Source organism: Myodes glareolus, chromosome 15 (genome assembly GCF_982192425.1).
Source record: "Myodes glareolus chromosome 15, mMyoGla1.1, whole genome shotgun sequence".
NCBI lineage: Eukaryota > Metazoa > Chordata > Mammalia > Rodentia > Cricetidae > Myodes > Myodes glareolus.
In genome coordinates this window covers 47,101,497-47,389,854 of record NC_142040.1, presented here as the reverse complement: position 1 = coordinate 47,389,854, position 288,358 = coordinate 47,101,497, and the positions used below count along the sequence as shown (strand labels likewise).

At 40.6% G+C, this 288,358-nt stretch overlaps 4 protein-coding genes, 1 long non-coding RNA gene, 1 other non-coding gene and 1 pseudogene across 6 annotated transcripts; 5 read left to right on the top strand and 2 right to left on the bottom strand.

The window, feature by feature from the left end:
- The first annotated feature begins 86,602 nt into the window (after nucleotides 1-86,602).
- LOC148119692 (large ribosomal subunit protein eL42-like) lies at nucleotides 86,603-86,995 on the top strand. Its single transcript, XM_087896905.1, has one exon. It carries the CDS (start codon nucleotides 86,614-86,616, stop codon nucleotides 86,932-86,934), a length of 321 nt encoding a protein of 106 aa, XP_087753031.1. The 5' UTR covers nucleotides 86,603-86,613; the 3' UTR covers nucleotides 86,935-86,995.
- Nucleotides 86,996-96,692: 9,697 nt separating this feature from the next.
- Nucleotides 96,693-218,142, bottom strand: Oxct1 (3-oxoacid CoA-transferase 1). Its single transcript, XM_048428499.3, has 17 exons — nucleotides 217,970-218,142; nucleotides 209,742-209,850; nucleotides 208,548-208,638; nucleotides 197,205-197,340; nucleotides 194,030-194,179; nucleotides 189,198-189,304; nucleotides 186,921-186,981; nucleotides 158,292-158,399; nucleotides 157,065-157,179; nucleotides 155,301-155,395; nucleotides 152,711-152,759; nucleotides 143,301-143,373; nucleotides 142,633-142,708; nucleotides 116,733-116,822; nucleotides 107,678-107,758; nucleotides 102,419-102,520; nucleotides 96,693-98,425 (listed from the first exon to the last, which is right to left on the bottom strand). The coding sequence occupies exons 1-17, from the start codon at nucleotides 218,045-218,047 to the stop codon at nucleotides 98,384-98,386; spliced, it is 1,563 nt and encodes a 520-aa protein (XP_048284456.1). The 5' UTR covers nucleotides 218,048-218,142; the 3' UTR covers nucleotides 96,693-98,383.
- LOC125397725 (small nucleolar RNA SNORA5) lies at nucleotides 131,774-131,902 on the top strand. Its single transcript, XR_007231142.2, has one exon. It is a non-coding gene; the product is annotated as a small nucleolar RNA SNORA5 (small nucleolar RNA).
- Nucleotides 211,833-236,876, top strand: LOC146891573 (uncharacterized). Its single transcript, XR_014997034.2, has 3 exons — nucleotides 211,833-211,919; nucleotides 212,773-212,845; nucleotides 236,687-236,876. It is a non-coding gene; the product is annotated as an uncharacterized LOC146891573 (long non-coding RNA).
- LOC148119691 (14-3-3 protein theta pseudogene) lies at nucleotides 223,070-224,283 on the bottom strand (annotated as a pseudogene).
- Nucleotides 236,877-251,920: 15,044 nt separating the features above from the next.
- Rimoc1 (RAB7A interacting MON1-CCZ1 complex subunit 1) lies at nucleotides 251,921-266,678 on the top strand. The gene is made up of 6 exons (XM_048428466.3): nucleotides 251,921-252,067; nucleotides 255,393-255,499; nucleotides 257,747-257,893; nucleotides 259,604-259,735; nucleotides 260,650-260,764; nucleotides 262,075-266,678. Exons 1-6 carry the CDS (start codon nucleotides 251,968-251,970, stop codon nucleotides 262,356-262,358), a joined length of 885 nt encoding a protein of 294 aa, XP_048284423.1. The 5' UTR covers nucleotides 251,921-251,967; the 3' UTR covers nucleotides 262,359-266,678.
- Nucleotides 266,679-269,158: 2,480 nt separating this feature from the next.
- On the top strand, nucleotides 269,159-280,521 carry Fbxo4 (F-box protein 4). The gene is made up of 7 exons (XM_048428474.3): nucleotides 269,159-269,384; nucleotides 270,309-270,544; nucleotides 271,968-272,188; nucleotides 274,845-274,920; nucleotides 275,021-275,193; nucleotides 277,732-277,907; nucleotides 279,960-280,521. Exons 1-7 carry the CDS (start codon nucleotides 269,202-269,204, stop codon nucleotides 280,047-280,049), a joined length of 1,155 nt encoding a protein of 384 aa, XP_048284431.3. The 5' UTR covers nucleotides 269,159-269,201; the 3' UTR covers nucleotides 280,050-280,521.
- Nucleotides 280,522-288,358: the final 7,837 nt, after the last annotated feature.

The following is a 288,358-nucleotide window of genomic DNA, read 5'->3' as shown; positions in this document are numbered from 1 at the left end:
AGACATCCCCTACTGCCCAGTGATAGCCCATATCTTCTCTGGAAAGCAGACGTACTTCATTGTAATGGGTTTTTCCTCTTGAACTATGAACCTGAGTAAATTCTTCCTCTGTTCAGTTGTTTCTTTAGCTATTTTGTCATAGTGACGGGAAACATGACGAAATGGGCAAATCAGAACTTCTTAAGCTTTTTATATTCACGATGTCCTATGGTCCAAGACATTTTTATGCTATCCTAGGTAAGGGGGGCATATAAACCGCATGTTTACTGAGAGTAGGTCATAAAGAAATTTATCTAGAACAATTGCTTCTTTTCTATTTTTACATAATTTCATTATTTATTCTTTGGAGATTTCACAACACGTACCCCACGTCTCCTCATTTTTTGGTCCATCCATATCTGCCCTTCATGCTTGTAGCCTCTATCCTCCCATGCCCCCCAAAAAACAAACAAAAAACCAAAACAACTGGAAAATTAAAACCAAACAATCAGAAACCCACTTTGCTCCTCTATCTTTCTTGCCTCTCCAATAGCTCTTCGTTCGTCTCAGTGGCGCTGGGAACTGCAGTGTGTTACACAGTGTTACCTTTTGTTCTATTAGTTTTACTTGTAAATGTAAATGTTTATGGCAATGAGCCATTGGTCTGGTTTCTAGTACAGCATCATCACTGTACCCTATGAAAAACTCCTCTGAAATATCTTGCAGCCACCCAGAGTCATGAAGATATTGTGGGTATCATTCCTCAGGATCAGTTCCTTCGCATATTCCAGTAGGACAAAGATGGGGTAAACATTAGGGTAAGCCAATACAAGACCCTGGATGTGGTCTTGTGTGGTAGCTGAACTGGTCAAACCTGGACACTGGGGCCGCCCCGTGCCCTTTAGGCATGGAGAAGAACCAAGAATAGTTACTTGTGTACATACAATTTTTCCATTTATTAAAGACAAAAGCAAATTCCCACAATGATGAGGTGGGTTGATTTGTTTACGTTTGCATAATAATTTAAATCTTCTCTGAATATTTGATGTCACAATGTGCAAAGAATTTTCAATGTTTTTCAGAAACTAATATTCTGAGAATGCCATTTTGTATAAATATTTGGTACAAAATGGCTCAAGTGTGTTTAAGGATATTTCAGAAGTTGTTTTGAGTACTGCCCTGGCCCTAAGCCAAATATTATTTAACATATTTATAAACTCAAATCAACAACACAAACAGTAACTTTTAAATTCACACTTTATAACCTAATATAACCCAAACACATGCTAAACTGTTGCATGCTGAAAAATGCTGATAGGAAAATATTAAAAGTCTTTCTTTTCTATAATTAACCATTATTAACCAAAACTAACTATTTCTATAAAAGCCAAAAGCTTTGCATGTACAGTAAAGATATTGCAGTTCAGTACTTACTATAGCATAAAGCAGTCTGAAGCATGTTGAGACACCCATCCAGACAAACTCAGACCAGTGTGTGGTACTATGACCACCAATAGGAAGCCAGAAATGATCAATTTTTGTATAAGTCCTTTATGGTAAAGTTTCCATTTTCACATCTCAACTATGTATTGTTGACTGAGGTTTTTGTCCTACCCAGTCCCTCAGCCATTCAGTCCCAAAGAAATACACAGAAATACATTAATCATAAACTGGTTGGCCTAGTAGCTCAGGCTTCTTATTAGTTAATTCTTAAATCTTACTGTAATCCATTATCCTTGTCTGTGTTAGCCACATGGCTTGGTACCTTTTTCAGCAAGGCAGTCACATCTTATGTCCTCTGCATCTGGGTGACAACTACAGACTGACATTTTCCTCCTCCCAGAATTCTCCTGTTCTAATTGTCCCACCTCTACTTCCATGCCTGGCCCCCACCTACACTTTCTGCCTGGCTACTGGCCAATCAGCATTTTATTAAACAAGTACAAGAAACAAATCTTTACAGGGTGAAACCATTGTCCCACAGCAATGTATGTGTATAAATTGTTATATGTACACACAAGCATAGTAAGAAGTTAGCTGTTTTTAAGGAAATGGGCCTGTTTAGAACAAGTCTATGGTACCTCTCATTCAATTTTGTTTGTTTTGTTTCATTTCATTTTAGGGTATATTTTAAACTCAGGTGTGAAACAGAGTTCATAACTTTGAATTCTATACATTTCTTAATAATATGTATTATATATTTGTTTAATATGAATATATGATATATACTTAGAAATTTATTGAATATATAGGAAAATTATATATCAATGAATGAAAACGGAAATACTCATTTTGCATAGAACATAAAATTCTTCTTTTAAAGTCGATTAACAGTTTAAAAATCAGGTCAATATTTCTGAAGGCTTCTGTCAAATACATTGTTTATAATCATTAACAAGAAATCATAATGTAAACATATAAAATCTAACTTATAACACATTACATAAACTATAGATTTTATTTTATAGCAACAACATGAAAAGGATGCAGAGTTTGCCAAATGGAGAAAACTCCGAAGAAGAAAAAGTGCCTTGCCGGGCTATAGCCCAGAAACTGCTTTCATCCCAAGAATGAGAGAACTGATAACATACAGAAACCCGAAAAAAGCAGCTAAATTGTATGCTGTTAAAATATAACTGCCCCTGTGGGATAGTGTTGAAAGTCTGGATTACCAGGAACTATGAACAATGAGCTCCCACTGCCTACCGTTTCTACCGAGGGATTTGATCCACGGATGGCTGCCTGCAGGAATGTGTAAAGCGAAGAGGAACATCCCATGGTTGATGGTTGATGAAGTCTGCCCAAGCCATTGTTGGGGAACTCATTATGCATTCCTCTCCCCAGGTTGGAATTCAACAAAATGTCAGAGGCTCAAAATTGCCCACTGTGGGAGCATTTATGCTGTGAAAACCAGCAAAAGCTTCATATCAGACATTCTTTTTTGTTTAATCTGTTGAGTACTACTGAGACATCCTGAGCTACAGTCCCTAACCAAGAATACTTCTTCAGGCTGGTCAGATAACCGAAAGAAGGATAGGACTTGTGCTTTTAGAGACCTGTGTATGAGTATTTTACCTGCACAGATGCATATGCATCCTGAGTGCCTAGTGTCCACAGTGGCTAGAAGAAGGATCCCTGAAACTGAAGCCATTGTATGGGTGAGTGAACCTGAGCCTGGGGCCTCCACAGGAGCAGCAAGTCCTATACACTGCTGAGCCACCTCTCCAGCCTCGGCAAAACTAGTCCTGAAGTACTTAAGACCTTCTAGAAAGAAGAATCTTAATGCTCCCTCAAGTCACTGAAATCAGTTATCACCCACCTAAAATTCAACAAAGCTGCAGCCGGCCTTAACTCAAATTAATTCATGATAAAACAAAAACAGCTCTTAGCACCTAACAGCGAAAGTTGTGTATGCTTTCTAAAATGAGATACTAATTATTTTAACTCTAACCTCTTTATACATGACACTTGAAATACTGTAGAAATTGTTATATTAACACTATGCTTCTATATACATTCTGATAAAAAGAGGAAATAATGTTCACTGAAGTGAATTCCCATAGGGTATGGAAATATAAAAATAAGCATTTAAATAAGTAAGATATGGAAATGTACAAAAAGTATTTAAATACAAAGACAATAAGAGAAAGAAGAAGAGTTAATTGGTGGGAGAGAGAGAGAGATTCCTAATTTGAGCTTTGATAGACAGCCATATAGTAATTGTCCAAATAACTCTAAGACGAATCTTGTATTAAAGTGAGGTGATTTTAAAAACTCATATTTTTTAAAAAATAAGAATTTTAAAATAAGAATTATTTTAAAAATAAGCATTGACTAGAAAATTGCTGTGACCTTTTGAAGACACCTTCTAACTACGGAATTGGCATTAATTCAATGTAGAAGTAAAGCTAAATATTGGGAAGCATATTAAATATATGTGTGTGTGTGTGTGTATTCTTAAAAATATCACTAAATATTTGAGTGAAACTGTTTAATTTTATAACAATTACAGAACTATAAAATGTGACAGTAGTAGCACCAAGAGCTTCAGAGGAGAGAATGGAGCTATGATGATTAAGGCTTCTCCTTTGTGAGGAGGTAATTTGCTGTAGACTGCTACAAACTAAGGATGTATAGTGTGGGGGATTTTTTAGGGAGAAACCAAAGGAATTAAATTAAAACACTAGGATAAGAATTGAAAATGGAACAGAGGTCCAAACCCTGAATGACAAAGCAGCAAATGTATGCTAATATCCTAAGAGACTAACTACTCACCCCTTGCTGTCTCCTAAACCTGTCTTCACTATTATTTATTGTCCTCATTCTTTTAGTCTATTAGAAATCTTTGCATTGTTTTCATGAACTTGGAAGCACTAAACAGAATTACAAAGGATGTTTTCAGGAAAATAAATAATGTGCTGATAATGTAAACAACTCTGATCTGTTCTCGGGCTCTAGTTTAATACGAACCCCCAAATCAGTGTTTCTTAACCTGTGGGTATCAACCCCTTTGAGGGGGTCGCATACCAGACACTCTGTGTCTCAGACATTTACATTACAATTATTAACAGTAGCAAAACAGAAGTTGTGAAGTAGCAATGAAATAATTGTACAGTTGGGGGTCACCACATCATAAGGAACTGTACCAAAGGGTTGCAACTTTAGAAAGATTGAGAACTACTACACCAAACCCTTTTCAATTTAAAGGGAGAAAGCTATCGGTCTGCACCAAACAGAAACTCAGCTCTCTGAAAAGATCCATAACAAAATTTCTAGCATTTTATATTGACATTTGTTATAAAGACTGAGCATTTATTTCATTCAGTATGTTTATTGACGTATGCATAAGAAGTTCTATTGGGTCATTTCTCACTGTACAAATTTTAAGATGGGTTGAAGTTATTCTCTGAACTACAGAAAGGTGTCACCTGTGTAATCTTAGACATGGGCAAGAAAAGGTGTGTGTGTGTGTGTGTGTGTGTGTGTGTGTGTGTCCATCATCTTTGTTTCCATAACAGCGGTTTCCAGTTTCACTTAAGAGCTCAGTAGCTTCTTTCTTGTGGGTGACTGTGATGGTAATTAGAAATACAAGTGTCCTCACTCTCCTCAAGGGACAACTTAGAGGGGGAAATGCCTCTAATTTAAACGTTTTGGTAAAGATAACCATGGTTTGGTTGTTGGTTGGTTGGGTTTTTGTTTTGTTTTGGTTTGGTTTGGTTTCAAGATAGGGTTTCTCCACACAGCTCAGGCTTTCCAGGAACTCAGTAGACCAGACTGGCCTTGAACTCAAAGAGATTCACCCACCTCTGCCTCCCAAGTGCTGGGATTACTGGCGTGTGCCACCACTGCTTAGCTGACAACCATGTTCCTGTTATCCTAAATAACTACAGAATTAATCTTTGTTGGTTTTTGTTGTTGTTGTTGTTGTTTTGTAAAGAAACATTTAGAAATGAACAACTACATTCATGTCCTAGGGTGCCTTTGGCCATGGGGCTGTTACAGAGTTGGAGTCATAGGTAATATGCGGCAGTATCAGTTGAATTCCCCCAACTATTTCTTGGCACTCTGTTAAAAACCTGTTTTGAATAATCAGGTTTTTCCACACACACACACACACACGCGCGTGCACACACACACACACACACACACATATGCAGCCTACCATTTTTCTCCTCCCATCTCACTGATTATAACATGGATGTCCTAAAGAAGAGGTTGTGCTCTACTTCTTCCATTCACATGGTTCTGCTTCAATTTCTACTGTGATTTCTGTGCTACCAATGAGCAGCCAACAGCAGCAGTACCCTAATCTCCTCCTCTCCTCCATAGGGCTAAATTCTTAGCATAAGCTGTCAAGTAATACAATGTTTTGATAGTTTGTTAAAATGAGTATAAAGTATCTGTTTTATTATTACCAACTCAAAATCTCCCACTTTTAAGATTGCAGAACAAAGTCTTTTGAGGTGAGAAGTTTGGGATAAGAGGACCTTTTCTTTCTTTCTTTTTTTTTTTTTTTTTTTTTTTGGTTTTCTGAGACAGTTTCTCTGTAGCATTGAAGTCTGTCCTGGAACTTGCACTCGCTCTGTAGCCCAGGCTGGCCTTGAACTCCTGAGTCCTGGAGTTGTGCGCCAAAGTTGTGTGTCACCAGAGTGCAGTTGAGAGGACAGTTTTGATACGAGATGCTGTGGTGTATTCAAATAACCTTTTCCACTGAGATCTTGCTGTTATCTATATATAACCATTTGATCTCTAGCCCTTTTATTAGGATTTCCTAAGGGGTCCTGGTATCCTTTACACAGATGAATACATGAAAAGCCTATTCTACTTTTGACCTCCAGATGAGACTGTGGTATAATACATGCATTAATCTCTCATGGGTTCATCCATGACCTAATGGCTTTATTTGGATATTGGTGAAAATGGGAGGTCAGGCCTATTTGATGTAGGCAGGTCACCTGGGCATGCCCTAGATGAATTTATCTTACCCTATCTCATTTCTACTTTTTGGCCACCGTCAGTGCCCCACCACAACCCTTTGCCATGATGCTGCATCTCACATCAGTTTCATAAACAATAGACTCACATGGCCATGTACCAAAACCTCTTAACCCATAAGCCAAAACATAACTATCCTTGTTTGAATTTTCCCAGCTACATTTCAGTGAGAGGAAAAGATTAACATACTAAGAACTAAAAGGGACTGAGATTCAAATATTATAGTAAGAACTGTTGTGTCCTTCGTGTTCAATTAGCTTCATTCTTTTCCCCGAGCTGGAGTTTAAATGAAAGAAATAACCTTGAGCTTACAGTTGGGAGCAAATCATCACTCCCAAAAGATAAAGCGGAACAGTTCTCATCATGCTGAGAGAAATGTGTAGAATCCCCTTCAGTTCTGCGTGACAAACTAAAAGGGTCCCCACAAACAGTGGATTATCTAACTATCATAATTGGGGTTCATTTAACAACAAATAATAGAATAAGGGTCAATCAGCAATTTTTAGTGCTGTATTTATTTAAACCCACAAATGGTAACAAAGAAGAGAAGAAAAAGAGCACAAAACTTAGCTTATGTTTTCTGGATGCGAGAGCCAACCCTCCTTGCTATTTCTTTCTCCGAAATTTGTGTCTAATGTTAAAATTAAAAGAAAGGTAGACATGTTGGCTCAGAGGGAGTTTCAGGTTACTATGGATAATTGTTTCATGGACAAAAATCCTGCCTACATGGCATCTATTCAGCATTCTAAAATGATTGTGACATTTGAGAAAAGTAGTTAAGCATGACCTCCACGATTTTTAAAAGAAATAAAAGGACATTAATTATATCAAAACCTTTTGGGCTATATTTTCAAGCTGTTCCCACTGACTACATTTCACTTTATGAGATAGTTGGATTTGGTGCTATGAAATATTAGAGTTGTGTGCACGTAGATGTTATTAGAGCTATTTCTTCTACAGACACTAGAATGGGAGCCGTTGACATTCCAAGGAAATGAAAAGCTACTTGCCTGATGAATTGCAAAACAATAGGTGACTAGAACATTTAACCCCACTTCCTGCCAGGTCAGCCTTCCTTACCCTTGGCACACACCATAGAAAACAATCTTAAACATCAAAACTGCCTCGTCCTCGGACCCTTCTAAACATTCAGAAAGACATTATCCTTGGGAGCTCACTATGGCAGCTGATACTCTAACAAATTTTGATATCTAGTAAAGCAAAGCCTGACCTCGTCACAATTACTCTAGGAAATGATCCCTCATCTACGTCTGTGTGGGGTTTGTAGCACTTTCATTTAGAAACATTGAAGGTTTTTAGAAATTGGACATCCATTAGGGAAAGGCATTAAGATGAGCCACCTAAGAGCACAACAGAAAAATCTGGTTTATGATGTTTTTTGAACCTGAGTTTGGAAATAATGGTGTAGTCACTTGCAATTCTTAGATTCCAGATAGCTAGTTTTGACTGAAGCCATTTGCTCCTTGATTCCTGGGACATTAACCAGTCATAGATAGAATGTGAGCCTCACCCCTCCTCTCCTTCCAAATGCCTTGAGAAATTGTCAGACATCATAATCTCATAGAGGACCAATCTCATCTCAGCTCTCTCTGATTCTATTTTCTCATGTCCTTGTAAAGGAAGCTGAACTCTGACAATGTAAATTTCCTGTCACTGCGGGTGAAAACCAAAGCTGCCTAAAGGATGAAGGGACATGAACTGGCAGGAAAGAAGGATTGGGGAGAGGCTGAGTCAGCCCCACTATAGATAAGACTGTTTGTCTCTACTCTCCAGTTGCAAGTGACAGAAAGCCCAATTCAATTACTTAAACAAATAGGGAATATGAGTCACATGATCTGCAGTCAAGGGTATCTGAATCCGTTTGAACAAGCATAGACGCAGGAAAGTGATCCACCTCTGTTGCCCATGTTCTCGTCTTTGCTGTTCCCTTCCAGGCTTGCTTGCAAAGCCCAGAGAGAAACAAGACTGACCCAGTTTCATGAACAAAATCCTTAAGATTGATTTGCAATGAAAAAAATAAAAATAAATATATAGTTTGATATAGATCCTATACTATCACTGAATTGATCTCCATAGGGAAAGAGATGTGATTTTTTTGTAATCACTCAATAACTTGGCATTCTAGGAGCCAAGTGTAATATCAGTTCTACTGAAATCACCAGTTGCTATACCCGGGATTGGTCATCATGACCACACACACACACACACACACACACATGTAAATAAACGTATTTAAAGGCTATGGGAAGGGTAAACACTGTAACTAACTATTAAACACTACTTCAAAAGTTCCTCAATCTAGTTATACATGATCTCAGAAACTTTACATAAACATCTAAATTTATATACAAAATCATGTGATTTTTTTTCCCTTTAAAATTCTGAAAGATCAGGTCAAGACTATAAACTGGAGGTTTGAGCTCTGCAAATGATTCTTTAGATGATTCACCCAGGTCTAGACCACCTAGTAGTGTCAATGAATTCATTTATTGAACAAGTGTGATAAAATAATTTAGCAGTTCTCAATCTTTTCCAACTGTGAACCACTTCACACCAAGAACCCTAGAGCCCACACACTGTGCCCACTCACACTTCACCTGCACCAGGCATGCTTCCTCCATTGATGTTGTTTCAGCAGGGGGCCACTCAGGAGAAGCTTCTCTTTAAAAAAAAAAAAAAAAAAAAAAAAAAAAAAAAAAAAAAAAACAACTCTAACTAGGACTCTGAGTTCTGCCCTACTTACAGCAATGTGTTTGCCAAGGTTACCAGTGTTCCTCAGAATTCATTTTTCAAGCCTATGATTAATGGAAAAATTCAGCCTCGCTATATATTAAAATACAATATGTCCAGTTCAGCAAATGCTTTCCTCTGCTTCGCGTTCCCTTTCTACTTCACCACTCTCCCTGAAGATCACCACAGACCTCAGCACTGTGATACGTCTCTGCCTTTAAGAGAATACATCGTGTGTACAAACCCATCGTGGTATACTCTCCTGTCCTTCCCAATACTTTCATGGACCACTCACCATCATGTGAAGTTGGCTGATTTTTCAATCCCATCAGCATCCATTCGTTCAACCTATCTTTGTCCTTTGCCCAAATTAGATTGCAGAGTCAACAAATTTAACTACCCTATGTTTAGTATTTACCTGAAATGTTTTGTTCCTCCAACTGTTCCCGCAGTTTGCATTCAAGTTTCACTTGAGCAAAATCCCAACATGTAAAACCTATCAGGTCAACCTGTACTCAAAACCCTTTAACAGCTTCTCCTGTGAAGATTCTTCTCTATGTCCAAAATTACTGTTCACCCCTTACTTCCAGTCTGGGCTCATCTCCCTTACATGTTGCTCTATTAACTCTGATCGCATTGCTTCTCCTTCAAAAAGTCAAGCCTCTTCCTGCTCTGGATTTTTGCACTTATGGCTTCCTTTAGCTGGAATGTTCATCTTCCAGACAGCAACTCTCCCCTTGTCACTTGGTTCATGAAGTCTTTGGCTTCATTCTGCTCAACTCTCTCCATCCTTAGCTCTCCTATATAACAGATACATATCGAGGGCTCAGTGATATATTTTCTAATAGCACTTATCATCACCTAAAATAATACAAGACGTATGTGTTAACACATAACCTGTGCCTGTTTTCCAGTAGAAGATCTAAGTTTCATGATGACACATGACTCTTTTCATCTGCTTCTATGTCTCAAACCCAGGTTAATGATAACATTCAAGAAATATTTATGGAATAAATAAACAAATGACACAAGTATATTTAGAATTATAATTTATAGGTCACTTAGTTCCCTGGGTCGTAAGAATACCTAGACACTACATTGACATACATGGAAACTTAAATGTCCTATTGTCTCTACTAACTACTGCAAATCTCAACTGTTCTCTTTAATTCTCTGAGCCTCTTATTAACACACACACATGACAACAGCAACCCATAATTACAGTAGACCACCTTGCTATTTTCAAAAAAGGGTATTTACAGAAAAAAATCTAGTATATCCTATTATGAAACCTTCATCCATACTTGTCTGATTTATCATGTTACAAAAAAATTGATTTATTTTTATTTCCTCTCCTTTTAGTCAGTTCTTCATTTTGCTAGGCTCTATTTCCTTCTTTTTTCCTAAGGACCCTTCTCCTTCACTATCTTCAAATACGTTCATGCCCATTTCACTTTAAACCAAAATGAAAATACTTTTTTTTTTCAACAGTATTGTCCTACAATCAAAAGATTTCAAATTGAATAAGTCTGGAATAGATCTGGAGGTTAAGGTTATTTTTCAGAGTTCCTTGGGTGGTTCTGATGTGTGACCAAGTTTGGGAACCACTGCAGATGGCGGTGCTTGCCACATATGTACTTTGTACTAGTTGCCTTCTATTACAGAGACTGCGCCAGTGTACACAAACCCAGGTGATGAGGCTTTCTAAAACAAAGTCGCTGGCCACTCACAACTCCGGTAGCATGTGTCAGAGCACCTGCTAATCACAGGCTCGTGGGGATGAATGCATCTAAGTAGGAAATCATTTGAGGAAATGACTCAAGGTGCAGCCTTTCTGCTACTGGCTTGAGAATGTGACTTCCTTCTGAAGACATTGCACAGATGCTCAGCAAAGGCACGGGGCTGAGTCTCTCCAATCAAGGGCTCAGCCAGCACTGTCACTGATGAATCAGGGCCACAGATGCTCTCATCCTGCAACAAGGTCAAGAATCCAGCTCTCAACCCAAAATAGCTGAGTTTTAATCTCGGCGCTGTCTCTTGCTTGGCTTGTGAACTGGATCAGTACCCTATGTTTCTGAAGACTCAGTCCCTAGTTTTAATTCTGGAGGAAAGATAAATGGATAATGAAGTTTTAAGTCACAACCATTTCAAAGCTGAAGTTAGAAGGTCATATGAAATTATGCAGATAGAGCATCGAACATTGCTTGGCCCAAGGTAAACATGAATATACGCCAGTTAGTATGAATTACTCAGGTAAAATTGGAAACTATGCCAAAAGATTGCAATGCTTCTATCTGCACTTTAAAACTAATTTGTAAGTTGGGGAAAATCAAAACTAAATTTAAAGAATATCTTGAATGTAATAATGTCACTAAGAACTGTGCCTCTGCCTTCTAGCTGATTCTAAATCCAGATAAGCTGAAATGAAGATTTATTATCACACAAGGTAACAGCAGCTAGCGAAAAGGCCAGGGCATGGTAGGATGCAAGGCTTCCACCAACGGATTAAGTGGAAAATCATATAATTAATTGGTAATCCAATATCAAGTTCTTAAAAAATAGAAGATAAATAGAATCTTAGAAGCTGTAAAGTGGGCGTATAAGAAGCAAAAGGCAAGGTCTTCAGACACGAAGAGAGTTAACTTTACATTAACAATTACCTTTTGATTATTTTAAGTTTTATTTCATCGGCATAGTTTGAACTGGTTGCTTGAGGTTTCCTTTCTCTAAGAGGGTCATCTATTTTACTTTTGTTCTTAATAATGCGTTAGTGATTTGGAGCCAGCGATTGTGGTTCTTGTTACCTTGGAGCCTCAAGCTGAAAGCCGACTTGGATGGCTTTAATTTCTGGTGCATTGTGAACTAGTTGTTAAAGCAACCAGTGAATTATTAATTGCAGTGTTTTCGCAGCAGGTTATAATTTAAATGAATAAGTTCATCTCTTAGTGTCTGTTACTGAGGAAATCTGCATGCCACCCTCTGTAAGCATAAGCACAAATCTCTAGAGAGGCTGGATGTACTAAAACCCACAGGGAGAAAGATAATTGAAAGCCATCTTTCTGTGATGGCAGAGCCACGGAAGGCTGAAGTTCAAATTGCAATAGGCTTAAAATACCAACAGTTAGTTAAACCACTGGGACTGGGGCCCGGAGAGAAACTTTGAGAACATATTTCTTAGTTGAGAGTTACTAGTATTAACATTTTTTATGTCAGGAAAACTTTCCATCCCCTTGAAGAGCAGGCCCTTGTTTAGTGGGATAAACTTGTCCCTCAATGGGTTTTATAACTAGCCTAGAAAAGAGTAGAATGTTTTCCAACTGCTCCTATGCAGATTCGTATTATAAACATCTAGTTTCACAACATAGTCCCCGCAATGGCTGTACTAATCACTAAGAACACTGAGTTCAGGGACCTGTGTGTTTTTCTCTATACTTTTTAGAAAATGACTGAGCATTGATATGTAGATGTTTTAAATTTTGAATCAATACATATGAACATATTTTATAAAATGCTGCTGAACTGTGGCTTGTGTTTCTGGGTTCACTTTTCTCATTTTTTTCTGTACTTTTAAAAGCTTTACTTACTTATAAGTGTTATTTTGTGACAAATTGGAGACCCTACATCCAAACATCTCCTTCCCCAGGGCTTCATACAATCTAAAATATGCACACACAAAAACACATCTATCCGGAACTCTGTGAATTGGCTGGTGAAGCATCTCTCCAGAAAAGAGGAGAGCCCTGGTGTGTGCAGTGTTTTTTCAAGGGTCCTGGTGCAGAAGAATTGTCCGTATTCTGTCAATCATGTTTTAAATAAACACTGATTGGCCAGGCAGGAGGTATAGGTGGGAAAACCAGATAGGAAGTGGAAATGATGCAAGGAGAGCAGGAGAATTCTGGGGAGGAGGAAGTTGATTCTTCCCACTCCTGCCCAGACCACCAAAGCAGCAGGATGTGAGCTGCCCCCTGAAAAAGGTACTGAGCCACATGGCTAACATAGATCAGAAAAATGGGTTAATCAAGATGTGAGAGTTAGCCAGTAAGAAGCCTGACCTAACGAGCCAATCAGCTTTATAACTTATAGAGATCTCAGTGTGATTTTTCTCTGGGACTAAACAGCTGGGGGGACGGACAGGACAGAAACACAAACAACCAGGCCCCCTCATGTTACAGTTCCAATGTGACTAACCTGCTGCCCCTGAGGCTGTATGCGGTGTAGAGCAGTTGTGAATACAGCTCACAACGAGTTTGGAAACAGGCTTAAATAACACAAGATGCATTTATATGTATGATTTGGCTTTTGCAACTCAGTTGTGAGGGTCTGAAATGCAAAGGCTTGAACCTGTGACAAGCCTTTGCACACAGGTTCAAAATGATAGACATGAAATACTATGGCTGGCTTTAACCTAACATTTATAATCAGCTCTCAGCAAGGTCACGCTCAGAAAGCCCGTTTCTGTGCCAAGGAGTTCAAATGTGTCCCCTACATTGTTATCTATCAGAATAAGCATCTCAAGTTGAAGTCCTTGACCCATTTGTAATTGAGTTTGTGTGGTGAGAGATAAGGAGCAAGCATGGTTCTTTTAGCAGCAGCTTTCCAGTTTTACCAGCACTGTTTGTTGAGGATGCTTTTTCTCAATGTGTGTTGTTGGTCTCTTTTTCAAACATCAGATGCCTCTACAGAAGTGTGGGTATGTTTGTGGGTCCTCAGTTCTGCTTCATTGACCTCAGATCTGTTTTGATGGCAGTACCATGCCATTTTTACTAATGTAAACTATATGCTAGAACTTGACATTTGAGAATGGTGTTGCCTCTAGCAATTTTTATTTTATTGTTCAGGATCATTTTGGCTAGCCTGGTTTGTTTATATTTCCAATGAAATTCAAAAGTTTTTTCTCCAATTTATGTAAATAAATTGCAATGAAATTTTGATCAACATTACATTAAAGCTGTAGATTATTTTTGGTAGAATGGTCCTTTTCATAACTTTAATCCCACCAATCCAAGCACATGGAAGGAAGGTCTGTCTATGTTATGGTATCTTCTGCAATTTCTTTTTCTGGGGTCTTAAAATTTTCATTATGTAAATCTTTCACTTCCTTGGTTAGATTTATTCCAAGTTTCTTCTGAAGCGCTTGTGAATGATATTGTTTCCTTGTTGTCTTTCTCAGTGTGTTCATTATTTGTATAAAGAAACTTACTGGGTTTTTTTAATGTGCTAATTTTGTATCCCACTGTTTGCTGGATGTGTTTATCTGTGGCAGGAGCTTTCAGGTGGAGCCCTTAGGGTCTTTTATGTAAAGAATCAAATCATCCACAAGTAAAGATACTTCAAATACTTACTTTACTGTTTTTTATCCTTTTTTATCTCTTTTACTTGTCTCATCAGGTCTGGTAAAGCATGCCATTATCCAGGCTGTTCTGGAAGCTCGTGGGGGCCCCTGCAAGATCTACTATTGGCAGGGAAACAAACCTCACAAGACAAGAAAGAAAACTCGGTTCAACACGATTTAGCTGATGCTGGGTCAAAACTTCTGGAGTCTGACCCCAGGCTGGTTTAATTTAGATATATTTAGAGCAATACAATTTAGGAGGAAAGTTTCCTAGCAGCAATCATTCCAATCCCATGTGCACAGTAGAGCTTAAGGCATGACTATACCAAAACATTTTTGCAAAGTATATGTGACCACGAAGATGGGTTCTATAGCTCAAGGGATCTTAACACAGTATGATCTGGTGTATTCTCTGACTAAGAAACCATGAAGGTGAGCAGGCTTTAAAGGACACATGAGATCTCCCCTAAGGAGGCATTCTATTGACCGAGAAATAAAGCTAGACATCTAGGGAGAGAGAATCTGGGCTTATCATTCTTCGGGATTTGGGTGAAGTCTGACTCTACAGAGAGCAAAGGTCAACAGATCATTAACAACATCCACTCCCAGCCTTCTGGGTGGAGAGCAGATATTCAATTTCCTCCACAGCCGTATCTAATTAACAGCCCTGCTTTCTCCAAAGCTCATCTGTAAGCATTCTGTGCCTTCTAGGCTAAGGCAGGAGGATCACTACAGAAAGGTTTGCTTAGGCTACAGAGTAAGTTCAAGACCATCTGGGTAATTTACTGAGACCCCTGCTCAAGATAAATAAAAACAAACCAAAAAGGTGTAAAAGAATTGAGCAGGGCTGGGGAGATGGCTCAGTAGGTAATGTGCTCGCTGCTCAAACAAAAGGCCTGACTATGAATTATGTCCCCAGTACCCACATAAAGAACTCAGCATGACAGGCAGCCCATGCCTGTAATCCCAGTGCTGGGAAGGAGAGACAAAATGATGCCAAGGTCTTGATAACTTGGCTGCCTGACCAAACATTATACAGGATCATTGGGAGAGCCTGTATCAAACATTAGAATAGACAGCAATAGAGGAAGACACTGTTGTCAACCTGTGGACTTCACATGTAAACACACACAGCAAAAACATCTTCAAAGGAGGCTGAGAATAAAGCTTACATGTGTAAGGCGCTGGCTTCAAGTCACCAGTACCCTACACACAACTGTAGTAATTTAAAAATAATAGACTAAAATGTAACAATACAATAAAACAGCTCTTACGAGCCAGTGCAATTGACTACGTCTTTTCCATATTCTGATTCCTCGTCCAACAACACTTAAGGGCCAGCACTATATAAACTGAAAACATGCACACACATGCAAGCATACACACACACACACACACACACACACACACACACACACACACTTAAATTCTAGGGCATCAATACATGTGGTAGCATCACCTGGCTGTCATATTGTTTGGTGTGATTCGCTCCTCATAGAAGACCTCCTTTCATGCATGGTATCTCTTCTGTCTTCTTAATCCAAAAGGCTGGCTTTTATTCTCCATCTCACGGCCTATATAACTATTCAGCATGTCTTTCACCTCTGAGTTCTGCAAAAGTTCAGACCTAGGAGCTTTTTGGACTCCCATGGAAATCAATGCATGTGAATAGATACTTGGAAATGAAACGGGTTAAAGGCATGGTCTTTCTCACATTAGATTGATGCAATCAATTCCCCACTGACTGAAGCCTGTCCATTCTACACAGAAATACATACAGATAGTTTGGGCATTCTTTTAAATTTTTCTTATTTGTTTGTTGGTTGATTTTTTAGTATGGCTATTTTGTTTGCATGCATGCATGTATGTATGTGCACCATGTGTGTGCCTGGTGCCTGTGGAGGTCAGAAGAAGGTATTGGATCTCATGGAACTGAAGTAATGGGATAGTTGTGAACCACTGTGTGTGTACTGGGAACTAAACCCAGGTTCTCTACAAGAACATTAAGTATTGTTAACCACTGAGTTATGGCTTTGGCCCCTTTTTGGTATTTTTACAGAAGCGTCTGCTGAGGTAGGATTTGCACACACACATACACACACACACACTCACACACACACACATTAAATAAGCTAAGTACACAAAAAAAGATAAATCTTATTCTTTTCAAAGAAAAGTTTCTAAATCTTTCTGTGGTGAAGCCGACGGGTAACTCCAACACTTGAGCACACTGCACATCCCCAGTGAGTGGATCCTGGTGGGAGGCTCACGGTTAGTAGTTCACGTCCACTCAAGACAAGAAATGTTTGTAACTAGAGCTTTCAGAACAGCAAAGGAGATATGCTTTCTTAACCTGAGCAATCAGGAATCAGAATCATAGCTTATAATACAAGGCTGTCTGGAGTAACTCTAAGGATCAATACATGTTCTGCAAACTCACTGCTTGGCATATTAGTTTCTACTCATTGCATGTATTTCTCGGGGAGTGGAACGTGGAGGAAGTGGATAATGGCCTTTTTCTTTAATATATCTCACAAGGCGATGAACATGGAGGGCATCTATGGAAAAACTGCAAAGGAAACTGAATGGGTAACTTATAAAGGACTCTGCCCTTAGTGTGACTCACACACATTTCCCCATCTGCTGTTTCATTCTCTTCCTCTCATTGGCTTGTCCATCAGCTTTATCCCACGCAGGATGAGCTTCCTGCATCAAGGAAGTACATACTGGATGATTCATACTTTATTGTTTTAAAACATATAGGGGAAATTAGTAATCAACTATGTGATGCTGGTAGAAAACCATATAGATCAATGATATTGAAAAAAGATATCAGAAGGAAAAGTCTCACATGGAGAGTGGATTGATCTTTAACAAAGTCAGCAATATCATTTAATTTGAAAAAACAATCTTTGCCACAAATAATGTTGGACAAACTAATTATGGAGGAGGAATCTTCTTTCTCTACCACAAATGATATTAGAAAAACTAGGCATACACATGAGGAAGAATGAAGCTAGATGTGTATACTGTACATCAAAGTCAACTGAAAACAAATTAAAAACCTAAAGGTAAGACTTAAAACTATGAAAATCCTAGAAGCAAATTGGAAATCTTGGTGACAATATTAGCAATGATTTCTTGATGTGAAGGTAGAAGCAAAAGAAATAAGAGCAAAAATCATGTAAGTGGCAACCCACCAAAATGTAATATCTTTGTATGTCAAATAATGCTATTAACATCTTTTATGATAAAAACCTTTAGAATGAGAGAAAACATGTACCAGACAGAAATTTGATCAGGGTTAATACTGAGAGTATATAATGCATTTAAGCTCAACAACAAATCAAATGTGAGTAGATAATTAAATACATTACTTTTTCAAAGGCAATCCAAAAATTGCCAAAAATATATTCTGACATCACAAATAATTATAGAAATACAAAGCAAAGCTGTAAGTTACTAACCAACTCTCTCTCATTAGAAACACTAAAATATGAGAATCTAGGGGTGTAGGCAACCTAGAACCCTGTGTACAAACATGAAATAAGATAAGGGCTGTGGAAACAAGAGTGAAGAATCTTCAAACCACTAAAACTAGTACTGCTATATGAGATTGAAAAAAACATTTCTGCACAGATGTTTTCAAAAACAAAAAGCAGAATCACAAAGAAATCTTTGCAAAGTGCATTGATAGCATTATGATTCACAATGGCCACCAAATAGAAGAAACACAACACCCACTAAGAGATACGTGAATTGAGAAAACACCGTGCTGTGTACAGATAGTGAAAAAATATTCTGACTTCCAGAAAGAGTACACATGCTACCCCTTCTGTCACATGATACACACAAATGACCCTTGATGGTAATGTACTAAGTGAAACAAGCAATCAGAAAAGGAAGGCAGCAGGATCCCACTTATTTATAGGAGATACATGAAGCTGTTCATTTGAGGGAAATAATGAGTAAAATGACAGTTATAAGTGTCTATTAAGAGAGAACTTTTGTTTAATGGGTATAGAACTTCAAATTTGCAAGGTAAAACTTTCTGGCAACCTCAATTTCACAGTGAATATACCTAACACCCAAAATGAACACTTAAAAGAATTGATGTGGTAAGTTTTGTTATGACTTTTAATCACAATTAATTAATCCACAAAATATGCATGTGTTAAGAAAAAGCACAGAGGTTTTTTTAAATAGCAATGGTCTCCAGACCTACCATGGGCAGCACAAGACCTTACAGAGGCACTATGAGCCTGAACGAGTTAAGAAGGTCTCGAGTGTCCCTAAATGATTTGCTGTTGTTGTGTGGGGAAGAAATTTCTCCAATTTTCTAGTTTCGCCTCTGGCGAGCCCCAAGCCTTGTTTGGCTGCTTTGGGGAGAATCCAATACTCTTTTGTGGGGCTTCACATATTTACAGTGCTCTCATCCATCTGGCAAGTGTTCCCTGTCGCTGTATTACAGCCACTATCTCAGCCCTGGAGACACATTGAGACAACAAGATCCAGACATTACAAAGAGTTATTAGGGATTAGAGAGTCCCTGAGAACTTCCTGAAATACAACTCTAGCTAAGACATAAGACTGGTCCCTTGTGGCGATGCATAGATTAATAGAAATGGTTTAACTTAAGAGATAGCCAGAAATATGCTTAAGCTATTGGCCAAACAGTACTGTAATTAAAAAGAAGAAGAGAGAAGAAGAAGAAGAAGAAGAAGAAGAAGAAGGAGAAGGAGAAGGAGAAGGAGAAGGAGAAGGAGAAGGAGAAGGAGAAGGAGAAGGAGAAGGAGAAGGAGAAGGAGAAGGACGAAGAGGAGGAGGAGGAGGAGGAGGAGGAGGAGGAGGAGGAGGAGGAGGAGGAGAAGAAGAAGAAGAAGAAGAAGAAGAAGAAGAAGAAGAAGAAGAAGAAGAAGAAGAAGAAGAAGAAGAAGAAGAAGAAGATTGGTAGCCTAAACAACTGAGAAACAAAGCAAACATATCACACCAATATTAAAGCAATGAACATCTTGAAATCCCAGCTGCCCTCCCATCCCTCCAAATTTACATCTGAATGAGTAAGAGTTGCTATGTCTATAAACTTCTCTGTATGCATCAGAAGAAATTCCCCACGGGAGCAGGACTTGTGCAAGCTGCTTCAGAGTTGCACTGCTTCACTGCAGAATACTGTGAAGTTTACAGCCGAGGCCACTGGGCGCGCTGAAGTCCTTGCTGTGGAAGTGAGTCCTGTCTCCCTCCTAGGGCTGCTTTTCATCTTCTCACGGCAGGGACACCAGCATTCACCTCACAAGCTGCTTTCTATCAAGCACTTTAATGCTTATCAGAGTAGCCAAAAATCTCTGACTATAGCTTCTGGGAAGCATGTTTATCAGAAAACACGGTTTGAAAAACATTATACAGTCAATTTTGCCCCTAAGTCATCAGCATATTGCTAATAAAAATTCTGCATCATACTTGCTTCTTGTAGAACTTTCATTCTTCTTTGTTTTTTGCCTTTTACTTTGGAGGATTTCACATGAATTCACATATAATGTATTTATATCACTCCAACCCCTTTCTCTCCCCCATCCAACTCCTTCCATGGTCTCTACTCTCTTTCAAGTTCATGATTTCTGTAATTATTGTTACACACACACATAACAAACATGCTGATCTCCTTTAGTGTAACTCTTATTTGCAGGTGTTTCCCCTGAGAAGATTGGTTCTAGGCTTAGGGAACATTGCAGAAGAAGAGACAAAACAATTTTAAGAGCCAGAAGAGAAGGATGCCTAATGCTTGATGGGGACTTCTACTCAAACCCATATGGCTTGTCTTATATCAGCGTGACACACAAGCAAGAGTTATCAGGAAGGAGGGAATCACAATGGAGAACATCATCTCTAAAAGATCCACCTGTAAGGCTCTCTCTTAATTAGTGGTTGATGAGGGAAGGCCCAGCATATTGTGGGTGGGGGATGCCTGGGGTTGTGGTTCTAAGTTCTATAAGAAAGCAGTCTGAGCAAGACAGGAGAAAGCAAGCCAGTAAGCTGCAACCCTTTACATCAGCTCCTGCATCCAGGCTCCTGTCCTGACTTCCTTCAATGATGAATGCTGCTATAGACGTAAAAGCCTAATAAACTCCTTCCTCTCCAACTTGCATTTTGATCATGGTGCTTCATCACACCAGTAGAAACCCTAAATAAGGGACTTACTAGTTCTTGTATGTGCATCTTAACATAATATAGCCTATTTTAAATAACATTAAATAACATTTTTGTCTCCAATAGAAGGTAAGACCCTAGAGATCAAAAATTAAATATTCTTCAATTTTGTAGCATTAAGATCTAGAACAATACCTATAATAATTTTGTTGAAAATGGACATCTGGATGTGTACATGGATGAATGGATGGGTGGATGATGGATGGGTGGGTGAATGGATGGATGATGAATGGATGGATGCATGATTGAATACATGGATTATGTAATGGTATTGTGGATTATTAGTTTAAGATATGCTACATTCATTTATGGTGCGGAATATTTGTTTAATGATGCAAAGATGTGCTACATTCTTTTATGTTGCATTTGTTTTACTTTGCAAAGTTGTGTTATTCACCTGTCTAAAACACCTGATTGGTCTAATAAAGAGCTGAACAGCCAATAGCTAGGCAAGAGAGAGAAATAGGTGGGGCTGCCAAGCAGAGAGAATAAATAGGAGGAGAAATCTAGGCTTGAGAGAAGAAGGAGGAGCTAGAAAAGAGAAAGAGAGGAGGTGGCCAGGAGCCAGCTGCCCAGCCACAGAAGAAGAAAGAAAAATATGTAGAATAAAGAAAGGGAAACAGCCAATAGGCAAGAGGTACTTAAAGAGAAACGGGATAATTTAAACTAGAAAAGCTGGCTAGAAACAAGCCAGGCTAAGGCTGGGCATTCATAACTAAGCATAAGTCTCCATTTATTTATTTGGGAGCTATGTGGTGAGCTCCCAAAAGAGTAGAAAGGAAGGAAGGAAGGAAGGAAGGAAGGAAGGAAGGAAGGAAGGAAGGAAGGAAGGAAGAAAGAAAGAAAGAAAGAAAGAAAGAAAGAAAGAAAGAAAGAAAGAAAATAACTACATAATGGTTCAAATTTAAAACTCTTTTCTTGTGTGTTGGGAAGAGTTCATTCTAGGCAAGAAGAAACTATCATTTTGAATGTTAGCAGTATCAGCCTGCTCTGGCTGTTCATGAGCTCAAATATTGTTTTCAACTTAAAAAAATTCAGTCCTGTTGAAAGTACTGATTCTGAGCAAACTGAGATTTGAGCTTGAATCACTAAGTGTTCCTCGGAAGAGCTGGGAAACATCACAGACTTCCAGTTCTCTCATATGAGCAAGGCAGATAACACTACCGGCCCTGTGCCTGCCTCTCAAGGACACCAAGTCTATTGACTAACAATGACAATGAATTGCTTCTGAGGTTCTGGGATAAGACTTCTGTATAGACTTAGGAAACATTAATAAAAAAGATCAAACACACTAGTGTTTAAAATATGTCTCACCAACTTTGCCAAGGTCAGGAAGAACAGAGAGATAATCTCCTGGAATAGGAACCAAACATGATTCACATCCTCAGTCTGCTTCTTCATGTGTACAGCTTTTAGGGGTTCTTTAAAAATAGAAATAGAAATGTAGCATTGAGAATCTTGGAGGAACAAAAGAGGAAAAATTAAAAACATAAAACTAAATTATCAGAATGGAATCTTCCTTTTCCTAGATTATATAATAGAGGAAAAAAATCAATTCAGATATTTGCAAAAATACTGAGGGACATCTTCAAAGATGACAACATACAATCTCAATCTATACTTAACTATGTTTGCTTCCTGGTCTAAAATCTAAAATAAATTTTTAAATTATGTCAGGAAGAGTAAATGGTATAGAGGAATCCTTCAATGGCAAAGGACTTGTTTTCTATTGCATTTGTTGATGTTTACTGTGCTGAAATACCCCTAAGCATCCTACCAGTGACCCCTCGAACATGGAAAATATGGGCATATTTAAATGATAGGAAGATAAGAAGGCAGATAGACAGATGATAGCTGGAGACATGTATGCACATAAATGTCAGAGTCTACTTAGACCTTTCAAAATTATAGTTCTAATTGATCTACCTAATAATCTTGAAAGTAGAGGTTTTTATTTCCATTGTATATTAGAAAGAGTGAATTTAAAGAAAAAATACGGTGGCTAGCTACCTCAAGGTCATGTAAGTGGCAAAGCTAGGAGCTCCCTTAGGATTTCAGACTAAGCCTCTAAGTCAACTGCGTTCCCTTTCTAGTTTCAGGGAGTGAGAATGAAGAAGATAGATTGCTCAAACCTCACAAACATATGTTCACCTGCAACAATACTTCCAGGTGTTAAATTGTGCTGCTGTAAGTCAAGATTGTTTGTAAAATTATTGAAGTTCCTTATTTTCACCTTTGAAAAATTTCAGAAGAAAATTTTAAATAATTGTATTTTGTTAACTGGGTAACTTTATGCAAAACCTTACAGAGGTTTACATGAAATCCTGATGTCTTAAAATTAGAAATTATTTTGATAACCAAAATGTCTAATTTTCTCATTTTGTAAATGCAGATGATGAAGTTAGACCCCCCAACCAGATGATTTGTTGTGGATTGAATATAAAATGTCTGCCATAGGCTCATGTGTTTGGACACTTGGTCCCCAGTTGGTGATAGTTTGGGAAGCCTGTGGAACCTTCAGAAGGTGGGCCTTGCTAGAAGTGGGGCACTGGATTTGGCCCTTGAGGAACTAACACTTCCTTTCACTTTTTGCTTTCTGATTGCAGATACACTGTGACCAGCTGACTTCTCACTCCTGTTCCTGCTGTGGCCCCTTCCTGGATGCCAAATGAAATGTGTCTACTTGAACATTAAGCAAGAATAAACCTTCCTTAAGTAGCTTTTGATCTATTTTGTTATAGCAACAAGAAAGACAAGAAATACCCAGTTTTTCTTAGTTTCAGTCATTTGCTCAGTTTCTTTTCTCCCTGTCTCTCTGTCTCTCTGTCTCTCTCTCTCTCTTTGTCTCTCTCTCTCTCTCTCTCTCTCTCTCTCTCTCTCTTGTGTGTGTGTGTTGACAGAAAAAAGAAATTTATAACTCTGGGAAATTGTAAAATAATACCATTAGAATCTGCTAAAACTAGTACTAGCAAATATCTAGAGTAGACTGTGCTCCTGTCTCCTGGAGTATAGTTATCAATATTTATATCTACCTATGTATGGAAAGAATGGCAGAGGACCATGAAAGAAATGTAACTATAAGAGGTCCCTGAACATCAGAGTCTATGTCATATTCACAAAATGTGGCCTCTTTGAAACAAAAAAAAAAGATTCCTCTTCTTCAATATCTACTGGAAATTTTTCAAATATAAACTTCAAATAGAAGTTTTTCAAAAAATATAAAGTATATGTACGCAACAGGAAAAATACACCCCAGAGTTTATATAGAGCACTGTGTATGCAACCACATTCAGAGGCCAGAGAAGTGCATTTGTTCTGTTTAAAAAGTGATCTATGATGCTTGAAGTCATCTTGGTCAGAAACCACTACTCCTAATAGTAACACTTAATGTTCTGGTCTGAAAATGTGCATCCTCATTGAAGTCCCTATAATGCAAATTAACCTCCAATGAATTAAGAAGTATGGCATCTGGGGTTAACTACGTTTATGAGACCTCCACATGATAGTGTAAATTACCATAAAGAACACTGAAAGGGCTGGTTAGGCCCTCTGCCTCCCTGCTTCAGAGGACACATTGAAACCACCATTTATCAGACTCTATAGACACAGAGGTGTGAAAAAAAATACTGATGTTTATAAATTATTCATCCAAATGCATCTTTTTATACAGTGGCCAAAATACACTAGAAACCAGTGGTGTGGGATTCCCCTTTGTATGCTGTGAATAACACTGGTTAATAAAGAACTGTTTTGGACCTATAGCAAGGCAGAACATAGCTAGGCATGGAAAACTAAACTGAATGCTGGGAGAAGGAAGGCAGAGAGAGAGGAGCCATGTAGCCCAGTGGCAGACAGATGCTGGAACTTTACCCAGTAAACCACTGTCACGCGGTGATACACAGATTAATAGAAATGGGTTAAATTAATATATAAGAGTGAGCCAAAAGAAGCTAGAGCTAATGGGCCAAGCAGTGATTTAATTAAAACAGTTTCTGTGTGATTATTTTCGGGCTGTGCAGTCAGGAACAAATAAGTGACTTCTTACTACAAACCAGGAAGAAATTATTGTGATTTTGAGCTAAACAACAATTACTTGAATAGTATGCTGTGGTGGCTTGAATAAAAATGGCCCCCACAGGCTCATATGGAGTGACACTAGTAGGAGGTGTGGTCTTGTTCAAGTTGATGTGGCCTTGTTGAAGTAAGTGAGTCACTGGGGGTGGGTTTTGAGGTTTCAGAAGCTCAAGCCAGGTCCAGTATCTCTCTCTCTTGCTACATGTAGATGTAGAACTCTTAGTTACCTCTCCAGGACATGCCACCATACTTCTTGCTAAACTCAGCAAGAAGAGTTTATACTTCAGACTAAACCTCTGAACTGTAAGCCAACCCCAATTAAATATTTTCCTTTATGGGATTTGCTGTGGTCATAGTGTCTCTTCACAGCAATAGAAACCCTATGCCAAGCCACAGTGCACAGGAGGGAAAAAAGATTGATAAGTTACATTTCAAGGAATCATGCCAGATACTATTGAGAATTTAAAATATGAGACACCCAACTTATAGAAACTAATTGGAAGTCATGCATAGACAAACTTCAAATACATGTTATATAAAATTTCTCAAAGTACAATAATAAAAAAAAGTTCTGATCTTAGAGAGGGTCTGAACAGGCATGTCACCAAAGAGAATTCTCAAAAGTTAAGTAGTACACGTAAAGATATGTATGTCTATTGGATGTTTGGAAAGATAGATTTAAAACATAGCACATTGCTATGCATCTCTAAAAATATCTCAAATACTAAAGGACTGATGATCTGATGATGACATGAAGTAATTAGGAACCCCATATGCTGCCGGTGGGAATATAACATGGCATTATTGCAAACACACTTGAAAGATTAAGGAAGTTGAGTCTAAAAATTCTGTGACCCAGATATTTTACCACTGCACTCGTACATTGGGTATGAAAAGAAATAATACACATGCAAAAACTTGTTTATAAAAGTTTGTAGAAGCATTAATTGTATTAGTCAAAAATTGAATGTATTCATCAATAGGTAAATGTGCAAGTGAATCATGTCGTATCCATGTGTTGAATGCTCTTCAGCAGCAAAGGGGAAAGGAATTGTTGTTCTAAGAGAATGGTTGGTGCAACATGGATGAATCTAAGTCATTATCCTAATGAAAGAAGCCAGATTTAAGGGAGTACAAACTATGCAATTCCCTTTATAGGAACTCTAGAATGTAAAAAACAAATTCATACTGGCAAATAATATCTCCATGGTTGATGCAGATGGGCTGGAGGCATTTATCTTAATTTTGATGATGGTTAACAAGTGTATATCAAAGCTTACCATGTCACACAATTTAAATATATGAGGCTTATTACATGTAAATTATACCTTTAAAGTCATTAAAACTAAATGCAGACGGTATGCAGTGTGCAGCTGTGCTATTGACAACTATGGAAGAGCTATGTTAAGACAGAGCAATAGATGGGCTCGATTCTCTCTAAGGTACTATGCTGGCTATTTCTATGTCAACATGACACACAAACTAGAGTTACTGGAAAAGAGGGAGCCTCAATTCAGGAAGTACGTCCATAAGATCCAGCTGTAGGGCATTTTCTTAATTAATGGTGGATGTGGGAGGACCCAGATCATCGTAGGTAGTACTAACTATCCCTGGACTGGCAGTCCTGGGTTCTATAAAAAATCAGGCTGAGCAAGCCACGGGGAGCAAGCCAGTAAGCAGTAATCCTCCACGGCCTCTGTACCAGCTCCAGTATCCAGTTTCTTGCCCTGTTTGAGTTCCTGTCCTAACTGCCGTTGGTGATGAGCAGTACTGTGGAAGTGTAAGCCAAACAAACCCTTTCTTTCCAACTTGCTTTTTGGTCATGGCATCTCGCTGCAGCAGAGAAATCCTACCTAAGACAGGTGCAGATCATCTCCCTTCCAAATGACCAAGTTCTCCAGGTAACCTCATGAAACAGAAGGGGTTAATTTTCAGAATTCACCAGATTTACTGCCGGATGCTATTGGAATTGACTTATACATTAGTCAATTTAGAGAATAAATGAAACTATTCTGTAGTAATATGAGAAGTTTTGGTCTTCTTGTTCCAGGTCATGTCACTTATCCCCTGAAATGTGTGGATCAGGACTTAGTAGTGAGAAGACAACAGGTGTCTGAATTATGTCTGGCATCAAATCTCAATCGGTTGCTTGCCATCTCCACTGCTTTAGCCAAACTCATTAAACTCCATTTTTTACACCATAAAGTAAGGATAATAACATTTGCATGGTCAGATTTCGATGATTGGTCAAGACAGAAAGCATTTCCTGTAAAATCTACCCCAATCACTGTACTCCAGAGGAGTTCGGTTTGCTTTGTGTTTTTCCCCTCATGACTATGATTACTTGCCTGCACTTTGTCTAATAGAACACAGCACAAATCACCAACTTTATACATCAGCTAAAACAGGGAATAATTGCTTGTTACCAAATTAGTGTTCACTTTACCAAGAAAACCAGCTCCCAGCTTTTTCATGATACCTAAAAGCCTCCATGTATTTGAAATGCACTTGAAAGCAAGTTTCATTTACATGTGAGATTACGGCGGCTGCTCATTATCTAGCTTCTAACAATCTCTCAATTCTCAACAAAAATAATTTTGAAAAATAAACTTGATCTCATATATTGAAAGAAACTAATAATTTTGCGTTCAAAGTGTCCTTGAAAATTAGCTCCTCGGGGAGACTCATTTGTCAAAGATAAAATTCTGCCCAATGGGAACAAATACAGCTTTCTCCATCACTGAATTACAATAATAGGAAAAAATATACAAAGGCACAGACTCAGATACAATAACAATAAAACAGTGGCATGATTCCCTGGCATTCTGCGTTTAGCTTGTTTTTGTTTTAATTCTAAAGTAGAAAACAATGAAGCTGAAAATACATCCAGACGTACAGTCATTGCTCACCCGTCACACTTAAGCAGCAAAGGATGGAATGTTGCTCCATGCTATGGATATATATATATATATATATGTTTCTGAATTTAGCCCGCATCTCTTGATGGCAAGTCCTGAGATCTGAGAATTTTTATCAAATATTCTATGTTGTTCTTCACACTGGAAATTAAGAAAACTGGTGGACTTGGAGGTGAGTAGATGATGGATAGTAAAGAAGAAGAAATATTTTAATCCATGTTTTTATTTCCAGGCAAAAGAATGCTGAAGATGTAAATATGTGAAGGACCCTATTATGACCTGGAAAAATGCCTACTGAGATCATTTAAACGAGGCTATAAAACTGTCCATATAGAAGTACTCCATTAGTACAATCTACTCAAGTCTGTATTTTGTTACTTGTATGTATGCTTTCATGGCTGACTGTTTGGTATTGAATAACCAATGGTTTATTCCTCTCTGAAGAAGACTATTTCTCCTGCTCTTACCTGATTGACAATTAATGAACAACAGAGATCTTGAATTTGAAAGAGAGCATGAAGGGATATATAGGAGGAGCTGAAGGGACAAAAGGGAAGGGAAAAATAATTTAATTATATTATAATCTCAAAGATTAAAGAAGAAATTTTACAAGTTGAAGCCATTTTTGTTTTTGTTTTCCTTTTATTGGAAGTAGATTTTTGTTCTCACATAATATGTCCTGATTATGGCATCCCCTCCTTCGACTCCTCTCAGATTCTCCCTACTTTTCCCATTCAGATCTACCCATTTTCTATCTATCAAGAGAAATAAATGGGCTTCTAAGAGATGATTATAATATAATATCAAAAACTAACACATCAGAATAGGAAAAAAACAAACAAACAAAAGGCTAAGATCCTAAGAACAGATACAGATGCAGAGAAACGCTAGTTTGCATACTCAGGAATCCCATAAAACACTAAACTGAAAAGTCATAAGATATATGCATAGGATCTACAGGGTTAAAAAGAGAGAATATAGATAAATAAAATAAGAATTTGAAAATTTTAAACCCCTGCTTCAACATTAAGAGACAAGGAACAAAGATACCATTAAATTTGTTTTCTGCTGCTTGTCTACTGCTGGGCATGCAACATAGACACTTAAGAGTAGTTAGTTTCTCTGGTGAGATTCTCTTCAAGAAAGAAAACTAACTTTTCATTTGAAAGTGACTATCAGTTTGAAAAAAACTTCTGGATTAGGGATGGGGGAGCGTATCCACTTTTCCTTTCAGCTCTAGGACTCCATCTGGTGCAGATTCGCGCAGGTCTCATGCACACCGCCCCAGTCTGTCAGTAAATATGTGTGACAATCTTGTTGATTTAAAGGGTCTTGTTTTCTTGGTGTCTTCCACCTCCTCTGGTTCTTAAGCTTTTTCTGCCTCCTCTTCCACCAGGTTTCCTGTTGCCTGAGGGTAGTGATTTGATGGAGGCATTACATTTAGGGCTGAATGTTCCAAGGTGTCTCACTCTCTGCATAATGTCTTGATGTGAGTTTTTGTACTGTTCTCTTCTACAGTATGAGGAAGCTGTTGTAGAATATTACTTTAAGATGTGTTGCATTTGTTTGTGCTTTGCAACATTTGTTCAATGATGCAAAGATGTGTTGTATTCTTTTAGGTTGCATTTGTTTAACTCTGTGAAGATGTGATACTTTGCCTGTCTAAAACACCTGATTAATCTAACAAAGAGTTGAACAGCCAGTATCAAGGAATGAGAAATGATAGGCAGGGCTGGCAGATTAAGAGAATACAAAGGAGGAAAAGAGAGGATAAAAGAGTGAGAAAAGAAGGGGCCAGCCACCCAACCACACAGCTGGTCATGGAGTAAGAGTGAAAGCAAGATTACAGAAGTAAAAGAAAAAGGCCCAGAGGCAAAAGGTAGATGAGATAATTTAAGAAAAGCTGGCTAGAAATAAGCCAAGCTAAAGCTGGGTATTTATAAGGAAGAATAAGACTCTGTGTGACTTATTTGGGAGCTAGGTGGCAGGCTGTTGACAGAGGTTTCTGTCCCTCCAGGACCCACAGCCACTCAGTCCCAAAGAAAGACACAGAAGTCTACATTAATTATAAGCTGGTTTGACTAATAGTTCAGGCTTTCCTATTCTTTCTTACATCTTAAATTAGCCCATAATTCTTGTCTTGCTAGCCTTGTGGCTTGGTATCTTTTATCAATGAGGCGTTCTCATCTTGCTTTCTGTGTCTGGCTTCTTCTGTGTCGACTGCAGACTGGCTTTTCCTCTTCCCAGAATTCTCCTGTTCTCATTGCCCCACCTATACTTCATGCCCGGCCACCCTGCCTATACTTCCTACCTGGCTACTGACCAATCAATGTTTTATTAAAATGCAAGCAACAAATCTTTACAGGGTACAAGATCATTGTCCCACAGTAGAAGCCCTTCCAAAGAGTAAAGAGTAAAAGCCAGTAACAGGAAGCCTCTCTGATCGTGGCTGAGCAAGGTGCTCATCAATGAGTACAGCAGAATGTCATCTGCAGTCATTTTATACCTGTGGTCTTTTAGAAGGATAATAGTATGGTGAGGGAGAATTATCTGTATTCTGTCAATCATATTTTAATAAAACGCTGATTGGCCAGGCAGGCAGTATAGGCAGGAAAACCAGACAGGAAGTAGGAGTGGAGCAAAGAGACTGGGAGTATTCTGGGACACAGGAAGCTCCCACTGTCACTCCTGCGCAGACCACCAAAGAGGCAGCATGTAACTTGCCCAGCTGAGAAAGGTAGGGAGCCATGTGGCTAATGTAGATAAGATAATGTGGCTAATGTAGATAAGATAATGTAGATAAGGTAACGTAAGTTATAAGAGTTAACAAGAAGCCTGACCTAATGGGCCAATCAGTTTATAACCTTATGGAGTCCTGTGTGTGATTTCTCTTTGGGATTTGCCAGTTGTGGGGTATCAGGTGGGACAGAAACCCCAACAAGCTGGCCCCTCATGCTACAATAGTATTTGGTTTTTCCTCAAGTTCCTGGCTATCTAGTCTCAGGCTCTAAGTCACCAGAGCAGTGTTGGGTATGGGTTCTATCTTGTGGAATGAGCCTCAAGTCTAATCAGACATTCATTGGTTACTCACACAACCTTTGTGCCACTATTACATTACCCTATCTTACAAGCAAGGCACCATTGTAAACCAAAGGGCTCATAGCTGGGTTGGCATTTATATTTCTCCTTTGGTAGCACATAGTATATTGCTATATCAAAGGCAGTAGCACATGGGGTGAAAGCACAATGTAGGCACAAACTCTATTTCTCTGTTCAATAAGTGTGTGAGTGTTGTCTTTAGCAATGGGGCCTTGTAGTCACTTTATGGAGAGCAGTCTATAGTCTTTCCAATGGCCTGACATTTTTGGGGGGAGAGAGGGGTACTATGGGACCCCTTTGGCCTACAATTCAATTAAATGCTATCCATTCCAGTACTTGAAGATTCAGTTTGTGACAAGAAATATCCAACCGGGCCTCTGTTTCCCCCATTATTTGGCAATTTCATTTAGATTATTTAGCAATTTGAATGCAGTTGGCCCTTATAATCTCACAGTGATTTATGGCTTTTAAGTGGGTATTACCTTGTTATAGAAATTGTGTCACTGTGGGGTGGGTTTTGAGGTTTCCTATGCTCAGGATGCCACCCAGTGTCTCAGTTGACTTCCTGTTGCTGCAAGATGTAGGACTCTCAGCCATTTCTCCAGCACCACTTCAGTCTGTATGCCACCATGTTCCATGCCATGATGAATTGAACCTCTGGATCTATAAGTGAGCCCCCTCAATTAAACATTTTCTTTAAAAGAATTGCTATGGTCATGGTGTCTTTTCATAGCAATAGAAACCCTAAAGAAGACAGAAGTTGATAGTAGAGACTGGGCTATTGCTATGATAGGCTTGACCATGTTTTTGTTTGGAGTAACATGAACTTTGGTAGTATGGGTTAGGGAAATACTGTTATGCTTTAAGCACTACTTAATGAGCCATACTAGTAGGAGCATGGAAAACGGTGGTGCTAAATATGATTTGATGAACTTTGGGGATCAAGAAGTTTCAGAAGAAAAAAAATGTTAGTATGTGGCCTAGAGACTAGTTGACTAGTTTTGTGATATTTTGGTGAAGAAAGTTGCTGCAGTGACCATTCCTCCTGACCACCGTTTGGGGGAGGGGTGAGAAGTCGTGGAATCAATGACATAGATTCTGGGAGTCAGTTAAGAAGCAAAAGCCTACTCACTTATTAAGAGTATGGGCAGGTTTCTTATAACCCATCTTGGGACCCAGGGGTCCTACCAATCTGGAATGCTGTATTGTCTCTTTTTCATTGGCCCAAGTCATCATGATGTCAGTAGCCTCCAGGCCTCACAGTAACCTTCAGGTTGGCTCAAGAGGAAGTTACAAGTGCACATGCCTTCCTGGCCCCAAAAGGGTGTTCTCTCAGGTGTTTTCAACTGGTTCTAGCCAGCAGAAATTAGGTGCTTTTTGCCCTTTTCCTAAGAGTCTTCCTGAGGCTAAAGTGAAGTTGTGGATTAAATCATTGGCAGTGGAAATCTCAAAACAGCCTAGTATAGATCTGTTGTGTGATTCTTAGTGTTAACTCTGATAAAGTTTTTTTTTAATAAAAAGGAGCAATCTGAGTAAGGAAAAATATGTGAGGAGAAAAAGAACATTAGAAAGTGGAATAGGCCAAAGTTCTTTGTTCAAGGGGATAACTAGATTAAGAAGGGGAATAACGGGAGTTGTGACCTCAGAGAAAGATTCCTACTAAATTTCCAACTTGTGTAAAGAAATTAAATGAAAGCTAAGGGTCAAGTGTGGTCATGCATGTATTTATCTCAGCACTTGGGAGACAGAGGCTGACAGATCTCTGAGTTTGAGGCCAGCCTTGTCTAGAGAGCAAGTTCAAGGACAGCCAAGCTTAGGTAGTAAAGACAATAATCAAAAACAGGAAGCTGGTGATGATGTAATTGAACAAGAGGGCCATGTTCCAGCCACAGCAAGCAGCAGAACTTGTCAGGTTTGGTCACATGTTTCTGGCTTTTGATTTAAGGATAGAAGAAACTGGTTATGGAATTTGCCTTCACACTGAGAGAAAGTCACTGAGGCCAGGCATATGTCAGGATGAATGGAGACCTGTAGAGACCAACCTTGTGACACAGTGAAGTTGAAGCCTGGATTGCCTTGGGGCAACCTGTTAGAGATGGATGCCAGATCTCTGAGAAAGCTGCTAACAGGGTGGAAAGAGCCCAGGAGAAAGAAGTGTGATGCAGTTAACAAAGCTGGACAGAGTTGGAGATCTGAAGAATGTGTTGATATCACACATGGAGTTGTAGAGTTTGGGATTTTCCCAGCTTGCTTTGGTCCAGTATTTCCTCACTATGTTCCCTTCCCTGAATTTTTAGAATGGTAATGTATATCCTGTGCCATCATTTGTTGGAAATATGTGGTTTGCTTTTTGAATTTGATTTTTACAGAGGGATTGCTGTTAAGAGATTGCATGAACCTCTGAAGAAACTTTGCACTTCACTTTAAAACACTGAGACTGTGATAGACTATGGAGACTTTGAAAGTTGGACTAAATGCATTTTGCATTATGATATTGTTATAAGTTTATGGGGGTCAGGGAGTGAAGTGTGGTAATTTGAATGTTATTGGTCCTCATAATGTCATCGGAAGTGACACTATTAGAAGATGTAACTTTGTTAGAGTAGGTATGGCTTTGTGTGTATGTATTTTAAGAAGCTTTATGGTATTTGGTTTCCATATTACCCTCAAATTATCCTTAATCTTAGCAGTCCCTCCGCATATTCTCTCCCCTTCTCCACTTGATCCTTCTGGGTTTTAAGATGCTCCAGAGTCTTCTGTACGGCTTTGAAGAATCTGTTGTTAGATAATGCCGCTACACAAGATTTAGTGTTTACTCTCCTTTTGCAGAAGTTAAGTCATTCATAGGAAGAGTGGAAATGTTGGATAAGTGGGCAGCTTTATAGAGTCATTCCAGAGGATCTTTGTGTCCAGACCTTCTGAATGGGATGACTAAATTGAGGACGGGAAAAGAAACTAACAGATAGACAAGCAATAGTCCTTCTGGATGCACGATTATCAGGAAAGACTATAGCGACAAGGTAGCCATGTTCCTATGCCCTAGAAACAGATTTTTCTTATTTATCATGATTGACCAATTGTTTACATCTGTGAATGCTGCTGTAAGAGACCTAAAGTGGGAGAAGGACACATAGACACTAGGACTGGAAGATCCTCCCTACTGTTGTCAGCTAAAAATTTGCTTACTCAAATCTCCAGAATTTAAATAACCTATCCTGCTGTTCTCTTTGTCCCCATCATGCTGTTTCTGTGTTGGGTGCCCCAGGAAGCTACAAGCTGGGGCAGCTCTTCATGAAGACCAGCCTTCCTCTTAGTTGATAAGCATGGAGCAATTTTGGAGAGACAGCCCCCCCACCCAACAGAGAGTGGTTCTAAGGGACCAAATGCAAATCTCCTTATAACTCATTCCTCTTCTTACTGTGTGAAAGAGTGAAGATATAGGGCGGGCACATTTTAACAGAAGACTGTTTCATAGTTGATGTTTCCTCTGTGTGGGCAGTAGTGGTGACTGGTAATTTATTCTAGGATTTCTACTGTTGTGATGGTGGGAGAGGACAAAGCAACCCAAAAATGCCTAATCATGCGAAATGATCAAGGTCTGAAAATGAAGGCCTTCTTTGGGAACTGGATCACAGATTGAAAGTGTCCTAGTGGTGTCTTAGTCACTCACTGTTCTATTGCTGTGAAGAGACACCATGACCAAGGCAACTCTCGTTTGTAAAAAGCACATAATCAGGGGCTGGCTTACAGAATCAGAGGTGAGCTCATTACTATCATGGCAGGGATCAAGGCAGCAGGCAAGCATGGTGCTGGAGAAGTAGCCAAGAGTTACATCCTGATTCACACAGTAGCAGATAGAGAGAAAGAAACTGGGCCTATCATAGACCTTTGAAACCTCAAAGCCCCACTGCTTTGCTTCCTCCAACAAGGCCACACCATCTAATCCTTCTAATCCTTTGAAAGAGTTCCATTCCCTGGTGACTAAGTATTCAAATACATGAGCCTATGGAGGATATTCTCACTCCAAACACCTCAGTGGAAAGGCTGAAACCCAAAGAGTTCTTTCTTCTTCATCCTGGTTCTTTCTGTCCCCTGACTCAACATCACTAACCTAGAAGGTGCCAGGAGCACAGCCATTGTAGAACCTTCATACTCTCTGGTGGAATGCAAATTTCAATCTTAGATATATCCCAAAGCAGGATGACTAGATCATTTAGTAGTTCTATTTTTAGCTTTTTGAGGCATCTCCTTACTGATTTTCACAGTAGCTACACTAATTTATATTCCTTCATGCCCAACAGAAAAAAAAGGTTCCTTTTCCTCACATTCTTGTCAGCATCGTGGCTGTTTATTCTGGATTGCTGTGCCATCTCTCTTTCTTTTGACTTCTTTCTCACTTTCAGTCTTATGAAGACAAAGCACAGTCTAGGAGAAAACAAGGAATGTTCCTGTGCCATACCCAACCTACCCAGTTAATTCTTAATGCATGGTTCCTAATCAGCTGTGTTAAACTGGCATTGTTCCTCAGTTTAGCATTGTAACTAGTCCCTAGGACTCTTGTAGGTGGCACTTCTAGGAACCGTCCTGTTAATGTCCCTTTGGTGAGAATATTGATCTTCGTAGGAACACTACTTGCATGCAATATTTATGGCTTGTGTTTTGATCTCTGTCTTTTGATTTCAAGGCAATCAACCACTATCACACAAACAGGGCTAATACTTTGCAGTCCATCCCAGAAAGCATTTTTCTTTTGTGCCTTTGTGAAGTTTTCTAGGTAATTGGTACTCATTTTCTATCCCTTAAACATGTACCTGGATATCAAAAACGATAGGAAGGAGCAAAGGAAGCCAACTGAGCACTTCTTTCACCTCCTCTGCATTGAGAAACTTTTAGATGTTTGAAAATTCCTAACTGAGCACACATGGAGATCTCTAGTGCACTGAGGAGAATTCCAGATAAGCATGAAGCTCCCTGGACAGTCATATTTGCAAAAGACCACATCCATTTTCATTTTAGTCAATGCAGGAACGGAAGACGACAGTAACATTTTTTTCAAAGCCAATTCTGACAGCTTAAACTCAAGAAGCATGTGAAAACCTAGACTTTATTACAAATGCATAATAAAATGGCACAATTGATTTATGTAAACATTACCTCTCTGGCAGTAACAAATATTCAGATATTAAAACTATTAACCTGAAGAGTCCAATAAATTACCTTCAGAGGACACGCTGTATTCTCTGTAGCATCAGTAAAACCATGCCATCCATGATCTAATTTAATAACGTGTGTGCAGTCTCTGCCCCACATACATTTAAACTCATTTTGGAGGCTAGGAGAAGCTTTCCTTCCAAACAATCAGTCGATAAGATTCCACTCTGAGAATCATCAGCATCCAGAAAGAGCTGCTCACTTTTTTTTCTTGATTCAAGTCCTAGATATTTATAGAGCAAAGCAAGAGCTCATTGCTTAACTAGAGAGCTGCTCTTAAATCTTGTTTTTCCTTTCTCTTTTAACTCTTTCAAGTGAAAATCAACCACCCATTCGGGATATGTTCACACATATGCACGATGTGTTTATTTTTATGCTCATTTATCAAACACAAAAATTAAAAGCCATGATTTTCTGATGTCATTGTATTAGCTAATGACCCAAGATAAAAAACGAGAATGCAGAAAGAATGCTGCAAAGAGAGTGGCTTGTGGGTGCCTATGAAGTACAAGTGTATTAAAAGGGAGGGACATGCCAAAGGGACCACTGTAAAGGACAATCTGGAACAAATCTCCGGGTGCGTGGTGTGGGATAGCAGAGACAGCAAGGGGTTTTAGAAGAAAATAAGAAAAGAAACTGGGAAACTCAAATAAACTAAGCACAGCAAGGACAGCAACCGTGTGGACGCAGTGGTCACAAAGCAGAGAAAAGTAAAATGTGAGCAAATGGTAAAGATGAGCGCTGAGATGCTCCTGACACAAGAATTCATTCAAAAAGTTGAAGAAATGAAATCTATTTTTTTTCAATTCAATTAAAATATGAAGCTTTCTCTAATGTCTTGTCAGAGATCAATGTGACTCTAAAAGATTCTATCCTTTGTTAAGAAGAGACTAGAGTAGCAAAATTGATCCAGCAAAATATTATCAGTACAACCCTGGGTTAATTACTTCCCTTAAATCTGAGAAAAGTGACTTAAGGATGGGTTAGTTTTGACTCACAAGTTGAGAGGACACGGTCTATCATGGTGATGAAGGCCCCAAGCGCTGGGAGTGTGAGGAAACAGGTCACATTCTGTCTGCATGCAGGAAGCAGAGCCATCAGCGCTGGTACTCAGCTAACTTCTTTTTTACCCCATCTTATTCAGTCTGGTACTCGCCTGTGAGTTGGTGCTGCACACAGAGTGGGCTCTACCCCTTGCTTAACCCTCTCTAGAAATGCACTTATGGATGTTAATTCTGATGCTCAGCTGAATTATCTTACTAGCCCCATCCTCTTTTATTTAATATAGGACTTTAATGCGTAATATAATATTACCCACATTTACAGAGGGTCTTTCTGTCTCACTCAAACCTCTCTGTCTCACTCATCCCTCACAGGCATGGCTAAAGGTGAGCCTCTTCCTAGTTGATTCCAAGTCCAGTCAAGCTGATGGTGAGAATTAACCCCAGTAAACCCAGCTGAACACTGTGCTGGTGGTGAAAGCAGACTAGAGCCTTGGGGTGAAAAACATGAGACAACGTGTCTGGAAGAAGAATTCATGCTCTGCTTATTGAATGCACTTGAAAAATAAATCTAAATAGGACTGAGATTTTCCAAATCAGTCCCTCCAACAGAAACATCTTACAGAGAAGGGAAACATTTTCTCAGCGAGAAAGATTTTTTTGTGGGCTAAAAATGTAAATCGTAGAAAGATGAGATGACGCTCTCAGATTGGCTAAAGCAATCAGGATTTGCTAGCAAGTAGCAGATGATGAAAAATTATTCCCAGTTCTTAGACTGAAAGCTTTAATGGTATGTAATTTTTGCGTAAGTGTTTTCATAAAGAGCTCTGTAGTAGGCACAGTACTTCTGATATAGGCACGGCTCTGATATGCAATGACATCTGGTGGCCACATACCTAAATTGAAGATTATATATTTGGGAGAACTGAATACATTGCTTCACAAGTTTAAATAATACTAAAAACTAAAATAAAAGTGTAAATAACAGTAAGTATATGAAAATTCTAAAGACAAATTTCCCATATGTGGTTTCTCAAAAAAAAAAAAAGTATCCTTAAAGTTCCATTTTGAGGGGCCTAGAACAGAAGTAATTTAAAATCTTTTTGGTGTTCAGTAGGATTCCGTATTAGTCAATTCAACCTTCAGAAAATGACGTCGACTGAAGCTGAAAGAACCAGAAAAGAAAATATGCACTTGGAATATGTCTTTACCATAATGAGTCACTGGCCTCTTCAGGGAGGAAGGTATGCTTTAGTCAATACGCTTTTATGCAGTTGGTCTTTCCATAAATGCTGTCGTGTTGAAGACAGCCTTGGTTGATTTTACTGTTGGGCAAATGGTAGTAGCTGTACCTAGACCTAACCTGTTGAGTCAATGCCCATGCCCTGATTCCAGTGGTAACATCATTACCTTCTACCATGATAAACTGAAGCCGAGTTTCTTAAAGGTTGTGTTTCGTATCTCCTGGTGGGATAATATTCTCTTATGTAAAATAGGAAGGTCTTCACTATTCATTCTCATGCCCTTGAATCCAGCCATGTCTCCCTGTCTGACTGACTCATCCTCGATCTTCCTGCCACTGTGTTCTGGGGCCCTGTTCACCTGGACAAGCCACTGGCACTTACCTTTTCCTATAAAATAAACATCTGAAGTTTTGCTCATTAGCAAAACTTTTTGACAAATCTTAAGATGTTTCCTACAGCCCACCCTTTTCAGTTCCTGTCCACATACCACATCACTCATCTGCGACCCAGGCCTTTCTTTATTAGCTTCTTTTTAGTGAATATGACTTGTGGTCATAGACGTGAACTAACAATAGTCATGGTAAAGTGGGCAGTGGGAGGCCCGTGAGGCTTCAGCCCTGCCCAAAGAATTGCTGCACCTAAGAAATGCTCGGAGTACAAGAAATAGTCTTCCCCAGGGAAGAGCATACCACTTGGTTATCCAATACCAATGGTCAGCATGAAAACACACCTACAAGTAACATTACACAGGCTGGTCAGAGGCTATCTATATATTTAGGAGTGTGTGTGTGTGTGTGTGTGTGTGTGTGTGTGTGTGTAAAACAACAATTAATTTAAAAAATGAAACCATGAATTTGAAAAAGAACAAGAAGGGGTATGTAGGAGAGTTTGTTGGGGTGGTATAAATAGGAAGGGGAAAATAATATAATTGTATTATAATCTCAAAAAATAAAAGAAATACTTTTTGAAAAAGAGATGGGAATTAATAGGGTTAGATCCCTTAGATTTTAGGGGTGTTACCAATTTCTACCCTTCCTCCTGAAAAATAATAGTTCTTTTTAAACTATTTTTCAGATGGTTAATGTGGAGGTCTACTTAGACTTTCTCAATATAATAGTTCTTACTGTAAGGCCAAAGAATTAACGGATAATTGTGCCACCTATCAGAACTATTTAAACAAAATATACATCAGTCAATCCTTCAACCCAGTCACCACATGTTTCGCCAGATCTTGGCTAAGTGCTAATTTATTAAATGTATTACCTGCCTTCCGTCTCCTCTAACAGGAGCACTATGCCACTCCAGTTACACACTTGGCAATGTCAGCTTTAACAATGTGAGCCTAAATCCAAAAATTCTCATAATGTTTAAGTGCTTCATTTTCCTTAGAATCTTCAAAAGTATTTATAAGTTCCTTTGGGTAAGAACTAAAAAGCTCATTCCTCTCTCTCTCTCTCTCTCTCTCTCTCTCTCTCTCTCTCTCTCTCTCTGTGTGTGTGTGTGTGTGTGTGTGTGTGTGTGTGTGTGTGTGTCCTAGTGGTAAAGGGTCTAGTCAATTCTCCTTCAGTTAGTGCATATTTCTTCTTGTGTCTTTGTTTCCTTGTTTTGTCTATTTGTACACGAACTAAGCTGTCCAGGCCCATCTTGAACTTTTGGGCTCAAATGATTCCACTACCTCATCTTCTCAAGCACTGTCTAGGACTACAGAGGCCCACCATAGTACCTAGCTAGTCAAGATGCTTTACATTTTTATTGACTATTGTCAGCTGTCTGAGGTCCCAAAAGCTGGACAAAAGGTCATAACATTTTATTTGGGTAGCTGCCTTCAGTTTTTTCACCTGTCCTTGGTTTATTGGAATTTAACGGAAAGAATAGGTAGCTAACTACCCTCCCTTAAGTGATGCCATGCTTCATAAACAAGTTCCAGAGCTCACTCTAGGTGCTCCTCCAACCTTGTCTTTCACCACAATCACTTTATCCTCCTTGAATAGGCTTATGTCTTGGAACCTTGACATTCTAACTTGTATCATCAAATCCAGCTTTGCATTACCATCTCTTACTATGAACATGGCAGAGAAGAGAAAATGAGAAATATGTTCTTCAGTGATGCCAGGATCCATTTCACCAATGTATTTCTCACTGTTGTAGTAAATGGAGAATTCAACAGGCCTAGCTTTAATTAACTTTGCTATTAGCTGTCAGTCTAGTCACTAATCTTCAGAGAAACAGAATCAGCAGAACACCACACACGAGGTGTGGGGTGGGGTAGGGAGGGGTGGAGAGGGGGAGAGAAAGAGAGAGAGAGAGACCCTGAGCCTTATTCAAGAAAACTAGCAAGCCCATACTTGCCAGGTAAGTCAGCAGGCTAACAGTTTACACTTCCATTTACAGTTCAGGTTCACAAACAGTTTACTGGTATGATTTTCCCTGCCTCAAGAGATACCAGGCATTTGCCTCTTAAGACCTTCAACGGACTGGATAGACACACTCTAACCCTAATGGTTATAAACCAACTCACGTGCTAATTTTACTGAAAACTGCAATTACAACAACATCTAGATTTGATACAGTTCGCCATTAAAGAGTCAGTCTACTGTAACAAGCCCATTTCTCTGAGTCCATGGATCTCATTGCCCATCATCCACCATAGCAATTGCAATAATCTACATGGCATTGATTATAATTCTCCATGAGTGTCTAAGTTTTATCATATTGTATCTTAGTACCATCTCCTAGGCCCTTACAAGTATTTTAAATCCTAAATCACTAAAGACTATTTCCATAGCAACGCACTCTTCAATCTCCAATGTGTCCTGACACTTTTTAAACATCACCACCGTGTGTTTCCTTCTGCTTTCATTGAGTACATTCTAGCCAGGTGCGAGAGTGCTTTCTGGGTTTATTTCTTTCCCTCCTCTAACAGAACTCTAGTATAACACTGGCAAGGTCATATTGTGTTCTTATCCTTGATGTTTGTTCTACAGTCACAAGTTTAGAAGGTATTTCTTCAAGTTCAAAATGTTCAGAAGAAATTGAAAATGTATGTTCAAAATTCATTGTTTGGGGGATTATCCACCCTGGTGTCCTAATCCCATGTTCCTTTACTCATCAATCAGAGTACTGATTTTGGCAGAGTAAATATCCACTATTGACAATGTGAATTATTTTTGAGCTAGCCTGCTCTTTTGTTTTAATACTTGGTCTGTGTTTCAATTTCTATTTTCAAGGTTCTATTTTATTTGTTTCTTTGTTATTTTTGTTTCATGCTTAGTAGAAGAAATGGATATTCTTTTATTTGCTACCAAGGAGACCTTCTGGTTTTCACACTTAAACTTTGACGCTAATTAATCATTCCCTCTTTTCTTGTCTTTTTTGCACAACATCAGCTCCCCCAACAATAGCCTCCAACTCCACAGTGTTTATAATTAGTTCTTCAAAAACTTGATTCACTGTATTCAGCAAAGTACTTTCTTTTTACCTGCTTACTCTCTTGGTTCAGCATTGATATAAGTTTCAATGCCTATTCTTCCATCTTACACCAAGAGTAACCAGTACTTACTAACAATAGGGAGTTCTCATTGCCAGGTGGTTGTAGTATTCAGTTCCAAATAAACCCACTAGACTGTGTACTTTCCTAGAAAATTAATACCACTGCTGAGGTTTGGACATCTTAGTGATAGAATCTGAACTAACATGGAGGGAAGAATCTTGAGATAAACACCTATAATAGAAAAGAATCAAAACTCGTAAAGAGAGAAATTGGACTGCAACACTGGTCAATAAAAGGCCCCAGACAATCTCTACACAGCTGTTGCGAGCTTTCAGAATGGTTCTAAGATTGAGAAAAATGGCTGGGGTGCTTTTCCTCTTAATTAGGTGAGAGCAGAAAGAAGATATGAACTTAAAAATGATGGTTTCAACCAAGTCAATGTGTTTTCAACTGAAAATATCTCCAACCAACAGGGGATTAACACTTACATGGGTGTCTTAGTTAGGGTTTTGTTGCCGTGAAGAGATACCATGGGCATGGCAACTCTTATAAGAAAAATATTTAGTTGGGACTGGTTTACAGTTTCAGAGGTTTAGTTCATTATTCTCATGTCAGGAAGCATGGCAGCACACAGGCACACATGGTTCTGGAGAAGGAGCAGAGAGTTCTACATCTTGATCTGCAGGCAACAGAAAGAAACTGTGTGCCACAATATGTCTAGCTTGAACATAAATGACCTCAAAGCTACCTCCGCAGTGACACACTTGCTCCAACAAGGCCACACCTACTATAGTGCAGTAGTGCGGCTTCTTGTGGGTCAAGCATTAAACACCGGAGTCTATGGGACCATTTCTAATCAAACCACCACAATAGGAATCAGGATAGCACATCACAAGATTAAACACAAATGACTATATTTACCAACAGCCTTTAAGATTTACATATCTTGACCATAATCCTTCCATTGTGGTGTTCTTTGAACTCAGCCCAGCCTTTTATATAAAAGGTACCGTGCTAGAAGCCAGTCTTGGGTTATGACCTGTTAGCTATAAGAATAGCATGAATCTGACAATTAAAGACTGCTAGAAAATTAAGTAAGCCCTCATAAAAAGATATCATTTGATTGAGTTAAAATTTTATAACTTGTGATATTAGGATAAAATATTTCATAAATGCAGTACCGAGAAAGTAGGAGAAAAACACTGAACATTAAGAGTTGTGACCCGGAGATACAAGCACATTGGGGAAAATGCTTGCCTAACACATATGAAGCCCTAGGCTTGATCTCCAGCACACATAAAACTCAGTGTGGTAGCACATACATGTAATTACTACACTTGGGAAATAGAGAGGGGAGGATCAGAAATTCAAGTTCCTCTCCTTAGCTGTTGCAACGCATTACAAGAATGGAGTTATGTGTGGAGATTTCTGAGTACTTGTGAGAAAATTCCAAAGAACAAAGATAAAAGTCTTGTGACCTCGGTTTCTTTAAAATCATTGAATTGCCCTTGGATTATGCCTTTGTACGACTCCTAGGGGTAGCAGATAGAAGGAATCTGAGTTTATTTCAGATTAGTCAATACAACTGGCTATCGTTATTTGTTGATATGTATCTATGTAAAGAGCATGTTTTGGCCATGTGCAGTTCTGAAGTGGGTGGCTTGCTCTTTGTGACTGTACACTTTAACTCATGTTAACCTTCAGAGCATAAACTGTCCGATGCTCTGAATAAAGCTGACTATTACATGAGACTTCAGTCTATCTCATTTATCATCTCCATTCTCCCAGGTACCACCACCTCCAGAGTGGTGACACTTGGTTGTAAGGTCAAGGTCACCCTGGGCAACATGCAACCCTATCTCAAACACACACACACACATTCAGAGAAATAAACAGGGAGAGAGAGAGAGGGAGAGACGGAGGGGGGATAGAAGAGAACAAATGATTAGTCCTAGATTTCTTAAGTTAACCTGTATAAAGTCCATTCTAAAGTTAAACTGGAAAGCATGTACTATAATATCTTAAGAGCTGAAGAGAATTCATTTATTTTATTCAAACAACTGGCTCAAATAAGCACTTAGTAAATACTAATAAATGAGAAGGATAAGGCTCAAGGTGATTAGATAAGATGGCCATAGTTTCATACTTAGTAAGTGTTTATCAGGATTTCAATCTGTGTCTATATGCCTCCAAAATGATTATGAGCTCCTTAGTGCCATGGCGAATGAAAAGAGATGGTTGTTCTTTGTTTGGAAGCCATGGATGACTCACCAACCACACACATCTCTTCCTGGAGCTGCAGGAAGCCCAGCTGCATGAGGTATGTCTTTGTGGAGCTGTAGTCCTTGGAATCCATAAAGATGCCCATGTCCTCCTTAACTCGCAAAAAAGACAAAGAAAGACAAATCTTAAAAAAGACGAATCCAGGCGAATTAGCCTGAATTCCCCGCCCCCCCAGTCTTTCAGTTTCTGGACAAGAAAAAATGTACTTATTTATAGTTTGGAGCAATGGTTCCCAACCTGTGGGTCATGACCTCTTTAGGAGTTAAATTACCTTTTCATGGGGGTTATCAAAGATCATCTGTATATCAGATTATTTATATTATGATTCATAACAGTAGCAAAATTTCAGTTATGGAATAGCAATGAAAATAATTTTATCGTCACCACAACATGAACTTTCGGAACATTAGGAAGGTTGAGAAACTCTGTTCTAGAGCTACAAATCAAATGACTGTATTGAGCTTTCTGATGTGACCTTCTATAATAACATGATATTGTTTCTCATTGAATATTAGTATTTCTGACAATATCACTTTCTTATTTGATTCTATGTGAGCCCATACCTGAGGTATGAATTCTAGAGTAAAATTTCTACATATAGGTTATGATCCTTGGGTCTAATGTTAAGAAAGCTTATTAATTATATTTAGTATACTTCTCCAACATTATAATCTATACTCAGCTTCTAATCTTCTACTAAATTTTCTTTCTGACTTTTTAATTTTTTTCTGCTTTGTCAGTACTCAGCACGCTTTGACTATTACATATCATATTGAAAAGGACACAAAAATTATCAGTTTTTTGAGACAAGATATCATTATATAGCCTTGATTTTCATGAAATTTTCTGTGTAGACAAGGCTGGTTTTAAAGGCTCAGAGAAATGCCTTCCTCTGTTTCCTAGGTGCTGATATTAAACACTTAGTCTAAAGACTATATTATTTTATTAACTAAAAAATATTTTATATGTGTGGGCTTTTTTCCTGAAGGTATGTATGTGTGCCTGTGTGTGTGTATGTGTGTGCGTGTGTGTGTGTGTGTGTATGGTGAGATCTTCTGGAACTGGAGGTACAGATAGTTATGAGCCAATACATGGATGCTGGGAATCCCAGGCCCTCCGGAAGAGCATCAAATTCTCTCAACTACTTAGCTATTCTCCAATATCAATACATGCTCATTTAAATAAAAAATTATTAATCTCTTCCTTCCTTATACCTTTTTGTTCAGAATAATAATTCTCAGTAATACATAGATTATCTATTTTTTGGTAATGAGAAAACAAACCTGTATTGACTCCACCCAGCACCACTGGGGTTCCAGTACCTAGAACCAGATGGAATCCTGCTAGATAAGGGAGAAGGGAAACAAAGCTAAATACCTGGAAGATAGGCTTTTGTCTGTTAGGTTGAGTGCAGAACCCACAGTTCTAAGGAAGGGTCATTATAAAAAAGTTGGTAAAGAATGATTGCAATCAAAGTTTGGATTTATGGTCATCTGTGTCCCCAGACCCAGGTCACAACATTGGAAAACCTGAAGACTATTAACAACAGAGGATTGGCGAAGGCTGAGCACTTCTCCACTGCTTCCTTATCTGTAGGAAAGACTTCCTGTTTTGGTGCGGGAGAATTATCTGTATTCTGTCAATCATGTATTTTAATAAAATGCTGATTGGCCAGGCAGGAAGTATAGGCAGGTCAACCAGACAGGAAGTAGAGACGGGGCGATGAGAACAGGAGTATTCCAGGAAGGAGGAAGTCCCTCTGCCACTCCTGTGCAGACCACTGAAGAGGCAGCATATAACTTGCCCAGCTGAGAAAGGTATGGAGCCGTGTGACTAATGTAGATAAGGATAATGGGGTAACATAAGTTATAAGAGCTAATAAGTAGCCTGACCTAATGGGCCAATCAGCTTTATAACTTATAGAGATCTCTGTGTGGTTGATTTTCTCTGGGACTTGCCGGCTGTAGGGTACTGAGTGGGACAGAAACTCCAACAAGCCGGCCCTCATGTTACAAATGGTGCCCAGACGTGGATAACTGAATCCACAGAAAGCCTGAGAAAGCTTGGGAAAGAATAGAGTAAAGCATGTTTTCTTGGTAGCAGCAATTTCTCAGGTCTGCTCTGCTTGCTAGAGGCAAGCAAGCACTCTCATCTAAGAGAGGCTTCCTGACTCAGCTTTAGCTGCAAAACCCTGCAGCTCTTTTAAGAGCTCCTGCCACGAAACACTTAAACTGTGTTGATGAAAAGCTGAATGCATGCTTTTCGGTTTTCAGTCGTAGCAGGAAAAAAAGCTGTGCTGTTTTAAAATGCCAGTTTTCTGGGCTGTTCTGCCAGGGCAAACTCTGACTCTTTTAGGCAGGCGGTCCAACTGAGTGTGGTCTGTGAGCAGAATACTACAGCTTGCTTGCTGGCAAGGACCTTGAAACGCCATAGAGTTGTGGCAGTGAAATGCAGCTCTGGCTGGTATCTCAGCCATGAGGCTGGAAAGCTAAGGAATGGGCTGGATCTAGCCGTCAAAGCCACGGCTCTCCATATTGCTTAGTAAATTAAAGGTTTATGTAGTCAGAAAAAGAGAGATATACAGTAAAGAGAGATTCAAAGAGGAAGAAAACCTCTAACTGGTTTACAGTATGTTAAAAATATATGCAGGCTAAAGGTTAAAGTCATTAAAAATAAAAAAAGAAGAAAAGGGAGACATAGGTTTGGTGGTACACAACTTTAATCCCAATGCCTGGGAGTCAAAGGTACATTGACCTCTGTGACTTCAAGGGGAAGAGGTAGATTGACCTCTGTGACTTCAGGGTGTGGTAGTGCACACCTTTAATCCCAATGCCTGGGAGGCAGAGACAGACAGATCTCTGTGAGTTCAAGGTGTGGTAGCATACACCTTTAATCCCAGCACTGGGGAGGCAGAGACAGGAGGATCTCTGTGAGTTCAAGGACAACCTGGTCTACAGAGTTATTCCAGGACAAAGATATAGAGAGAACCTGTATCAAAAAGTAAAAGTAAAAATCAAAGAAATAGAGGTTGAAATAAAGCCATATAAAGATGGAAAATACACAGAGAATCTTCATACTGTATGCTATTATGCTCTCTTTGAATTGTTTGAATGCTGAGGAAGGAACAACAGCTGCTAAAAGACTTTTGTTTATAAATGCTGCTGAACTAACCCAAGATAGGTATTTTGAAAATACTTTGGCTTTGAAACTGAAGTCAAAAGGTATGTTACTTTGGAGAAGAGATTTTACTTTTGTTTCCACAGAAAATGAGAAGCTGTGGATTCATTCTGAGTTAAGAAAAATCAGGTTCCATCAAGCAGGCCACCTGAGAAATCTCCAACAGGAACAGATGGCCCAGATGTCTGAGTTCTACATCCAGAACAGATTCAAGACTGCTGCCTGAGATGATCAAGACCCACAGGATACTTCAGTCAGGACTTGATTATAACTCTAAATTTTCTTTAGGTCCCCATAAGATAATCAGTGTCCCCAACCTGTAGGAAGTAGCCTGAAATACTATGCCCACATTCCCAACAAATGGACTATGGGTATTTTCCTTTGTTTAAAAAAAAAAAGAGAGAGAGGGAAATGGTGTGGGAGAATTATCTGTATTCTGTCAATCATGTATTTTAATAAAACGCTGATTGGCCAGGCAGGAAGTATAGGCAGGTCAACCAGACAGGAAGTAGAGGCGGGGCAATGAGAACAGGAGTACTCCAGGAAGGAGGAAGTCCCTCCGCCACTCCTGTGCAGACCACTGAAGAGGCAGCATATAACTTGCCCAGCTGAGAAAGGTACGGAGCCGTGTGACTAATGTAGATAAGGATAATGGGGTAACATAAGTTATAAGAGCTAATAAGTAGCCTGACCTAATGGGCCAATCAGCTTTATAACTTATAGAGATCTCTGTGTGGTTGATTTTCTCTGGGACTTGCCGGCTGTAGGGTACTGAGTGGGACAGAAACCCAAACAAGCCGGCCCTCATGTTACACTGTTTCTCTGCTGGAGAGCATTTCTTTCAGCCATTTCTCTACATGATCAGCTACAAACTCGCTCCATAACTCTTTGAGCTACTTATTGTGTCTGTGGCTCAAACAACTTTTCCCTTGTCTGGCATGGAGGACGATGAAAGTGGCTAGATACATGTAAATTCTACGGCAAGAGGTTCTTCGTTGTTTCAGTTCTAACTAAACCGAAACATGGCGGGAGTTGGCTTCTGCTTCCAAGAAAGAAACTAGAACGATTTTAACTAAGCATCATGTATGAACATACAAGTAAATGCTTAGTGGGAATCCATAGAAGTTTGCTGGTTCTTAACAGGTCTCCACAATGCCAGGGAACACATGTCTTCTCCTTATCATCTGCAGGCAAAATTTCCTGAATTCCATGAGCATTGAAGCATCACCAGTCTACGCTGCTGCTGCTGAAGGCATCTGAAATGACACGAGGGACACAGATGCCAGGCACAAAATCTAACACTGATTCTAAAAACTCAGTAGTTTTTTTAAAAAAATCACTGTGTTATGGGAAATCTTTGAAGGAATGATGCCCCAAGTTTGTGAAGAAAAAAAACAAAATAAATTTAAATAAATAACCAATCTAATCCTACCAGAGATTGACCTCACCCACCCTCGGCCCCAGCTGTGATGCTAATAGAGACGGGAAGAACTCCTCTTGTCAATTTCACTCTTGTCCTAGCTCTGTAAGGGTGAGTGTTTGCAGACACAGACAGAAAAGACCACAGCCATCAACAAGAAAGCTTAGGAAGGCTATGGACTGTCCCAGGGCTTCTACAGCCCCACGGGATTTTTACTAATGGTTCTGCAGAAGAAAAATTTGCCTTCTCTCATCATGATCCCATTTCCGGAGCCATGTTGATACCCACTAGTCTTTGGGGTGTGTAAGCATAGCCTATGGGGTATTTCTGCACTGATATACCTTCATTGGAAATGAAACAACTCTGCTTCAGCTCTTCTAAGGTTTATATATTCTACAGTGTTGGGCCTGAATAACAGTGGGCCCCTTGGGACCCAGTCTTTGTCTAGGTCCTATCATGGGTTGTCTCGATCTTCTGCAGTTCGAAAGAGCTGAAAATATATTTGAGTCAGTAGGAAACAGTGAGGTGATTTTCTCTCGTTGCATTTGAAAAACAGCAAAGGTCATGGTTTTTCTCCTTTCACAAAAAAAAAAAAAAATAAGTCAATGACTTCTCGATAATAGATATCCTGCTTTCCCTTAGGTGTGGTTAGAGTCACCCGGGCTGAATTAGTGTTCTTTCTAAAGCTCTCATTAGTGCAAATGGCACAAGAGGTAAAAATGGAACTCCACATGCAGGCCTGTTTTAAACACATAACCATCTGTGCTCATGAGTCATGCATTATGCTTTTAGGTAATCCTGTCAGCAACAATGCCAGATTTAGGAAGGTGTCTGACCTCAGGCATTAACTAGAAATATACCTTCTCCTTTCAATTCTGTTCCAACAGAATATTGCCTTTCAAAAATGATAAAAGAAAGAAAAGAAACACACAAAGCATCAGGTACTGTCACGGAAGCACATTTTTCCAGAGCACATGAGGAAGTGGCCCTTGTGATCTTCCATTGTCACTATAAATTACATAACTTGAGCATCACTGCTACCAGGGATTTAGACAAAGCTCCAAATCCTCAAATCCAAAGAGATTTCTCAAGTTGCCATTCTTTGGCATCTAAATGTTTTATCATAAACTGAATCTGAAACGAATCATCATTTGCTGTTTTCTCTAGCATCATTCTATTGAAGATTTTCTTCTAAGTCAATCACCGTCATATTTATAGGGATTTCTATTTTATTTATAGAAAAGTAGTTCCGATGCTATTGACTCCTAACCTTTTACGTGAGTGATCCGTTTATCCATTTCTCTCACATTTTAGTCTTTCTGGTTCTGAATAACTGGACCAATTAGAAATAAGGAGTTACATATAATTTAGCCCCCTTTTTTCTCCAGTGACCTGGACCATTACCATTCCTAGTGTCCTGCCTGAAAAGAAGGCTAGTTCTGCATACAGGATACATGTCATGTACTGGTTTGTTAGGAAAACAAACTGAGATTGTTTCTGAAAGGGTGATTGCATACCTATCTGAAACTGAAACACTCAACATATGGGGAAGTATTTGCTCAAACGTCAGATTTCTAGCATCCTCTCAGACTGATGAATCAAGCTTCTGAGAGAAAGGTATACAAGACAAAGACAAGTTTGAAAATGTACCATGATATAACCTAATATAGCTTGGAATTCATTTTATATCACTACACAATGAGCTTCACAGTACCTTTTGTTTTAAAAATCATCATTCTATTGTTCCTTGGCCTTTTGGCCAAAGAGCCATCTTTTGTTTGTTTGTTTGTTTGACATACGTAACAATGGAAATAGTTGGTTGTTGTCCTGAGAAAAACCAGTCACTTTCTTATTGTCTAAGGGAGAGCAGTGAGCTTTGTGGGAGTGTCACTCTGTTTCAGGAAGAGTACAATGCTGCCAACAAAGATAGACAGTCATTTGAAGAAGCAAAGGGAAGATGAACTGAAGAAAACCAAACAGATGAATGATGCTAAAATATACCTTGTCCTAAACAGTACCTGTTTACACCTGTTGCACATCTGTCATCCCAGCACTTGAGAGGTAGAAGCAGGAGGACCAGAGTTCAAGGATGAGCTTAACAATTACACATCTTAAATCATTCCAATGTTTAGCCAGAGTAGAGAACTTGCGTTTTTAAGAATAGGATTGATGCATCATGACAGTATCTCCAAATCTATACAAATAACATATGGTGTATAGTAAAGCATGGTACTGAAGTCGGCCAAAAGCAATAGCTACTAAGGCCTTAAAATAAGACTATCTATTATTTCTCACAAAATTCCTATAATAGACTAAAAGCCATGGATTGTGATTTCACCATAGAAAATGATACAGATTAGTATAACCTAGATTTGGCATGAAGAGAAAGGGTGTTCTTTTCAAGTCCTCTGTCTATGATTTTGCTACCAAAGAGCACTCTTCATTGTCAGAACTTGCCCTTATTTTGTTTCACCAGTTTTATTAGGAGTCTTGTACTACTGCAAAGATGCTGTTGTCTGGGTAAAGGTCTGTGAAGCCTTGCTTTATTCTTATTCCAAATTCTAAATAGAGACTCCAAAATAACCATACATTAGTGTCAGTGTGTATACATTGTCCACTGCCAGCCTTAAAAACTGGAAATGTTTCTTCACAGAAATTCAACCAGAGGAAAATTCTACAAAATGCATAAGAAAACCCTGGGAGGGAAAACCTCACCTGTACTGGACTCTGGTATCACACTTCTCAAGGGAACACATTGAGGGGACCGTGCGTACAGGCTGTGCTTTCATAAGGACTGTACTGGAGGGGGCTTGGTTATCTATGGCTGAACTTACAACACACCTGGTTTCAATCTGGAGTTTTGGTTGGGTTCGCTGATTGGATGGTTTCATTGCGGTTTCTCCTTTTGTCCCTAGGCGTATACGCCACTCAGAATCCTGTCTTAATTTCTGTTATTTCTAAGCCAATCTCCTTCTTTCTTCATCCTCCTCCATCTTTAGTTCTCCTCCCGGTTAAAATGAATGAGAGCACATAAAACAGTCATCTTAGAACCCAAGTGAGAAGATGTGGTACAGACGAGAATGGCAGAACTTGAGGTATTCCTGTAGCTTTGTCCACCGACTCAGAGACTCTGGGCTCTCTTAAACAAGTCCTTTAATTTTTTATAACACTCTCATCAAGAAGACTAAGTGCAGGAGCTAAGCAAACATTGTGTTCGGATAGGAGATCTGCCATAATGGTTTTCTGGAAACTCCAGCTCAGTGAATATGCTTATTGCTCTTCTACAGCTCCTCATTCAGAGTTTAGCAGAGGAAATTCTTGCTCCTGGCTGCAGCAAGCCTGGCAGGGACTGATGTCTTAGTTAATATGAGACTGCCTGTCTTCGCAGGCATCTGCTCCCTCTGTGACCCAACTCAGAGATCAAGTAGTCCCAGGGGCCAGCTTTTCGTTCTGTTCTCACATTCAGCCCTAGGATTCCCACCAATATCAAAGGGTATTCCCACAGGGCAATATGAAAAAGGTCAGGCTGGCCCCTCTAATTGAGCAAGCGGGACCACAGGAGTGTGGAAGTTCTGATCCCTTTGAAATGAGCTTGTAACATATGTGAGCAGAGAGGCAAGAGTCCTGGGAACATTCAGTCGTCTGCACCTTGCCTTTGCTAGTTTCATTGTATAATTTCTGCTCAAAAGGAGTGATTCATTTCATGGATTTAAAATCAAAAAGGGCACAGAGTTTACTTGCAGTGGAGTATAAAACACATCTGCTGGCATTTTCTGAGTTTCTTTGCCCTTTAATGAAAGCAGCTTAATCTATTTATTTCTTATGACTGTTCTCTCCATTAGAAAGAACCTGATGGGAATCAGACCAAAGATGTCATCGCCAGAAGTAACATTTAGTTTATCTCATTCTAAAGCTTTATTCCTCATGAAACCCAAAAACTTGGAAATCCGGGCATTTACATGAGGAACAAGAAGATATACACCAGCTTCTTACAGTTTCTATATTATCTCCTGCACATGACAGGACCAATCTTGATTTGTTGTCATATCTAGGCATTGTGGGATGTCTGACATAGACAAGAAATGCAATAACAAGAAGTAGAATGCTTGCAAGATGCAGAGCCCTCGGTCCATTGTTCTTCTGTCCTTTTCTGCATGTGTAACTTCGGAAGTCACTCTCCCCTTGCCCTTTCTGCAAACTAAAAATGATCAAACTGAACTTAGACTTCTTTCTACAGAAGGTTGTTTTTAAGTTCTTAAGAGGTCCTGAGCACAGAAATGCTCCAGTGTCCTCTCTGCTGTTCTTGCTATTCTGCATGTTGAACTATAATCTCATATCATTCATGGAGAGAAGCTTCTCTGTGGGATGGCAAGATGGCCCAGTGGATAAAGGCATGGGCTGCCAGGTCTGAAAGAATGAGTTTGACTCCCAGAATTCACATGGTAAAGGGAAGAAGAAACTCTAAACTCCCAAGAATTATCCTATGACCTACACTTGCATATTATGGCCACATACACACACACACACACACACACACACACACACACACACACACACACGAGGGAAAAACACGCATGTATCCATGCACACTCCAAATAATAATAGTAATAGTAGTAGTGATTTAAAAGTAGAAGTAAAATGTGAAAAGTAAACCATTTGAGCCAGGCAGTGGTGGCTCACATCTTTAATCCCAGCACTCAGAAGGGAGAGGCAAGTGGATCTCTGTGAGTTCAAGGCCAACCTGGTCTACAGAGCAAGTTCCAGGACAGGCTCCAAAGCTACACAGAGAAATCTTATCTTGAAAAGCCGAAAAGGAAAAAAAAGAAAAGAAAGGGAAAAAAAGTAAACCATCTGGGAAAATTTGAGTTAGTACACAGTCCTTTAAGTCAATATGAAGGTCATACCCTCAGGCTTAGAGAATGGAAAAAGTAGCCCCTCACATTATCAAGAGGTATAAGAAGATGGGAGTTCAAAAACTTACTTCCTCCCAAGATATTTAAAATAGGAAACTAGCATAATGTAGATAATATGAAAGGAAAAATGGAGAAATGGGAGGAGAGAGAAAAGTAAATACAGAAAGAAAAGTAAGGGACAAATAATGCCAGCATTGTTTGATAAAACCTAAGGAAATCATATTTTACATTCACCTAAAATTATGCACAATACATATAAATCTATGCTTACACATACATACACACATAGAGACAGAGAGAGACAGAGAGAGGGAGAGAGAGAGAGGGAGAGAGAGAGAGAGAGAGAGAGAGAAATTATGCCACTTGGACTGACAATGCACCCCCCACAAGAACTATAGACTAATAAAACCATACTAGTTGCAAGAAACCTCCTTTGGAGTTGTTGGTCAGGATAGTCCAAATGATTCCACCGAACAATATAGGCAATCGCTTTTGCCCTTGGATGTCTCTCACAGGTTAAAAGTTAGCTCCTATTGCAGAAGACACTTCCCACTTAGGGCACAGGTCTTGCTTATTGAAGCTAGACCTAAACTAAAAGGTTCCTTGCTACGGTTGGACTTCCATATACCAGAAAGGGCTACACAAGCTGCCAAGGAAGAGAAGAAATTAATACTCCTAACAGCTGTGACATCAATGAACCATAACAATGACTGGCATTGTTGTTGAATCTATAAAGATTCAACAGTGGTATTAACATGTTGGTAATTAGCAACAGCTGTCTAAGTAGACTTTAGACCCACTCAACCGGAAGGAAATCATGGCTGGTACCAGAAACCGAGACACCTACCATGGCTAGTGAAGTCGTGGAACTTAGAAAATAATCTACTACCGACACTTTGCTAGATCAGCATATTTCCTTAATTACATACTGAATCTTATGCTTATATTCACTGCCTCCCCTCATCTGTAGAGAAAACCTTCCTTCTACAGATTGATGGAGGAGGGTTATCTGTCTATTGTGTTATTTTCATTGGTCAATAAAGAGACTGCCTTGGTCCATTTGATAGGACAGAAAATTAGGTAGGCGGAGAAAACAGAACAGAATGCTGGGAAGAGGGCTATGAGGCAGACGCCATGGAGCCAGCCACCAGGTCAGACATGCTGAATCTTTCCCGGTAAGCCGCACCTCGTGGTGTGATACAGATTAATAGAAATGGGTTAATATCAAGATATGAGAGTTAGTCAGTAACTAACTCTCTAAGAGATAATGGGCCAGGCAGTGCTTAAATGAATACAATTTGTGTGTTGATATTTCTGGGACTAAGCTAGCCATGTGGGAGCCGGGTGAGGCGAAAAGCAGGCCTGCCCGCAGTTCCTTACTACAGATGGCGCCCACGTGGATAACTGCATCCACAGAAAGCCTGAGAAAGTTTGGGAAAGAATGGAGTAAAGCATGTTTTCTTGGTGGCAGCAATTTCTCGGGTCTGCTCTGCTTGCTAGAGGCAAGCAAGGCTTTCATCTAAGAGGGGATTCCTGACTCAGCTTTAGCTGCAAAACTTTGTGGCTCTTTTAAGAGGTCCTGCCACGAAACACTTAAACGTTGATGAAAAGCTGAACGCACGCTTTTCGGTTTTCAGCCATAGCAGGAAAAAAGCTGTGCTGCTCTAAAATGCCGGTTTTCTGGGCCATCCTGCCAGGGCAAACTCTGACTCTTTCAGGCAGGCAGTCCGACTGAGTGTGGTCTGTGAGCAGAATGCTGCAGCTTGCTTGCTGGCAAGGACCTTGAAACGCCATAGAGTTGTGGCAGTGAACACAGCTCTGGCTGGTACCTCTAACCATGAGTCTGGAAAGCTAAGAAATGAACTGGGTCTAGCCATCAAAGCCACGGTTTTAGACTCATGTGGTCAGAAAAAGAGATATACAGTAAAAAAAAGAGTCAAAGAGAAAGGAAAACCTCTAAATGATTTACTATGAGTTAAAAATATATGTAGGCTAAAGGTTAAAGTTCTTAGGGTAAAAAAGGAAGAAAGAGTAGTTGGGTGTGGTGGTATACACCTTTAATCCCAACACAAGGGAGGCAGAGGTAGACTGACCTCTGTGACCTCAAGGTGTGGTAGTACACACCTTTAATCCAGTGCCTGGGAGGCAGAGACAGACAGATCTCTGTAAGTTCAAGGTGTGGTAACACATACCTTTGAGTCCAACACTTGCGAGGCAGAGACAAGTGGATCTCTGTGAGTTCAAGGACAGCCTGGTCTACAGAGTTATTCCAGGACAAAGATATATACAGAGAACCTGTCTCAAAAAGCCAAAAGTTAAAAGAAAAAATAAAAGAAATAGAGGTTAAAATAAAGCTGCATAAAGATGGAAAATACACAGAGAATCTTGATACTGTATGCTATTATGCTCTCTTTGAATTGTTTGAATGCTGAGGAAGGAGCAACAGCTGCTAAAAGACTTTTGTTTATAAATGCTGCTGAACTAACCCAAGATAGATATTTTGAAAATACCTTGACTTCAGAATTTGGGTCTAAGAATATGATGCTTTGGAAAGGAGGTCCTTCTTTTGTTTTTACAGAGGATGAGACCCTGTGGATTGCTTCTATCCCAATATGGTATGATAGACCACGTCCTCCTGAAAGGTTGCTGTGAACACCCTCAAGAAATTACTTCACTCAACTGCCAACTGAGATGAACCTGGCAGACAGGTTATACCATGAAAGACCTGATTAACAGCGCCCCTATACAGCAGGAAGAAGTTTGGAGAGAAATAACTACGTCCATATTCCCAAATATTGCTTATAAATGTTCTTTTACATTTAAAGGGGGATATGATATAGATATGAATAATTTGCTTTGTTATGGATTTTAAGGTCAATTTTGTTATATGTGTATATATTTCTGATTTTGATTGTATAGTTCATTTAAAAATGCAATGTATAATTAAAAATATAGGTTGTTAATGGATAATCATCGATAATAGTCAAGCTTGTAGTAATGTTAGTCTGATTTTCTAGAAGTGCATAGATATATTTCGGATAGACATTCATATCTTTCAAAGACTACAGAACATGGCATTTAATGTTTTAATAACTTAGGACTTTTCATGACAATGAGACACGTCTGCTCCTGGCAGCACCAATCTACTTCAAGAGGAAGATGGGCATCGAAGAGGCTCCTTATGGAGTTGATTAGCCATTTGGGCAAGAAACTGCTCTTGCCTGGACTGTTATATAAACTGGACACAGAGAACCCACAGAGAGAGGACTGCTGAACTTGCCTAAAGGTGAGATGATCTTTCGGGGTTCCTGATTCATGAAAGAGTCTGTGAGACATTCTGCAGGACACAGCAGATAGTGACTGAATTGCCTTTGAAATTTCCTGCTTCATGGAAATGTCTCTGGATATTATGGGCCTGAAGGCCGAAGATGGGTGCCCCAATGATACAGAGGAACTTTGGGTGACTGTCCAGGCAGTGAGATGTCTCTGTCATTTCTAGAGTTTTGGAAGTTGCTTACTTCTTGTTTACTTAGGTAATATATCCTTCTGGAGTCTTTGATGGAGTTGAAGAATGGATAGTCATAGTTATAGTTTTCCATTATTATGATAAAGATATAGTTATAAATATTGTGACTGTAATTCTTGCTTGATAACTGTTTTGTTATATGCAATTTTACTATGTTAAAATGAAAGCCTTTCTTTTTTGTTTAAACAGAAAAAGGGGGAAATGATGGAGGAGGGTTATCTGTCTATTGTGTTATTTTCATTGGTCAATAAAGAGACTGCCTTGGCCCATTTGATAGGACAGAAAATTAGGTAGGCGGAGAAAACAGAACAGAATGCTGGGAAGAGGGCTATGAGGCAGACGCCATGGAGCCAGCCACCAGGTCAGACATGCTGAATCTTTCCCGGTAAGCCGCACCTCGTGGTGTGATACAGATTAATAGAAATGGGTTAATATCAAGATATGAGAGTTAGTCAGTAACTAACTCTCTAAGAGATAATGGGCCAGGCAGTGCTTAAATGAATACAATTTGTGTGTTGATATTTCTGGGACTAAGCTAGCCATGTGGGAGCCGGGTGAGGCGAAAAGCAGGCCTGCCCGCAGCCCCTCACTCCAACAGATGATGGAGACTATTAGAGAAAGCCACAACGGAACACAATGCAAAGACAAATTATCGAGGGATGCCCAGACACAAGGGATACATCCACAGCACAGGCCCTGGATCTATGTCTCAGGGAATATGATAGAAGAGCAGGTAGAAAGACTGCAAGACTCAGAATGCCAGGAAGTTTGCTGTGTGGCTGCCTGTTTCAGAAGATGCAAAAACATGACCAGAACAATGGCAATGTCAGTAGACATGCTAATGTAGAAGGGAAGAATCTCAGGGGTTCCTGCCCAGAGACACAGAACTACTGAAAACTAATATCCACTGAGAGATCTGGGACTAAGCTCTGTCAGGGATGAACTCCTCATTGGTTGTCCAATAGCAAGGAGACAGCCCTGAAACCATAGGCACACAAATAACAGAAATGGGCTCACCATGCTGTATTTACATATTTGTCTGTCCATTCGTCAGTCTGTCCATCTATCCATGCACACACACGTGTGTGTGTGTGTGTGTGTGTGTGTGTGTAAAACAATAATGATCAAAGGGGATAAGCTATGAATTTAAGAGGGAAGGAGGACATGGGGGGGGGGTTAAAGAAGAGAACATGGAGGGGAATGGAAGAAGGGGGAAAGGTATCTAAGTTAGGGTTTTTATTGTATTGCTTGTTACGGGGAGGCCCCTAGTTAGTTCCCGGATGCTTAGTCCCAAAATAATCACACAGAAACTGTATTAATTAAATCACTGCTTGGCCCATTAGCTCTAGCTTCTTATTGACTAACTCTTACATGTTACTTTAACCCATTTTTATTAATCTGTGTATCGCCACGTGACTGTGGCATATTGGCTAAAGTTCTGAACGGTTCTTGTGGGCTACATGGCTTCTCCTGACTCTGCCTCCTTTCCCCCAGCATTCAGTTTAGTTTTCCCTGCCTACCTCTATTCTATCCTATCAGGCCAAGCCAGTTTTCTTTTTTCATTAACGGTAATCACAGCATACAGAGGGGGATCCCACATCAATTGCTATAATAAAGTACCATGAACAAAAGCAATCTGAGTAGAAAAGGGTTGCTTTGTCTAGCAATTCAGATGATAGTTCATCACTGATGGAAGTCAGAGCATGAATCTAGAGGTAGCAACTGAAGAAGAGTTCATGAAGGAATGCTGCTTACTGACTTGCTTCCTTATACTATCCAGGACAACCTACCCAGGGGTGACACCACAAATAATGGGCTGTGCCCTCCTACTTCAATAATTAATCAAGAAAATACACCATAGACTTGCCTACTGGCCAAGCCTAAGAAAGCAATTTCTCAACTAAGTTTCCATCTTCCCATCTATGTCTAGATTTATGTCAAAGTTGACAAAAAGCAACCAGCACAAAAGGATTAGAGACTAATGATGTAATTATATTTTAAATATATTTTAAGTAAAATATAATATAATTAAAATTATTAGTAAATAAATAAAATAATAAGTACATAATAAAATTAAACAAATAGAATTTAAAAATCAAATGCAAAGGCCTTCATCAATTAAGTTAGACATAGAAATAAATATGAGATAGAGAGAATTTTCTCAGAGGACACCTGGCCCTCAAAATAACTAAGTTTTCTATCAGAAGGATATACAGAAAATTCAGGGCTAAGACAGAAAGTCATGGGCTGAGACATCTCTGAGGGGAAATACTTCACTTCACACAGTAAGTCTTTGTCACAATACTCCTGAGGGTTTCTTAGAGCGGTATTGACCAGTCATCACTGACTGTCACGTTTACCATAACTGTAGATACATACTGCCCAAACTCTTTAGAAAGGTTGTCAATGGCTGGGATCTCATGGTTCCTAACAGCTTTCCATAACTCCCTCAAATTGTGATAAACGAGACATTGTATATGCTCCAACCAGTACCTCATAGCCTCTATCATGGGGTGCAAGACGGACAGGAAGCTCAAAACAGTGTATGATAGCATCCTGACGGGAGGAAAACCTGGGAAGCAGAGACCAGAACTGAGAATTTCTGACTTTAGGAGAAATTTTACCTTGGGGAACTTTAGGCCATGGTGCTAATCCCCTGTATCTAAAGGAAATGCTTAATTTCCCAAGGGTCATAGATTATCTACTTACAGCTTTACAAAGAAGAGTTGTCATGTCCTTTTACTACGATATTTGAAAAGCAAAACTTTCACTCTGCCTTTTCAAAGCACTTATCTCCTAGAGCGCCCCCAAAGAAAGACAGATAGATGGAGGAACAAAGGAAGGGAAAATAGCCCGAGTGTCTCCTGCAAAGAAGCCAGGTAAAGCTGAGCAAACACAGGCATCTAGGTCCTACTCTGCCTGCCACACACAGCACAGAAAGATGGAGAGCCGGTCTTTTCAGGACACTGAGGAAGATGTTCTTCCCTGAGTTTTGCTTTAGATGACGGTCCTCCGTTCTGCTGAAAACATTTGCTAACGGTACTGTTTCAATCTGTTGTTGATCAGACTGTCTGCAGTTACAGACTGGCGAACTCATCCTCCCAGCGGTGACTACTGCTCCAGTGCAAACATTTGATACACAAGCTGGAACTCAAGCTTATTATGTGGATTTCCATCCCCTCACCCCGGTCCCTGAAACATTAAACGACACCTACACTAGAGTCTTATTACTTTTATTTGAGAACCATCTCTTGAATATTTCCGTACACTGATGAAATCAAGATTGTATTATCTACATTCTGCAGCCACCATCACAAAACACACCCCATTTATTTGATTCCATTACAAAATGTGTCAAATAAATGAGAAACTATGTTTTTTTTTTAAGACTGAGTCTTGTTGTGTGTTTTGTGTAAACTATTTCATTTGAAAGTGCTTTGAAATACACTAAAGAAGTCTCTGCCTTTTAAACAGAGGTTACTGGTCACACTTTTGTTTAATTATGTTGTTTGACATTCATGGACATCTTGTTTATTACCTCGTAGAGTTATTATACAGAAATGCTTTCTGACTGAAAAGGGCCAGCTGCCTATGCACAGAAGGAGCACAGGCTTCTTACTGCAAGTTATATGTGCTGCTCTTGAGTCCATATCTTGTGTCATAAGAGGACCATCCGTTATGACTTCTCGCTGAGAATAATGGGTTTGCACTTTCTTCCTAATACACTATTGTTACCAGGGAACACAGGATCCCTTTGATGGTTTCTTAGACTTGTAGATAAAAGAATTTAAAAGCAGAAAGTGAATGGGGAAATGGTGTAATTATATTATAACCTCAAAAAATAGAAATAATTTAAACAATATAAAAATTTTTTAAAAAGGAGAGTGAAAGATGGCATTTAATCTATTTAAAGAAAAAGGATCAGAAAGAAGCCAGCAAGATGGAGATATCAGTAACTACCAACAGGATGGATAAGCAAAAGACTAAACATTATGCTCTTTGATTTATAGACAACATAGAAAGGTTCTGCAATGAAAATCTGTGAGAAGCCGCGTTGTGTGTATGGAGGAGAGAGAAAGAGAGACAGCAGAGAGAGAAAGAGGCCAGAGAGATACAGAGCAAGAAAGAGAACAGAGAGGGACAGAGACAGACAGATAGAACCCAAAGTGTTAAGGCATGCTTTGCTTAGGCTTTGGGCCAGCATTTGGAAAAGGAAACCAAAGGGGAGGCAGTTACTTTCTGAATAAGAACTCGGAAAGCAGACAGATTTGGCAGTGGGGTACTTAAACAGCTGTATCCACAGGAGAGTTTTTGAGGTTCAGGAATACAGTAAGGGAATGGTTGGTTACTTCTACTTTCTTACTATGACTTCTGGTGTAGTTGAAGTTTCTAGAACAGGCAGCTTGCTGAGGGGAGATTTTCTTTCCGTGTGTTTGACAGGGCCCGATTACATTAACTCTTAATAGGAAGGGACAATAATATTTCTTTAGGAGTTTATATTCTTTGGGGGAAACTTAGAATGTCACATCTCTACCAATGTCCAGAGATATAACTTAGGCCCATTGCTTTAACCAAAAACTTTTCAAAAAAGTAAATTTTTAAACTTAAAGAAAAAATTAAAATCTATTAAATAGCTCTGTTTTGCCACTCGGAAAGTGCCTTCCCTTCATGTGCCTAAGCTAGCTCCATTATCCTCCTTTTCAGATGGCATTTTAAGCCCTCAGAGGGGACAGTTAGGATAGGGTCTCACTACTTTCAGAGAGTGTTTCAACTTCTAAGGAGGACAAGGATACTTCTCTATTCTTAAAATTAGCATGCTGTTAGGGTAACAGTAAGTAGTGTCCAAAGCTGATCACGAGAGGGGCTCGATCCTCACTGGAATCTGGGAGATTATGATCTGAAATTTGTAAAACTTGATACTAAGCAAGAATATCCAAAGTGAAGATTAGAGGAGTTAGAACAAAGCTCACGAGCCGACAAATCCATCCAGTTGCCTCTGGGCTCTCAAGAGTCTTTCTCCTTCCTGTTTCCAGCTGAATTTCAGACACAAGGGACCAGGACAATATCCCAGCGGTGAGGTATGTGCGGGGGCTAGGAGTCATCTTTGTGCAAGACATAGATAGTTCTCTTAACACCAGATTTCTTCAGCCCGATTGTGACTTTGAAAGTAAGGCACATCTGGGAAGGAGTTTCTGTATTAGTAAAGGTCCCTTGGCATTCCTAGATTGTCAGTTTTGGGATTCTTATTTTTGAATGCTCAACCATCACATGGTTAATTTGACAACTTTTAATTATGGCACCCAAAGACCTTCATTAAGAAAGTCTTATTACTTTATTATCCTGGTATCCTGGCCCTAACAGACGTCGTAAGCATTCCAAGGATACAGTCACTTTAGCCACATTATACTCTCTGGTCGTCATGATTTGGGTGGGATGCCACAATCTCTGGGAGCAGAAAGAGGTGCCAGAGCCCTCGGTGTCTGAACAGAACTGTCACACTGTCATTAGAAAGACAGAAACTTGCCTAGAAATAGATGAGAAGGAGCGCGTTTCAAAGGCGTCACAATGGAGTTTTCTAACTTCCTGCTAAGTAGCTGGCTCTAAAAACGGAGCTCACATTTTCTGCCAAACATCTGACACCACAGGAAACTGGAAATCAGGACAGTTGAGTATCCAGGATGGAGAGAACCTGACACGAGGGGAAGTCTCATCTTTGGTATAGTTTCCTCTCTTGTTAAGTAACTAAGTATCCATATATATATATATATATATATATATATATATATATATATATGTGTGTGTGTGTGTGTGTGTGTATGTGTGTGTGTGTGTGTGTGTGTAAAATGTATTTTAACTTTCAATACTGGAAAGGTCTCTAGTCAATTTGAAATGTAGTTCATTCTCTTCATAATTTTAAGCAAAGCCTTAAAATAACAATAAGATCTTTAGCCTACTATAGGCCAACTTTCAGCAGTTTGAAGGAATATCTAAACTACACTCAAGCTCTCATTTAATCTTTACATCCATTCCACCCTCCTGTTTTTGTCAATATGCTCTTTCCATATTATGTCTCAAAAATAAGAAATGGGCTGCTGTTCTAAGGAGGGATGTGATGGGGCAGGGCCAACCAATTCACTTTATAATCATGCCCTGTGAGAGTGAGAACTAGTCCTTTGAGTCTATCTGCATCTGTCCCTACCTCAGACTTCAAAAGAAAGAAAGAAAGAAAGAAAGAAAGAAAGAAAGAAAGAAAGAAAGAAAACATAAATTTAAAAGAAAGAAAATAAAGGTGATGTATATTAGGTATTGTCCCTGTTGTCGTGATAAAATACCTTGACAAACAATTTAAGAGGGAAGGTTTCAACAAGAGAACCTAGACAGTATGAAGAAAAAAAAATGCACAGAGCTCCCTCCCCCAACAAGAACTGAAGAAGACTCAGGGACTGGACACCATCCCAGACTCCCCAGTCCTGCCCTTTGCTGCCACATAACCTTATTTGGCTTCCTTTCTTCATTTCCTCTTTTCCACTTCGCCCTGACTGGCCTACCCATGTGTTCCACCCATCTCACCCCTGCTGCCACCTCTGGTCTCTGCCAGCTGATGTCCCTATTGCCTCCTGCACAGCACCAGGTAAGCATTTCACCAAGGACTCTGGAAAGGGCGCCAAAGCTAGGCAAGAGCCACAGAGAGACAACCCATGGGGCAACCAGGTAGCCCACTCAGACAAAAGAAGTTTTCTGCTTGCTCTTCCTTACAGAGTAGAGAAACCTGTCACCCCTTCCTGACCATGATGATATGAGAGGTGGAAGCAAGAAATTTTCCTTCCTAGGACCCCAGGAACCTGAACCTTAAATGTTAAATTCTCTTAAATAAAATGTACTTTCATCGTATAAAATCAACAAATCAAAAGTGATGTACAATTACCATCCCTGACTTCAAGCTCTATTACAGAGCTACAGTATTGAAAATAGCTTGGTATTGGCATAAGAACAGAGAAGTCGACCTATGGAATCGAATAGAAGACCCGGATATTAACCCACAAACCTATGAACACCTAATTTTCGACAAGGGAGCTAAAGGTATACAATGGAAGAAGTAAAGCATCTTTAACAAATGGTGCTGGCATAACTGGATGTCAACCTGTAGAAGAATGAAAGTAGATCCATATCTATCACCATGCACAAAACTCAAGTCCAAATGGATTAAAGACATCAACATTAATCTGTCCACTTTGAACCTGATAGAAGAGAAAGTGGGAAGTAGTCTACAAGATATAGGCACAGGAGACCACTTCCTAAGCAGAACCCCAGTAGCACAGACAATAAGAGAAACAAAGAATAAATGGGACCTACTGAAACTGAGAAGCTTCTGTAAAGCAAAGGACACTGTCAGTAAGACAAAAAGGCTGCCTTCTGACTGGGAGAAGATCTTCACCAACCCCTCATCAGACAAAAGTCTGATCTCCAAAATATACAAAGAACTCAAGAAACTAGACGCCAAATCTCTAATTAACCCAATTAAAAAATGGGGTACTGAACTGAACAGAGAATTCACAACAGATGAACTTCGAATGGCCAGAAGACACTTAAGGACATGCTCAACCTCCTTAGCGATCAGGGAAATGCAAATCAAAACCACTTTGAGATACCATCTTACACCTGTCAGAATAGCTAAAGTCAAAAACACCAATGATAGCCTATGCTGGAGAGGATGTGGAGTGAGGGGAACACTCATCCATTGTTGGTGGGAATGCAAACTTGTGTAGCCACTGTGGAAATCAGTGTGGCGGTTTCTCAGGAAACTGGGAGTCAATCTCCCTCTGGACCCAGCAATTCCACTCTTGGGAATATACCCAAGAGATGCCCTATCATACTACAAAAGTATTTGTTCAACTATGTTCATAGCTGCACTATTTGTAGTAGCCAGAACATGGAAACAACCTAGGTGCTCCTCAATAGAAGAATGGTGAAAAAAGGTGTGGAACATATAAACATTAGAGTTTTACTCAGCGGTAAAAAACAATGACATCTTGAATTTTGCATGCAAATAGAAAACGCTTTACTGAGTGAGGTAACCCAGACCCAAAAAGAGGAATATGGTATGTACTCACTCATAAGTGGATTCTAGCCATAGTTAAAGGTCTTTGAGCCTGTTATTCATGATCCTAGAGAAGCTAAATAAGAAGGTGAACCCGAAGAAAATCATATAGTTATCCTCCTGGATATTAGAAGTAGGCAAGATTGTCAGGCAAACTTGGGTGCATGGGGGTGGGGGTGGAAGTAAGGGGAGATGGTTAGGGAGAGGGGAGAGGGGGAGGATTGGGGATGGCTTGGGGGAATGGGAGGGGGAGGGAGGAAGGATGGTTATGGGAGCAGAGAAGTTTATATCTCAACTAAGGGAGCCATTTTAGGGTTTGCAAGAGACTTGATTCTGGAGGGGTTCCCAGACCCAAATAGAGATCCCCAGATTGTACTCTGGGCAGCAGAGGAGAGGGTGCCTGAACTGGCCTTGGCCCATAACCATACTGATGAATATTTTGCATGTCACCACAGAACCTTCATATGGCGATGGATGGAGATAGAGACAGAGACACATATTGGAACACTGGACTTAACTCCCTAGGTCCAAATGAGAAGCAGAGGGAGGGAGATCGTGAGCAAGGAAAGCAAAATCAGAGGGGGCCTTCATCCGACGATGGATGGAGATAGAGATGGAGACCCACATTGGAGCACTGGAAGTCAGGACTGCGAAGGGTGCGTTCACCCACTGATACAAGGGGACTGATCGAATGAGAGCTCACCAAGGCCAGCTGGACTGGGACTGAACGAGCATGAGATCAAACCGGATTCTCTGAATGTGGCTGACATGGGGGCTGACTGAGCCCTAAGGTCCAAATGAAGACTGAGAAGCCATTGACAATGGCACTGAGTCTTGTTTCGTCTGCATGGACTGGCTTTTTGGGATCCTGGCCTGTTTGGATGCTCATCTCCCTGGACCGGGAGGGAGGGGGGAGGAACTTGGATTCCCCACAGGACAGGAAACCCTGACTGCTCTTGGGAATGGTGAGGGAGGAGGAGAGGGAGTGGGGGGAGCGGGAGGGTATTGGGAGGAGGGGAGGAAGTGGAAAGAGTGTTTTCGGATTCTTGAATAAACAATAAGAAAAAAAGTGATGTACATAGCAACACAGCCTCTATGAGGCTGGCATCTCAAGTTTGGCAACAGGCAATCTGCTCATGGGTCATGGCCATCACGCAAAGACATGGATCTCAGCTGTCTTCTGGCCTTCAGATCCTTGGAGGGGCCAAGGACGTTAGCCAGAAGGAGATGGTAGGGGATGCAGGTGGCAGAATGACTGTGGACCATGAGCCCCTGGCCTTGCTGCCTTTCTTTGCTTCCTCCACCACGAGTCTGTTTGGAACCTTAAGGTGAGGTCTTGGAAAACATAGCTGCTACTCAAGATTTGAGTTTAGGAAGTGGGATCAGCCTTGGCAAATGAGGCACCGTGCCCTGCAGGTGTTGACAAGACCTACCATTTGTAATGTCCTTGGCACAATAAAACCAAATGTCAATTTCCCTGAAAGGAAAAAAAAAGGGAGGTTGTTTTGTTGGTTTTGTTTTACTTTGAGAGACTGAGTAGTTTCCCATCGTGGTGGGGAAGTATTTATAGTTAGGAAACAGGGAGTGAGCCATGCTTATGCTAAGTTAGCATTCTCCTTTTAATGCAGTCCTGGATCCAGCCCACATAGTGACATTATTCTCATTAAAGTAGATCTTCCTACCTCAATTTACCTAATCAAGGTAACCCTGGACAGATTTCCTAACATTCTGTTTCCTTGGAGATTCTAGAATGGTCAAGACGACAAGCAAGATCAACATCACAGGGTTTGCAAGGTATCACTTCCCCAGCAAGGAGAAACACTCTTTTGTGGAAAAACAGTGCTTTATCCATATACTCAATTCATCAATCATGAAAACATTACTGACTACCTACTGACTACCGAAAGTATGGAAGAATTTCTGACCATGATGGAGACCAAACCAAATACACATTGGGTAATTTCTGTTCTTGTATTCCAGGGGACTGTTAAGAATTAACAAAAAATATGAAAATTGATAATTCAAAGAAAACATTAAGGTTCTGTAACTAGGACCTCAAACCAGTCTGGAGGTCAGCAAATGTTTTCCTCAGGATGATCCATTTACAATGCACCTGAGGCTGAAGAGGAAAGTTTGAGTTGATTTCCAGTTGCCAATGGTGCTATCCATCATACATAGGTAATGATGTCTTCACAAAACCCCTGCAGGGTTTAGAAAGTTTCTGCATTGTCAAGAACCCAGAAATACTATAAAGTACTTGACCACCTAGAAAGGTTGTGGGAATGCTGTTGGAATCAGCAATTTGATCATAATCTTGAACAAATAAGAATTGATCTCTGGTGACTAAAATCAAGATTCAGTGAGCTTGAATTAGGTTGGTTTGTTGAAATCAGAAAGAATGGTGGTTTCAAGAACAAAGGATGAAGCCCATTATACTATGGTCAGAGACTAAAGGAGGAGAGTCCAAGAGGCCTCTGTGAAGATTAATTGAGTACCTGAGACACCTACCACTATCTACCACTGTCTCCACGTCTCTTAAATCAGGAGACATTCGTGGAGTACTGGTTCATCACAAAGTCAGAACCAGTTTGGAAAATACCAAAAGGATTTATGTAGTCACACACTGCCTTTCCAGAATGACCTAGGTGCTGAGAAGAAAAAAGTGAGCAAGAAAGACTTCTCTGTTCCTTCCTTTAGTATATTACATTCAGAGCAGAAAGAAGGAGTGGGAAACATCCTGGGAAGGAGAATAGAAAAGAACAACTTGTTTTGAAAAATTATATTATAATGTGATAAATTATACCAACAAATCAAACCAGACAAGGCTGAGAATATAGATTCTGGTATTTAGGATAGAAGAACATGAGATGGCCTCCCTCCCTTTGGTGATGACATTTGAGCAAAAGCCTCAGTAAAGAGAGAATTAGGATTGAGAGGAAACCACACTTATTTTAAAATATTTGCCTGTAAAGGACAACCGTATCTAGATTGTTTCAGAAATGCCAGCTTTGCTCAGTCACCAAGCTCTCTTCCAACCTGATAATTATCTGTAAGAAATAACGAAGGACCAAGGCCCTAAGACACTGACAAGCCCTCCAGGGAAGCAGCTTCAAGCTCTGTCTTTGTCTGAATGGCTGTGAGACCCAGGCAGGATGAGGGGCTGTCTGGACTATCAATCAGTCCAGTCTAGACAGTGCTGAGTTATACAATGCAGGGATACTGCAGGCTCCAGCCCACTGCTGCTCTCATAAACCCTTTCCCTCCTTCCGTCGAACTCATTATTATACAGTTTTCTCCCGGCGAGCCTGGGAGACAGCAATTCTCTCAGCCAGGGCCTTCTTATCACTCCCTTGGGTTTCCAAAAGAACCTAACCAGGCTGAAGAAAGGCACGACCCTGATTCTATTAGGGAGTCAGTCTTTTACCTCTATCGATTCTGTTGCGAATGTTTCTCCACTCAAAGAACCAGACCTAAAAATTAATTTGGAAATTTCCTCAGGGAAACGAATTTCTTGGCTGTTAGTTTTGAGCACACCTGGAGCTCAAGTTGGTTGTTTCTTCCCATCAGACTCCCGCGAAATTCTATTACCAGAAAATTTATTCCTATTTTGTGGACTCTGAAGCCCAGGAAGGGAGTTTGATTTTCTAAATTATACACTTTTATGTTGGCTTTTTGAAAGCTATTCTTTTCCTAAATTACAGCTAATTTTGTACAAGTATCCTTCTTTATTCAGTTTATTATAACATTAGCCTCAAATTGATGCCCTTCTTAAGCACAGCTGTCTGCCTTAGTACAGTAGAATTTCTGGAGGTAGGTCTTTCCCCCTGTCAAACAATACCATTTCTCTGCAAAGTGAAACACATTTATTACACGTTTCCCATTTAGACTGGTAGATATTTGTCATGATGTGGCATGCTGTACATTTCCTTACAGCATATCAATAACATCTGAAAAAAGATATTATTTTAGTTAAGTATGTCAAACCATCAGGCATAGGAAAACTCAAAGTGCCTTCTCTGGAACCTGCTGGAGCATAGCTTATTCAAAAGGTAGCTGGAAAGTTGGCAGAGACTCAACTCTTCATGGAAGAAGAAGTAGCCTTAATGAGGCACAGAAACAATAACCTCACTTATAAAAACAGGAGGACGGCTGAAGGCCATGGGAGGGAGAAGGCAACAGATGCCCTTCTTAAATTAGTTTAGTTCACAGTGGCTTGCAACTCCCAGGTTGCCTTAAAGTGAATGAGTCTTGACATGATTCTCGGAAGTTGGAAACTCAATCAGGGATTGAGCAGTTCCTCTGCCACAACATCTGCATATTTTGGAGATAGACAATGTGCAGCTCCAACAAGCTCCTCATTAAAAGTCGACAAAAAGATTGTCGCTGTGTATCATCTGCAGCCCTCTCCAGATGTTTGGGGTGGCAGTAGGCTGGACTACAATGGGAATGTGAGATCATGTCAGCAATTGTCCTGGATTATCTCTTCTCTTAGCACGTTATCGAAAAAGTAGGAGCATGAACACTAAATGCTGTATTTTAGAAAATCAGTAGTGAAATATGAGCAATAGTAATTAGTTCAGGAAAAGAGGGAGGTCTTGGGATTCTCAGAGCAGGAACTCTGTGAATCATACTTCATCATCATTAAATCTGACTTTTTAAAAGCAGTCTGTGTGTGTGGGGGGGGGGATTTGACCCAACCTTGTGTTTCATTCCCCATTCATCCTCCAGCTGTTTAGCTCAAAGGCAGATTTGCTCAATTTTGACACAATTGACATCTTTTTTTTCCTGATATTTTCTGGTAAGCAAAAGCTGTTCTGTGCATTGCAGAGTGTTTTGAAGCATCCTTGTTCTCTAGCTACTGGATACCAGCAACACTTCCCCTATCATGGCACTAAAAATGGCTTCAGACATTTCCAGGTGTCTTCTGGAATGGGAGGACTACATGGCACCTGGTGAAGAACCACACACAAGCATTTCTCTGGAAAAGTCCACAGTTTCCCACAGCAAGTTACACGATGTATATCCCAAACCTCTGTATCCTATTGATACCACACAGAGTATAGCTGTCTTGATTACTAAGAAACAGTATCCGGGTTTTCTTCCTGTTGCTAGTGGAACTGCCAGTGGGACACAATTCTTGTCTGTAAACAATATATGACTATAATTTCATGAAAACCTTGCTTATTCACAATATGACAGAGATAAGGATGCTATGTGCTGAGAATGAATTAAGCTATCTAATGTGACATGACATCTCACAGTCCTTCCAACTCAGACAGAGCACACCATGAACTCATGACCTGCATCTCCCTTTCTCCAGTCAACCAAGCATTGCATGGGCAAAGGACAAGGGATAATATTCAAGCTTCAGTTGCAAAGCCTACCTGGGAAGCATGGAAACAATGAGGCCCATGAAGAAACAAGAGATAGAAATGCTGTAACACTCGAGAGAATAAGTAGGCCAGATGACCAAGTGATGTTGTAAACGGACATGCCAGAAAAACTACTTCATGGCCAAATAACAATATAGTTAACTGTATTTTACTTAGGTAGTCTTTCTTTCATACACACACACACACACACACACACACCTATGCTCAACAGTTACTTGGTGACATATTTTAACCAGAATTTGGATTCCATTTCGCCCTTTGAAGATTATGACCCTAGGCCCTCATCAGTGAACTGTATCTTCTAGAAGCTACTATTTGTTTCATTGTATATAAAACTGATTAAAATTTTTAGTGTATCAGGAGATCCTTTCTCAAATTCTGATTTAGATTCATGAAGTATAAAACCAGTATCTCTAGTAGGGAAGAGTTGCTCTAATACATCATGTTATGACCTGGATGTGTTTTGCCTCCAATGAGCTGGTCAGAGATGTAGTATTGAGCATTGCAATGAGGGGATCCTTAGGTAACTACAGCTTTGGGAAAGAATACTGATTTTCTGAAGTTGAGTTCCTTTGTGGGTACTGTCATAAAATTTTCAGCCTGACCACACAACCTCTCTTTCCTGTTTCCAATCTAGAAATGTATTTGCTTCTCCAACATATTCTCACTCTAAAAATTCACCATGAGGTAATGCAGGGACAGGGCGGCTGTTTGGATTTTCAGCATTCAGAAGTTTCCAGCTTTCCTCCTTCAAATATCATAGCAATAAACTGCTAACTAACACGGAGAGTCCTATTAGATTCCCCAGTATACAGCACTGTCGAATAATAACAGCAAGAGACTGCATTTTTATAGGACTGCTCGAGGTAGGCCTTTCCAATGTACCATATCAAACGATTCTCACAGGTACAAATGTCCTCTTGAAACAACTGGAAACGAAAGCTGTTTGTTTTCAGAGTCATCCGGGAAGAAGATTAAATATTTCTCCTCTGATTTCCATCAGAAAACACTTCAACCACCTGCAGATTTTTGGAAATATAACAGACACTCTGGTGGCTACAACTTTTCAGTGCTGTCAGTTTGGATGTTTAGTCTGGACGATAGTAGATAGGAGTTTTAATGAATAAATGGAACAAGCTATATGATATTGGGCACTGAGTTTTTTTTCTTGAAAATGTAAAGTGTTTGGTGAATAGTAGAATAGTAGTGCCAGGGTCCACAGACACAGACAGGCTAAGTAACAAGAAGGGCTGAAGGAGGAACACAAGGATCTCCCTGAGAAGGGCAAACAAATTTTGTGGTGGACAAGAGGAAGATGGGTTGGAAATAGGAGGGATCAGCTGCGGCGGGGTGTGTGTGTGGAAATGAGAAAAGACTGAAATTGGGGAATACTTGAGAGGTAAAGTGAAAACCTAGTGCAATGTAAATTTCATGGAGTCTATGAGATTAACACTAGCAAAGATTTCTAGTAATGGCAGACATGGAGCCTGAACGGGCCATCTTCTATAACCAGGGAAGGTTTCAAGTGGAGGGATTGGGACACCTATCCGTTCACAAAACCTTTGACCTACAGTGTTCTGGGACCAGAGCTTAGTAGAATCATCATCAAAGAAGGGCTGGAAAAACTGAAGGAGCCAGGAACACCACAAGAACATGGCCCACAGGGAACTCATGGAGGCTCACAGAGATCAGGGAGCCTGTAGGGGGTCTGAAGTAGGTCCTCTGCATATATGTTATGACTGAGCATCTTGGTGTTCTTGTGGAATTACTAACAGAGGGAGAGGAGGGTAGGGGCTATCTCTGACTCTTTTGCATACCTGTGGGACCATTTTGCTCCTACGGGGTTGATGTGTTGGTAAGTACCTGGTCTTATTGTAGGTTGCTATGACATGTTTGGTTGGTATCCTTAGAAGACCTTCTCTTTTCTGAAAAGAAGCAGAGGGGAGAGGGGATGTGAGGAGAACAGAGGTGGAGGGAGAAAGACTCAGGGGAGAGGATGAGGGAAACTGAGGTCAGGATGTAATATATGAGAGAAGAATTTTTAAAAAAGGGAATAATAGTATCAGTGGTCACATACAGTTGCAAAGATATACAAGTGCAAGGCATCTTTTCTGGAAAAAGGTTTTCTACCTGTTTCTCTCATACATTTACCATAGTAAAAATCAGCTTAACATAAACACCCAATTAAAGGAATTAAAAGGAAATCATAGGAAGGTGAGAGAAGGGAAGCCCTTTGACTAGAGAAGAAAGTGATTTTCACAGTTAACCTTGGTGCTGATAGGACAGTTACAGGCACATTAGACTGTGGAACATCTAGGCATTGTCTAACACCAACTCATGGAGACACTTCCTTTTCCTCCTTACTAACAAACTTCCTAAATAATTTCCTTTTAGCAGCAAACCAGTGCTGACGCTTATAATGCTAGCTTCTCCCAACTGCTGAAACTTGGGCAGATGCTTTCCTCTTAGCATGGAAACCACCTTGGTAGGCTTTCTAGCTATGCTCAGGCAAGAGTGGGCAACCCGAGTTTCATGGGCACACACCATGTCCACAGTAACACATCTATCCTGAGACATATATTGAATGCTCAGTGATGTAGAGAAATTGAGACTCACAGTGTAAGCCACCTTCCCTCATGTAATGTGGATAGGTCATAACAAAGCAATTTTAACTTATCCAATGTTCAGCATGTGGTCAAAAAGAAGACCTGGCTGACAGACACCATAAACCTAAAACCAAATAGATTTAGGAATTAAAGCATGCGGAATCTATCAACTATTCTCTTATACTAATATGTGATCTGACCAAATAGAATTGCCCAAGTTGTCATGCTTTTACAGTCATTGTGCACCATATACGTCACCTCTGTATATTATTTCTTTTATCTCTGATTATAGCAACAAGAATCCAGAGTTTCCTACAGTCTCAGATTAACTCCTAAAACTCAAGGGGGAACATGAACTCTTTTATGTCTTTAGGGTATCATTAAGCACACGGCAACAATAGCACACTAAGTGAATCTTGTGCCAGGAGAAAATTAATTTACCTCTTTTATGTGTCTGTCACGAAACCATGAGGTCAGAATAAACAATGACAGAGGCTAGTAAGAATGGTGATACATAAAATGGTGACAAAAGTTCTTTTGATCTATGCAGTAAGTTACAATGAAAATAATCTTGATGCTCATGGGATGAAGCTAAGATTTCATTTCTACCATGAAGTTTTTGCAGCACCTAGTCAAACTGGAGTAAGGCTTGATTTGATATTTGTGTCTTTTTCTCTGTTAAGTTGGGAAAAAAAGACCGGAACTTTATTGAGCACGATTTTTTTTTTAATCTGTTGATTACTAAAACACTCTTTAAAGACTTTGGAGCTTTTGAGAAATCAACAAAAGAAGTAAAGGCATTGAAATTTAGACACTGCTTAGAAAGTGCAGAAGAAGGTCTTGCTAAGTGTGTGGACAATGGTTTCTTAGCAAAATGTTAAATAAAAACAAATGTGGGAACATACCTCCCTTCCATGGGGACCATTTGTGTTTTGTATTCAGTTCAGACAGTTTCTCAGAGCATGGGAATCCCCAGGTCTACCCAAACTCAGATTGTATGATGGAACTCACTGTTTCCAAATGTTTTTCATTGTACCCAACCTCTTAAACATAGACGAGAGTCTTTCAATCTACCTAGAACATCCCTTTGAAGACTATTGGTTCATTGTTCTGATATTTTTTTAAATTTTGACCCTTTGAACTATGAATAATACTGCTCAGTTTGAACAAATATCAGGAAGCCAATCCTACAACTATTTAGAATAAGGGTGTCTTTTAATTTTTCCCCAAGACTAGTTACCTATATATCAGATGAACAATTAAGAGATCTTTCAATTTAGTTTCTGACCATACTATTTAAGCAGAGAATTGGCAGTCATGGTTCTATCCTAGGTCTCTGGGCTATAAAATGAATCTTAATGATACCCTGTTATACTCATAGACCAGAGCCTTGCATAATTGTCATCAGAGAGGATTCAACCAACAACTGTTGGGAGCAGACGCAAAGACCGACAGCCAAACATGAAGCAGAGCTCAGAGAATCCTGTGGAAGAGGACAAGGAAGGATTGCAAGAGCCAGGGGGTCAAGGATACTACAAGAAAACCTGCAAAATCAATAACCAGGACTAATAGGTTTAAACAGAGACAACTTTTGGATTTCTCGGCCAAATAATCACACAGAAACTATATTTATTCCAACACTGCTTGGCCTATTAGCTAAGTCTTCTTATTAACTAATTCTTACATCTTAAATTAACCCATTTCTATTAACTTATGTATTACCACATCACTGTGGCCTATGTCCTCTACATATATGTTATAGTTGTGTAGCTTGGTGTTCTTGTGGGAATCCTAACAGAGGAAATGGGGAGCTGTCTGACTCTTTTACCTGTTTGGGGAATTCTTTTCCTCTTACTTGGCTGCCTCATCCAGCCTTAATATGAGGTTATGAGCCTAGTCTCATTATAACTTCATATACCACGTTTGATTGATACCCCTGGGAGCTCTGCCCTTTTCTGGAGGGAAAGAGGAGGAGTGAATTTGGGTGATATGAAGTTGAGGGGGGAGAGGAACTGGGAGGATTGGAGGGAGGGGAAGCTGCAGTCAGGATGTGATGTGAAGAAGGAATTAAAAAAAAAAAACAAGGAATTGTGTTCTTATTTGTTTAATAAATAAGAGAACATAAAGAATTTCTTCAACCAAAAGTAGCATCCTCCTTACTTAGGTTTGTAATTATTAATGCAGCAATCCGAATTTATATTTTTTGAGGCTACCTATTTCAAGATAAAACGCTTATGAATCACATGTAAGAAGACAATCTCTAAGGCAACTTTAATTTTTGGACTATCATTTAAAAATGTTTTGTTTATACAAATGACAAGACAAGAAAATAAAATTCATTTAAAATGTGCATTCCATTTGTGATTCCTCTCTAAAAAATAAAGGACTGCTTAATGAATGCCTGGTGTTTTCCTTATCATGCAGCTTTGTCTGGCTGTCTTCAGTTTTGACCTCTGTACTCCTGACGCACATGAAAAACAGGTACTAGAAGAAAACACAGAACAAACGCTCTAAAAACTGAGCCTGTCGCCAAAGCTCTTGAATTCCACCTCCTTTATCTTAACTTCATCACAGCAATCGAAATGGTGCCCTGGGGAGTTCTACACACCTGATGCTGCTTCTTAATTTTTTGGGGGGTGGGGCGGGGGCCACAAGGTTATTTGAAGAATCTCTGACAAATTTTTATGGAGAAGAAAGGGCTCCGTGATACCTCTCATAAGACTTTTACTCTAGACTCCATTTAACAGTTACGATTTCTATTCCAAGGTTTGTTTATGTGGAAACGTCAAGAAACGATGCCTTCACAGCATTTCCCACATCCTTGCTGCCACACATGACTCCTATCTGTGTCTTCCATACCCTCTTTCATCCAAGTCACACCCTCACAATGCTCAGACCTGCTTTGGGTGTGTTCCCGATGCTCATACCATACCCTCCTGTATCCAAGCACACACCTATCCAATGATCTTTTACTGTACTTGTTCATAGGTTAGCTGTGAAAGGTTTCATGGCCTTCTACAATAATGGTGAGATGGCTAGAATTCATAACCCCCTTTAAAATATCAAATCCTCTCCTGACCTTGCCCAATAAGGTTTCCTATACATGGTTCGGTGAGAGCCAAAACCACAAGCACACGCAAATAAAACAATTAAAAAAAAGTATTCCCCACAGTGAGAATAAATTGCATGCATGTACATGACAAATATTCATAGAAATAAAAATTGAAAAATACATCCATTTTATTGTACCTTCAGATGCCATGCTCAGCTGACGTAAAGAGCATCTAGGCTTCAGTGCCCCTGCCTGGAACCAAGACTATTCAGGACCTAAGGTTTCTTCTCATCTTGTTCTTTTGCCCAAGCCAGGGGCAGAAAGGGGGAAACGTAGCTAAATATCATGAAACACTTAGTATATGTCCCTGTTGACACTAAAGACGGAAACACATATATATTAAGAAAATGATGTAGGTAGTAAATGTACAAAAAAGGGGGCCTTGGAGAAGGAAGGAAGAAATGAACTACTTTACCAGATCTTTCCCCTCAAACTTGGTGCATTCTGTATTCCTGTATAATAAACCAGTCTTCTGCTAGATTTAAATATATATTTTCTTTTCTTTGTTATGGAAATAAATAAATTCTAGAGATCTTCATGAATTAGTGCAATTCTTATAACAATTGTACTTAGTGGAAAAAGTTTTTCTATGTTAAACAATTCATCCTTAAGTATTTATATCTAGGTATGATATTCTACTGTCCATTGCTAGCCAACTGGAAAGGCCACAGCTTTTAATAAAATAAAATTATACCTTAAAATATGTTAAATTTCAGCTTACTTAAATGAATTTATTTATATGTTATTTATTAATTATCATTTTATTATTCCTTTAAGATTAATTAGCAAGTATAGTCATGACTATGTAAATCTATCATATGAAAATAATGGTCTTTCATAATTTTTTAATTTGTTGTTATGGGTATAAAAATCAAAGACAGTTTATAAACTGATTTTGTTCATATCAGAATCAGGTCAGAACTCCCAATATTGTGGTCAGGTCTCCAGTCTAGATGACAAATCTCACCAACTCTGCTCTCCATATTACTCCCCATCATTTCCTTGGGTTGAAAGACAAGGACATGAAACAAGGTTCTCTTCTTTTTGTCCAGGCTCTCATAGTCAAAGGTATAAGGAAATAAGAGCTATGATTCTCACCACTGTGTTCACAAACACTATTAAAATCTATATCAGGATATGTATTCAAACAACAAAAAAATTTTCTTCCTCTTCTGAAAATACTTTGATCCAGTTGAAAACTATGAAAGTTTATTCACATTGTAGTATGTAATAGATATTCCATAAGCTATGAAATACTCATTGTTCAATAAGTCATTTGCTCCAAAGGGAAAAAATAAGGAAGAAAAGGAAAAATTAAAATTTACTCATGAGTAGAAAATTAACTTGTTGAAAATTTTTGGAACATTACTTTTTAATAATCATTAATTATTTGAGCATTTTATAAAATGTATTTTGATTACATCCTCCCAACCTCCTCCTCTTAACTCCTCCCAGACCTGTCCCCACTTCCATACTACACTCAACTTCGTGTCTTTTATTTTTAATTCAACACTCTATCGGCCTTATTTTTGTATTGCCCATCAACTTCTGAGTATGGGGTCAACCACTGGAGCACCGTCAACCTACTAAGAGCCACGCCATTAAATAAAACTGACTTTCCCTTCATTGGAAGCAAGTAACTGTCCACAGCTCCTCCATTATGGATGAGGATTTTTAAATCCCTTCCCAGGACATGCTAGAATTCTGACTGGCTTTATCTTGACCTTTTAATATTCTTGCTTTTATATCTTCGCTTTCTGGATGAAATCTACAAAGATAAAGAGACCTTTGAACATCGTTTGAAATGAATACTATTTTACATCACTGTTTTAAGATTCTCCACTCCTAGGTAATGGAGAAGACTCATAAATCATGTTTTAAGTCTGCAAAGGTCTTAATAGATGCAATATATATGCCAGCTACTGCGTAGTTAACATTGTCCACTGGATGCAATCTAGACTCCAAGAGGAGGGCCTCTGAGAATGTCTTTGGAGGGATTATCATAATTATATTAATGGATGTGAGAAAAACCTACCCACTATAGACTCCCCATTTCATAAGCTTGGAGTTCTGTGCTAAATAAAAAGGAGAGAGCAAGCTGAGCACGCTTGTCTTGCCTCTTTGCTCTCTGCCTTTCACTTCTCCAGTTCCCTGTCACCTTGATTTTCCCACAGTGTGGGACTGTAACCGGGAATTGAGAGCCAAATAAACCATTTCTCCTTATGTTGCATTTGTTCGGATATTTTACCACAGCCACGGGAAAGAAACTAAGACAGCTGCTATTAATAATTTGTCATGATTAAAGAAAAAAAAATAGGTAGTCCTTTGACTGTCAGGTTGTTATCCTAATGAAAAGCTGTCAAGATAATTTTATTTGACTCTGAAGTGTCTCCATCAATTAACTTTAGCTGATTACTAGAACATTAACCTTGGTTGTCTTTCCAATCTGTTATTCCCAGAATGGCATGCAACGATAAATATTGTATCAAATATCTTACTGTTTAAAGTTGACCTAGTGGATATTTTTTCCTTTATGCCATCTATGTAAATAAAAGTAAATGTCTTACCATGAAAAATGCATTAAATATTTTCTGTGACAAAATAGGTATACCAGAATATGGCCAGATAAGTCTTAAATCTTATGAAATATTTAGATTCTATTCGAGTTTCTAACATCCTTGGATGTACTATATGATCATGTGAAACTGTAAAATAACTGATCCAGGAAAATTACAACTTTTTTATTTGGTTTGGCTTCGACTTATTATATCATTATGATGAAAACCACAGCCTTGTAGATGTTGATACATGTTCTATCATTGAACTATATTCCTACCCACACCTATTGTTATTAATGCTAGAAATAGCAGAGTTGATACCTACAGTATCTCCTTGACAATGTTGTCCAGAACAGCCTCAGAAAGGTGAGCTAGGCCAACATAATTCCTTACTATATTCCAAATCTTATTCTTATAGCCACAGATAAACATGGTTATCTATGGGACCTTGATCTCATCCAAGGAGCCTCTCTTTGTAGCAAATGGAGACCACCACAGAAATCCACAACTGGACACAATTCAGAGTTTAGAAGAATGTGGGGGTCCCAATGGATACATCTGCATTACAGCTCTTGCACCTACAACTCAAGGAATAACATGCAAGAGGGAGCAGAAAAAATGTAGGAGCCAGAAAATCAGGAAATCTGCTATGAACCGATCTCTCCTAGAAAGTGTTGCATAAACACGAGTGGGACAATGGTAATGCCAATTGATATGCTAATTTCGAAGAGAGAAAACTTCATGGAGGTCCCATCCCTAGACAAAGACCCAGCAACCCATGACTGCTGGGAGAAGGAGAATTAGCCTCTTTTAGGGATGAGCCTCTTTATTGGTTGTTCAATGCAGTCATCAGCCCTAAAACCGTATCCACACAAACAACAAAAATGTACTCAGCAAATTTTGAATATATATATAATTATATATATATAGTGTGTGTGTGTGTGTGCACGTGCATGCACACACATGTACACACATACATGTAACAATAATAATTAAAGAAAAAGACTTTCTACTTGAGAATGGAAGGCGCATGGGAGGGGTCCAAGAGAGTGTGGCTGGGAAAGGATGGAGAGAGAGGAAGAAGAGAAAGTGATGCAATTCTATTTCAATTGAAAGCATATTACTTTTTTTTTTAACAGAAGAGTACTGTGTATAGAAATATCGAGATGGAGAGAATTCAAAAATAAAAGAATGTGATGAGTCTTCATAGGTGCTTGGCAGAAAAATGGCAGCCCTTAGGTCAAGGTCCCATAGAAATATCAATAGTCACGTTGATGTGGCCGGGGAAAATTTTCACTGTGTTCCACCACTAGACAAAAAACTAATGACTGTTGGAAACAGAAGAATTAGCATCTCTTAGGGATAAACAATTGTCGCTTCTGGGTTGCTGAGCGTGGGAAGGATACAGTGATATCTCTGGGGTGAGGATGAGACTTTGTTATTTATTCTTTCATTCTTTTTGGTGTGGCTTTTAATGAATTAACCTCCTCCAACTCTCTTCTCCATCCGGCAGTCCTTGTAATTAAATATAACCCCCCTTGGAATTTTTCTCTTTTTAGTGATAGCCAGCGAGGGGGGGGAGGGGGCTAAGAAAGTAACTTGATACATCTCTAGGGAAGAAGGAATTTGATAAAGGATAGTCAGAACCCATCATTTAATGAACTAATAATCATTATATTACTGCTTATATTTGGGGGTGTTTGCTTTGTAGTCAATTTTTAAAGTCACTACTTGATAGCACATAGCTATAATCCTAGCACTTGGGAAGTCAAGGCAGAAGGATTGTAGCAAATGTAAGGCCAGCCTATCCTACATACCAAGACCCTATCTCAAAAATAAAATAAAGCTTGATAAAATCAGTATTTACACTTTATATACTGCCTTGTGGGTTTCCTAATGAAGAAAATGGAAGGAAGAAAGAATTAACGGTTGTTGGTGGTAGCTGTCTTTTTCCCTGAGCGCTTGGGCTCCATGGCACTGTTGCCTACATTTTAGAAAGTTATTTAAACTGTTATTCCTACTATTTCTCTTCAACTTTCTCAGAGACCTGTGTTTCTTGAAAGAAAGTAAGAACTGTCATTTAGATACATTAAATAGCCATTCCTGAAAACTCATCCAAATACCTTTTCAACAATCACCTGTTCCTTTGAAAACCTTATCTTCAAAGTTCCCTCTGAAGCTATGGATTTTGTTTGTTTCTGGTTGCAAGCTGGGCGGTCTACATAGCAACCGTAGCTCATTTGAAATATCTGTCCATGCAGTTGCTACAAGCTGCTTGTCATTGTGTGTGCCTGGTGGGAGCGCAACTGAGGATTAGCTAATTGAGGTGTTTGCTTTAATTATTAAGTCTGCAATTAATGGCTATTCTTTTCTCTAGTTTATAAACAGGCTGTGGGATGAACATAAGTGTGGCCAAATTCTATTTGTCATCTTACCAGTTATACAACCTTCAGCAAGTCTATTTGCTTCTCCAAAGCTTAGTTTCACCTTGTGAAGCTGATGGGAAAAATATATATATAAAGTAAGACTAGTGCCTTCGCTTCTTTGCCTCTGGCTGTGAGAAATACACTTAAAAAAAAGTCACTTCAGGAAGAGAAGGTTTATTTTGCCTTATACTACAGTCTATCATGGCAGGACTTGGGGGGAGAAAAGGGACTAGGGAAATGATGCAATTATATTTTAATTGAAAAAGAAAACAAAAATATTCAGTCACTGTGTAGAGGTTGTTTTATGAAAGAAAATTAGGTTTATTTATCTATTTGCAGTTTTTAAAATGACAAGAAAATGGAAATACAGAAGCACCTTGTCTATTGAATGGACAAGAAGACTACTAGTTTTGTTGACATATAAGGGGGCATTAGAAGACAAACTTGATAAAGTAAAGAGGGCTCTGGCTTTGGGTAAACTTAATGCCAGATATGAGTGGATGGTGATTAGAAACTCATATATTTCAGCGCACTATGGGGACAATAGGATGGATTTCAGGGGAAAGCAGACCGTCATGGAAATGAAGCTTGGCTCTATCACAACAGACTAGATGATTTCATACAGGTGGCTAAGTCTGTTCACATCTTTTCTTCATTCATACAAAAATGTTGGTGTTACTTAACGCATAAGCTTTAGTAGATTTAAGGAAATAATTCATGCCTGGCCTTTATGGTATTAAGCAATAGTTCCATTAACAGTTACTGTCGTAGAGTTATTGTGACAGTAGAAGGAACAGAGGTTGCCAGGGTAAGCAGAGAGGAAGAGGGGTAAATCTACAGGACACAGATGTTTTAGGGAAGAGAAACTGTTCTGTGTAGTGCTACATTTGTGGCTATGTGATATTAGTAAAATAAAAAATAAAGTCCATGAAAAACTAAAATGCGTTAGGGCCGGAGAGATGGCTCAGCAGTTAAGAGCACTTATTGCTCTTCTAGACAACCCAGATCTGGTTCCCAGTACCCACGTGATATCTCACAGCCATTCACAGCTCCAGTTTCAGGGGGTCTGAAGCCCTCTTCTGACTTCTGAGGCACACACATGGTACACATCTGTGCACATGGACAAAGCATCCATCAGTTAAAAAGATAAAAAACTAAATGCAGGTTTTCCTTAAAGTTACCATACTGGTGCTCAATTGCTTAGTTGACTGAGGCAGTAGTAAGCATCCAATTGTCATATAATGTCATCAGCAGAATGGATTACATGTACTCAAAAAGTGTCTTCCAGAGGGACAGTGCATTTTACTTTCATTTTCAGGAATAGCTTCATAATTGTTTGTTGTTCGGTTTTCAGTTGCACTATAACTATTAAAATGCTCCTCCTGGCTTACTTCTGAAATGATATAAATTAACACAATTAATTTCCAACTTGATCACCTGCCCCAGTTAGATCTCATAAGAAATAAGCCCCTGTAAAAATTTCAAGAATGGATTCCCTCCCCACATCCTATCCATTTTCTCTACCAAGCTATTATTTTCATTACTAGGGAAAAGCGATATGACGTGTTTCTTTCAGTCTCATGGGCATCTTATCTTAACTCTCTTCGGTGTTGTATTTACGCCATCTCCCTGGAAGTCCTCTAGATCAGACTTCTATATGAACATAGATTAGCTTAAGATTAGATCATTGTGAATGACGGAAGAGTGTTACTCAGTAATTAAAGAGAAAAGTTACACACATTTCAACCGTTGTTGCAAAAAGGAATAAACACCCGTGAGGACTCAGCAGAGGGAAGTGTAGAGCAACGACACCACTGCCGTCATTGCTCTGCTGTATCACAGGGAACAGATGGTATTAAATCACCAGGGATGCATTCCAGATAAAATAAACAGAGCTCTTACAGGGGAAAGACAACGTTCCCGCCAGTCAGAAAGTAAGTTCCCTGCTCTCTCAGTGTCTTCACACCAAGCAGGAGCATAATGCATTCTTCTGGAAGACTTACTTAGAATGTAAGTCAATTGCAGTGGTGAAAATAACAAATACCTTTTCTTCTGCAAGGAGCTAAAACAATGTTTTCTGGTTTGTGTTTGTGTGTGTTTGTGTGTGTGTGTGTGTTGTGTTTTTGTTATCACTCCAACCAGTTTGATCTATTACCTTTTACTCTTTATCTTTCTGGATGAAACAGAGAATCATAGCCACAGTTTTCTGTGCCAGGTTTTTCCGATTATCTGAACATTTTAGTGATGGAGAATGCCAGTGCCAGCCAACCATAGCATCTTGTCCACTATACTTAGGGCCCAGGAATGCATAGAGAAGGAAACTGCACCATTGTTTGTGGCAGGGAGATCTCAACTGTTGTTAAGAAAATTAACAGCTTGCAGTGATTCTCAACCTTCTTAACACCGAGACCCCTTAATACAATTCCTCATGTTGTAGTGGCCCCAAACCATTTTATTCATTGATTGATTGTTACTTCTATAACTATCATTTTGCTATTGTTGTTAACTGTAATGTAAATATCTGATATGCAGAATCTCTGGTATGTGAATGGCTCCATGTGGATCGAGACCCACAGGTCAAGAACTGCTGGCTTAGAGGCCATTGAAAGTAGACTCTCTCCATTGTCTGCTTTGAACCCTACCTCACAAGTGCCTTGCTTTGGATTTAAAATATATATTAAAAGATGGAGGTTATCAGGGACTTGTTGGGTACCATTAAGGGAAAGCTCCTTTGTCCTGGTCAAAAGGATAGGATTTAAGTTTTGGCTCTTGTGCTGGCTGGAGTCATGACATTCTGTTGTTCCCTAGAAATTATAATAGTAGATGCTATTGTCTCCTTCTTTAAGAATTAATTCAGCTGTGTAGGCAGAGACTGCTTGTTCATTTCCCAGCTGCACAGACCCGAATAATCACACAGAAACTATGTTAATTACACCACTGCTTGAAAAACAGCTCAGGCATATTTCTTGCTAGCTCTTATATCTTAAATTAATGCATTTCTATTTTTTGTATTTTACTAAGAGGCTTGTGATTTGTTACCTCTTGCTTCTTGGACTGGTACCTTCTATCTCCTTGACTCAGTCTACTATATCTCTATATATCTTCCAGCCTGAGTTTGCTCTGCCAAGCCATTGGCCAAAACAGCTTTATTCATTAACCAATAAAAGCAATACATATATAGAAGGACATCCCACGTCAAAGCTGGGCCTGCCAATCACCTGTCAAAGAGACACTCACCCTCAAAATCAGATTCACCTGAAAACATGCTAAGGCAATAGAAGGGTAATTATCCTACTAATGAAGCAGCACAGTGTACATTCCCGAAGGCCGACCCCAATGCAGCTGCTGATAGTGCTTCCAGCATGCAGCACTCCTAAGCCTGAGTGCTTTTCTGAGTTCTAACTAAAAAATGTAACTTTTCCTTTTCCTTCTTTCTGTCTTATTTTTGGATACTGGCCAAAAGCTTTAATAGGCTTTTCCTGACACTCTGGAATATGTCATTCTTTTTCTGAAGCTCCTCTCCCGTCTACCATGCAGCTGCTTGCCACCCTCCACTGCTGAACATGCTGGCTTTCTTTGGACCCTAACTCAAAAGCATGATTCTCTCCCTCCCTCCCTTCCTCCCTCCGTCCCTCCCTCCCTCTTCTTCACCTCCCTCTGCCTGACAGCTGTCAAGATCACAGCTTGCAGATTTTCCTTCAAACTCTTATAAAATGGTCCTCAAGCTTCTTTTGGAGTTTTGAAATTATTTTATTAATGAAACTAAAAACCCTAAATGGGGTGCTAGGGAAATGGCTTGGGGCTTAACAGATATGCTGTCCTCTCAGAAGACTAGAATTTGGTTTCCAGAACTCCATAAGGTGGCTCAAACCCTGTAACTCTAGCTTTAGGGGATCCAACACTCTGGTTCTGTCTCTGCACATGCATGCACTTACACACACACACACACACACACACACACACACACACACAAATAAATAATAAAATAAATAAAGATAAAATAAGCCTAAAAGGAACCTAAATTTGCCTGGTAACACTGTGTGTGCATACTTTCTTTGGTCCTGCTCAGCAGCTCCCTGACACCAAGGATCAAGTTTGACCTATTCGTTAGTTCATTTAAGTTTGATTTTTAGCACACTGCCTCCTAGATTTCCTGAATATCCAAATGTTTACCAGGCTATCTCTTTAGTTTTTGATCTCTGTACATGGCATCATACAGAAACCTGAAGACATTGGTAGGTGTGGTCTTTCTTAATATTCTTTTAATAGCAAACTGTTTCCAGGAGAAAGAGCTTATGGGTATTGTTCCATGTACCCAATGATCTAACATTTTTTTAAATTAAATACTCCAAATCTGTAAATTCATGCATAAAATTCTTTCAAACAATAAAAGACATGACAACATTGTACCATACAGTCTGTCTGCCTGATGCTTTAGCCGGCTTAGTTAAAAGGGTTCTGTTCTCCCCAAGCGTTATATTCCCTATTGTGCCCCTTGACTTTAGCATATTTCTTCCAGTTTCTTAAAGACATTTGATTTTGTGGTTTCATGTATTTTCCATGAAACCTAATGCGCTTCCTATTTAATAAGTATAGAAATTCTTTTTAAATGTGCATCTATTGTCAAACGCCTTAAGTCTTCTATTGCTGTGATAAAACACCATAACCAAAACAGCTTAGGGAGAAAATGGTTTATTTACGTTTACAGCTATGTCTCAGGTCCCAGTCCATCATGAAGGGAGGTCAGGACAGTAAGTCAAGAACCTGGGGGTGGGAACTAAAACAGAGACGGGGGAGGGGGGATGCTACTCACTGACTTGCTTCTCATGGCTTACTCAGCCAGCTTTCGTATATCATCTAGGACCACCTACCCAGGGATAACATTTACCCAGCGAGCTGTATGCACCAGTCAATTAGCAATCACAAAAACGCAGCGTAGATTTGGCTTCAGGTAAATCCTATGAAGGTATTTTCCTCAATTGAGAGACCCTCTTCCCTAGATGCTTTAACTTGCATCAAGTTGATATAAAAATAGCCCTCACATCAAGTTTCTATTAAATATTAGAACTTGAAAATGAAAGTTTAATGTAGTGATAGCCATAATATACAAGCCATTATAGTCTGGCTTTGAATTATTGCACACCACCAAAGCACAGGTATCTCTTATATCTCAATGATGAGGGTATATGCATGCATGTCATTGAACAACTCATTTCGAAATAGCACAATAATCAAAGAGCTTGAGAAATTTTAATTTACAAATATTTTAAAGTGCTTTCTGTGCCAAAATCGCACCCGCCAACATGGTGAACATTCCTAAGACCCGCTGGACATTCTGCAAGAAATGCGGCAAGCACCAACCCCACAAAGTGACACAATACAAGAAGGGCAAAGATTCTTTGTATGCCCAGGGAAAGCGGCGTTATGACAGGAAACAGAGTGGCTATGGTGGGCAGACTAAGCCTATTTTCCGCAAAAAGGCGAAAACTACAAAGAAGATTGTGCTGAGACTGGAATGTGTGGAGCCCAACTGCAGATCTAAGAGGATGCTGGCTATTAAGAGATGCAAGCATTTTGAACTGGGAGGTGATAAGAAGAGAAAGGGCCAAGTGATCCAGTTCTAAGCTGACCTTGTTATGAAGACAATAAAATCATGAGCTTTCACTCAAAAAAAAAAAAACCAAATATTTTAAAGTAAATAAAATTGAAAGTGCCCTTATCAAAATTTGTGTGGAATAATGAAAACAGTGCTTAGAGGGACATTTAGTTTTGAATAAATATACTAGAAAATAAGAGAGACCTAAAATCAGTTACCAAAACTTCCCCCTTTAATAAATTACTAAAACAATCACAAATGAAGCCCAAAGTAAACTGAGAAGAAATAAAAATTGCAGCAGAAATCAAATAAATAAGAAATCAGATGGGCGACCAGGCAGCAGACCCTCTCCTGCCACCCAACCCCCACCACAACAGCAACCACTGGGCACATGGGCCCTGCCTGCACCAGGAGGAACAGTGACCACAGGACCCACTGGTCACACCTACACCGGAAAGGTCAGGGACCACTGGAGCCACAGGCCCCAACTGCACCCAGGAAAAGAGGCCCCAACTACATGTAGAGGAAGAGTAACCACGAGAGCAAAGACCCACCTATGCTGATTGGAGGAAGAGATGTGTAGGTGGCAGTATAAGAATACGTTCAACAACAGAAGGAACAATATGGCAGCACGAGAAACTAGAGGTTCTACAACAGCAAGACCTGAACATCCCAACACAGATGAAGCAGAAGAAAAATGAATAAATAATTTTATAAAAATAACTTTATAATGATGATGGAGACCCTTCAAGAGAAAGTGGAAAATTCCCTTAAAGAAATGGAGGAAAAGACAAAAAAAAAATTGGAAGAAATAAATAAATCCCTTAAAGAAAACCAAGAAAAAAAAAACAATCAAGTAAGTGAAGGAAACAGCCCAAGACATGAAAATTCAAATAGAGACAATAAAGAAAACACAGAGGAAATTCTGGAAATGGAAAATCTGGATAAATGAACAGGAACTACAGATGGAAGCATAGCCAACAGATGCAAGAGATGGAAGATATGATCTTAGGCATTGAAGATACAATAGAGGAAATAGATTCATCGGTCAAAGAAAATGTTAAATCCAACAAATTCTTAACAGAAAACATCCAGGAAATCTGGGACACCATGAAAAGACTAAACCTAAGAATAATAGGGCTAGAAAAAGGAGAATTCCAGCTCAAAGGCACAGACAATATATTCAAAAAAATCATAGAAGAAAATTTCCCAACCTAAAGAAAGCTATACCTATGAAGGTACAAGAAGCCTACAGAATGGCTCTTGTCGCTTTATGTTTACTTACAATTTTGGTATCAGAAATCTTATTAATTGGCAATGCATCAAAGGAGATGCTATTGAAGGTCAACCTCAAGAGTATCCTTATTTTGCTACTTTTCTGTTTGAAATATTGAAGCTGAATTGTGTGCTTCCTGCTCTTCTCACTTGGTAAAACTAGGAAGGAGATTGTATCTAGTTTTTCTGGTAGCTTCCTCTGTCCAGTTTTAACTATAACACCATTACTAGAGTTAGCAAATCCCTTGCTTGCTTTTCAAAAGTACATCTTCTCATTTTACCTTTAAAAGAGCTATGGTCTGCTTTATAAAAGTTGATAGACCTGAGTATGAACACAATTACTGATGGCCCAATGCAGTTCTAAAAACATCATTTCATTAAAAGGCCAGGAAAAAAGCTTTTCCTAAGTATGGTTACATTTTTAAATTCACAGATGTTCTTAGTGAAAAATGAAGACCAATAGAAGACGAACATGAGGATTTACATATAGACATATGTAAATATGTCTCTCTCTCTCTCTCTCTCTCACACACACACACACACACACATACACACACAGGTATTTTATTCCAAATGTTTTTCCATAACTATGGGTTTTACTGTACCTGAACAATTGCAAATCACACGGTGAAATTTCAAAGGCAAAGGTAAAACAAAGACAGAAAGGCAGAGGCCCTAAAAATACCACAAAAGGAAAACACAGAGACACACAAGACAGAGACACACACAAGAAAAACAAACAAACCCCTTTTCCCTCCCCCTTATTTCCAATATGAAGGGCTATCTTTAAGTGGCTGGCTACTGTGTGTCATGGATGTAAAATATATTTTTAGTTTTTACAGTAGCCCCTAGAGTAAGGTATCACATCCATTTACATATCAGAAAGCCTACCCAGGGGCTAGAGAAATCTATTCGGAAATAGAAATATCCAGTTAATGGATAGCCTCCTAGACCAACTATTTCTTTTGTTTTTTTTTTATTATTTTTTTTAAAAAAACCTTTTTATTGATTATTTGTGGATTTCACATCACGTATCTTGATCCCATTCATCCCCCCTCTGCCTTTCAGCACCCCTCCCAAGATAAAACAAAATAAAATTTAAAAGAAAAGAAAAGAAAAGAAAAATCTCATTGTGGAAGCTGAAGTGTGATACAGTGAGCCACACAGCCTGCTCTTTGGTCAATACAGGATTACTTGCAGGTATTCACTGCAAAGAGACATCGGTCTGGATTGAAGTCTCCAGTTTCTGCTACACTATTGTCACTGAGCCCTCACTGGGACTCCTCCTGGATACCCCGCTGTTGTCCTGTGTCATGGAGATGCTGAAACTTTGAAACTGCAGGACTGGCCCCTTCAGGTGCTGCACCAGATCACAGATGGGGTGGATGTTGGGATAGGTGAACTTACCACCCTGGCTCTGGACCTGAGTAATTGCTAGGTTGGTCAGCTCACTGGTTCTCCCTCCTCTTCAACACCAGAAACATCACTCTTAAGAAATATTTCTCTTTTATTTAAAAAGAAATAACACAAAAAGAACAAAGGATAGCCACCAAGGTTTTGAATAAACTCAAAAGGCAAGGCTTGGGCTGTGTTTGTGGGTCTGTATTAGGGTGTTGGCCCAGCATGCCGAAGGCCATGTTCCATACTCAGTAGTGGCAAAAAAAAGGGGGGCCGGTCAATGTACGCTAAGCTGCTTTTGAACTTAACATTTGTTAAGAACATTTGGTTGAGAGCATGTTCTGTTCACGTGTAGTTAGTTGTAAGATAAAACAGCAGAGATCCCTTGGGTCTCATTGTTTTCCTCCAAGGTTATCATTTTGAGAAACTATATTTCCATCTTGCAAGTATGCTAACTTATGACTTAGTTCACTTCTGTAAGGATGTTCAGTTCTGCCACAGGCTCAGCTGTCCTCGGAACATTGCTGCTTCTCCTCGACATTACAGATGACAATGAGGTCGCTTCACAATCGCTGGATTTCTGCAAAGCACAGCTGGTTCTATTTGGCTGGTGGCATTCTCATCACTGCATTTCCTGAGTCACCAAACTATTTCAATTGACCCCTTCAGAACAGATTGTATCTACGCGATCTCCGTCAACAATAAAACATCTATAATCAAATGACTACAATAGATACTGAATAGTGTGCTCCCCTATTCCAGACCAGGATCATTTTACTCCATATGCTTTCAATAGCCCTATGATTTCTCTGAAACTCTGAAGTTTAAATTTTCTAAAATCAAGCATATGGGTGTTTGGGTTTTGCTCTCCACCCATTTCTTCCTCATGCGTTGCCATTGTGGTAAAGTTCCTTTTGTGACTTTGAATGAATCAGAAGTCACAAATTACTTGATCTCCTTATTGTTTCTTAGGGGTTCTGTCTATTGAGTCACTTTTATTTTGCTTTTTGAAAATGCTTACAATTTTATTTTTAAAAAGCTGTGATATATTTAAGGATGTGATGAGATGCATATAAAAATGTAATTTCAAGACTGCTCAAATAATGTTTTATGGTGTTCATACTTTCCCTTCATAAAATAGGAAAATTCAATTCTCACATGTCATTGTTTGACTGAGTTATTTCCACTAGAAGCTTAAGCTCTTAAAGGTGAAACTATATATGCTTTTTAGTACAGTAACTGTAGCATATTACACAGTGTTGGCTAATAAGGTACCTATGTCATTAGCAATTTATTACCTTTTAGACTCAAATTTATCCTTCCTTGCCTGGTCTAAGAAAACTAAGACTGGTACAGCAAAGAGGCTTTTTTTTAACCTTGTGACAGTTTGTTCATCCTTGCCAGTATGGAGTGCTGGAGGACACTATGGAGAAAGAGATGTGTCTCTGGTATGATTCTTCTGCCAACATCCTGAAGCTCAGTTTCTCCACCATCCAGCTTCTGAATCATGCCAGTACCCAGCAAACACAGCATGATGGGCTTTTCCAGGTCCTGGCTCCTGCAATATGTGGTAGACAAGGAGGCCCAGCACCCAGCAGACTCCTCTATAAGACCTTCAGCATCTGCACAGTAGGGCACCCTTCTGAGATGCTTCCTGGAAACAGCTTCCTTGGTACCTCCTTTAGACATCATGGTGATGACTGATGTGTGACTGTCTCTCCCTCACATATATAACAGACGAATTTCCAGAAGGTTTTGTTAGCATTGCACTCTGATGACTTCTCTGTTCTCCAGTTTCTCAGCCACGTGCATTCCTCAAGCTCTGAATCTTGGTGATCCACTCATTGGAAGGACTTTTTAAAACCTGTGTGGCTGCCTGCCCGGCTGTATTCTATGTTGTTAAGAGTTCTATTAACCTCATTTCTATTACATTAATTAATAATCCTTTATACTCAACTTTCCAGGTCCCAATAGCTATGCAATTTGTCTCCTAAGTTGACTCTGACTGATGAAGTAGTCAATAAATATCGGTTCAAAGGAGTAAAAAGTAAGGGGGAAAGGAGAGGAAGGTAGGAAGAGAGGAGTTGCAATACATGTGTTTTTACCTGCTGAGGCATTTTACCAGACCAAGAAGATCTCGTACAATGTTTTGGCTTTTCATACATGGTTTACGTACTTGAGTCCATGTAATAAAGCAAACATCTTTAACGACAACATCTAAAAATTTATAACTTATATATGCTAGAGATGTATAGAAAATATGGCATTGAAGGGTTAAAGACAGGAGGAGAGTGCCATACCTACTGGGAAAACCGTGATGGAAAAATGGTGGAATAAATCATAAGACTGGCAAATAGATTGGCAAATGTTTCCAAGCACGTATTTCCAAATATATGAAAAAAGTGCCAACTCTCTCTTCCCCTTAAAGTCAATCATTAGGATATTTTTCTTGGCAGTTAGTATGGTGTAGATGCATGAAAACAGCATTTTTATCCAAATTATTTTTTAATCTGCTGTTACCTAGAACAACCTTCGAGGACTAACTCCAATTCATTAATTCCCCACCATTTAACATATCTGAAAATAAGATGAGTCACACAACTGCTGGCATCCTATAGCTGAGGGCTCTCAACTTCATGCCGGCCCGTAGCGTCAGAGGAGAAGCTGAGACAGGCATCCAAGCCCACCAATATGACCTTGTCCTTTCTAACTACCACTCTTTGGTCATGAAGAAAGCCCTGGATTTCAAATGTACAGACCTTTAGACAGGCCATTTCCTTGGGCCATTAACTGCCTGGGTTTCTATCAGTCACACCAAATATCCATCAATGACCCTTTTGTCAGTGGGGAGGGAACACTTGGTAAATCTGTCTGGGGCTGGCAAGGAATTTAAAACTTCTTACTATTCTCACAATATAATTTCTCACTGATAAGAGGGTGGACAAAAGCATGATGTGTTTTACAATTGGCAATGCCTTACCTTCCAAGAAAAGTGATAGCAACGTTTAAAGCTTCTCATTTACACGTACCTGGCTGAGCAGGCCTTTTCCTGCAACCTATCACCCAGCGTCTTGGGTTTCTTTTTTTTTTTTTTTTTTTTTTTTTTTTAGCGTCTTGGGTTTCTATGTTGTTCCCTTCGTTCCACAACTTGCTCTTTTAGTGGAAGGAATGGTTGACCTCATTAGGTCTACCTCTCTGAGCGACACCGTGACCTTCTCTCAGGGGATTCATCTGAATCAGTCTGATGTACAACATTTCAAACATGAGGAATGAATAGCAGCTGGGAAAGTGGAATTTCAGAATGGTTTCAGCCTGTCAGTCCTTCCTGCTATGGTCCTGTGAGCTTTCTTACCTCTGGTTGTCTAACCAAAGCCTTTCAAGTGAGCAGATGTGGGTGATTAGGTATCACCCTCAGACATCTTTTCCTGATGGGAACATTAGCAGTTTTGTCTTAAGGACTATCTATCCATTTCCCCATAAACTAGGTTATGCACAAGAGCGGTATGAGGAGAGGGAACAAAATCAGAATATTTGTCCCATTAGGTTTAAAGGGCGTGGACTTTGTTTTATGGCTTAACCAGAGAGCAACAAATCTAGTTCTATTCAGGGAATTTAATTTGCATCTCATTACCCACCTTAGCAAAATTCAACATTAGCCTAGAAAGGCTCATTTGATTAACGAACTAGTGGCCATTACATCTCACTGGGTAATCCAGTTAATTTTAGTGGCAGTAATAATGTCTCCCTGGAAAGTTACTGTGAAAACCGAATAAGCTACCTCACATATTATGTGCAATTTGCAAATGGCACAATGTTTAAACAAATATAGACATTCCAAGACTATTTACTGCTTTGTGACAGTCTCTAGGTTCCATTTTTCCCATACACATTCCGAAGAAACATTACATCACTATTTAACCAAGGGGAACCTAAGCCTGACTATTAACCATGTTCCCAACAGGTAGGCTAATTCTATAAATATATTTAGAAAATCTGTATTGGTGTTTCATTTGTATTTTAATAAATAAAGCTTGCCTGAAGATCAGAGAGTAAAATAGCTGCCTTGTTCAGCCTTACAGACCAGGCAGTGGTGACACACACCTTTAATCCCAGTAGCCACATTAGTTTGCCATTGAAATCAGGTGGTTCACACCTTTAAATTAATCCCAGCTTCTGAGAGGATGAGGATTATAAAACAGGAGGAGACAGCTCTCAGTCAGTCTCATTCTGAGATTCTTGGAGGCAGGATTGCCATTCCGGACTGAGGTTGAGGTAGGAGCCAGCGGCTGACTGCTTTGCTTTTTTGGATCTTCAGGGTGAATCCCCAATTTCTCTCTCTGAGGATTTTATTAATTGTGCCTCCCAATTAATATAACTATCACAGGCCAGTGATGGACAGCCATGGAATTGTTAAACAGGTATGTACACTGAGAGCACAGCGTGCGTGTGAGTGTGTGCGCGTATGTGTGTGTTTGTGTTTTGGCAGACATGCTTGAGAACCAGTACAACTCTTTACTCTTGCCCATATTGTGTGCAAAAGTTGGGAGTTGGAACCCATATCTGGAGAGGGTATAAAGGCCTTCCAGTTGCAGGCAATCAAAGTGGGAGATGTTATCTCCTCTCCCGCTAAACCAAAAGCAAGTCTCGGAGGGAAGCAGGGTTTATATGTGAGTTTCTGCAATCACTTTTCTCCTGAGCTGAATAACGGGCAACAGAGAGAACACAGCACCGCAGAGCAGTGAGCCAGACACAGAACGAGCTACGTGGGCACCAGGATCCCACAGTTCTGAGAGCCGGGATACTGCAAGTCAGGCTACAGAAGAGCCAGGAAACCATAGCCTGAGGTCCTTTCCAAGAGGGTTGTCTTAGTTAGGGTTTCTATTGCTGTGAAGAGACACCATGACCATAGCAACTCATTTAAAGGGAAAGATTTAATTTTGGTGGCTCACTTATAGTTCAGCAGTTCAGTCTATTATCACCATGGCAGGGAGCGTGGCAACCTGCAGACAGCCACGGTGCTGGTGAGATAGCTGGGGGTCCTACATCTCACAGGCAACTGGAAGTGGTCTATGACCCTGGGTGGCATATTGAACATAGGAAACCTCAACGCCTGCCCCCAGAGTGACACATCCTCCAATAAGGCCATACTTACTCCACAAAGCCACCCCTTCTAATAGTGCCACTCCCTTTGAGCTTATTGGGGCCAATTACATCCAAACTACCATAAGGGTACTCCACCGAAGATCACAGTGACCATAATCAAGCCTTTTTAGCATTCACAATCAAACATGATTGCACAAAGGACTTCATCTGTCCGGTTAGTTATTCAGAGATCTCAAAGATGCTGGGTGATTCACAAAATATCTCTGGAAGATTCCATAGATAGATATGTCTAACTTTTAGATGGAAGATACTTCAAGCATGTCACACATACCTGAAGATATTACCTCTATTGGTATTTATGCTTATCTGATGTTTGGTATTAATATGGCCTCCAACAGGCAGGCAGGGTAGACAGTGAAGTCTTAAGAATAGGACCAATCGATTCCACACTAAGCTAATATGGCATAGTGTCTTTCCTAAGACTTTTGTGAAGTCAAATATATTAACTTCATCGGATGGAACCACCATGGAAAACAGAAAAATCTCATTTTAAAGATAGATAACAAAAGTAAGCTTAAGAAATGTCAGATCATAGCTTATAAAAAAGTAATATTAGTCCCAAAGAAATCTATCCACTGACTAAACCTCTGCTTAATTGCCATTGGTATATAACATACCTTTAGAGTGCACAACCGTAAGAGGAAAGTCAGCGTAAATTTATTAGCCACGGGTAGTACCCACTCCTGTGCTTATGTGTTCTCTGGACTCAGGGTACAGCCTGTTTTGCTCAAACTATGCAAACCTGTAAGACTCCAGGTCCCACACGGAACTCAAAACCACAAAAGTTGAATTAATATACATTGTGGTGGCACGTGAGGAACAAAATGGAAGATTGGGAAGCTGGTTTATGGGTCAGTTGGAGGGAAATTGGCTTAAGTACAACCTGAACTGAGGGCCAGAAGATAACCAGAATGTTTCCTCCACAGTTCCTGTGTGTCAACGTCTTCCTTTGCAATGACAAAGCAGCAGTGTGTGTGTGCATGTATGTGTGCATATGTATTTGTTTAGGGGAGGACCTCATGCTAAAGCCACACCAAATTCTTCTGGCTTCTGGGAAGGAGAGAAAGAAAACTCTTTTCTCTCTTACTGTGTTTGAACATGAGAGAAATAATCTGATATTTATATCACATGACAATTCCTGGACATAGAGTAAACAGAGGAGCGCTATCAAGAATGATATCTTAGTCCCATTGCTGGGCAAGGGTGGCGCATACCTTTAATCCCAGCATTCAGGAGGCAGAGGCAGGTAGATCTCTGTGAGTTCATGGCCAGCCTGAACACATAGTGAGTTCCAGGACAGCCAGCATTACACAGAGAAATCCTGTCTTGAAAAAAGAAAGAAATAAAAAAACCTGTCTCTGGTTCCATGATTCTGGCCAGGAAGAAAAGACTGTTAGTGGATAAGCAATAGATACTGGACAGATTACAAGAAGACATTTAAAACTGCAATAAAACTCAACATACTACTTGATTAATGGAAATGTACCATAAAGAAAAATGTCAGATAAAGCAAAAAATTTACATATAAAGGCTTGACAATCAATTTCCACAGCCATGATTGGCTGTGATAGGGAGTAAGGTACAGCAGAATTCATTTAGCTCGTCCTAGAATGTAGATCTATCTATTTGGTATAGCAAAAAAGAAAAGTTAATGTCAGGCATGGTGGTACATGCCTTTAATCCAACCAGCACTTAGGAAACAGAGGCTGTCAGAACTCCATGAGTTCAAGGCCAGCCTGTCTACATAGTGAGTTCCAGGACAGTTGAGACTGCATAGAGACCTCGTTTCAATACCTCCTGCTCCCTGATAAAAAAAATGAATAAAGAAACAATAATGACTTGATTAGAAGTAAAGGCATGCTGACCTAATGTGTGGCCACTCCATCAGCCGTTGTTGTGTTTCCCCATGTGGAACCACACCATTCCCAAGTGAGAAAAGAGAACAACACATTTTATCTCTGTCAATCTATAATTTTTATTGTAACATTTAACAGGTTTTTAAAAATATGGCACTCATTGAACAAGACTCTCGAGTCATCTCTTCAGGCGTGGACAACGTTGGAAACATTCTTAGAAGCCCCTTGTCTTAAAGTAACAGACTGGAATGATAAGCAAGTGCATCTGAAGACATCTCCACAGCAACAATAATATTTCCAAATGTTTCCTCTAACATAGACATATTTACTCCCAGGGTCCTTGTGCCTTCTGAGACAGCTTCTTCTTATCAGTGCTGGCAGCGGACGCCTTCAACCACGGAGCCAGTCAGAAAGGCAATACTGCAACAGAGAGTAATATGGGGGGAAGCCTGTCTTCTCCTTCACATACTGTACAGTTTAGCCATGGCTATACTTGAGAAGAGAGATTCAATGACACCCATCACCGAAAGCATGTACATTCCTATCATTAGTAGCAGAAGAACGGTATATTCCAATGTGCAGACACCAGCTGTCCAGCCTGGCTTCAGGGTGCCTAGGCTTTCACCCACCTGATCTGAGGGAGCTTCTGAATCGACGCTTCCTGGCAACTGTCTGAGACTGAGGCTACTTTGGAAGGAGCATCCCTTATAATCCCAAACCATTGTGTTCATTCTCCAACACAAAGTTTTGCTAACAATTCAGATCTGCGACTCTCCCACCTTTTCCCCTACACAGATAAGGTTTAAGTAATAGTACTCTGCTTAGTGAACTCGCTTAAGCAGATGAAATATCACGTTTTTTTTTTTGTTTTTTTTTTTTGCTGTAGAAAAAGGCATTCACTGTTTACAATCTTTGCTAAGCAGAATGGAGAGCCTACAAGGGGAATATCTTGGAAGATCGTTTTTGTAAACACTGCTGTTACTGTGATTTAGGACTCATGATAAATTGCCCACAGTTCTTTTTGGCTTAGGAGATGTTGTATAAGTAAACACTGAGCCTTAATAACAGAAATAAAGACTTCTGAATACAAAGTATAGCACAGTATCTGAAAATAGGAGAACTAGGCAAGTATGTCAGGAGGTTTCTAGTCCTCTTCCTGTAGTTAGCCTCGGCTGTTAGTGCACATAGGTAGATGGTTGGTTGTTTAAAGGCAACATCTGGTGGGATGCCAGCCCTGGTGGATCTATGCCTTCTTCTTTCCTCTGCTTACTTTCCCCAGAGACGTTCCTGTTTGCCTTCTTGGGTATCTATCTGGCTATAGGAAGTGTGGAGGGAAGGAGGATATTTTAAAGAGGCAAGCAAAATCACCAAATCAGAGCTTTCTCTCAAAACAAGAGGAAAACAAAAGATATATAGTCACCCAAAAAGTATTCTGCCTAAGCCACAAATTCACCTGAAAACTTTCTCTCAGGACTGCTACGTCACGGTTTAGTATATACAGCATAAAAGATGAACATCCATTCAATGTGAGCACCAATGCCAAAGATAACCTTCTTAGCACTATGAAAGAAGACCACAGTGAATGTTTCCCTATTGTTTTTCATGGAAACATTAGATCACACTCAAAGGAACAGCCTACAGCTGCACACACCCAGAAATACTAGAAGAAAACTAGTCGAAACTTCTTGTTAAATATATAATTTTGATTACTGACATCCTTTTACTTAAATCCTATGTGTTCAAAAGGAAATCTTAGCCTCCTGGGACCAACATCCTCTCCACATTTCACGTTGAGATCTGCTGCATTGGCATGAGTTTTGGTGAAACCTGGTGAAAGAGAGAAAGAGAAGTTCAAAGTTTACTCTACCACAGGATGTTCGAGTACGGCTCCAGTTTATTTTTTATTTATTTATTTTTAATTAAGAAATAAAGACTGAAGGAAAATAGTAAGTTCAAACGTGGTCAACAGATACAGACTAAAGAAATTCTACTTTATATAACTCATGTGTTCATCAGCAAAGAAATAAGTGACTAACCAATTTAACTTAACATGCACTGCAAATGACGCTGCAGAGATAATGGACTTTAAGGTAGTAGGAAATCACTCCCCCCTCCCCACTTGGGCCCATAAAGTGCACAATGACTAATACAAGTATGGACACAATGAAAAGAATCAATGCAGGAAGGGGCTGGAGAGATGGCTCAGAGGTTAAGAGCATTGCCTGCTCTTCCAAAGGTCCTGAGTTCAATTCCCAGCAACCACATGGTGGCTCACAACCATCTGTAATGAGGTCTGGTGCCCTCTTCTGGCCTGCAGGCATACACACAGAACATTGTATACAAAATAAATAAATAAATAAATATTTTTTTTTAAAAAAAAGAATCAATGCAGGAGGTCAAGTCAGTCATAATCGCACACGGTCAGGCGAGGGACTCATGAAGCTACACACCTAGCTGAACAACTATTAATGGCTGTGAGAGGAAGGGGAGCCATTTTTCTTTGGAAGCGTGGCCCTTGGTGAGTAGCCCAAGTTAATTATTATTTGGGACGAGCCTTTTTTCTAAATGTGAGCACAAGGGGAGAGAAGTGAATGAGACTCCTTAGTTGTGAAAATATTGGGTCATGGTGTCACAAAGAAGGTACTCAGATAGCCAATACACAAACAATTCTGTAAGCCAGTGACGGTAAGAGAAACGCAAAGGAAAGCCCTGGGAACTGGTGGTTAGAAGCCAAAGTGGTGCAGCTACTGTGGAAGGGCATGGGAGTTTCTCACAGAATTAAAATGGAGCTTGCATATGGCCCAGTCACCCTACTTCAGGAGATAGGTCCAAAATATTTCAGAACAGGATCTCAAAGAAATACTGTCTACTAGGGTCTATAATTCACAGTAGTGAAGAGGTAGAGGTCACATAAATGTCCAAGCATAGATGAATACTATGATGCCCTGAAGAAACTGGAGATGATAAAAAGATAGAGGGTTATCTTATGTTCGTGGATTGGAAGAACAAATATAGTTAAAATGTATATACTATTCAATGTAATCTATAGATCTAATGTGATTCTTTATTTAAAAAATGTGCATGAGTGTTTTCCCTGCATGCATATATGTGCATCGTGTGTGTGTGTGTGTGTCGTGTGTGTGTGTGTGTGTGTGTGTGTGTGTGTGTGTGTGTATGATGCCTGTGGAGGCCAGAAGAGGGCACTGGATCCCCTGGAATTGGAGTTACAGACACTTGAAAGCCACCATGTGTAACACTGAAGTGAGGTCCTGCTCAAGAGCAGCAAGCGTTCTTAACCACTGAGCCATCTCTAGCTATGGCGTTCTTATTCAAAATACCAGTCACCTTCTTCATAGAACCAGAAGCAATATTGTAATTTAAATAGAACCACAAAAATACTTGAATGGCCAAGGCTATTTTGAGCTACAAGGGCAAAATAGGAAGCACTACAGAATTTGAGTTGAAATATACTGCAAATCTATGAAAACTGAAATAGCATGGTGATTTTATGTACTGTAAATGTATGGCAACTGAAACAGCATGGTGTTTTTATGAAAACAGACATAGACCCAGGGGAAAGGACAAAGGCCAATCATCTAAAATCACTTGCTTTTGACAATATTGCAAAGCTGAAAGCACCAAGGAAAGGCTAGGTTTCTTATACATGGTGCTGTGAGACCTGGATATCCATGTGCCAAACCGGATTACACCCCTTTCCCCCATCTGTCAATCACAAAACACAAAATACAAGACTCTTAAACTATAAAACTACCATAAGAAAACAAGGAAGAAGCTTCAGAGCAGAGGAACAAGCAAAGAAAGAACAATGTACAATGGGACAAGACTCCATGCAGCATGCTCTCATAAAGGATCAACAATTAACACGCACAACAAAAAGTCAATGTCCAGAATTCATATGGAATCATATATGGAATCCAAACAACTCAACAGCAAAAACATTTCTCAAATAATACAATTAAAAGTGGGCAACATGGCTGGGTGTAGGGGTACCACATCTTTAATCCTAGCATTCAGGAGGCAGAGGCAGGTAGCTCACTGAATTTGAGGCCAGCCAGGTCGACAGAGTGAGTTTTAGGATAGCCAGGGCTACACAGAGTAACCCTGTCTCACACATACACACAAAAAAGTGGACAATATATCTAAATAGACATGAAATAGAGGTTGGGAGGAGTAGGGAGAGGGCTGAGCTAGAGCGCCCGCTGAGTACCGAGTTGTTAGAACATGTGATATGCTGCTGTGACTGCCTGCATTTGTAACAGCAGTGTGCACGTATGTCCTGACATGGGTAGAAAGGATTTGAGATGTTTCCATCACAAAGAAATGCTTGAGGATAGGAATGTTGATCCTGACTTGTATACAATGCATACACAGATTAAAATATCTTAAACCAATTTCCGTATCAGTGTAGTAATAGTAAAAGGAAGGGATGATACTGGAATACAAGAAGGACCATGGGAACATTTTCAAATCTATGAAGATAGGACAACTTAGCAAGGTAGTACACTCACCTGCCCCCCCCTCATGTGAGTATATAACAAAAACAGCAAATTTCTTTCTGAATCACCCACATGAATAACAAATACTAGATAATGAGGGTCTTGTGCTCTATATTCATTTTCTGCAGAAACTGAAATTTCTGCAGATCTCTAAAGCTGTTACCTGACAGAGGGTTCCTATTCCACACAGAGGAAAAACAAAACAACAAAAAAGAACGGCTGATCAAGAACTGTTTGTTTGTTTCACTGGAGTAGGAAACAGTTACAAGTCCTAAGCAGTTCAAGTAGAAATAAATCCCCTTCCTTCCCCCGAGATGACGAGAAAGCTAATTAAAATTTGCTTTTTCAAGCAAGGTATTGCTGGGAGACTGCTTTTTTTTCCAAAGGGAAATTCAGAAAAGGTTAGTAAACAAAAGACCATGGTACAGTACCGGGAGTGGTTACTATGTACACAATGAATTATACAACAAAGTCCTTTCAAGGAAATTTGCTATGCACTTGTAGGTACAAACAAACCTGTGTGCACAGGAAGTCAGATATGAAATCTATGAACACCGTATCAAACAATGTTTGTTAAATGCATTTTTCTAACTTTATCTCATTATGTTTCACTTTAATTAGTAAATGGGTTCTGTCACTTATTGTTTTAGAGACATATGTATTCCATTTACCTTGGTTAACTTTAAGTTAATTGCATCTATCTGTCAACCCTAACAGGAAGGTGACTGGAGATTTATAATAAGCACCTCTATGCACACTCAATAAATAAATAAATACAATTTTAAAGTATAAATAAATAAGTGTAACGACAAAAATTTTAATAGAAATCTTCCCTTTAGATTTACTGGGTTTCTCACTCCTGAGTTTTCTGTAGGCTATTATTTTCCTGCACTTGTTACATTCTAATATCACGGATGGACGTACAAAACGCAGAGATGAGGCAAGCGGAATGCCCTCGTCAGGTGGGTGTAAGATTGAGCAAGTATTACTTTTCCACAAGGGGCTCACATCATGATTAGTCCCACCTGACAAAGAACAGATGCCTCCCAGGACTTCACAAAGGCAGATGGTCGGGAGCTTGTCCTCTGTCCACCCCCAGCTCCCGGTGTGTCCTCCTGCTCCCCTCCCGCACCCGACAGCCCTGGCCTAACTCACACACTGACTACTCTAGCAGTTCTCACGGGGGCCCCTTTCCTACTCCTGCTCAGATCAGCCCCTTAGACGCTCAGAAACGGATGCTTTGTGTCCCAGAACCATTTCTTCACCCAGGCCGTGATCCAGCCCTGTTCGCGGAAACACTTACCGCGAAGTCACAGCCGGTGCTCTTCTTTATGTCGTCCACGGTCAGGCCTTCCCAGAGCTCAATCAGGGTCAGCCCGTTCTTCTTGTCCACGTCAAACACAGCCTGTGGAAGTCAAGAAAATGACAACGACCACTTTCGTCATGAAAATTGTCACACAAAAATAGATGGGCGTTCAAGTTCCTAGAGGAGAGATAAGATCCATGACCAAAGACTGAAAGCCAACAATGAAAAAAAGTCCACTCTCACTATTATAAATAATATCAAATCCCTGGCCAGTCACTATTTGGTGGCTACAGCTGGCATCTTCTAGCAATAAGTTTTGGGGTTTTGTTTTTTTAAGCTGTCTTCCATTTGTTAACTCTGACACATTGACCAAAGAGGTGACCAATGATCTGAAGAGGGAAAGGAATGAACAGAGTGGGAATGAGGCAGGGTAGAGCTGGAAAGAGAAAAAATAGGGATGTTGGGAAAATGCTGCTTGGTAAACGATTGTAGGAAACAAAAGGAGACACTGTACTGCCCAAGAGTAATTATGAAATAAAAGCTGCCCTGGCCCTGAAAGGCCAGCCAACCTAACTAAGTAGCTGTTCAAATTCTCTCTGGTAAAGCTCTTTAACCTGTAAATTCCCAAGGAAACACATGGGACCCAAGAGGAGGGCATGAGAACCCACAGCCATTTGGTGGGCAATGCTAATGGTTGTGGTAGTGTCTAAGGCAGACAGGAATGCTGACCTCCGCCTGAACAATCCAGCCCCAACATCATGGCCATTGTACCAGCTTGTGATGGCACCACCAGAGCATCGCCTGACTGGGGAAAGGGACTACAAAGCATTCAACATAGCTTTCTACTTGAGACTTCTTCAGAAGTCTTCTGAGATCATTTCTGGGACACCTTGTTCTAGGGTATTTACTTCTTGGAGAAGATTATGTGCTGGTAATAAAAAAAAAAAAGCTTTAATTATGAGACCCAGCTGCTTCTCTGGGGCTTCAAATCCTGTTCTACAGGTCTCTGTGCAGCAACATGGCTTCCTCTGTCAGCTCTCATAGTGAGTTTCCTTTCTCGGACTTAAAGGTTATGTTTCCCAGGTTTTCTTCCATGGATTAACTTAAATTTATCTATTATCTGTAGTCTTATATTCTTACATTCAAATACCTTTGATGTCAAACCCTAAACGGTCATGCTTAAACACAGCACAAGCGAGAAGGCAATACACAGGGGGCAGAACACTGGCTTTTGAGCTGGCTTGTCACACGGTTCTGCTGTCTCGCGGCTAAGTGGTCTGGGGAACTTGTCTTTACGACTGTGATCAGAGAGCACACAAAAGCCTCCCTGCGGCTGTGACACAGGATACACACAGGAAGATAATACATTCTCTGCAACATGTCGGGCCACAGTATAGGTGTGTTATTAGTCCTTAGCAGAGTGCCTAAGCCAAGTCAAAGGCCTAAGATGATTACTGTCTCCAGTCGGTTTATATTTTCCGTCTGGTAGGAAAGAATAGCACAGGACAGGGGATGCTTACTTTCCTTGTTTGTTTGACAACATGGCTGATTCTACTGAAACGATGATTTAAGAGGAATTAGGTTTCATTTGGTAGTCTAAGGTGCAAACAAAAGTTTGATAGAAATGGTGAGGAAAATCTAAAACTTAAATTGTTAACAGCTAATCAAAAATGATACTGAAACTACCTTGTCTTACAGGTAAGTAATTTAATTACTTCATTACCGCCATAAAGGCTATGTTATGGATCTGATAGGTAATTACAGCCAGGTGCTGATGGGGAAGCCAACTTTTATAACCCAATCCATACAGCAGGAAACAATTATAATTGCTTTCAAAGGGCAACCTAATGGAATTTTCCTCAGTGCTGATTATGGAATTCTGGTTCCTTAACTGCCATTGCCTTTAATAGCATCTCACCTACTCACCCAGCAGCATCTATGGAGCACATACGTCCTCATTCACCCATCCAGCAGCACCTATGGAGCACTGCACCCTCATCCACCCATCCAGCAGCATCTATGGAGCACATACATCCTCATTCATTCATCCAGCAGTATCTATAGAGCACGGCATCCTCATCCACTCAGCCAGCATCCACGGAGGAGCACCTGCTCTGCATGACTCACAGAGGTAAACATTCAGCTTCCTTCCCTGAGATTCCAAAGATTCAGATTAGCTGCCTTGACTTTCCTTTCTGACAGCATCACTTGCAGTTCATGCTGATTGTGGCCCCATGCTTACTCCAGCAGTGACTGTTCTTTTGAACTCTAATCTCCCTTTGTCTTTTTTTAAAATTTCCGGAACATAAAATTGAAGGTGTCAAACTAAACCTCTTTCTTTCCTGCTAATCAAAATCCCCTACTGTTCTTCCTCTTTTTCCTATCTCCATCTCTGCCAGGACACAACAGCTCAGACATTCTCTCTTGTTAGAGATGCAGGCCTCACCTTCCTCACCAGCTGTGCCCTACTCATCAAATCAGGTTGAGTCCAACCTCCTAAATCTCTTTAGAATATCTCTCTAGGTTGTGATTTGGGACCTTTCACGTTTCTTACCTAGACTATTGGTGAACCCTTTCAGTTAGATTTCTCTTCCTCTTTGTCTATTAGAAAAAAACCAAAGTTATAGTGCTCTGACTAGAGCAAAATAGTTTCCTAACTAATGAAAAGATCGCTGGAGGGTTCCCCATCCCTCTCTTGATAAGAAACACATTTTTAGGAGAGCATCCACATCCCTCCTTGAGCTACCCCTCACTGTATTTTCTGTTGTAGTTCATAATACAACTGCCCTCTTGTGCTAAGCTGTCCCATTTGCAAGTTCTTCAACAGGCGGGGCTTTCTTCCCCACTCTGAGACTCTGCATGAGTTTCTCCTTTACCTGTGCTGTCTTCTTGATTTTCTTTTCAATCATAAAACTCTCATTTGTCTTTCAAGACTCACTGTCCAACCTATTAGTTTCCTCAGCAGGACAAGTATGACACCTTTATTTAAGGAGATGATCGAGTTCAAGTTAGTTACCACACTAAGTGTTGCGGGAGCAGCAATGAAGGAAATGGGCAGAGGTCAGAGGTCATTTCAATACTTAGCTGTCAGTCCTAGTTAGGCTAAGTGAAAAGATGCAGGGAAGTACTCGCAAGGCATGTAGGGAGGAAGATACTTGACAGAGAAACAGAGAGATGCATGCCCAAGACAAAAGGCAAACAGGAAGCAGTGGATGGATGGATGGATGGATGGATGGATGGATGGATGGATGGATGGATGCAGCATGCATGCATGAATGGATAGATGGATGCATGCATGCATGGATAAATGGATGGATAGATGGATGGATGGATGCATGGATGGATGGATGAATGGATGGAGCATTCCAGGGAGTGGTGGAGAATGTGTAGTCCCAGAAGCATGTGGTCCAGGGAGAATGCAACAAAGTTCCTAGAATTTTAATACTGCTGAGGCAGGAGAATCTTAAGTCAGAAAAACATAACTATAAAAGGTGTGACTTGGGAAATGCAATGCATAATTCCACCCAGTCCTTGGTACTGCTACTGGGCTACCACATGTGTTCCTAGCATGACATCTGGTATGCATCACATTGTGATTCCTATGGAGTCTCTTATGCTGGCTGCTGGAGATGTTGAATGCCTGCTGTCTAATGCTATGGAATGGGTCTTTCAATGAGTGATGATAATCTCCTCCTTCTCTTTGTAAGTCATTGTTAGAAACAGTCTGGTTCAGAGAGGGTCTTCCAAAGAATCGCTTATCAAATGAACGAAACAACAAGAACAGAAAAAGTCAGTATAAAAGAGGCTCGAAATATCATTAAACTTTAGCACCCATGAAAGTTACATCAGGAAAATGCAAGTATCAGATAGAAAGCGCTAGAGTGAATGGTGGGGACAGCGGGCCACTGTGAGGATGCTATCGCTGTGCACTAAGAGGGTGAGAAGACCCTTCGTGATGCAGGTGGAAACTGTAGCTAGGCTTCCAGGATGGGGGAAATACATGAGAGCAGAAGGAGAAATAGGAGGCTCTGTAGGGAGAAGACCTTGAAGGCCAAGGGCAGGGCAGCAGGGAGAAGACTTACTAGGGAAGGGGGAGGGGCATCCAATTGGGGACCAATGCTGAAAGATCTCTGGTTAGCATTACCACTGCATTAAATAAATCGGGATTGAGGATGACTCCGTCTTAACTGCAAAGCAACGGCTTTTCTCAACAGGCCCTGTCCATAGTTTAGAGAGATTCAGAAATAACAAGGACGTTGATGCACTTGTTCTCCATACAGCACATTTATGGAATCCCACATGGTCTCAGGAATACCCGACCAGATGGAACCTTCCTTGAAAGTGCAGCTTCTGGGAAGTATTATATATGTAACCTACTTTAGAGCATGCTTTGGGATGCTTCTTCCCAACCTATAAAGAAGGCTAGGGAGCCAGACACTGTGACATACAACTGTCAAACAGCTCTGGTCAAAAGAAGAGAAAGGGGAGAAAACCCAAACAAGCAATTCTGTCCTGTGGCTTCATCAAGAAAAACTCCTTCCCAGATGACTTACGGGGATCATGACATTTTCACATCCCAAGTTCCAACCTGGGAGAAGAACCTGGCTGTGGACAGCTGTCTGGAATATTTCTGTGATATGAGCAGTCTTTAACTGTATAACTGGCCAAAGGTTTCCATTTGTGAAACAAAATACAGAGGCATGGAAGTGGTGGGTATGCTTTGAAGTTCACGTCAGAGAAAGGCCAGAAACCATGGAAGAAACAGAATGTATGTCTTGAGCCATTGTGGTTCTATACTTCAACTTATACCCAAGTGACTCAAACTCAGTTGTGGGTGAATTTCCAAAAATTAAAACCCAACAGTTTATTCTTGTGATTTTTATCAGACAAGAAAGAAAGAGAGGAAAGGTAGATAAACTCTGAACTTTACATATACCGCCCATCTTAAGCATCATATCTTAAACATCCAAATGTAAGGATCATTAAAGCTCTCATGTGCCTGGAGCAAAGTGAAAGCTACCCAGGATAAGAGTTCCACTTCGTGTGTGCAATTCCTGAGAACTGTACATAAGCAAACCTACATTTAGAGACATTCACTTTCCCATTCCCTCCTCCCGCAAACTAAATTAATCTTCCGGCTATTGATGTAAGATGGTGTTGTATGGTAACTGTTAAAAAGCCTCAGATGTGTCTCTCAATAAAAAAAGAAAGAAGAGGACTGATGTGCATGGAGCCAGAAGCAGGAAGGTCCTTTACCTTTTCTGTGATAATGCGGTTGACACACTGCTTTCCCGTCAGCGGCAACGTACACTTCTCCATGATCTTATGTGCATTTCCCTGTTTTAAAGAACAACAAGAAAACATCAGCAATACTATTCAGGGGGTAACTCCTGCTTCGAATTGGTGTGACTATAGGAAAACCAGGAATGATCAGAGATATTGGCTTTTAAGTACAGACTATTCCCAAACCTTTGCACAGTCAAGCTCACCTCTCTTTCAAGTCAGCTTCCACACCTGGAATAACATAGGGAGAACCCCTACAAGTAACCAAATGCATAAGAGTTTTATTAGGAAGCCCTGTTCCACAGATGAGTACTCCCAAGCCTCAGTTCTTGTGCTCCCTAATGTGCAGTTCCAAGTCTCATATTCTCATTTTTCTCTTCCAAAGAACTGCCCTCTTAAAAACAACTGTACTTATTTGCCAAGAGTAGGAAGTATACCTGGAAAATGAACCTGAAACCCAGTCTCCTTCTAAAACAGACTTAATCTTATCTGTTAAAAAACTAACAGACGCACAGAAAATAGCAATGCCTTGCTTCCATTTTCAATAGAAAAACACCTCAATTTTCTTCTATATTTTCATGACTTTTCTCCTACATTGAAAGCATTATATTTAGCATGCTATTTATCCCTTGCTGTCAATTTAGAGATTATCTACTGGTTTATTTTTATGGTACGTGAGCACTTAACTCTTATAAGTTCCATTTGCAGCCCCAAAGTCCCCACCATCATTTTCAGTCCTCCCAATCACAATTTGCTGCTAATGTCAGCCGTCAGAATTGATTTTACTCTTACCTAATGCCCATGCAAAACAGACCACTGCTTGGTCAGTATGCTATATTCACGTTCTCTTGTGACCATATTTGTCCCTTGAGATTGAGCTCTAGTTTGCTTATTAAGAAAACACATAACCTGGTTTAAATAAACTTTCTCTTGTTGAAATTTCTTTGACTAACAATTCCTTTCCTTCAAACATAAAACAGAAAAGAGACTATGAGCAAAAGTCAGGTTTTACCCATAGCTCCCTTCCCCAGACCCATCCTAACCCCACGGGTGCTTTTGCGAAGCTCAGCTGAAATATCAGCTCTGACCTCTTCCAGTGATGATTCAACTCCCTTTTACTAATACTATGGAGCACTAGGAACATAATAAACATCTTCTTTGAGGTTGAAGGCTTGCCTAGCCCTCTGCAGGTCTTGTCTTGAAAACATTAAAATGTTCCTGCTTTCTTTCGGATCTAAACACACCAAATACAATGATGTCACTACCATCATTAGCCTGTTTTGCCTGCTTAAGCATCCATCTAAGAATTAGTTCAGATATCTCCCCAGACTGGTGTCAACCCAACTACATGTTCAGAGGCAAAGAATTGCAGTTAACAGGGTCTAATTATGATTTTACTCTTTGTAGTAACTTGTCAACTTTGCAAGGCACCTAGAGTTAAGAAGGTTTCGGTACATGTAAGTCAGTGTAAGGCATAAGAGGTTTTTTAGGGTTTCTCTTAAGGAATGGATGGATGGATGATGGATGGATGATGGATGGATGGATGATGGGTGGGTGGGTGGATGGATGATGGGTGGATAGATGGATGGATGGATGATGGATAGACGGATGATGGATGGATGGATAGATGGATGGATGATGGATGGATGATGGATGGATGGATGATGGATGGATGATAGATGGATGGATAGAAGGATGGATGATGGATGGATGATGGATGGATGATAGATGGATGGATAGATGGATGATGGATAGACGGATGATGGATGGATAGATAGATGGATGGATGATGGATGGATAGATAGATGGATGGATGATGGATGGATGGATGGATGGATGATGGATGGATGGATGGATGGATGGATGGATGATGGGTGGGTGGGAATAGATACGGATGACTTATAAATCTTGGATGGGTTGTTTTTTAAAAGACAAACCCCATAGTCTTAACTTAGTCAAGACTGGTGTTGACTACATATTAAGTAGCTAAATATTACACCGTCTAAACCAAGTTGTTTCTAGATTTGCTATGTGAGAAAATATTTACAGAAGTAGACCGAGAACCTCGCCTTCTCTTCTCTTCTGCTATCACCTCCCGTGTGAGATTTCACATCCTGCATGTCACAAAAGCTAAATTTAACAGCTGAAATTAGGGACAAACATTGGACTTCTATAGCTATCAGATTTTATTACATTTAATACAGCTCAAATAGGACATGTCACAACGCATTGTGACTTCAAACAAAGTGAAAAGTCTGTGGACCTCTGAAAGCCACTTCCTGCCGGGACCTCACTTGGTTCTCATTATTTGAGAAAGAGCCGCACTCGGAGTGAAGGCAGCCTTGGGGATTTTAATGAACAAGCAACCCTGTTTCAGGAGAAATGATGAATTTCAACTGACAGTATTAATGGTGCCCTATCAACAGAGACCTTTATAAACTATATTCTACATGAATAATATAGCATAGATAGGAAAGGTGTGGACTTCGCACCAAAAAACTTTTGAACAAAACCTGATCCTTCACGTTATCTGTGTCAGGTCAGTGTGTCCATACTTTCTTGCCCGCCTTATGTTAGAGTATTATTAGATTTAAACAAAATCCAGCCAGCTAACATTAGTAAGAATAAATGTTAACTGCAATTATGTATACAATTTATAATTAAAATGCATATAACCAACCAATAATTTCTTTATGAGCTTGTAAGTCCCTACATGAAGTCTGACATAGAAATAAGCAAAAAAATAGATAAATAAAAATGGCCTAAATTAATTTCCTGAGACCCACAGAACTAATGAAAACTGGTACCTATTTGGAGACAAACTGTGAGGCTCACCTAGGAGAGCAGTGCCTGGTGTATGTGTGCAGTGCGCCTGGTGTATGTGTGCAGTCAGAACAACACGGCTAGATGAATCCATTCACATTTAGCTCCAAGACATAACAGAGATCAAGGCCAGAGAAAAAATAAAATGCAAAAAGATGACTAAAAAAAAGTCACAATTGCAACGCAACAATAGGTCAGCTCTCAAGTCCAACCATGACCGACTCCCAATTTAGCACTCTCCCCTAAGCACGCTGGGCTGTGCACCAGCGGAGCATGACAACTGCATACAGCGGTGATTCACAAAGCAGGAACAATTGCTGATTCTGAACGTTTAAAAATAAATTCTAACAGAGGACTGTCGGGATAGCATGCAAAACATTAGGGAAGTCCAAAGGTCGGGACTCTCGTTTAATAAGAACCTGGAGGTGTTTATTTGGACTTTACATTCTCTGGGTTGCTAATCTCCTATTGCCTTGATCTGCTTTCCTGATCCTAAGAACGCACTGATGTGTTGAAGGTGCACTGAACTAGGAGGGCTTGAACTGAGGCTTATAAACAGCAGCCAGGATTTGGAGTTCATCCTCATCATTCTGAATCTTTTTCATGGTCTCCAAAAGGCCAGAAAAAACAGAAGCATGAATACAAAATATAAGAGTTAAAACATTTTAAGTTAGATGAGTGGTCAATGCCTGCAGGCCCAATGCCGTAGGAAGCTGGAGCAAGAGGATCATTAAAGCAAGGAACTCAGTGCTGACCTGAACAACTCAGCAGGACTCCAAAAAGAGGTCCCGCCTAATACTAAGGACTCTTGATTTCACTAAACTTCATCATAACCTTTATTAATTCCCAAACTCTACTACTTCCAACTATTTCCCTGACATCTTTCTCCTCTTCAATACCTTCGGTACTTTACAATTTTAGTTTTCAATAACATGCCTCAGAACTTTCTGGTACTTGCTTCCTTGAGATCTCTTTAATTCTTTAGATCTGTATATGAAATCCTAGAACTACACTTTGCAGTAACGAACAACTCTGACTAAATGATAATATTTCTTGCTCATATAACAGTACATTTTAGGACATCAAAGTGCACTTAATCTCATGCAATCGGCTCATGTTTTTCATACAGCAGAATGTTCTAGGAATTGACTATTCTCAAGCTACCAGCTGCTGGGAAAACACACCAAATTACATCCCATCACCTCAGAATCAAATGGCCATAGCCTTTCTAGTTTTCAGAACAATAACCCTGACATGGTGTCCACTCCAGGGCTCCGGGGACCTCCCAAGCATTATGGCCTTTTCGGATGCTCTCCGTTTCCTTCCTCCCACTCCCCATGGTATGTTGTTCATCTCCTATCAATTCCTAATAGCTTCTGAGCTTGCTCAAGGCTGACCCCATTCATCTCTGCATCTACAGGGATGAGAGGAGCACTAAGCAAACCTCAGTGACCGATATATGCTGTCTGGATATTACAGCCTGATTCAGAGCCCTCTGACAGAATTGGAGTTATAAAATACCATGGACTAAGTACCTGTGGACTGCCTGGGGCGTCTTTCTGGCTCTCAGAAATATACTTGCACAATTCCAGTATCTCTGGGCTCAATATAAGTTCATCTAACAGAAGGGATTGAAAGGGGATCACAAGATTTGAGGAGAACGGCAAACAGGTGGGGCAAAAACTTATCAGGCCTGTCGTGTGCAACACAGAACTTTAGAGGGAGAAATGAAACGAGTTTCTGAGCCTTCCACTTGCTCCTTCCTGGCTGCCAAAGCTTGTCATAGCCTACCACAGACACTGAACTCTGGGCTCAACATTTAGCATTAGAAGTTAAATATTCTCTGATGTTTAGTCTCCAGTACAAGGCAGCCAATATCAGATCTCTCTTTAGCTTCAACACAGTATCACAGAAGCCTCTTAGTCAGCTTGCTGTGCCTTCTCCCTGGCCACCCCTCACCATGACGAAGAAAGCAAGAGGATTATTTTCTACACACACATGCACTTCATTGGGGAATGCTGTTCATGTTACTGATCACATGACTGTCAGGTCACCATGGTGACTGATATGAGCCATAATAAAAATGGACTGGCTAAACAAAGAAAATCAGGTACACCAAGTACCCGACCAGAAAGGCCAGAAAGAACTTGCTCTCACCAACTTTATCCTCATAGGACATTTTGACCTTTCCCGCATCTCCTCAGTGGATCCTAACAGTCTGCAGAACACCAGTGGAAACAGTTGGCTCAGAGAACTTTTGCTGTTATTATTAATCTTATCTGTCCATTAAGTAACAGTTTGTGGTTACAGGGAGACTCTCAAAGGAGAGAGTATCCTACTGAGACAACGGATATGGCAAGCCATGTCCTTGTGAAGAAGTGTCAGGGTTGAGGTCTTAGGATAGAAGTCCCCTTTCTTCAACACGATCATCACCATGGCCAGACTTTCACTATCTCTGTAAAGGCCAAATCCTGTGACTGTTAGCATCTGGATAGCAGAGTCCAGGAATAAGTAGGAAAAATCCTCCCCACTCACAAATTGCAGTGGTAACTCCATTTTTCTTAGTATTACTCTTTTCTTTTCCTTTAAAAAAACAGTAGAGGGCTTTACTGACAAACTCAGACTTCTATAGTTTAAAAAATATTAGCTTAATTAAATTCCCTAAGACATATTTCAAAGCTTTATTGGATGTTGGATTGTGTCATGTCTGTTTTTTTTTTCCACATTGAAAGTTTTTGTTTGTTTGTTTATTTTCTCAAGGGTTTCTATCCCAATAAAAGAGCAAAACCATGTAAGAATGTCTATGGTCTTGATTTTATTTTTTGATGGTACCAGGACCTTGTGGGTGCTAAATGTACATTTTACTACAAGGCTATACCTCAACCCCCTTAAAATTTCATTTTTTAAAAGGTAGACTGTTTTCTCTCAAACTACATAGACTAATTAGCAATGAGACTAGAAAAACTGACAAGTTCTTCATGACGGAACAAACACAAGCAGAAACTATCATAAAGTATGAATGAACAAAGGGATACTTTACTAACTGGGAGTACTTTTCAGTGTCGCCAAAAATGACCTCAGAAATCTTTCACATATGCTGCTCTTAGTAACACATTGTTTAAAACAAATGAGATTAATAAACTTCAAGGGGGTAAGTAAGAAAAAGATAAAATAAGTATCAAAATCTGTACACGGACTTTGCTACAAGGGAGATTAGACTAAATCGGAAAAACCATTCCCGAAGACTTAGTGTCAACTTCAGAACGACACAACTATGACTCTTCTTATTCCTTCAGAACCCAAATCTCTCACGGTAATAAAAACAAAATATAAACCTTCCCTAGAAACAGGGCTCTCTTTTGTATTCTGCCTTCGCTTGTTTACAGTCAATGTTAAGGGCAACTGAAGTACTCTGCCCCCCTCCACCCAGTTTCACCCCTGGAAATAGATTTCAGCATTTGCTATTGAGAACAAAGTAGTTGGTGCATGCTGTTAGCAGAGATGGCATTATCAGAAAAGTTCTGCAAGGTCAAAGGGGGTTTAGAAGAAGGCGACACAGATTCTGGGCTCAGTCTCGCTCTCTAGCTTCCCTGGAATATTTCATTTCTAAGGAGTGTGGTTTGTCTAGCTTTGGAAGGGAAACACTAAGGTCGGTCTACAGTGATGGAATGGAATCAATCAACATCGTCAATAGGGAAGGGCTAGGAGAATGCTATGTGCTGAAAGAGTCGGGATCCGAAGGGCCAATCCGACAAGAATTTGTCAGGCTTGACTAATAGTTTCTGTCTTCTAACAGAATGGCATCATTGCACCCCATGCTCATAGCACACAGAGTCCTTGCTCCTATGGAGCCTCTCACCTTCTAATAAAGAGGGTGGGAAGGTCTGCAGAAAGGCTGGGAGAGAAGGCCTCTCTGGTTCCTTGAACCTGAATGAAGTGTGGGAGTGAGTCGCCAGGGTGATCTTGGGGAGAACATTCAAAGCAGAGAGAATACCAAGGGCAAAGGCTAGGAGGCAAGATTGTGTTTGCAAGGCTCCAAACTTTCAAGAAGGGCATAGCACAGTTGGAGCTAAGTGAGAGAGAGAATGGTGGCCGTGATTGCAAAAGGCAGGTAGGCTAAGGAAAGCCAGGCAGTGTTGACTGATTCAAGATGTTAAAGAGGAACTCTTTGGTCCGTGCGCTTGATTACAAGCAGGGTCTCAAGCAGCTGGAGGACCTTTTGGACACTTTGACAGGGGACTAAATATGGGTGAAAAGAGGAAAATACAGAGTAGGGAGAGGACTCTGGAGCACTAAAGATCCACATTTATAGAGATGGAGTGCACGCTCAAAGACACCGTGGTGATGGTTAAGGTAGGGGTGAGAAGCATGGCGATGGTTCAGTTTGGGGTGAGGACCATGGTGATGGTTCAGGTAGGGGTGAGGATGGCAATGGTTCAAGTAGGGGTGAGGACCATGGTGATGGTTCAGGCAGGGGTGAGGACCATGGTAATGGTTTAGGTGGGGTGAGGACCATGATGATGGTTCAGTTTGGGGTGAGGATGGCGATGGTTCAGGTAGGGGTGAGGACCATGGTGATGGTTCGGGAAGGGGTGAGGACCATGGTTATAGTTCATATAGGGGTGAGGACCATGATGATGGTTCAGGTAGGGGTGAGGACCATGATGATGGTTCAGGTAGGGGTGAGAACCATGGTGATGGTTCAGAAAGGGGTGAGGACCATGGTTATAGTTCATATAGGGGTGAGGACCATGGTGATGGCTCACGTAGGGGCGAGGACCATGGTTATAGTTCAGATAGAGGTGAGGACCATGGTGATGGTTCAGGCAGGGGTGAGGACCATGGTTATAGTTCAGATAGGGGTGAGGACCATGGTGATGGTTCAGGCAGGGGTGAGGACCATGGTGATGGTTCATAGTAATGGTTCAGGTAGGGATGAGCACCATGGTGATGGTTCAGGTAGGGTGAGGACCATGGTGATAATTCAGGTAGGGGTGAGGGGTAGAGAGATTATTATTTCCCTAGCTGGGCCAGAAGGAGAATGAGACTAAGGGAAAAGGGAGATAATTTCATTTGTGGCTATATTGTGGCTGAGGGGGCTCTGGAACATCCAGGAAGAGTCCTCTAACAGGAATTAGGAAGACAATTCTAGAGCTCACCAGAGAATTTCAGTTGGAGACGAAGGCTTTCAGAAACTACTGTGTGAAATATAATGGTTGGCACAAAAAACGTTTTAAATAGTACCCAAGGATGGCAGAGAAGATGTAAGACCCAGAGGACCAGAGGTGGAGCTCCACGTCCTGTTGGGAACTCACAAAGGGGGGAGGGGGACTAGACATCTGTGGATCCAAGTGATGTAACTCAACCCAACTTTTAAGGCCTTTAGCAAATAGACAGAATGAAGATAAGGGCAGCATACCATAACTGGATGTATCTTTAAAGTTATAACTTAAGCATTCCAGAAATCATAAACGTTCAAGTAGCACTGATCCCGGCATAGTGACACACAGGAGAGGTTACAAAATCTGCCCCCGGGCTATTAAGTATCTGGTGGGGAAAGGCGGTAACACAAAACCTGAGGAAATAAAAACGGAGAAATCACTTTCTCAGGTTGCTTTCTTTCAAACTCTTTATTGATGGCTTTCCCACCAAAGCAAAGGGAGCTACGGCCAGAAAAAGGGATGCAAAGGAGTCTCTCTGAAACCTGAAAGGGTGAGTCTGGGTAAGACAGGGGCAGAGGCAGGGCTGTGGGCAGGCAGCCTGTGAGGGTAAGCTGGACATGGGTTGGCACAGATGGAATCAGATTCCCAGCCCTGGCACCTACCTGCAGTGGCTTGCCTCCATTCTGGACTATTCTATTGGGCTCTTCATGTGGATACCATGACCAACAACTATAGCTGCCTTAGATCGGGAACCATCCACCTGCCTCGACATCTCACTGACCTCAGACACAGTTAAAGCCTTTACTTTGCATGCACATGTGAGAGTAACATTTAAAGAATTCCCTGATACTTGGATTCCCTCAAAGTTGAACAAGCATCTGGCCATGTAATGAATTACTACCTTTCTTTGTTCTTTCCCACTAAAATGTAAGTGCCATCACCTTTAGTAAGCCAAAGAAAACTAAAACCCCAGCTAAACGGCATGGTCCACTGCGGCTCAGTGGCCTGCGAGTCTTTGAAACTGTGAGGAGACAGCGTGTTACCTTTGCAGAATGCTCCATGGTGACCACCACCTTGGTTTTGGAACTGGACACTAAATCCATGGCTCCTCCCATTCCTTTCACCATTTTCCCCTGTAAAACAGAAGCAGAAAATGAGTAGCTGTGTCACCATTTACTTCCATCGCAGAAGTACCCGTTAACTGGCCAGAACAGGAAAAACTTTCTGGCCATCACTACTCAGTTCCTGAAGCTTTGGAACCTGAACTTTTGTTATTCTGTTAGCCTGTGGTGAAAGGATGAAGTTCAGAATAACGTGTGAAAATACATTTATTATTGTCGCTGATGTGGTTATTGTTAGTGTATGTGTGTGTGTGGGTATGTGTGTGTGTGGGTATGTGTGTATGTGGGTATGTGTGTATGTGTATGTGTGTGTGTAATGACTCAGAGGTAAATGTGCATGGCGTGCAAGTACAAGTAAAAAAGCAACTCCTTCCACGTTTTCAGAGATTCTCAGGATCGAACCCCGCCCATCAGACTTGGGCTGCAGGTGCTGAACCTGCTGCTAAGCCATCTTGCCAGCCCCCAGGATGAATATTATAACCTCACGTAAAGACTAAGTGTTACTAATTCAATTTTGTTGACAATTTATTGGTAGTAAAACAATCAGTGAATAAGAAACCAAGATTGCTGCGCCAGCACGGCAACTGTCGTTCTTCTGAGCTAGGGACGTAGGGATTAACACGCAACACAGCTTCAGGTTCTGCAGACAAGCCTTTATTCCACTTTCTCACACAGTATATATAGCCCTCAGCAAGGGAGGCCAAGACAGCAAAAGCAGGAAGCTCATCACTGTAACTCAATGGCGTAGGGGTAAACATCCTTAGACACATTGCTGAAAACAACAGGTTGTTCCTGTTTTTGTTCCTGTTTTCAACCAACTGCAAGAGTGCAAAACAGATCAAGTGGGTGTGCAAAGGCCTGTCCTCTAGGGACCCAACAAGATAAGAACCTTTGTAGAATTCTTGCAAAAATATTTGATTGAAACCTGACACCCACAACCTCCACTTCCTTCTTTTAAACAGGTAGTTGCTGTTACTGATTTTCCCATCACAGAGGCTCTCTAAGGCACGCTGGGCTCCCCACAGATTCATATTAGCAGGCAACTCTCTAGCAGGGACTGATAATGAAGGTGGTTCTGTCTGTCTACCTCTCCAGCTCCAGGCTTTCATCTTGCGCCCGGAAAAGAAAGCGCAAAGGAAAGGAAAACCACATTCCAGTCGAGCAGAACCAGAAACCAGAAGCTGCATTCAGAACCGTCTCGCCATCACTGATCTACCCCTACAAACCCACCCCTTCATGTTCATTCATTATTCATTGATCCACCGCCTTCTAGGTGCCATGCACACGCAGAGATTCCCACTGCCTGCCTGCTCCGTCTCCTGGATACAGAGTTTTGGAAAACACAGGTGTTTCCAAAGATGATGAAATCAGCCCTCCCACAGCTCAGTGAAGACAGGACTTCTAACATTGAAACACATTTATTTATTTATTTATTTATTTATTTATTTATTTTTTGGCCCAGTCCTCTTGCTCACTTGTCAGTAAGTACTCCCAGAGCTCTGAGGAGATTACAAGGGCACCTGGATTTAAAATAGGACCTCAAATCCATGGTTCCAGAGACATACTCAGAGGCAAACGCAGCAGGATGCCGGCATGAATTAGGTGAACGGCATGTACAGAAGGAAGAAGTAGCTGGCTACTTTGTGGCTTAGAGCCTGTCACCAAGGAGATGGGGAGCGGCTGGCAACATTAGAGGGCAGAGGCGCGTGGAGGATGTTCAGTTGGGTTCAGACAGGGAAGTTGGAAACAATGCAGAATATCCACGTGGAGATGGGCAGTTGTAACTTCTCCAGGCATTGCTGTGACCCTTCGTCAGCCAGAACTTTAGCAGACTGGCCATCAGGTCATTGTATAGAAAACACCAGCATCTTCACAGCTCAGTAAAGAGGAGAAAGTTACAGACAGAAACAGAAAACTGAAATCCAGTTAATGGGCTATAAATTCCTCAAATTAAAAAAAAAAATAATCCTGGGTTAGAATACACCACAGGCAAATTTTGAGACACAATGAGTACAAAGATTTAAAAACATGAGTACAAAGATTTAAAAACTTATCACAGCCTCTAACAGGAAGCTTGCCCAATTTAACTAAACCTGATGCACATGTCTGGAATCGTTTCAATTAGTTAAATACCTACAGAGAACCTCATGGGTACGAAACACCGAGCTGGCAGAAATATAGCATTTTAAACAATTGTAGAAAAGCCACCTGTTTGCTTCTATTAAAAAGAACGCCCACTCTACTCGCTCGCTATATATGAGGTCCTCCATCGCTCAGTTAAGTGATTTGATGCTCCCCAGCTCCCGGAAGCACGGGCTAGAAATTTCACAGCACCATTCTCAACACTTGAGCGCTTGCTTCCAAAAGTGCAAAACGTCCAAGATTGGAGCAGAACACCTGCGTCGATTCTGTCAACCTCTGTGTGACACAGGCAAAACATCAAACCTCTCGGAATTCGAGTTCAGTATCTATAAGAATAAAATAAGACTGGACATCTTTGCCATAGAGCTGTGATAAATCCCGCATAAGACAATGTATAAAAATGTGTAACAAATAAAATTTACGAAGATATTCATGTAGGTCTTTAGTCAGGCAACTCAACTTGTTGAGTACCTAGTGTAGGCTTAATACTATACTAGAACTCTTCAAAAACAGAGTCCTTTTCTTTTAAATGTTCATTGCCTAGTTAAAGGAAAGTAACCATGGCCATTTAAAAAAAGGCTTTAGACCAAGCAAGCTTTCTTTCTCTGAAAGCGGCATTCCACACTTCTCCCTTATCCCCAGGATGCAGCTAAGTGACCTTTCACTGAGTCCTTTCAGCATGTAATTCTATTATTACAGGGATTTTTCAGCTTTGTCCTTCCCTCCCTACTGGCTCCTTTCCCCCTAACCCATAAATAACTGGATGAGGGAATTAAGCCAGCACAGGCATGTTCAAGTTGTGGCAGAACACTAAGGATGCACCTGGTAAGTGTGCCTGCAGAAGGGATGGAAGGAAGGGGAGACAACAATGTGGCTAAGAGGGATTTCAGTGAACTTATTCACCAGTAGAGCAGGGCTCTCAGACCAAAGTGTTTCCAGTAGTAACAGCAAACCTTTCAGGTACCTGGTTTTCTTCTCCTTTAGTATGCTTGACACATTGGAGAAAGAAAAACAGATGTTTCCTCCCATCTGAACTCCCCAAAGGTTTCTGAAACAGAATCAATTACTGAAGGAAGACAAGTGATTCTATCTAGACTGGCATGAAAAATAGAAAAGCAGTTGTCTAAGGCATACTCATCACCACCCTTTAACTCAGCTTATCAGCCTTCACTGGAGACCCAGCCACTGGCATTTCCCACTCTACCGCAGTGAAGACTAGCAATGCGCCTGAATTCCAGACAATAGGAAAGAAGAGAGGCAATATTTGTGACCTCTAGGTGCTGGCCCACAACTATTCTTGTATGCATTCTCCATGTTCCTTTTCCTTCTACAGTATAAACATAGGAAGACAAGGTGAATACAGATGGGCTCTCTTCATCCTGGGTCCTTACATGTATAACAAAGCACACTTACTTAGAACCACATTCCCCTATTCATCATCAATGGAGAGTGAATGTTTTGGGCGCCAGATCACTGAAACTGGAAGACGTACTTGACATAGCGGCTGGTGTAACTAAGTCAATGATGTGGTGACCATGATACATGGATAGCAAAGAACTCAAGGTGGAACCAGAGCCAGTTATATAATGGGGCAAATGGAAGGGGACCAGCAAAGCTCCTCAGAGGCAAGAGGAAGATGACTCTTCCAGACACTACGCTGGGCTCCAGAACTCACTGCTCTACCCAGACGCCCAGCACATCACTTGACATTTAAGAAGGCACAATATTCTTTCTCTGTGAATGACTGAGGGAAGAGAGTGAGCGAGTGCATAGAGTGGATTTGTTAAGAGAGCAGCTGAAGAGGAATTCAACTTCCACACTCATCTTCCTCCGCAACTCAATATCCTATTCAACATGCAAAACAAAAGGCTGAGAAAATAAAAACGGAACTAAGGAACTAAAAATACACCTTTAAATAAATGGTGAGAGAAAGTTGTCACTTGCAGAAAAATAGGCCTGTGATGCAGCAGAGGTTTGGGGCACGAGTTGAGCACCGGGCAGTGTGACACCAGGTCCAGCCTCTTTAAAACTCTCATCAGCAAACACCTATTTCTTGAATGGTCCAGCTTTAGATCTGGAATGTGTCCCATGTAGCATAATGGGGAGATGATTGCTGGGTGTTCAGTTATAGCCATCTCATCATTTCTCATTTAAAGGCTGACCCTGATATCGAGCATGAAAAGAATGCAATAAAATGAGCTAGAAATGTAGTATCTCCATCACCACAGCCACACAACACTTCTAAAATTATAATGCTCCAACTAGGATCCTTAGTCCATAACTCCTCACCCAGCCTCTGTTATACAAGCACCACGGCAGAAATCAGAAATAAAAGACCATTAGAATTTTCAGTACAAACCTAGAATATAGACTTTAATTTTACAAGTCAATATTTTGAATGTATTTCATCTGCTTTGTTTCTATTTATTAAAGCTAGAATTCTTTTTAAAAAGTAAAACCATTAAGGTATTAACATTAAAGACAATAATGGATCAAACTACACAAATATTCAGTTATATGCAAAAAGAAATAGTAAATCAAGCTTTGACCACGATCATGCAATTTGTGATGACTTCACAAGGAGTTTGAATATTTTGGAGAGTACTGCAAAAAAAATATGCTTTAAATAAAACAGAAAACATGCTGAAAATTATTCATGACACCATCTTTTTCATTAGGCCATAAATAGCAATGGATCAGCTCTAGATTTGTTACTTTTTAGTATTCTGGTCTGAAGTGAGAAGTCATTTAATCATATCCAGAAACAATTTATAGCGTTTTTTAAGTGGTGGCATGTGCCACAGTAGGAAATGTGAACTCACTGGGAAGGATGGCTGTGGGGCGATTTATTAATAAAACTGGCACTTGCTGCTCAGTATTAAACACCAGAACACGAAGTATCCACCTCAATCCAAATATAAGCCTTTTTATTTCTGTCTTCCCTGTTATTAAACAATGCCCAAGGGAAGCAAAGTTCTCCTTCGCATGCTCCCAGTTAAAGAGCAGGAGGCAAACTAAGATGGCTAAATAATAACATTTGTTGAAACCTAAAGAAAACAGGTTATAACTGGTTTTCTTTAGGGACAAGGAGGATTTCCAGTTTGCTTTGGTTGTAAAATGCTTCCAGCAGAATTCTTCCCTTCTTGCATTACACCTAGTTTTCAAAGCCTAGAAAGACAGCAACTTTCTTTTCACAGATTTAATTCTGTTTCCCCGGACAGGTGAATTGATCATGTAAATGAACTAGTTTGGGACTGGAAATATAATTAAATTCTCTATTGCTAGCTAGGTAAAATTGCTTATGCATCATAAATATCAGTTATCCATCACAAAGTGGCCTTTGCAAAAGCAAAATATAATAAACTTGGCATTTCCTTTTAATAAACACTTGTATTTTTGTTCTTGCACGGAACTGTCTTGTCAGCTACAACCCGCCTTGGCGCTCCTCTGGATTTAACCCTCAGAGTCTAACCTTGGCTCCTTCCCAGTCCGTGCCTTTGCAGTGACAACTGGACTCAATGAGCTCTCTGGCAGTTGTCTGCTTTGGGAGGCAGCTCTGGAGTTCACATCCCCGAGGCATTTTACAGTGTGTCCCACCAACCACTTGAAACTACCCACTCTAAGTTCCGATGCACAAGCCGGACCTGGTTCTTCAGGCCCCTTTGGGGACTCTCAGGTTCCTTAGCATCCTTTGCCCCAACCATCTTAGTATGATGGTCAGATTAAGAGTTCTGTACTTGGGAGACAGTTGTGTAGCTTGCTCTGTCTATCTTACAGTAGGATCAGGATCTAGTCTGGGACATGAGCTAGCTTGTTAGAGCCCATTCCATATGGTGGGATGCTATGCTCAGTCTTAATGGGGGTGGGGGGAGGCTTGGTCCTCCCTCAACTTAATGGGCCAGGTTTTGTTGACTCCCCATGGGAGCACTTACCCTTTGGCAAGAGTGGATGGGAGTTAGGCTGGGGGTTGGGGAGGTGAGGGAGGGCGGGAGGAGGGGTGGGAGGAAGAACTGTGATTGGAATGTAAAATGAAATTAAAATTTAAAAAAGGAGTTCTGAGCAGCTTGAGCCGTGGCTCAGCAGCTAGGAGCGCCTAATGCTCTGCTCTAGTGCCCGAGGACGCAGGTTCGAATCCCGCCTGGTGATAATGATAATCGATAAATCGATCGTTATCAATAAATTGGGGGGAAAAAAGGAGTTCTATCCTTGGCCTATAGCTTTTGCCTCTACCTTTCCTCCAAGAGTGATTTCATCTGCTCTCGCTAACATAAATTGTCTTCTTCGCCTCTGCTGGCATTTCCTGTTCAGGTCTCCCCTCTGAGCTTCAGACATCAATGTCTTAAAGGCTGCACAGGTCTCTGGGGCAGCCTGATGGCTGATTCCCAAGTTTCCCCTCCCCCCAATGCCTTGGCTGATGGGATAGATATTCCAGCTTTCACTGAAGTCATATAGTTCTGGCCAATGAAAGTGATGTACATTTCAGGACTTGGTGACAAGACTTCCCAAGAACGATCCACATTCTAAGTTGGAAATGGCCAAACCCGAAATTCAATCACAGTCTATAAGCCAGTAGTTGCTAGTCACAGACACTCATCTTAAGATTAAGAGAACACAATTTATTTTTATAGTGTGTTAGTATTTGCCCCGGCTCAGTGTGGGCCTAATGAAATCAGGTGTGTCCATCAAAGCAAATCTTGTTTACCTATTAACTTCCTAGGTCATCTACCCCAGGATCCAAATCAGAAACATTTCCAACTCCTGCCTCTCCTTTATATCCCCAACCACAGCAGTCCCTCGGTCACTAAGAACTCCAGCTTCCCAACACTTCCTGACTGAACAATGTTCTCACAACTTCTCCCTGCCAGCTGTTTCCAGCCTTGTGCCTCCCAGAGCTCTCTAGCCGATGGAATTGCTCTAAGTAAGGAGCTGATTACATTCTTTCTCTACTTTAATCCTCTAAGTGGTCGCTCTGTATATCCAGGTAAAGTATGAGCCACTCGGCCTGGAATATAGCCAATGAAATCCTAACCCATGCCCCCCTCGTTTCCTGATTTCCACATTCCTATTACCATGGCAGCAACAGGGAAGTGATCAGACATTACATATGGCTGTCCAGTGTGCCTTCAGAGCTGATCCTCAGTCAAGTGAACCCCAGTACATCTTATATAATCAACCATGATTATTCCTCTAGAAAGTCTTCTCCAATTTCCACCCTACCTCATTAGCAAAAAGAGATGCGGGACTAACCACCCATGAGTATTCTCACAGAATCACGAATACTTCCATCTTAGAAATGATCACATTATTTGTATTAATATGGAGCCTGCAGTCCCTGTTGGGTAGTGACAAGGCCATATAGACATTTACAGTTTAAGTCTTTCTTACGAGAGGGGAACTGTCTGGTCAGTGGCCATACTCTTACAATACAGCGACCTAAATAGGGGAGCCTCCAAGCCCCCATTCAGCTAATGCCATGTCTGAATTTACCAGTGCTGGTGCTCTAAAACCCCTGACAGATAGGCGATCATCAGCCACAGATGGAACGCCTTGCCTTGATAGCTAGAACGTAAGTCCCTCGTCTTCCTGTTCAGCTCCAGCCCAACACAGTGACTGATTAATAATGGAGTTTCAGAGTTGGTGTTTAAGTAAAATTGAATTTATAGTTAAAGTAAACTCTGTTTGTAAAATACAGAATTTGAGAAGGAAAGCCAAAAAACAAATTAAAATTTGTTGTTTGACCTACAGAGAAAATAACAGCAAGGAGGAAAAACAAAATCCAAAGTCAGGAATGATGCTTATGGCTGCAATCCCAGCACTTCGGAGGCTGGGGCAGGAGGATCACTGTAGTTCAAGGCCAGCCCCAAATATATATTGAGTTCTTAACCTGTATGGACTACAGCAAGAGACCCTATCTCAAAAAAACAAAACCAGCTAATAAAAAGCCCAAAGTATTAAAGATATGGTAGAAGGAGCTAGGGGAAGGACAGAGGAGGACAGGAACAGGAAGGGCAGAACACTCACAGCTAGCTCAGAGCTGAGCTGAAGGCCTCTTCCTGTTTCCTACTTAGAACAACTGCAAGTTTCTGCCACAAAGAGGAAAGGGAAATATGTGCCCAAGAATAGGCGAAAACAAGAACACCTCACGATGTATGCATTACAGAGGTGATTCAAATCTCTCTCCCTCCCTCCCTCCCTCTCTCTCTCTCTCTCTCTCTCTCTCTCTCTCTCTCTCTCTCTCACACACACACACACACACACACACACACACACACACACACACACACACACCAAACCATCTGGCCACCTGAGCTCCCACCACTGTTACCTCACAACCACAGTAGCTGGTGCTGATGCAGACATTCAGGGTGTTTCTCATTGTTCCCTAGAGCATGGGGTGTCATCGGTAAAAAACACCGATTAAGGGAAAGAACTGGACCTATAAGAGGTGACCAAAACAAGATGTGAAACTGAAATCTCACTTTGGGAACAGTAAAGGTAATGTTCAACAGTTGCTTCCGTGGAGATGGAAGCAGAGACAAAAGCGTAATAGAGACTGCAGGACTCTGAAACTGACCCTCCAAAACAATAACTTTTTTATAACCTCCTCAAAAGTGGGGTACTAAGTAAAGGTTATTTCATAAAAATACCAAATATATTGAATTTGTTGTTGATTTTTCAAAGGAGGAAAATGTCATTTTAAAGTTAAGCACGATAAAAAGAACTTAAGAAACTTGATAACCTAAGCCATGGCCATGAATTAACAAATTCACATTTACTGGACACTCTCTTCTGTCTCTGGGCATACAGAATGCTTTGCTTTGAACACCTCAGAGTTCCTGAATGTCCTCCTTTGTTCCCAGGATGGACTTAGATCAACAATGCAAATTCTAAAGCCTTAACACCCACTATTCTCTTTCAAATACTCACAAAGAGTAAACTTTATTTCCCTAGAAGTACAAGGAATACATTCTACTATAATTTATAGAATTATAGAACAAGTTCCATGTATCAACTTTAAAATAGTCTAGCCATGTATATTTTATAGTTCTAGGCCAAATTTCTGAAGATTTATTCTCTATAGAAACTGCTTATATCACTTTATCACAGAAACTATAGCGGCAAAACTACATATTTCTTTAGGATACTGTTTGTTTCAAGTGAGCCTAAAAAGCAATTCCTACTGTAAATGAAAGATGCCTTTTAAAACCATGATCAGAATCTTCATTGATTTATTATGGGGTAATCTATAACAACAGGTTATGTAGACTAGAACATGGCAAAAGTGTAATAGGCTTGAATCCTAAAGAAATCAACTAACTTCATATATGAAAAGTTTGGTACCTACTGTTAACCACAATGAATCTCGCATACCATAAAAGAGCAAATACCATCCAAGAGTGCTTCAATAGTGTTCTTATGAAATAGCACTCCAATGAAAAAAACCCAATACATCTAACATTAAGTGTCATCTGTTATATCAAGGCCATTAAACACAGCTGACTATAGGGAGTTAGAATGCATCCTCTTTTCCTAAGCTACAAAGGATGTGAGACTGCTTTCCTTTGGTGGATGCCATTTCTAAGGAAGCCCATTATAGAGGTTAGCTTCTTTGCCACAAAGTCACAAATGAACCGTCTCATCTATCTTCTGGACTAATAAAATGGGCAGTCTGAGAAAAACTGCTATTTCTCGCTATGCTCAAAGCTGTGGCTTCAGTAGTCACTGAGTGTAATCATAACACGGCGAGATGATAATAAACATCACTTGAGCTGCCTTATGTTTACCTCCTTGGCTTGGGCACCTTCAAAGGCATTGGCAGGAGGAACTTGAGCAAGGGTTTCAGAATAGATATGAGGTGTTTCTATTTAGAATGACTAAGCACTATGACAATATAAATAAGTTCCAGAGACATTCATTAAACAAAAACAAAAATAGGTACCAGCACCATATTGAAAATTCCAAAGATTAATTTTTCTAGATCACCAAGAGGGAATGTGCTAGAATCATATGAAATCATCCACATAAGACCAGCTATGACATACAAACACACAGATTCTGTGTGCTGGGTTCAACTACACATTCTAATGGTTTGAGGATGTAGGGGCTAAAAGGCCTCATTCACCATCACACAGCTATTTCAAGGGCTTACGTCTCTCCTAGGAAGTCCCTGGATAATCCCTACGAAACAACAGCTAAAACAAAAACAAACATTTTTATGGGTATGCACATACGAAGATACATCGGTCTCTTGAACAACTCATTGGCACGGATTATTAAGTTCTGGCTGTGTTTTGCAATCGGAAATAGCCAGTCTCAGACATGTTCTTTTCTGATCCAGGACGTGAGAACCCGAGTCATGACAGAGGCACACTTGCCTCGCCATCACCTCCCACCATCTGCAAAGCTCTGAAGAGCACATTACAGAATTATTGTAATTACACTGCCATTTCTGACAGCTGGATGGAACTTTTACAGCGAGAGGCATGATGATTGAGAGAACATTACTGAAGAATACAGGGAAGCTAGCAACAGGGTTTTTATCTGCGGCATAAAGGATAAAAAAAAAAACAGAGTAGAAGATAATTTAAAAGTTTTTTTTTTAAAGCCCACTAAGGGAAATTATGAAAGAGCATGCTGTAGTCACTAAATGCAGGTTCTCTATTAAGCAAGTAAAGGTTTGGATGAAGGACTACAACATCATTTGCATCTACATTAATTATAAATACTGGGTTGACACCTCAGCTAATGCCCAGTTGGAGGACTGTGAAGAACCAGCTGGGCGTGGTTGGTTATGAACATTCATGGCCAACTGGTCTCACTCCGGCTTAGTTAGAAAGCCTTGTTCTTTTATTCCAAGTGCAACTCTTCCTCTGTGAAGAGCACACCTTGCCTGAGAGGAGGTCTAACTCTGAAGACTGGGACTTGGGGCACCACTGGCCACCTAAGCATCACTGCAGACAGACTCCAGTGGGAAGCCTGAGCTCCCGGAGTTTCACCAAAGGACCACAACCGTAGCCCTTCTGGAGAACTAGGAATATGGAAGACCTGCGTTGATACAGGAAGGGCCAGGGGTCCTGACGTCACAGGCAAGGGCCACTTTTGGAAATCAGGTCTCATTTGTACACTTTGGAACCAAGAGTGTTGCTGTAAACTAAAGCTGGCTCTTCTTCAAACTACGCACAATGAGGTGGCAATCAGGCTCTTTTCAAATACCAAGATTGGTTCAGGGGATTGCTTTGAAATTAATTAGAGACACAGACATTTGGGAAGGAGCTGTGTGTTTTGTTTTTCTTCTCCCCCCCCCCCCCACTCCAGTAACTAGGTTGAAAATGGAAAGTTGTTTTTATTTTTCCAAACACTTTATGTGAGGCAGTGGGGACTCGTACAGGTCTGGGAACTGAAAGGCTGGGAACGGTGACAACCCCACGGCAGCCAGCACAGCTAGGACCCACATCTTGGTTTTAAAAGACCAGCTTTTCAAGAAGAGACAGCACACCACTTGAGGAAAGAATTACTTCACAGTGAGATGAGCATCTTCTGTAAAGCCAGAATGTGAGAAGCACTCAACTAAGAAAGATAAAAATGGGAGAGTCCCACAGAGATTTAAGTGTGAACAATATCAAAATATCTTCCAGGGAGGACGGCTAGACTTAGAGCAAGAAAATAAGTAGCACTGAATTAAATCAAATGAATCAAATGATGGTAGGAAATAAGAAACATTCTCTCTCTAGAACAACTGTTTATGAAAGCACACAGCACTTCTGTTTATCCTCAGAACTTCTGACAACAGATGTGTAAAACTTTCCTTCACAGCAACAACCCTCCACCTCCAAGTCTGATGCCTGTGGTGTGCTCGCCAGTTCAATGCAATCCTGACTTTAAACATCTGGTGTTAGTGTAGATCCACAGGGAAAGGACTTGGTCCCACAAGAGTGACCTTCTCACACCTCAAAGGACAACTGTAAATATTAACTCTCAACATTTCTGATCGCCCACCTATCAGGTCAGCAGCTCCCACAACCTCCTCTCGGGTTAAGGAGTTGACTAAAACAGGCCGCTGAATCCTGGGAGGCATCTGACTGCCGGTTTGTTACAAAGGACTCACCGAAAGACTAACCAAATGAAAGAGGTACCTAGAACAAGGCACCAATGCATGGAGTGTAGGGCCTCTGCGTTGGGTACACCACCTGCATGACTGCTTTCTATATCCATAAGTCTCAGACTCCATCATCTAGGGCTTTTGAAAAAGTCTCACTATGTAGGCATCATTGATGAAATCACTGTCATTGGTCACTGCACTGGATGTCCATCCCTAGTCTTCCCTCTCGAGGGATTACAGTGACAGTTCTATTGAACTGGGGTCCATCTCATCATGGCTCTGGACCCTGAGTCACTTAACCAGCCTAATCTCAGGCACAGACAGAAAGGACTTGTCATCAACAAATGATGCTCCCATTACGAAATTCCAAGCAATTTTGAGAACCAGTGCACATTTTTCTACTATTACACCTTCCCTTCAAAAGGTAGTACTTCTCCTTTGACCTTTGAAAGGGGATAAATGCACTGATCTACTTTTAGAGAATAAAGCTGTATTCTAAGGAAAAGGGAAAAGGAGAGCCAGTATTTAATTGTGAACAAACCTGGAAAACCAAGTGACAATGGATAGAATGCGCCATGTGATGCCCTTCACTTCTAAATCTGAGAACATTTTTTTTTCCTATTCAGCATTGTCTCTTTTACCAGCCAAACTTATTTTTAACTGGTTAAGAACATCAGTCAGTGTAATATGGGCACAGTAGCCCATGACAATGATCTCAGCATTATAATCACAGGCAGAGGAAGACTACAAGTTTGAGGTCAACCTTGTCTACACACCGAGTTACAGACAAGTGAGGACCATGTAGCAAGACCCTGCCACCAAACAAAACCAAACACAGTAAGTTAAACATATCAATAGAGGAACACTATATTTAAACACATATACATATCATATAATGTTTAGATCGATTTAAGCACATCTATCTTCTCAAACATTTATCTTTTAGTGCAAAAACTTTTAAAAGCCTTTCTGTGTATATAGTGTCATAGTGCTATACAGAGTCAAGGTTCCATGAGCAGCGTAAGAAATTCTCACTCCAACCTAATAGTAATTTAGCACTCATTAATCAAGCTTTCCCTACCTGATCCCCTCAGAGAAAATTATCAGACGAAGCCTTACTAGGGGACATTCCACGGGCACCTGATCAATGGTTTTCAAAACAGGCAAAGTAATGAAAAATGAGGAATGACAGAAGCTATCATGTACTAGATAACACTAGAATAATCGGTGACCATTCTGGGGCACTTACATCTCCAAACGAGTCTATTAAAGTTGTATAAGAAAAATATAATATACTAACCCGATATGGATCTTGAACAGAAGGCATTACTAGAGGGGAAAAACATGGAGTCCACACGTAGACTATTTATGTAACAGAGACATGTCAATATGTGCTTCTCAGTGCTGACAAATGCGGCAAAGCCGTGCCAGTGCAGAACTGTAATAATGGGATAAACTCTATTTGATATCTGATGCTTTCTGTACATCTAGAATTATTCTAATAATTTTTAATTTCTTAAAAAAATATACTTCCATTCATTATTTGCTCCTTTTGTGGCTGTTTTTCTATCAAACTAAAAATAAAACAGAAATTTGATGCTCAAATTTTCCCCTCTAGGAGGCTGTTTTTCTATCAAACTGAAAATAATAATAAAAAAAAAATTTGGTGCACTGATGACTCTTTAGAAAACCTAACTCTAAGAATAAGTAAATTTATGACACTTTCTATTAAGATAAAATCTGTTCTCTGGCAATAATTAGACTTTATTCCATTACAGAACCCAACATTTAACAATAGAGTGGCTACCATTATTTAAAAATAAACAGATAATTGTTAGAACTGCAAATATGGGCTCTAGGTTTGTTTGTTTTTCATTTTTGTAATAATAAATTTTGCCACCCAAACATTGTCCTTTTGATTGGCCTATCCTAATGCTAGGCATCTTAAATTTCTAAAAAAGCCTTTGTTATACCAAGCGTAGCAATCAAGACCTCCTAAGATGAATCACAGTATGATCAGCATTCAAATATTATGAATGCAACTGGACTTTGTTGTACAATGAACTGCTTCTCTCCTTTGTTATGATTTCTTTCATTCATATGTACATCGTTTATTAAACCTCATCTTATAAAGGTAATTCCGTATTAGGGAAGGAGGAATGTTATAATTATATTATAACCATAAAAATAAATAAAAATGGGTTACTTATACTCCTTTATTAAAAACAAAAACATGGAAAAGTTAACTCAATTACCTAAAGTTATAAAACAAGTCAGAGGAAAAAGAATGGGATGAAACTTTTTTCCATGTCCAGAGAGAAGTAATTGAATCCCCACAGAAGATGTTTCCTACCCTAAAATACCCATTAGGTTGAACTTACTGCATTATTTTCCTTTCTTATTGTTTCTAATCTGTTGGATGGTGTTAATTAATTTAATTAAGAGGCAGACTGTAAGCCAGGAAATGTCCTACATAGCTTCAGTTTGGACAATTTCTAAAAATAAAGTTAGATTCTTCAGGACGCAAATTATAACTTTCCAACGTCTCTATAAACAAACCACGCTTCTTCCACCACCCTGGAAGTTGTGACTTACGAAAATTAAATTTCCTCCAAGACAATACTCATGAGCAGCAGTTATGTTCAGAGTGGTAATGTGCTGGCTGACAAAAATCTGTCAGTGCCAGAGTCCACTTCCAAAAAAGTTTTAAAAAGAAAAGACAAGCAGCCGTGTCAAATTCAGTGCCTGCCAATGATGGCAAGCACTGGCCCAGTAGCCTGCCATAGAAACTGTGACCCTTGAGCCCTGTTTCCCATGCTTCGTTCTGGGATAAAGTTAGTCACAGACACCAAACCTAGAAGTCAAGTCTGAGATGGGGTAGGGCAGTGGGTGTGGGGCACTGACCTTCCCCACATCTAATCTCTGGTATCTGTTCCATCCCAAAGGAGTGGGGGGAGACAAATGTATAAATGGTGTCTCTTCAAGGGAGCTATTTCTGTTTAATTTATGGACCATGTTTTCAGTTTCTGATTACTCGGAAATGTTCTACATTGCAATAAGCCAAACAGACAACAAAAAGCTAAAACATGTCAAAACCTGTTAGAGGGAAACAAAGTTTATGCTCTGTACATGTATAATTGTAACAAAATAGGAATCAGGTATTTCACCCAAAACTGACTCTTGAAATTGGTGCACATTTAGCTTAATTTGGATAACCTAAATATACATGATCTTATTCATAAAAAGTTCTCGGTAGTTGAAGGGTTGTTGAAATAGCGCAAAGACTTGCTTGAGTTTCAAGTGATAAAATGAACAATACTGACTTCATTGGATACAAACATATTTTTTTTAAAAAAAAAAACCTGTATTCAGAAATTCCCTGCCATACTGGCATTCTGTCTTAGGGAGGAAAATAGAAAAAGATATGTAAAATCTGGCAATTTGCCAGATTGTAAAAGGGTCTGAAGAGAGGAGGAATGAGAGATGTTTTGAAAACTCAATGTTCATTTTTCATGCCTTACACACTTAACATAAAGTCAAAAGGAAATCTTGATGATTTAAAATTTTTATGTCACCATAGTCTATGTTCAAATAAAGTAACTGCTATCTCCAATCCTGAAAAAGCTGTGATCTGACCCAGCACTGCTCTTGGGCCTACTCACCCACACTGTCCTATGTGCACGACTGCGTGCTAGAAGCCCTTTAACACCGACCTGAACACAGAAGGAAAGTATGCTGGAAGCGACCCAGGAACCCTTTCTACAGACAATGCCTCATCTCTTCTGCTGTATAACTTCCATCGTTTTCCACAAGTTTAAGTGTGAAGTTATTTTCGTGAGTTTCTAAGTAATCTGTAACTTGAGTTATGATTGTTTTTTAACCAAAAGCTCATACAGAAAGAATATGTGGTAGATGGTAGAGTTTTCTAACCTTGGATATAAAAGTAAAACAATAATTATAACATGAATAGTGTGTTTTTTACCTCTGAGTTGACTTTTAGAGACCAGTCTATACTGAAATGATTCCATATTGCCAAATTCTTGGATTACCATAGGCTCAGCTATGGAATGTGGATAAATTCTGATTCTCAATATGCTAGAAGTTTAAACAGAACACCAAAATTCTGACATTTGACCACACCTTAATAACTGTTTTTCCTAACTATTCTGATTTCCTATTATATCAGAATACCTTTAGAAATATATAAACTAGCAGGTTGATAAAGTTAAGATTTTAGAGTTAAAGTCTATTAGAATTTATTAAATCTAAGATCTAATTTTACAGATTAGATTTGCTTGTCTAAGTCATTGTGGTTATATCAATCTGGATTTTATTCAGATCTTCAGTTACACAGTCAAATTGCAAGAGCTCAGTAGTTACCATACTGACCAAATCACATGCTGCCTTTTCTCCAGCCCAGTTAGGGGTCTGCACACTGCCACACTGGTATAAACCCACAGCTTGTTTGCAGCAGAGACAAAACCAAAATTCAGGTCACAATTTCTATCTTTATCTGCCCTGGACTAAGCCATTATCTGTGAGAACTGATGAGGAATCTGAGCACAGAAAACATCAGGCTAAGTCACATATGAGTTCATCTAATTTTCATGCAAAATCAATCATGAACTTGACCGCCAAGGACATCTAACAAATTCCAAAAGAGGATAAGAAGAAAAAGTTCCCAAATATTTGAAATTAGGAAGAAAACTTTTCTAAAAGAAAGCAAAGCCCATTAAAAATCATCCAGACAGTAACAAAACTGGGAAATGCACATCAAGGCTTATGGAATATAATTAGTCACGCTCAGGAGAGCAGGGGAAACTTAAATGAACTTATAATTTATAATTAAAAGTACGGTAGATAAAGCAAACATTCAGCTTTCAAATCTAGAGCTAGTGCCACAGGAGAGGAGAGAATTAACCAAAGGAAAGAACGAAATTACCAAGTCAAATGTTTCCCAGTTTAAAAGGCAGAAGATTTACACACGCTGAAGAAAAATCAGAGTATAAAGATGAGTATAAAAACAATTTTACAAACTTAATTAAAAGACATACAGTGAAAAACTAAAAGAGAATAAATGACAAATACAATTGTTTTTGAGAAAACTAAATTACACAAGAATCCACAAGGTATTAAAATATAAAGTCATCAAGCATAAAAGTACCTTATCTATCTTGAAAATCTGACTATTGAAAGAGTAAAAATAATTTAACATTGATCAACTTAAATTATATTATCAAATCAATGATGGAAAGGTATGATCAGAAGATTAAAACGCAGGATAAAATTAATCTACCATGCAATTTTTAAATTCTCAAGCAAGAGGACTAGACATAAACTTTTAAAATCTTACAAAAGGGATATTCTTGTTTAGGAACAAGAAAAGGATGTCCACTCTCTCCACATACTTGAAACCTTAGCTAAACCAATAAGACAACTGAAGGAGAACAAGGAGATACAATATTGGCAGATAATATGATTTTATAAATGAAACTCTCTAAAAATGCCCACAAACTTCTACAGCTAATGAACACTTTCAGCAAAGTAGTGGGATACAAAATTAATACACACAAAAAAACCTCTATACAACACAATAGCCTCATACATTACACACACACACACACACACACACACACACACACACACACGTAACTTTAACTCTAACCAAGCAAATAGAAAACTTAAATAACAAAAACTTTAAGACAGAGAGAAATTGACTAAGACACCAGAAGATAGAAAGATCCTCATGCTCACAGACTGGCAGGATTAATTTATTAAAAGATTTATCCTACCAAAAAGAATCTACAGACTCAATGCACAAAATTAAAATATTAATTATTAACTTCACAAGGAAGACATACACACACAAACAAAACAAGCAAAAAAAAAAAAACCAGAACAGCTTAGAAATCCTGAATAATAAAGTAACTGCTGGAGGTATCGCCATCCCAGATTTTAAGTTGCATTACGTAGATATAGTAATAAAAATAACATGGTATTAACATAAAAACAGACATGCTGATCAATGGAATCAAATTGAAAACCCAGCTATATGTCCACACAGCTATGGACACTTAATGTTTGACAAAGAAGTCAAAAGTACACTTTGAAGAAAAGATAGCATTTTCAGCACATGGTGCTGGTCACACTGGATAAGTATAACCTCAACGTAAGACTAGCCACACTAAACCTAACAGAAAAAAATGGGGACTAGGTTTGAAATCTGGCACAGGGAAGGACTTTCTGAACAAAACACTGATGGTGAAGGCATTAAGACTAACAATTAATAAATGGAACTTCGTGAAGCTAAAAAGGACTCTATACAGCAAAGAACACTAGTATTCTTTGAGCAAACTATCAGCCTGCAGAATGAAAAAAGAGCTTTTCAGTTATATATCTGATAAATGGTTAGTAACTAGAGTACATAAACTAAAAGAAAAATCCTGAAAAAAAAATCAAGAAAAGAAATAACCCAATTAAAACTTGGGTATCGAACTAAACCAAGAGGTCTCAAAAAATGAAACACAAATAGCTGAGAGATACTTTTAAAAATGTTCAACATGCTTAGCCATCATGGACATGCAAATCAAAACTACTAGAAGAGAAATGTAATCATCAACATTGTCCAGCTACAAGCCCTGCAACCTACAATGTCAACCTGCCTGAAAGATATACCAGAGCAATAGTGGTACAAATCTTAGGGAAGTAACCAGCCATTTTTAGATTGGGTGTAAGGTCTATACCATGTGATAGAACCCACATATGGCCCTGTAAAGTGGCCAGGAGCCTAAGGGAAAATCTACTACTATTATTCTGCTAAAGGAACGAAGCTCCTAATATATACTGCTCCACCTAAAAATCAGAGCAGCACTCAACCATCACTATAAAAACTTATTCCTACATTAGAGAGTAATTAAGACAGAGACCCACAATAGACACTACAGAGTGAGAAACTTTGGAGCACTCAGTGCTAAATAGAATGTCTTTACCAAACTCCTCTCCTCAAGGCTCAGGCATCTATGTAGAATAGGATGTAGAGAAATTGTAGGTGCTGGATGTAGTAGATGAGATTAAGGAAACAACATCTTCTAGGCACAAGAGAACTGATACACATATGAACTCAGAGAGACTATGACAGCACCCACAAGATCTGCAGGCTGTGGGAGCTGCATCCGATTAGCCAATGACATCTCGGGGTGACTTGCCCTATGGGTGTGGTTTTCCCTGAGAACCTGACCAGATAAAACTTAGGAGGGCTTCACATGCTTGCTCTCTTGGTGTGGTCAGAGCTGGAGCAAGCAGTGAAGAAGCAGCGTGTGGTTGGAGCTCCTGACCCTTGGGTAGAACCGCTGGAGGAAGGCAGCTGGATCAGCAGCAGCGTCTGCTTGGTTCTGCATTCATGAGTTTGTCTTTTTATTGCACCTCTTAATAAATTGGTAAATAGACTTTTGTGGGTTCTCACAGAGTAGAGGAAATAAACGCAAAGATCTACTGCTAACCTAGAAGCTATTTGTAGTTGATAAGTTGCTGGGAATGAGAAAACCAGTTTTCACCAATGGAGCGATACTGGGTATATCAATCACACTCAGGGCAGGATCCATGCCCAGGAGGAGTTGTCCAATGCGAAACAGACTTCACTTTTTGTGCACTTTTTCTTTTGTTTTTAGGATGCTCCAGTGAAATCTACTGAATAAATGTTATTTTCTCCATCCCATGTTAAAAATAAAGCGCATGGTCTAGAAAGGTTAAGTAACTTCAGAAATAGAGAGATACTTCCGATACACTTAAAAGCAGATGGAGGGCTCTGTGTATAGGGAGGACACACTGAGTTCTTCCTCCCAGAATGCTAAGTGCATCAGCACCAGAATGAGCTCAAGTAATTGAATAGGTAAGAACTAATTTTCAAACATGGGTTCAGTCACTTCATGGCTCTACATTCAGTCATTCTGTAACTGTACATTAAAGAATGAATTTCTTAATTCCTTACTGGCAGGTGGGATAAGAGAATTGTGATCGATAAACAAATCCCTACATGAAAAAAAAATCTGGAGGAAATATGGCTGTTTTATAGCTATGTGTTTCCATGTATAAATACCACTTTATCTAAACTTAAAGTGTTGATCAAGATGATCTCTAATCTAAAAGAATAAAGTCGAAAGTGACAATTTCGCCAAGTGGAAATGTCAAATTCAGTGATTTAATAAAATTTAGTGTTCAGCAATCATTAGCCTGTAGCTGCAGGGTCGCACTGCCATCCGCCCTGTGGTTCCCTTCCCTGCTAAGTCTTCTCAGCAGCACCATTAGCTGTCATATTACTAATAATGGTGTCGAAGGAGGTCTCATCTATCATTTCTAATGTTTCTTCTCCTTTTAAGTGGGCTGTTTAATGAGAAGGGGCTGCTGCAGTCATGGGAATGCATCATTAGCCAAACATATTATTGCAAACATCACATCCATCGTTCGGTTTCTCTACATAAAGAGAAGAGGCAAGTGAGTGAACGTGAGACAGAGAGAGATGGAAGGAGGCAGAGGAACAGAATTCCCTCTATACAAGGAGCTACAACGTATTTGATCAAACTCTTAACCCAAATCACATTAAATGTAAATAAAAAACATTTTTTCCAACATACTATTTTCCAGACACATGCAGATAAAATTATGTTTGTATAAGCAAGCATAGTATCCAATTAAAGAGTTATAGTAAGTAACTTAAAGGTCTGGCATGAGGACTTGATGGATAAAGTACTGATCATACAAATGTCGGGATCAGAGTTCAGAGAGTGGGGGCCTGTCTCTAATCCCAGCCCTGGCGAGACAGAGACAGGATACCCAAGGCATACTGGCTAGCTAGATCAGTAGGAACGGCAACCTCTAATTTCAGCGAGAAACCCTGCCTCAGAAAGTAGAGGATGGTCAAGGAAGAAACCCACCATCAGCCTGTGCCACTACAATCACACACTACGTTGTGTGTGCTCTTGTAAATTTTGCGAACATCAAGTTTCTAATTGGCACAGAGAGTGTATATATATATATATATATATATATATATATATATATATATATATATGTTCAAAGTTAATTTAGGCCTATGCTTCTCAAACGCACAAAGACTAAAAAACAGGCGGGGAAAACTATATCAAGATGCCCATTTTCCCCTTCCTTAATTCGTTCGTGTTTCCACGTGCACCACAAGGGCCTGTCTCCAGTACCACTCACACTAGGCAGCCCTGCTCTCTGGGTAGCTATTTTATGCTTTCAACAACAGCTCTCCTAGATGATCATCCACATCTGCATCCCTTCGTAAGTCAATAATCTACGCCAGCTGTTTTCCAAAAATAACCATTAGGAAAGCACCAGAGCAGACCCAAGTGTGGATTCCGTCAGCTGCACATCTTTCCGTGTTTTCTTAGCTCATCTGGGGTTTCACCATCATCATGCTGGTCAGGGACTAGGAAGGAGTGAACTATTGTTAACGTTTCCCTTTTCGGCGACTCAGAGAGGAACTGTTAAAAATCTGTGTACATGCGAGCAACGCTGCATACTAAGAAGATATTAAAGGATGAGAAAAATAGCATCCACACCATTTTCTTGTCTGACGGCCTCAGCATTTATTATATTCTGACACAGTAAAGACTGATACAGACGCCTTGGTACTGAGAGCTCAAGACTTATACAGCCAATGAAAGATTATTACACTTAGTGGAAAGATAAAGCCAATGAAAAATGATGTAATAAAGCTCAACTTTCCAGCTTCTTGACTGTCAGATTTTGTAATAAAAATGTATCTAAACTGTATAAATCAGCATAAATGTTTGAGACAAGCAAAAATAGATTGCTTACTAAAACTACACAGAAAGGGCAGAATACATCTATTCTAAGACCAACAAAAGCAAGAAATGCATCTGAAAGCTTTTAAAGCTTGGTCCTTGAATATAAACCTAGGTTAAGCAGGTTCTACTGGTTCCCATGGCGGTGTCTTGTTGAGTCAGTTCGGTTGTAGGCAGATCTCTCTTTAATACTGTGTGGCACAGCACTAATGAAGATGGAAATAAGAGCCTCATTGATGGAGAGCATTAGTGCTTTCTAGACTCCCCATCACTCACTCCTAATGAAAACAAGTATTCCAGCTTGTATCATTTGTAAGGGGTAGATCTGAAGCTCAGACTGATTTCAAAACTAAACGCTATGGCCTTTACTACTATGAATCACAGAAAAAAAAAACAATATGCACTGTGCATCACATGCAAAGAAGTCAAGAAGTGGTTGTCAGCTTCCAAAACAAACAAACAAACAAAAAAACAAAAATGTCAACCACAGATGCTGCTGCCACCTTCCATTACCAAACACGTGGAACCAGACAAAGGAACACTTTCCACGCTCAGTTTCTCAGATCACCAAATGTCATTTCATGATGATCCAGAGTTCCCCATCAACATCCCAACAGGCCCTCTCCTTTGGAACTCATGAGCTCCATATGAAGAAAAGTATAAAGCAATGCACACTGATGTTTTAATCATTCACAGCAAGTTTAGGAAGACAACAATACGACCCACATTGGCAAGTTCTTTAAAATGGGAATCTATCATGCATAGCTTGCAGTAAAAGAAACAAAAACAAAAACCAAAAAGCCCTCCAGTCTCATTGCAGGCTAAAGTATAATGAAAACAGATCACACACGTCTTGACTCTGTTTACAGATGCCCAAGCCCTCCAAAGGATGGCTCCTGCTGAACAGGCTCCACCCAGAAGCCCTGTGAGTACCAACTTCCAACCTTTCAAGCTGCAGTGTGGAGAAGCAGAGGAACAGCAAGGCTCACTGCTGCTCCTTACTGGAGCCAAGGCTGTCACTCCTTCCCTGTCAGGACTCCAACTTCTCTGCTAGGATCGTCTCCTTAGCCTGTCTGCTTGCCATGTGCCATGAGTCAGGCTCTGTGAAATTTACCTGGTATTTCTTTTTCCTTTAAATAGGCCTAGAAAGCAGCTACCATTACGTCATTCCTATTTTACAGTAAAACAAAGACAGGAAACCGATCAAGTTACACTGCTCCAGTGTGACAACAGATTTCAACTAGAATTTATCTCTCCACAGGTTTTTTGTTCTTGTTTGTTTGTTTTTATGGGTTTTTTTTTTTCCTTAACTACTAAATCAGGAGAACCAGACTCTAGTCTTAAACTTCTGTTTTTTGGGGGGATCAAAATGAAAACGCTTTAATGCAAAAATCTTAAGTGGTATGCTCAGGGTCATATTTCGACTACTGATATTGTCGGTATAACACCCAACACTTGCTTTCATAAGTGCCTTCTCCTACCCCACATTGCCTTTTTATAAAATGTGAAGGTAGATGTAACATGAGGGGGCCGGCTTGTTGGGGTTTCTGTCCCACCCGGTACCCCACAGCCGGCATACCCCAAGGAAAATCACACACAGGACTCCATAAGATTATAAACTGATTGGCCCGTTACGTCAGGCTACTTATTAGTTCTTATAACTTATGTTACCCCATTATCCTTATCTACGTTAGCCACACTGCTCAGTACCTTTCTCAACTGGGCAGCTTACATCTTTCCTCTCCGGTGGTCTGGGCAGAACTGCGGAGGGAGCTTCCTGCTTCCCAGAATGCTCCCAGTCTCTTTGGTCCACCTGTCTGGCTTTCCCACCTATCCTGCCTGCCTGGCCAATCAGCGTTTTATTAAAATATGATTGACAGAATACAGACAATTCTCCCACACCAGGTAGACACACATTCTGATTTCCTACACGAATACATACCGTTACTTGTCAATGCGACTCACTGGATGGTAGATGGGACATCCTCCATGATTACTTCAGGGCCTCCAAAAGCTGCCATCACTATTCCTACACTTGACTTGGAATAACTGATCTTTTCACAATTGAAAAACAATATAATCCAAAATCTGCTAAGAATTCTTACTATAGATGAACCCACAGTATTTTCCCCTACATTTTAATGACGAATGGTGATAATAATTTAATGTGCTTATTTCCGAATGTAGTCACACACTAGAACCACTCAGGTTGCTTTAAGCCATTAAGACATTCCAGGGCTATGTCACTGATGAATTAAATTAGAAAGATTGGCTGGAAGCAAAATTGGCCTCATTTTTTTGAAGATTATTTGTATTTTTACTTATGTGCATGTCTGTGTTCATGTATGCCACATGTGTGCATGTACCGTGGAGGCCAGAAGAGGGTATTAGATCCCCTGGAGCAGGAACTACAGGTGCTAGGAACCAAACCCAGGTCCTCTGGAAGAGCAGCAAGTACTCTTAACCATGAAGTCATCTCTCCAGCCCAAGCCTCAATATTTCTTAACCTTTGAGATGATTCCATTATGCATTAAATTGGAGAAGCAGAGCTTTAATTACTATTAACCTTTAGTGTTGCGGGTAGCACTAGCTCAACAAGGCTAACCTAACACCAACCCTAATTTCTAACAGAGCTATCAATTATGTAAATCCACCATGTTCAAATTTTTCTTTGAAATACAATTAAGAGATAGGAAAATAAACTATCATAGAACACCAATGTTAGTTACTTAACAGGACACCTTTTAGCTGGTAATACAGAGCAACACAGAAATACACACCCTTACCTTACACACACATACACACCTACCCGAGCCAGCAGCCACGGTGAGCTTATACCCAGGGGGATAGGTCCTGCTGCTCCCCTAATGTAATCTCACAGTAACAGCCTTATCATGGCCAAAACCAAAGGAAAGAAATCCTGTAAGCCTTTTCCCAAAACTAATCCTGAGACTTCCTCTTGATTTGCATCATTAAATGAAAACCAGCCAGCTGCCTTTTACAAGCCTATTTAGCTACCACAGGCTTTGAATTCCCTAACAGAAGACAACATGATCAAGGAGTCACACAACCAATCAAGGAAGGATTTTTAATCACTGTACACGAGAAAAATAGAATTAACATATAACCAACAAAATTCTTCCTTGTTCTTTCTAGTTATAAATCTTGCTTGTAATAGGTGTTTGTCAGTTCTTCTATTCATGAGATTATAACCAACCTAGTTTCTCAATCTTCTAACTCTGTTTCTCTAAGCAAAAAGCCTACTGTGACATTTCTGGTCACTAGTCCCAAAGACATAGTAAACACGGAGCACTTCTTAGGACTACTAAATTAAATTTGGGCTAAGATTGGCAGCTCATATCCATAGCCCAAGCACTTAGGAGGCTAAAGCCATGCTATGGATTCAGGGCCAGCCTGGGCTAAGAGTAAAATCGTATCTTAAAAAAAGAAATCAGGGGCTGAAGAGATGGCTCAGTGGTTAAGAGCGCTGGTTGCTCTTCCTGAGTGACCCAGGTTCAATTCCCAGCATCTACATGGCAGTTGGCTGCTGTCTGTAACTCTAGTTCCAGGAGATATGACACCTTCACACCAATGCATATAAAATAAAGCTTAAAAAAAAGAAATCAATCCTACCTACCAAGAAGAGAATATATTGTATTATATTGTACTTTTATAGCAATTTGAGGGTTTTTCTTAGTGTTTCAAGTGTATTCTAAGACAATATAACTCAGAAGAAGGAAAAATGTCTACTTACAGGTATCATCCAGTTGGCCAGGTCACCGTATTTAGAAACCTGCATTGCTCCTAACATTGTAAGATTGACATGTCCCCTGGGAAAGAAAGAAAGAAGTATAAAGCAAACCTCACATTCTTTATATCCCCTTTGCTTGAAAGCATCAGCAATTAAAACAATCTTATGCTCCAAAATGCATCTATTTTCCCACTCCCTGCAATTGATTTCTAAATAGATCAGCGCCAAGCTGGTGCAAAGAAGTACCATTAAGAGTTCTTTTTTAAAAATTACAGCTTATATTGTCTCCAAACACAAACTAAACACAGGTGTGCACAGTGAAGTTCCTTTCCTCCAGTGAGGGAGAATGTGACTTGTTTCGAAGACAAACCGTCGCTGGAAAGCGAGCCCACAGTTTGAAGGAAATGTTGGGAATACCTTATAATGCCATTCCAGTCAAGCTGGCACAAAGAGGCAGACTCCATGTAGGGGGTCTTTTCAAAGTAATGGGGTGGGTATTTCCATGCCCAGTCCTCAGTGGGAATAATTTCACAGCTTTCTGCAGCTGAACAAACCGTGATCATTTAATGGGGACTGTGGGAAAGGGGACTGCACAGCAGAGGCTTGCTCAGGGGATGACTCAGCCCACTCCACACCACGTGACCACAGAGAGGGGCTACGCTATTACATACCCTCTAATCATCGCGAATGACTCATCGCTGGAGAAGAAAGATGCTCCCGGGAGAACAGTAACCGTTTCCTTTCCTAAAGGCACACACAAAAGAAAAGAGGAAAGGGGAGGGGGAGAACCATTAGATCTCTGCTGTCATCATGATGGACAGAGGTCTGTACGATCTCTGCTTCTGGAAGACACTACAATCCAACCAAAATGCATTTGCATGTGGGGTGGCAAGTGTCCACCCTGAGAGGAGGTATATTTTACCTCTAATGCTGTTTAGATTTTTGTTCCTGCAAAGTGATAACAACAAGCACTTATGGAATTGCTGCTCGGAAATTCTCTACGGGCAAAGGATCCTCTGCTGTCTAGACAATGCCCTTCAGTTTTGCAGCTTTCGACGCTGACAATCTGCAGTTAACGACTGGTGCGGGAGAATTATCTGTATTCTGTCAATCATATTTTAATAAAACGCTGATTGGCCAGGCAGGCAGTAAAGGCGGGTCAACCAGACAGGAAGTAGAGGCGGGGCAAAGAGAATAGAATAAGGTTATGGAGGAGGAAGGTCCCTCCGGCACTCCTGGGCAGACCACCGAAGAGGCAACATGTAAGCTGTCACATTGAGAAAGGTACTGAGCCCGTGTGGCTAACATAGATAAGAATAATGGGTTAAGATAAGTCATAAGAATTAATAAGTAGCCTGACCTAATGGGCCAATCAGTTTATAACCTTATGGAGTCCTGTGTGTGATTTTTTCTTTGTTGCTTGCCGGCTGTTGGGGTACTGGGAGGGACAGAAACCCCAACAAGCCAGCCCTCATACTACATATGGCGCCCAGACGTGGATAACTGAATCCACAGAAAGCCTGAGAAAGCTTGGGAAAGAATAGAGTAAAGCATGTTTTCTTGGTATGGTAGCAGCAATTTCTCAGGTCTACTCTGCTTGCTAGAGGCAAGCAAGTGCTCTTGTCTAAGAGAGGCTTCCTGACTCAGCTTTAGCGGCAAAACCCTGCAGTTCTTTAAAGAGGTCCTGCCACGAAACACTGAAATGGTGTTGATGAAAAGCTGAACGCATGCTTTTCAGTTTTCAGCCATAGCAGGAAAAAAGCTGCGCTGTTTTAAAATGCTGGTTTTCTGGGCTGTCCTGCCAGGGCAAACTCTGACTCTTTCAGGCAGGCAGTCTGACTGAGTGTGGTCTGTGAGCAGAATGCTGCAGCTTGCTGGCAAGGACCTTGAAGCGCCATAGAGTTGTGACAGTGAACACAGCTCTGACTGGTATCTCAGCCATGAGGCTAAAAAGTTAAAAAATGAGCTGGATCTAGCCATCAAAGCCATGGCTCTCCATATTGCTTAGTAAATTAAAGGCTCATGTAGTCAGAAAAAGAAAGATACACAGTAAAGAGAGATTCAAAGAGGAAGAAAACCTCTAAATGGTTTAGTGTGTTAAAAACATATGCAGGCTAAAGGTTAAAGTCATTAAAAAGAAAAAAAGAAAAAAAGGAAGTAGTTAGGTGTGGTAGTACACACCTTTAATCCCAATGCCTGGGAGGCAGAGGTATGTTGACCTCTGTGACTTCAAGGGGCAGAGGTAGATTGACCTCTGTGACCTCAAGGTGTGGTAGTATACGCCTTTAATCCCAATGCCTGGGAGGCAGAGACAGACAGATCTCTGTGAGTTCAAGGACAGCCTGGTCTACAGAGTTATTCCAGGACAAAGATATACAGTCTCTAAAAGTAAAAGTAAAAATAAAAGAAATAGAGGTTAAAAATAAAGCTGCATAAAGATGAAAAATACACAGAGAATCTTGATACTGTATGCTATTATGCTCTCTTTGAATTGTTTGAATGCTGAGGAAGGAGCAACAGCTGCTAAAAGATATTTGTTTATAAATGCTGCTGAACTAATCCAAGATAGGTATTTTGAAAATACCTTGGCTTCAAAATTGAAGTCAAAAGGTATGTTACTTTGGAGAAGAGATTTTGCTTTTGTTTCCACAGAAAATGAGAGGCTCTGGATTTATTCAGAGTTAAGAAAAATCATCTTTGGCCAAGGGAGACCTCCTGAGCAATCTCCGGTAGGAAGAGATGGCCCAGATGACAGAGTTCTACATCCAGAACAGATTCAAGACTGTTGCCTGAGATGATCAAGACTCACAGGATACTCCAGTCAGGACTTGATTATAACTTTAAATTTTCTTTAGGTCCCCATAAGATCATCAGCGCCCCCAACCAGCAGGAAGTAGCCTGAAATACTACGCCCACATTCCCAACAAATGGACTATGGGTATTTTTCTTTGTTTAAAAAAAAAAAGAGGGAAATGATGTGGGAGAATTATCTGTATTCTGTCAATCATATTTTAATAAAACGCTGATTGGCCAGGCAGGCAGTATGGGCGGGAAAACCAGACAGGAAGTAGAAGTGATGCAATGAGAACAGGAGAATTCTGGGAAGCAGAGAAGTTCCTCAGCACTCCTGCGCAGATCACTGAAGAGGCAGCATGTAACTTGCCCAGCTGAGAAAGGTACGGAGCCATTATGGCTAACATAGATGAGAATAATGGGTTAATATAAGTTATAAGAGTTAACAAGAAGCCTGACCTAATGAGCCAATCAGTTTATAATCTTATGGAGTCTTGTGCGTGATTTTCTTTGGGGCCTGCCTGCTGTGGGGTACTGGGCAGGACAGATACCCCAACAAGCCAGCCCCACATACTACAGAGGTTGCCAAGGACCTGTGCTGCACACAGTGGCTATAGGCAGCAATACCACACTGCACATGTGAAACAGATTTTGAAAGGAATCCTCGGATGGCAGCTGTGAGGTGATGAACGGTCATTAACTTGATTATATCAGTCATTTCCCTATGTGCACACATATCAAATCAACACACCAAATGTTAAATGCTGAATACACACTACTTCCTTTTGCCAATCGTGTTGGCTAGTTCTATGTCCAATTGACACAGGCTAGAGTCACGGACAAGGGGAAGTCTCAATTGAAAAAATACTTCCATAAGATCTGGTGGTAGGCAAGCCTGTGGTGCATTTTTTTAAGATTGATGCGTGAGGGCCCAGCCTATGGTGGGTGGTGCCATACCTGGGCTAATCTGGGTTCTCTAAGAAAGCAGACTGAGCAAGCCAAGAGGAGCAAGCGAGTAAGCAGCATTCCTCCACAGCCTCTACATCAGTTCCTGCCTCCAGGTTCTGGCCCTGCTTGATCTCCTGCCCTAAATTTCTTTGACGATGAATTGTGATGGGTAAGTATAAACCGCCGAACGAACCCTTCCCTCCCCAAGTTGCTTTGGTCATGGTCAGCAACAGAGACCCTAAGACACCAACTGTGCCTTAATAATTGTGGGGAGAAAAATCTAAAATAGAAATAAATGAATAATTTATGTAAATGTAAAAATGTAAAAACCTGCCTAATTCCTTATTATCATTAAGCCTGACGCCCCCTCTCCTCACATACAAATACATACACATATCCAGCTTTCTTCTCTAGCCCCTTTAAGCTGTGAGCTACTTCAATCACATACTTTCATGAAATCAGAGAACAATTCTGAACACATTTAATACTAATTTCGAAGAGATTCTCTTGTTAAGACTTCTAAATTAGGATGCATTGTTATTTAAAAAAAAAAAAGCTTCACATTTAGCTGGGTGTGACAGCACAGGCCTGTAATCCCAGGAGTCTGAGGCAGAAGGATCACACCCATCTACACAGGGAATTCCACCTAACCGGGATTACAGACTGAGGGAGACCCTGTTTTAAAAAATAAAACCTCCATGTTTATCCAGTTAGCACACTAGCTAACAACCAGTGCCTTGGTCAGAGCCAAGCTGCCCGTCTCATGGGATCTACACTCTGTCTCTTCCTGCTTCCAGAACATCATATGGTCTCCGCTGGTAAAACGCTCAGACACCATCTGACTGAAGTAAGTCAGCTGTCCCAGAGAACTCCCTCCTCTGCTCCATGGCAGTAAGGTAGCTAAGGAGAGGAAGAAAAGCTATACTTGAGAGGTCAGAATGCAGAAAACGTTCTCAGATGCCAAAGCACCGGAAGACGATTGGCCACCCCCAGCTGGGCACCACAGCCACAGCCACCCTGGCTGGCTTCCCAAGGACTGCCGAAAGCTAACACCTTTGTCAATACCCTTAACTTCAGCTCGAGGGTGGGGGGAAAGTGAGCCTATTTATATCATACTGAAATATTCATTGCCCGAGGGAGTTCGATTCTAAACAATGGAAATATTTTCTCATCTTCCAAAGTACCGCAAACCTGAAACTCTGTGGGAACCACTTTCTGGTGTGGTTAGAAGTGGCTTTTAGACAGCACACAAGATGTGGAGGATTAAGTGAGACAATGCATGTGAAGGCCTCTGCCCGAGCCGGTCGCAGGGTGGAAGCTGCGCGACAGAAGCTGGCGTTAGGATTATGAGTACTACTCCCTCCAAACCACTCAGCGTAAGAGGCAGAGCGGTTTTCCCTCCAGGGACAACTTCACAGGACCACAAACTGGCTCACACAGAAAGTCTCCCAACCAGTCTGCAGAAGCCCTAAGCTTTCGGACATACACACTACAGCCAGACCTCATCCAAATGCTTCTTCTGGCCCAATTGGATCCTCACCACTTCTGTGGATGGAGAGTCATGGAGGAAAACTGTCCAGGACATGAAAGAAACACAAACATCCCAAGTCTGTTTTTTTCTGAGTGTTAAGTCACAGCGATTTCCAAAAGGCATTCTCCACTGATGATATGTGGGAAGTGGTTCTTTTAAATTAATAATAATAATAATTTTGTTACTATTATTAGCATTTTGTAGGAAATTCTGAGACCAGTGGGGAGTGTTCTGGCTCTCTCTGAACTGCACAAGCCGTATTTAAAGTTGTGAGAACAACCCTCACGGAAAAGTATCCAGACTTGTTCCAAGGCAGTCTTATAAATTACATTTTTCTGAAGCAGAGTCAACTGTTCATGTTTTTACTTATATATGCTATTTATTTCCAGTGTATGTATGCATCTTCTAAGGCAGTGTTATATTCTTTTGAAGTAGTGACCTCTCTACATTTTTATTTATTTCTTCTGACTGAGTATATGTGTTTGTGTTGTGAGGTCAGAATATAATTCTCAGGACTCAGATTGAACTCAGGTCAGGCCAGTACCTAAGCACCTCTACCCATGAGCCACTCTGTTAGCCTGACTTTTACTCGTTTATAATTGCTTTAAGCATTCCAACTGGCTATCCAATCCAGAGATCAACCCTGAAAATATACATGTGAGCAGAGTTATTCAGACTAAGTAAGTTGTATTTTTATGTTTAGGAACACACACATACACACACACACACACACACACACAAACACGAATTAAAAGGTTTGAAGGGAGGAAAGAGAAGGGATGAGAAACATGATTATATTATAGTCTCAAAAAATTACGTGTTTATGGGTTTATACATACTGTGAATTTTCAAATCAGAAGCAACACTTCTGCCTTTCCTCTAAAGCTCACTCTTTCTCGATTAGAAAAACATGAAGCCCCCTTTCAGTTTTTTGAAACATACAGTAGGTCCTTGATAACTATGGTTACCCTACTGTGCAAGAGCACATGAGAACCCCTATTATCTAGTCATAACTTCCTGCCCACTGGGAAGCCTTCCTTACCTCTGCCTTCTGCCTGCTCTGGTAACCACCATTCTAGCCTCAACTTCCAGAAGACTGACTTTTCTTTGGTTCCACATATGACTGACAATGTGCATGACTTGTCTTTCTATGCCTGGCCCATTTTGCTTAGCATAGTCCACATTGTCTCAGATGACAAAAGAGCATCTTTTTCAACCATTTAATAGTATTCTACTATGTGTTTTATTTACCCATTGATTAGCTCATAAAAACTCCACCTATTTCCATTTTATTGGCTTGGTAAACAGTATTGCAATAAATACAGTACGGACAGATACCTCTGTGATTTGCTGATTTTTTTTTCTTTTGGCAATGCACCAAAATAGACAACTAGATTATATGCTAATTCTACTTTTGGGTGCTATTATTTTTAAACATCTAAATGAATCCAGTACCTAAGTATACTATGTTGAATTCATAATTTTCTAATGCAACATTCAGGATTTGGTCAGTAACTATAACAATAAATCAATGTAAAGAATAATTGCCTTGCCACCGATCCAAAACCCTGTCCAGGCATTCAGCCCACATGACAGCCAGTGTCAGGTAAAAGACCAAGTTTCCAGTTTCAGCTTTGTTTTGCTCCATTCTGGGACCCTTTTCAAGTACCCACCCCACACAATAGACAGAACCCAACAAATGTTACTCTAAACTTCTCTCTAGTGAAGGGCAGTGAATACAGACACTCCTAGCATCCCAAGGTGCTGAGAACAAGTGACAGCTGAGAGCTGAGCCCTAAGCAAGTCACGGATAACATCCCTTCTAAGGCTCCCGGATGCTGCAGGAGTGCGGGCAGAAAGAAGATAAAAGTGGAGGAAAGGAAGAAGGGTTGCGATAAAATAGCCTACAGATAAGCGCGGCCATTGTAATCATGAACTCACAGTATCTACAGGCTCCTATACTAAGTCCGAACAAGAGTGACCCTGATAACAGTCAAAAGGAATCTGGGGAGGGGCGGGGAGCAGGCAATGAGGGGGTAATAAAGATGGAAGCGATGAAAGGAGCGTGAGAATAAAGTAATCTGAATGCATTAATACAGGTGACAATTTCAACAGATAACTCTTCTCTGTGTGTACATCTAAATCTTTTCATACGATTTTGTCAAGAGAGTGCATTAATTTTATCCTTATTTAGTTCTTTGGTCCATAATTCAATAGTGAGTAAGTAACTATTATGAACACTGAACAAAACTACAAACAAAATTCAACTGCCCTATACATTGGCTCTCAAACATGAATTCCCAGCAGACCCAGATGGAGAGCATCTACCTATGCAGACGGCTGCTGCCTCCAGCTCCCCCAGTTTCTAATTCAGTACTGAATTAGTAAGGGCTGAGATCTAAGAGTCACTGGTCACGCTGACACTATGGATATGGAGACAGAAAGAACCAATACCCTAAGTGGGGAAAACAGTTTAAAATTGAGCAAGGAAGAGAAATAGTTACAAGACAAAATAATGGGTGCTTAAGAGAAAGACACTCAATGTGTTGTAGGTTCTGAGGAGCGGACATTCTTGTCCTGTGGAGGGATTCGAAGTGATCAAATGGGCCAAAATGAGAAGGACAGTTATAATATATTCTGATGGTAATTATGAGTGAGATGGGGCAAAAGTGAAGGGGAGAATCTGGTGAGCACACAGTAAGTGCAAAGGCTACCAGGATGTAGGGACAGTCCTAAGCAGAGAGAGCCCAGTAGACAACCAGTGTAGAGCTGCCTGTACTTCTGTGTGCAGGCCTTGATTCTCCAGAAGAGGTAGAGCCCTCCAAAGCAGGTGACCTTCTGGGAGGCTGTTCTAATCACAGAAAGTTTGGCAGTGTCTCCGGCCTCTACCTACTAGATGCCAGTAGTACTTACTCCCAGAAGTAACAGACACTGTCACATGTCTCCAAGAGTCTGTTGAAAACAGCCAGTGTCGAAGTTAGGAGAGGCTTTTCACAGGCCAGAGGGTGTACAAGGTGCAAGGTAACTCTTTCTAAAGCAATTTAAAAACATTACTTTTTATATTAAAATAAGAAAACAGCACTGACAGGGAAGCATGCTTAGTTCACATTTAATGAAAAAGCAAACGCATGGGGATTATTAGACATTTCCCAGTTATTCTAACCTGCACCCAGGCTCTCATCGCTCCTACCTGCTGCCATCTGCCATCCTCTCAAGCAGACTTTGCAGCAGGTATAGTTCAGTGGATGGACAGAAAACCATGTAGCATGAACAAGAGACAGTGGGAGCTCAGATGCTCGTGATTTTATCTTGAGTACTTTAAGATTACAGGGGGATCTCAGAACTTGAAAAGGGGTAGCTAGACCAGGATGGAGCTACTCTGAAGCTTCATGGGGTAGAGAACCCCTCCCACCCAACAATGTGATTGAAAAAGATTATCCATTCTTCTAAGGCAAATGGGTTTTATAAACTCCAAGCCTGAGATTTGGGAAATGGAATTATTCATTTTGCAAATAACCAACTAACATAATAAATTAATTAAAGCAAGCAGCAAATATTTTCACAGACCAGTGAGCTATTGCTAAAGGATACAGTACGACTCAAGTACCGCGTTGGCTAAATGTCACTGCGTTGCCACACTGGGATTTTCAGGGTTGAGTTGTATTAGCTAATTCAAATATTCAACCTGAATATGTACTTTAATATCCCCAAACCCCAAGTATCAGACATCATTCTACTTGACAGCTGGACTTTATGTTCAGCTCGTATTACTTCTGAGATTTACACATACTATTTTTGAACGCAAAGTAAGAACAATACTTCTGTGGGGGCAGACTGAATAAAGAAAGACACTGAAAATCCTCCTAGGACATAAATAAGCTTCCTAAGAGTTGCTCCCTTCCAAGGATGAGCCAAAAGCCAACAGAATGGCAATGGTACCTCAAGCATTGTGACAGATGCCAAAAGGCCTGATCTGTTCGTTCTCTGGGTTGCTAATATATTCTGCGTCCCTGTCAATTAGCAGGCTGGTAATAAAAGGCAAGGTGGAGGCCTAAAGTGCAATGGGAGTTCCCAACTCAAAGAAACTCTCTGCGTGTGTTCTGCTCACATCCTTGGCATGAAGTCAGTGGCCTGGTGCAGACTTAAGCAACCCCATCAGTAGAGAATGCCACCTCATGCCAATAAGACCTACATTACAGAAGGATAAGCATCACCTACAACAATTGTCCAGTGCACCAGCCTAGTAATGTGCACCCACTCCCACTTTCTCTATCCACAGAAACCTGGCATATTTCTACTTGGGGTTGGTCAGTAGAGGGCCCAGGCAGGAGACCCCAGTGGATACCTTTAGCCCACCAAGGTCACCTATAATTTGGTGATGGTTTTTTTATCTAAATGCCAGTTTCTGTTGGGGCTCTCTCCTGCTACCAGCCTTTATGGATAAAGTAGAATAATGCTCTGGAGGATCGTGTTTCCTTCATGCTGTCCAGAGCCTTGTCAATTGTCCTATCTTTGAACTCTTCGCAATGACATCATGCAAGGGTGTGCTCTCTACTTACAGGTAGGACCCTGCCTGACCCACTAAGGTTCTGCAATTAAAAAGCGCCTCCACCTGCATTTCTGCCGTTACCTCATCTGAAACTGAATGAGAGAGATTTCAAAGTCTAGAGGGGTCATTTCCCTTCTTTGTCATAAATATAGTGAGTTCCTTCCAGAAGATAAAGAATTGAGTTCAAATTGTTGCCGATACTTGACACAGAGCTAAACTAGTAGCAATAGAAAACGTTGAAAAAGTATAAGTGAGTTTACCTGCATTGATGAGGTCAGCATCGGCTTCGTGCTGTAGTGGGTATGGACCCTGTCAAACATAGCACACCGTCAGTGAGTGACCGAGCCACTCTTCCCCCAGGCACACACAGAAACTGCTTAAATACCTTCCCTGAAGATCTAGAATGCTGACATCTGAAGGCGTGAGGTAAACTTTTCCAAAGATAATTCCTGGTTTTCACAACTCTTTCTCATATTGGTTATGACTGGGCAAGTGAGAAATATTCGTAAAATTACCAGTCTGCTTTCAGAAAAGTAATTCCTTGGTGCCTGCTATGTAGGTATCAAGCATGCTCAGTCTTTTGGCATTGTACCATAACAATGGTGTCTACAAACTTCATGCAAGAATCACACAATCAAGGTGTGTGTGTGTGTCTGTGCACATTTCTAATACCTTTTCTTTGCCTTTATTTCATTAATATTTGTTGGCTTTTATTTGTTTTGTTCTTCACCTGTTTTTTTCTAAAGAGAGGGAGAGATATGGTGTGGAATTGGAATGGTAGGGAGGTGAAGAGGATCTGGGTGGAGATGGGGAGGGAGATCAGAGTATGTTGTATGACAGCCCCCATACCTAACCCAGAGGCTATTTAAGACTGACAAGTTTTCACAAAGGAAAAATTAGTTTTTCTCCAGCTGAGTCTAACTGCATATACAAACAACACTCAAGCAAAGGCCCAATGCTCAGCAGTAGATGGGCAACGAAAAACAAACTCAGTAGTATTTTTGGAATATTTTCATCTCGAAAGATTTTTTTTTAACCTTACAGGTCTTTGGCTTATATATTACGGTTTCTGATTTTATGTTTTCATAGGATCCTTGTGTATGTCTGTGTATGTCTGTGTTTCTTCTTCTTTGACTTTTTTTCTGTTTGTCCTCTTCTGGTCTGGGTTTTTTTGTTTGTTTGTTTTTTAGGTGTCTGTTTGTTTTCTAATGAGAAAAAGAGAGAGGATGGATTTGTGTAGGTATGGAAGGAGGGAGGATCTAGGAAGACTTGTGGGAAGGGAAATCATGATCTGAAAATATTGCATAAAAACCTATTTTAAATAAAAATTAAAATCATTTTTAAAAGTGTGTTTGTATGGAAAAATATTTTTTCAATAATAAAAAAGAAAAACAATAACAAAATAATCTCCTGTTTTAAGTTTGTGATCTTTCTTGGGTCAAATCAATACTAATTTTGGCCCACACAGAGCCAGGGGCCCCAGTTAAACCTACCTGCAACCCATTCTGGTAGGAGAGTGAATGCCACCTACCCTTGTGTTATTTGGCTACAAAGACTGGGAATAGTAGTTCTTTTGTCTTGGTATATAACACTTTGAATGTCTGAGTCTGGGATTCTAATTTTATCTCTCCCTACATCTACACACGGGCATCTTTATGTTACCTTTGCTCAGTTCTCAGTAGAATATTTAAAAACTATAATTGTGTGTATTTGTATATGTGTATGTGTGAATGCACACACATATAAACATGCATACATATACGGATGTTTTGGCGGAAATCAAAATGAGGATTTCACATTCCATGTACATGTTTTCTACTACATTTGAGGTACATCCTTGAGTTAATTTTGTATTCATTTTTATAAAGTAACTCTAGTGAAATGAATGGAGTCCAGCACATTTACCTAATGGCATATACTAACAGAAAAGAGAAGGGGAAGAAGAAAAGATACAAGAGTTAAGAATGAGTAAATACTGAATTTTTAATATACTCCCAAACAAAGGACTGAAAACTATCCTATAAATAAACTGAATTAACACCTAATGTTTTATGTTTCTGCCCATTTCCCTTTCAATGTCCTGTGTGGAAAATTCACATAAACTAACTTCCTCTGTCTTCAAATTGAAGAAGCTGATCACTCTAGACAACCTCGAAGGTTCCTCTAAAGTACAAGTCTTTGAATTCAATAGGAATCGGCCTCTATCCAGACACACTACATTTTTATGTCTCTGGAAATAGCCAGGAGACGGCTCAGCCAATCAACATCTTGTGGGATAATCCTTTACACTGTGTGAATATATGTCACTATGACTGGTTTAATAAACAAGCTGACTGGCCAATAGTTGAACAGAATAAGCTTAGCTGGGAGAGCTGAACTGAGAACACTGGGAGGAAGAAGGGTGGAGTCAGAGGAGAGGCCAGCAGACGCAGAGAGAGAAGCATGATGGACAAGACATACTGAGAAAAGGTACCAAGCCACATGGCAAAGTGTAGGTAAAAATATGGTTTAATCGAAAAGGTAAGAGTTAGCTAGTAATAAGCCTGGGCTATTAGCCAAGTATTTATAATTAATATAAGCCTCAGTGTGCTTATTTGGGAGCTTCTGGTGGGAAAGAAACTTCTTCCTACACTATCTACTATTTATCTGTGGTAATCACATATGTTATCAATACAGAATAATATACATGTATAAATATATACATATACATATATATGTATATATATATAATTTTATCACAGTAACAGTAGAATTCTACTGAGAAGTGATAAAACACTGGAAAATTATATTGGGTAAATTACAAATATCATTTGCTATAGCTCACAGTTAAACAAAAGTTTGTCATCTTACCAAACCCAAGACTCCATTTTCACTTTGAAGGTGAACAGTCATATTTGGACTGATGAAGTTGCTGGCCAGAAGAGGTATTCCTATGCCCAAATTAGCTGGAAGAAAGACGTTAAGGCATAGCATAGCAAAAGCAGAAGTGGTGCTGTAAGTCTTTGCACATATAAATCAGAACAAGAGTCTTCTTTAGATGGAAATGGTTAGGAATATAATAACTGAACATATTCTCTGGACAGTCATTGATAATCCTCCAAAAGGAAAATGTCTAATTAGTCCTTGTCTTCTCAATAACATTAATACGCTTTATCACAAAGGTCAAGGGAGTGGCTTCAAAGGATAACCAAGGTCAATTTAACAGTAGTGTGAGTCATGCATTAGTAAGAAGCGTGGTGAAGTACTCCTTCACTCCCAGCACTCAGGAGACAGAGGCAGATGGATCTCTGTGAGTTTGAGGCCAGCATGGTCTACATAGTGACTTCCAGGACAGTCAAGGCTATTTAGAGAGACCTTGTCCCCCCAAAAAAAGATAAACAAATAAAAAAAATATTTTAGTAAGACATATACGAGGAAACAAACGGCTATGCACCATTAGTGCTGACTAAGGCAGATAATAGAGAAAGACCATGAAGATGAATGAGATGAGTGATGAACATCCATCATTGGCAATACAGTGAATAAAGAGCAACCCCCAGGAGTCGTTATCATATGGGACAAGCATTGCAGTCTCTGCTTATACATCAAAGGGGAGTCAGCTGAGAAAAGCCTGGGAGATGATACCCACTCAGCCCAGGCTGACTACCCCCATTTCCAACGCAGAAGACGGATGATGGCCAACATGATACTCTCTTCCCCTGTGTAAATTCTCACTATCGCACAAGTGCAAGTAGAAAAAAAAAATCAAAAACTAAAGAGGGACAGAGCTGGAAATAAAGGAGAAATAGCCAAACCCTCTCAGTCAAGAGACAGTAGAAATGACCAAAACTCAAAGAGAAGGGAAACTCCTAGGATGGACATTTTCTAGTTTGGTCTGCCCCGGGTCTGTAAGTACAGCTTCATGGAAGTCAAACTCCATAAATATTTCTCTTATAATACACCATGTGCATCATAGTTCAATATCTAGTACACTGAAAATTATCAAAATGGTGAACACATACTGAAAATAAGCAAAATGGTAAATAATCTCATTGTTATTTAAATGCATTCAAACGTCAGGCACTAACTCTACTAAATTATGTCCACTCTGGTATTTTTGCCAAAGAAAAAAGGGGGGAGGTACAGAAGTTGAATCATTCACTGAGTACCTTTATAAATTATCAGACCAAAGAGCTCATTCATTCGATCTTCTTCAAAGGAAGCAGAAACTTGCTGAGGAGTGGGGTTTTATGGCTCACTGAGTAACCAAATGTCAGAATGCCAAGAACATAAATAGCACTGGTTACAACAGGGATTCTAAGATTCGAAGCCCTTATCCTGAGTAACACATAGCTCCTTATCAAACTTCTAGCTAAATGTCAAACTGTGCAAAAACATAATGCACATTCTACAATTACTGTGTATTTTAGTTGCCATCAAGAAGGCAAATAGATCACAAACATTGACTTTCTATATCTTGCTACCCCTGGATTACATATCCCATTCTGTAAAGTCTGACTACTTTTAAAGTAAAAGTGAACTGAACAAGAATCATTACTCACAGGCCTAATAGCCTGTTGATCATGGAGAATCAAAGACTGCATATTTGGTGGCGTTCAGACTGACAAAGGATACCATACATGCCGTCCTCAAACTCAAGAGCTGCTCTCCTGATGATCCGCTCCCTGACATCTTCTCCAGGCTTACCAGATTTGCCTTTTCCATCGCCTTCCTTTCGGAGTGATAAACGCTTCAAAGTAAGTAGCAACAAATTATTCACGTTTAAGATCTGCTTTCAAATTTCTCATTGCTTCAACATAAAAATTGGCAGGAAAAAAAATAGCACTCGTTCCCAGTAGGAGGCAAGTCTACAATATAATGAAGCATCTTTTAAAAAGAATGCATGAGTAATACTTCATGACAGAGACCATTCTTTAGGCAGCCAATAAAGCAGGTCAGTTAGATTTGTTTGAAGGGGAAGGCAAACCAGCTTGTACTGTGAAACAAACAATCCCCTTTTCATTGCCGTTCTGACTGCTGCACTGTTCTACCTACGACTTGACAGCTGATTTCTCCTCAGGTGTTAACAAACAGAGCCTGAATAAAAGAAAAGACATAGGCCCTGGGCATCTGTTTCCTGGGGCCGCCAGGATGTGTTTACCAGGTGGTCCTGAGGCCAATTGCTGATTTCCACCTGCAGAGTCTAGACGGGCTTTGCTATGTGTACTGGAAACAGTCAGAGAACCATTTCCATGACTAAATCTCCTTAAAACAGACTGGTGTGTCTGTAAATCTCTCATCCTAGCTCTCAGGGCACCAGATAGCAGTCTGGGCTTGTGTATTGCCTTTTGCTCTGACTCCTAACATCCCCTGCTATACATCTATTGTGGTGCTAATCCCTGGAAACTTTTGAATCTTGACATCAACTGAGACCTCGCAGGTCAGTCATTGTGGAGAAGTCCCAGTGCTCGTCGTACCCAACCCTTGGAAACTTTCGTGACACATCTGCCCATAGCGCAAGGCTAGTTACAAACTCTTTCTTTATTCCATAAACATACAGAACTATTTCAAGATGGATATTTCTAAGAAAGCATTAAGACTTCAGAAGGGTAAAGCCATCAAAGACCTCATTATTCACCTCTACCCTCAAAAATAGCTACCCAAAATCAGGAATCATAAATTGTAACCATTACAGAGTCCGGGCAGATATGACAGCCTACAAAATCACAAGTTGTGGAGACACTGTTACGCTGGGCAAACGTGTAGTCGGTTCCTTTCCGATGGACACACCAAAGGCTCCTACTTAAGAGTAACACTGGTAACCAGATCCAATAGACTGGCAAAACATGCTCTGTAAAGTACCTCAATTCTTTTCTCATATTTTTCTCCTTTTATAAGGCGGTGTACGTAAATCTTCGGAATGTGGATATCCTCTGGGGCGAATGATCCAATGTCTACAATTTCTTCAACCTAGAGAAAAAGAGGGGAAAAAAAATGTTAAGTAAGACAGTCATGGCTTAGAATGGACATATTTATGTTTTTAAAAGTAAAGCATATAAAAATTCATATCTCACTTGTGAATATGGTATAAATAATACGCAAGTGTACCTATAAAAGGGCATGCAATGTATACCATACCTTTTAAACCCACAACTGAGAAGAACCCCAAATCGACATATCTGAATGCAATACTCAGGACATAAAGTGACAGATCTTAGCCTTTTCCAAAAGAGGTCCGGTTACAAATTCATCAGATTTACGAGGGCAGCTGCTTGGACTTTCATTAACTGCAGCTCAGCAATACAAAGCTCAAAAGCACACTCCTTAAAATTCGTGAGAAACTTATCACGTCAAAGACAAAATCTGTATGTAACAACGTCTGTGCGGTCAACTGAAGAGGTTTTTAAATATAGATGCGGACGCCCGTCATAGCCATTTTTAATTATTTCTGTTGTTCAGAATCATGACAGAACTGTAATCATTGAAATAATTTCCCTCCAAGATGGATAATTGATTTTAATATGGAAATTTCAAGAAGGAATTATTAAGTAATAACTAGAAGTAGGCAAATTAATTCAAATCAGAGTTATTCACAGGCATTTTGAAATAATATAAAATGTCCCCAAATTAATCTACTATTTTAGGATTCTTTTTTTTTTTTCTCCTGCGACATAAATGAACTAAGAATGACAGAGTCAAGGAAAACTAATCTTAACACTGAGTTCTGGTTAAAGCTAATTTTGGCTAAAGAATTAGCTTTCTCATGACACATGCACAATGAGCTTACTGGATTTCGTACTTGCCATGGCTTGACGCTTGGATGTTTCCCATGGGCTATATGAAAAGATTGGAGAAATCCTCGGGTTGCTTAGGGGAGGCTAACTTTTATGGAACTATGGCCCCTTCATCTGTGCTTTCTGTTCTCTGACCACAGTGAAGCAAGCTGTTCCATCACACATCCCCCAGGACTACTATCTAGCACCCACCAGAGGTCCCAAAGGCAGTGGGCATGTCTGATCATGAAAGAGTAATTCAAAGCCATAATCCCCAAACAATCCTTTTCTCTTCATGAGGTAATTACCAAATCTTTTATTATAGTGACAGGACTCTCAAACAATGCCTGAAGCAAATATTTATTTGCTTATGAGCTGATGTTTTTAAACAAGTAGAGTTATTCTGAACCTGCCACCTAAAATATTAAGGAGACTATCCAGAAGTCTGTGGAGTTCAGACCTCACTATGGCATTCTGTTATCCTATCTCTCTCCAGCTTCCTGTCACAGAGAAGGAACACAGATTACAGACGTTCGGTTGCTACACAATGCCCACAGACAGCTGAAGAAGACCAGGGCACTAGGTGAGAACTACCTTTCTGGTGAAAAAGACCTGCAGAAATGACAATGCTGGGAAAGAATCATGTGGCATCCAAGTTGAGTGAGAGTGTGGAGATGAACTTGGGAACAAGCAAGGACAGAAGACTGCGGGTAGGGTATCCTTCTAGAGCAGATGACAAGAAGACTTCTTGCCATATTCTCTTGTTCTCCCCTCTACACCTATGGTATCATTTATAATTATCATTCAAAATCTCCCCCCTCTCTCCTTTCCTCCTTTCCCTTCTGCCTTTCCCCTTCTCTCTTTCTCTCTGTGTACGTGGTGCATGTACATGTTTGCGAGGGAGTGAGCATGCCTGTGTGCAAGTTACCATGCACATATAGGCGTATGTATGTGCAGGCCAGAAATTGCCAATGGTGTCCTTCTCAGTCTTCCCACTTCATTTGTTTATTTGCTTGAATGTTTATTGGACAAGATTCTTCACTGAACCTATCACTCATGACCTTGGCTGGGCTGACTGGCCCACGAGCTCCAGGGACCCAGGGCACACAAACGTGTGCTCCCACAACTGACTGTTTTATGTGGTTACTAGAGATCCAAACTCAGGCCCTCATAGTATACAGCAGGCACTTGACTGACTGAGCTTTTGCCCAGTCCCTGCCCCCGTCCCAACTTTTTCTACAATGTGGGGATCAGGCTAAAAGAAGCCAGAAGCAGTTCTGAGCAGTTAGGCATTGTTCCTATGTCTGAACCAGGTTGCAACTTTGAGTCTCTACAGCTCGTTCATAACTTTACCTTGTTTTCTATTTGAGCCTTCAATGAAATTCTTGACTTCCAAAATGTGTTTCTACTATACTGATCCTCAGTATACAAGAAGGCTTATTATTCAAGAAAATATCGATCACAGAATTCATAAAGTCAGAAACAACATCAATGTTCAACAGTAGGAAATTGGTAAAAACAAACACCATGGGTCTTAACACAATAAACCGAAATTATGCTTTGGTAATATTGAATAGCATTTTATAAATTAATGTTTCATAAAAAGAGAAGATTTTTTACAAGCAAATATATATACTTCAATGCAACTACACCATTTTCCTTTTTTCTTTCTTGATAAACATATTAATTACAAAAATGGTAGATATTTAGACACTGGCATATTGTACCAATCAATCCAGGGTAATTTAGCATTTCCTTTCAGCACAACTATATTTAGACCTAGGAAAAGCAGAAGCACAGTGAAATGTTAATACGTCCTCTCTCTGGGTAGCTGTACAAGTTATTTCTGTGGGAGGGGGCTGCTTGCAGAGGCCAGTGGACAACCTTGGGTGCCATTCCTGAGGCATTTCCCACCTCCTTTTTTGAAACAGAGTCTCACTGACCTCTGTGTGACCACGTAGCTAGGCTAGCTGGCCAACAAGTTCCAGTACTCTGCTTGTCTTTGCCTCCCAGGGTTGGAATTACAAACATTCATCCAGGCAGGTGGGCTGGGGTTGGGTAGGGGGTGATGTTTAAACAGGGTTGTGGGAACTGAGCCTGTACACAGGTCCTCATGCTTACAAGCAAGCACTTTCCTGACTAATGTATATCTCAGCTCTGGGAAAGGTATTTTTGCTAAACCTTTAAGGGGAAAAGCCTAAAAAACAGAGTTGGGATTTGGGTAGGGTGCCCAGGGCCTCACAAATATTCCAAAGGTGTAAGAGACACTAAATAGATGGTTTTCCAAACCAGGAAATACAAGAAATGAGGCTGGTGAGAGAGTTCACAGATACATGGTAATATGAAATAGTAAAGGTATAGAAATCAATTACAACACCAGGAAATAAATACAGGAACCTTTTCCCTGTTCCCTTGATGAGCAAGCTTCTCGTGGATTTTTTCCAATACCTAACATGACTGCAGTCAGTCTGGCCTTCAGATGTCTTGCTGGGATTACAATAGCAACTTTCTAATGTCTCTGTCCGACTTACTCTTCAGCAAGATCAAGGAAAATGATGAAGAAGGGAAAAAGAGAGAGTGGTCCTTACTTAAACTGGAAATTTCAAGAGTAAACAATAACTTTTGACTCTTCTGGTTCCCCCAATTAGTTTCTTCTAAACTTATGAAATCAAGACAAAGCTTCATGACTAAGGGCAATTATAACTTTCACAGCAAACACAACAAACGTGCCCTAGTTGAACATTTTAAAAAGCAGTCATTCAGTTCAACATGATCAGTTCCACACTGTGTAGTGCTGATTTCCGTATTGTAGGAAATGTGTGTGCGGCTCTTGTCAAAGCCATCCCAACACACCACTGTGCTGAACACTTCTATACAAACAAACAAGGCTTTCTCAGAGTTGACAGCAAATATTTAAAGTACAACCCCAAAGGAGAAAATCTGTTTTGAAACAATCTATGAGGGGTTCAATGACAACAGAACAGCAGAGGCAGAAAATATCTGTACAGTGTCTGTGCGCAGGGCTGAAGATGGTCCCAGTTTCGCGTGATCTTGAGACACACCCATGAAGAGCCAACAGGGTGATTTAAAAGCCCAACGTGATCAAGTTATAACACAGGCAAGAAAGGAAATCTGACAGCTAAGAAGGAAATGAGCTCCCACGGAGCCCTCAGCAAAGGTGGCAAAGGCAGTACCAGGGCAAAATCAAAGGACTGGGGGAGGAGGGCAAATGTAAGCGTCCTTGGACAAACTCAAGATGGAAGAACGGTAGCTAAGAACAACCCAACCTTCTCCCTGGCACTATGAATAGTTCTCACACAGCACCATCTGGTACAGCTCAGAATCCAGACACTCGACGCTTCTCTAATTAGTACCTGTCTTCGTTCAGTCGTTAGCAGGGAAATCGAGGCTAGGAAATGATAATCATTATTGATTTGAACTTTGTTTTTTTAAAGGTTTACTCCCTCTGCCTTGCGCTGTCCCTACTTTATAAGCGTGAAGTTTTGTTTTAAAGCCCCGAGGAAGGCAAGTATTCATCCGTGGTGACAACGTATTTGTATCCAGCATCTCAGGGAGAACGGAGGAGCTGTGAGGAAATACTTAAATAACATAAGGTTTTTTATTTTAAAAAACAATCTTACTTTATTGGTATAAGAGACTTTTTTAAGCAATAATCTCAGTTTGTTACATCCACAAACATGGGCATGCTCCTAAAAACCGTGAGAGAAAATGGGTGCAGGGCAGCAGAAGTCTGCAGTAGTGTCCCACAGGAAGCAAAGTGAAGTACACACTTCAGCTGTCACAGAGGTTAGCAGGGACGCCCTTCTTTTGCCAGGAAAATAGCCCAGGTCTGAAGGAGAGGTGCTGTGGATGAGAGTTTCACCCAGAGAAGGAGAGTAGGAAGAAATGGAGAAATATTTATCATTTGGAACAATGCAAAAGGGCAAAAGAAACTCAACAGAGGATGACCACCTGCTTAAGCCTCATGCTAAGACAGAATATAGCCAGTTGAAAGACCAAGAACAAATGTACAGATGGGCATCTTCCCGGAAATGCACAAGGACGGAAGAGCGGGGGTACCACCATCGTGGTATTAATTACATTCGTTTCTTCATGACGATCCACCTATGGCCATTAGAAGCAGTAGGTAATATGATTGCAAAGCTGTCACTGAAGACTTGCAGATCAGATCTCATGCCAAAGGACACTCCACTGTGTCTGGTGAAATCAGGCTGATTAAAACAAAATGATGTCAAGAAAATGTGCACCTGCTGGAACAGTCAGACATATAAATGAAATATAGTAACAATATCTAAAGTAGGGCTGAGAAGAGAAAGGCTATATCACCCTGATGGCCATAAAATCAGACTCTTCTTCACCCTAGAAAAGATGAGGATGACCAGTTTTAATGGAAGTGACAAAACTGGCTCGGACATAAGACAGTGACATCAACAGAGATGCAAATTCTTGGAAGACCATTTGCTGATGGATTCTGTATGGCTTTCTGACAAGCCCTGTCTTTCACAGTGAAATTATGGCATGAACCGTGATTCTGGTCTCTGAACCAACGAAGATAACGCTGCTTGCTCAAGTAGAGATGATGGGAATCTTGAGTGAAAATGGCTGACTAAAATTGGTTTTCGTAATGAATCAGGGAGTGATTCCGAAAATAAGTCCTGGTCTTTAAGGAGGTCTATCTCCAGACTTCAGAACATTTGAAGAAAAGAGAAATCAGATCCAGTGCCACAAGCTGAAAATGACAAATGGGCTCCAGAGGGCCACTGTCCGAGGCTCCTCCACTCTGACATTGACCTTGATGATGAAAAGAATTTTCTGTAAAGAGGAGAGTTTTGTAACTACAGCGTGGGCAACCATATCAGCTCACACTTTAAATGCCGTGCACAATACAGACATGTAGGACCTAGGACACATGGAGGATCTCTGACACTTTAACAAGTGTGTCACAGGAGTGCAGTGGGAGCGACATGAGGCTTGTCCCAAGTGCCGACAGCAATGCCGGGATGTGTTCTGCTGCTGCTCCCGCTGAAGAATTAGGACCGGTCATCTCCACTGCTTGGGATGAAGACAGAAGAAACAGAGCAGATCAATTCCTTTCTGCCTCCATCTTTGTCATAGGAAGAAAGGACAAAACTAGTATGGATGAGGAAGAACCAAATTCTAAGTTGAAATACTGATTTTCTGAACTAACACTAGACTTCAAGATACTATCTCCCAGAATTCTTTAAAAGTCAAAATATACAATCACCAAGTTGCCATCAAGAGAAAAATGAAAGAGACATCAGCAAAAAGTAGAGGCAACAACACTCCTTTCAGGAAAAACAAGGAAAACGCTCCATTCAGTCTATAGTAGCATGTGCCAATGGCTTATTAACAGCTGGTATGTGTGGTCATAAAGAACAGATATAATTGGGCAACAGTACAACCTTCCTCCAGTTTGTGGGGTGCAAAATATACGTCGCTGGTCTGTGACCAACTAGCACGTAGGAAATCCATGAGGCAATATACTGTGCCGATTTGTACAGCAAGAGATCAAGCCCTTTAAGTGGGAGCTCCACAGATTTAGTGGGGAAATGTGAGACAGGTACATACCTTAGACCAAGAAGTACTAAGCGTGGATAAGATTCAGCCAGGAAGGAAACAATCGGGACACTTGCTCTGATGGGAAGAGAGATGACAAACAACTCCAAATGGCAGAATGCTGGAGAGATGGCTCAGCAGTTAGGAGGGCTGGGGACTCCTACATGGCAACTCGTAACTCCAGTTCTAGAGGATCTGATGCCTTTTCTAGCCTCCACACGCACATGGTACACAGACATACGAATATGCATATATACATATATGCAAAATAACCATATATATAAAAATAAATAAACCATTTAAAAAAATAAAAATAAAAGTGGCTGTGGTGGCACCCACCTTTATTCTCAGCATGCAGGATACAGCAGCAGGTGGCTCTCTGTGAGTTCAAGCTCAGTCTGGTTTACATAGCCAGTTCTACATAACTCAGTCTGCTAAAACTATAGCTTATAGCCTAATCAGTAGGACCTATTACCCCAAAAAGGTAAGAATATAAACATGAAAAACCCCAGTAGCTCTTTTTTGCAATTTGGAATAATTGGTTTTTAATGCAAAAATACTTTATAAGCATTATTTTTTATCTTCATCACCTCTACTAACAAGTTCAAACAGCATAGCTTGGCCTATTCTGTTATTCGGCTTATAATTTGACTGACAACCAAAAAAAAAATGCCAGTCTGCACTAAATGTATAATTTTATAATGTATACTTTCATAATATGTAAACCACAATCCCAAATTTCCAACTTGTACTTGCCATTTCTTTTTCTAAATAAAAACCTCATTAAGTCTTTAACAGATCCAGACAAAAAAATTAAATGGAGTATATCTAACCAAAAAAATAAAATATTTCTAACATTTTTATTCAAAACACTATTTGCTAATAGTAAGAAGAAATTACACCATTATCACACACTCCAGGAAAGTCAGGCAGACAAGGCATAATTAATAGAGCGAAAAACCAAGAACAGTTCTCAGTGAGGAGAGTTGAGAAAACAGGAGGATTAAAACCTGGGGGATTTCACAGCCACAGACTTGTGATGTTGACAAATAAAACTTGAAAGGTTAACGCCAAACCTCTCCAAAGTTATTCTGTAAGACGTTCCCTTCCCACTGGGGCTGTTAATCATCCTTGGAGCTTTTTATAATCCAAGAACAAAACATAATGCACCAACTACACAGTGGAACAGGGTTAAACGCTGACATTTCCAGAACACAGTTAATGTTGCTAAATCTAACAGAGAGTGTGACTTGCATTCAGTTTGTGAATGAGTCAATAATCCCTGAATCTAACATCACTTAGCAGGCACAGCAAAGCAGAGCTTTCAGCATCCTCTTCCTCTCCTAAATGTTCTCCACTCCAGCTTCTATGGAGTGGCAAGGGCAGCTCTGCTCATTTCGGCTCGAAAATTAAAATGTTGTATTTGGTTTGCCCGATGAGTGTGAGGTAGCCACAAAATACAAAAGTCAGCAAATCTCAGAACAAAATGCTCTTATTCCTTCCCCGTAGGTTGGTTTCAAAAACCGTATCATTGCGCCACAGAGAAGTAGAAACACACTCACCACATTCTCCTCTATGACCTGAGCATTAGGATCAAGCTGTCTATCTCTTAGTATAAACAGAAGCGTCATGCAATGAGCTTTCCCAGAAATCATTGCCTGGTGCCAGCTTTTTTACAATAGGAAATCACAGCACATAGCTATCACTGGGAAAAGCAAGGTCTACTCAGAGTCTACTTGATACATGCACCTCATCCCTGAAACTCAAAGGATATTTAAGTTAAATCATGATCTTCTGAAAAAAGAATTTAGATTATAATATATAATTACAACATTCCTACCTTTCCTTTCTTCCCTCTCATTTCCCCACTAAAGAAAAGTAGACGTGGCTGGTTGATACAAGTAAATTCGATGTGGTGAGACCCACTTACAACCCCAGCACTTGAGAACCTAAGGAAGAAGGACTGACAGAGGTGATGGCCCTCTGAACTACACTGTGTATCTCAGGCTAGCCATGTATTTTAATGACTTCTAGGATGAGAAAAAAAAAAGACAATAGACTGCTACAAAGGGAATACAGATGTAGAGTTAGATTCCTGACCATCTAAGTAAACCACTGAAGGTCAATCTCTAAAATGCAGACATCAAAGTGTAAATGATGCCTAACAATCTTTCCACCTCTCTCTCCCATGTTGTACATTTGCCTTATTTCCAGAATATTCTGTAAACAAGTCCAGAGAGGGCACACATTATTGGACAGTGTCTTCTTAATTAGTCTGGGTCACTGACATGCTGGATCAATCTGTTCCCTATTACTGAGCACATGCTGCTAAACGCAACACATGGTTTTAATTCCGCATCACACAGTCTATCTCCCTCCCACTCTCAGTACTTGGCTCACCAATTTTCTCCTGACTAATACGGCTGTTGCACTCACAAGAGCAGACGATGTGGCACCAATCCATAGCCCTCTACATAGCCCATTAACTAACATTAAGGTCCTCTAAACAAGATACCCCATCTCTTCCGGCCAGCGTTAAACAGCATGACTGAAAGTAAAGGATCCCAGAGAAGTCGGAGGAAGCTGGTCACAGTAACAAGGAAGGGAATTTCAGAACAGCTGGGAGCGTGTTATTACGTCACAGTGCAGGACCTGGCAATGGCCTCAACTATAAAGCCGCCAGAAAGAATCACAGATAAAAACACATTTTTCCTTTCTTACACCAAGGCATGATGATGTCAATCAAGCAGAATGGACAGAGCATTTCTAAGTTTGGAAAGTGTTGCTTATATTGCAAAATGTCTGGCTCAGAGACTCAAACATCACTTAATGAGTGTCTATTATATGCCAAGCATCATGCCACATGCAGAGCTACGTTATGACGAGATCATGAGAGATTCCCAAGACGTTCATGGCAAAGACAAACAGGCAGGTAATCATAGCATACAGTAGCAAGGAATGCTATGACAGGGGAGAGTTCCACAGACAGAAATGGTGCAATGAAAAGAACGAAGAAGACATTCTAGGTAGGAAAGGCACAGAGTCCAAAACAGTTGGAAGCTTTAGGTGAAACGTGGGAAGATGTTCTTTGAGAAAGATTTCAGGATACGTAGGAATGGGAGGGGGGGTCAGAAAAAAAGATTTGGAATGTTTAATTATAAGCAATAATGAACCTAATTTTGGAAAAAGAGTTAGAAATGACAACTGATCACTTGAACAACAACAAAAAAATTCCTTTATTCTTGAAAAAATTCACAAGTTCACCTCAGCTAATGCCACTAGAGCAGTTTGACTACTGTGCATTCCCTGTAGGGAGAAAAAATTAAAATTGTGGCAATTAACTTCCCTTACTCTTCTCAATTTTTGGCTATATACCTGGACTCTTCTAGAGGACTAGTAACAGGCCACTGGTATATTTGAATATGTTCTAACTTTAGTAGGCTGCCATGCACAGCATGTTCAAACTACAAGAGTGGTGTGCGCAAATGGCTTATAAGACACAACCACCAGCTCTGGAGAGCTCCACGAGAAATGTTTTCTGGTTTCCTTCTCACACATTTCATGCTAAAATCATTTATGAAAGCCGTGACTGAAAACACTTTCTTCATTCAAAGATATTCATGAACAATAACAACACACCCTAGAGATTCGCCCCTTTAAAAAAAAAAACAGTTAATTTAAAATACTAAACAATCTTGCATAAGCCCTAATTATCGCTTCAGTATTTGTAGAGTTGATCTATATTAGAAGTGGGGAAAAAAATAACATTTTTTGACAAGGTCTCTGAAAGGAGTGAGGAAAGCCAGTATTATTTTTAGTGGGAGTGACTTGAAAATCTCGAGCTAAATTCTCAACAGAAACACAGGATGAATTGATAAGTAGGACGGAAGTTGCTAGTTAACTAAAAGAGGAAATGGAATTTTTATCACTTTTTTGCAAGATGGTTTTGTAAGAGCCTGCTTGGTTCATGTCAGCCACCCGGTACTTATTCAATAACCATTTCAGAGGCTATAATAGGTAAAGAATACGAAACCATTAAGTCATGTTAAAAATAACACCCTCTGGCCCATCTTTTCTTTGTGTGAAGAAAATCTACATTCTCACTTACAACCAGATGATTGTGTGAGAAATTAGGACCATGAGATTTCAAGAGCTGACTCAAAATAGGGACTCAGCAGAGCATTTGACTGGCATTTTATTTAGGGAACAGACTGCAGGAAGAGCGGTTGGCCATGGTCACCTTCCTCCACATTTACTTCAGTAACTGGGAGACTGCTGGAGGTTCACAATGCTCTTCCTACCCCAGTGAACTTCCTACCTATAGACAGCAAAGTTCCTCCCAGGGGTCAGGCAGACAGGAAGATCCTCCAGGATGCCAAGTTCAAACTCTGAGTGTCTTGGACATGTACGCCAACCACACTCCAGAACCTTATCATTCTTCCTCTGAAACAATTTCTCATCTGAGTGGGATACTCAAGAACATCGGGCCCCGGGTAGAGAGCATTCATGGTGCTGTAAGTTGATGTGGAGGCTACAAGGAATAGGAAAAGACAAGAATGGTCTTACCCAGGACGGATACTGAGCACCACAGCTCTGCACTGCCAAAGGGCAATGCTGGTACAGGTGCAGCAGGAGCATGGGGGTAACCAACTGCTTTCTCATTGACGCAAGCTCTAAGGAGGGAGTTCATAGTACCGAGCAAACCTGGTCAAAATCCCATGGGCAGCAGGAGGAGCTTAGGATTGTTTTGCCAAATGGTCGTATTATTAAACTTCCTTCTAAAGCCTTATGCTTATACCAGGCACTGTGCAGCCCTTGGCATTGGTCAGAGAAGCTTGTACCAGTGGGCAGCAGTCAAAGCACAGAGCCTTAACTAGACAATGCACTGAGTGTTGGGCCTGTACCTCAAGACCTGTAGGACAGAAAAAAGCTTGGCTCGAGTTTGAGTGAGGATAAGACAGCAAAATTTAGGTAGACGCCCCTCCAGCCAGAGGGTGGGTTTGGCTGCCTCTCACTGGATGGAGGTACCCCCACATCACACCACGTCACTTAAGCTATATAAGCTGACGCTCACAGTAATAAACAGAGTTCCTGCTTGACCGGACTTCCTATCGCATCTGATTGTCCTGCATATGGGGAATGGGTGGATAGCTCACTCACCTATTCCTGGAGAGTAAAGAGGCCTAGCAATGACTAGGGAAGTACAGAGGCTTAAGAAGCCTGGCAACTGGGCAACTGAGGGCAAGTCATGGGACATGCTTGGCAATAGAGGGGACAGGGGACATTTATATGTCCCTTTGCCCACAAAGGTTCAGAGAACATCACAGAAAAAAAAAAAAGAGCAGAAAGGAAGAACCAGAGGATGGTAAGGAGTGCTGTGAAATTCTGTCTTCCAGACTTGACATGGCGAGATGGCAAGGTTGCCAGCACAAGAGCAAGCCATATAGTGGTACTCCATACATGATTCATGAAAGACATAGAGACAAGCCAGCTCATGACTGGTGATCACCTTCGCTTGTCATCAAAGGTACAAAGTTAAAGCTACAAGACAGTTTTTTTACCTAACAAATTATCAAAAACATGCTTAAAATATCATATTCATGTTGTCAAGCAGAACTCAAAGTTATGCTTTTACATGTCACCGAGGGTATTGCTTCTACAGATAAGAATTAGCAGCATATATTTGTCAGAACTTTTAAAAATGTATATACACACAAACACACCAAGGAGGAGAGGGGTAATTAAAGAAGAGAGTGAATAATCAAAACATCAGAAAAAATAGTGAATATGAAAATTAAATAAAAATTTGTTAATAAAAATTTTACTATAACACTTTATCTTTATTTGGGGAAGATTGTAGAGACACTTCAAAACACATTTAGTGTTTTATATGTTGAAATATATATACATAAGTATTAATTTTATTTAAAAAATGATGTGTCTAAAGAGGAATTAACAAAATTCAGCCCAAACACTGCTGACTCACTGTCCCCTAAGGTTTCTTGGCTTCAGGCAGTATATTCTCCACACTAATTCTATTCCATCCTCAATTAATGTCTTTGGACCTTTGAGTCATGAGAAACTGTGCAAAGTATCCAGGATGCTACCTTAACTTCCATCATATATGAACATTTACAGCAATAAGACCAAAACATGAAGAGGGCTCTCACTGTAGCGTTAGTATCCCAAACTCTCAGCCCAGAATAGCTACTGATCCAATAGCAAGAGCTACCATTACAATGTCTTATCTTCAGCCTGCTTTCTTAAAGAACCCAGGATCACCAGCCCAGGGATGGCACCACCCACAATGGGCTAGGCCCTCCCCCATCAATCACAGGCCTGCCTACAACTCAATCTTATGAAGGCATTTTCTTGAGTGTCCCTCCTTTCAGATTGCTTTAGCTTGTGTCAAGTTGACATAAAACTATCCAGCACACCATCCAATTACTAATTTCAAGTTTTCAGGTCAGTCCTATCTTCTATTGTAATGGTCTATGGTCTAAGACAGTGAATATGTCTCTTTTACAGAAGAAATGCCTTAAACAGAATGTAATCACTTCTTCCTACCCCTGACCTGTAAGAGAACAGGCCTGATTATAAACAGAATAATAGATACATATTAAAATAGTTACTTTTCCCCTCTCTTCACAGAAACACAAGGAGGGATCTAAGAGTTCAAACTCAAAATATGTATGGTCTCTTCTAAGAAAGGGCCACCCTGGTGTTGGTAGCTCCTGGCTTGTTGACATGACCCTCCAACATCACAGTTCAGCTTCTCTGATCCCAAGGATGGTTTTCAGGGAGGCTTCTGTTCAGGACTCTGGTTGTTTGTCTCCTCATTTGAGAGCAGTGGTTTGTCCTGTGAATTCAACTCTCTGAAGGAATCACGGTGAATTGTTGGTTGTTCTTTTATCAACTATTTCTTTTAGTGACTGTGATAAATGCTGTCTTCTAAGTTCTTTAAATGCTGGATTCCAAAGTGGAAGTGCTCATTTTTTAAAGATTAATCATAATGAAAAGTTGCTACACAGATTGCTGAAACTTCAATCTTGAATGTAAACTACTATTTAAATGTTTATAAACTTCATTTTCCATGCAAGGAAAAAAAATCTACAGATTTCCAAGCAAGAAGGCTTTCATCTCACAGGCTTTAGGAGATGATATTACTTCATATGTTTTAAAAGTTAACATAACTGGGTGACTTTCAATTTTGTGTTTATGACAGTAGCAACATTGTCCTGGAGGTGCATTTAATTAACTGAAAAAAATTCAGCTAGGAAAAGTTCTATGACTCTGCTAATAAGGAAGAAAATGATTGATGTGGGATTACCCTCTGTATGCTGTGAATACCATTGGTTACTAAAGAAACTGTCTCAGGCCTGCACAGGGCAGAATATAGGTAGGTGGGGAAAACTAAACTGAATGCTGAGAGAAAAAAAGGCTGAGTTACGAGAAGCCATGTAGCCCCTCTGGAGACATACGCTGGAACTTTACCTGGTAAGCCACAGCCTCGAGGCGATAATGGAGATGGGTTAATTTAAGATATTAGTTAGCCAGAAATACTCTTAATCTATTGGCCAAACAGTATCATAAATAATATAGTTTCTGTGTGATTATTGCAGGACTGGGCACAATAGAAACCTCCTTACAACAAATGATACAAAAGTATTAAAACTAAAAAGTGTAATGAGGTAAAATCTTTGCCAGAAAACACACTTGCCATCCTCTGCCTGTGCTTAACAACAGAAGCTTTGAAAGAAAGCAAAAGAAAACAGAAAGAAAAAAATACAAAACACAAAAGTATGTGTAAGTGTGAACACTCCCTCTCACTAGCTTATATTCTTTTACTTTAAAGGTTTCTTTATCCCCATTTCTTCCTTTTATAAAACATGAGTTAATAATATGTACTTTAGCAGGTTATTTTAAAAAGTGGCCTCAAGGACTCTGCCCTAAAGTGCATGGTATAAACGGCCTTATTGGTGCGATGTTTGCCATTGTTGTGCTTACTGTTATTAGGCTATAACTCCTTAACTTGCTGTTGCCCCTGACGAAAATTCCTCACTTACAGTGTCTACCCCACTGTGCAGAGCAGAATGTGCATAAGCTGAATACAGGATACTTAGAGCCTTACTGACCTTCTGCACAACGAAGATAAATTCCATAATGAAAAAAAATCCCATTCCATTATTTTACCTCCTTTTAAAACCTAGTCTCCATCAACTTTTACCAAAAAAAAAAGTTACCTTGTACATGAAAAATATGAAACAACAAAGAAGAAAAATAAACACCTTTGAGTATAAACATTTAGATGTCAAAATCACTGTGACAGAAAAACATCAGAAAGTTGCTAGTCAATGAGATCCAACAGGTTCCCCACCACTGCTTTTCATGTCTCCAGAGCTTGATGACAGGGCCCTATTGCTAGAGACAACATAGACTTGAGTCATAAGACATGAAGAAAATGAACAGACAATAACCTGGCAGCTTCATCCCTACTAGCTAGCTTTCACAGTGCTCAAACATGCTACGTACACACCAACCTGGAAAAAAGAAACCAGTGGTCTCACGCATTGCATGCTACAATAACACGGACTGAGAAGATAAGCCCACTGGTATAATAATAAATGTTATAGGAGTAATCATCTAGTTTCTGATTTGATTTGAGGCCTGCTCCACAATATGAAATTCATGTCTGGTACAGTTAAGTGGGCCAAAAAAACCATGGCTGGCTAGGCCATGAGCCCTAGGGGAGAACCTAATCTATTATTCTGCCAAATGATCACAGCAATAAACCATTCCCCAATTTCTTATTTCTATTCCCACAAGTGCATCTCTCAACTCCCATCAGAAAAGCTTCTTTTTGCAATAGATGGTGAGTAATACATAAACCTTTAACTGGTCAGCTCTGAGAGAATAAGAAACTGTAGCATGATCCACTCTGGTACAGCCTTCTCCCCAAGGCTCAGATATCATTAATGGAGAATGTAGGGCAGGCTGTAGGGCAGAAGGCTGTAGGGCAGAAGGAATGGATGTTCACAATAGAACAATACTTGCTAGACCTGGCAAGGCTGCTGCACACATGAACTCACACTGGCTGTGATGACATGTCGGAGACCTGTGCAAGAACAAGTCAGCCAAAATTCCAACATGGATGGAGTAGGGGCTCAAAATGTCCTACTCCTAGCCGGGAATCTGTTGGCTTGTGATGGCTGCTGGAGGACAAAGAGTCAGTTTTCTTCAGTGATGTGGGCCAAGAAACTACCCAGTTTCTACTAGGTATCCCTATACCCGTGCATATACTGGTAGCACTAAGTGGACTCGGTGAATTTAAAAAACATATTACATGATGTTGGGAGGGAAAAGAGGTGGGGCAGCTAGGGAAGGAATTGAAGCAGAGGAATAAGAGGATACTTTCGATCAAAACACACAGGTGCATGTATGAAATTCTCAATAAAATTATTTTTAAACCCTATAAATGTGTTGGAATGACGGCTTAGCAGTTAAGAATGCTGATCTTCCAGATGACCTAGCCTCAATATCCCAGCACCCCTATGACAGCTCACAAATATCTCTAACTCCAGTTCCTAGGGATTGGACGTATTCTTCTGGCCTCTGTAGGCAATGCATGCATGTGATGCACAGACATACATGAAGACAAAACACCCATACACATAAAATAAAAATAAAGGTTAAAATATTTTAAAACCCTGACCAGACATGATGACACATGCCTTTAATCCCTGCACTCAGGAGACAGAGGCAGGAAGATCTCTGTGAGTTTGAGACCTGCCTGATCAATATAGTGAGTTCCAGGACACCCTGTCTTAAACAGCAAATATGTAAAACTCTATTTTAAAAAAGCATCCAAAATATGTCTTTGTGTAGTAGTGTCTGAGATTATATTATTCCATTGAGGTTCTATTTAATGCTTCCTTTACTCTGAAAGACTTTAATTCAACTTCTGAAAACCCAGTTCTCAAAATGAATGAGTTTCATAACTTCCAAGTTGAGAGAAATTTGCATTAAACCCAAAACTTTCAAAGTCTTTTAAATAGATTTAATCCTGCAGCTTTTTAGATAACCTATATATTCCTGTGAATTTGGTAATGATGAATATTTCTTTCCTAGTTTTTGTTTGGGCCAGCAAAACTTTTCCAAAATCTAAAGTCCAATTATAAACCAAATAGGATATTTTCTAAGCTGAACAGGATATTTTCATAATGTGAAGCAAACTTTCCCCATGTATTTAGGTAACTAAAGCAGCCTCTTAGATGACCCAGTTAACTTTCACAGAAAACACAAAGTAATTAAGAGTTCTTCACATTTCCATCTCTCTTCTTTTTTATGTGGTCTGGATTTAGAATGGGCTTAGTTACCATGTTGTCATTGATGTTCAAAAGCTGAATTAGAGAAGGAGCTACAGAGTGCCCACTTTTGGCCTTGGTTTCTTTATGGAAGGGACCACAGAGCAGGAAACCACTACATTCTAACAGTTAATCATTCTTGGTTTCTAATCTTTCATTATTTCTCTCAAATATTTGACTATTTCGTTAAAAAACAAAACAAAACACTGTGTCATGGGTCTGTGAAAATCCAACATGGAAGGCTTTCACACGGAGCAGAGAGGGTGACACTGCTTCCTTGCAGGTAACAGCTATCTGCAACAGTGGGCTCCATCCCACGGAAATAATTAGTTCTGAATCTTTGGTCCCTCTGATATGTAAAAGCGGTTGAGTCCCATACTTGAACATGAGACATTAGTGGGTTTATGAAGCCTTCATGCATTTGGTGTTCTTACCCTGAAACAGATAACAGATGTTACTTTTTTTCAAAATTCAAGGTGTATATTCAGCAAGAATTTTTAGTAAAGATAATCTTCCAATTTCATCCCAAACAAGATCTAAATCTTCTAAACCATGGCACACAGTTGACCACAGCCTCACGTTCTTCAAGATGCCAGAAACAGTCCTCATAACGACATCCTAGATTTGGCTCCATGAAAGGTGTAGGTGTATTTGGGTTGATGCTGGTAAACTTTAAATATTAACTGTGTTACTGGAGGATAGATTTGATCATGTTCTAAGACTTTAGAAATCAGGAGCAGTATGGAAATTGTATTCTCCTAAAGCAGATTTGGAAGACAGGGAAAAGATACAGAAGGAATGCCCTGCCAGAAACTACCCATAATACCGCTTAATAGTGGCCATCGCCAGATAGGAAAAACAGCAATTCAAAGGGTCAAGGTGGGGGAAAATGTAAATACATGAATCCCCAATCAATCAGTGAGTGGAACCCAACTCCAGTTAGGTAGCTATAGGTTAACTCAGAAATAAAGGGTGTCACTATTGCACCATTGGGGATTCCTTGTGAGGCCAGTCATTGCGGGGAGGAGCTGTTATAGGCAGCTAAGTAGGACTAACAAGTGCTTTTTTCCCTCATCAGACACTATAAGAGCCAGTCAATTCCAAGTCAGTTCCATCTAACTTCCTTAAAGTCCTGTATCTGAAGTATGTAACTTCAGTAGGGTTCTTAACTTCAAGTTCTGGAAGGCAACAAACAATAATGGCAATAGCTTATATGATTTGGGGGACTCTCCTGGACACCGACAACCTGAAGAGAAGTTTCCTGTTCTCGGCACTGAGGTTCTTATCGAATAGTCTGTGGCTCTTAGAAGGAGGATCATCATCCCATGTGGCATAGCTACACGACACACACATGCATGGGCACACATACACACACATACATGTGCCACACACACACATACAAGGAGTTGGAGCATGAAGACGGGGTGGGAATGATATAAATATTGTACTCATTTATGAAATTCTCAAAAATAATTAAAAATGTGAATGCATTCTATGACGAAAAGGAGGAACTAGGTGAATCCAGTATAAAGTAGCTGATTTTTATCAACAGAATTGGCCCAAGCGGTTTCTATTATTTAAGAGGAAAGCATGCTACTACCCCCTGGTTAACTTCCTGATTAGGGCCTTTCCTATGTCCACAAATAAGAAGGAATACCCAAATAAATTTTACAGGCATGTTTCTAACTAAAAGGAAAATGGGTGTCCAAATGTCAGTTTGAAAACCACAATCCAAAGTCTCACTACACCATCCACCTCTCTTCCCTCTGACCAGGCTGTCAGGCGAAGACTTGCCCTTGGGGGCCTTTGAAAACCGCAGGCACACAAGAAGATGCCAATCCTGAATGGTTGACATGGCTCCCGGAAATGCTGCGACCATCAGTCACTGCAGCCTCACGTGAACCCTGTCAAGGTGGAGAAGTCCTCAGCCCAAATCCCAGGGTTACTGATCTCATGACTGTCCATCTGTGTGCAAGAACAAGGCCTACAAATATGAAGTCAGTCAAGAAGAAAAGACAGATACTTCTAGGAGAATGGATCTGTCGGCATCTAATTTTATTTCAGTTAAGTCACATTTAATGAAAGAGGTATCAAGAATATAGACTGTGGGGGGTGAAGAGATGGCTCAGTGGTTAAGAGCATTGCCTGCTCTTCCAAAGGTCCTGAGTTCAATTCCCAGCAACCACATGGTGGCTCACAACCATCTGTAATGAGGTCTGGTGCCCTCTTCTGGCCTGCAGGCATACAGACAGAAAGAACATTGTATACATAATAAATAAATAAATAAATATTTTTAAAAAAAGAATATAGACTGTGACAACCACAGCTGGACAAGCAAGGTACTGAACGTATGTAACCATCATCTCCTGGGGAGTGGCCCAAAACAAGCCTACAAATCCTGCAGCCAATCACATACTAGTTTCACTTCAGGCTGGCTATCATTGTCTTTTCTCAATTCTATCTGAGTTCATTGGCTTTGAAAGGCAGGATACTAGCTGATGCTTAATATATTCAGACTGTAAAATGAACATTAAGCTATAAGCGAGAGTCTTCAAACATTTTCTTGCCGACACTTAATGCCTTTTGTAATTACCTGTGAGCTACCCGCCATTACCGCGGCCATGAAGGTTTCTTCCTCTTTCTCAAATAACCGTCTAAAACTGAAGAAGCATTTTAGGATCTTAGGGAGTACCAAAATAGGCCACAGGTTATCTAAGTTTGTTTTAAATCATAATAATTACAACACATAGAAAATAGAACAGAGAAAAGCATAGCTATACACAATATGATTCAGCCATTCCTTTAAAACAAACCACAACTCGACAAGCTTTGTTCTTCTGATCTCCTGAAGTGGCTACTAAAATAGGAACACTGTATACTAGAGATAGGTAAGGGCTACATCCTGACCACTGCTCATAAGACAAAGAACTCTGCCCTCCTTCTCCACATGGTCAAAGACAAAAGATACTTGTTAAAAACCAACGAAGAAGCACATTTTCATTAATAACATTGAAATACCTAGATTTACATGTACAAGTCCCTAAAAAAGAAATTTGTAAAGCCTAGAAAATTATAAATAGTTACAAAGTAAAAAGCTGAGAATAGCTAAAATAACGTCACCAATCCATCAAAAAACAATATATTATTAAAATGACTTTGTCTTTCAGGAACTCTGAACTAACAAAAAGAAGCTGAACCAAACTCTTGTGAGGATAATGGCACATAAATCACTTGCTATAATGGATGTTTCTACCTCACAATGCAACCATGTCCATTGTGCCAGAGATAATGGAACTCTCTCAAAGTTACTGCATTGTTACCAAGCAACAAGAAATAAAATGTCAAGATTAGCACTTTATTTAACATATCTTTATCATCAATGAATCTCATTTTTAGTCTGCTGTTCTCCACGCAAATGGTCATGAGGTTAAGACTTATATTTAGTAATCTACAAGTCACTAAAAAAGAAAAGAATTAATCCCAGCACTCAAGAGGCAGAGACAGGCGGATCTCTGTGAGTTTGAGGCCAGCCTGATCTACAGAGCGAGTTCCAGGAGTGTCCCTAAAGCTACAGAGAAACTCTGTTCGAAAAAAAAAAAAAGAAAGAAAGAAAGGGAGGGAGGGAGGGAGGGAGGGAGGGAGGGAGAAAGGAAGGAAGGAAGGAAGGAAGGAAGAAAGGAAGGAAGGAAGGAAGGAAGGAAGGAAGGAAGGAAGGAAGGGAGGGAAAGACGGAACTAGCAGGTATTCACCAAGTCTGTAATCTACATTTATTAATGTTATAGCAATTTTATTATTGAGGTTATTTTACCATTAGATAAGTAGAATATGTCTTCACTAAATACATCTCCATTAGTCTCCATTTTTTTTAAACCAAGCCAATATGTCATGAGAATTCAAGGAAATGAACAGTCTTTAAATACTTCAATACCCTAAAACAGGTCATTTAGTGCAATTATGTTGGATATTAGCAGACTTTCTGTCAAAGTATTTTAAACCTGGCCAAACTTGAAGCACAGAATTTATAGATACTTCTTCTAGAGAGGTTTCATAAAGGAAAATGAAAATAAAGCATAAGTAACTGAAAAATTATGAAGAAAATAAATGTGAGTTGAAGACATTATATAATTTAATGGGTCTAAAAGCAAAGTAAACTATATGCATGAAAGTAACATATACTTTCATATATGTTATGATATGACATATGAATATAACTCATATAACATATGAATTATAACATATGAATGTTACTTCAGTTAACATATGAAGTAAACTATATCCATCATTCCCACATCCATGCCAAAGGAACCAAGATGTCAATGACATTCTGTCTCAGATCGAAGGTTCTCATGGTTGAATGACAGAAAAGAGTCTTTTCCCTCCTCTTGTCATAGCAAACATCTCTCTCTGGCTTTCCTCTTTGTGCTTGTTCAACACTATCAGATCAAAAACGGTGGGTCCAAAAGACTAGGATATATTATTTCAGTTCTTTGCTTTTTTTTTTCTTTCTTTTGTTTTTGAAACAGGGTCTTACTGAGTCATCCAGGCTAGCCCCGAACTCATTGTGTTGCCCAGTCTGGCCCCAAACTTGCAATCCTTCTATGAGCATCTCTTGAGTGCTAGGATTACCATTGTGCACCACTATGTGGTAGGGTGGGCTGGTTCTTCATCGGCCTCATTGTTCTCACTGACTAACTGAGACAGGGAGCTCTACTGGGTTAATGCTTAAAGTGTACTGAAGGGCATTCACACACTGAACGTCAAGGTTGGCATTTCAGCCAAGTTCTCACAAATACTGTGTCTCCACATGCCAGTCAGAGATGTTTGTGTACATGACTTCTGTACAGATATGAGCAATTATTGCCTGTGTGTAGCATGAATATTTGGAACTGGATCTATCTAGAAAAATTCCTCAACACAGTTAAAAGCATTTGCCCTATGGGGATAGCAGCTTTATTTTGCTGTTGTCATTCAGTTTATGCCATTTTTGCCCTTTTATGGTCCACAGTCTGAATCCCATTGCGTTTGTAATCCTGCATCAAGACCTTAGTAATCTCCAGATCTCAAATAAAAGACATCTAGATGGAGAGATGGCTCAGCAGTCAAGAATAAGGGCTCCTCTTCTAGAGGACATGGGTCCAAAGCCCAGCACCCACATGGCAGCTTACAGCTATCTGTAACTCCAGTTCCAGGGGACCAGATTCCTTCTTGATCTCACACGGTGCCAGGTACACAAGTAGTAAACAGATAAATATACATACAGCCAAAACATTCATACACATAAAATTAATAATAAATAAATAAAAAGAAAATTGAGAGGAAAGGAAATATGTTTGTCCCAGAGGCATTTCCATTTTTCTCTAGAACAGTCAGGAACGTGGTCAGTCTTCAAACACTGATACATGAATTGGTGTGCTCTATGAAGATCACAAATCCACACCATTCACTCAAGTCATTAAGCCACCTGGTTAAAAGCCACCATGTTCCCACATTCTATCAGAAAGAGAAATACGAACCAGTTTGCTCGCTTCTGTTAAGACAGTAATATCAAGTTCCCTAAATGGAGCAAGGAGTTACAACACCTAAGTTACGAACACACACACCACACACACATACAGCACAAGCCAACGACACTGACACACACACACACACACACAGGCACACATATACACACAGAGTACAGGCTACTCATACTGACACACATACACACACCAAGATGTTCCTGTCTTGAAATTACATCCGTCCTCATCTTGGTCTCACTGTAAGGCTGAACTATTATTCTGCTGTCTGTTATTACAGCAAAGGACTGGTCTGTGTCCATTACAGACAAAAGTAATATGTCCATTCATCATTTTAGAGACTGGAAGTCAAGACCAGGTAGCCCCATCACTACAGCCTCTGCTAAGGGTTCCCAAACTCAATGAACATAGAGAGAAAGCAAGATGGCAGCCTTGAGCAATCCACATTCTAGAGACTAATTCACTCCATAAGACTTGTGTTAATCCCTCTTAAGGGAAATGCCCCCATTACTACCTAATCTCCTTTCCACTAATCCCCAAATCTTAAAGGTTCCATGAGTTCTTAGTATTGTCATAATGAGGACCAGCTTCCCATGGGGTGGGGGAGGGGGCTAATCACAGCCAAACTGTAAGAAGGTTGAATAATTTCATGGGAACTGTTATAAAATATCCTAAAATTAAAAATCACATTTCACCTAGCTCTGAAGAAGATACCACCACTACCCTCTCATGAAAGCTACGCTCACATAGGGTTTTCTCTACCGGCATGCCCAGAAGACAAGAGCATCTGCAGCCTCATTCTACAAACGCACCCCATAGCTCCGTGCACGTTACTCCTCCCATGCCCCCCACACACAAAAAGCTGCCCCTCCGTTAACTGAAAATTTAACTTCCTTGGTTTTCTTGAGTTATTTGCTAAGGGATCATCACAACAAGGCTTTTCACTAAACACCTTGATTACGAATTTTGTTTCTTTCCTTAACATTTCATACTCCTTTTCTCATTAGTATTTAACATTATTATATTATATGCGCTCCATCTCACTCATTTACTCTACCTACTGACCATCTGGATCAGAATGAAGGTTCCCCGAGGGTAGAGCGCTCTCTCTCTCTCTCTCTCTCTCTCTCTCTCTCTCTCTCTCTCTCTCTTTCTCTCTCGTGTTCACTGGTGAATTTGCAGCACCCTGGGACGTGCCAGCAGCGCCATCAGAGAACTTGTGTTAAGACATCACTGAATCATACCTAGTACATGTTTCAAGGTAAAATGGGTGACACATGGAAGGGGCAGGAAGATGATGGACAGTTACTGCAGCTGTATTAGGCGCAGGAGGGTTCACTACTCGCTCTGCTTAGTCACATACGTTCAGAGCCCTTCGTGAAAAGACACATCTTAAACATACCTCTGCAATGCTGTTTCTATTGCAATCTTCACCATTCCGTAGTCCCCACCCAGGCACAACACATGGTGGATGGCAGATGTCCCCCTAATCTTTGCCTCAAGTCCTCAAGTCACCCTGTTAAGAAGAGATGGCTTTGCCTGCCACTGATACGGAACATGAAGTCACTGTTTCCACAGCTTTGCTCTTGCAGATGTAACAAAAGAAACCTCGTGTTTTCATTTTGTAAAACAGATTTTTACATCACCTTATGACACAGATTTTTAAAAGGGGGGGCGCTAAAAACACGTAGTTATCATGACAGTGGTTGGAGGGGAGGAGCAGGCTCTTATCTTCAAATAGATAACTCATAAATCTTCAATTTTTGTATGCCAAACAGGTGGCTTATCTGTATTTCTGTGGATCTATTATCTTGTTATGCAAATCTTTTCTTCATATTCAGTTACGTCAATATATCATAATATAAATACTAGGTAATAGAAATGAGTTTAAGTTATGAAAATAAATATAGTTATTGAAACTAAAACTCAAAATTAATCAAAATAGTTGAAAGGGGATCATACAAATCTTTGTTTTATAAAATCAACCTCAGCACAGCCTTATGGTAATGACACACATACACGAGCCAACACACACACACACCACACACACATACAGCACAAGCCAATGACACTGACACACACACACACACAGGCACACATATACACACAGAGTATAGGCTACTCACACTGACACACATACACACCCCAAAAACAGAAAAATAAAATAAAGACCAGAAACAGCCAGGTTATTTCAGTCACAGGCAGCACTGGCAGCCTTCCGTAGCTGAGTCAGATGATCTTTTGTGACGACATGCGCATGCAGGCTGCATTATCAACGGTCCCCGAAGTGAAGCACTCTCAGCTCTCCCCCAGATTTATGTTAAGCATGCTATGCACACAGGAGATGGGGAGAAGGTGTCATAGGGGGCTGGAAGGCCGACAGAGCCCGCCTGGGAGACTGGACAGCCCCCGCTGCTCCTCATCACACACACACAGTGCGACGCCCAGGAGTCGCTCCGGGCTGGTTTTACTCATCAACCTGTGAAGATCATCAGGGAAGACTTCGCCCACTCCGAGAAAGTCCAGAAATAACAGTCTGGGCTAAAAAGAGAAACATCTCTCTGGCTTGTGTGCCAACATACGTACCCACTTCTACTGTTTCTCTCAAATAATCACCCAGTTCCTTCACAGGGGCAGACAAACACAAGCAGAGCTGATGGGGCTACAGCTTCATAGGGAGACACTCAAATGGCTGCCCCCTTTCAGAAAGCTACGTGTGATGATATTCACACTCATCACTGTTCACCCCTTTGTTTTTATATGTCATAAGTTTATATAGAATGCATCAGAAAGAGAAAACATCCCCAAACGAAACACTGTTATTTTTACATGGTAAAAATAATTAATATCAAAGGTGATTTGATTTTCTCTTCTTTTTCATATACATGTTGGTTTATTTCTTGGTATAAAACATTTATCGTAAATAAACTGTTCCATAATTGAACAACATGTGTTGTGCACAATTTACAGAATGCAAACACTTGGTAGATGGAGGCAGGAAGGTCATGTGTTCGAAGATGGCTTGCTCTGGCAGCCTGCAGAATGGGAAAAGATCTTCACCAAACCCACATCAGACAATGCACTGATCTCCAAAATATACAAAGAACTCAAGAAATTGATCATCAAAAGAATAAACAATCCAATTTTAAAAAAAGTGGGGTACAGACCTAAACAGAGGAATTTAAAATGACTGAAAGATCCTTAAAGAAATGCTCAGCCGGGCAGTGGTGGCGCACGCCTTTAATCCCAGCACTTGGGAGGCAGAGGCAGGTGGATCTCTGTGAGTTCGAGGCCAGCCTGGTCTACAAGAGCTAGTTCCAGGACAGGCATCAAAAACTACAGAGAAACCCTGTCTCAAAAATCAAAATGCTCAACAACATCCTTAGCCATCAGAGAGTCAAAAACATGCAAATCAAAACATGCAAAAAATGCAAATCAAAACAACTCTGAGACTCCTGCGCAGACCACTGAAGAGGCAGCATGCAACTTGCCCAGCTGAGAAAGGTATGGAGCTATTATGGCTAACATAGATGAGAATAATGGGTTAATATAAGTTATAAGAGTTAACAAGAAGCCTGACCTAATGGGCCAATCAGTTTATAACCTTAAAAAAAAAAAAACTCTGAGATTCTATCTTATACCTGTAAGAATGGCCAAGATCAAAAACACTTATGACAACTTATGCTGGAGAGGTTGTGGGGTAAACGGAACACTTCTGCATTGCTGGTGGGAGTGCAAACTGGTACAGCCCCTTTGGATGTCAGTGTGGCGATTTCTCAGAAAATTAGGAAACAACCTTCCTCAAGACCTGCAATACCACTTTGGGTATATATCCAAAGGATGCTCAATCGTGCCACAAGTACATGTGCTCAACTATGTTCATAGCAGCATTGTTTGTGATAGCCAGAACCTGGAAACAATCTAAATGCCCCTCAACTAAAGAATGGGTAAGGAAAATGTGGTACATTTACACAGTGGAGTACTAAACAGCAGAAAAAAATGGCACCCATTTTTGCAGGAAAATGGATGGAGCTAAAAAACATTATTTTCAGTGAATTTTCAGACACAGAAAGACCATTTTCACATGTACTAACTCATAGGTGGTTTTTAAACATAAAGCAAAGAAAACCAGCCTACAAACCACAATTCCAGAGAACTTAGACAACAAAATGAAGACACTAAGAGAGACTTACATAGATCTAATCTACATGGGAAGTAGAAAGTAGAAAAAGACAAGATCTCCTGAGTAAATTGGGAGCATGGGGACCTGGGGGGAGGGTTGAAGTGGGGAGGAAGGGACAGGGAAGGGAGCAGAGAAAAATATAGTGCTCAATAAAAATCAATAAAAAAAGAAATACATGTTGCTGAAAAGAATCAGATTATAAAATATAAAAATTAAAAGAAAATTCTACCCAAGATAATGCCAGTTTCTTGTAGAAGTGAGGGAAATCCAGCGTTAAGCTATTCGCTGTGTGAAGCTATGCGGTAGGCCTTTGTGCTGGCTGGTTTCTGTCAACTTGACACAAGCCTAGGCATAAACCCATATCTAGGAAAAGGGGATCGTTTTTTTAAAAGCATTATTATTATTTCAAGCATACGGGTGGTTATGCCTATATATGTATGTACCATATACGTTCTTAGTACCTGGAAACTAGAAGAAGGCATTAGATAACCTAGAAGTGGAGTTACAGACCACTGTGTGTCATCATGTGGCTCCTGAGAATCGAACCCTGATCCTCTGGAAGAGCAGTCAATGCTCTTAACTCCAGGACCTAAAGAGGGAATGCTGGGCAAATCTGTGGAGTATTTAACATCATTAATGATTCACTGAGGGCCCATCTTGGACAAATGGTCCTGAGTTGTATAAGGAAACAAGCTGAGCAAACCATGGGGAGAGCAAGCCAATAAACATTATCTCTCCATGGCCGTGTTTCAGCTCCTGCCTCCGGGTTTCTACCTCAGGTTCCTGTCCTGACTTCCCTGGACGACAGGCTACAAGCCATGAGATCAAATAAGCCCTCTGTCATCCCCAAGTTGCCTTTGGTCATGGTGTTTAGTCACAGTATGAAAAGGTCTAACTTCACTGATGCTACAGACGTGTGCCACAGTCTTGTCATTAAGATGATTCAATAAGATCCACACACAACGGCCACATTATCCGTTTCTGAGTGCACACAATAGAGCAAAACCACTGAAAAGTAAAACTGGGTAGGAAATGACCCATCCCCATCACTTGGGGAAACACTGGGCTTCGCTTTCTCTGAGAAAGTGTTCCTGAAGTGTCACCGTGAAGTGACACCTTAGCCAACGGTGGATTCCAAATGTCACATAAACGATGTCACACAACATGACCATCAGGTGGAAAATTAGGAACATATATTCATATTTCCACGTCCCAAATTAGGTTCCCACAACATCCTCCCTAAGGAAGACTATGCCAAACTCCTATTAAGAGTTGGTTCAAGATGAATCTCAAAGCCACGCTGAGAATCATTTAAGTCTCCTTTGGAGTTCACATATATATACCCCAAAATGACAGGCAGGTGGTATAAGCAACTATTTCTATCCCAAATCCTTAAGTCTAAAAAGTCTCTGTAATGGTCCAAGCCTCTTTCAAATGCTACGATGCACAAAGATGTCAGTCAATGCCGGGATTCAACTGCTCTGAGTGAACTTATTACAGTAGTTATTTGTACGGCACTCCGCGTTAAAGAATTCCAATCATCAAACTCAGTAAGTCAATCAATCCAAGTGGTGTGACTTCCTACTTTACCGGAATGCCATGTACAGTCGTGCACCATATATGACTGACTACATGTGGAACATGGTGGTCCCATAAGATCATATAACTAAGTGATATTGTACTTACCTTGTTATAAATATTTCCATGATATTTGTAATGCAGCAAAATTATTTCTCAATGTATTTCTCAGACAATTTCTTGTTATTCAGCAGTATGACATGACTGTCTATCAATGCATCTTAGATTTTCATCTTATTTTGTTCAAAGACCAAACAATTTTTATAAGCCAAGTATATTTCCAAAGACAACACATCACTCTAGTGAGCACAGCTGACGAGAAAGTTGTCAACATAACTAAATTATATAAAGAGCATCTCTCCATATCTAAGACAAAACAAAATAACACTCCTTGTTTGTCTCCCTGAAAACTAACACCAAAAATAAAATGAAATGAAATGAAAAGTTGACAGCATGAATTCACAAGCCTCTTTTCTTACCTCCACCACCGTGGTTCCGGCAGCTTTGCACATGGGCAAATTGAAGTTCCTTGCGCTCTTCCTATATCAGACAAGGAGAGAGGAGGGAGAAAGATCAAAGACAGACTCCTCTCTTTCAACTTGAAAATGCAGACTAAAGGAGTTTCTGCCAAGAATCTATGCACCTAAGAGTGCATGACTTACAACCACCTTGAAACTTAAAAGCTCTCGTGGCCATTTCATTCCATTTATATGGCTTTGAGAGTAGGTGGAAGGAAAGGCTATTTTTCATGTTCAATCAATAGCTTTTACACAGAAAAATAAAACGGGTAGTCGCAGATATCTGAAATTAAAATCTCCTAATCTTTTAACCAAGATTAAACTTTGCTGCCATAGTTAAATATTCCACTGAGAAACTTTTAAAAAGTAGAAAGAGTTAGGGATGCAGCTTGGGGATGAAGCACTTCCTCGGTGTGCACCGGGTCCTGGGGCTCCACTCCATTACCACAACAGAATGCTTCACAGGAGAGGGTACAGTCTTTCCTACTAAATAAGGAGAAGCTTCCACTAGATGACAGCATATGAACACTCACAGCGCTGTGAGTCCACCTAACAATCGCTCGGGAGAACAATGGTGTGATGTATGGACCAGCTGTCCTAGTGACTACAAGTGAGATTTGTATTCTGGGAGTCTAGACTGCTTGACCACTGGGCTGAGAGATTTCATTATGGACCACCACTCAGTGACCATCAGTACCTACGCACGGTCGGAGCTTACAGGCCCAAGGAAAGTCTTCAGAAACCACAGGCAGGCATCAGAGCATAGGAAGAAATTCTACAAATACTTGAGGTAACTGATATTTGCTATAATACTTCATTCATCTCATTTACAGGGCAACAGAACTTTACAAACATCACACCGATGGTCAGAGAATGCAGGCAGCGCATTAGTTTGCCTAGGATTTCCAAATTTAGTTGCATGTCAAATGCCTACTACTCGGGAAATCAGAATGTTAATATCACATTAATTCCTTCAGAAATAAATTTCAAAAAAATGCAAGTGCTACAGAGAATCTGACTGTGATTAAGGCCAAACCACATTTGTTAAGAATAACACTGTTTAAAAGAACCCTTCATTAAAGCAGCAAATAACAAAATGATGAGGGAGAAAATGATTTCTATAACTAAACAGGTCATGTTGCTCACCTCTCATACATAGCCAAAGTGGCCCAACTTCCAAACACAACTATCTAACCTACAGATCCAAGGCACTAAATACTTATCATTACTTAGAGCTTAACATGCAGAGGTTCATCGAAAGACAGGAAGAGCACGGAGGCCTGTGGCCACCCAGATAGTGCAAACAGGAAGAGCTCGGCATCTGTGAAGACCATTAGCTCTTCAGATGGAACATTTAGAGGCTTTCCCGGGAGACATTAGCCCCACAAGAAAGGAACTCACCTAAACTATTATTAGCAATTTCCCCCAGAATATCAGAGCAATTTTGACATTTTCAAGACACTGTATAAAAAATAGCAATATTAAAACAAAAAAAAAATACATGTTGGCTGCTGTCATGTTTGCCAAGAAAATAACTACTCTTGGCAATGAAAATATAGATAGAAGAAAACAATTATATGTACCTGTGTACAAGAGTACACAAACCCATTTCTTTTCTTTTAATTTATTAGATTTTTTTCAAAAGTACCAATCCAAGTTCCCACTCCCTTCCCCTCCTTCCATTCTCTCCACACCCCCATTCACTAATCCATTTCTTTTTAATGGGGTCTCACATATCCCAAGCTAGCTTCAAACTCCTTACGGAGTGAGAATGACTTTGAACTTCTGTTGGGCCTTCCTCCACCCTCCACGTGCTGGGAATGTAATACCATAGAATGCAATACCATAGGCTCGAGGCAAGCACTCTATCAACTCAGTTACATCCTGGCCCTGGATCTAATTACTTAGCGAGCCATCGGCCAACAGGAACAGACAAGTACAAATACAGCATATCGTCAGGGCCACTGGGACTACGTGCATTTCCGGACCCAAGGGCATTCACGGGTGTGCATGAATGACTGTAAGCCATTTAAAAATGGTCAGAAAGCAACTCACTGCGGTATTCACTTGTGCTGCCATAACTTAGAAAGCACAGAGCTGTTGACACCCATTACATTAGCATTGTTTAAATGCTGAGGATGCACCACAGGGCCCTAGGCAGGCACACCACCTGAGGTATAACTTCCTTTTTACCCAAGACAGGAGGTGAGGTGTTTTGTTTTTTAGCTACCACAGTACCTGAAAATCACGTTTCCTGCCCGGTCCGCTTTCCAGGCCTTCACCAAAGCAAAATCTCCTGTGATTGCTTCCTCCAGAATGAAGTGCTGCCCATTAAACTCCCTCACCTGCGGGAAGCAAGACTCGCGGTCAGACATTTGGGCAGGACTCACACGATCATACTATGTGCTGTGCTCTGAAGAGGCACACTCTGGGAGCCTAGCGAGGGATGCTTTCTCAGAATAGCCCAGGGAGGCTTCAGGAAGAGAATGCTGTGCACAGGTCCCACAACACATGTGAGTTTAGTACATCTGAGGAACTAAGACCCCTACAAGTCTAAATGCTAAAGTGTGTCAATATCCATTTGACTATGTGCCTTGGTGATATTGGGGACATAGAATACAGCCCCTCTTCTCTTCTATCCCTCTCCCCAAATAAAAATGTGTACGTTACACAAAATGGCTTCTCTATTGCTTCTTATTAATCTGTGATCTGTAATTACTGTTGACAGAGTCAATGATTACAGAAAAAGTAAATTAATGTGAAAAGAACTGGCATTCTCCCATTTGCATGGGCATGATGCAGGCTTCCTTCTATTAACATCTTCGTGGATTTTCTTCACATAAAATTTCTGTATGGTTTTTGCGTTTACTCATAGGACCTTCTTGCTTCTTTTGCTTTTATAAATGTTGGTTTTAATTTATTGTACATCTTCAGTCATTACTGATACAACACAAGGCTTTTAAATTTGTTTTAAACGTTTACGGTCTTTTGAGAGAGAGCACAAAACAAAACTCTCCTTTGCCAATATGTTCTTCCTATCTTTTCCCCTTGGAGATTCGTCTCTGGGAATTAAACAGAAAATTGAAACAATCCCATTGAGGGCTGGATCCCTCTCAGACAAGTGCAGCCTTGGGAAAGCAGAACTCTAACTGCATTCCCACTGCGCCCTCTAGTGGACAATGAGCTGGATGCGTTTTCTAGAAGGTTCCAACACAAAGGTAGGGTTCAGTTACTTTCTGCTTTGTTTTGTCGGGGAAGAGATGCTGAGACCTGACCCTGAGGTTTCATGCACATACCATGCACTCTGTCATTGAGCAACGTTCCAAAGTTTTTTCTGGGTGTGTGTGTGGGGGGGGGGGGTTACTTATTTATTTTGATTTTTCGAGACAGGGTTTCTGTGTAACCCTGGTTGTCCTGGATCTTGCTTTGTTGACCAGGTTGGCTGACCCTGAATTTTCAGATCCATCTGCCTCTGCCTCCCTAGTGCTGGGATTAAAGGCGTGTGCCCCCATAACCAGCTCCAACCTTGATTTTAAAGAGTTTCAAACAGATTGTTCTTAAAGAAAAGCTTCTCCAAAGATATCCCAGTTTCTTGCTAGAAAATATGAGCTAGAAAACTGCTGGTGAAGACTATACTACTATGAAATTAGATGAGATTAGTTGTGCAACAACATACAAAGTTATTTTAAAGGCTTGGGTCTTTCAAAAGTCATCACCGTGAACATCAATGACAAGGCAAGTAGTGGCACACGCCTGTAATCCCAGCACTGGAGGCAGAGACAAGAAGGACTTCGGGGAGATCAAGAGAAGCCTGGCCTACAGAGCATCAAAAATTCCCAAACAAAGCTTTCCCAAAAGAAAGCAAACAGAAAACCCACCAGTGATGATGGCTGAGACGTAGAAAACGCTACTATTTTCTAAATATGTTTTCTAGTGTTGCCTGTCTTAAACCTCAAAGGGGGAAGCAACAAGCGTTACCAAGATTACTAGTGTGCTCGCTTCAAACGGTGCAGGTGGCCTCTGCTTATCTTTAGGATCTTTGGAATTCATTCCCAGCAGATTTCCCAAGGATCTCCATTTCTGCACACTAGTCCTTAGCCTTCCTTCGACCCAGCTGCTCCCTCTTTATCTTTCAAATCACCAGGCTCCCCTAGGTTTCCTCTGGGCTCCCTTCTCACTTTCCACTGTAGCACTTCTTCTACTGCCTGTCTATTAACTGTTAAAGAGGATCCTCTGCTTGCAAAGTGGCCCAGGACTGTGTGTCTGGTCCTAAGGGTTTGGATGCCCACATATCATGCCTCCTGTCCTGTATTTCCTACCAAAGTCACCAAGCAAGTCACCAAGTCCTCTTGAGACTCCTGAACATCTTAAGGACTTCTCCTCCCTAACAGACAGAGCTCTCTGCTTGTCCCATGCCTTACGCATCTCAATAAGAGCAATCTTGGTTCCAGTCCTCTATGTCATATGCTGTGGCTCCATCACCAACATCTGACCTGATTCTAATCAGTTTGCACAAACTCCACTTTACCACCTCATGTCAGCCAGTGCCTGTTCCCACCAGGATCAATGCATGGCCACCCACCCTCTAACGTGGGCCCCTACAAAACCATAAAACTTACCGCCCATGGTTAGACTGATCTTTATAAGATGTAACTTAGAACATATCACACTCACACTTAAATTCTCTATTAACTTCTTATCATACTGAGAAAACTCTAGGCTTGTGAGCAGACATGAGGCACACTAGAGCCAGAGGACAGGGACTGGGGGAGGCAGGGATGGAGGGCGAGACAGAGAGATTGCATTTTACAGGAAATTACAAAGGTACTAGATTCATGCACTGTGGAGGCCCAAAAATGTGAGCCTGTTTCCTCCTTGCCTGAAGGTCAGAGAGTTTCAGCTTGTTGAAAGCTGTTGCCATTCCACCCTGAGCAAAGGTCAGAGAGTTGGAACTTACCTCTATTCCTTCAAGGTTATTGTCTGTTTCTACCTCAAACAAAGGTCCCACCTAGGTTTAGACCAGAGAGTTCTGTTCTTGCAAGGTTATTGTCAGCAGGTGTGGCTAATAGCCAGACCTTGTATTTCAGGAATAGAGAAGTAGATATGTTTCTACTGCAAACAAAAGTCTAAGGATTCAACTAAGCCTTCAGTTCCCTTAAGGAGTTAACATTGGATTCCAACGAGGGAGTGGTTTGCCTACAGAATGTTTTGGTCTAGGGTGTGTGCATGACTTGTTTCGTTCTAGCAACAGAATGTTTAACTATGGTCATAGCCATACTGGTATGAACTGGTATGTTCATTTCCTTGTGACACGTTAATGCAGTTTTTTTTTTAATCTCACTCCTACCTTTTGGGGTCGGGGTATTTTAAGCAAATGGAAATGTTTAATTTCCATTGCGGTACTCACTGGAACTCCCTCCCGACACTATCCTATATTTTCTGTTTTTTTATTTTCGCTCACGTCTTCGTACTCCTTACTAACTTTTCTAATCCCTAAGCCCTACCCTGGTAAGTGGTATTTTTATCGAAGCTGGTCTCAACAATGCACCAGGCAAAAATGAAAAGTCAGAAAAGAGTCTAGCCATATTCTCTTGGGTAGGTTAAATAAAGTCACACTTTCTAACAAGCTATCAAAATGTTAACTCAATTTTTCAGGGTACTTTTATTATATACTCCTAAACTTCATTTTCATTAAGTTCCTGGTTATCAAGAAACTTTTTATCTAATTAGGCAGTGGAAAAGCAAGACAAAATATAGAAAATACTCAAATAAAAGCTTGAATGAATACAGGTCACTCCCAGGAAAGGGGCAGGGTTCCAGATGGTCAGACAGTAAGGAGCAAAGTTGTCAAACACTTGTCTCCCCAGAACAGCAACAGAACCAGCAGAACCAGCAGCACTATACTACCAATACTGGTGGGACATCCCTTCGCTGACTAGTTCACCTCCATAGGGATGCTGCCCAGCATTGCTGCAACCGCTGCTAGCTGCTATCTTCCTTCAGTCACAAGGACAATGAGAATGGAAAGACATTTTTAAGTTCAGAATAACATATTGGCCTGTGTCAAGTTGGAAGCGTAGACCCCAGTCCTTAGCATCTATCCTAGCCCCCGGGCCTGAGAGTTGTATTGGTCTGGACTTCAAATCTCTGCATGCCAGGTCCTGATCCCTCCCTGGAGGGTCAGAACCACTCCCACAAGGCACTTAAATGAACTCCCAAAAGAGGAACACGTGGTCTCTTTTCCTTCCTCCTGGTGGTTGCATTTAAGGCCTCCCGGTTCCCCCTCAGGGCCACCCAAGAGCGCAGGAATCCCATTAAATCTGAATATTTCTTAATTTGGCTTGTTTTGATTTGGCTTGATTGGGAATTTGCATTGGCAGAGAGCTCGCGTTAGGAAAAATTCCTAACAGCCTGTATATGGCTTTTTTAAAAATTACTTCAAATCTAACTATGTCAAACACTCTATCTAGAGGTCTACCTACTGTTGTCTAATATGAGAAAAGTTGCTCACCCTAAAGTAACCCCTCCTAACCCACAGTTTAAAAAGCACAGGTCAGTGGAAAGTGACAAGCTTAGCTATGGCTAAGATGCAAAATGTGAAAGCGATTGTTTGAACTCTCTACTCCGTTCTGTAATTACAACTGCAACCTCTTCTGTAAGATTTCCTTTGTTACTGTATTTTCCTTCTGTCGTTTTAGGAAGAACCTGGGCAAAGAGATTAACACAATACACGGTAAACAACTTCCGTGGGTTTTGGTTTTTGTTTTGTTTTTAGTGGAAGCATAATCATCCATGGTAAATGTTCTTCCTTTTGTTAAAATCTTTCAGAAAATCAGTTAACTAACCCTAATTACAGTAGAATGTATAGTGATTATGGCTTCTTTTATTCTAATTTATTCTAATTTCCCTCTGTGATTTTTAAGTATGAACAGATACCCAGATTTAGCTACAAGTCTCACCTTTTTGAAAATGAACGACTGTTCATCCTATTGAGGGCACCATCAAATGAGTCCACACAATCTCACGAGGAAAGTGGTCTCACAGAGTCACGTGCGTGAGGAATGTCTTACCTCTCGTGGCTTGCTGGCAAGGGCAACACTGCCATCTTTGTTGTATTTTATGGGTGATCCTCCTTCTTGTACCAGGGTCCCATATCCCGTGCTGGTGTAGAAGGCAGGGACTCCGGCCCCGCCCGCACGGATCCTCTCTGCAAGCGTGCCCTAGGAATAAGCAATGAATATCTATGAAAACTCCACAAAGTGCAGTTGGGACTGGGAATACAGACACTGTTAGATGTGGCTCCCATCTTCAAGAGGCTCGCCATCCTGCAAAGTGTGTATCAATGTATGTGCTTAGAGATCTCCAAGCTGAGGCATCAATTAAAGACAATAATCATTCCATTCTTCATCCACATTCAAATATAACTGTTCATTTGTCTAGTCATGCTGTCAGTTTCTAGACTCTACCCTCACTGGTCTCTTGACACCACACCATGCCTTCCTGTCTGCCTGCTGCTGCACATTCTCCATCACGGCGGGCATGGACTCTGACCCTCTGCAACCATGCATCCCAAGTTAATCATTTTCTACCCTCTGCAACCATGCATCCCAAGTTAAACATTTTCTTTCTCTAAGTTGCCTTGGCCCTAGTGTTTTGTCACAGCAACAGAAAAGTAACTGAGAGACCACAGGAGCCTAACGACCTGAGTTCAAACCCACAGTGGAAGAAGAGAAACAACTCTTGAAAGTGACTGCTGACTTCCATTGGTACATCATGACATGCACATGCCTATACAACATGTGCAAAGATACACACACATAATAATAGCAATAATAATAAAAATAATAATAAATGCATATATATTTAAAATTTTGTAAAAAACTAGTTTTTTACAATGTCAAGTTTGGTTTCACCGTAGAAACAGGTATAGGTGAAGGTTGTCTGTGTCTGTCTCTTTCTGATGGGCTCCTTTGTCTCTCACAGAGACAGATGATTTCAAACTGTGATTTCCTAGGTTTCTCCTATCCCCAGCTGACTTTCCACCCAGGAAGCCTGGGACACTAATTCTGGCCTGAAATGTTTCTCTACTTCCTCTCTCTCATACGAAACCACTTCTGGGGTGCTGCCGTGCTTACTAGACAGCCAATTAGCTAATCAGAGGTCAGAATCGACATAGCTGTCAATGACATTGTTTCCATTATCCTAACCTGAGAACTCTATACTACCTGGGGCCTTTAAATGTTTACCAAACAGATAGTGAGCTATCTGAATACTTGGGATGCTCTGAAGAGAAGGGGAACATGAGCCACATAAAGTTCCTCAGCTAATTGGTCTCTGTTCTACCTAACAGACAAGTGACCCTACTTTGCACTGTATTTTAAGGCAACGACATCCAAAAAATTAAATCATTAAAACAGACATAGGGCTGAAGAGATGGCTCAGAGGTTAAGAGCTCCAACTGCTCTTCCAGAAGTCCTGAGTCCAATCCCCAGCAACCACAAGGTGGCTCACAACCATCTGTAAAGAGATTTGGTGCCCTGTTCTGGCCTGCAGTCATACAGACAGAACACTGTGTACATAATAAATAAATAAATCTTTTTTAAAAGAATCATAATAACACCCCTCATTTTAAAAACTTTTTGTTCACCCTTCCCAAACACTCTTCTCCATTTCTCTGCCCAATGGCCAAAAACCTAAAAGGAGAATATTGATGAAGACAAGAGTCCCTTGGGAACAGCTGCCCTACCCAAAAGGAGCGCCAGTCCCTGCCACTTCAGCAGCGCTCCTCCCATCAAGGAGCAAAGGAAGATGGGAGAGAAAAGGTGCGCCACTTAGTTGAGGAAAGAAACACTAAACTTCTTTTAGTTTAAGCATTAAGGATGTTCCTCTCCATGTATGTGGCCTCTGACAAAATAGAGATAATGCATAAAAGAAAAGACTCATTTTCAATAACTACACAGCCTCAATGATACGGTGCCTTGACTAACAAAGGTTGCATGGGATGGCTCGGACTCTGTGTCCCTTAAATATTGAAGTTGAAACACTAACCTTCAATGTGGCAGGAGTAGAAGGGGATACTAAGATGGAAATAACCCGTAAATACAGGCCTGCTCTAGGAGGATCATTGTTGTTATAAGAAAAGACACCAGGGAGCTCACTTTGCTCATCCCCGTGCCCCAGAGGGCAAAGCAAGACATCAGCCATCAGAAGGCGGGAAAAGACTCCCTAGGAATTGGACTGGCTGTCTCCTGATCTTGGACTTTCCAGCTGTTTTAACTGCGGAAAACAAGTTTCTGTGATGTGAGCTACACAGTCTATGGGGGGATTTTAGTTTGTTATTTTTTATAGAAACCCAAGGAAACTAGAAATGTATATACTTGCTCATCCGCAAAACTTGAAATAAAAGCTGAGTCATAACAAACCCAGCGCAGCACGTGAACAGGCAGAGATGCCAGTACTGTGGGTAACCGAGTGGGACCAAGACGCTGTGGAGCCGTCAGAGAGAACAGTCCCCGATGCATATCTTCTCTAGACTAGCACGGACCCGATCATTTTCTTTTCTACAATTTGGCTGCATTCCATCCTTATCAACTTGGCAAAGTTCTGAAGCAGCATTACCTTGGGGCAGAATGGTGCGCTCAGTTGCAGAGCAAAGGCAGTGTGTGTCAAAGCGGAGCACCGACACCCTGGGCGTGTAGAGCCTTGCTCTGCCCAAAGGTCTGCGAAAGCTGCCTTGGATGGATTAGGAGAAGTGGAAACCAGGTACAGACTTGCTGCACAAACTGTACAAAGGGCTGGCTCTGCCACATATCAGTCCCCCAAGTCCCCGGGCTCCGAGCCCAGCACTTCCTCTAGGAAGCAGGCTCACCCTCCAACCGACTTTACTCTCCTTATCTGACCACTCAGAAATCTCCAACACTGAGATTCATTAAAACTGGCGTTTAAGACAAGCTCATTTCTGTAAGTCCTTCTGTTTGCTTCTGACACAATGTACACTGTAGTATCATATTAAAAATTTTATCCAGCAGCGTGGATATTTTCTACTTCGCGATACCTAACCTTCCATAGTCACAGGAAGGAGTCCTCTAGAATCAACAGGAGTCACCCAAAGACAGGTCCCTTGGTTTGACGAAATAGCATCTCTCTGTCCGGAACAACAACAAAACTTTAAGCAGGAAGAAAGGAACTTTTCCATAAACTGGCACTGACGGGCACTGAGAAACAAAAGCTGAGGCATTTCCTCACCTGAGGGGTCAGCTCCACTTCTAATTCGCCCGATAAGTACTGTCGCTCAAATTCTGCATTTTCTCCCACGTAGGACGAGATCATGCGTTTTATCTGCTTGGATCGAAGTAAAAGGCCCAGGCCAAAGTTGTCCACCCTAAACAGAAAGGGAGTTGGCAATCATGAGACCACCTACAGAATACTGTTAGTACACTTTTTGTTTTTTGTTTTGTTTTTCAAAGATGTGAAACTTCAATAATTTGGAGGGAAAACAATCTCTTCTTCTATAGAATTCTGCTCCCATTTTCCTTCTATTTCTGACCACTCCAAGAACTTAGGAGGTGGCTTGTCTTTTCTTGTTTTACAGGTTGAGAAAGTAAAGCTTAAAAGGCTGACATGAATCCCAGCATTCGGCAGGCAGAGGCAGGCGGAGCTCCGGGCTTGAGGCCAGCCTGGTCTATGTAGTGAGTTCCAAGTCAGCCAGGGCTACAAGGGGAGATCTATCTCAAATCCCCCAAGCTCTCAGAGACTAAGGAACATAGCTAATAAAGCTCCAGCCCACGTTCAGCCTACAGTTCCAGTCCACACATTTTTTGTTCTCTTTACTACTGCAAGGTGATCTTGGGATACATGCTAAGGACAGATGGCCTGGCTCCTGTCCTATGCTTTGGAGCATCCCACAAACACTCCAGTACAGAGGATCTCTGTGTTCAAACAGAAGGGACCATTCTTGTATTAAGACAAAGATGAGCATATTCATAGGAATAGAAACCCAAATTACACATAAGTCTAAGAAAATTTTTCCCTCTATCACAGACATTTTCCTTAACAATATTTGTGTACTTGAATGTCCTTAATCCCCTCAAACGAAAAGGACTGCAGGCAGTAAAACGAATCCTATATTAGTTATAATACATACATATATATTGGTTTAATAATTTAAAATGAGGACTCAGTTTATTCTTAGAAATGATGCAAGTACTATTGACTTTTTCTAGATTAAAAACCTCCAGGTGCATGCATTTCTTCTTTGTTTCTATCATATTTTCAAAGAAAAATGCGCCTGCATTTTTAACACAATTCATGGGTTAACTACTCTATGAAAGCTTCTCCCTTTTCCATCGGTTTATCTCTCTCTGCTCAAAGATTTTGGAAGCTCTTTACCCAACTAGAGAGAAACAACAAACTTTGTTTGTATGTTGGTTTATCTGTCTGGGACAGTCTCACTATATAATCTAACTTGGCCTGGAACTCAAGATCCTCCTGCCTCAGCTTTCCAAGTGATAGGATACAGGCTTGGTTTTATAAAACTATTTTTTGTTGTTGTTGTTATGATGTTGTTGCTTTCGAGACAGAGTTTCTCTGTATAGCCCTGGATAACCTAGAACTTGGGAGATCCACCTGCCTCTGCCTCCCGAGTGCTGGGATTAAAGACGTGTGCCACCACCCAAGTTTATAGAACTACGGTTAAGGACAAAATATTTTTAGTAGTGAAGACAGTAATGAGACAACACAATAAACACAAAGGAATGATTATATTAAAAGAAAAAACCGTGCCAGTTTGCAAGGACATGAAACACCAGAATTTTCTTGTGTGCTAAGATGAATGTATACTAATCACTTTAAAGAGTATGCCGTTAGCATACTCTACTAACGTTGAAAAAAATCCAGGTGCTGAGTCAGTAATTCACTCGTGGGTCTTCACCAAACAAGAATTCATATTTAATGTTCACTAAAAGACATATATAATATACTGATCAATAGCATTACCCATTATAACAAAAAATGAGAGCCTCTCAGATGCCCATCCACAGAATAGATGTTATAGTTTATCCAGAAAATAAGATACAGCAATGGACAACCACTAGCCAGCATGAACAAATCTCAGACTGAATATTGAATGAAAGAAGCTATACATGTTGGGTAACTCCATTTACAAGAGCTTTAGACTTTGTCGGGGCTGATAAATGAGATCCAAAGTGCCCATAATGTAGATCGGGGCAGGGAGAAAAGAGTAGTAACTGGAGGCATTGTGAAGGGATCTTTCAGGAGACCTGACCCTGTCCCATGTCGTTGCAGGGGTGTTGGCTACATGGCTGTGCAGCTTGTAAAGTCCTACCTGTACATCTGTGCATGGTCAGTTTTCTACACCATTCTAATATTAGGTATCAATAGTTTTTTAAAAGATAAAACTTCAATAAGAAAAGCCCTAAAATCCTCTTATATACATGAGCTTTTGTTTCCTCCCTGCCAATCATTTGCATGTTCTGATGGCTCCTCCCACATGCATCTTGTGTTGTCTGCAGAATTCATTCATCTACCAATCCCATACCGCAAATGATCACTCTACCCCAGAGATGGAATGTCAGCTTCTGGGGTTACAGCCTTGAGAAGGCCTGGCCCTGGGCCCTGGGTAGTTCTGAGAGGTCAGAGGAAATAAGCACAGCAAGATGTGCTAAGTGGTATCTGTATAATACGTGATGAGAACACAGAAGATTAAGGATCTGCCTGTTGACAGAGAAAGAGGTGTGGAGGGCCGCAATCACATTCTCCATTGCTTCAAGGGACAAAGGTAGAGACTGACCTCTTTGACCTCAAGGTGTGGTAGCACACGCCGTTGGTCCCAATGCCTGGGAGGCAGAGACAGGCAGATCTCTGTGAGTTCAAGGTGTTGTAGCACACGCCTTTAATCCCAGCACATGTGCTTGGTAACTTTCTACTGCTGCGTCCCTGCCTACTTCCGAAGCATCATCTGGGATAATGGGTAGCGGACCAATCCAAGAGTGACACGTCCGAAGTGAGGACTGTTTCCTTTATAAGGGCTGGGTTCCCCTCATTCTTGGTCTCCGCTTTGGAAGCTTATGCTCTCTCTCTCTCAAGATGCATTAAAGCTTTTCTGCAGAAGGATCCTAAGTGTCCCGCGTCGTTCTTGCGGGCGAGACAGTAGCGCGGGACAAAGAGGGAAGAGAGAGTCTAGGTGAAGGGAAAGGGTCTTACAGAAGGCGAAAGTAGACAGAAGCAAAAGGAAAACAGAATTGGAAAACACACTAAGACATGGAGATCCTGAGGCATCCTTCTCAGAGCTCAGACCGAATGGGTTGTGCACTGGAAGCAGAAGTGGGAGGGGACCTGATCGTGATCTGCCTTGAAGGACTTCATCCTGAAGGACAGGAGATGCTTCAGCTGATAGGTAACAGGCTATACAATGAACTCAGGAAGGGAGGGATGTGAATCAAAAGGCTTGACACAATCCAAACAATGGTGAGCATCTGAACTAAGGTGGAGACCACAGGAATATAGAAGAGAGGGCAAATCGAGAACACTGGGGAGATGGTGCATCCCTAAGACGTGTTACCCTGATGTAGACAACCCCTGCAGAATTTTAGCATTCACAGTAGAACCTAACAGAAGAGTGAGCTAGGGGAAGATGGATCTAAGAGCCACTAGAGACATCCCACATGTTTTGACAAGCAAAGAAAGTGTTAAGTATGGTAGCTTGTGTGGCAAACCACTAACGTTTCTTGCAACAACCACCTACCTCCACTCTGTTACCAACCTTACCAGTGCCCATTCCAGCTCAAATGGTTCCTTCCTAATTTGAAGCCTCTTACCTCCCCTTCCCATGGTATCCTGCACACCGTATCCCTCAAGGTATGTAGATAACAAAAAAACTGTCTATCATTCAATAATCTTCACTTATTACCCAACCACAGGCATACAAGTATCTACATCATTTATATTTAGTATCTGTGGTGCTTTGAAGGAAAATGGCCCCTAAAGGGAGTGGCATTATTAGGAGGTTTTGTTGAAGAAGGTGTGGCCTTGTTTGAGGAAGTGTGTCACTATGGGGCAGGCTTTAAGTCTCCTTTGCTCAAGCCTCCCTCAGTGTGGCACTCAGTCTACTTCCTGTTGCCTGCACTATCAGCTGCAGCACCAGGTCTGCCGGCACACCTCCATGCCCCATGGTGACGGTAATGGACTAATCCTCTGAAACTGTAAGCTGCCACCTCAATTAAATGTGTTCCTTTATAAGAGTCCTGGTGCTGACAGTGTCTCTTCAGAGCAACAGAAACCCTAACTAAGACAGTATCTTTCTTCCAAAAGAAAATTAAAGGCTAATAAATGTGTACTTATCCCGTATGGAGCAGTTTCCCTTTAATGGGCTCCAGTAAAGTCTGCCAGTGAGTTCACACACGAGATCAACTCCACCTAGCTTCAGACACAGAGGGAAGTCGGCAAGTCTGAGGCTTCTCGCCTATCTAGTCTTCAGCCAAGTATGGAACACAGTAAGTGAATTACTGCCCAGATGACATTCTACTTTGAAAACTACTTTAAGTTAAAGGGGAAATGACCTTACGAGTTAATAATACACTTGTCCACTAGAGGTCTCCCGATTACCAAAGATGCGGGCTTTCTAGTGAGCAATGCTTTCTGTCTTCCCTCCCTCCCGTTCTTTCTCCCTCCTCCTCCTCCTCTTTTTCCTCACTGCCCCTAAGGCCCAGGCCCCACCTCAGGTTAGCAATTCTCCTCTAAGCTTAGCTTGTCTTTCAGCCTGCCCTGGCATGCCTGAGAGCAGCTCTTTCCTTAGAGATGGGCAGGACAAATCTAGGGAATGCAAAACTCAGATCAATACCTAATCTCTCCCTATCAAGACATCCTGATCCCACAACCTGTTTAAGAATCAAGCCATTCCTCACTCCCTCCTCTGTCCTGCACCATCATTACCTGGGCACCGGAGGACCCTCATCTGCTTCTGTCCCTACAAAGCACCTTGAGCACAACAGTCAGAGAACCATATAAAACATGGAAGTGGAACAGGATCCTGCTCTGCTCAAAGCCCTGAAGAGGTATTATTTATTCAGAATAAAGCACAGAGCCCCAGAGCAGCCTGTGAGGCCATCTATTTGCATGCCTGTTATGTCTCTGGCCTCATTCCTTCCAGGACCTTCTTTGCTTCCTTCTCTAACTCTCTATTGCTCTCTGGCTCCCCTAGCCACGCCAGGAATGTTCCCCTAAGGGCCTCTGCACTGGCTTTCTGCTGTCTCTGAATCTCTTCTCTGCATGGCTCCTTGCCTAGCCCACTTCCTTCACGTGGGCTCAGATGTTACCTCGATGCCAGCCTGACCACTGCACTGATTGCTGACAGCCACCGCTCTACTCAGAGGGTCCCAAGCCTCTTCCTTGCTCTTTTTCTTTCTCTCATGTCACAAAACTTTCTAATGTGTTAGAAAATGTACCCATTTTTATGCTGACTGGATATTGTCTGTCTTTCCCAAATAGAACAGAAGGTCTGTGACAAGGGCTCTTACCCTGCTGCTGTTTTTGGTGGTAGAGATTGTGGCAGAGGTGGTGGTGGAGCTGGTGGTGGTGGTGGAGGTGGTGGTGGTTATGGTGGAGGTGGAGGTGGTAGTGGTGGTTTTGGCTTTTTTCTTTCACTTCTACATCCTAAGCACCTGTCCACGATATGGCACGGAAAGGGTACTGCAGAAATACTGGTGAGCACTTGCTAAAAGAATCTGCTGCTGCATTCCATTGGACTCTCCCAGCCATAACTTCTCTAACAGGAATGAACTATTCTGGGTTCGTTTCTATTGCTGCGATTAAATAGCCCGACAAAAGCAACTCCGAGGGGGAATAAGCACTCATACGGTTCATAATTCCATTACCACCGGAAAGGCCAAACAGGAAATTGAATCATCATAACCACACATCCACAGCCAGGCGCAGAAGGAAGTAAATGCACGGATCCCTGCTGGCTCTCAGCTGGCTTTCATCTCTATATGCTTCAGAACCCCCTGCCTAGAAAATGGTACCACCACCATGGACTGTGCCTCCATCCAAACCAAACAATCCCTCAAAGATACGCCCACAGGTCAAACTGATCTAGACAATTCCACATTTGGATTCTCTTCCCAGGCTGGGCAGTGGTGGCGCGCACTTTTAACTGCAGCACTCAGGAGGCAAAGGCAGGTGGATCTCTGAGTTTCAAGCCAGCCCGAGTTCTAGGACAGCCAGGACTATATAGAGAAACCCTGGCTCGGAAAATAAATAGATAATAAATAAGATTCTCTCCCCAGGTAATTTGAGGTGGTGTCGCGTTGACAGCAACAGTTGAAGCTGAGCAGCACAATCACTCATTAGTCCCTACTTGTCTCTCTGGATCCACTGTTAGCTTCCAGTCTGTCTGGTATCCAACCTATGCCTTGAGCCAGGCGCTCTCCTGACTTCTGCTTGAGCTGAGCCAAGGGGGAGGCACTGTCAGAGAGCATGAGGTCCAGAGAACAGTGACGTCAGGTTCTGTAGCCCACAGGCTCTCTTCCCTTCTATATACAAAACTTCTAAACACTGGTTCTCTCAAGCCCCCTCCCCCCATGTGAGGGCCAGTGGCAACGGCACCCCTGTTTTATCTCCGGGGTTATTTAACGGCCATGTTGTCTTCCTTTAGTTATAATCAACCCTTTTAAAGGAGTCCCTTTGGAAACGTGCTCAATTACCAGTGATAATATCCAGAGCTATGACTAATAAACTCATAACCATAAACCAGCCCATGAAGGTGGATACAGCCCATCTGGTTTTGTGGATTTAAATATCCGAAGCTTCCTCCAAGCCCACAGAGTCCATTCCAACAACCAGAACATAGCTGGTCATTCATTGACTTGGAAATTTTTCTGACCACTCTTTCAGACATCTCTGTTTATTTTTGCAACACATTACACATTTTAACTTGGCCCTATTTAAAGATGACCTTCTGTATTTGTTGATCTTGGCTCTGGGGCTGATTAGGTATTTGGGCTTTGCTTTGTTTTAGACTGGTTGTCTCCTGGCATAGCAACCAGGCAATGCCTAAGATTCTCAACAACCGGGCCAGATAAAGAGCTTATGCTTTAGGCCTTGAAAACTCTACTGGATAGCTTACAACGAGAACATGCATGTCTTTCTATAGTGTCTCTAATTCATAAACTCATCAAATACATTTGTCTGATATAATAGTAACATCCCTGATGATAAAAAAAAAATTAGCAAACTACATCCCTGTCATCTAGGAGCTCATGATACAACAACTGAAGATGTGGACCCGTTGGCAAATGGGGAGCATCCCATTTCTAACAGGGAAATGAGTATGAACAAGCCTCTGTGCCCCTTGATATTGAAGGTGATGCTGATGGACCCTCCAACAGGGGGCACTGCTTGCCGTCATAAGCCAACATTTCTCCAGCCTAAAGAAAAAAAATTCTGGATTTCATAGGACTTCAGACATTTCAGTGGTTAAAAGAACTCTAAAGCCAGAAATCTATTGAGATGTAAACCAAAATGAATATTGCATGAAAGGCATCCACCTTCTGAAAATATTTCATTTCTGAATCTGAAATTTAAATTCTTGAAAGCAGACGTGGTGGCGCACGCCTTTGATCCCAGCACTTGGGAGGCAGAGGTAGGTGGATCCCTGAGTTCAATGCCAGCCTGGTCTACAGAATGAGTTCTAGAAGACCACGACTATACAGTGAAACCCTGTCTTAAACAGAAGAGAGAGGAAAAGACAAAAACAAAACAAAACAAAACAAACACCTTGTATAATTTTGGTTGAGCTTAGCCTTTAGCAGCTGGGCCATCTCTCCCGCACACCAGCTGCAGCACTCCAGAGAGTAGGCCTTGCACCTTGCCTGGGCAGCAGAGCAGAGCTAACCCTATTGACAGGGGTACGGGTGAACCGGCCTGAGACCGTGACCATAGAAGATCTGGACGGTCCCTCATCTGCTATATGGTGTGGGTGGGGGAGAGATGCTCTCTACCCTGCACTGCTTGTGAGGGTTGGGAGAGCTGACCCTGAGGTAGTAAAGAGTAGAAGAGCCGCCCCTGCCCCTCTTCAGCTGCAGCACTAGGGCGGGTGGCCCCCGCACCCTGCCTGGGCATCACAGTAGAACTGACCCCACCCCTGCTCGTTGCTGCAGGAGATGAGCTGGGGGCGGTTGTGGGGAAATGCTGGAGAGCTCATCTTGGTGGTGAGGACAGGGGAGAGCTGGTGGGCTGACCCACCCTGCAACCACTCAGACCCAGAACCAAGGCTATGAGCTGGCCACCCCAACATCCACCCCGTCTGTAATCTGCTGGAGCATGTGAAGGGGTTAGTCCTGTAGACCCCAGGCTGCAGGATCTCCATGACAACAGGATATCCAAGAGGAGACCCAGTGAGGGCCCAGCACTGATAGTGTAGCAGAAACCAGAGGCCTTGAACCAGACCAATGACACTGCAATAACACTTGCAAGTAAAAATATGTGGATAAAAGGGTTTACTGTGTGACTCATTGTGTCTATGGCTTCCATGATGAGATTTCTTTTCCTTTCTTTTTTCTTTTCTTTTGTCTTTTCCTCTTAAATTGTATTGTATTTGGGGGTGGGTTGCAAGAGCAGAGGGCAGATATGAAGGGACAGAGAAATGAATAGGCTGAAATGCATGATGTGAAAGACACAAAGAATAAATAGAGAGTTTAAAAGAAAATTAATCAAAAAGAAACCAACAACAATAACAGCAAAACAATCTTGGATATCTATTTTCTAAAATCTCACTGATTGGCGATAATTATTTTAAAAACGTAAGTATTGGGGAAACTTTATTTCCTTTGCTTTCATTTCATGTTTTAATCTCAGACTACAATTTATAATTATCAAAAGTACAAAATAAAGGAAAAGGCTATATTTGGACGTAAGGTTCAGTCAACCCATGGCACAAATAAAACCTTTCATGAACTAAGCACATAAAGGTAAGTATGCATCTCAGGACATCATTAGCCCTTCCCAAGCCAAATAACAAAACCCTACAGAGTGCTCACAGTGAAGACAGCACAGCCAGTATGGACTCAGTGAGGTCACCAGAGTTGTGGCTGTAAAAATAGAAAAGGAACAGGGCACAGCACAAAGTCCACTTGCATTTAATTCTAGGCTTGAAGACACTGACACACAACTAGAATGTTTATTTCAAGTGAGGGGCTACTACTCACTGCACCCTCAAAATTATCCTGTACCTATTTAGTATGATGTACAAGAAATCATAAGTACACATACTTAAGGATTATCTAATAGGATGAAGCGTCCACATATAAGGAAAGAGTCCTCTAGACCCTGTTCTTTTACATCTATAACTCAAAATACTTGTTCAGAAGAAAGTAGAATGCATATCACAAAGTATCTATTTTTCTATTGACTCTGTAGCTAAATGGTTGACATACATTTTACTGTGAAAATTTTGGTTCGCACTGGTTTCACATAAGTTCATCAAAAAAAATCAATGAATTCTCAGCTTTTTCAACCTTTTAATCAACAATATCAAATATTCAGAAAAGCAGCATTTATCTCATCAAGGTTAACAGTTAATACCTCATACAAAAGTGTTATATAGCAACTTCCTCTGGACTGAAAGACTCCAGACTGAAGAAAGTTCATTAAAATGAAGGAAGGTTTGAAGAGACCTATTAAGGCCCCGGAAATAAACAAAAAACAAAAACAAAACCTCACAAGTCTCAAGGAGTTCCTGAAATTTACCAGATTCACAAGGCCCCTCCTGCCCCAAGGTTATATTACATTAATAAGGACTGTTGAGATGACTCTCCAACCTGTCGGGCTCTCTGCAGGTCAGGGAGAGCGCTCCAGGGCTCCAACTCTCATGAATTATCACCCACGCTGCAATGCGCTTTTGTGGATACAGCTGCCTTTGAATGGTCTATGCTCTGGTAAGTAACCCCTACCCATATGCCCGTAAGTAACTCCAATAAACTCTCTGGTTCATCAAGTTAGATGTCAGTGGTATCATCACTCTGGTCCACCTTCACTCCCCTACCCGAATGGAGGAGACATCTGTTCACACCTCCCCATGAAAAGTGTCACACAACACAAGGTAAGAGTTTTGAGAGACTTTGACAGTCCTTCCATAAAATAATGATCTCTTTCCATCACTCACTTCCAAGATAATCTGTGCTGTTTATTCTCAAAGCCTGTAAAATAATAAGCCAGCTTGCAATTCAAAACATCTTAAGATTGTTAAAGTCTTCATTCATTTGTTGAAAGGGTGCCAATGGCTTACTGCTTTGCATACATACAAATAGCTTTTTCTGACATTGCTACATGTACCACATGTGCATGCCTTTTTAAAACACTGGCTTATTATGACCACTACATAATTGTTCTACAATCCTACTGCTAAACTGATACCATGTCCTTCACATTCCATCAAGATTAGTAACATTTTTTATAATTTACCTATTTCTTTAGATAGCATCTGGAGGAATGATAAAATCAAAAGAAAAAACTTGAAACAGATTTCAAATTGATGTCTGACTTGCTTTATTCATAATGGCCTATTATGAGCAAAAAAGACCATCTTTAAATTTTTTTATTCTGACTTTCTTTACAATTGTTTTACATATATTTTATACATTTTTTAAAAAATGAAAGTAAATCAGATAAAGATATAAGTCATTAGTTTATGTATTTATTTAAGGCAAGGTGAAGCGAAGCATCTTTACTTATGATTATGAAACAAGGCGTGAAAGTGTAACTTGGCTGGGCCTGATGGCACAGGCCTGCAATTCCACCTACTTTGAAGGCTGAGTCAGGAAACTCATTAATTATAGATTTCTTTAATCCAAGCTCTCCCTAGGATACAGAGAAAGAAGGTCGGGGATATAGCCCAGAGGTAGGGCACTTGCCTAGCATGCCCAGGGTCCTAAGTTCAATCACAGTGCTACAAGTTAAGAAACAAAAACAAAACTATGAGCTTCCATTCTTGACCTTCCTACCAACTTTTCTGTTTTGTGAGAGGGGACTCTCACTGCTTGGCAAATAGATCATGCTGGTACTGAATGTATTATCCTCCCCTGTCTACTTAGTAATGGGATTGCAAGTATGTGCCACCATATCCAATTAGCTGCTCTCTTTTGATGACTGAATATATTACTCTTATAAATGGAGGCAAATTTAATTTCATTGATAGACTTTTTTATATGCTTTGATAATTTCGTATTGAATACACTATTTACGTTACTTCTACCACCACCCCCATCCAACTTCTCCCTTCCCCTCCCCATACTCCATCTTGGATTTATGACCTCTTCTTCTGAAACTGTTACAGATGCATAGATAGATGAGAGAGAGAGAGAGAGAGAGAGAGAGAGAGAGAGAGAGAGAGAGAGAGAGAGAGATCCTACTGAGTCCATTTCGTGTTTCTTAGGTATACACATGCTTAGGGCTGACCAGTTGAAACTGCATAACATATCAGGGGTCACATCCCTGACCGCTGATGAACTTTTCAGGTGACAGGTAATTTTTAAACTAGCATTTCTTTCTAGCCAATCGTTTCAGAAATCCACTCACCCCGCATTGTTGCTGACTGCAGTTAGATCCTTCACGCCCGTCTTCAATAAAGCACCTATAAGATTTTCTGGAATTCCACACAGCCCAAAACCTACAAAACCCAAGAGGGAAACAATCTGTACAGAGGTGATGCTCCTTCAAGACACACATGTTATTATTCTCAACAAAAAAGTCACAATGCATTTTGTTAAACATAATAAGCAAAATACACAACTATACCTTATCAATGTGCTAAAGAGCCACCAGTCATATTACCAGAGCTCAAAGTTTCAAACCATTCCATATCACCAGACACCACTGTCAAGGCTTTGAACAAGCTAAGGCCAAATGTAATCAGGTTATATATGACATGTGTACTATTATCCCTCTTCATAATACAAACTATATCCAGTTGTTTATCTAAGCATGCATTTCTATACATCTGAGTTAGCATATTTACTAGAACCCTAAGCTAATAACTTTCATTTCATAGATCTTTAAAGTTATTCCAGGAGTGTAGGATTTAAGATGGACATTCAATAACTTCCCAATTTGAATGAATAAACAAAGACCAGCCCTAAAATAAATCTTGATTCTATGTATAAGGATCAGGAAGCTAAGTGTAATTAAATCTGAGGCAGTGATTACAAAAGACATCCCAAAGAAGTAGCAGAAACAGAATTGGGGGTGGGGGGAGCTCAATGATAGAGAGACCCTGTGCTCTTCAGCTCAACAAATAAGGAGCAATACAGAGTGCTTGGAGCAGTGGTTCTCAACCTTCCTAATGCTTCGACCCTTTAATACAGTTCCTCATGTTGTCGTGACCTCAACCATATAATGATTTCATTGCTACTTCACAACTATAATTTTAATACTGTTATGAATCATAATGTCAATATCTGTGGTTTCCAGTGCTCTTAGGTGACCCCTGTAAAAAGATCCCAACCCATCGGCTGAAAGCCACTGGGCTAAAGTATCTGACAAGATGAGGCATGTGTTTCCAGTTCACCCACATTCCCGGCGATTCAGGGATCCATCACAGCTCCCAATAAGACACTAGCACATGAGCCTCCGGCTTCTCGGGTAAAATCAGGAGAGAATGGAAAGGAAACGTGCAGCAGCATCTCTCAGGAAGAGACTGGAACAGAGTGTCCCGCGTGCCATGGGAAGGACAGTGAGTGAGAGGTAAATGAAAGCCGGCGTCCCTTTACTTACCGCCAACCAGCAAGGTTGCACCATTAGGAATATCTTTGACGGCTTCCACCGGATCTGTGTAAAATTTGGTGTGGCGATGGGTACTGACAGAAAAGTAGCGGACACACCCCTGGAACGTTAAAAACATTTCCAGTGAACGATCATTTGCAGCTTCACTTTACACAAGAAACAAAAGATTCCATATACGTGTAGATGTATGTGTGTGTGCATATATGTGTATCTCTATGTGATAACTTCATCAATCCTTTTAGCATCCTTGTGTTTTTAATTAACACACACAATCTGTTTACGGTATATAACATCACATTCTGATACACGTAGACATTGCACAGTGACTAACGGGAGCTTTCTAACACGGCATCACTTCACATCCCTCTTTGTGGTAAGAATATTTCACAACTGCTCCAGGGGTTTCTAGGATGGTTACCGTTACTGCTCATCACCAGGCATATAAGAGATTTCCCAGGTTATTTCTCTTATGTAGCTGAAACGTCATGTCCTTTGACCAATATTTTCCCAACTCCTTCCCTTTCTAACCTCTGTAATGTCATTTTACTTTGCTTCTCTGATACAATTCTATCTGTAAAGAGTTGGGCGTTAAATGGTTTGTCTTTGACAGGATGGACATGCCCTACTGACAGGTTCTCACCAGGGTCCCTTGTGATCTACATCTGCTATTACATGGGGAAGGTCCAGCTGGGTCATGCGACCACCACCCAAAACAATAAAAGTAGATAACTTGCCGGGCGGTGGTGGCGCATACCTTTAATTCCCTTTAATTCCAGCACTTGGGAGGCAGAGGCAGTAGGAGCTCTGTGAGTTCAAGGCCAGTCTGGTCTACAGAGAGAGTTCTAGGACAGGCTCCAAAGTTACAAAAAAATGTTTTTTTAACAAAGTAGATAACTAGATAACTCACATCATATACTGGGATGTAAGTCCACAATGTTAGAGCCCTCAGTCACCCATCTCTCACAGTAACAACCTAGCTTTCTAGTCCGCTGATAAACACTGAGAACCTACCTGCATCACCAGGTGCTGTGCCATTTATCTAATCCACACTACGGTAGGACTACGGCTCTCTGGGGAAGTACGGTGTGGTCAGCCCCAAGTGCTGGGAGAGCTCTAAAGAGACCAGTGAGGAGCAGCACACCAGAGGGCTCGCTTCCCTGTGCTGCTATCCCAGAAGCGGAAGGCAAAGCAGCAAACCGTCACTCCAGGGAGGAGAACTAACTGGGCACAGTACGATCTGTAGAGGGGTTGTCACACTGGGGAGAAGCGGTAGGACTTTCGTGAGGAGTGTGAGCCTGTGTAGAGGCAGGAATGCTACCGGCTTCCTTCTTGCAGGAGCGAGCAGGTTTCTGCTCTTCCTGCGCTGAACTGCTGGCTGTCAAAGCCAGGCTTGTCCTAAGGGAGGCTGCCTGTCCGGCACAGCCGCTGGTCCCTCTGCTCCCCCGCAATGTCGTAAAGCAGCACAATGCTCTCGCCAGATACAGTCACCAAACTGTGGGCTTTTGGTCTCCATCTAACTCCGAGCTAGATGAACTTCTTTTTTAAGTACCCACTCTGGGGTGTCTGTTATAGTGAGCCACATGGGCCTCAAATGAGTCATCCAGCGATCACGCGTGAAACTAGTTGTGAGTTATTGCCCTGTAAGCTCCATCCACAATATGGGAAAGAGAAAAGGAGGCAATTGATTCTATGGCAACTAATGGCCCGTATTAACAATGCCACACTTTATTTCCATTAGGTGTTTAACCCGAAGAAAGAGGAAGTGGGGAGAACAACGGCTGAACCCTGATATTCTGCCATTTTAACAAGCCCGGCTATGAAGACACACCCACTCGCCTCCCTGGCAGAACCGCAGACAGCTACAACCTGAGGTGGTCAACAGCTAGCATTCTTCCTTTCCAACAGAAACTAGTTTCATTTTTTTTAAGTACCTGTCAATTAGCACAAAAGACCATGTCAAGGGTCCACACTGAGAAAGTCAAATGCGAGCTAAAAAGGTTGAGGTGACACACACGGTCACATGATTTTTGTCCCTTTAAGTTTCTATTTTGGTCATGGTCAGGTGAGGAGTTTGCACACTGCCCAAAGCCTGGGACATAAGCAGAGGGAAGGACAAGGACTCTGAAGGACTTAATCACAAAGAAGTTTCTTCCTTTCCTATCCTCACAAGTAAGGTTTTATTTGCTTCTGTTTTAAACACACACACACACACACACACACACACACACACACACGGCAGTGGGGGTGGAGTTAGTTTGGGTCTCAGAAATAAAAAGTGTGCTGTAATTCCAGCACAGAGGAGGCTGGCGCAGAATGATTGCTAGCCTAAACTACATAACAAGTTACAGGTTAGCCTTGGAAACAAACAACTTGCCATTCAGTCTCAAAAACCAAGACCAGAGGGCTGGAGAGAGGGCTTAATGGGTAAAAGCATCTGCTGCTCTTGCCAAGAACCAAAGTTGGGCAGCTCACAACTGCTTGTTACTCCAGCTCCAGAGGATCTGATGCTTCTAGCTTATGCTGGCACAAATACACACAGACACATACACACACAAATACACACAGACACACACACACACACACACATACACACACAAATACACACAGACACATACACACACACAAATACACAGACACATACACAAATACAGACACACACACAAATACACAGAGACACATACACACACAAATACACACAGACACATACACAAATAAATACACACACACACAATTCTTAAAAATCTCTAAAAAAATACAAAACTTTCATAGATTGAATACGTATTCCACACTAAACTTGTGGATGCAATATACTCCAAACAAAGTATACCACTTTACTTGTGGTAAAGACAAGAGTGGCAGTCTTGGGTCCTAGCTTCCTGTCATACAGTCCTTCCACCACAATGTGTTTGTCCACATTTTCTAGAAATCCTCTATTGCTCTGCCTTGTTATTTACACATAACAAATCTTTATGAGAGTCCTGTTCTATACTATATAACTCTGCTGTCATTATTTCTGTCTCAGAATAAAGAGTCCAAGCCTCAGCAGGATCCGGAAGAAAATGAAAGAATTCATCTCCACCCAGACAGGCTGACAGGTGAGGTCACCTTGAAATGCTTCTCCGTGAAATTCCATAGAGAGCGTGCTGGAGGAAGACTCAGTTCCCCCGTGCACCCCAAGAGCCTTCAAAGCACAGAGCCACAGGGCAAGAACCCTTTGTGGTAGCTAATAATTAGTGTCATCACAGCACTAATTACCATCAGCACTAATTACCCAGCAGCTTTTCCCATTCTGGGAAAAAAAAAAGAAGGAAAGAAAATAAGAAAAGGAAAAAGAGAAAGAAAAGAAACCTGTCAGAAATATTTTCTAAAGGTAGAAGTGGTTCTGGAGATGCAGTTCAGTAGCAAAATTCTTTCCTAGTAGGCCAAGGGCCCTGGGTTCAAACTGATGTGGGAGGTTGTTAAGAATGTACCCAAACAACCAAAATTCAACATCCAGTAAGGTAGGCTGGAGAGATGGCTTGCAGATAGTATGTTCATGAGACCATCAGGTGGCGCTCACAACTGTCTGCGACTGTAGTTCTGAGGGATGCTCAGCAGGCACACATGCATGCATGTGGTGCATACAGACTCATGAGGACATACACACAGAGACATAGATAACAGTAAAATCTTAAAAACAAACAGTAAGTGACATATTTCCAGGGAATGTAATAAGAGCCTAAGAACATAAAGAACTTCATAAGCACTTGATTTTTTTCATTATTCATACATGTTAATATTTGTCAATGTATGCTTTGTTGGCATTTAATATTTATGTACTATTTACTAAGAAATCAACTTTTAAAAAAACAGCTTTTGATCTCAGAAAATTAGCCACCAATTTTGGGAGACAGTATGATCTAACGTGCCACTTACTCCTGGGGTCAAAAGGACCCTCGTGTCAAATTCCAGTTCAACCAGGACTGAACGGCTGTGTCAGAAACATTTAACCACTGACTGTGCCTTTGTAGAGAGGTGCAACTTTTGGTCAAAGCCAGGTGAGGAGCTTGCACAGTGTCTAAAGACGAAAACTGTCCATTGTCTCCCAAGATACAGACAGAAAAGGAGCCCTCTGCCGAACTACAGGAAATTCCTAGGGTTGTCCTCTCCTTTGGGAAGTGACACCTTTTTTCTATTCCCAGCTAAGACAGTAAAACCCAGCTGTCATTTATTGCAGTTTAATTGTTAACCTCACCACTCCCTGCCTGCCCTCTCCCCAACCAATGATTTCATACAGAAAATTTGTACCATGGCCATCACGTTACAATGAATGTTGCAAAAGAATTAATCCGTGTACTATCTCTTTAAGATTTTCAAGCATGGGTCCTAGCTTATAATTACTTTTCCTTTCCTTCACTTGTCCATTCCTTTCATTCTTTCTTCTCCTTGACAATATCTCACTCTGTGGGTCTGGCTAGTCTCAAAGTCCTGTCCTTAAGCAATCCTCCTGCCTCAATCCCAAGCAGCTGGGACGGCAAACACACTACTATCCAGCCATACGTTCATCTCATTTATAATCCTGTTTGCTGGTCTGCAAAATCGGAGATGACTTGGCAAGCCAGGAACTGAGTGCAGTCAGTGGGGCTGAGGAAACCCAATGCCCGTGGCTAACTGTACCACAGAGGATCTTCAAAAACCCAAAGCCCAGGAAGCACCTTAGGGTCTGCGAAGACAGCCCCTTACTGGAGGCTTTTGACTTTGCTCTCTTAACCCGTTTTGCCCCTGATCCCCTGTTCACAAGTGTGTCTCTGAGAGTCAAGAAATACCCAGGTCACTAGCAGTAACCTACTAAGATTAGGCAACTGGGGAAAAGTGTAACTCTGATACCACCTACCTTTTCTCCTCAAGTAGGCAAGTCTAAAGAGGCTATTTAAACTACCTAGTTTGCCTCTTCCTATCAATATAGTCTATATACTAAATGGTTTTTGAAAAAACAAACTCGGTGGTGGAGGGCTTGCTCAGCGTCGCCGGAACAAAGCCCTGGAGAGCCCCAGCAGGACACCTGCAACCCCAGCACTAGAAGCCAAAGGATCTGAAATTGAAGGTCAACCTTGGCTACACAGTGTTTGAAGCTAGCCTGGGCTTCATGAGATCATTCCTGGGGGTGGGGGTGAGTTCATGTATCATTGCCAAATAAACAAATACATAAACAACTCTCGCGTTTGCACAGAGTACCTAAGGGAATGTGGGGGACTTACTCTGGGATAAACTTCTCGTGACAAAGTACCTTATTTTCTACTCTCCTGCCTTCAGCAGAACCCCATTTTGTTGTGATACTAATTTCTGGTATTAAGATTGAGGGAGGGACATAATGATTAAGTACTTTAATGAAAAAAACAAAATCCTTAAGAGTGGAAAATATTTTTCTGTTTAATGTTTCTCCCTTCATCCTCTCTCTGTGGACCTTCCTCACATCCTTTGGCCTAACCTCTGCAGTCTTACTCAACGGCCAAATCTAAACTTCATCTCATGACTTCCCTTTTAGCTGTTCACTGCCACTGTTACTTCTTCTCCTTGTCACTCAACATTTGAGAATTTAGTGCAATTACACTTTGGGATGAAAATACACCAAACGCGTTTTAAAAATACGCTTTAGATTTTGACTATGTTCTTTACTATTTTGTGAGCATGTGTTTGTATCTGGGTAGGGAAGAAATGGGTCACTGTGCCCCTGCGGAGGCGAGAGGACAACTTGCAGTTCCCTCTTCTACCATGTAAGTCCTAGAGGTCAAAGATCAAAGATGGGCTATCAGACTTAATGAAGCGCCATTGTCCACCAACCCATCTCGCTGGTCCCAAACACACTTTTAAAAATATACATAAGCATGACCTTCATGAGAGACAACTATACACCCAAGTGGCAATGTTGCCACCTCGGTGCTGTTGAAGAAATCGTGACACAGGTCGGCGTGGCCTACCTTGGTGTCGAAGTTTGGCAAACAGTACTGGGGAAGAGAAGTCATGGAAAGAGGCAAAGAAAACCAGTTAGGAGGAAAAGGTGAACAGGAGCATGTGAACTTGGCAGGAAGAGTGTGGCATCTCTGCCAAGAGGAATCGACCCATGTTCAGCGTGAATGAGTCCACTGAGTACCTTCCAAATCAGAAACCTTGGAGGTGGCACAGCAATCAGATTTAAAAGTCTCCAGGCAACCCTGAGTCAGTCATGCTAAAGTTTCATACAACGAACTTGCTCACCATGGGGAGGGGGGAAGTTAAACAAAGAAAGAAACACCTTTCTTTCTTTCTTTCTTTCTTTTTTTTTTTTTAAGCCAGACATGGTAAATAAGGCCACACCTGTAATTGCAGCATTCTGCAAGCTGAACCAAAGGATCATGGGTGCAGGCCTTCCTAGGCCTCATAGCAAGAGCCTGCTTCCCAAAACAAAAACATAAAAGCATTTTTTAATAACTATCTCGTTTTACCTGTTGGCCATATTTTAGCTGGAAAACGTTCAAGGTTACTTAAGCTACCCGCAGGTATCTCGTGCACATATTAAACGAGTATTCTTTGCGGAGCAGTGTGCGATGTTGAGGGAGACAAAGAACCGGCCAATAACAAGGTCCCAAAGTTACACAGTACACAAGTGATACAACTCAACAGAGGTGGGGTGCCAAGTGCTATGCCCCAAGACCAATGCAGGAGCTGGGAGAATACTCCAGACAGCCTAACTTTTGAACCCTGCCACGAACTTTTAATCAGAGACAGCAAAACCCATAATTATAGCTCATCCACCTGCAGGTTTGCTGGCTTGGGAAATGGTTTAATGATTATATTGAAAGTGGGGTAGGCTAGAGGTGAATAAATTACACTCAGACAAACGTGTACTACCCAAAGAATGTTTTCGACCTTGGCCCAAGGACATCCCTGTGTCCTGGTTTTGGCATCTGCTCCATCACTTGCAGAAGGTCAAGCTCTCATTTAATGTCTCATTTATCTAAATCTATATGCAATTACCAAAATGCCTCCTATGAGAAGTTTAATAATGCAATACTTCAGTTCTGAAGCGTTCCCTAGGACCTTTGGGAGAAGCCTGATGACTTCTCCAGCAAGAAAATGAGCAACAGGGAAAGAAAGGGGTTCAGAGTATACACATGGTGAGCAAGAACGTGCCCTGCGCAATGCACTCATCAGAGCTACAATCTGAAACATCACCAAATAAAACACTTCGTTTTCTTGTCCAAAGAAGAAGTTCCTGAGCAAACTGAACCCACCACGGTGAAGCCACCTTCCTGAGGTTGAATTGTGGTCTAGCACTCAGTTCCTTGGCCCCACACTGAAACCCAACCTGAATGTGTGCTTACTGAAAAGATAGTGCACCAGCAAAACCACCCGGTGATCCGCTAGGAGGGCATCTCTGGGTACTAGCTTGGTGAAGCTGTGGGAGTGTAATCGGTCAAGGTATTATTTTAAGGACTTTGAAAACTGCATGTCCCTAATCTGGATCTGGTGGTCACCAAGTAAGCAAGGGCGGCGTTAGTAGATTGCTGCGGAGCACAGCCAGCCCTCCATCCACTTCCAACCGCTTGGCAGGCAAGGCGCCCCGTGACGCCCCGAGAGTTCCAGTCCGGGTTCCCCTTTCTACCGCCATATAGGGAAGGGGAGGATGGAGCGGCAGTCCGCCCCCGCCGCACACAGCATCCGCCCACTTGGCGGTGAACTTGAGCCAGCAGCGGTTAACCCGGTCGGGGGTTCTGGGCCTCAACCGGCGCCGCCGCCTGCAGCTCCTTCAGGTGGGGCGCAAGCCTCGGTGCGCCGCCCTTCCCTGCTCTGCTCCTTCCACCCTCCCCGTCTCTAGGGCGGCGGCCACCACGGGGACCCTTCCCAAGGGCGTGGGCGGGAAGCGGGTGGGGGAGGCGAGCCCCTGGGGCGCGGGCAGCCCCCAAGTCGCAGCAGCGCTGCACAGAGCCCCGACCGCTGCTCCAACGCTGAACGCCCTGCTTGCCTTCATCTCGCCCCATCGGGGAAACGGATGGAAGAAGCAAAGATAGACGGACAGACAGCCGTGGCGCGGGCAAGCCTGAAACCGCCCACCGTCTCCGAGCCCGGGGCACGGCGCTGCAGATGCCCGGTCCCCGGCTGGTGGTGGAAGGGATGGGCAGGGCAAAGGACACGCGCGCCGCTCGCTCGCGGCTCGTCCGCGCTTTTCCCGCGCGTGGCCTTCCTCTTCCCCTTCAATTTACCTTATGCCAGGCGCCCCGCGAGCTCCGGCCGGAGGTGCAGAGCCGGAGGCCGGAGGACAGGAGTTTGAGAGCCGCCATCTTCGGACCCGGGCGCGAGAGGAGGTGGAGGAGCGGAGCGCGCGGGAGTGTGTGCGAGCGCCGGTTGCCGGGGCCGCGGCGGCGTCACCGGCTCGGGAGGGAAGGGAAGGCGAGCCGGAGGGGCGGGCTGGAGGCTCGACCGCCCGTCCGTGACGTCCGCGGGACCTCGGAGTGGTGCCGCCCCTTGCAGACTGCTGGCTTGTCAAGGAGCGAGACAGGGAGGGGCCCCACGGCTCCGAGTGGGAGCGCGCCACTGGCAGCGCGAGTCCCCTGAGAAGATCCCCAGGCCGGATGTGCTGGGGTTATCTGCGGGCGCCTCCGCTGCCACCGCCGCGCCACCTTAGGCTGGAGGAGGCGCTAGTGTGTGCAAGCCCTTAGCTCCACGCTTGTGGTGGACCAGGGTTCCAGGTTTGAAGGGGACTGGAGGGTCTCTTGCTGAACTTGTTACTTTTCCAAGTCGGCCTCGGGAATATGTACAGACACAAAGGGTCACGGATTAAGATTTTCTCCCAGGTCTAGACAGCTCCTATTTCTAACATTTCTCGAGTACCACCACCACGCTCTTTAAGTCTGGCTTTGGCCTTAAATTTCTCAGAAAACCAGCAGCGTTCTGAGTGACCCTCAAGAGATGTGACCCTCTTAACCGACAGAGGGACAAAATTAGAACTGGGCCCTTGTTCCCCCATCATCCTAGTTTGTGTTCCAGGATTTTCCTGGCACCGGAGTCCCAACAATTCCAGAGATTGTACAGCAGGTACAAACACAGAAGTGTCTGCCTTGTCCTTAGCCACGTTGCATAAGTCACCTCACCTTGTAATGCCCTGCCTGTCATAGTTTTGTACGAGCAAAGCCAGGCGAGGCTCTGGAACACAAGGAGCACACAAATGCTAGGCACTACATTTTCGTCAGTTTCGGTGCTGGATTAACTTTTTGAAGTTTTGTTTGAGAAAGCATCCCACTGAAACATGATATATGTGGCTCGGGCTGCCCCCCCCCCCGCCCCCTGCCTCTCCATCCTCTTTATGCCAGCCTATCCGAGGGGGTGTGTGTGTGCGCGCGCGCGCGCAATCCTGCCTGGCTCAAGCCTTATCTTTTGACTGGCACCCAGAGGACCTGAACAAATTCGATTTCTTCAGAACCTTCTATACACGTGTTAGAGTGAAAAAAAAAAGAAGAAGAAAAAGAAAACCACCAGGAAGCCCAGTACAACTTTTAATGAGCTAAAAAACTGCCCACGTCCTGAAAGACTGATTAACTTTTGAGATAATGTGAAACCCATGAGAAAATTAAATGACACTCTAACTTCCTTAGAAAGTACACTAAGGCAGTGAAGGATTAACAATCCGGTTCAATTAAAATCTTTCTATGGTCAGGTGAGATGATAAGAGCACTTGTCTCCAAGCTTGGTGACCTCATTTGACCCCTGGGAGTCACATGTCACATGGTGCCAAGGGAGAACCAACTACTTCAAATCGTCCTCTGACCTCACACGTATGGTGGCACGTGCATGAACACATGCATTTACATATGCACGAAACAAATCTGTCCATAAAAGCTACAGTCTCAGCATCCTTTTAACTCACAATTTCTCCTGTAAATATTATTTTTGTTTTTGTTTGGTTTGGTTGGTTTGGGTTCTTCTGTGTCACTTTGGAGTCTGTCCTGGCACTAGCTCTGTAGACCAAGTTGGCCTCGAACTCACCTGCCTCTGCCTCCTGAGTGCTGGAATTAAAGATGTGTGCCATCACCGCCCAGCAAATATTTTGGTTTTAATATGGAAACAAAATATCAAGTTAAACTCTCCAGTTCCATAGGAGACGTTAACAAGGTAATCCTAGATGTATTTTCAGGCACATCCTAGTGAGTGCGGGGGTTGTGATGAGTTCAGATGTTAAGATGAGGGTCCGTGAGTAGCCCTAACACAGCTGCGGCAGCTGTTGTATCGCAGTTTATAGAAGGAACAAAACCTAGTGCTGCAGTCGCTTTTCCACTTTTGCCCTTCCAGGACCATGTGAAAAGGAAAAAAACAACAAAACCACTGGCAACTGTGTGTGTGTAGTCATCTGACTCATTCTTGGCTGGCTGGACTCAATTTGTTGCTCCTAGCTGAGGAAGACAATTATTTTAAATCTTGTATTTCTGTGGAACACTGTTCCTGGGGGGGGGGGGGAGGGGAGACAAAAAACAAGGTCAGCCTCCCTGCTGCAGAGTCAGAAGACAGGGTGCTATGTTTTAGACACCTTCTTCTTTCACCTTCTCAATAATGTGTAAGCCATCTATTCAACATGAAAGGGGGATTGATTTTGTACAAATCTTTTTCCTGATTCTGCAAAAGCCATTTTAATTTTAGTTGCTTATAAAAATCCTGATTCTTCTAAGTTTCTGAGTAGTAGGAACATTTCCCTCTTGCCTTTGTGTGGGGATGGGTACTGGCGACTGAACTAAGACCTCTGAAATATATTTCCTGCTCTATTTTTAAATTGCCCACCTGAGCCCAAATGTACCTTGTAGTCCAGGGCTGAACTTGAACTCTTGATCCTTCTGCCTCCGAAGTAGCTAGGATTATAGGCCTGTGGTAGCAGGGCCAGCTTGCTCAATACCGTAAAGGCAGTTTATGACAAATATTCCACCTCATGAAGTTTTTCCTATGAAATATCATACCGCTTGACTTTTACACTCTTAAAGAGCAGAAAGACTTTAAACGAAAGGTCCCACACAGCTAACAGGAAAATTCGTGTTCTGAGGTTGTGGGTTGAAGGTTCTTTCACCAGATAAGTGCAGTCTGTTGGATCGCCAGTTAGAATGTTGTCACCGTGTTTCTGCTTGAGAGATTTCATTTGACTTCTGACACGCAGTGTGATAGCTCCTGCTTTTACTGAAAGATAAGACACCCTTCCCTAGTTAGCAGCCTCTTCCTCCTGGAGGAAAATGAAAGGCGTCTGAAGACTGGTTCTCAAATGTTGTCTGACTGGCTTAACTAGTAATGGGAGTTTTATCTATGTGGTGAAGCAGCTACAGAAATGCATAAATGCCTCATTTTACGTAATGAGCCTTTAACAGGAGAGAAAAAAAGTCTTCCAAACACTTGTGTCTTCCACTTAGAAAACAAAAACAAAATCTTCTGAAGTTATATATAAATTTGCAAACGTAAGTATTGGTTCACTTTGTAAAATCATTATGCCTTGATTTGCCTATTTTGTTAGCTTAATGTTCTCATAGTTCCCTTGAATCAATACTTTTTACTTGGTTTTGTTTAATTAAAACATTAAAAGGAATTGGATTCTGCCAGCAGTGGTGGTGCGCGCCTTTAACCCCAGCACTCAGGGAGGTCGAGACAGGCAACTATCTGTGAGTTTGAAGTCGGCCTGGTCAACAGAGTAAGTTCCAGGACAGCCAGAGCTACACAAAGAAAGCCTGTCTTGAAATCCCCTCCCCGCAAAAATGGGTTTTTCCCTATTTTATTTTTCACAGAAGAAAATGAAAATATATAAGCTACACAGTCAGAAATAGCTCGCTCCCAGGAATAAAAATGAGAGGCATGTTAAGGGAATAAGAAAACTTCAGGAATGGGGCAGTGGCAGCACACGCCTTTAATCCCAGCACTTGGAAGGCAAAGACAGGCAGATCTCTGTGAGTTCAAGGCCAGCCTGGTCTTCCAGGACAGGCTCCAATGCTACAGAGAAACCCTGTCTCGAAAAAGAAAGAAAGAAAGAAAGAAAGAAAGAAAGAAAGAAAGAAAGAAAGAAAGGAAGGAAGGAAGAAAGAGGAAAAGAAAAGAAAAACACAGCAATCTAGTGCACTCAACTTCATCCTCAGCTCTCCAATGGGAGGGAGAAGCTGCCGTAATTGACTTTTATTCCCCTGGAACTGTAAGCCAAAATAAGTTCTTTCTTAGATAAGTTGCTTTCGATCATGTTTTTGGTTACAGCAACAGATAAGTGACTAATACAGAATCTGGTACGAGAGAGTAGGCTGTTGCTGTGAAGCACTTGATTACATTGCTTTGAGGAGGAATGTGGAAGGCTGTGGAAATCTGGACTAGAAAAGCAGATGAACACTTTAAATGGGTAATCCTAATAAGGCCTGAAAGACAGAGAGCAATGAGGACAGTGGAGACCCAGCTCCAGAGGGTTCAGAGGGAAGGAATTTCAGCGATTGGGCTGGAAGCCATTCTTGTGATGCTTGGACAAAGGATCTGACCACCTTCTGTTTTTATCCTAAGAATTTGCCTGAAGCTAAATTTAAAAGTGACAGATTAATTTCTTTGGTGAAGAAAATTTGAGAACTACATGAAGTTGAGTCTGTGGCCTGGTTTTTTATTGATAAAGCTTCTTCAGGTCTACAATGAAAGGGAGCAAGTCAGACAGAAAGAAAACAAAATAATACCGTTTGGCAAGACATGGAGCATTCAGAATGTTACAGCCAAGGCATGCCCGAAAGTGGCTACAATTGGTAAGGAGTTAAGCACCATTAAAGAGAGGCTTAATCTTCCCTGGTGTTTTAACAGGGTGAGGCCCCAACCAGCTAAGCTTCCAGATTCTGAAATGAACGGGCCTATGAGATTTTTTTGCTTTTGGTAGGCAACAGCAAACAAGGCAGCTGGTAATGTGATTCACGGGGCAGGATCCATCCCAGGTTTTAGCCAAACTTAGCAGGTTTCTCAACATGGTGCTGTCTTAGACACATGGAAGAGGCAAGACTCAAAGGGTCATGAATTCTTCTTTTTTTTTTTTTTTTTTTTTTGGAGGTGTAAGTGAATTTTTATTGGGAAGGAAGTTGTCAACTCAAACAGCAGCAAATGAAGAATGCATAAAGGAAACTCCCCGTTGTCACAGACAGATGTAACCTCCAGAATATGTGACATAGGAGACATTTCAATCTGTGACCCCCCAAGACTGGATGCATTAAGAGCTTTCCCATCCAATCCAACACTTCTGGATTTCTACTAAAAAAGGAATATGCAGTAAGATTATGGAAAAGTTGCTTCTGAAAGGATTAACCCCCAAAGAAGGGTCAGAGAGGGAATGTAGAAATCGGGGCGTTATTATCACAATTACTGTAAATTGTAATGCACTACATTTCCATATCTTCACAGTAATACAAAACACAGCCCCCTGCAGAACTGGTTCAGATTACTTAAATACCCAATGTACTGTCTACACAAGTGTCTGGAAGTTACTCGTGTTTATATGAAATGAAGCTATTGATACTTTTCTACAGCAGTAACTGCACACCAGGAAGGCCGAGACAACACAAATCAGGGGATGGAGTTTTCCCAAAGCTGCAGTGTGAAAAGACTATAAACAGTTGATCCCATACACACGAATAGGCTTCCTTGCTAGAGGAAATCCAAATGAAATAAGGAATGGAGATGTAAAAAGGTTTTCTTCAGGGAACGAAGGACAGCACCCTGGATGCCTTTAGTTTTCGGCCCCCTCCGCTGCATCACATTCTTCTCCTGCACTGTCCGATGTCCATAATGTTAAGTTGTCTCTAAGCAACTGCATGATGAGGGTGCTGTCTTTGTAGGAGTCTTCATTCAGTGTATCAAGCTCTGCGATGGCCTCATCAAAAGCCGTTTTAGCCAGTGTGCAGGCAAGCTCTGGATTATTAAGGATCTCATAGTAAAATACAGAAAAATTAAGGGCCAGACCCAGGCGGATTGGATGTGTAGGCTGCATCTCTTTCTTGCTTATATCAAATGCCTCTTGGTAGGCTCCTTGGGAATTATCTATCGTCTGTTTTCGATCATCGCCACATGCTACTTCAGCAAGATACCAGAAATAATCTCCCTTCATCTTCAGATAGAAGACCTTACTCTCTGGATTAGTTGCATTGGCTATTAAATACTTATCCAACAATTCCAGGACCGTGGTGCAGATGGACCTCAGCTCCGACTCCACTTTCTCCCGATAGTCCTTGATCAGCTGCAACTTCTTGTCGGAGGTGTCGGTCTTCTGCTCGATGCTCGAAATGACCCTCCAGGCGGACCGGCGGCCCCCGACCACGTTCTTGTAGGCCACAGACAGCAGGTTGCGCTCCTCGTTGGACAGCTCGGCGCCCTGCTCCGTCACGGCTTTCATGCAGGTGGCCATGTCGTCGTAGCGCTCGGCCTGCTCGGCCAGCTTGGCCTTCTGGATCAGCTCGGTCTTCTCCATGGCGAAGCGAGGGCGAGCGCCGAGCCGGATCCGGAGTCCTCCTTCTAGTCTCCGCGGCCACGATGCGAGTCATGAATTCTTCTTACATGTCTTCAGAGAACTACTAAGGCTAGGAAAGCTATGGGAGAGGCATCCCTGCATGAGGACTTTGGGAAGGCAAGAGGCTCTGAGACGCATTGCAGGAAGCTACGAAAGTGAAGGCTGAATTGCAGTAAAGATACCAACATTTTGGTGATTGCATAGCCATGGGAGAACTACATAAAGCGGATAGAAGTAGTCGGGGAGAGGGGTGTATATTATAGGCAGCAAAATCAAGGAGTAGAGGCAACTAAACCCTTATTATCAGATGTGGAGCCACAGGATACTGTGTTTTTCCCTGTTGAGTTCTGATGTTGTTACAGAATTCCCATTTGGAAGAGTAGTGTGTATTCTGGGTTATTATACATTGAATGTAAGTAATTTGCGTTTTGATTTTTATAAGGTTTACAATTAAGAGACTACCTTGAGTCTCAGAAAAGACTTTGAACTTTTGAGTTTTAAATACTCTTGAGGCTGTGAAGGACAATGGGGAGTTCTGAAATTATATTAAGTACATTTTGTGTTACAGTGTGGTCATGAGTGTCCGGGGCAGTGGAATGTGGTGGTTCAAATGAGAAATATCCCCCATTAGTAAAGGAATTTGAACACTTGGTTCCCCAGGTGGTAGCGTTGTTTGGGGAGGTTTAGGAGGTATGGTCTTATTGGAGGAAGTATGTCACGGGGGACAAGATTTGAGAGGGTGTAGCCCTTTCTACTTCCACTATGCTCTCTGCTTCATTTCATGCTGTACTTAACACGTGATAGCTCTGCTTCCTGTTGCTGCTGCTGGGTACTTGCTGCTGTGCCTCTCCACAGGGCGGACTCTGATGCCCCTGGAATCACATGCCAAGATAAACGCTTCCTTTTCTAAGTTGCCTTGGTATTTTAGCACAACAATAAAAGGTAGCTAGTACATACAGCCTCCCCCATGCCTTTGAGGACCAAAAGTGCACACTTCTTAGAGACTTACAAATGAATGGTCTTTATTGACCTTCCTCTTATACACACGTTTTTATTCCAAATTACATGGGCCTTCGAATTTTATATGATGAACTCACACAGTGTCAGAAACCGACAACAGACAAACCAAGACACATGTGAATTCTAAGTAGGCGGATTGGGTGCCAAGCAATCTCAACACTGTAGTTCCCTAAACGTGTAGCCCCTGTGGTGTCATAGCTAACGATACCTGTGCAAATTGCTGAGATATGTGAGAATATACCAACCAGCGTCTATTTATACTGGAGGTGATAAAACCTATACCTTGTAGATTTATGTCTTAGTGCTGTCTGTCCATGCTTTTGCAACAACAGTATATCTTATCCTACGTAATGTACATAGAAATTTGTCTCACACAGTTCTGGATGTTAGAGTGCCTAAGATCTGAATGACTACTGATTCTGTGCTTCGCATTCCTGTGCAGCAAACTGCAACCTAATTTAAGAATATATTCCTATAACAGATAGCTGAATGACAGCTGATCTTAACAGTTGTATTTCAGCCAATCCTAGGCTAACCTGGCTGCTTTCCTCTGAAGCAAATAACTCATGATACCATCCCCCCCCACCCGAAAGGCAAATACTGAGTTGTGATTAATCAGGGATTTCTTTTTGTCTTCCTTAATGACTGCCCATGTTAGTGAGTAGAGCTCCCGGAACCACTAGTCCCTCAGAATGCTGCCTCGTAAATGAGTCTTTCTTTGTTCAAATAAACGGCTGGGTGGGTTTAATGGTTTTTTTATTCTTATAACAGGTTTCTTATGCAGTCTCGTTTACCCTCTTTATATCCTTATAGCAGAAGCTATGTTATAGTTTGTATACTGGCAACAGTCCCATTTCATAAGGACGCCACCTTCATGACTCAATCACTTTGTGAAAAACCACACCCCACATATTATTACATTGGTGATTAACCTACAAGGTGAAGAAGTGTGCAGAGTACATATTCAGACCATACCTGATGTTTCATCGTTCCTCACACTCTGGGAAACATCAGGCAGGATTCAGACTCTGTACTTTCTGATACTAATTCTTGTTCCCCTTGCATCTCCCACTTGCCGAGATGTCTTTGGATCTGACCCCAGGTCTCCAGTCTGCCTAAACCTGTTATTTCCGGGTTTCTGTCTGTTCATTCATATAGATTATTGTGAATCCCTGCCAAGTAAACATTGCTTTTTTCTTTAATTTAAGCGTTCTTGCAAGACTCATTTCAAATGCATATACCCCGTGTTTTCACAACCTTTCCTAAAATATTTCAAGAGCTCCTCACTGGTACTGTGATGGACACAAGAGACAGGAGAAGTCTGTGGTCAAAGTAGTGGCTCGATGTCTCAGAGAACCCAAGGATGAGCTGGTTACTGACCTTTGTCTTACACGATGAAGATCTGTCTTGGGAATTAGTAACTGTGGCAGCTGGAGAGATGGCTGAGCAGTTCAGACCACTTGCTACTCTTCCAGAGGATCTAGGTTTGGTTCCCATCACCCACATGGCGACTTATATTTCTCTATAGCTCCATTTCCAGGGAATCTTGTACTCTCTTCTGGCCTCCACAGGCACCGTGCATGCACAAAGTACACTTTCATACATGGAAGTAAAACACTCAGACACAAAAAGTAAAAATGAAGAAATCTTTTGTTTTAAAGAGAAACATAACTGTAAAACCACCAGACTGTAGGCTACTCCAGCAATCTCATAAAAATAGCATCCTGCTTTCGGTTCTGAGGTAGACAGCTTTCTGTTTCTGTCGGTGCTGCTCACCCCCCTTCACCACTTGAAGCTTTGCTTCAATCCTCCTACTCTGCTTCAGATTTATTTCCCGTATCAAAGGTGAAGCCGAGCATCTGGTCAGAGCCAGATTTAAAGCGTGCAGCTACTTAGAGACTGCCACATGCAACAGTTCCGCTCTTCCAGCCCTTGCAAATGCGTGCAGATGCACAGGTGCTGAGTCATGACGGCAGAAGATTGACACCTGCGATTTTCAGTGTGTTATACTGGTGTGGTCATTTTACAACCTCTTCCACTGAACATCTGCAGTGCCCCGCACTGTTCCATGTTATCATCACTGGGAAGGTGGTCAGTCAGAAATGTGGGCATCATTTATTTTTAACCATACATAGTGTGCACACAATACATACGGTAGAACTACTTGATAGCAGTCATGAGAAGGCTATTAGTACTATTTTGGGAGCCAAAAGTTACATGCAAGTAACTTCCTACAGCAAGGAGGGTTGGTGTCCCCTGGCCCTCAAGTTGTCATGGGTATAATAATTAATTCACATTGGATCAAAAACCTAAAGTAAGAGCGAAACCTATAAAACTCTTGGGAAAACTAGGCATAGACTTTGAGAATTTAATTAGGCAATGAGTTTTAGGAATTATGCAAAACGGTATCTCCTAGAAATGTCTGCATACGCAAGACCAGAACAATGTTGATATCAATGCTGTTGACATGGAGGGGGAAATTTTCTCTGGGTCTCACTCCCAGAAAAACAACTACAGGCAGCTAATGACTGCATGTATGTAACAATAATAGTAATTTGAGGAGGGGTTCAAATGAGGGTGACTGGCAGGGCCTTGAAGGAGGAAAGGGAAGGGGGAAGTGATGTTATCCCATTTCAGTTAAAAAACATTTAAAAGATATGCTTAAATAAAATATAGTGTACCTCCCCAAAAAAGCATGCAGCTATAAAAGGCCATCTAATTCCAAGAACTCAACAGAGCTACTGCTTGACATTTGAAATGGAATTTTATATCTTAACTATTATAGCAACTGCAACCTAAGTCACTTGCATACTCAGTTTTTAATTTTAAATAAAATGATATATCTTATTTTTAGTATATTAATGATAAGGATTGTACAGTTTAGAAAGAGACACCAGGATAGTTTTTCTACCATCTCAATTTCTATGTTCAAACCTAGAAATACATCATTCTTAGAGCTGTCTTTTCCTACGCCCTGTTTTTTCACTTAGCTCTCTGAATATTGGCTTGTTTGAATTTGTGTGTATAATACTTTTGTGTAAAATGAATGCTCTGACCAGGCACACATACTGCCTGTGACATTTAATGCTGATTATCGATTTGATAGGGTGGAGAATCATCCAGGATACCAGCCTCTGGGCAGTCTAGCGAGCACTTTCTTGACTGGGCTAATTAAGGAGAGAAGACCAACACTAAAATTATATGGCATCATTCCCTGGGGTTGGGCCCTAGATTGCAAATATACATAAAAAAGGGAAAGCTAGCAAAGCCTGTGCATTCACAGTTCTTCCAGACTGCAGAGACAATGTGACTGGCTGCCATGACCTTTCCTGCTATAATGAGCTTTACTTTCAAACTGTGAGCCAAAATAAACCCTTTCTCCCTTAAGTTGCTTTTTAAGATATTTTATTTTTATGCATTTGTAAATTTATTGTGTGTATTGGGGGTATTTTGCCAGTATATGTGGCTGTGCACCATGTGCATGCAATACCCAAAAAGACCAGAGAGGGTGTCAGATCCCCTAGGACTGGAGCTAAGATTCTCTGGAACTGGAGCTGTGAGCTGCCATGTGCTGGGGCTTGAACCTGCGTCCTTTGGAAGAACAACCAGTGCTCTTAATCACTGAGCTGCTTTTCAACCACTATGCCCTTTTCAGTTGTTTTTCTCCTTTCCTAATTCCTTAAGGCTAGCTCTCCTACCCTGCCCAGGGGAGGGGTGGAGCCAGTTCTCCTGAGTGGAATGCCACAGCCAACTGGCAGGGCCAGCTCTACCCCTCCCCACACCTCACCTGTTGCTGGCAGGAGAGCTGGCCACAGAGCAGGAGAGAAAGGTCTGCCCCTTGCCAGCTACAGAACTTGGGAGAGCAGGCCCCATACTTCATCTGGGCATCATAGTAGAGCTGGACCTGGTGGCATGGACATAAGTGAGTCAGCCTGATGCGGGAGAATTGTCTGTATTCTGTCAATCATATTTCAATAAAACGCTGATTGGCCAGGCAGGCAGTATAGGCGGGAAAACCAGACAGGAAGTAGAGGTGATGCAATGAGAACAGGAGAATTCTGGGAATCAGGGAGGTTCCTCAGCGACTCCTGCGCAGACCACCGAAGAGACAGCATGTAACCTGCCCAGCTGAAAAAGGTACGGAGCCATTATGGCTAACATAGATGAGAATAATGGGTTAATGTAAGTTATAAGAGTTAACAAGAAGCCTGACCTAATGAGCCAATCAGTTTATAATCTTATGGAGTCTTGTGTGTGATTTTCCTTGGGACTTGCTGGCTTATTGGGGTACTGGGCCGGACAGAAACCCCAACAAGCCAGCCCCTCACTACACCAGCCCTGAGGGCTTGATAGCTGGAGAGATGGATCTACCCTCTCCTGGGCAGTGTGGAGGAGCTGGCCCTGGTGGCATGGATGTGGGAGAGCTGGCTCCACCCCTTGCTAGGGTGGTGTGAGAGAGTTGCCCCCTCCCCGCCCTTTGCTGGTTATGGCACTGGGAAACTCTGGGTGGATCCTGTCCCACCCCTTGCCAGCTGCCACAAGCAGGAGAACCGGCCCCACCCCTCACCTGGATAAAACAGGAAAGCTGACCTTGTTGGCACCGTTGCAGGAGAGCGGGCCCGCTGATCAACTCAGCTAACACTCAGGCCCACATCCAGAGCTTTAAGTTGGCCAACCCCAACATCTACCCTATCTATGACCTGCTGGAGTGCATGGAAGGACCAGACCTGCAGATCCAAAGCTGCAGGATCTCCACGACACAGAGCTACGACAGGATATCCTATCTGAGAGGAGTCCTGTCCCAGCAGGATCCAGAACTGATAGTGTCAGAAGCCAGATGCCTCAAATCAGAGCAGTGATTCATTACGATGAACATTTGCGAATAAAGCTGTTTGGGCAAAGTGGTCTACTGTGTGACACACAGGGACACACCACAGCCTCCATGGCGAGATTTTTTTAAAATCTTTTATTGTTTTGTTTTCTAGGGTGGGGGAAGGTTGCAAGGGTAGAAGGCAGATATGGAGGGACAGGGAGATGAGTGAAATTGGGGTGCATGACGTGAAATTCACAAAGAATCAATAAAAAGATTTTAAAAGACTATGATAATGCACTGTATATAGTTTCAGAGGCTTATTTCAATGTGACTGCTTCTTATTTGACATTTAAATATAGCAACACAGGGCACTGATATATGGAGCTGTTGACTAATGAAGATTTTTTACTTAAAGTAGGTACTAAGAATCTAAGGTAAGCTGTAGTATGATCAGAACTTTCTTGATATTATATAGCCGAACACAAAGATAGTACTAATAAGCCACTAGATATAAACCAATAGTTGCAATAATTATCAGATTTGTTATTCTTAATGGTTCCATTTACAACAGGAAAATGTTCTTTAATTAAAAGAATGTCATTAATTTATACTGCAAATTATCATCTTATACGTTGAGGTTCTGTATAAATTTATTTGAATGGATCACTCTTACTATGCATATCTTTGAACACAATGACTTTAACTAAATCAGCCTTTCTGCTTCTTGTCCATAACAGAGACCTTATGACATGGAATCTTTACTAATGACGTTTCCTTTATCAGCTGAGCAAGCTCCTGCTGTCTTTTAGAACCAATATTACCTATCACTCCTCCATGAATCTTGACTAATTACACCAGAGTTCATTTCCTTAAAAAAAAAAAAAAATCCTTACCTCAAGCTCTCAGGGCCTTTTGTCACCCGGATTATGATCTTTTCAAGAATATCATTGTTGATTTTTATATTCATTGTTGTTCATTGTGTCGTGGGGTTAACACTAAGTTTAGAGCAGATGCTCAGCATATTTCAGCTTTGCTGATTTGAGTTGCCCTTTTCTCCATCCTAACACAAGCCATGAGCCTTCATCTGTGCCTCTCAGCTCACCTCTTTAGATGGGGCTTTTCTTCCCTAATCATGATGTGAAGGTAATGATTATTCCCACATGCATTCTCCTGCTGACCACCATGCTCTTGGCCTTTCTTCTATAGGCTAACTGCCCTTTCCCCACAGATAACCTGTCACTACAGAACAGGAATTCAACAGTCATTCAACGAGCTATGTATTATTTTATACTTCTTTATTTTCTTACAAAGTTCCCTCTGCTTTTTTCATTGTTATTTCCTACTCCCATTTGAAAAAACATAACTGACCTACTCTTTTTCATGAGGAAAAAAGTAAAACCAGAGGTGAAGGTTGGCAACCACTTCTCACTGGTTATGTTCCAAGACAACTATTAATGCCTACAACAACACATTTCAAAAACTGCTGCCAAGGTGTTATAACGGCCTGTATTTATTTCCAAATCATGTTCCATATATATTATCATAGCTGCCCAGTATAATCCAGGTCAGGGTCACTTATAAATATCAGAATCCTTTGACCCTTTTTTGCCACATAAAAAAGTAAAAATAAATGTCTAAGATAAACATAACAGGCAGGATTCAAATTCTATTATATAACAAAAGCAACTGTATTTATATAATGTCACATAAAAACTGAAAAGGGACATCTGAAAATGAAGGGAGATGTAAGAACTAAACTGAATTGTTTCTCAAATGCTTAAACATAACTTTTAGATCACTAGATATATAGCTTTTATCTCAGAGTTCTAAATACACACTTCTTTCAAAGAGAAGTATTTGGGGGCAAAGGAGACGTGTCTGTGTATAGAGGCTCTTGCCACCAAGCCTGCTGAGCTAAGTCCACTCCCACATGATGAAAGGAGAGAATCAACTTCACCAAGTTGTCTTTTGACTGCCACACATTTACTGTGGTGTATACACACACACACACACATACACACACACACACACACACACACATACACACACATTTTCAAAAACAGTCATAAAAAGAAATTTGCACTTTCATGTTTATTATAGTATTATATATAGCAGTCAAGATATAGGTACACCCTAAATATTCACTCTGTATGGATGGATAAAGAAATAATGACTTGCATATATAGTTAGATACGTTAAAAAGCATTGCTGCAAAGGAAATGAAGGAAAGAAGAATAGAGTAGGCAGCTCCAGACACCAAGTTCCAGGAGTTGTGGAGGGTGGGGGTAGGGGAAGCATGGCTTTGTGGAAACAAAAGTTTTACAAAGTGTGGTGTATTAAAGACTGGGGAGCTTTATAAATATTGGCTCTTGGTGAGTTAGCTAGCATTGAGAGAAAAATGTATTTCTCAAAATAGAATACTACAATTATATGTATGTGTATATATATACAATATAGATTTATACCACATATAATAGTAAAATTCCAATTATGTTAGGTTGCAGAACAGTCAAATTCTGTGAAACGCAGCTGTAACATGAAGGGCTGCGGGCAGGCCTGCTTTTTCCTCCTGGTACCCCACAACCGGCAAGTTCCAAAGAAAATCACATGGAGTCTACATTAGGTTATAAACTGATTGGCCCATTAACTCTGGCTTCTTATTAGTCCTTGTAACTTATATTAATCCATTATCATTATCTATGTTAGCCACATGGCTCAGTACCTTTCTCAGTGTGACAGTTCACATGTTGCTTCTCTGTGGTCTGGGCAGGAATGGCAGAGGGAGCTTCCTGCTTCCCAGAATACTCCCAGTCTCTTTGCTCCACCTCTACTTCCTGTCTGGCTTTCCTGCCTATACTGCCTGCCTGACCAATCAGCATTTTATTAAAATACGATTGACAGAATACAGACAATTCTCCCGCATCATTTCCCTCTTTTTTTTTTAAGCAAAAGAAAATACCCATAGTCCATTTGTTGGGAACATGGGCGTAGTATTTCAGGCTACTTCCTGCTGGTTGGGGGCACTGATGATCTTATGGGGACCTAAAGAAAATTTAGAGTTATAATCAAGTTCTGACTGGAGTATCCTGTGAGTCTTCATCATCTCAGGCAGCAGTCTTGAACCTGTTCTGGATGAAGAACTCTGTCATCTGGGCCATCTGTTCCTATCGGAGATTTCAGAGGTGGCCTTCCTTTATCAAACCTGATTTTTCTTAACGCAGAATGAATCCACAGCCTCTCATTTTCTGTGGAAACAAAAGCAAAATCTCTTCTCCAAAGTAACATACCTTTTGACTTCAGTTTTGAAGTCAAAATATTTATCTTGGATTAATTTAGCAGCATTTATAAGCAAATATCTTTTAGCAGCTGTTGCTCCTTGCTCAGCATTCTAACAATTCAAAGAGAGCATAATAGCATACAGTATCAAGATTCTCTGTGTATTTTCCATCTTTATGCGGCTTTATTTTAATCTCTATTTCTTTTATTTTTACTTATACTTTTTGAGACAGGTTCTTTGTATATCTTTGTCCTGGAATAACTCTGTAGACCAGGCTGTCCTTGAACTCACAGATCCCTCTGTCTCTGCCTTCCCAGTGCTGGGCTCAAAGGTGTGTGCTACCACACCTTGAACTCACAGAGATCTCTCTGTCTCTGTCTCCCAGGCATTGGGATTAAAGGCGTGTGCTACCACACCTTGAAGTCACAGACCTCTGCCCCTGGAAGTCACAGAGGTCAACCTACCTCTGCCTCCCAGGCATTGGGATTAAAGGTGTGTACTACCACACCCAACTACCCTCTTTCTTTCTTTTTACTTTAAGAACTTTAACTTTTATCCTGCATATATTTTTTAACACACTGTAGACCATTTAGAGGTTTTCTTCCTCTTTGAATCTCTCTTTACTGTATATCTCTGTGTATCTCTCTGACCACACGAGTCTTCAATGGGTAGGACTAAAGCTGTGGCTTTGACAGTTAGATCCAGCCCATTCCTTAGCTTTCCAGCCTCATGGCTGAGATACCAGCTAGAGCTGTGTTCACTGCCACAACTCTATGGTGTTTCAAGGTCCTTGCCAGCAAACAAGTTGCAGCATTCTGCTCACAGACCACACTCAGTCGGACTGCCTGCCTGAAAGAGTCAGAGTTTGCCCTGGCAGGACAGACCAGCATTTTAAAACAGCACAGCTTTTTTCTGCAAGAATTGTCTATATTCTGTCAATTGTATTTTAATAAAACGCTGATTGGCCAGGTGGGCAGTATAGGCAGGAAAGCCAGACAGGAAGTAGAGGTGGAGCAAAGAGACTGGGAATATTCTGGGAAGCAGGAAGCTCCCTCTGCCACTCCTGTGCAGATCACCGAAGCAGCAACATGTGAACTGACAACTGAAAAAGGTACCAAGCCATATGGCTAACCTAGATCAGAATAATGGGTTAAGATAAGTCATAAAAACTTATAAGAAAGGGGGAGGAGATAAAAAAAATAAAAATAAAAAAAAAACTAATAAGAAGCCTGACGTAACGGGCCAATCAGCTTTATAACTTATAGAGATCTCTGTGTGATTGATTTTCCTTGGGAGTTGCCGGTTGTGGGGTACTGGACGGGAACAGAAACCCCAACAAGCCGGCCCTCATGTTACACGCAGCAAATACTTTTTTCCAGAAGTCCTATGGGAGGGAAATGAGGAATTGTAACAGGACTGCAGACCTTAGTAGAACCCCAGACCTTAGCTCAACCAACTCCATGATGAAAGTACCGTTCAGGCTGTAAAACTCAGCAAGTAGACAACACCACCTGCCAAAATAAACAAAGACCAGATCCATCAAGTTCATAGTTATGGGAAAGTCTCTAAATGTAACACCTTTTCCTTTTGACTTCTGTAGTTCCACTACTGGCTAACAATTCTTGTTAACTGAAGGATGTTACCCCAGAACATGGATTTTGTGTGTAAAAGCTCACCCTGAGAAAGGCTCAGGGTAACACTGGAATCCCAAATATCTAATGTAGTCACTGGCCAGCTAATAAAGTCTTTCCATTGGCTTAAACCCATGTCCGAGCAGTCTTTTCTGGTGTCTACCTACAATAGAACTGCTCTTCAAGAAGTATGCATTTCAATTATACAAAAACAAGTTCTAGAGATATGATTGGCTTTGGATACCACCTCCTGTTTCCCTTGTAATACTAGAAAGGTAAACTCCACAAGTAATCCTTCTTAGGATTTACAAATACTGTATGAAAGGATTGCGATATCAGGGCTCTATTGAGGGTCATTAAGAGAAAGAACTTCCTGGTTGAAGGAATGGATTCAGTTTCCAGCCCTAGCTGGGGATACGACATTCTGATCCACTCCAAAAGTTAGGTCATTCACGGCCAACAAGACAAAACGTCAGTCTACAGAATGATAAAAAAGCTTCATCAACCAGACAGCAGACAGTGGGGATGATTTCCACATTATACAAAGAACTCAAGAAATTGGTCATCAAAAGAACAAATAATCCAAAAAAAAGAATGGGGTAAAGACCTAAACAGAGAACTCCCAACAGAGGAATCTAAAATGACCGAAAGACACTTAAGGAAATGCTCAATATCCTTAGCCATCAGAGAAATTCAAATCAAAGCAATTCTGAGATTGCATCTTACATCTGTAAGAATGGCCAAGATCAAAAACACTGATGACAACTTATGCTGGAGAGGTTGTGGGGTAAAGGGAACACTCCTGCATTGCTGGTGGGAGTGCAAGCTGGTACAGCCCCTTTGGATGTCAGTGTGGTGATTTCTCAGGAAATTAGGAAACAACCTTCCTCAAGACCCAGAAATACCTCTTTTGGGTATATACCCAAAGGATGCACAATCGTACCACAAGGACATGTGCTCAACTGTGATCATAGCAGCATTGTTTGTCATAAACAGAACATGTAAACAACCTAAATGACTGAAGAATGGATAAGGAAAATATGGTACATTTACACAATGGAGTACTACAAAGCAGTGAAAAATAATGACATCTTGAAATTTGCAGGCAAATGGGTGGATCTAGAAAACATCATATTGCGTGAGGTAACCCAGACCCAGAGAGACAAATACTATATGTACTCACTTATAAGTGGCTTTTAGACATAAAGCAAAGAAAAACCAGCCTGCAATTCACAATCTCAGAGAACCTAGACAACAAAGAGAACCCTAAGAGAGACATACATGGATCTAATCTACATGGGAAGCAGAAAAAGACAAGATATCCTGAGTAAATTGGGAGCATGGGAACCATGGGGGAAGAAAGGGAAAGGAGAAGAAGGGAGGGGAGTGGAGAAAAATATATCACTCAATTAAAAACAATAAAAACAAAACAAACAAAAGTTAGATCATTATATACTGTTGTCTTCTTCTCTAAGAGTTAATTCAGCTGGACTTGTAAACTGCCTAGCTAGAAGATGGAAGAACTAATCAGCCCTTAATGAGATAATGTGTTTAGCCCTCCCAGAAGCCTCTCCTCAGCTGCAGCTGCTCACAGCATCTTCAGCCTGTACCGGTGCTCAGCATGTCTGCTTCTCTTCATTCTAAACAAAGGGGAACAACAACAAAATAACTCTGACTTTTCCTTCTATCTTTTTCTTTCAGACCCCATCCCAAAGCCAGAGACTTTTACACTCAGGACTTTCTCGTGCTTGCTCTGTAGCCTCCCTCCCTCTCCATCATGCAGGTGCTTGATGATTTCCATTGCTGAACAGGTTCTCTTTGTGAAGCCTAACTCAGAAGGCATGATTTCCTTTTCTTGGCATGATTTCCTTTTTTTTGTTTCACTCGTCCTACCGGCTCCCAACATTTACAGCTTTTCTGTTATGTTGTTTTCTTTTTATTATTCAAACTCTAATAAAATGATCCGTCTGGTCTGTTCTTAAACTATTTTATCAATGATATTAAAAACCCAAAAGAGAACTCTGGTTTCCTCATTAAGAAGGTAGGCTGTGTGTGTTTGTGTGTGTGTGTGTGTGTGTGTGTGTGTGTGTTTGTGTGTTTGTGTATGTGTGTGTCCTGGCCACAGTAATAAAAAGACTACTTGGGTTACCAACTTTCACTTGCTTTGTTTTAGGTTTTTTTTCTGTTTTGTTTTTGTTTTGTTTTTTGAGACAGGGTTTCCCTGCAACTTTGGAGCCTGTCCTGGAACCCATTCTGTAGACCAGGCTGGCCTCGAACTCGCAGAGATCCATCTGTCTCTGCCTCTCAAATGCTGGGATTAAAGGAGTGTGCTGCCACTGTAGCATTGCTACCTACTTTATTCTTAACCTGGGAACCCAGAAATAATTTCAGGAGATTAGCTCTGCCTCATATTGTACATTAATATTTCCTTTGTCTATCAGTGCATGGGAAAGAACAATAGGATAACCTTTGTTATGCTGTGGATCTTCAATATCCCTCAAAGACCATGTGTTAGGGATTTGGTCACTAGCATGCCTCATTACCAGGAATGTTACTGGACAGAGGTCTGGCTGCTTGACAGCCAGCATTTGCAAAGAAGTGGTACGATGGAAACAAGTTTTATTGAAGAGCAGGAATGTAGAGATGGAGTTATCATCTCCTTCCTACCCTGACTCCCCCACTCCCAAAGTCTTGGGGATCTCAGATAAGTGGCAGGTGTTGAGAGGGACAAGAGGTTCAGGTGCCTGTGTATTAGGTGGAGTTATTCATTCATCATATTTGGAAGCCTTTGTTTTTTCTTCTCAGATCATGTAATGGTTTGAATATAATGAGTCACCCAAAAAAGATCATGCATTAATAGGTTTGTCCTCAGCTCGCAATGCTATTTTGAGAAGTTCTGGAAACATTAGGAGATGGGACATAGCTGGAAGAAGTAGGTCATATTGTGGGGATTTGAATCATGACTCAGATCTCCCTGTCTTTCTCTCTGCTTTTTGTCCTCCGTGATGTGAGCAGACCACACGCTTCGACGAAGAGCTACAGGTGGCCAATGGCTAATGAGATGAAGAATCAAGTTATCCAGGGAAGAGCTCCCTCACAGGTTTTTCAGTTTCAAGGGGTAATCCCTGGACACAAGTACATAAAAGCACCATTAAACAGATTCCCTAGGCTGAATATGCACGTGTACATATGTGTGTGTATTTGTGTGTGTATGTGTGTGAGTATGTAACAATTAAAGAGGAGATAATGAATTTCGGAGGGGAGGTGTCAGACATAGAAAGAGGGACAGGAGTGGTGAAGTGCATTGCTTATTATGTGTGAAATTCATTTGTTTAAAAAAATTACCAAACAACAATACAAAAAAATTAAGCAAAAATGCTAATCGCAGATAGTCACATAGAATATTAACTTTTGGTAATTCACAAGTACAGGTCATTTCTTTTAGCACAGAGATTGTAGTAGACAGTGCTGGGATGGCTAACAGGAATGGAAAAGCTGACTAGACTTTATATCAGTGGTTCTCAAACTGAGGGTCATGACCCCTTTGGGAGTCCAATTGCCCTTTCATGGGGTCACCTAAGACCATCGAAAAACAGATGCTTACATTACGATTCATAGCAGTAGCAGCATTATAGCTATAAAGTAGTAAGGAAAATATTTTTATGACTGGGGTCACCACAACATGAGGAACTGGATTAAAGGGTCAGAGCATTAGGAAGGTTGAGAACCACTGGCTTAGATATTAGCAGTTTCTGACCAATCCTCTTAAGAATTAGCAGAAAGGATTAGAAGTTGGATTATGAGAAGAGAATCTAACACTGGAGTATTTTGGAGGTTACTGGGTATTGAGGACCCGCATGTACTATGCAAGTACTCGATGACTGAGCTAAGTCCCCAGCCTAGCCCTAAGTGAGACTCTGGATCTAAGTCTTCACTTATAAAACATAGATCTGTACAGTTCAGAAACAAACCAAGAAAGGAGCTTATTTCTTTTCCACTGTGGTGATGAGCAGCTACTTTTAATAGCTTACAAGAATTTATTTTCTTGTGGTTCTTTATCAGTTATGACTTCAGCAAGGGTTTACTGAGTTGAAAGAAAAATTCTGAGCCTTTCCTTTGAGTAGACATCGAAAGACAACTGACACCAGGGGAGTAGATGACTCTCAAGAGACAAATGGCCGGGATGAAAGGTGGGGTTTTGTAGGGTGAAAAGTAGGCTAGAAATTGACAGTGTTTGTTCAAATGAACATGTGTCCCAGGCGACATAAAGAGACAAAATCCAGGAGGGAACTCAAGGGCAATGATCAGTAACTGTGAGAGACATGCCAAGGATGTGTGGAATAAAGTCAGAGATTCCCTTTCGGAGTTTGAGACATTTTCTGGTGTACCATGATGTCCAATTATGTCACACTGGTGCCAGGATGCAGAGTGAGGTTAGGTGGTTAAAGCAGAGACAGATATTCAGTGTCTTTACCTAGGGTGAGAGAAGGATCCAGAGACTAGTAGAAGGGGTGAGAGGAGCATCAAGGAAGCCTGACCTTGAGAAGAGGAACCACAAAAGAGCTGTCAAGTTTGCAGTGATGTGAACAGTTTGAGCAACGGACACAAGAGTAAGAGCCCCCTGGGTACAGTGAAAAGCTGGGAGCGGTTGTTAGGAAATCCTGGACAAAGAAGCTGGGAGTGGACAGATTAGGGCATAGATGCAGATTTAAGATTGTAGTGATCCCATTCCTGAGGGCTAGGGTGTACAGCTGGCAGTGACAGGCCTCAAACCACTTAACAGAGCGTAAGTTATTTTAAAGCAGGGAAATTAAATTGTGTTTGTCAGAGCTGATTATGTTATTGTAGGCAATAAAGGCAAAGGAGAGTGCTTTCTGGATCAAGTATATGAAAGGTAAGTGTATTTATTCAGGCTGCTATCTGACACTGTCTTTTATGATATATTCATTTTCTCACTGTATTGGCGACACAAATAAAAACTACTGAGACTTGTGCCTGGCCCAGGTATGTTAAAATAATTTCTCATCTCCAAAATTAACATAAAATTACATAATCGTGAAGTCTAATAGATTAAATGATGGATTTTTTTTTCATTGGTAGAAATATTCTGGGGTGTTAGCTTTATGCTACATTAGTGATTGCTTATTTTCACTTTTACATATTTACCTGAGCATGCCTGCTTTCTCTTCCACACATGCTAATATCCTTGTTTGAGTCTTATACTCTGTTTTCCCACGAGCTTCCCTCTCTATACTTACACCTCCAAATCTTTCCTGTGTACTACCTGTGTGTCTGCCAGAAGTTTTATCTTGTCTCTGTCTTGCTAAGAGCTGTTTCAGATCTCTCCAAGGCCTGTATCAATCTATCCTTCTCTGATATAGAAAGAGTTTCAAAATCTCTCCTCTGCCAGCTTCTCAAGGTTGTTTTTTTATTTTCATTCAGGGCCGCATTTGAATAAATTCACACGTGTGTGTGTGGGGGGGACATTGCATTTTCTAAAACTTACTCAATACCCATCTAACACATGTCTATTCTGTGCTTGACAAATTCTAAGTGTAGCTTCAGAAACTGCTCTGAGCGCTGAGATATCTGTGAAATTGTATAAGAATCATCAGAGCCACAGCCTCTGAATTTGTGAGAAGGAACTGCTATGGAATCAACTTGGACAGTGTTTTATTGACGTATTACTCACACACCATGCAATGTATTCAAGTATTGATTTCCACCAGTTTTAGGAAAGTCGCAGGTAAATACAGTTTCACCTCACCACTTCCTCATCACCTCAGAAAGGTGCCTTTTGCTCTGGAGGAATCTCTTCAGATTCCCACCTACCCCAACACAAGGGAGCATTAGTTATGCCTTGTCCCTGGATTTACATAAATTGGGCATTTAGCAAAAATACAATCATGTAACTTGTCTTTTGTCTAAATTCTGTCATACATAATAATTTTTAGGGTCTATTTTCTAGCATGTGCAGCAGTATTATTTCTTCTTATGCCTGAGTGATGTTCTAGTATATGATTAAGCCAGATTTCATTAATCAACTCAAAAGCATTCAGGTTATTTCTGATTTTAGTCCATTATAAATAACATAACAAACCCAGATCTATGGAACCGAGTAACCATGGAATGAGCCGTCTGAAATCATAAATCAAAATAAACTTTTCATATTTAAGTTGACTTTCTAAGGCGCTTGCTGCCTGCAGCAACAGGCATCTCACAACAACAGAATTCCTTACACATCATGAACACTCACCTCCTATTAGACACAGGCTTTGAAACTGGCTTTTCTACTCATGAATGCATCACTATTATAAGTTTACTTTTTATAACCTATAGTCTTTGAAAATTTAAAATGGTAAACCCATATTAAGTCTAAATAATTGTTGCCATATGTATATAAGATGCCCCTCCACAAGACTCACATGTTCATGGTTTGATGCACTAGGTGGCACTATGGAATGGTAGCTGAACTTATAGCACTGACTTCACACAGGGATTAATGTGCTGAGATCATAGCTAACAGGTTGTTAGCAGGGTCTATTTGGAGGAGGTAGGCCTTTAAAGGATAAAACTGGAGATGAACTGCCTAAGGTCTGGCTTTCAGGTTACCAGAAGGTGTCCTGCAAGTTTCCAAAGGAGAGAAGCAACCCACAGCCCTACCCAGCTCTGATGCCTGTGAACCATAGTAATGACCAGCATGGGATGGTAATACTGTGTGCAATAAAGGCACACATAAGTTGTTGGTTACCAATAGCTTTTTAATTGGACCTAAGACCTGCTCAACATGATAGAAACTTAGCAAACTACCCAGGGATAGTTAATCCATGGATCGTTGAGGAGAACCTGCAATTGCCACTTTGTTAAATCATCATAATCCTTAGTTATATTATAAATTTCTGTCCTTATATGTTGTAGGGGAGAGGGGCCCCTTGTTTGTCCCGACCACCCCTCTAGCTTACACCGGAAATAACCACACAGAAACTGTATTCATTTAAACACTGCCTGACCCATGATCTCTAGCCTCTTACTGACTAATTCTCACATATTCGTTTAACCCATCTCCATTAACGTGTATCGCCACTTGACTGTGGCTTACCAATGTGAGTCTAATCAGCATCCGTCTCAGGCAGGAGAACCATGGCATCTGCCACACTGCCCTTCTTCCCAGCATTCTGTTCTGTCTACTCCGCCTATCTAAGTTCTGCCCTATCAAAAGGTCAAGGCTTCTTTATTCAACCAATGAAAGCAACACATAGACAGAAGAACCCCCTATACTTATACCCATAGATAAATGTAATCCTCACCCTTCATCAAGGAAACTTCTCATTGCAACAAACAGAGACCATTGCAACAGAAGCAAAGCTGTGGAGCCCAGTTCCAACTGATGCATCCACAACACAACTCTTGCACCTGATGCTTGGGGATCATGGAATAGGGGGTGGAAATACTGTAAGAGCCAGAGATATGGAGTGTGCTGTGACACTGTGTCAACCACAAATGTCAGAAACTACACCCCTAAAGTCTCACCAACATGACAGTTTAAATATGACCTGAACAAAGGCAGCACCAATGGACATGATAATGTGGATGCAGGAAAGCCCCTGAGACCTCACCCTACACAAAAAACTAGAGACAGTTTAGGAGTGCTGAGAGCGAGAGAAACAGTCTTCCCCAGGGAAGAGCATACCAGTTGGTTATCCAATACCAAATGATCAGACCTGAAAACATATACATACAAGTAATAGAACAGACTGAGCAGGTTGTTCACACACACACACACACACACACACACACACACACACACACTACACAACACCAACATCACCACCACCAACAACAATTAATGAAAATGGAGGCCATGACTTTGAAAGAAAAGGGGTATATGGGAGGGTTTAGAGGTCGGAAAGATAATTATGTGATTATATTATAATCTCAAAAAATAAAAATTAAAAATAACAAAAATATATGTATTGGTGTTTTGCCCACATGTATGTGTGTGTACTGTATACATTTCTGGTGCTTGTGAAGTCCTGAAGAGGACACTGGATCCCCTGGAACTGTGAGTAGAGATGATTGGAAGGACCATGTGAGTGCTAAAAATGAAACCCCAGTACTCCAAAATAGCAGAAAGAGCCCTTCAGGCTGATCTAATTCCCCAGTGCTCTCCCTTTTAAAAAATACTTTGTGTGTGTGTGTGTATATATATATATATATATATATATATATATATATATATATATATATATATATATGGGTGTTTTACCTTCATGCTTGCATGTGTACCATGTGAGGGTTTTGGCAATATATTCATGGTATTTTTACTCTATCGAGACTTGTTCTTTCTTATCACAAAGTTTACTGTTTACTTTGGAAAGGTCTAAAAAAATCACAGTCATGCTTATTGATAGAGGGGGATAAGTGGTTTTACAAGCTACCCGAGAAAGTTTTAGTGTTTAGAATATCTGAAAGAGTGCTGATGTCAGGACTCAATGCTCCTTAAGGAGTTTAAATTTAACCAGAGATTACTAACTCGGCTAGATAGGGCCAGAGGAGATGCAAAGTGGTCTTCGGGAACTGAGAAACAATGGCACAGGAGAAGTGATGGAAGGGGAGATGGCATCAATAGATTTTGATATTTGAAAATATGTGTAAACTCTGCACTACACAAATGTAATAGCAATCAGGAGATTCCTATATTGGTCCATACCACCAAGTGAGGAAAGATAGCATGAAGGCAAAAAGAAGGCTAACTAGTGGTTAGGAACACTCTGCATTAAACTTTAATGGCATTTAGGGAAGTAAACAGATAAAACAAAGGCATAATCAAAGACTCTATCAAATATTTGGCTCTATTTTATCAAGGAACTCTTCTTTGATTCAAATGTCAATCAAAGGTGACGAATAGATAATGAATAAGTTCTACAGCAAACTCCAGGGCCAGGAAAAGCATCATCCAGTTGTGTACATCCTAACTATATCTTTTGTAAGGGCTACAAGTTAAGAATAGTGGAACTGAAAGTTAGCTACTTATGGAGAAAGAACCTAGACTGTAAGTTTTTCTTTGTCTTTATGCGACCTTGTCAGGAACATTTTTAGGGAGCTTGGAAGGTAGGCAATTACAAATTTTTAAGGAGAACAAAATGTCTAAGTCAAATGTTCATTAGTTTTCAAAAGTTATTCTCTGATCAACTCTTGATATGATTTTAGGGTTTATTGAGTTCTAAATTACTGGTGATTCAGAAGGCATCTGGGATAACCCTGTTCTTTCTGTCTATTATTAGCTCTATATCAGCCATTTAAATGTTTTCATATGCACTTTTCCACAGACATATATATGTCTCTTCCCTACCCTCTGGACCTAACTCTTCAACAACTGTTGTGATAACCTTCCTTCACCACATTTTCTAGATTATATTTAACAATTAGCTTCTGAGAATACTGAACAACTGCATTGTCGCACAAGTCATACTCTGTTTTCCTTGCCATCTAGATTGTTAGGAAGGTTTCCAATCGAGTGGTTGACTGAAGATTGGGATTTTCAGACATTCAGCTGCTGAGAGGACGGTGACAAATGATGCCCTATTAGGACAGAAGGACCCAGTGTCAATCAGATCACCAATCTTGGGAGAATGGTTTTTCTGTGCTCTGAAGCCATCACTTTCTGCCTCTCCAGGTTATGTTCTTTCCTCATTATACTTCATAGTACTTCCCTGTTTCCTAGACCTCCACTAAACTCAGTCCCAGCCTTCTCCTTAAATATATTCTTCACTTAACCTCCCTGTATTGTTTTGCTGACTTAAGTTCCTCTTAACACTCCACTTCTGTTTATCTGTCAAGACCTATTTCAAATGATGCATTATAGCAGGGCAGCATCAATGTTTTGCTGTTTTGTGTAGTTAAGCTATTTTTAATAGCTGTAGATTTGTGTGTGTTTAGAATAGAAAAAAATTCATCATATTCATTCCTTTGCAAAGAAGGATATTGCAAAACTATATTAGTATATCTCAGCCAGGAAACTGATACTTATATAATCCAGGGACATTTGGCAGGTTTTTTTACCAACTTCTTGTGTCATCAGTTTGCATGTGAATTTAGCTTTGTGAAATCTGAGCTCGTAGTCTCATGCCTATTGCCACAGTCAAGAGGAACAGGACAGCACAGCACCTGCTGTTCTCTTCTCAGCACACTCACGTGCTCCCCCCTCCCACACTCCTCTATCTGTAAGTCCCATAACCGTTAATGCTCGCATTGTCTAGCATTCTGTCGCTTTAATAATAATAAATGGACTCACATGGACTATGCTTTCCAGTCTTTGTATTTTTTCTCTTACATTCTGTTGAGATTCAGCCAAGCTATTGCAAACATCAAGTCGCTTCTTTTTCATTGCTAAACCCATGGCATGAAGGGAAGCCGTGACATTTTTAGATGTGTTTGTGGGCACAAGAAGAACTGATTATGAATCTAAAGCAGCAGCTGACTCCAGAGAGGAAAAGGGTCTTACTTTACAGAGAATCTATCTCCTCAGTTGTACTCTTTTAAGAACAGAACTTGTCAGCCATGGAATATAACAAGAGAAGTTATAACCCCACAGATTATGTCTGAAATTGACCACAAGTTAAATACCCTTTATTCATTCTTACACTGTGTTAATATATATTGGGAAATATGCTGACACCTTACATCAATTCATTAATTTAACCTTCATAACAACTCACTGAGCAGATACTTATCTTAACCCTCATTCTACAAATGAAGAAACTGAGGCCTAGAAGTTTTAATTCACTTTCTGGTTGTCATACAATAAAAGGGCAGAGATAGTATTTGGATTTAGGTTCATATAAATTGATGCCCTCTTTTGTTCACTAGGGTGACATGAAAAATCAAAGGTCATTAAATACGGAAATGAAGGGTCAGAGGAGCGTTAACAGCCATGGCCAACGCGGGACTCACACAGTGACTTTGGAGTCCATCCCTGTTGCTAAGAGGGAGATGTGTGCTCTAAATGACTAGATGTCTAGATGTCCTGTCAGCTCTCCTCTACGTTGCCTGGCTTTCTTTCATTCTTCCAAGGCACTGAGCTCTTTCCCAACTCCAGACCTCTTGCATATGGTATTGCCTGCATCTTGTATGTTTTTCCATTTCATGCAATCACAGATTTCTGACTCTCAGTTCCAACTTAACCTCTTGGCCTACTTGTGCAAGCATATCTGTGCCCTTTAAAATTTCTTTGTCAGCAGATATGATATTAAACTTTGATTACAGAAGGAAATAGGGAGACATTACAGGAGGCAAAAGGTCTTTGCTTTTAAAAAGGTTTTAGTATCCTTTTCTTGACAGTCTCCTGAAGCATACGTGCCTTGCTGGTACAAGGCTCCTACCACAGATAACACAAGTTATCTGGGCTGTGAATTGTTATAAAGCACAGGTGCCAGCTTCATCTCACAGTCACCCAGGAAATTCTCTACTAGCCAGCCTGGTGTGAGATACTTCTCTAGGAACAGAGGAGCGTGAGAGGAATGGTTCTCAACCTGTGGGTCATCAAATGATTCACAGGTCATTGAATGATTCACAGGAATCACACGTTAGCTACCCTGCATATCAGATGTTTACATTATGATTCATTACAGTAGCAAAATTATAGTTGTAAAGTAGCAACAAAATAATCTTATAGTTGGGGTCACCATAACATAAGGAACTGCTTTAAAGGGTTGCAGTGTTATTAAGGTTGAAAACCCCTGCTTTCGAGGATTTTTTTTTTCTTTAAAGTAAATTTCAGAAAACAGAGGTCCAAACATTTTGCTGAAGTGAACCAGTGACTTATTGCCACCTCGTGAACTATGGACGTGAGTTCTCCAGCAAGATCGGCATGCACTTAGTATTCTACAGCACAGTTAGTTCTTCTACCAATGACTCTTTTACTCTTTAGAGCTTTCTTAATTTTTATTAAACAATACACTGTCGTTTGTTACAGAATATTTGTTTACATCTTTACATCTGTAAAGATGTGTTGTTGTTATTGGTTTAATAAAAAGATGAATGGGCAATAGCCAGGCAGAAGAGAAAAGGCAGGACTTCCGGGGAGAGAGAGGAACTCTGGGAAGAAGAGAGGTGGGGAAGACAACAGCGAGACAAGGAGGAAGACAGACACACAGAATGAAAAAGAGGTAAAAAGCCACATGGCAGAACGTGGTTAATAAAAACAGGTAATTTAAATTATAAGAGCTAGTTAGGAACAAGCCTAAGCTAAAGGCCAAGCTTTTATAATAATAAGTCTCCATGTCATTATTGGGAGGCTGATGGTCTCAAAGGAAAGTCCTACATGAAAGACTGGCTACAGTCAGTCTAATTTTTATACTTTGCAATTCCTTATGTTGAACTTTCATGTTTAAATTACCAAGTGGCCTTACCTCCTTCCCAATCCCCTTTTTCTCAGTAAGGCCTTGCTATTCAACTCAAGATTATAACTCATCATTTGACCTGGATTAGAGGTGTGTATCACCATGCCCATCACCCTGTGTTTTCTCTCTCTTGATTGGCTTTGACTGAGCAGTTATTGCTCTTCTTTCGATAATTTTATCATCATTTAGGTGTTCATATCATTTCCTGAGGAATGCTTTCTTCAGTATCTTACCTTCCACAATTCTACATTTGTACATTCATTTGTATATTGTTATTATCTCTGTAGTAGCTTACTAAATAATACATTGAAAGAGGTCAGGGATTAAGCCAGAAGTTTCAGTGCCAATCAGAGCTCATGTGTTAATAAATATGTAACAGGTTGTAGTGGAATATTAAAAGGGCCATTGTACCTGGAATTTACTCTGGAGTGATGGTCACTTAGGTCTTGAAATAATCTCTTATAAATAATCATTAATTGTTATCTGAGACTTATAAGGCTGTTTTTTCTTGGGGATTTTAGAACCTTAGCATAACCTCAGCCATAAGACATTTCTGGCAAAGCTGGAATTTTTATAGTGTCGGTGTTTTCTTAGTTAATGGTTCTTTAAGACAACTCCTAGTTCAGGTAAGATATTTTGCTATGAGGGAATTGACTTGCAAAAAGGCTAAAAAGAGCTGCAAGCGCTCCTACCCAGTTAGTCCCAGAGAAGGGACTCCCCTGCTGCTTTGCTAAGTCTACATTCATTCTGCAGTGTCTCTCTTTCTTCACCTGGCCCATGTGACTCAGAACACTGACAGTGGCACCCAATGAGGTGGGCTCAGAGAAGAGCAGTAGTCAGGACACTCCAGGACTGGAGGTGATGATTACTCACCGGTAAGTGAGACTCCAGGATTTGGCAAGGACCTGGGGGATTCCCCATCTCAGGAGAAGCAATATATGCAGTTGCTAAAACGCTTCCAAAAGAAAATGGAGTGGACGTGAAAAACCCACCAACCAAACAAGCCAACACAAAACCAGCTTACTGAGCTTTCAATATTGATTAAGCAACATTGCTGCTGATTTCAGGCAACTCTTCATGTTCAATTAAAATTAACGGTGTGGAAGCAAATACTGAGAGCTTTGAGATGAGTTCATCAAAGAGGAGAAACTATACCATTAAGGCTTTGATCTTTAGTGTAAGTTAATTTCCAAAGCCTTGGAGCCTCTGCAGAGTGGAGAGTTAGAAAAAACTTGGTCAGACGGAGAGCAGTTCAGTCAGCCCGCAGAGAATGTTGCCTCAGCTAAAAGTGAAGTTCGGGAGGAAGACAAAAGTGAGGAAGGCCAAGATACTACTCCTCTGTGAGAAAAAACAGATTTTTTTAAAAAAAATTGTAGCATTAGCTATAGAAATGCAAAATTTGCAGATACAAATAAAAAGAATAAAATAAGGGGGGAAGTTTCTTCCCACTAGAAAGAAGAGAGGAAATAATTAGTCACCACCACCAAAGACCTCTGGAGTCTCCTTATGAAGGAACTGAGGAATTGCTGCCAAAGGTCATAAGCACGCTGCCTCAGGTGTTTCCAGTCACTGTGGAGCAAATGCCTGCAAACAACCCATATCCTCAAGGTTATGTTCAGGTTAGCTGGAGGCCTACAGAAACAACAGATCTGAAGTGGTTAAAGAAAAAGTAGAGGCATAGGGTAAGACAGATTTTACATAATTCGGCTACTTAGAATAGAGTAATTACTCAGATTTAGTGGCAGCTAGACTAGAAGCTGGCCCTCAGTGGCCAAGGCTTACTTGGTGGGAAGGGGAAGCAGCAGCCAGGGAATATAGTGATCAGAGAAGCAAAAGTGGAGGAAGCGAGCTGGAATTCTTATGACTGTTTGCCTAGGTCGCAGTTCCTTAAGACAATGCCTCCTTCAGATAAGGGGTTTTGGTATTGGGGAGTCGGCTTTCTAAAAGACCTTTTGCATAAAATAAAAACAGCTTCTGCAGAGCTCCTAGGCAGTCAAGTCCATGGAGACTGATTCCCCGCTGCTGCTTTTGCTAAGCACAGATTCATTCCGCAGTGTCTCTCTTTCTTCCACTGGCCTTCATGGCTCAGAACACCAACAAAAGGTTCGACTATATAAAAGTTGCCAGTGGCAAGTAATTGAACTTACAGACACACATCACTGTTGTTATTTGGCACACCCATATGAGAAAATAAGTCCCGAACAAAAACACAAAGTAGTTAAAGAAGCTTATAAGAGAATGCTACAAGTCATTGGTAAAGGTAGTTCAGAGACAAGCAAGATTTCTGTTTACAAATATTTACACTTAACCAGGCAGTGGTGATGCCCACCTTTAATACCAGCTCTCAGGGAGGCAGAGGTAGGCGAATCTCTGTGAGTTTGAGGCTAGCCAGGTCTACAGAGAGAGTTCCAGGACAGCCAGAGATACACAGAGAAACCTTATCTTGAAAAACAAACAAGCAAACAACAACAACAACAAAATACTTACACTTGTAAACTTTAAATTTTTCATAAACATCTACAAAAATTTATTTCTTCTTTGCCAATTTCTTTAATTGTATATCAGTGGAGAGGAAGATGGTTTGAATGTGACCACTTTGCTTCTTGTATAATCTTGGTACATTGTAATTAATCTGATATTGAAAATAAATATAGCAATATCTTTTATTTGTACTATTCATGTGGGTTTCTGAAAGGAAAAAGAATTAACTATAAGCTGTAGGGGGAAATGCTTTTTTTCTAGTGAAGGGGTTCTCTGGGTTTAAATGATTTACTGTGGACTCGTGGGGGCTGCCTGTTGCCTGTGTTTCACCATAGGGAAACCAGCTTTCCTTGGGAGGTTGTTATGATCTTGGATAAACCACAGAATCGTATAGTCTATGGTTTGGGGGAATTAACAGTCTCCTTTTCTGCAAATAACAGACTAGACTGCTAGCTCAGATCCCTTCCAACTCTCTTTCTCTCTCTCTCTGAAAATGGACACATCAGAATATCAGTTGAACAATATTCCCAGTGTTAAGACTTTCCATTTTGATTACTATGATTTGGCTGCATCACCATGATTGTAATGACAACTTTTTTTCCATTTACTTTATGTGTATGGATATTTTGCCTGCATGTATGTCTGCACACAATGCTCACAGAGGCCAAAAGAGGGCATCAGATGCCCTGGGACTAAAGGTCTAGATAGCTGGGAGTGGCCATGTGGTTGTCAGCCAGGCAATTCACCCAGTTCTCTTAGCTGATCATCACCCCAGCTCGTGACTGTCAGTTTTATTTAGTCGGTTTGGCATGTTAGAATATGGATCCTTCAGCTTCTGCGGGGTGTTTGTCTCCTGTGCAAGCTGCTCTAGTTCTGGCAGTGTTCCTCTGACCTCAGCCTCTCAAGAATTGGGAGTTCAGGAGTCGGCCAACACTCCAGCAGAAGTATTTGCATTCTTCAGTTCGCCTTGCTCATATGATGATAAAATTTTCCTGGCCTTCAGTTTCTTGATTAGAAAGTATCTGGAAAATTTTGTTAATTGTTTTCAATTAAAAACCATATTCATATGTGCCAGGTATACAAGCACCAAGGACACAGCACATGGTTTCTTTTCTGTGCATTTTGAGTGAACTGACACGAGGAAGACACTGAAGTTACAAAGGCTAGTAGGAGGCAAGTCACTGTGGTTAGTCACTCTTAAAAAATTCAATACTATTTTTACAATTTTAATATTTTCTACTAGGCAAGAACAAAAACCTTAAAACTAAGACGGGAAGGACAGAGTTATTTAAGATATACTGTGTAAAAACACCAGAAAAAACTTACAAAGAGCATTAAGATGTCCGTGGCCATAGGCAAGAATTAGCACTCATGGAATGTAAAGCTGTTTGACCTCTTGAGTGCCTATTAAAATCCGGAAGAACTCTTAACACTTGTAAGAAGCGTCTCAAACTGAACTAAACTACCTACCACGTTTAGGGCGCAGGGCACTGAAGGTACTTTAAAACGTGAGCTAGCAAAGATATATCTGAGCTAAAACAAGCTGCAGGGCTAATATTCGTTACTCCATCTAGCACCTCGCGGCGGCCTAATTGTTCGTCCCGGAGCTAGGATGAACCTCACCCATCCGCAGACTTCCGTTTCTGAGTGCGGGACTACAATTGTTTTATTTTCGGCAACGTCTTTCCTGCAGGGCCAACTGTTGCAATCCTCTTTCCAGACCTTCCAAGCGGCCTGCTGCCTGCAAGCTGCAGGGGCTGCAGGGGCTGCATTCTCCCCGCGCCCGCGGAGCCAGCCGATGTCCCATTGGCTCAGCCTGGAGCATGGCCGGCTGCCGATTGGTTGAAAGAAGTAGGCGGGAGGGAGGTGTGCCCTGACGTCACACGGGCCTCCTCGCAGCACAGGATTGTGGGAGGGACGGGGCGACGGGGTGGAACTAAATACCCGGAACGACCTTTGCGGGCCAGGACGGTCACCGCCCGGAGCCTATGTCTCCGCCCACCGACTCCGTGGGCTCCGCCCCCGCCCCGCCAGCGAGGCCATCAGGTGATCGCAGGCCGCCGCGGTCACGTGGACGGGCCGGCGCGCCCCGAGCTGGCCATGGCGGCCGCGGTGTCCGGTGTGGTGAGGCGGGTGGAAGAGCTCGGGGACCTGGCTCAGGCCCACATACAGCACCTTAGCGAAGCCGCGGGGGAAGACGGTGAGGGAGCGCAGCAGAGGGAGGCGGGCGGATGGTGGGGAGACCCGCGGGGCCGCCGCGTTCGCTGGCCAGAAGGCGCGGCCTGCGGTCCGAGGCGGGGTCCCTGGTCCTGGCCCTCCGAGGGCTGGTGCTTCTGAGCCGGCCCCCATTGGGAAGTCATTTACCCTCTCCTCAGAAGTCGCGCTGCCTAGGCAGCGGGCTTCATACTCCTTGAAACCCTTTCTGTTTACATCCGACCTGATGTGTAGTGTCGAATCTGCGCAAAGGCTAGACTCTGAGTAAAAGTACACACGGACGTTTTCCTGAATGCCTAACTGTACCCAAATGAAGGATGCTTTTTTTTTTCATCCAGTAAATACAGAGAGGCGTGCATGACAGTTCACCTTCTCATTACTGCCTTGTAAATTTTCCCTTTGTGTTCAGTTCAAAATTCAGTTGTAAATAAACGGTATTTCTCACACAGTTGCACTGGTGTAGTTGAAATGTGCTTCCCTCCACATCATCTCAGTCCTCGCCAAGCCTTGTGTATTCTGAGGAATGTCTGAGATGTTTCCTCGGGAGGAAAAAAGAATGGGGTGCGAAACACATCTTTCTTTTGATGTCGGAATCAGTTTGCTTCTTATAATTTCTCAGTTGCAATTGGTTCGGCAGTACTTGATTTGAATGTTGAGCCTTTACCGTGCACGAGCCTTAAAATTCTTGTAGCTAGACTTATACATTTTCCCAAGTGATTGAATAGTTGGTATATTTACAGAATCGGTTCTGCGATTAAATGGCCCACTTTCAATGAAGAACATTTTCTGGAGTATTTCTTCTTAGGACGGTGTTCGTCAGTGTCCCACACACCACACTGAGGCTATGTCTTTTGGTTTGTGGCAAGTGAAACTGGCTTCAGTAGTGACTGTTGCCTAGTTTATATCCAGGTTTCTTATAATTCTAGCTTTATTTGGATCATCCCAGTGAGCCCGAATAATTTTTATTCACTTATTCCTGAATCAAACAGTCTTTCATATTTTCTTTTGAAAGAATTCTGTGATCCTATGTAGAGGACACCTGGAAAGAAAAGTTCAGTGTTATATAGTTTTGGAGTCTTTTATACATCTGAAATTTTACTTAAACCACAGCCATAGCTGTCCACTTTATGAGCCCCTAGTCAGTATTGAAGTTAATCTTACTAGAGATTTATTAATAGAATTTACTTAAGCATAATTGAAACAAGATTATATATATTTAAATTAGATTTGACCCTTTTTCATACAACAAAAACAAAACACATCGTAAACTTGTCCTTTAGCCTAACAGTTATATGTTTTTATTAAGTCGTCAGTATTGAGAGTTTCTATCCAAGCTAGGTCATATAAGGCACATCTTCATTCCACTTAAGAATGCTCTTCATATTTGTGGCCATTTGTTTTGTTATTTTTCTCATTATTAGCAGTATGATATTGTCTTGTATGGAATTAGACCGTAAGAAGGATATTTTCCAGAGATTTTGTGAGTCACTTTTCTCTCTTGCCTTGCCTGTTTACTTTAAATATTTCTAGCTAAAGCGAATGTATTTTTATGGACTTTCCTAGCTATGCCAGCGCCACGCCCCTCCTATGGTAATAGCTATAACATCTTGCTTCAGCAATGACTTGGTTCAATACAAGTCTCGGCATTTACTATAATCTTCTAAAGCATGTCGGGAGTGCAGCATTCCATGCTATTTGGGTTCAGAGTAGTATCTTGTTTTCTAAGTTGGTTGGTTGGTTCTTTTGGGCCAAGGAGAGATAGGAAGAGACCTAAGTAGATAGCATTCAGTGCAGGTGAAAATTCCTCAAAAATTCCTCTAAAGCTATAGTTTAGTTTTCTCACCTGAGAAAACTAAAGGGTGTTGCCAGCTGCCATACCTGATGGTGTTTTTGTTCTAACACTGAATAACTTATCTCTTTATGTAACTGCAGAGGCTGGATCAGATGAGACCACACCAACTACTACATTGTCCACTGGCACATGATTAGGAATTGTTCCGTGTTTCAGATAAGAGGCCTAGAGACTTTAGTGTCTTGTACTGTGATATGCATATATACATTTTACTACAGAAGTGAAATTTGAGGGAGGATAGTGTCTTTGGGACCCACAAAGTCTGAAATCGGAAGTCAAAAAAATAAGTTAGTGATGGGGGGATGGTGAAGATTGGAAAGTTGCATAAATTGTGATAAAAAAGTATATGGAAGTAGTAGAATGTTTGTTTGTTGTTGGTTTTGTTTGTTTTTCTGTAGGTTTTGAAGGAATGAGGTAGTTTGTCCCATACCAAAATTTTAAAGGAATAAGATAGCCCTCTAGATTGTAATTGTAGCTATAACAACTAAAAATGGAAGTATGTTAGAGTTGTTTACAGTCTGATATTTTCACAAAGATTTGATTTGGCCAATTATTCTTTTAGGAAACATTTGCAATTGCATTTATGAAATAACATTCATTCAGTGGAAGCTCTTTTTGCAAATATGTGGATATTGCATTCCCATAAAGGTTGTAAATTTATTAAGTATTTTGGGTATTTCTACATTATAAAAAGTATAATAAACTGAGAACTACACAGATGGCCCAGAAGGTCAAGTACGTGCTGTGCACTTAATGAACTGCTGTAAATGTGAACTGCTGTAGCGGCTCACATGTATCCCAGTGCTCTCCGGGGAAGTTGACCAGCAAGACTAGCAGAATTGCACGCTCCTTGTACAAGTGAGAGGCCTTGTCTCAATATGTAAGGTGAGGAATGATTAGGAAGACATCTTTTTTGTCGTTGTTGGTTTTTCGAGACAGGGTTTCTCTGTAGCTTTGGAGCCTGTCCTGGAACTAGCTCTTCTAGACCAGGCTGGCCTCGAACTCACAGAGATCCAACTGCCTCCTGAGTGCTGGGATTAAAGCCGTGTGCTACTACCACCTGGCTTGAGGAAGACATCTTGATGTCAGTCTTTGCCCTTCACGTGCACACCTGCATGTGTGTTTTCATGTGTGTAAACATGCATACATATGCATGTACACTACACATACATACCAAGAAAGAGTGAACTGTATATTTAATTCCTTAAGTCTCTTAAGAATCCTTTTTCTAAATTTAAGACATAGGAACAGTGAATTTTAAAAAAACCTTTCATGCCTTTGCTTTGAAGAATAAATTTATTTCATTGTGATTGGGTTTTATGTATACTTAATATTTTAGGTAAGAAATTGCTATCTTGCCACAGTATAGTTTCGTTATATCATTTCTGTTACATAGTACTTTTTTGTTTACAATGCCCTTTGGATTTATGTAAAATAATCATGTTTTTATTACTTTCAGATCACTTTTTAATTCGGGCCTCTGCAGCTCTAGAAAAATTGAAACTCTTATGTGGAGAAGAGCAAGAATGTTCAAATCCATCAAATCTTTTGGAACTGTACACACAGGTACTAACACAAACATGATGTCTGGCTTTATTGAGGGTGTGTGTAATGCACGCATTCATGTGGACATGGAGACTTGTGGACTTGTGTGTATTCACGTGGAGATCAGAGGTTGATGTTAGGTGTTTTCTTCAGTCATGTTCTGTCTTGATTTTTGAGACAAGGTCTTTCGTTGAACCGTAACTTATGGATTCAGCTGGGTCAACTGGCCAGCCAGTGAGTGCCAGAGAAGTACCTTTCTTAGCCTCCCCAGTGCTGGGATTACAGGTGCCCAATGCCAGGCTCAGCTTCTTACATGGTGCTGAGGATCTAAACTCAGATCCTAATGTTTGCATCAAATACTTCATTGACTGAGCCATCTTTCTCAGTCCCTGAACTCTGGCATTTTGATACCAGATTGATTATTTAAATGCTAGGCTTCCAAAGGTTATATAAATAGATAAAATCAAATTAATTGTAAAGCATTGAATTTTGCTAAAAAGAAAAAGAAACTGCAGTTTGAAAGGAGTAAGATTCATTAGATACGTAAAGAAAAATACTGCTATTAAAATAATTATTGATAACTAATCAGAATACTAGAAATTAAAGTCTAATTTTCTCCCCTGGGATTCACCTTTTCTTAGGATTGGTTGTTAATGTGATTGCTGTGCTGTCATTATATGCTTTTGTGACATTTTCCTGTTACTCTTTGCTTTCTGTCTTAGTTAGGGTTTCTATTGCTGTGAAGAGTTACCGTGACCACAACAATTTTTATAAAAGAAAACCATTTAATTGGGGTGGCTTACAGTTTCAGAGGTTTAGTCCATTATCACCGTGGCAGGACATGGTGGCATGCAGGCAGACATGGTATTGGAGAAGCTGAGAGACCTACACCACTGGCAACAGGAAGTAGTCTGAGGTACTGGGCATGGCTTGAGCACATATGAGAACTCAAAGGCTACCTCCACAGTGACACACTTCTTTCAACAAGGCCATACCTACTGTAACAAAGTCATACCTCCTAAGAGTACCACTCCCTATTGGGGCCATTTTCTTTCAAACAGCCCCCACTTCCTTTTGGGTGGTATATGCTTTCTTGGTCTTTCCAAACAAGCTGACATCTTGAACTATATGCCATTATAGTAATTGATACTTGAATAGCACTTTATAGATGGCAAAGTGCTTTCATGTGCCCTTTCTTGATTGCTAAGAGAGTAAAGATGAAGTAGTTATGGAAAATGGAGGACTTGGTTAAGTTTGGAAAGTGCACATTTGTAGTGTTGACAAGCCCAGCACTGTGCTTCTTCATAGGAGGTACATGTGAGTGTTACTGCCTCCAAACATGACTGACTTAGCCTATAGTAGCTAAACCCTAAGAACTAACTTGGAAGGTCTCTAGCTCTTCAGAAAACTTTCCACTATTGTCTGCTGTGGTGAGTCTTTTGCTTGTCTTTCACATGAGGATCCTCTAAATACTGAACTTCCCCCAATACAGCAGAATATCTAGGGATACAGACTTAGATTTCCCATGCCTGGAACTCCTGACTCTGATTCCTTAGCTTCCTTCTGTAAGATGCTGGTGGCTCTGAATCAAGATTGTAAGAAGCTGATCTCTCTCCCCTTGGAGATAAGGCTTAGGCCTTATTACTTAGGTATCACGAATTGTGCTTGTAGTGTTTCATGTGTTTTACATATTCATTTTACTCTCAAAGAAAGGAACTTGGAAAGGTACTGGCTTGTCCTTGGTTAGTTTTGTGACCAGAAGAAAAACTACCACTGTAGCCCAGTTTCTAGCAGATTAAAATAAGTAAAAGGACTAAGGAGTTTTAAGGTCTTACAGGCTGCTGGGGACTCAGTATTAGAATTGCATACATTGATGGCATACTTCATTTATGTGGTGGCAGGATGTATGCTCTCAAATACTGGCTGTATATTTGGGAACACAAATCTGCCAAAGATTCAGCATTAAAAAGTAGAATTAGACTATAAAACTTCAGGCATTTATAAACCATTCAGGGATTATACAAATATGAACATCAAGTAATAATTGATTATATTTTCATAATTATGACATGTTAATTGAAACATGAATCTTCATTTACTTCTTGAAACACCAATTTCCTCTTGGTGCCTGAACATTTTGCTTCCTTTCAAATTTAAATACAGTGCTGACATGGTTGAGTGTCTAATAAAGCTTCTATATATGCTATATACTTTGCTACCCTGTAAAGTTTCGTCTCTAATAGATACTTTTTTGTTGTTTGTTTTAAGGCCATATTAGACATGACATATTTTGAGGAGAATAAGTTAGTAGATGAAGATTTTCCTGAAGACTCTTCTCCCCAGAAAGTAAAAGAGCTTCTCAGTTTTCTTTCAGAACCAGAAATTTTAGTTAAAGAAAACAATATGCATCCCAAGGTAAGTGCTGTGTACATGCAAATTATAACAGAACATTGTCACAGTGTCTTGCCGCTGATCTGCTCTTTTGTTAGTTTTTGTTTTTCAAGACAGGGTTTCTCTGTGTGGCTTTGGTATGCTCTTTAGACTATATTTTTGTTGCTTATGAATGTATCCTTGTTTTAAGTTAAGATGAAAAGAAATAGGTTTGCTGAGCTTGGATTCACATGCTTTATTCCTATCACTTGGGAGGCAGCGGCAAGGGGATCTGTGAATTTGAGACCAGCCTGGTCTACATAGTGAGTTCCAGGCCAGCCAAGACTATTTAGAAAGATCTTGTCTCAAAGTGGATGGGAATTAGGGGAGAGGAGGTTAATACTCCAGACCATGATCAGAAAAGTGTATTTTATGAACTACTTTCAGAATATTTATATAATGGAATTTTAATTGTATTGCATACAGAATCCTTTTCTAACACAGATATTTCCTTGTCAACTTTACTTTTGCAAGCACTGTTTTTTGACAGTCATAAAATCTAATTGTCTTTATTGCCTTTTTTTTCTTTAGAGTTTTGAGACAGAGTCTCACTGTGTAATACTGGCTGCCCTTGAACTCTGTAGACTAGGCTGGCCTTAGACTCACAGAAATCCACCTGCCTCCACCTCCTAAGTACTGGAATAAGAGTCATGTGCCACCACGCCCAGTCCTGACCCTGGTGAACATTGCTGCCTTTCTTATTAGCACTGATCCTTTGTCTCCTTCATGTTCTTTTCGCCATCTTTAGAAGTTTTTGCTTGTTGTTTGCCAGAAACGCTCCTCTTCTTCATTGTAGAGACAGGCATTGCCCAAGGGCGTCTCTTTCATGCTTTGATGTCTCTGATCTGTCTCTAATGTCCTGTTCACATGCTTTCTCTAGTTGGCCTTATGTATCTAGGTATCTAGTCCTGGGTTATTCTCCCCTCCCCCCTTTTTAAACATGTATTTGTGGGTACCATGTGTGCATGCTCATGTATGTGCCACAGTACACATGTGGAGGTCAGAGGACAACTTGCAGGAATCAGTTCTCTTTTTCCACCATATGGGCTCTGTGATTGAATTCAGGTTTCAAGTCTTGGCAACAAGTACCATTACCTGCTGAGCCTTCTTGCTGGCCCTGCTGGATACTATTTCAAGTAAATAATTTCTTGTATTTACGTGCCTGTTGACTGTCTACCTAAATACCTTCTTGGCTTTATGTATTCATTAGGACAGACTTTCTGGTAAAGCAATTACCCCAAGATTTAAAGGCCATAACACTATAAACATTTTGGTTTATTAAAGTTACTTTTTCATATATAACTTTTCATTATTCTAACATTAATTCTTATTCTTTTCTGTAGTTCCTATTTCTTTCTAGAAAATAGATATTAACTTGACTCAATATGTTCCTAAAAGGGTATCTTTTTAATGAGAATGGATTTTGCATTTTTTCCAAATAATAGTAGGGGAATTTGCTACTATCATATTTCAAGTTACTTTTTAATACTATTTGTAAATTAAGGAGTTATTTTGCTATATCTACCAACAGATGACAATATTTCTACTTAATTCAAGCATAAGCATTCCCCTGTAACCTAATCTGGACACATTCTGTAAAATGAGAATGCTTTTAGTTGCTTAATTTTCTTTAGAAGTTTGATTTTTGTAAATGTATGGCTTTTTTGTGGATATGCCTTTTATGTTTCTTTTCAGCTGTGTGATTTGCTTGGGGATGAGCTATTGGAATGCCTCTCCTGGAGACGAGGAGCCCTGTTGTATATGTATTGTCACTCTCTAACTAAGAGAAGGGAGTGGCTCCTGAGAAAATCTAACTTGCTCCAGAAGGTAAGAAACAATTTCGTTTATGATTTTGATTGTTAGCATTTACAGACTTTAGAACATTTTATAATAACAGTAGTGAAATCAGAGATTCTAGGCTAGTAGACCTACATTTTAGGTTCACAGATTATGCTCTTGGAATTTCTGTAGAGACTAAGATGACACATGAAAGAATAGCATTTGCAGACTACTACATGTGTTTCTCAGGTTCTTGAGTTTTATTTTTGTTTGAATATAAGATAAAGCTGTTAATTTCTAAATATTTTTTTGATTAAAGAAGTTTTGTTATGTGTGTCTCTTTGTAAGCAAGGTAATCCTGAGAAGCCTGTAGGACCCTGCTCCTAAAACAATATGACTCTGTCTGTTCTAACAATTATTATTCCAAAGACATGAATCTTAGTATTGTGTCACTAAGAATTCCAGCTCAGTCTAAATGTACCCATAGTTTGCATAGTCTTGGAAACGGGAAGCCATACTTTTAGGTAGAAAAAATTAGTTATATCTGAATCATAAAACGGGCTAAAATATAGTTCACTATATTTCAATATATAGTTCAATATAGGACAATTGTCTAGCATTCGTGATGCCCTAGGTTCAGTACTGAGGACTGCAAAACAAAACTCCATATTTATTTTTAAAAGTTTTTTGAATTCATCTTTACAACATTCATCCTTTGATAACATTTTTTAAATAACTGCATTGCTGCAGCATGTGTTTGTGGTTGATATTTCTTCCTTGTTCCATATTCTCATTATTTGGAAGGGTTTACTTATATTAAGACAGTCTTTATGCCATTGGAATATCATAGTAATTATATGTACTTCTATATCGGTCCATTTATCCTCATTTATGAATGAGGCAAAAAGTATTTGTTTATAGTTCTGTGTATAATGTTTTAATTATTTGATTTCTTTATTTAGTACCTTGTTGATGGGATCAATTACTTGCTGCAGATGCTAAATTATCGATGCCCTATCCAGTTAAATGAAGGAGTTTCTTTCCAAGACCTAGACACAGCTAAATTACTGAGTACAGGTAAGGTGATTTCTTGTTAAAGTTTCCTAAGTTTTCTTTTTTTTATTAAGATTTTAGAAATCTTGCTAACTGTACTCATTGAAATTTCATACAAGATTTAAAATGAATGCAAGAACTGCAATCTTTTCATATAATGTAGAAAAACACTTAAAACATGTTTAGTTTTGGCTAAATGTATTGGCACAAGTCTTTATAAAAATCCCAATACTCAAGAAGCAAAGGCATGAGGAATTGTGAGTTCAAGATCAGCTTGTTCTGTATAGTGAGTTCCAGGACAGTCAGAGGTACATAGTAAGATGTGAGGTGTGTGTGTGTGTGTGTGTGTGTGTGTGTAGTTTTGCTTTTATTCATGTGTTTGTGTGTGAGAGAATTAATGTGCATGTATGTAGGTACCCATGAAGGTCAACAGGATGTAGAACCTGGAGTTAATTTGGAAGAGTTAATGTATCATGTTACTTTTGCTTATTTTTGTTTTGACAAGAGCTAGATTTGGCTATTAATATCATACTAGAAGTAAGTTTTAAGGGAGATAGACTTTTAGCGCTTTTTATGTGCTAATTGTACTTTATAAGTCAGAATTGCTTTACACGTAGAAAATATAATGTAGTGTTCCTACTACTCCTGGTCTACCTACATCTCTTATTGTAAGTCTAATTTGTCTTTATAACAAATTAACATGCTTTGACCTTAAATATTTAATTGCACAATTTCTGGGAATAATGTTAAAGGAATAGTCATCTTTTGATGGAAATTGTCGTGGTATTCTTTTTTCCTAGTGATACAAAGCATCTTGGATTTTTTAGCATCTGTGATAGTTTAGAATTGTATGGCCTACCAAACACATGATAATACATAAGACTGTTAGTGTACTCAAATATAAGACATATTGTAACAATATAGTTATATCACTGATACTAGAGCATCCTTCAAAGTAAACTCTGTGTTCATGGATGCAGTTCAGAAAATTTGTGAGAGTTCTGAAGTTATGTATAGAATTTAGGCTATAATCTAGAAGGGTTCCACCATTGAAATTAATTCTCAAAGAAGGTCCTAAAGAGGCCTCCTTGAAATGTTAAGAATAACTAAATGGTTATCAAAATATTATTTGACAATACTCTGCTTTGTTTGGGGAATTTCTTTTCTAGGTAAAAGACAGAGCATTGATTAAGTTAGAATTGTGCTAGTGATAGTGGGCTTTTCTGAGCATTAACAAATGGTCTGAAAAATGTTTATTGCTGGAGACGTTTTTCAGTAGTTGATGTTGCTTTCTATAAACTTAACTCTAATTTCAAAACAAATGACCTTCCCAGGAATATTTAGTGATATTCACGTGCTGGCTATGATGTACAGCGGAGAAATGTGTTACTGGGGATTAAAGCACTGCACAAATCTACAGTCAGAAAATCATGAAGTTGATACTGATGTTTTTGGAGCAAGTTGCACCACACACAAAGAGCCTTTGGATTTCCGAGAAGTAGGAGAGAAAATTTTGAAGAAGTATGTGTCGGTGTGTGAAGGACCTCTGAAAGAGCAGGAGTGGAGCACCGCGAATGCAAAGCAGATCCTGAGCTTCTTTCAGCAGCGCTGTAGCTAGGTGTTCATCTATCCTCACAGCTCGGAAGAAGTCAAGATGGGTGAGATGGAAAAGAAGGCTTCAGGAGAGGCGATGTCTACACTGATCCTGAGTATATTACACTACATAAAGATGCCCAGCATGGCTACCCTTCTCTAATGCTATCACCGTTCATTGTATTGTCCTAAATTTGTGAAAAAGTAGTCTCTCCCTTCTAAAATGGCATATATGTTATTCTAACTGAACTGAACTGCATACAATCCTGCCACTGGTGAGGAGAACCCAAGTTATATTTCACTGTGGTAAAATATATGTAACACAAAATCTGCATACTTCAGAGATGCAAATCAGTTTTCTCCTTGTTTCAGTTATATAGATCAGTATAAATGTAGGCAATTAAAAGATTATAACTATATTTAGATTGCATTTCCAGTAATCTAAATGGCAAAAGATTTTAGAAATGAATCATTGTATTTATTTTGCCATGTATTTCTAATAATACTTAAATTATTGACTTAGCTACTTTATAAATTATTTTCTTATTTTGTTTAAAACAAAAACTGCATGGTTTCTCCAATAATGAAGATAAAAATCAGTGTAAATGATTCTATCAGTTCAGACGCTTTTAGGGCACATCTTTGATTATAATGAACTTTACATATGTTTTGCCTTTATTAGGATTGAAATGCTGATGGTCAGAGAGCCTAGTTTGCTGTCTTGCTCACCATCTTTCTGCCTACCTCAACTCCTGTTATCTTGGGATGGTCTGTATGATGATTCCTTCTGATGCACTAGACTTCTGTCCCAGTGACATCTTTACATTCCAGTAATTTCTGCTCCTGCACCTTGTGCATTAGCCATACTCAGTTTCTCTTTCTAAAATCTTAAGTTTCAGTTACTGATAACAATTCTCCGCTTTTCAGCTTTTAAAATTTCCTTGTTTTTATTGGTTTCTCTTTATTTTTGTTCTACAGCTTTTATTCTTTTTACAGGTTTCTTTCTCGACTGTTCTTCTGACTCTTGAGCAGTGAGCCTCTTTCATGCTTTCTTTGCCCTGCATTTCACGGGACGTCATCTGAGCTACTCTCCCCATTGTTTCCTCTTTCGTCTTATCTGGTAGTGATGTCCTTAGCCAGCTTCCAACACTGCATTAATCCTCCATCAGCTGTTTATTCTTAGGAGACTTAGTTATGTGGAAGGCATGTAGTCTTTCAGAGTATGTTTCAGAGCGTGACTTCACTTAGAAGAACCTTGACTGTAAGCTACAAAGGTGCCGGTCTTTTCCCACTGTGGTAGAGTCAAATTCATTAGTCACCTCTACCATTGTTCTTCCACAGAAAGTTTAAATTCTGAAGGAGTCAACTTGCATTTACTCATTTTTCTGTTTTAAAGAAAAATAGGTTGCCTATTTTTTGATGACTAATCTTTTCTAGTTCCCTGTTTTCTTGTTTCTCACTTTATGTCTTCATGTAAGTTCTGTTCTTCTTTCTCTTTCTTGCTTTTTACTCCAAATGCTCATGCTAAACAATATCTTTCACAGCCATTTGGCTTGCAGTGCCCACAATATCAGACTGATTTCCATGCCAGGAACTTGGGCCCCAGTCTCCTTGCTTCCTCTGAAGTTTATTTCTAACTGCCTATTAAATACTGACTGCACAGTAATTTTAAGTTCAGTATGAGCAAAAGACAGATACTTCATTTTTAATGGAAAATCTTCTCTGCTTCATTCCCCCCCCCACCACCAAGTTTTGTATAGTTTTTCAGGAAGGGAAACAGAAGGTTTACCTTCCCAGCCTCATTTCTATACTCAACTCTGATTTGTCTTCTAGATCAACATTTTTCAAACATCAAAATTACAGGCTCCTTTTTGATAAACAAAATTCTGAATAAGCAATGGTAGCTAGTGGAGATTCCTCCATCCCTGCTTCAATTCCTGGCATATCTTTATAAAACCAAGATTTTTATGTTTCCTAACATTTTAGCAAGTTTTATTATGAAAATACCTTGGCTTTCTAAAATTAAATAATCTTTAATGTGATTTTTAGAAGCACAGACTTTTTCAGTGGGTCCTAGTCAATTAATCAAGTTCTTCCAGTACTTTCCCAATGCACTTATGTATTACAGCCTCAGTACCTTGTAGACACCATTATTTCAGGTCTTTCTTTGTGGTCAGGTAAACAATTTACTTGTATGATGTACTTTTAGTAATACTGTGTCCAGAGGCTGTTTTCAGCTTTTTCCAGTAGAAATTAGATATTCCTTTCTATTTTCTGTCTTCCTTTTTCCACATTACCACAGTACAATGTGTTTTAATTATTTTTCTTACTACTAAATGAACTCCATATCTTATAATTTTACCTTTGCACATACTGTTCATTGCATGGTAGGTAGTTATGGTTTTTTGAATTAATGAGGCATGATTTGAAATGCCAAATTTTGCACAAAAGGGTTGCTGCTATTGCATTCCAAACTGCCATGCCCTCTATACCGGTGGTTCATACATCAAAAAGGAAAATATATTCCTCAGAGGAGTAAAGTGTTACTTGGATCCTAAACCTGAGAAAACAAGACTTTGTCTTCGGGAGCTGAGAACTTCATGTTTTGCCTTTATTACCTTTGTGGACTCACTGGTTGGTACAATTATGAGGGTATTCTTGGGTGCTTTTTGTATAATTTACTCCCTCCCCCAAAACAATTGGAGAACAATTTGTAGACCATAATAGTTGCAGTACTTTTTACTGTGGTATTATAAATGAACAACACATTTTGTATTCATTTAATCTTAATGAGTAAATCCTTTTATGTAGAATGAAGTAACCCCAAAATACCAAATATTCCACATATGGACAATAGTTAAGCCTACAATCGATTTTTTTCAACAACTATTGTATGCGTACTACATGCCATATTTTGTCCTAGGCACTAAGGATATAGCTTTGGAAACTATCATCTATCAGTGGATGGGGAATATACAGTATATCAAGGGATAAAGCTATTAAGCATGATGTAGGATGTAAGGGACAAGTGTGACTTGGAGATGGGTGCTATTTTATTTAGAGTGATGAGAACGGCACATCTAAGCACCTGTTTTCAATTTCTATCCTGGTATTTAGATACTTGTATATTCAGTACTCTCAAAGATTTTCTTAGGGAAGTCACCACCTACAACCTTCTCACTTTTACAATGGACTTCTTATCAGTGGCATTCCTAATGTGTACTGCCTAAAGGCCTTGGCATTTTATTCATTCCGGGTCGGTTTCCTTGTACCTTTCAGTTCCCTTTTCTGTCTTCTGTAAGGTTCCTATATCTGTCCACAGAAGCGAAACTCTGTAGTTTCTTTAATATCACTTCCCTATATATTTAAAACACAATATGAGGTAACATAGTATGAGAATATTACATTAAGAGGTACTTAATATGTCACAATTAATGTATACATTATATAGTCATGCTGATGTTCAGTGGGTTTTGTTTTCCTACGTCTAGTGAAAAATCACTTTATCTTCAGTTGGAAAATGTTATAGGATTTCCCACAATCCTTAAATGTTTACCATTCTTTACTCGGTATGAATTTTCTGATATGGATCGGGCTGTAAGACTTGATTGGGAGTTTGAGGCCAGCCTGGTCTACAAAGGAAGTTTCAGGACAGCTAGAAACCCTGTGTCATAAAACAAAAACAACAGCAACAACAACAACAAAAAGATGTAAGAGACTGTCTCTTACTATGTTTATAGGCTTTTTGGCTACTGTGCATTATTTGGTGTTAAGGCACATATGGCATTCCCTTATCTTTTGCATACAGTAGAGCGAGGTAAGAGTCATGACTAAAAGCTCACCATAAAGTTACATTCCTAGCTCTCCAGCCTTGCCGTCAGTGCTCTGTTCTTTATTAAAATGTATGAGCTGTGTGTGAAGTCGTTGTCTGACTTATCTTCTTGACACTTTAAAAACCCACTGCTACTAACGTGGTCTACTTTAGATTGCTTGTATCCTTGGTCAGTCTTTTAGGGCCCCTTTTGTAACTATGAGGATAACCCATCTGCCACAGAATCCAGGATTCCATAGTTCTCTAGTATTAACTTGCCCTGAGTTCTTTTAATATAAAATGAAATACATTATGGAAGTATTATATTAACATAAGCTTAATATAGCCAGAATTAAAAGTATTCATTATATACTTATGCTGGTGTTGAGTAGCTTTGTTTTTGCAATTTTTAGTGACATTTTCCAACTACAGTGTTTTGGAACATGATTAATACAATAAAACCACATTCCTGTACTTGTTTCTTGTTTTGTTTTATATTTTTTTCTTGCATCAGAATAAAAACATTTCCTCTCAGTTTGCTGTCCTGATTTCTGAATGCTTTTTTTCTGGTCCTAATAACTTGCAGACAGGTTAGCATAATGATTCAGATAGTGAGTTCTGGAGATAGAAGGCCTGAATTAAGTCACAACCCTGCCATCTTAACTGGAATTTTATGTAAATTACTAAGTCCTTTTGGCTTTTAATATTCTATTTCTTTTTATTATTTTTAAGTATGTTTAAATGGTGTATTTCTGTGCTCATGGCCCACAGAGGCTAGAGGCTTCAGATCTTAGGAGGTAGAGTTTCAGGTGATGTAAGTCAACTGGTGTGGGTGTTAAGATTCCATCTTCCATCCTCTGCAAGAGCAGGAGGAACTCCTAACCACTGATCCACCTCTCCAGCCCGTTAATCTTATTTTCCACAATAGATAATTCATATTTCCTTGTAATATAAGAGCAGTGACATTTTGTTTCTTCATGCTTAACTGATTTAGTTTCTCATGCTAATTTTCTTTCTATGAAAATAAAACAATTTAGGGAGGAGAAATGCCATATAAGGAATTAATTCTTACCTCTTCCGGATGACTTGAGCTATGGTTGGCCTGTTTGCTAGCAGTGACATGTGGAATAATCACCATTTTAAATTTAGATTCTCACAGAGCCTTGATTGCCCTGCCGTCAGGCTTTGCTGAGTTTCTTTCCTTGTCATTTAGATCCTCAGCTACTGCTTTCTGAATGATGGGCCCTACTGAAAAGCATTTATGGTCTACCACTGAGCAGTAAGTACTGTTCCAGGCACCATATATTATTAAGTCTCCATTGTTTTAATATTTATATACTAGCAACTATTTCTGGTAGCCTAGTGTGTTCTTTAAAGGTTTAATGTTTATAAAGATGTGGATCTTACCTTCTACTTTGAGGATTAAAAAATGGGATTAATTTTTAAACATCCTATGGATTAGATATAAGAGAACATTTTGACAATAGAGAAACCAATTGTATATGCAGATCATAAAATTTAAATGTTTTCACAAAAACAATATAGCTGGGTATCTTGGAGTGGTAAGCACTTACTGGTTGACAGTAATTTAAGATTGAGATAGTCTATTTGAAAATAACTGATACATGCTACCAAGTGTCTTTCCTAAAGGAACCATATCCAGTGCTATATATTGTCTACCTCTTTTTCTTAAATGTCTTTTAAATTAAGATTAAAGTGAGCAGAATAGACATGGCTTCCGAAAGACAAAATTCACTAGTTGCTTTTAAGAATATCACATTCTGTCTTCCTATCAAATTTTCTTCCATCGATCATTGAACAAATTTTTAGTGTACTTAATTTTTTGTAGTGAACCTAAGACACCATTTTGGTATGAAGTACCTAATGATTGGGCTTTTTTGAGGCAAAATAACAAGTCTTATGTAAACAAAATATGAGTGGCCACAGCCAGAGACTACTCAAGTTACCTTGAATGGCAGACTGAGTTGCAGAAGCAGTTCACATGAACAAAGGTCATATATCAAATACATATACCACCTACATTGATGGCAGCATTATGTACCCAGCCTAGATAAAATTGGGTAACTCTGAATTTCTCTGAATTTCAGATGTTGCGTTATTTACTTTAAGATAGGTAAAGGGGGCTGGAGAGATGACGGCTCAGCAATTCAGAGCTTGTACTGTTCTTACACGAACCTGAGTGTGTGGCACACAACTGCAAGTTCCAGCCCCAGGAGATGTGTCTCTGGCCTCTGCAGGAACCTGCGATTCATGCAAATGCTCACATACCTATAGTTAAATTAAAATCTTAAAACATTTGTAAAGGCTAGATATTTGCTAACTTACTAACCACATGTTTTACCTAATATTCCTGACAAGGTTAGACTGAACTCAGAGATTGAAGGTAAAGCGCTATTAAAGGACGTTCCTGCGGCAGTTTTGACTCTCCAGCTACAAGACTCTCTCCAAAGCAGGATGTGCTAGTCAGTCAAGGTCACATATCCTGCAATATCTTTAATACAGATATGGTTTCTTGGAGAATTTCAGTTCCGCGGCCTGCTGATAGTCTCCGTAGGCTCAGTTTATACGAAGCTCCAAGAAATTGGTAAATTGGTGATTCCAAAACGCAGATGCACACACACAGTCCACTAATACCTAATTCTTAAGGAGAAGCAAGTGTAATTAGGACCAATATCACAGAAAAGGGTAGCTATTCAACAAACCATCATTCCCAGGTTCTTGCAGTGAATGGAGCCGGGGATCTTGTGTGTGTGTGTGTGTGTGTGTGTGTGTGTGTTATAGTATAGTCTGGGGGTAAGGAGGTAGGGCAGAGGGGACAGTCATTCCGAGGCCAGAGGGTTCCCAGCAGTAGTGTAAGAGCTGGCTGTGGTGACCAGCACGAGTGAGTGGGTGAGCAATGGTTGACGCGGACTTGTGCCCAGAACCGCGCCCAGCAGGTCAGCCCGGGGCGGCCCAGCGCGGCGGGCGGAGGCAGAGACGGAGGCCGAGCGGCCAGCAAGCGGGTGCGCCCGGCTTCGTCGCGCGGCGACGGCGGCCATGGCTGGAAGCGAGCCCCGCGGAGCCGGCTCGCCGCTGCCCGCCAGCGACTGGAGCCGCCTGGAGGCCGCCATCCTGAGCGGCTGGAGGACCTTCTGGCACTCGGTGGGCAAGGAGCGGGCGGCGCGGACGGTCTCCCGGGAGGAGGCGGAGGAGGAGACCAGCGCGCTGACGCGGCTGCCGGTAAGCCAGCCCAGAGCGCAGGCCAGCCACTTCCGGGTGTGTGCTCGCCTGGAAGGACGGTGCCCAGAGTCGCCTGGACGTTGACTCTTGGTGTCCCCCCCAGCCAGCCAGGGTCGCCCCACGTCTCACACTAGTGACCAGCGAGATCGCCCACAGATTGTCAGCGGTCCAAATAGGAAATAAGGAAACGGGTTAGCTTGGGAAAGCATCCCTCTGTCTCTGTTCTGCACATCCTATCATCAGTCCCAGGCTCCGTGTATTCCAGTTAGGGGATCGCCTGGAGCAAGCAAGTTTCATGCGCCTTAAACGACAAAACTACCACGTAATTGAAAAATAAACGAAGTTACAAGGACCCCAGGTTAGAACAGATCACAAGAAGAGTGCATATTAAAGTTTCAGAGAAACATCAGAAAATGAAGAGATCATACATTGTTGATTATTACAATTCTTTTATCTCAGTTGGATTATTGGTGTGTTCCACTGACATTCATTCCAAATGAAAACTCCCCAGGCTTCTTACCTGTGTCCTTTGAAATGATTAATAGGCTGTATAGAGAAATTCAGATGACAGAGTCACACACTTTCATTTGATCTAGTGGTTAAAAATCAGAAAAATTTCCACCCGATACACGTTTATTCTGAGAAAGAAATTATTAGCCGGTATATCCAAATACCCACAGAAAGAAAAATATGGAAGCTGTTATTTTGCTTGAAAAATAGAAAGACGAGGTCTTGAACTTTCAAGAGTGTTTCATATGTGTTAGGAATTAAAATGTTGAGTTTTGATTTCCCTCTGGATGGAAGGAAAATAAATAGACTTAGTAGTATGAAGAATGACGCGCTCAGTTGCCCTTTAAGAGAGCAGTTCCTTGCTGGTTATCTCAGCCGCGCTCCCTCTCTTACGAGCTGTTGCCTCTGTTTCAGATCGATGTACAGCTGTACATTTTGTCGTTCCTTTCACCCCACGATCTGTGCCAGTTGGGAAGTACAGATCGTTACTGGAATGAAACCGTGAGAGACCCAATCCTCTGGAGATATTTTCTCTTGCGGGACCTCCCTTCTTGGTCTTCTGTTGATTGGAAGTCCCTTCCGGATCTAGAGATCTTAAAAAAGCCCGTCTCTGAAGTCACCAACAGTATGTGTTTTGATTACATGAAGGTGTAAGTATCAATTTCTGTGAATTAGCAGGAGATGCTAAATTTTACACTAAGTAGTCCACGTTAGTTCTAACACTGCTACGACGTTGCTGCATGGAATTTGTCTAAATGGCCCCTTTAAAAAAGTTATGGGTTGAGCTAATGGACTTTTTTCATAAGACCCTTACAGCTTTAACCTCTTGTTATTTCCCTGTGGTGACCAACCAGTTTTCAATTAATTATATGTGATACAGTTGGCAAGAAAGAAGACATTTCTTAAAATTCTCATAATCTATCTAATATGTTTTGTTTTGTTAAATTATAAATGCTTATAAATGCCATAACCAGAAAAAAAAATTGTCCAGAGATCAGAAAACAATTCTTTTTGACTGGGAAGAAAACCATTTTTGAGGTTTTTTTAAAAATTACTTTTATTTATTATTTATTATGTGTTTGTGTGGGTAGACATACATGCTATGGTACTTAGGGAGGTCAGAGGATGACCTTTGTGAATCCATTCTCTCCTTCCACCATATGGGTCCCTGGGATCAAACTCAGCTCGTCGGGCTTGGCGACATTTACCTACTGAGCCGTCATAGTTTCTTTCACATGGCTTTTATTTTACTATTTTTCAATGAGGTATATTTGGTCCTCTCTGTGTATTTATTTAGTGTTGTGAATGAATTGTTGCTTTGGAGACTATGAGAGGAGTGTTTAAGAAGTTTGATATGAGTAGCTTTAGTGATATTTTAAAATTTCTGGGATTTAACGCTAAATATCTGTAGTCTGTCTTTATTGTGAGGACTCTCAATCTTGACATTAGTGACATCTGGAGCAGTTGTAGGGGACTATCCCGGAAATTGAAGAATGTATGGTAGCATCTCTGGTTCTGCTAAGTGGGTGCTGGTAGCACAGCCTCCTCTTCCGCAGATGTGAAGATAAAGTTGTCCAAACATTGCCACATATTCTAGAATGAGGGATAAAAATCTTTCTCAGGAAGAGAACAGTTCCTCTTCTATATAATTAGTTTCAGCTATTTAAACAAATATTGGTGTTTCATGAAAGGAACTAAATAAAAGATAAGAAGGTAAAGAACATCTTCCTCGGGGAGGGTTCTGTATCATGATTACTCCCGCTGTCTAGCAGGGTTCTGTAGCGTCATGATTACTCCCGCTGTCTAGCAGGGCTCTGTAGCGTCATGATTACTCCCACTGTCTAGCAGGGTTCTGTAACGTCATGATTACTCCCACTGTCTAGCTCGGTTTTTCCCTGCCGTGCCACTCTGCACACATGTTATAACGGTGCCTCTCATCAACTGTCTGGGAGGGTGGAAACTATGATCTCGATATTACTATGCCTTGCAAGGACTCAATCAGTGATATATTCTCAAATGAACAAAAGTTAAATGTTTTCTGTTTTATTTTCTAATTCTGACAATTTTCTGCAGTTATAAAATGTGTTGTCCGTATACGAGAGGAGCCTCGAAAGCCAGCCGTCCTGTGTACGGAGCTGTTACCTCTTTCTTACACTCCTTGATCATTCAGAGTGAACCCCGATTTGCTATGTTTGGACCAGGTTTGGAAGAATTGAACACATCTTTGGTGTTGAGTTTGATGTCTTCTGAGGAACTTTGCCCAACTGCTGGTTTGCCTCATAGACAGATTGATGGTAATTTAATTTTCATGTTAATATACAATACATAGTAATTCTAGCGCTAGGAACTTGATGTTAGTGTTAAAAGATGGGCATTTCTAAAATTAAAACTTGTAATGAAATACAGAAATTGGTGAATGAACTCCCTGGTCCCACTAAGTGGAAAAAAAGTTAATATAAGAAGTATATTTTTCTTAATTTCTCAAATTTGTATAACTTAGAATTTAATATGTTAACATAAGTTATTGTGCTTTAATAGTCCATATCATGTTTACAATAAGAACAATTTGTCAAGAAAAGCCATTGAACATCTGTTTGTTAATATTTTTTAGACATGTTGAGATTTTTTTAAAAAAGAACTAATCACCTCCCCTCTACAAAAAAAAACAACAAAAAGCAAACAAATAAACAGAAAACAATCAACAAAACAGTATGTGACCTTTTGGTGAGGTGAGAAAGTGTCATAAACAGGAGTAGCAATGCAATGTAAGGTGTGTTTTACTCACTACATGGTGTATATTCAGAGATTTAGAACAAATCTTGCTCTTCCATGGAGAAAGTGGCTCTAAGTGAGGCTACAGACAAGTATTGAGGTAATTAGAATATGATCAGTTAGTTTTTGAACAGAAACATAAGAATCAAAGAAGGTTGTACATTGAAGACTAAGACTCATCAGTATTAACTGTATTCTCTTAAAACAAGAAGGATAAAAGCACAAAGTTCTGAAGTGTCTATAAATCTAGGAAGAGCAGATTTAATTTAATTTCTTCAGATCTTGCTCTGATCTGGACACATAATCTGCAAGCCATTCATTTAACGTGTGTGTGTGTGTATGTGTGTGTGTGTGTGTTAGTTACTTTTCTACTGTTATGACAAAAACACCATGACTAAGGTAACTTATAAAAGAAAGTACTTAAAGATGGGCGGTAAACAATAACAACAACAACACATAGGAAGCATAAGTATGTGGGAGCTGTTGAAGAAATTTCATCAGAGGGCTGAGAGGATCAAGACTTCACTTGGAAGTTTAGGAGGCTAGAGAGAAGGGTAGTGAGCTGCATGCCGAAGTCTGCAATAGGGGAAGGGATGATCATGATGCAAAGCTGAGGGCGAAGAGACTGCTCTCCAGCTGAATGGTGTCTTTTTCAGAGGGAACTATTCCAGATGGCTCTTGAGTAATGGTTTGGACAAGTCATTGGAAGTAGAGAGATCAGCCCACTTCTTCACTCTAGGGTATGAGGAAATAAGCAATTCTGATAACTGGGAGTCTGTGGCAAGACAAGTATTGCCTACGGCAGGCCAGTTTCAGGCAACCCTTCAGAAGAAGCCAGAAGATACGAGGAAATTCGACAGTTGTGAAATGGCAATTACATTCTCCTTACAGTGACTTAAGTGATTGTTTGAAAATGCCAGTCTACCGGCTCAGAGAGCAATATGGGTTGCATAATAAGCTGGACTCCAGTGAGGTGTGTTGAATGGATAATTTCTGGAAATTAAACAGGTAAAAACAAAGCAGAAATGTCTGGTTCTCTTTCCATGTGCTTTTTATGGAATCACATGGCTGAAGGCTAGAGGATCATGTGACTTGGGATAGTTATATTTTACATAGTACCCATAAGTCCAAATCTATACAAGGTAGGCTTAGAACGGTGTGATGTAACATACCTTATTTAAGTAGAAGTCAAGAGTTTTGGGAATGAAAGGCTAGAGTAGTCACTAATGAGTTAAGTGGGAACAGACGATGTCAATTTGTTTGTATATTTGGAGGCCCATGGCTTTGTAGAGAAGAGAAACCCTTAGCTATGTATCATTAAGTAAAGTATCTGCTGTTGCAGGAAAGGCTCGTTAAAGCAAGAGAATTTAGAAGACTGGTTGAAAGAAATTACAGGTTGTTAATATTTACTAAATGGAGAATGGGCACAGAGAGAAGTGGACAGATGTGAGGGGACAGGTTTCTAGCAAGAACTAGAGCTATGGAACCAGGATGTTTCCAGGAGGCCAAAAAATACATTGGTCATTAACAAAACCCCCACCACCAACGAAACAGAAGAGGCCAGGAAAGGGGTGGCAACAGTGTTGGGTGACTAAGACACACAGAAACAAGAAGCCAATAGTTAGCAACCTAAGGGTATCCAATATTAGACCTCAGGCAATCCTCACAGGAATCTTTAGGAAGTATAGGTTATTTCATTTTCGTGGCAAGCTTAGGATTCCAATCCACATCGCTCTAATTCCAAATTTCAGCATCTGCTGTTCTGGCTTAGTTTCTACGGCATTTCTAATGCTGCAAATCATGTTTGTGGACAGTTTCTCAGAGGGGAAGAAGGGGGTCTCCACTGAATATATACATGGGTTATAAGACCAGTGGAAATGTAAAATATGAATAGGAGTCAACGTTGAGGATAAATAGAAGTAGTTGCCATGCCCCAGCTGTGATGCTTGTCATGTGGCCTGGAGGCTGGAAAGTCAGGATGCACTCAGTTCGCTCTGTATCTGTGCTGCCAAAGTTCATACAACTTGTTCTCCTCATCACAAGTATGGCAGTTTATTCCCAAGTTGTATGTAAGTTGCTACTTTTCTTCCTTTTTGATTTCACTGCATAATCTTTCAGTGAAATTTTGAAGTGTTTTTTTATTATTGGCTTGTTTGTATAACCGACTTTCTCATGTAGGTATTGGATCTGGAGTCAATTTTCAGTTGAGCAATCAACATAAATTCAACATCCTGATATTATATTCGACTACCAGGTAAGGCTGCCTGAAACATCAGCAGCGGAACAGTTATCGCCGAGGGATGGAACCTGTGTCATGTCTTTTTCTCATATCCGTGTGTATTTTCTTCTTGCAGAAAGGAGAGAGACAGAGCAAGGGAGGAGCACACAAGCACCGTGAACAAGATGTTCAGCCTACAGAGTGAAGGCAACGAGCACGGAAGCCGCTATAGTGTGATTCCACAGATTCAGAAGGTGTGTGAGGTTGTAGATGGCTTCATCTATGTGGCAAACGCCGAAGCTCATAAGCGTAAGCATTCTTATATTTCTTCTCCAAGGTGCTACTACCGCATTCTTTGCAAAATAAATAATCATATTTTTACAGCACCACAATACCACAACAGTTAGATTTTTGCCACTGTGATTTTCTGGCCATTACTATCACTAGTGTTAGTGTTAGGACTCCATGGGAACTTCCTAGCATGCCACACTGTGATCCATAGATGTTGCCCATTATCTCGGACATCTGGTTTCTGTAAGCACCACGGAGTCCTGATATCAGGACTTATGTGCCTAAGCTTGATTCTATAGGCATATTTTTATATAGCTGACATTTTAAAATTACTGATGCTTTCTCTGCCTCTGATATATTCAAATAATTTATATAGATAACAGAAAATTTACTGGTTTATTCTTACCCATACTGTAGAGAGGTGTGGGGATAGGATGTTAGTTGTGTAGATTAAAGTTAAGTTAATTAAATCAGTGGGTTCATAACACTCTCCATATACTCTGAATAATTGTCACTGACATTGTTTTGGTATGACATTGCTGTCATTGAATCTTGAACCAGAATTATAACTTCCTCCCAATCCTTTGTGTACAAGATAAAATATAGCTATACAATAAGTGATTTATTATGCATATTGCTTGTATATAATATGCTCATGATACATATGTCATAGTTATTTAATATATTGATTTTAATTTACAGTGAATTTATTTCTCTGCCAATCTGTTAAGTCCTGGAGGCAATTATACTTAGAAATCCTGGATAAATTATTCATAAGATAATAATAAATTATTATCTGTTATTATGTGGCTATCTGTAAAAGGAAAAATTAGAAGCAGAATAAATTAGATTGATTTGTTCATCAAACAATAGTTGTAGAGGTCAGACACTGTATTTGCGGGTGGAGATATGACTGAGAGCTAAAACTGATAGAGAGCTTGCTTTTATCTAGTCTTCCAGATTGGTCCCAATAGCCCCCTGTAAAATAGTAGAAAAGGTAGGGTATTAGCCTGGTTCATAACTGAGGCCTCAGACTCAATCCCAAGCATTGTAGCTGGAGGTCATTTCCCTGTCCTGTCTGGTGCCACTGGATCTGTTCCTCTCCCGCCCACCAGTCCGATCCACAGCTGCTTATAAGTCATCACTCAGAGGCTTGATACTAACTGTAATTGCCTGGCCAGTGGCTCAGGCTTCTTTCTGACTAGCTCTTATATATAAATTAGCTTATTTCTAATAATCTGTGTATAGCCTTGTGCTCTGTGGCTTACCGGTAATGTTCTGGCACCTTACTCCTCCAGCGACTGCTGGCATCTCCCTGACTCCACTTTCTTTTCACCTGTCTCTCTGCTACGATTTCCATTCTAGCTATACCCTCCCTGCCATAGACCAAAATAGCTTCTTTATTAACCAATGGTAATACAACATATTCACAGGATACAGAGAGGGGCATCCCACATCAATGCATGATGGATAATAAATCAGTGAAAACATAGACTACAGAAATAATCTATACCTACTTACTGATTTTTTTTCCCCATAAAGTTCAGCTAGATTTCCATGACGAGCTTAGTGGTAGGATAGGAGACCTCTGGTCTTTTGTCAAAGAGGCATATCTTGATCTGCTGCTATTCCGGTGAGAGGAGCCCTATTTTCTATATCTTTTTCTCAAATGAAGCCTTAGCTTTCTATCAACAGTGATAGGATGAGAAATTGCTGCTGCCGCTTATTCCGGCAGAGATTGACTGCTCCTGAGAGAAGTGTAGAAATAAATGCTTTCCGCCTGAGCACAGAGGTAGGAATCGAGTTTGAAGCAAGTATTCTTTTGTTTTCTGATTCTGTGGAGGGGGAGGATGTTTTCCTAGAAGACCTTTCTACCAGTACAGGGCAGAATTCTGTAGTCACCAAGAACACTTCTTCCACTGTTCATGCTCAGGGGCATCCCCTCCTAAAAATCTGAGCCTGGACCTCACTATGTAGCCTGGGCTGGCCTTGAACTTATGACATTTACTCTGCCTCATTCTTCTGTTTGTAAGTATTACAAGTGTATCATACCTGTCATACCTAACTGCAGAGAATTTGAATCCTCTGTGTTGACACTAACTATAGCAATAGAGGCCAAACCAGTGACAGACTAGTTTGACTCTAACCAATATGTTAATGGACCTACAGTCAAAGACACATGCCTACTTCTAAGAGTCTGTCTTCTTTATCTCTGTCTCTAACTGCTTTTCTAAATAAAATGCCTAGCGTTAAATCGGAAAGTTCTTAGGCAGAAAAAGAAACAGTGGCTCGTATCTATAGTCTAAGATTATTGGGGAATGGCCTGGGATTTTGTTTACCACATGTTGTAGTATTTCTTTATGGCATTATCAAAGTTTCTATCTTTGAAAGACAGTTTAATATAATTTTTTGACAGAACAATAAATAAATCTCAGAAATAAAGACAGCTTATTGTATTTAAATTCTGGTAAAAATTTTAATTCCTTTGTGTTCTATTTTTAAGTATAATTATTTATATAGTAATGCAAATTGCATATTTTAACTTAAATTCCTTAGGACATGAATGGCAAGATGAATTTTCTCGTATTATGGCCATGACAGATCCAGCCTTTGGATCTTCAGGAAGACCACTGCTGGTTTTATCTTGTACTTCTCAAGCGGGTGTAAAAAGAATGCCCTGTTTTTATTTAGCTCATGAGCTACGTCTCAGCCTTCTAAACCACCCATGGATGGTAAGGTCCTAACTGCTTTGATGACAAAGAATTGATTTTTAGTGTACTTTCTATTGTATGATTTTATTTACACAGGTGTACATGTATGCTTGCATGTATGTGTCCTTTTGAGCTTTCTTTTATGGTAACAAAATAGCTACGACAATAACTTAAAAAAGGAAAAAGGGCATATATTCTCTCAGTTTTTAATGTTTTAGTTCATGATCAGTTGACCGTCTTGATTCTGAGGTTGTGACAAGGCAGATCATCATACTATGAACACGTGATAGAGGAAACCTCTGTCTTAGAGCAAAGGAGGAAGAGAAAGAGGATGGGACTGAAACCCCAGGATGACCTTCAAGGAACATCCCAAGTGACCTCCCAGAAGTCACCACTTCTTGAAAGTTTCACTGCTCCCTAACAGCAGTGTGGGGTGGGGTCAAGTTTCTGACACCCAGAACTTTAGGGGACACAATTAGAATGATAGCATTTGTTTTTTAAATGAACTGCCACTCTAAAGGACCCCACTCCTGTGCTTTCTCAGCACCAGTGTGCATGCTTTTGAATCTTAGGATGAGTAGCATTCCTCATGTTAAAATACAGGTCGTTGGGGTGAGGATGTTGCTCAGTGGTGAAGTACCTACCCAAAATACAGGAGACCCAAAGGTTTGGTGCCCACCACCACAGAAAATGTACACCTCATCTCATAGGATAGTGCTTTAAATTTTATTTGAATAATAAGATCTTTTTTCAAATGATAGTTGGCATGAAACACCACAGATAAATTGTTTGTAAGAGTCTCTATTGGTCTATTGTTTTTTATTTGCATCTTTTATTATTATTATTATTATTATTATTATTATTATTATTATTATTATTATTACTTTTGAGACAGAGCCTCTCTGTGTAGCTCTGGCTATCCTGGCACTTGCTATGTAGATCAGGCTGGTTTTGAACTCACAGAGATCCACCTGCCTCTGCCTCCCAAGTGCTGGTACTAAAGATCTTCCTTTTTTCCCCAATCTACTTAAAGATGTGTTGATTCTGTTTAAAATCCAGGAAAAAAAACCTGTTTTCCTTTGTGATTTTAAAATCATGATTTTATTTATTTCTACCATTTTCTTGGTTGTTTCTTCACATCTCATCTATGGTGTTTGTTTTGCCCTGATTTCCCTAAGCCCCTGAGATACATTGTTAGCTTGTGTGTTTGAAATCTTATTTATTTACTGGGGCTGGGGTTCCAAGTATGCCCTACTTCTGAAGTTGTGTGTGTGTATGTGTACACGTGCGTGTGTGTGCATGTTTCAATATAGGTATTTGTTGCTCCAATTTGCCTTTTTGTACTGTGTTTACTGTATCCCATATATTTGGTACATTTTCCCTGTTTTTATTTGACTTTCTAATTTATCCATTGGCCCATTGTTTGTTTAATAGCATGTTAAGTCTATGTATTTGCCCATTTCTAACTTTTTGTTGTTGTTATTTCTAGTTTTATTCTGCATTTAATCATAAAAATACTTATGATTTTTTCTACTTCATTTTTACCATTGTTAAAGATTTTGTGGTCTAAAATAATGTCTATTCTAAAGAATGTTCTAATCTATGTTGGAAAAAAGTGTATATTCTCAAGCTTTTGGATAAAATGTTCTCTAATGTCTGTTAGGTCCATTCGGGTCTGGTTAGCTTTGCAGTATGTCACATTTACTAGTTTACTGGTTAGGTTCATTAAAGAGTGTTTTAGTTAGTTTTTTGTTTGTTTTGTTTTGTTTTGCTTTTCAAGACAGGGTTTCTCTGTAGCTTTGGGGCTGAGTTTTAGTTTTTAAAGTAGATCCTGTGGAGAAATGTGCAAGAAGCCTGTCCCTCCCATTTCTAGAGCTGAATCCTAGGGAATAAGAAAAACACTGAAGACATTAGAGACCACTTATTTGCATGATTGCTCCCAGTGACAGTGCTTGCAGAACTTAGTCTTTGTTCGGGTCACTTTATTTTAGCTCTTCAAAAAATAATGTCTAGAGAAATGCCACTCTTTAGGATTCTGCTTTGAACTGACAGCATCCTCTCATCCGCTCACAGGTCCAGGATATGGAGGCTGAAACTCTGACTGGCTTTTTGAATGGCATTGAGTGGATTCTTGAGGAAGTAGAATCTAAGCGCGCAAAATGATGTTCCCTTTGGACCTTGGGAAGCCGCAGGGCAGGACTTAGGTGTTTCTCATCCATCCTGTTCCTGCCTTTCTGTGGGAGGGCTTCACACTGGACAGCTGTAGATGCCATGGTTCTGACTCTACCATAAATCAGCTGCACATTCAATCCTACTACTTTTCCCCGAAATGAACTCTCATATTTTTGATAACTTTTATATTTTCTGTCTTTTTGAAAATATTAAATTCTAAAAAAAAGTTGTGGTTCTCTCATTCCTGGCAGTTTCTCTGTTTTGAAACAGGAAAAGTTGTCCTCTGATCTCTACATGTACGCAGTGGCATGTATGCATATATGAGCATGGATATGCTCATGAAGAAACACACATTTACACAGTAATAACTTCTAAAAGTCAGTTTCGTGGACTCTGTTATGGCTCACTAAACTCCCATCAGTGTGATTTAGGGGATGAAGTAAATAAACAGCTAGGCATGGTGCCTCTGGTGTTGACAGTGACCTCGTTCTTCAAGTTTGCCCTGATGACAAAGAGCTTTTTATAGCATCTTTTCAGGGACTCGTTAACTGGTTATGGGAAAAAAAGGTTTTAACCTATTCTCAATAGAGACACTAGTTATGAAAATTTCAGAACTGCATTAATATGGCCCAAACTTCTGTTCTTTTTTGAGAGAAAAGAAAGAATATTATGTTTTATCTGTTATTGCTTCAGTGGAAATTAGTTTTTCCTGGAAGTTGTTGTGTTCAAATAATTTTGAACATGTGAGTCCTGAATCCTGACTCATGAAGAAAATATCCCAGAGATTTACATGTTATACTGCCTTACCAGGTGCTTGTGTTTTGCAGAGGAAATGGCCTACCACGTGTCGGAACTGGGGAATTTTAAAATAATAGTGAAAGAAATATAAATGTTGCTATATGGTTCTGTATTTAAATATATTCTTTTGTGTGTGGAGAAAGTGTGGAACATACATATGGTCATAGTCTTTCTAAATATTCAGGTGACTTTCATTTCCATTTTGACCTCCTGGTGAAGGTCTTGCAAGCAGAAGTCACAGCTGTGCTGGACCTCACCTGTCAAGAGATACCTAAGTGGGACTGACTTGTTGGGCAGGATTTTCCTGAGATAACACATTTACCCATGAATCCATTGATCTCATGAATAGCTTCAGGCCACTCATGAAAGCAGCTCCCACACTGACTTTTAAAGATCCCATTTGTTTCTACCTCTTAATATTCCACACAAGGAATTAAATTCAACTCGTGCTTCAGAAAGGACAGATTGTATTAAAATCACAGCCATGGTATTTTTCTTGGCTTTTAGTTGGAGGAACAGAGACACAGAGAAGTAGGGAATTCTATTAACATTCCAAGTCCCAAGTCTAAGTGGGGAGGACATGAGACATGGAAACTGCAGATTCCTTCCAGTAAGTTAAAAAGTTATGAGTTATTACAATGTTAATTGAGAAATCAATTTCCTGAGGCTGTTGAGATGACTCAGCATGGAAAATCTGGACAACCTGAGGTAGATCCTGTGTTAGTTACTTCCCTGTTTCTATGATAAGACACTCCAACCAAGGTATCTTATAAATGAAAGTATTTACTTTGGGGGTTCATGATTCCAGAATGTTAGAGTCCATGGTCATCAAGATAGGAGACGTGGCAACAGGCAGGCATGCTTGGTATAGGGCAATGGCTGAAACCTCACATCTTGATCCACAAACATGAGGCAGGAAGAGAGCTAATTGGGAAATTGCATGGGAATCAAAATCTACCCCCAGTGACAAGCTTTCTCCTACAAAGCCACACTTGTTAACCTTTCCCGAATGTTTCAATAAACTGGAGATCAAACATTCAAATATATGAGCCTTCGGGGGGGGGCATTGTCATCCAAAACACCACACATTTCCTGAACCTACACTAGAATCAAATCCCAAAAGTCATCCTCTGATCTCTACATGTATGCAGTGGCATGTATGCATATATGAACATGTGTATGCTCAAGAAGAAACACACACTCACACAGTAATAACTTTTAAAAGTCAATTTCTTGAACTCTGTTATGGCTCACTAAACTCCTATCAGTGCGGTTTAGGGATGAAGTAAATAGACAGCTAGGCATGGTGCCTCTGGTGTTGACAATGACCTCGTTCAGATCCCTGTGATTCCAATTGTTGTCCACATAATCATGGAAGTTCCTTAAATTCTGAATGTTAGTTTTCTCTTGTACAGAATGGGGTTCACTCTATTTGCCTTGGAGTTGAATTTTAGCTCCCACCAAGAACTAGATATTCAATTTACTTTCTGTGAGAAGGTGTTTGTTGTGTCTAGAGTCTGGACCCCCAGAACTACCAAGCATCCAGATTTGATGCAAAATCAGAATCTTGTTTGTTTGTTTTTCGAGGCAAGGTTTCTCTGTAGCTTTGGAATCTGTCCTGGAACTAGTTCTTGCAGACCAGGCTGGTATCGGATTCATAGAGATTCACCTACCTCTGCCTCCCAAGTGCTGGGATTTAAGGCAAGTGCCACGACCACCCAGCTTCAAGGTGTCTTTTTAATTATGGGTTAACTCGTGTCTTCCAACAGTCTGTCTGATACAGCGGGTGGAGTAGGAGGAACCCGAGCTGCATTAGGGCACTGGGGCAGGGTATATATTGAGGGTAGAACAAGGGGGTCATCTCAGGGTCTGCTAGGTGCATAGTAACAGTGTCTGGATTGGCATACCTCCAGGCTGGGGGAAGCTGTCCTGAACTGACTGGTCAGCTGCAGCTGCAAAACAGTTGCCCTACTTGGAGTTATAGTGGTGGTACTGGTGGTGGTGGTGGTGGTGGTGGTGGTGGTGGTGATGGTGGTGGAGATGGGCCGGTTACTGCATTCCATCATCAAATCAGTAAGGCACACCCAGAGTCACCAGATAACTTCTGGTCCTCCCAGTAGTTAGGACAAGGTCGGGCCAGGTCAAGAGCTCAGCACATTCTGCTGAGTCAGGGGCCTACGTCTTGCTAGGTCTGTCCTGGCTGCCATAGGAGACGGTGCTGGGTTAGGGTCTGGGTCCTTCAGTCTTCACCTTGGTGTTAACCTAAGTTTTTAAGTGTCTTTGTTGTTGTTGTTGTTGTTGTTGTTGTTTTCAGTATCACTTTGAGATAATTGTCCTGCTGGAACATCTAATTAATAGCTATAGATTAGATGATTAAAAAGTAAGGGCCAATATTCAGTCATCTAAACTGTTAAAAAAAATAACTGGAAGAAACTAGAAAAGTGTGCCTTAGAGATGCTGTGAGAACCATATGCATTTATTTGCAAATGTTGTGAACTAAATTGTATCCTTCTTCTAAATTCATAGATTGAAATCCTAGCTGCCAGTTTACCTCAGAATGTGACAATGTGACTATATTCAAATTGAGAATTCTTTTTTATTTTTTTTTTATTTAGACAGGTTTTCTCTGTGGAGCCCTAGCTGTCCTGGAACTTGCTCTGTAGTTCAGGGTTACCTTTGCTTCCTGAGTGCTGGGATTAAAGGTGTGTGCTGACACGCCCAGCGGAGAGACTTTAATTAAGGAAGTAATAATGATCAAATGAGATCATATGGTCAGACCTAATCTAATATGACTGTTGTCCTCATAAACAGTGGGGCACACCAGGGATATGGGTGAACAGAGACCAAACTCCATGAAGACACAGAAGACTGATGTTTGCCACCGAGAGACCTCGAGATGAGACAAACCTACCGATACCTTCATCTACCCTTTGGGGCTGCGACAAAAGCAACTTCTGTCTCTTCAACAGTTTGAACTCTTTTGCCATGGCATCCACGAAAAACTAACTTCACCAGTCAATGCTATTTTTTAGGCTGTTTTTTTTAATTTTTTTTTTTTTTGCAGAAATCATACAGAAGATCTTACCAATATGTAATGGTATTCAGTTTTATAACTACAATTAAAATAAGCATATGCTAAAGGAATATGGGATTTACTTCCACTAAGGAACAGTTTAATCCCTTATATTATTGTCAAAATTAATTTTATAAAGTCTTGATTCTATTTCGTTAGTCTTTAGAACTCAGTTGCTCATCATTCCTTCTAGATAAGGCCTAAAATTAATAGTTTGATATCATGATAGGAAAAGAACAGTTTTCCCAATGCTTCATTGCATTTAGTAAGAAGACAGAACTAATGATTTGTGAAACTGTGATTGTTACCATAGTGAAGGACTATCAAATTTATCATTCTAAAATACATCCAACAAAATAGTCAAATTATATACACATTAGATAGACTTCTTCATTTATAAAATTTTTCAAATTTTTAGTAATTGAAAATATATAAGTAATAAAGTTTAAGATTTAATTCAGACCTACTGTGTGCCAGGCTTTGTGCAGTTTTAGGGTCTACAGAAATAATAAGACAGTGTTATAAGGCCGTCAGCACAATGGGTTTTTCAGCAGTTTGGTATTAGCTGAAGTTGGACTAATTTCCAATGGTATGTAAATTAATGACAATTATAAATAGATAACTCTACTGTACAAAAAAATGAATTCCTCATCTGACTAGACAGACAAGACTTTAACTTGAAATTATTGGTTTCTCTTCAAGACATTTTAAACTAATAGCAGAAGTGATGAGAATGTTGGGAGAGCCAAGGTTTTGACAATGTATGTCAAGTGCCTTAAAACCATTGTTTTGACTACGTAACTTATTTTTTTAAAGCACACTGTAGTGGTTTGAATGAAAATGGCTCCCCTAGCCCACAAGGAGTGGCACCATTGGGATGTGTGGCTTTGTTGGAGGAATTATGTCCCTGGGGATGGGCTTTGAGGTTTCAGATACTCAACTGAGGCCCAGGGCCACCTTCTCTTCCTGCTGTCTACTGATCCAGATGTAGAACTCTTAGTAACTTCTCCAGTACCATGTCTGTCTGCGTGATACTATGCTTTCTGCCTTGATGATAATGAATTAAACCTCTGAACTGTAAGCCAACCCCAATTAAATATTTTCTTTTATACGAGTTGCTATTTCCATGGTGTCTCTTCACAGCAATAGAAACCCTAAGACACATATCTTCAAGGAAAATCACTGATATGCACAAAATTACAACTAATTTTAAAAAAGAGTTCAACATAATGACTGACAGGAAGAGAAAAAAATTCTTCACAACCATTCATGCTATATTAATCAGCTTTTCTTATGAAAGGCCTGAAATATTAAACTTTAAAGAGATAAGGTGAATTTTGGTTCAGGGTTATAGAGTTTCTAGTCCAAGACAGAGCTGCCATTGTTTTGAGCCTTTAGTAAGGACATCATATGACAGGTATGGTAGAGAAACCATTCATAAGCCAAGGAATAGACCTAGGAAATATCAGATGGTGGGGCTAGGTAACTGCTAAGGATTCCCTCGGTTTCTATATCTTAAAAGACTCATAGAACATTAAACTACCACCTGAAGGCCAATTATTTTGTGTCTGAACCTTTAGAGGACATTGCCTATTTTCCAAATCAGAGCAGAAAAAAACCACTTGGTTGAGAAACTTCCAACCCCAGGACTATGCAGAGAAATGCGTGTAGGCTTTGTAGATTGCTATTTGTTTTATGGGTGACCATGTGTCACCCACAACAGTAGTTAGCACATAGTAGGTGCACAGAAAATACCTAGGTTGTCTAGAGCTCTTTTCTGGACTTTTCTTAAAACTGCACAAGGCAGCAATTAGTGTATTCCCAATTCTATGGTTAGTGTAAGTCAGTGTTAGGGAGTCTAAATAATGTAGAGGGTAACTACAACTATCTAATCTTCAACTCCATCAAGGATCTGAGAAGGAAAATAATTTTACTCAAGCAGCCCGGAAGTACAAGCGGGAAACTTCCGAAATGTGCAACAAATGGAAGAGACAACTGAATACCTGGGCAATCACCCAAAGTCTATAACTGTTAAGATAGTCAACATAAGGTTATTTTCATCATATCAACATAAAACCCTGATTTTAGCTATTGATACCCTATCTGTTTATCCCTTCCTAACTTTTCTCAGCACTAGTACTAATACACTTTCTCTCTATATATTTTCCTATTTTGGGCATTTAATAAAAATGGAATCATGAAATAAGTGGTCCCAAATTCTCTCCATGATTGCTTTTAGAATTTTTTCTTTCTTAAAAAATATTATTTATTTACTATGTATACAGTGTTCTGCCTGCATGTCTGCCTGCAGGCCAGATAAGGGCACCAGATATTATTTTTTATTTTATTTTATTGATATTTATTTTTCTCTGCTCCCCTTCCTGCCTCTCCCCTCTCCCCTTCAATCCTCTCCCAAGGTCCCCATGCTCCCAATTTACTCAGAAGATCTTGTCTTTTTTTACTTTCTACTACCCATGTAGATTAGATCTATATAAGACTCTCTTAGGGTCCGCATTGTTGTCTAAGTTTTCTAGAATTGTGGTTTGCAGTCTGGCTTTCTTTGCTTTATGTTTAAAAACCACCTATGAGTGAGTACATGTGATAATTGTCTTTCTGTGTCTGGGTTACCTCACTCAAAATAATGTTTTCTAGCTCCATCCATTTTCCTGTAAAATTCAAGATGTCATTTTCTTCTGCTGTGTAGTACTCCACTGTGTAAATGTATCACATTTTCCTTAACCATTCTTCAATTGAGGGGCATTTAGGTTGTTTCCAGGTTCTAGCTATGACAAACAAAGGTGCTATGAACATAGTTGAGCACATGTCCTTGTGGCACAATTGAGCATCCTTTGGATATATACCCAAAGTGGTATTACTGGGTTGTTTCCCAATTTTCTGTGAAATCGCCACACTGACATCCAAAGGAGTTGTAGAAGTTTGCACTCCCACCAGCAATGCAGGAGTGTTCCCTTTTCCCCACAACCTCTCCAGCATAAGTTGTCATCAGTGTTTTTGATCTTGGCCATTCTTACAGGTGTAAGATGGAATCTCGGAGTTGTTTGGATTTGCATTTCTCTGATGACTAAGGATGTTGAACATTTCCTTAAGTGTCTTTCAGCCATTTTAGATTCCTCTGTTTAGGTCTGTACTCCATTTTTAAAACTATATTATGTGTTCTTTTGATGACCAATTTCTTGAGTTCTTTGTATATTTTGAAGATCAGACCTCTGTCTGATGTGGGGTTAGTGAAGATCTTTTCCCATTCTGTAGGCTGTCATTTTGTCTTGATGACCGTGTCCTTTGCTTTACAAAAGCTTTTCAGTTTCAGGAGATCCCATTTATTATTGTTTCTCTCAGTGTCTGTGCTGCTGGGGTTATATTTAGGAAGTGGTTCCCTGTGCCAATGCGTTCAAGTGTACTTCCCACTTTCTCTTCTATAAGGTTCAGTGTGGCTGGCTTTATGTTGAGGTCCTTGATCCATTTGGACTTGAGTTTTGTGCATGGTGACAGATATGGTCTATTTTTATTTTTCTACATATTGATATCCAGTTATGCCAGCACCACTTGTTAAATATATTTTCTTTTTTCCATTTGATATTTTTTGCTTCTTTATCAAAGATCAGGTGTTCGAAGATGTGTAGATTGATATTCGGGTCTTCTATTCAGTTCCATTGGTCCTCCTGTCTGTTCTTATGCCAATACCAGGCTATTTTCAGTACTGTAGCTCTGTAGTAGAGTTTGAAGTTAGTGATTGTGATGCCCCAGAAATTCTTTTATTGTCCAGAATTGTTTTGGCTATCCTGGGTTTTTTGCTTTTCCAAATGACCGCTCTTTCAAGATCTTGGAAGATGGGCATTGCGTTGAATCTGTGCTTTTAGAATTTTTTTTTTAGTTTTTTTTTTCCTTTTATTTATTTATTATGTATACAATATTCTGTCTATGTGTATGCCTGCAGGCCAGAAGAGGGCACCAGTCCTCATTACAGATGGTTGTGAGCCACCATGTGGTTGCTGGGAATTGAACTCAGGACCTTGGGAAGAGCAGGCAATGCTCTTAACCGCTGAGCCATCTCTCCAGCCCCCTGCTTTCAGAATTTTTAATTGGCCTTTTTTCTCTTTAGCTTCTCCTGCATTTCCCCACTACATTTGGTAACTTTCAATAACTTCAATCATACTATTAAATTTAAAATTTTTATTTTGTTTTTAGCTTATTTTTGATAATTATTTTTCTACCTTAGTATTTCTACATGCAATTCTGTCAACCTTTTATTTGACACTACATTGGTTTCCTATATCTATTCGTGTCCCATTTTTAAGGACATTTCAATCAAGAATAATAAACTGTAAACTACCTAATTTCTGTGTTTTCTTTTTCAAGCAGGCTCACTCGTGCTCCCTCCTCATGAGTCACCTTCAGAGAAAGGTAACCT

Excerpts from the sequence above, each read along its gene's own strand:
- LOC148119692 (XM_087896905.1), top strand. The coding sequence starts at position 86,614 with ATGGTGAACATTCCTAAGACCCGCTGGACATTCTGCAAGAAATGCGGC.
- Oxct1 (XM_048428499.3), bottom strand. The coding sequence starts at position 218,047 with ATGGCGGCTCTCAAACTCCTGTCCTCCGGCCTCCGGCTCTGCACCTCC. Across the intron at positions 189,305-194,029 it reads TTGCCAGCAAGCCACGAGAG|GTGAGGGAGTTTAATGGGCA; the intron begins GTAAGACATTCC and ends TGCTTCCCGCAG. Across the intron at positions 107,759-116,732 it reads CCATGGAGCATTCTGCAAAG|GGAAATGCACATAAGATCAT; the intron begins GTAACACGCTGT and ends TCTTTAAAACAG.
- Rimoc1 (XM_048428466.3), top strand. The coding sequence starts at position 251,968 with ATGGCGGCCGCGGTGTCCGGTGTGGTGAGGCGGGTGGAAGAGCTCGGG. Across the intron at positions 252,068-255,392 it reads CGAAGCCGCGGGGGAAGACG|ATCACTTTTTAATTCGGGCC; the intron begins GTGAGGGAGCGC and ends TATTACTTTCAG. Across the intron at positions 260,765-262,074 it reads AGCTAAATTACTGAGTACAG|GAATATTTAGTGATATTCAC; the intron begins GTAAGGTGATTT and ends TGACCTTCCCAG.
- Fbxo4 (XM_048428474.3), top strand. The coding sequence starts at position 269,202 with ATGGCTGGAAGCGAGCCCCGCGGAGCCGGCTCGCCGCTGCCCGCCAGC. Across the intron at positions 269,385-270,308 it reads GCGCGCTGACGCGGCTGCCG|ATCGATGTACAGCTGTACAT; the intron begins GTAAGCCAGCCC and ends CCTCTGTTTCAG. Across the intron at positions 275,194-277,731 it reads AAACGCCGAAGCTCATAAGC|GACATGAATGGCAAGATGAA; the intron begins GTAAGCATTCTT and ends TAAATTCCTTAG.